The sequence below is a fragment of the Chenopodium album genome, chromosome 4 (genome assembly GCF_948465745.1).
Source record: "Chenopodium album chromosome 4, dcCheAlbu1.1, whole genome shotgun sequence".
In the NCBI taxonomy this organism is placed as follows: Eukaryota; Viridiplantae; Streptophyta; class Magnoliopsida; order Caryophyllales; family Amaranthaceae; genus Chenopodium; species Chenopodium album.
This window is the reverse complement of record NC_137837.1, coordinates 58,880,631-59,168,988: the sequence shown is the minus strand read 5'-3', so window position 1 is coordinate 59,168,988 and position 288,358 is coordinate 58,880,631. Positions and strand designations below refer to the sequence as shown.

Here is a 288,358-nt window from a genome sequence, read left to right as displayed (position 1 = left end):
TTCACCACCACGATCAGATCGTAATGCTTTAATCGTTTTCCCAATTTGGTTTTGTACCTCATTCTGGAATTCTTTGAACTTTTCAAAGGATTCCGACTTGTTCTTCATTAAGTAAACATAACCATATCTACTTAAATCATCAGTAAAAGTAATGAAGTAATTAAATCCACCCCTTGCTTTTGAACTCATTGGTCCACACACATCTGCATGTATGAGTCCCAATAGGTCACTAGCTCTTTCACTTATACCCGTGAAGGGTGACTTAGTCATTTTCCCAAGCAAGCATGACTCACACTTTTCAAATGATTCATAATCAAATGAAGAGAGAAGTCCATCCTTATGTAATTTCTGGATGCGCTTTTGGTTGATGTGAACAAGCCTACGATGCCATAGGTAAGTTGGGTTTGAACCATCTTTTTTCTGCTTTTTATGATCAATATTGTAGACATGAGTTGTATATTCTAAGGCACACAAACCATTAATTAACTTTGCGTTAGCATATAACATATTTTCCTTCGAAATAAAACAACATTTGTCTCTTATTTCAAATAAAAATCCTTCAGAATCTAAAACAGGAACTGAAATAATGTTTTTAGTAATTGCTGGTACATAATAACAGTTATTAAGCACCAAAATAAGTCTAGAGGGAAGTCTTAAGTGATAACTTCCAATAGCAAGTGCACTAACTTTTGCTCCATTTCCTACTCGAAGCGTTACTTCCCCTTTTGCTAACTTCTTACTTTCTCTCAAGCCCTGCACGTTATTAACGATGTGAGCACCACAGCCGGTATCAAATACCCAAGTGGAAGATGAAGTAAGGTTAATTTCTACAACAAAAACATCAAGTAACTCTTTACCTTCTGTTTTCACTGTTGTGTAATGGTGACACCCTGGTGTATGGCATGGCCAACTACCGCAAAATAAGCATTCGCTTCCTCTCCTTTTCAGGAACTCCTCAGCATAGTTAAGTAAAAGGTTGATCAATGTCATCGACGATCCCTCATCATTATGAGTGAGCTTGACAATGTCAAAACCATCATGGAGTGAGAACAAGATAATATCATGTGCAGAGTCATCATCGATTGGCTTCCCAAGGACATCCATCTGATTGAACATTTCAATCAATTCCCTGACATGGGCCCTTACTGACTTACCAGACATGAGTCTCTTAGCCATTATTTTACAATGAAGTTTGTAAGCCTCATACCTAATGCTGTCAGTCCAAGAATAGTAAATATGAGGGATCGAGTTAACGACCTCTCTTACATTATGATCTTTGAAGCCTCCACTTCCTAATGCCCCAATGCCACCTCGACAGATAGCACGAAGACATTTGTACAAGTTGGTTAGCTCATAGTGCCTGAATATTTTTTTCCAACAAATTGGAATAGATTCTAAAATGAGCCTTCTGATTTTCTCTGCATCTAAAACAATTTCAGCATGCTTTTCAGCTTCATATTTTTCTGTATACTTGCTCTCAACAAGAATATATAAACGAGATTCAAGCCCATGGCTTGTGAGAACTTTTCTCAACTCATTTTCCCATTCCCTAAAGTTTATGAGATTCAGCCTTAAGTTAAGTTTCATTGGTAAAATAGTGTTGTCGTATAAGTTATTCATCTACAAACAAAACAAACGAGGCAAAATTCAATAATTATGTTTAATAAATTTAAAGTACCATAAGCGATTTCAAAACTGGTAACTTTAAAGCATTCATTCAATTTAATTGATCCCTATTGAATAGAATGATTCCAAGATCCTTTATTTGTGCAATAATTGACCAGACTGAGGCCCTACCATCAAGTATTGCATTTTCAAGGTGAGTAAACTCTTTACTGATTACAACTCTTTGTAATTCTTGGTTGAATAATTATCCATCACATGTTTAATTATTACCCTTAGCTTCAAGGTTCTAAACGCTTTAGGTAACCTTGTTGAGTATAACCAATTAAAATTGTAAAACGTGATTTACCCCCACTCCCCTAAGATATAATATGACACCCAGCTGAGGCATGACCTATCATAAATATCGAAGGTTTCATCGGGTTTTTAATTGGAAAAGCTACCTTAATATTACTAGGACCTAGATTAATTATGTTGTGATTATTTAGTGAACACTAGCGCATCATCAAACAACATAAATAAATCTAACATGCATAATCTACTAATGCATAAATAAAACATGACATAGTATGACCCCTTAATCCTAAGAAAACTAATAAAGCAAAAGCTCTCACTTGAACCTTCATGGATCTCATCCATCTTGCTCCTTTGGGTCTTCACTGCATGGATTCTTGGATTAACTGCAACATGTAATACTATTCTATTCTATATACTACTTAAATAAAATAAAATAAATTACAAAAATACTAAACGGTATGCAGACCGTATTTAGATTACAAAAATACAAAACGATGCGCGGATCGTATTTAGAATCTATGGGCCGTACTAGTCTATATAGCAATAAATAACATCATATATTATAAAATGCCATATAATAAATCACTCATCATGCTTTCCTAAACTACAACATCGAATGTTCACAATTAAGGAAACATGGCACCTAAATATCTCATATTTTAATTAATTACTGTAATTAGATAATATCATATATTATTCATAACCAATTATAAAATATCATATATTTTAATTTAGGCATGAGATAGAATCAAATCTTATTTTAATTATGGAAGATAAATCATATTTCCATTATTATCCTAACTTTTAGGAAATTCTATCCTAATTACTTGCCTATCACATATTTTAAATCAATTAATATCCTAAAATAATAATGGGATAATCATAATATTTAATCAATTATTATCCAAATAGAATCTTTTGCTTCATAATTATCCTATCTTAACAAAATTAACAACTTTAACTTTGTTAATTATCTTTTTCAAAATCAAAACTTATCTTTTAATTTTTAATTTTGAAAATTGATTTTTATCCAAAATAATTTTTTTGTTTTTTGAAAAAAAACCGCGTCAGCCACCGTGGTGTGGCCAGCCGAAGCCGGCCACGGTGGCCGTACACCTTGCGGTGTAAGCTGCCCTGCAGCGACGCAAGGACAGCAACAGCAACACACACAACAATGTGGTGCACTGCTGCGCTGCCCCTGTCCGACCCGTGCCCAGCTGCAGGGAATAATTTCAAGCTTTAATCCCACTAGCTTGAACCCCACTGTGATCATACACTAAAGTACGGTGGCGTCCAAAAGGGAAGAAGATAGAGCAAAAGAGTCGCCAACAAGTTTTAGGAACTTGTAAACCGTTCACAGGGTGAAGGTTACACCCCTTAATGATCCAAGAGATCGTCAACTCCATAAGGTCTAGAACCAAATAAGGGTTCGGGGATGAAGGTACAAATCCAACCTAAAAGAGATTGAACCTGCCCTAATAATAAGCCTCTACTTTATTCTGATCGTATTCATGTGCGCTTTTTAATTAACATGCAATCATTAGGATTAACCCTAAACCTGTTTATCTATGTTGGTTGAATATTAATGCACAAATAAATCTATTATTGGCGATCACCTGAAATCATAATCACATTAACCCTAAACAAGATTATTAATTATCTTATTAAGCGTGATTACAAGTACCAAATTCCCTTTAAACATACAATAAAAGGCGTGATCAAGCAATAAAAAGTAAATAATATCAAGCAACATGATAATCATGACAATAATAATAATCATAATCATAAATCATAATTAAAATAATCATATCAACATTAAAGCATAATAATAGCAAGATCCTAGGCATGATACTAACAAGATTAATAACAAACCCTAGTATGTCACTAAGCAATAAAAATCAAATCTTTAACCCTAACATGATACTAACAATCATAAATATTAGGAAGAATATAGGAAGCATCGTAACAATCATATTTAATATTAAAATTACCCTAGACATGATACTAGGAATATCATAATAACAATGTAAACATGATTTCTATATCATAACATCAATTAAAACCATTAAATTACTTACTTTGATGCCTAGGGCTTGGCGCTAGCATGGGGATTTCCTTAAATACCCCTTTCCTCTTCATTTCGCTGCTTGCTCGTCGCGAAACTGCTCGAAAAAAATCCGAAAACTTCAATTGCTCGGTTCTTGCTCGTTTCTCAACCGAATTCACTCAAATTTGTTGCAAATTAAAGCTCTTTTCATCTATTTTCCCGATCTATGTAAGTTTTATTCAATCTCACATCAGTTTTCATGAATTTTTGGCATGTTTATTCACGAATTTCATGTAAATTCAAAATTTATAATGCTTAATTTGCTTTGTTTGTCAAGTTTTATGCCATGAAATTGCTTGATTATGTTTATATATTGCCTTGAGAGTAATTTGAGACTTGTTTGACTCAATTTGGTGAAGAAATGAGCAATTTGCCATTGTTGGACCTCCTAAGGTCGTGAAGAACAATGTGACTTGTTCTTGATGTCTTTGCTAGCAATTCTTGTCCAATTTGTCACAATAGTTACTATAGTGTTGCAAGAAATTGGGTGATTGCTTGAAAAATGCCGTATATGCGCAATTTGAATTTGTGCTCTGTTTTAGTACTACGTACTCTGTTTTTTTGCGAACATAGTATCATGCGGCTAGGAGAACCTTAGATACTATAGAATCTTAATTTATGATGATTTCGCACAATGTAGCATGGCTAGACAGCGAGGCTCGGGTTCACGGTCCCGAAATACCCGACGGGAGCATGAGCCCGTAGAGGATGACGTCACACCTTCTACTTCGCTTGGTCGACTTCCCGAGTGGGATGAGCGGACCCTGTTCTTTGCCCCCGTCCACCACATTTCCAAGAGGGTGAGACGGGGCATCACGGTCGGGAGGACGCGCTATCACGGTTCCGGCTGTGATGGTTTGGGCGATTTGTACAAGATGTACATCGCCGGGGATCTTGAGACGAGACTCCTATGGGAGTCTTGTGGACTGGCTACCCTGTTCGAGACCTCCGAGGCTATGGTTGCCTCCAGTGGTGGTCACCATATAGTGCGCGCTTTGGTGGAGCTCTTCAGGGACACCACCAACACTTTCCATTTCCCCTGGGGCGAGATGATGGTCACCCCTACGGACTTCAGTCTCATTACAGGACTGGAGTTCAACTCTGTGCCACTGCTGTTCGACAGTGGAATCGACGTCTTTTCTGCGGAGGTCGAGGAGCTGCTGGGGCCGATCGCTATTCGGGACCGAGCTGAGGTCGAGACAACTCAGTTTAGTGCTAGGGGAATTCGCCGCTATACGCTGGTAGCGACTTTTGATGACGATGCGACCACCCGAGAGCAGCGGGTGCGCATCTTTGCGCTGATGTTGTTGTCAGGGACGTTCTTTCCAGACAAGGGTAGTAGGGCGTTGCTTTATTACCTTCTTGCTGTCCACGATCTTCACCGGATCGGGACTTATGACTGGGCCAGCTTGGCCTACGCTGACTTTGTTCGCGCACTTAGGGACTCGTGTCAGCACTGGTCCTTTGGAACGAACGTCGCTTTGTCTGCCTTTTGGAAGGTCGTAGAGGTAAACATTATTCCCTATAAAGTTTAGCTCTACATTTTAGCTAGCATTTACTCACAATTTTTATTCCTTGTAGATCTGGTTCTACGAGTATTTCCCCTCTGCTGCGCCGGCGAGACCATCGCCGCGCGGATTTCCAGTGAGCGCCTCTTGGGGCGGCCGTCATGTGGATACGTCTACTATACACGTCCGGAACTGGATCATCGCGGTATGAATTTTTATTATTTATTTGCTTTTTTACGACGCTTTAGGTATACTCTCGCCTGATTGATGTTCTTTGTAGCGGCCTGAGGTAGAGTACCGGCCGTGGGGCGGCTGGACAGTCCTTGGGTTAGCCGCACAGTATTATGTTGAGCGTCGCTATTCCCTGGGGACTTATGGAGCGATCGTGTACTTAGGAGAGAGGGTTGCTAGACGACATTCCCCTGATGTCTTCGTCGTTCCTGCTGCTCCACCGCGTCATATGTTCGACGACGCGCGATTGTTGAGCATGTCTGAGGGAGCTGGTACCCCTTGGCGGTCCTACGCGATCCCTGGGCAGTGCTATGCTGAGGAGCTACTACCGTTGTTAGCTCCAGCCCCCGTACCGGCTGAGGATGTGAGGGTAAGATTTTTCAGCTTTTACTTTCCATGAAGTAGGCCCCAAGTAATGTCTTACTAAATTTTGCTTTTTCAGGACGGTGCTGCTGAGTTTGTGCCACTCCGTATGTCCATCCATTACTTGGGGACATATGGGCCAATCGAGGAGATGATTCCTCCGGCTCCTGAGGGTGAGCGCTTCGTACAGCGGTCGATTCCTCGCCACCAGACTCGAGTAAGCTTGGTTTATTTGCAATTTCTGTCCATATATTATGCATATTTACTGACTTATTTCTCTGACAATTTTCGCGCGAGGCGGTTTCGGCGATGGCACGATGTACAGATGCCTTCTGGAGCCAGCTCGTCCGGATGAGGAATGCAGCCACCTTCCGTCGGGACGACGTCATTCGAGAGGTAGTTTTCCATATATTTTGCATTACCTCTTTGATTTTGCCTTATTTCTGATTTTATTCTTTTTACAGGGCCAGTCTATTGCTTCTTCACACGCACGAGACCCGAGGTGCGGAGGGATCCGGCGAGGTCTAGCTCGAGACGTCGGCGTACTTCGTCAGGGGGTAGAGGTGGTCGCTCTGAGGCAGCTCGTGCTGACGTTGCAGAGGGTCAGGATCTTCTTCTGAGGGTGCTCATGCTGCACCGGTAGGAGAGGCTACCTCGGCTTTCAGGGATGTACGAGGTAGGCTCGTCATCGCAGCAACCTCCGCAGCCTCAGCCTCGGGTTGATCCTGGGTGGAGAGGTCCTACATTGAAATTTCCTCCTCCCGCGGAGACTGGAGCTGGAGCTGGAGAGGTGACTCCTCGTACGGCGCAATTTTATGATATGATGGGTGTACATCCTCCGGCGCTGTAGTTTGTTCCTGTGTATATTTTATTTTGACTTTTTATTGAACTTTGCCTTAGACTCACTATTTCTAGACACATTTTGTATATTTATGCTATTTTGAGTTTATTTTGTTTGCTATTATTATGTGTATGTTTGTGTGTGCAAGGGAAGTGTAACAAACAATTTTGCGCAAAAATTCCGTCATTTTTATTATTGATGGAGGGTATCCGACTCTCTCCCCCAAAAGAAAAAATAAAAAAAAAAGGAAAAAATCAACTAAAAGCTTGTGTGTATAAAAATTTGGAAAATTACTCTAAATAAATCCAAAAAGAGAATAATATAATTAATATAATAGCTATATTAATTAACTTAAAAAAGGATAAAAAGATGTTTAGAAAATATAAACGGAGCCGTAAAGTCATTAGCTGACTGGAGTTTAAGATAAAAACGCTATTTAAGCATGCGCGTCTGACGTGGCAACTTGGCGCCAGCTGGCGCCATGCCATGGCGCGTAGAGCCAGACGCTACACCTAGCGTGTGGCGCCAAGCTCTGGCGGCTGGCGCCAATTACGGGGTTTGACGCTAATTGACGGTTATTCCGTATTTCGTTCTGATTAAAACTTCTCGCAATTTGCGTATAAATAGCCCCCTGCCCAGCCGATTCTTCTCATAATTCCAGCAAGTAAAATAAATCTTTGCTTTAGAAAAATATAATCATGTCGTTAGCCACCAAAACTTTCACCCAATACACTCATGAATGTTGTCGATCTCTTAATACTATAGAAAGAAAAGAATTAGATTTGTTCCACTTGGGGGGAATTTATGGCATCAAAGGGGTAGATCTTGACATAGATTTCATACATACCGCTCTAGAATTTTGGAATGTTGATACTCATTGCTTTAGAATAGGGTATGATGAGATTAGCCCTTTGCCAGAAGAATTTGGTGCTATTTTAGGCTTTCCTGCAATAGACCTCATAGTAATCCCTAGAGTAGATGCGTATTATTATAAGGATTTTGAGCGCTTCTTTAATTTAAAAGAAAGAGATTTATCAAAAATAGTAGATGGCAACATAGTGAATTTGAAAGAATTTGCACGCCATTATTTTGATAAACCTCTTTCTGAATCATTTCATATATATAGAAGAAGGGCGTTCTTATTTTGCATGCTTAATCATTTTTTTCTTAGTAGTGGTAAAAATAATGAAGGTCAATCAATTATAACCACCGTATTAGAACAAATTGAATCAGGGAGGAATCCAATGCCATTAATAGTTGGAGAGACTATGATTAGTCTTGATGAACTGAAAAGGGACCCAAAAGCACCTTTACGCGGCTCTCCAATTTTATTACAGGTAGAAAAATAATATTTTTAATTACAGAAATCAAAAAATATATTTTTGTATTGTAATAATAATTTATTTGCATTGTAATTTTTTTTTTATAGATGTGGCTAATGGAAAGGCTAGGATTAATTAGCCCCCCGGACGATATTGAGAAGTATACTCCCGATTGCTTTGTGAGGAGGAAGAAACACTTTCCTAAAATCGGGCGCCATTGGTGGAGAAAGGTCTTCGAATCTCGCAATTTTGCTATCAAGTGGGTCGTCCCATGGTGGAAAATAGAAAGGATGGTTGGTGTCAACAAGCAACCTTTCTGCCGGCTTCCAAGCTTGTCTCGTGTGACTTATTATTATCCCTGCAGGGTAAAAAGACAATACGACTTGCTTCAGAATATTCCTTCCGGGGATCTTCGTCCTCCCTATGAGTACCTTGTTTCTCAAGAAGTGGACAGATTTGATGCTTACTGGAGTGCTAGACCATTATGGGAAGTGGTTACCTAAAAGGTTCCTCTTTCTTTGCCCAATGATGTGAAGAAGTGGTTTCTGAAGAAGCCTTCGAAGGATTCGAAGAAAGATCAGGGTAAAACTAATGTGAAGAGTCGTCTAGGTGACAGGGTGATTCCTGCCAAGGAACGCTTAGGTGCAAGAGTTTAATTCAAAACACCTGCAATGCCTAGGAAGAAAGGTGTCACCAAAGATAAAGGGAAAAGGAAAGCTGACACCACAGATAAAAAGAATTGGGTGAAAAAGAAACATGGAGTATTAGCTAAAGGGGAGACTATCTATTCTAAGATTGAATGTAGGTCCTCTAAAGGATGCCTACTAGCTAAAGTTATGGACGAGGAGGAGGAAGCAGATAAAAATTGGAAAAGGGCTAGAAAGGAAAAGAAAGATTAGGAGCATTGCTTAACTTTCAATTTATTAGACTTAGTTTATTTTTCATTTAAAGTTCATTTATTTCAGCTTTATTTAAATTCCATCAATAATGTAATTTTATTTTATTAATGAAATTTCAGCTTTTAATTTAATTATTTACTTTAGATTTATTTTATTAAAGCAATGAAAAATCAAAAAAATTGATTTTTCTAGAAATTCTTCGAGTACGGAAGTCGAAAATTTTCCGAAAAACACCGAGATTTGCCCAGAATTTATTTTGAAATTGACGCCACTTATTTGCGATTGGCGCCTGCCAGTGCAGTCTGGCGACAGGCGCCAATTCCATCGGCTGGCGCTGATGGTTGCTGGCTGGCGCCAGGCTCTTCTCTGCGACGCCGATAATTCGCTGATCTTCTATTGAATTTTTAATTAATTCTGGAACGCGGAGATGTCGAAAAATAAAGTGGCCGCACCCGTAAAGGGTTGCCTACGTATCCTTTCATAAGGAATCAGGCCGAACGTAGCTCTCTTGAGTATCCTACTCAAGTAATCATGGGTAGTATTTCTTAAGTTGGTCAAGATTTGTCATGTTCGAGAATTCATTGCCATCCATATCAGTTAGTTTTGCTGCACCTCCTGACAGGATTGTTTTGACAATGTAGGGTCCAGACCAATTAGGTCTAAATTTACCCCTTGGGTCTAAAACATTTTTCCTTAGTGCTTTAAACACCAAGTCTCCTACTTTGATATTTCTTGTCTTGACCTTCTTATTAAAATGTCTAGCCATACGAGTCTGGTAACACTGAGTGTGATGTAGAGCTTCTAGTCGTTTCTCGTTGAGTAGAATCAATTATTCATATCTTGCTCTAGTCCATTCAACTTCATCGAGTTTACTCTCTAATGCAATGCGTAGAGATGGTATTTCTAGTTCGACAGGTTGTACATCATCCATTCCATATACCAATGAAAATGGCGTATTTCCTGTTGATGTACGGATTGACGTGCGGTAACCCCATAATGCGAAGTGAAGTTTGTCAGGCCAATACTTATAATTTTCCGTCATTTTCTCGATGATAGTCTTTAAATTTTTATTAGCTGCCTCGACTGCTCCATTTGCTTGAGGTCTATAAGGGGAAGAATGATGATGTTAAATGCCGTATTTTTGTAGCAATTCTTCACATTCGGCTTGAAAGTGAGTTCCATTGTCACTTATCATTTCATGTGGGACTACGTATCGACAAATAATATTTCTCTCGATAAAGAGTGCTACATGTTTCGCAGTGAGTTTAGCGTATGATTGCGCTTCGACCCATTTTGTGAAGTAATCGATTGCTACTAGGATGTATTCGTGGCCTCCTGTTCTAGGGGAGTGATTTTGCCATTGATGTCAATTCCCCATGTAGAAAATTGCCATGGCGATGTGTAGGTGTAGAGCAAAGATGGAGGAACATGTTGTAAATTGGCATAGATTTGGCACTTAGGGAATCTTTTCACGTATTGATGGCAATCTCTATTCATTGTAGTCCAATAATATCCTTCTCACATTATTTTCTGGACCAACATTTTGCCATTTATACGAGTTCCACAGATTCCTTCGTGGACTATCCTCATTGATCTTTGTGCATCCTTTTTTCCTACACAAAAGAGAGATCGACCCTTAGTTACCCTTTTATGTAGCTTGTTGTCTATGAGTACATATTGAGAAGCCAAAAGCCTTAATGCTCGTTTTGCTCTTTTGTCAGCATGAGGAGGGTATTCTCCTTTGGTGACATAATTGACTATGTCCGTGTACCACGGTTCTTCTTCTTCTTCTTCTTGAACTACTTCATCGTCTTCTATAGCCTGGATGTATGCTGGTTTGTGCCTTTTTTCTATAGTTAGAGGCATTTGCTCGATTTTCGTGGGAATCCTAACCATTCAGGGTAATCTTGCTAGGGCATCAGCAAATTGGTTTTTTTCCCTAGGTAGATATGTGTATACTACCTTCTCTAACAGATCAGTAAGAGTTTCCAGATAGGTTTGGTAAGGGGCTAGGCTTTCGCTCCTTACTTTCCACCTTTTAGATATCTGATTGATGATCAAAGAAGAGTCTCCGAATATCCTTAACTTTTTTACTCCAAATGCCAAAGCTGTTTCAAGGCCTACCACGCATGCTTCATATTCAGCAGCATTGTTGGTAACGTCGAAATCAAGCTTTATGGAGATTGGAACATGTTCTTCTTTAGGTGATACTAGCAATACTCCAACGCCACATCCCTTTTGGTATGAGGCTCTGTCGAAGTACAAGATTCAAGTATCATCTTCAGTGACCATTAAGTCTTCATCGGGAAATTCATTGTCTTGTATTGGCGTCGAGTTTTCTATTGGAAAATCTACTAGAAAGTCTGACACCACGGATCCTTTGATAGCTTTTTGTGGCATGAACCTTACATCAAACTGGGCTAGATTGACTATCCATCTCGATATACGTCCATTGAGTGTAGATTTCTCGAATAGATACTTGAGTGGATCTAATCGGGAGACTACAAAGACGGTATGCACTAGCATGTAATGTCTTAACTTTGTTGTGGCCCACACCAAGGCGAGGCACAACTTTTCGAGCGGTGTATAGCATGCTTCGTATTCGAGCATCTTCTTTCTTAGGTAGTAGATTGCGTTCTCTTTGCCTTTTACTTCTTGTGCTAGCATAGCTCCCATTGTCTCTTTGGTAACCATCAAATATAACCTAAGAGGTATTCCGGGGAGTGATAGTGCTAATACGGGAGGATTTGCGAGGTAGGCTTTGATCTTTTCAAAGGCTTTTTGACACTCGTCATCCAATATTACTGGTACATTCTTCTTGAGCTTCTTCAAGATTGGTTCACATATTGTCGTCAGTTTTGATATGAACCTACTTATGTATTGCAACCGGCCAATAAATCCCCGAATCTGTTTCTCAGTCTTGGGCGGTGGCATTGACATGATTGCCTTGATCTTGGTTGGGTCTACCTCTATTCCTCTAGAGCTTATGACGTAACCCAAAAGCTTGCCTGAGGTGACTCAAAAAGCACACTTAGATGGATTCAACCTCATATTATATTTTCTTAGCCTTTCAAAAAATTTCCTTAAGGCTACTTGATGGCCTGGACGGTCTTTTGACTTTACAATCACGTCGTCGACATATACTTCGACTTCTTTATGCATCATGTCATGGAGTAAAACAGTTGTTGCACGTTGGTAAGTAGCACCCGCGTTTTTCAACCCGAATGTCATTACCGTGTAGCAGTAAGTGCCCCATGGTGTTATAAAAGTTGTTTTCTCCATTTCTTCTTATGCCTTGAGAATCTGGTTGTAACCTGCGTACCCATCCATAAACGAGAGGAGCGCGTGATTTTCCGTGTTATCTACCAGAATATCGATGTGTGGCAAAGGGAAGTCGTCCTTTGGACTTGCCTTATTTAGATCTCGATAGTCGACACACATCCTTACCCTTCCGTCTTTCTTCGGAACTGGGACAACGTTGGCGACCCATTCGGGGTATTTGGATACCTTGATAAAACCTGCAGTTATTTGTTTTTGAACTTCTTCTTTTATTTTAAGATCTACGTCAGGTTTCATTCGACGTAACTTTTGTTTTACAGGTTTCATTCCTGGAATTAGTGGTATAGTGTGTTGAGCTATTTCTATATTAATGCCTGACATATCTTCATATGACCAAGCAAATACATCGATAAATGCTTTAAGTAAGTTGATTAAATCGGTTCTTTCTTGTTTATTCAATGTTAGTCCGATTTTAACTTCTTTTTCATGAATTGAATAATTTGAGATATCAACTGTTTCAGTTTCTTCAGTTACCGGTGTTTTATTTTCGAGTGTTTCCATTGCTTTAATAATTTCTTTGTCTTTTTCATTGTTAGTTAAGCAATGCTCGTCATCTTGGGTTAGAGAAGAACACGAGAAGTAAGGAGAATGAGAAATATTATTATACTCTGAGATCATTACATCAAAGAGTGATATGTCCTCAGGGACTGGATCACTAACTATCCTAGGAGAAGAAACAGGAGGGGAAGGTGTTACTACTAAAGACTTAGAAGACTCTAAAGGGAAAGACTCTGACTCAGACTCAGACAACTCTTCAAACATCGGTCCTTGCCCTGTCGTGATGGATATATTTCTTCCGCTTGGAGTAGTCACCTTGATAGTCTTGCGCCATCCATGTAGGGATCCTTCAGCTGGAGTGATTAGCTTCGAGGGATCGAAGCTTTCGCTTTGTACGACTGTTTGAATGAGCGAGGAGTTATCCTTTTTATAAGTTGGCTCATTCTTTTCTTGCCCGAACAGTAATCCCATGACGTTAAAGTCAAAGCATGGGGGTACTTTCTCCTTGTGGACGGGAGTTGGGATTTCATCAGTGAAGTAGCAATCCAAGGAAATCTCGAATCCCGGTTGTCTTATGCCGTTTACAACAAATGGCTCGAGAAATTCATGGCATGGATAGTCCTCTCCTTCTTTTATAAACTGACCATTAAGCGTAAGGGGGAACTGGTCCATTGGGATTGCTTTCTTTTGAATGCGAGCGTCCCTACGTGCTTTTGACTTTTCCTAGGCTCGCTTAAGATCTTTCCGAGTCGGTTCGAAACCAAGTCTGAAAGTGTCTAACTTAGGGAGGCCAGGTGACTCCAGCGGTTTTGCCATTCCTTTCTTCTTTCCTAGGGTTATCCCAGGAAAGTGTCCTTGTTTCTTCAGCATGGCATTGACAATCATGTTGGAATGGGGGTCATGGCAAAGAGGGGTTCTTTCATCCTCCTGGATTAAAGAGACTTCTTCGTTAAAGCCCTATAAATCTTCATCATCCTCATCGTGCTCCACATTAATGATTGGATTCTCTATAGATTTGATCCTCATAGGTGAAGCATCGATGGTGATTGGAATTCCTCCAACTATAGCTTTCACTTGTTGGTGAAGAGATGAAGGGACAGCCTTTAGATCATGAAGTCAAGGGCGTCCTAACAAGAAGTTGAACGAAGATTTAATATCTACTACTTGGAAAGTAGTAGCATGTTCTATTGCTCCTGCCATTACATTTAGGGTAATCTTGCCAAGAGCTTGACAACGAGTGTTGTCTTAGGCCCTTATTCCTTGTGTAGACGGAGTTAAATCTTCGTCCCTAATGCCGAGCATCCTCGCAGTTTTAAGTGGACAGACGTTGATGGCCGATCCATTGTCTACAAGAGTCATAGGAACATTCATCCCTAATGCCGAGCATCCTCGCAGTTCTAAGTTGGGGCCGATCGCTATTCGGGCCCGAGCTGAGGTCGAGACGACTCAGTTTAGTGCTAGGGGAATTCGCCGCTCTACGCTGGCAGCGGTTTTTGATGACGATGCGACCACTTGAGAGAAGCGGGTGCGCATCTTTGCGCTGATGTTGTTGTCAGGGACGTTCTCTTCCGACAAGGGTAGTAGGGCGTTGCTTTATTACATACCTGCTGTCCGCGATCTTCACCGGATCGGGACTTATGACTAGGCCAGCTTGGCGTACGCTGACTTTGTTCGCGCACTTAGGGACTCGTGTCGGCACCGGTCCTTTGGGACGAACGTCGCTTTGATTACCTTTTGGATGGTCGTAGAGGTAAACATTATTCCCTATAAAGTTTAGCTCTACATTTTAGCTAGCATTTACTCACAATTTTTATTCCTTGTAGATCTGGTTCTACGAGTACTTCCCCTCTGTTGCGCCGGCGAGACCATCGCTGCGCGGATTTCCAGTGAGCGCCTCTTGGGGCGGCCGTCATGTGGATATGTCTACTACACACGTCCGGAACTAGATCATCGCGGTATGAATTTTTATTATTTATTTTCTTTTTTACGATGCTTTAGGTATAATCTCGCCTGATTGATGTTCTTTGTAGGGGCCTGAGGTGGTGTACCGGCCGTGGGGCGGCTGGACAGTCCCTGGGTTAGCCGCACAGTATTCTGCTGAGCGTCGCTATTTCCTGGGGACTTATGGAGCGATCGTGTACTTAGGAGAGAGGGTTGTTAGACAACATTCCTCTAATTTCTTCGTCGTTCCTGCTGCTCCACCGCGTCATATGTTCGACGACGCGCGATTTGAGCATGTCTGAGGGAGCTGGTACCCCTTGGCGGTCCTACGCGATCCCTGGGCAGTGCTATGCTAAGGAGCTACTACCGTTGTTAGCTCCAGCCCCCGTACCGGCGGAGGATGTGAGGGTAAGATTTTTCAGCTTTTACTTTCCATGAAGTAGCCCCCAAGTAATGTCTTACTGACTTTTGCTTTTTCAGGACGGTGCTGCTGAGTTTGTGCCACCCCGTATGTCCGTCCATTACCAGGGGACATATGGGCCGATCGAGGAGATTATTCCTCCGGCTCTCGAGGGTGAGCGCTTCGTAGAGCGGTCGATTCCTCGCCACCAGACTCGAGTAAGCTTGGTTTATTTGTAATTTCCGTCTATATATTATGCATATTTACTGACTTATTTCTCTGACAGTTTTCGCGCGAGGCGGTTTTGGCGATGGCACGATGTATAGATGCCTTCCGGAGTAAGCTCGTCCGGATGAGGAATGCAGCCACCTGCCGTCGGGACGACGTCATTCGAGAGGTAGTTTTACATATATTTTGCATTACTGCTTTGATTTTGCCTTATTTCTGATTTCATTCTTTTTACAGGGCTAGCCTATTGCTTCTCACACCCGCACGAGTCCCGAGGTGCGGAGGGATCCGACGAGGTCTAGCTCGAGACGTCGGCGTACTTCGTCAGGGGGTAGAGGTGGTCGCTCTAAGGCTGCTCGTGCTGACGTTGCAGAGGGCTCGGGATCTTCTTCTGAGGGTGCTCATGCTGCACCGGTAGGAGAGGCTACCTCGGCTTTCACGGATGTACGAGGTAGGCTCGTCATTGCAGCATCCTCCGCAGCCTCAGCCTCAGGTTGATCCTGGGTGGAGAGGTCCTACATTGAGTTTTCCTCCTCCTGCGGAGACTGGAGCTTGAGCTGGAGCTAGAGCTGGAGAGGTGACTCCTCGTATAGCGCAATTTTATGATATGATGGGTATACGTCCTCCGGCGCTGTAGTTTGTTCCTGTGTATATTTTATTTTGACTTTTTATAGAACTTTTCCTTAGACTCATTATTTTTAGACACATTTTGTATATTTATGCTATTTTGAGTTTATTTTGTTTGCTATTATTATGTGTATGTTTGTGTGTGCAAGGGAAGTGTAACAAACAATTTTGCGCAAAAATTCCGTCATTTTTATTATTGATGGAGGGTATCCGACTCTCTCCCCCAAAAGAAAAAATAAAAAAAAGGAAAAAATCAACTAAAAGCTAATGTGTATAAAAATTTGGAAAATTAATCTAAATAAATCCAAAAGGAGAATAATATAATTAATATAATAGCTATATTAATCAACTTAAAAAATGATAAAAAGATGTTTAGAAAATATAAACGGAGCCATAAAGTCATTAGCCGACTGGAGTTTAAGATAAAAACGCTATTTAAGCATGCGCGTCTGACGTGGCAACTTGGCGCCAGCTGGCGCCACGCCATGGCGCGTAGCGCCAGACGCTACACCTAGCGTGTGGCGCCATGCGCTGGCTGCTGGCGCCAATTACGGGGTTTGACGCTAATTGACGGTGATTCCGTATTTCGTTCTGACTAAAACTTCTCGCAATTTGCGTATAAATAGCCCCCTGCCCAGCCGATTCTTCTCATAATTCCAGCAAGTAAAATAATTCTTTGCTTTAGAAAAATATAATCATGTCTTTAGCCACCAAAACTTTCACCCAATACACTCATGAATGTTGTCGATCTCTTAATACAATAGAAATAAAAGAATTAGATTTGTTCCACTTGGGGGGAATTTATGGCATCAAAGGGGTAGATCTTGACATAGATTTCATACATATCGCTCTAGAATTTTGGAATGTTGATACTCATTGCTTTAGAATAGGGTATGATGAGATTAGCCCTTTGCCAGAAGAATTTGGTGCTATTTTAGGCTTTCCTGCAATAGACCTCATAGTAATCCCTAGAGTAGATGCGTATTATTATAAGGATTTTGAGCGCTTCTTTAATTTAAAAGAAAGAGATTTATCAAAAATAGTAGATGGCAACATAGTGAATTTGAAAGAATTTGCACGTCATTATTTTGATAAACCTCTTTCTGAATCATTTCATATATATAGAAGAAGGGCGTTCTTATTTTGCATGCTTAATCATTTTTTTCTTAGTAGTGCTAAAAATAATGAAGGTCAATCAATTATAACCACTGTATTAGAACAAATTGAATCAGGGAGGAATCCAATGCCATTAATAGTTGGAGAGACTATGATTAGTCTTGATGAACTAAAAAGGGACCCAAAAGCACTTTTACACGGCTCTCCAATTTTATTACAGGTAGAAAAATAATATTTATAATTACAGAAATCAAAAAATATATTTTTGTATTGTAATAATAATTTATTTGCATCGCAATTTTTTTTTTACAGATGTGGCTAATGGAAAGGCTAGGATTAATTAGCCCCCCGGACGATATTCAGAAGTATACTCCCAATTGCTTCGTGAGGAGGAAGAAACGCTTTCCTAAAATTGGGCGCCATGGGTGGAGAAAGGTCTTCGAATCTCGCAATTTTGCTATCAAGTGGGTCGTCCCATGGTGGAAAATAGAAAGGATGGTTGGTGTCAACAAGCAACCTTTCTGCCGGCTTCCAAGCTTGTCTTGTGTGACTTATTATTATCCCTGCAGGGTAAAAAGACAATACGGCTTGCTTCAGAATATTCCTTCCGGGGATCTTCGTCCTCCCTATGAGTACCCTGTTTCTCAAGAAGTGGACAAATTTGATGCTTACTGGAGTGCTATACCATTATGGGAAGTGGTTACCCAAAAGGTTCCTCTTTCTTTGCCCAATGATGTGAAGAAGTGGTTGCTGAAGAAGCCTTCGAAGGATTCGAAGAAAGATCAGGGTAAAACTGATGTGAAGAGTTGTCTAGGTGACAGGGTTATTCCTGCCAAGGAACGCTTAGGTGCTAGAGTTGAATTCAAAACACCTGCAATGCCTAGGAAGAAAGGTGTCACCAAAGATAAAGGGAAAAGGAAAGCTGACACCACAGATAAAAAGACTTAGGTGGAAAAGAAACATGGAGTATTAGCTGAAGGGGAGACTATCTATTCTAAGATTGAATGTAGGTCCTCTAAAGGATGCCTACTAGCTAAAGTTATGGACGAGGAGGAGGAAGCAGACAAAAATTGGAAAAGGGCTAGAAAGGAAAAGAAAGATTAGGAGCATTGCTTAACTTTCAATTTATTATACTTAGTTTATTTTTTATTTAAAGTTCATTTATTTCAATAATGTAATTTTATTTTATTATTGAAATTTCAGCTTTTAATTAAATTATTTACTTTAAATTTATTTTATTAAAGCAATGAAAAACCGAAAAAATTGATTTTTCCAGAAATTCTTCGAGTACGGAAGTCGAAAATTTTCCGAAAAACAACTAGATTTGCCCAGAATTTATTTTGAAATTGGCGCCACTTATTTGCGATTGGCGCCTGCCAGTGCAGTTTGGCGCCAAGCGACAATTCCATCGGCTGGCGCTGATGGTTGCTTGCTGGCGCCAGGCTCTTCTCTGCGACGCCGATAATTCGCCGATCTTGTGTTGAATTTTTTTTTTAATTCTGGAACGAGGAGATGTCGAAAAATAAAATGGTTGCACCCGTAAAGGGTTGCCTACGTATCCTTTCTTAAGGAATCAGGTCGAACGTAGCTCTCTTGAGTATCCTACTCAAGTAATCATGGTTAGTATTTCTTAAGTTGGTCAAGATTTGTCATGTTCGAGAATTCATTGCCATCCATATCAGGTAGTTTTGCTGCACCTCCTGACAGAATTGTTTTGACAATGTAGGGCCCAGACCAATTAGGTCTAAATTTACCCCTTGGGTCTAAAACATTTTTCCTTAGTGCTTTTAACACCAAGTCTCCTACTTTGATATTTCTTGTCTTGACCTTATTATTAAAATGCCTAGCCATACGAGTCTGGTAACACTGAGTGTGATGTAGAGCTTCTAATCGTTTCTCGTCGAGTAGAATCAATTCTTCATATCTTGCTCTAGTCCATTCAACTTCATCGAGTTTACTCTCTAACGCAATGCGTAAAGATGGTATTCTAGTTCGACAGGTTGTACATCATCCATTCCATATACCAAGGAAAATGGCGTATTTCCTGTTGATGTACGGATTGACGTGCGGTAACCCCATAATGCGAAGTGAAGTTTGTCAGGCCAATCCTTATAATTTTCCGTCATTTTCTCGATGATAGTCTTTAAATTTTTATTAGCTGCCTCGACTGCTCCATTTGCTTGAGGTCTATAAGGGGAAGAATGATGATGTTAAATGCCGTATTTTTGTAGCAATTCTTCACATTCGGCTTGAAAGTGAGTTCCATTGTCACTTATCATTTCATGTGGGACTCCGTATCGACAAATAATATTTCTCTCGATAAAGAGTGCTACATGTTTCGCAGTGAGTTTAGCGTATGATTGCGCTTTGACCCATTTTGTGAAGTAATCGATTGCTACTAGGATGTATTCGTGGCCTTTTGTTCCTGGGGGAGTGATTTTGCCAATGATGTCAATTCCCCATGTAGAGAATGGCCATGGCGATGTGTAGGTGTAGAGCAAAAATGGAGGAACATGTTGTAAATTGGCATAGATTTGGCACTTAGGGCATCTTTTCACGTATTGATGGCAATCTCTATTCATTGTAGTCCAATAATATCCTTCTCGCATTATTTTCTAAACCAACATCTTGCCATTTATATGAGTTCCACAGATTCCTTCGTGGACTATCCTCATTGCTCTTTGTGCATCCTTTTTTCCTACACATAAGAGAGCTCGACCCTTAGGTACCCTTTTATGTAGCTCGTTGTCTATGAGTACATATTGGGAAGCCAAAAGCCTTAATGCTCGTTTTGCTCTTTTGTCAGCATGAGGAGGGTATTCTCCTTTGGTGACATAATTGAGTATTTCCGTGTACCACGGTTCTTCTTCTTCTTCTTCTTGAACTACTTCATTGTCTTCTATAGCCTGGATGTATGCTGGTTTGTGCCTTTTTTCTATAGTTAGAGGCATTTGCTCGATTTCCGTGGGAATCCTAACTATTCAGGGTAATCTTGCCAGGGCATCAGCAAATTGGTTTTTTTCCCTAGGTAGATATGTGTATTCTACCTTCTCTAACAGATCAGTAAGAGTTTCCAGATAGGTTTGGTAAGGGGCTAGGCTTTCGCTCCTTACTTTCCACCTTTTAGATATCTGATTGATGATCAAAGAAGAGTCTCCGAATATCTTTAAGTTTTTTACTCCCAATGCCAAGCTATTTCAAGGCCTACCACGCATGCTTCATATTCAGGAGCATTGTTGGTAACGTCGAAATCAAGCTTTATGGATATTGGAACCTGTTCCTCTTTAGGTGATACTAGCAATACTCCAACTCCACATCCCTTTTGGTTTGAGGCTCCGTCGAAGTACAAGGTCAAAGTATCATCTTCAGTGACCATTAAGTCTTCATCTAGAAATTCATTGTCTTGTATTGGCGTCGAGTCTTCTCTTTGAAAATCTTCTAGAAAGTCTTACACCACAGATCCTTTGATAGCCTTTTGTGGCATGAACCTTACATCAAACTGGGCTAGATTGACTATCCATCTCGATATGCGTCCAATGAGTGTAGATTTCTCAAATAGATACTTGAGTGGATCTAATCGGGAGACTACGAAGACGGTATGCACTAGCATGTAATGTCTTAACTTAGTTGTGGCCCACACCAAGGCGAGGCACAACTTTTCGAGCGGTGAATAGCGTGCTTAATATTCGAGCATCTTCTTGCTTAGGTAGTAGATGGAGGCACAGGTGTAGGTGTAGTAGAAAGATGGAGAAATATTATTATACTCTGAGATCATTACATCAAAGAGTGATATGTCCTCAGGGACTGGATCACTAACTATCCTAGGAGAAGAAACTGGAGGGGAAGGTGTTACTACTAAAGACTTAGAAGACTCTAAAGAGAAATGTTTAGGGTAATTTTACCCCGCCACGTGGTCCAATCAGAGGATGACACGTGTCAGCCTCAGGATGGCCCAAAGTGGACCAATCCCTGCTTGACACGTGTCACTCCAGAAAATAAGGGAAAAAAGGCGGCCTTCAGGCCCTAATCCCGAGAATGCCGCAAAACGGCGCAGCCCACCAATGATTAGGGTTCAGTGACCTAATCAGGGGCACAACTCCCAAAGACCCTATAAATAAGGAATACCCCTCATTTTGAGAAAGAACGTTTTTATCATTTAATACACTTGCCTTCTCTTACATCAGAGAAACACCTGAGCTTGGAATCCGAGCAGATACCCACCTAAATTTCCGTACTCTTTATTCCTTTTCAAGTTACTAACTTGATCGTCGGAGGCGGAGCACCACCCAACAGGTGTCTCCGTTTGTTTTGCAGGTACAGCTCATCCCGGATCAGTCTTCGTGTTGTAACTCTCCCGAGGGACAAAAACACCCAAAACATTTGGCGCCGTCTGTGGGGAGAGTACCTCAAAGATGGTTCAAGAGTTTGTACCTCCTAACCGTCTAGGTGAAGACCCAGAAGTCTTTATCGACCATGAGGAGGATGAGGATCCTCAGGTCGAAACTTCTACAGCCGAGGACGGCTCTCTCAGAGTCAAGCGCATCCGGCCCAGAGAGACTCTGGAGCGGGGCGCCTCCCAGGCGGGTCCGAGCAGACCCACTGGACAGCCGAAAGGGGCAACCCAAACGGCAGCTGGATCAGCCCCTGTCACCCGAGACGAACTCATGAGGTTCATGACTAGTTTCAAGGGTGAAATTACAGAGCTGATCACCAAAAGCCGGGCTGGCCCAAGTAAAGGTCAGTCGGCTAAGAAGACTCCTCCAGAGAAGGGGAAGTCAGTCAGAAACCGGCAGCCCACTCCTCATCCAAAGGAGAAGGCAACCGGGACCATTGATTGGTCGAAAATTCTCCTTCCTGGGAGGAACACAAATAACACTCGCCGGCCCCAACAGCCGGTGAGAAGTAAAAAATCAACTCTTGATGCCCGGGAAATTATTAACCGGAAGAGAAATCAATCGTTGTCTGAGTCAGCTTCAACGTCGAACTTTTCAGACAGCTTCAACAACATTTCTGCAGGGAGTGCACCCTCCTTGCATGAGAGTCAGACAGGCGGTAATACTGTCCATTCTGGCCCTCATATGATTGGAGCTGTCCCGTATGTGCCTACTCAGGCTTACGGGCAGTATTCTCCTCACTTCATGCAGCCATCCTTCTTTGGGGGTCAGGCGGCATATCCAAATGTCCAACGATTGGACTGGCAGCTTCGTCTGTTGCGCCTGGGTGAAAAACCTTTTGCGTTTACTCGGGAGATAACCGAGGCGGCACATCCAGCCAAGGTTAAGAATGTGTTGGTTGGTACCTATGATGGCACCACCAATCCGGAAGACCACCTCATGGCTTACACCAACCTCATGTATCTGCAGGGGTTGGATGATGCCACTTGGTGTCGATGCTTCCCGGCTACATTGAAGGGCATTGCCCAACAATGGTTTGGCAACCTGCCAGCCGGGTCCATAGATAGCTTCAGGAAGCTTGCCTTCCTGTTTGCTTCCAACTTCTCAATGAACATCCCTGCTAAGAAAACAAGCCTTGATTTGAGCACTGTTAAGCAGGGAGAGAAAGAAGGGTTGCGCTCATATGTCAGGCGGTTCAATCTGATAAGAATTCAGATTCAAGGACTGTCTGACGAGGTAGCTTTTACAGACTTTTTCAAGGGTCTTAGAGACGGGTCGACTTTTAAGTTCGACCTCGTCAGAAAAGGGGCTTTCACCCTACAGCGAGGCGGAAAGCTACATTCAAGCTATTGACCTCCGCTCGCCTGGTAGCCAGTCGGACTCTAAGAAGTCCGACAAACAGAAAGTCAGCCGGTCAGCTCAGCCGGCCAAAAACAAAGAAGAGAGCAAGAAAAGAAAAGAAGTCTGGGCGGTTACTAAGTCTGACCAACCGTCCTAGAAGAAAAAGAAAGAGTTTAAACCGTACGTCCCCAAGTACGAGTTTAACAAAGATTGCAACTCCATCCTCATGGAGGTAAAGGGCCGGCTGTCCATTGAGAAGCCGAATCCTATGTAGAGTTCTCTCCAGTCACGGAACAAAAATAAATTTTGTCAGTTCCATGAGGAAGTTGGCCATGACACCAACGACTGCTTTAGTCTTCAGCGGGAATTGGACTGTCTGGCTGACAAAGGGCTGCTAAAGTCCTACATTTCTAAGTCCCCAGTCGGGGTAAAAAAGAAAAACAAGGGTCAGTCCACCAAGACTACCCCCCAGCCTGCTAGTAGTTCGGATACCGACAAGGAGCCGGTCTACACCATAGCAGGCGGGTTCTCATGTGGTGGCCATACCATCCGGGGCACCAAGAGCCATCTTCGAAAGATGGACAAAGATGATGATGAGCAGGCGGAAGCCAGCTCCTCCTTCCCAGACGTGTTGATCACTGAGAAGGACAGGGGCAGCGTCCGCCGCCCGCATGATGACCTGGTGGTCATCGAATGTAAGGTTGCCAACCAGCTGGTTGGACGGATCCTTATAGACACCGGCAGCTCATCAGACATCATCAGCCTCCGGTGCCTGCAAAAGCTGAAATACAACGTCGGCAGCGTGCATCCGGTCACCCACCCCTTGGTTGGTTTTGGGGGTGGGATGGTCTACCCAGCCGGGAGAATTGACTTACCCATCCGGCTGGGAGAGAAAGGCCAGGGACGACATATGGTCGTCAGATTCTTGGTCGTTGAGGAGTTGACCGCCTATAACATCATCCTTGGCAGGCCAACCCTCAACGTAGACAAGGCCGTAATCATCCCGTCTCTCATGCTCATCAAGTATGAGAGGGATGACGGCTCTATTGGTTCCTTGAATGGGGATCAGAAGACGGCCCGAGAGTGCTATCTCTCAGCCGTCCGAGATACTGTGACCCCAGGCGGACAGGAACCAATAGACCTTGACAACGTCAAGGATGCCGACCCAGCTCCTGCCCCATCAGCAGCCGGGAAGAAAAGAAAGGCTCCCCTGCTGGTGGAGGTGAAGAAAGAGAAAAAATAGCAATCGCTGACCGGTGAACGGTCAGATGAGCTCCGTCCCCAACCGGCTGGCGAAAGCATTGATCTCGTTCTGGACGACAGCCGTCTAGAACGTACTGTTAAGGTTGGGACGGTAGCTCATGCTACCTTGGGTGCAAGCTTGCACCTTCTGCTGAAGGAATTCAAAGACATTTTTGCCTTTGAAGTGGAGGAGATGCCAGGCGTTAGCCCGGATCTTGCTGTCCACAAACTCGCTGTGGACCCCAAAAAGAAGCCCATCCGGCCAAAGAAAAGAAATCACGGCGAGGAAAGAAGTCAGGCGGCAGCTGCCGAAGTTAAAAAGCTGCTAGACGCCAGGTTCATCCGGCCTTGTAATTTTCCCGACTGGGTGGCCAATGTGGTCCTTGTTAAGAAACCGAATGGGACCTGGCGCATGTGTGTTGATTACACAGACCTCAATAAGGCGTGTCCAAAGGTCAGTTATCCGCTTCCAAAGATCGACAGTCTGGTTGATTCTACAGCCGGTCACGCCTTGATGAGCTTTATGGATGCCTACTCCGGCTTCCATCAGATACCCCTGTGGAAGAAAGATCAAGAGAAGACGGCCTTCGTCACTGATCAGGGGCTATTTTTTTATACTGTGATGCCGTTTGGCTTGAAAAATGCGCCTGCCACTTTCCAACGGATGATTAATACGGTCTTCATTAATCAGATTGGGAGGAATGTGGAGGCGTACATTGATGACATGATAGTCAAATCCAAACAGCAGACGGATCACCTTGCTGATCTCCGAGAAACATTCACCACCCTTAGGCGGCATAAGGTTATGTTAAATCCTAAGAAATGCGTCTTTGGTGTTGAGTCTGGGAAGTTTCTCGGATTCCTGATTGATCAAAGGGGGATAGAGGCTAACCCTGAAAAGATACAGGCGGCGATAGACATGAAGTCACCGTGTTCTGTTAAGGAAGTCCAGAGACTCACCGGTTGCCTGGCCGCCTTGGGGAGGTTCCTCAGCCGGTCAGGCGACAAATGCCTCTACTTCTTCCTAGCAATCAGGAAGAAGACCAGATTTGAGGGGGGATGATGCTGAGGCGGCGTTCCAGAGGTTGAAAGAGCATTTGCACTCTCTGCCTAGGTTGGTCAGTCCTTTACCTAGGGAGACGTTGTACATGTTAGCCGTCTCAGACCATGCCCTCAGTGCCGTTCTCCTTACTGAGCGAGACGGCGTGCAGCTCCCGGTTTACTTCATTAGCCATGTTCTTAAAAATGCTAAACTCCGGTACCCCATGGTTGAGAAATTCGGCCTTGCTTTGTATATGGCATTCAAAAAATTGAAGCCTTACTTTTTGGCACATCCGGTGGTGATCTACACGGACCAGCCACTCAAGCGGCCGGTGTCTACCTTGGACTCATCCGGGAGAATGTTGAAATGGGCTATTGAAATGCAAAGTCTTGAAATCACTTACGAACCAAGAAAGGCAATGAAAGGTCAGGCGTTTGTCGACTTCATTGTAGAAATGACTCGTCCGGTGGCTCTGGATAATCTTGATCAGGTTTGGAAAGTATATGTAGATGGGAGCTCTACAAAGACCGGCTGTGGTGCAGGCGTAATTTTTGAGTCTCCTGAAGGAGATAGATTTGAATATGCACTACGCTTCAAGTTTCAGGCCTTTAACAATGAGGCGGAATATGAAGCCCTGCTAGCCGGCATACGCATGTGTAAGGCGGCAGGGGCCATGAAAATTGACGCCTACTCTGATTCTCAATTGGTTGTTAGCCAGTACGAGGGAAGTTATGAGGCTACCCATCCGGCTATGATTAAATACCTTCAAGCAGTCAAAGAAGAGACCAAGGCACTTGAGGAATTCCGGCTGAATCAGGTGCCTAGGTCGGAAAACAACCAGGCGGATGCATTGTCGAAACTGGCATCTTCCGCCTGCCATGATACGCCTCGGTCAGTCTTCTGGGAAGTTCTTGAAAAGAGAAGCATCTATGAGGATCCCGTTGGAATTCTGGACCGAAGCTCTACCTGGATGGATGGCATCCGGGCCTATCTCTCAGACGACACACTTCCTGATTCGCCACAGTAAGCAGCCGTCCTGAAAAAGCAAGCTGCAAGATTCGAGTTGAAAAATGGAGAACTCTTCAAGGCTGGGTTTCTGAAGCCTTTGTTGAAGTGTGTCACCCCAGAAAAGGGGAAAGAAGTTCTCGAAGACTTGCACTCGGGATTCTGCGCCTCTCACATAGGCGGCAGGTCCCTAGCCGTCAGAGCCAGACGACATTATTTTTGGCCCACTCTTGAGGCAGACGCCAACGAATTGGTGAAAAAATGTGACAAGTGCCAAAAATTTGGAAAACTTATTCATCGTCCGGCTACTGATCTGACGGCCATCCACAGTCCAATCCCGTTTGCAAAGTGGGGCATGGACATTCTAGGTCCTTACACGCCTGCTCCAGGCGGAAAGCGCTATATCTTAGTGGCTGTGGATTATTTCACCAAGTGGGTTGAGGCTGAGGCGGTTAAAAACATCAAGACCTCAGACGTCATTTCCTTCATCTGGAAGAATGTTATCACCCGGTACGGGGTACCCATGTCTATGGTGTTTGATAATGGTCCTCAGTTTGAGACGCCTCAGCTAAAAACTTGGTTGGGAGATCAGGGGATCTCAAGTTACTTTGCATCTATTGGCCGACCCCAAGCAAACGGCCAAGTTGAAGCTTTCAACAAACTCATCTCAGACGGCATTAAAAAGAAAACAGAAAGAGCCGGTGGCTTATGGGCAGAAGAATTAATCCATGTCCTATGGGCCATCCGGACAACAGCGAAAGGGGCAACCGGTGAAACCCCATTTTTCATGGTTTACGGTGCTGAAGCCGTCTTGCCCATCGAACACTACGAGCCGACTCTCAGAGTCATGCTGTATGATGAAGAGGCAAATTGGGAAGCAATGCGCCTGGCACTAGATTCTCTCACAGAACGCCGGGGCAATGCCGCCTTGCGTCATGAGATTTACCGTCTGAGAATGACTAGAGCCTACAACAAAAAAGTACACAAGCGTCCTTTGAAAGTTGACGACTTAGTGTTACAAAAAATGGAGGCAACCGGTAGGGCCAATGAGTTGGGAAAGCTAACACCAAATTGGGAAGGTCCCTACCGGATCTATGAAGAAGTAAGGGACGGCACCTACCGCCTGGAAACCCCAGACGGCAGGCGCCTGCCTAGAACTTGGAATGTAGACAATATAAAAAAGTACTACTTCTGAGAATGTAACTTTTTGTATAAAATGAGTCAATTATAGAAGATTCAGTCTTTGTTTGCAAAATTGAGTTATTGTTTGATTATCCATCCGAGTAATATCCAGGCGGATTCCCTAACTACCTAACTAAGTTCGATACTTAGTGAAGGTTACATTTGTTTATCCGCCTGGGTAATGCTCGGATCCCTTGTTTATTTAAGTTGGATACTTTGTCTATTCAACTGTTTGACTATCCGTTTGGGCAATACTCAGACGAATTCTCCAATTTAAGTTGGATACTTTGTTTATTTAACTGCTTAACTATCCGCCTGGGTAATACTCAGACGGATTCTCCATTTATCTAACTAAGTTTGATACTTAGCATGATCAAATATTTGCCTGTTCGTCTGGGTAATACCCAGACAGACTCGTTTGCTTAAAAAACTAAGTTCGATACTTAGTGTAAATTCAACACTGATTAAGAAACTAAGTACAAAAACGTTTAGTGGCTACGCAACCGGTCTCAAACAAGACCAGAGGCTAAAATGGCCGGAAGGTTGCTCCTTTTATAAAATCGCCTGTCCCAACATGGACAAAGGCGTCCGGCGACACCCCTCCGGGTGCAATCGTCGCAGAGAACATATTATCTGTCGATTCTACGTATCCATGCAGACGGCAAAAATTGAACGACCAAATTGGTCAACTCATAGCCGTCTGACCGAAATAACCTACGAAGAACGAATAAGTTCCTAAATACCGGATGCCCATAGGCATTAGTCGGTCACCGGCTGAAGTTCTCACTTAGGTTATTTATTTCAAAAATTGCACCTCACCCCAATTGGGGCAAAAGAGTTCAATGGCTATGAATTCACTACCAAGACGGGCATAAGTCGTCTGGGTAGTGACCAAAACGCCCGTGGGTGTACGGTTGTGCACTTGGTTTGGGGCAATCACTACTGTGATTGATTGACTTACAAACATATCATGCTCTTTACAGCATCAGACGTTTTCAAGTCAATCAAGTAGCTCCAACTGAAACCAATCACACAACCGTCCAAGGGCAAGGACAGCCGGACTATTGACTAGTTAGGCAAAGAATCGCCGCATGCTTTTCATAAGATAGGCAAAAATTAAAAATTCAAATGCAAAATGATCAAAACCGACTTAGTCGGTGCAATTCATAAAAGTCCATCCAACCAAACGGTTGTGATGGATCAAATGTTAACCGGACCCCGTCCGGGAGAAAGAAATTGTTAATTAACACGGCTCCACAGCCGGTAAATACAAGAATACTCGGCACGCAGGCCGGAAAAAGCAAGTTTTGGCATACAGCCACTGAATAAAAAGGAATTAAAAAAGCAAAGACTGGCATACTGCCGCTGAGGGGTCACTTCTGGCCTGTAGACGGAGCCTCCTGGTTCTCCCCCTTCTCCTCATCATCTGAGAGAATTTGGTGCGCTTCGCCGGGACCAGGAAGCTCAGGCGCGGTCGGCTCATTGTTGCTGAGCTAGGCTTCAAAGGAGGCAGGCTCTGGCTCGCCTTGCTCTCTCAAGTACACCACGTACTCGGCATAGCTGTGTGCCATTGTCCAGATGCTATAATCAGCGTCTGGATACAAGGCAGCCCAAGCAATCTTCATACGGGCGTCGTTGTCAGCATCACTCTCAGCAACAAGGCGGTTTTGCTCCGCCTCCAGGGTTGCTGCAAAGTTTTTCTGAGCTTGAGCAGCATCCTTCTCCAGCCTCTCAACCTTGGATTTAAGTTTTCCAAGGTCCGTCTGGGCCTTCTTGAGCGCCTCATCAGCCTGTTTGGCGCTCTCGTCTGCTTTCTTCTGGGCCTCCTCCGCCCCCTTCTTGGCCGTCTCAGCATCTGTTACCCGCTGGTCGGCCGCCTTCAGATCTAGCTCCAGCTGTTGGATTTTAGACGCCTGTGTCATAATTATTGCTTTAGTTTCAAGTTCATTTACGATAGTTGAGTGGAAAGCAATATTATCAGCGTCTATGGCGGACTTCTTGGCCCTTTTTACCTCTTCCCGTTTGCGGGAATAAGGACGTTTGAGCCCGTCCACCCGCAGCATGGCCTGCAAAAACAGGAGGTATAAGAATTACAGGCGGGATAATTACTTGAAGAAAAAAATAACATTGAATTGACAAGTTTCTTACCTCAGCCAGAAGGGATAGAATGCGTTCAAAATTGAACGTCTCTATCCCAGGGATATTGTCCTTATCCCTCTTCCGGACGGCATCCAGTATGGCCTTGGCGTGCTTCTAGACGTCTGGCCAGCGGGGAGATTGATCTGCACCATAATCAATACGTGATGAGTGCGAAACTAAGGCAGCACCTATCTGTTGCCGACCGTCTGAGGATGACGTCTGTTGGGAGTGGGATTTCACCCGTAAAGGCCACCCCAGCTCAAGCGGGGATTCAAAAGGGTTCTTACCTTCAGAGCCGGTTAAGCGGGAACCGCTTGCAGGCGTGGTGAACCCCGCGGCTGCTGAGGGGTTGACAAGATCAAGGCACAGGCTGCCGCCTACCTTCTCGAGTTGCCCCGCTATCCGCATCGTCTTAGCCCCGGCTGAGGCGCCAGGAGTTGACGTAGAGGCGGACTTTTTTATCTTGTTAAGAACGGCTGGGGCCTCCTCTCTAGCCCGTTTGAGGTTCTTCTCAAACGATTTCCCAACTTCTCCCCCCTGTGAAAATAAACAAGTCAAGGTTAGTATCCGGGCAAGACAGTTTATAAAATAAACTTAAGAAAGGGTCAGGCGCTCATTACCTTGGCCCTGAGCTCGGCCGCAGCTTTCTCCGCAAGATCTTTGCGGATGGTCGCAGAAGACCTCTTGGGGGTTTTCTCCGACTGTAACATGTTTAGCGCTTCTTCTGCAAAAAGAAAGAAATTGGTCAGAATCATAAATCAATTCCGATAGAAAAATACTACAGACGGTGTGAACCCAGTCGCATACGTTTATTAAACATGTGCCCTAGCCCGCAGGCGGCTAGGAAACATTCATCCCTGAACCAGGCGCTCTTGGGAATCCAATTCTTAGGGACTTTTATTGTTTCCCCGGTTGACAGAGTTGCGTCCGTGAGGCCGAAAAAGTCTGCCTCGATTATTTTGTCAAAGTCTTCCTCTGGGATCCGGGGAAGCGCGCATTTCCTGCCCAACAAGTCAGGCTTCTTATTGTACAGACGAAATTCATAATTTTCCCGTCTGGTTGGGGCTGACATCAGGTAGAACCTGTGCTTCCAGCCATCGAACTTTGAGACCTTGTCCAAGGTCATCATGTATTGCGGCTGTGTGGTTAGAGTATACCACGCTCTCCAGCCGCCTGGGCTTCTGCTGAGGTAATGCATGCTTGCAAAAGCCTCCCAGCCGGGGTTAAGCCCTTGGAACTCGCAGGCGGCAACATACCCCAGAATGTTGGTCCAGGAGTTGGGGGTAATTTGCCAGAGCCCAAGGCCGTAGCCTCTCAAAATTGCCTTCACCGCCTAGTGAAGGGGGAAGCGAAGGCCGGCTTTGAACGCCGCCTTATAACAGCCAAAATAGCTGTTGGCGTTCTCTTGATCATCCGCCCAAGCGATGGTGCCCAGCTCAGGCGGCACCCGGATCTTATACCCGTCTCCTAGCGGGTGCATTTTCTTAAAGTTCTCTAAGTTCTCTCCCATTTGGATTCGGTCCTTGGAGGAGACGTGGATGCTGAAGGGATCGTCCTTCTCACTCCAGTTTTTCCTTTCTTCCTCCTCGCTATCCGGAAGAGGGGGCAAGTCATCGCTGCTCTCGGAGGTAGAGGCGGAGCTGTCGCTCTCCGTCTCCCCCTCGCTTTGGTCTATGGGGGCAGAGGCAGCCTCGTCGCCGCCTTGATCGCACTCTTCCAAAAAAGAGTCTGCAGGGGTTAAAGGGGCGCGCGGAGGGGATCTCTCCAGAGCCGTCTGGTTTCCCTGACCAGACGTTTCTCCCTTAGGCGTTTGGCCGCCTGAGCCTTCGCTCTTGTAATTCGGGTCCGTGGCCGTCTGCATTGTCCGAGCCATGGTGTCTTGCACAGACACATAAATGGTCGGAATCCATGGCAAAGGGTGGTCCCAACACCCCGAGCCGGCACTCCTAGTCCTAGACTCAGCCGACCCTGGTGACCGGCTAGACTCTAACCTAGGTCGTGCCGTGTGTGTTGGTGATGCATCCATTTATTGCAAGAAATATGTACAAGTGGTGAAAAAAGAAAAGAGCTGAGAGAGACAGAGACGGTACCTTTCGAGTTGGTATCTGAGTGTAGGCGGGACCGGCTGTATCGCTGAAGAACAAGTTTTTGCTCACGTCTGACTCAAACAAGTGACTTCTGCTCTCTCGAAGTTTTTCTCTCATAAATTTTTGTAAACGTACAAAATTATGAGGGTAAAACGACTATATATAGAGGGTAAATTTGGGGAATTTCCGTAATTTACCCAGAAGGTGAACAGTTACTTTGTAACGATAAAATTACCGCCAACCGGAGCGTGACATGTGTCATAGATGCCACGTGGCGTGCCACGTCACATCTGTGAAGGGCAAATGTTTAGGGTAATTTTACCCCGCCACGTGGTCCAATCAGAGGATGACACGTCTCAGCCTCAGGATGGCCCAAAGTGGACCAATCCCTGCTTGACACGTGTCACTCCAGAAAATAAGGGAAAAAAGGCGGCCTTCAGGCCCAAATCCCGAGAATGCCGCAAAACGGCGCAACCCACCAATGATTAGGGTTCAGTGACCTAATCAGGGGCACAAATCCCAAAGACCCTATAAATAGGGAGATACCCCTCATTTTGAGGAAGAACGTTTTTATCATTTAATACACCTGCCTTCTCTTACATCAGACAAACACCTGAGCTTGGAATCCGAGCAGATACCCACCTAAATTTCCGTACTCTTTATTCCTTTTCAAGTTACTAACTTGATCGTCGGAGGCAGAGCACCACCCAACAGGTGTCTCCGTTTGTTTTGCAGGTACAGCTCATCCCGGATCAGTCTTCGTGTTGTAACTCTCCCGAGGGACAAAAAACCCAAAACAGGAAAGACTCTGACTCAGACTCAGACGACTCTTCAAACATCGGTCCTAGCCCTGTCGTGATGGATATCTTTCTTCCGCTTGGAGTAGCCACCTTGATAGTCTTGCGCCATCCATGTAGGGATCCTTTAGCTGGAGTGATTAGCTTCGAGGGATCGAAGCTTTCGCTTTGTAGGATTGTTTAAATGAGCGAGGACTTATCCTCTTTATAAGTTGGCTCATTTTTTCTTGCCCGAACAGTAATCCCATGACGTTAAAGTCAAAGAATGGGGGTGCTTTCTCCTTGTGGACGGGAGTTGGGATTTCATCAGTGAAGTAGCAATCCAAGAAAATCTCGAATCCTGGTTGTCTTAATGCCGTTTACAACAAATGGCTCCGGAAATTCATGGCATGGATAGTCCTCTCCTTCTTTTATAAACTGACCATTTAGCGTAAGGGGGTACTGGTCCATTGGGATTGATTTCTTTTGAATGCGAGCATCCCTACGTGCTTTTGACTTTTCCTAGGCTCGCTTAAGATCTTTCCAAGTCGGTTCGAAACCAAGTCCGAAAGTGTCTAACTTAGGGAGGCCAGGTGACTCTAGCGGTTTTTCCATTCCTTTCTTCTTTCCTAGGGTCATCCCAGGAAAGTGTCCTTGTTTCTTCAGCATGGCATTGACAATCATGTTGGAATGGGGGTCATGGCAAAGAGGGGTCCTTTCATCCTCCTAGATTAAAGAGACTTTTTCGTTAAAGCCCCATAAATCTTCATCATCCTCATCGTGCTCCACATTAATGATTGGATTCTCTATAGATTTGATCCTCATAGGTGAAGCATCGATGGTGATTGGAATTTCTCCAACTATAGCTTTCACTTGTTGGTGAAGAGATGAAGGGACGGCCTTTAGTTCATGAAGCCAAGGGCGTCCTGATAACAAGTTGAACGAAGCTTTAATATCTACTACTTGGAAAGTAGTAGCATGTTCTATTGCTCCTGCCGTTACATTTAGGGTAATCTTGCCAAGAGCTTGACGACGAGTGTTGTCGTAGGCCCTTATTCCTTGTGTAGACGGAGTTAAATCTTTGTCCCTAATGCCGAGCATCCTCGTAGTTCTAAGTGGACAGACGTTGATGGCCGATCCATTGTCTACAAGAGTCATAGGAACATTCATCCTCTTGCAAACTACTGTGAGGTTTAATGCCTTGTAATGTTTGTCACCTACTGGGGGTAAATCTTTGTAAGAAAAGGTAATCAAATTAATTGGACTAGGAAGGTCACTTGTGAGGAAGTTGGCCAATCCCTCAGGAGTAGTGTCAGAATCTATCCCAATTTTGTCCAAGGCATTCATTACAGCTAGCCTATGTTCTTGGGATGTTGCAAGAAGTTTCCATACATTTATCTCAACCTTTGTCTTCTTAAACTGCTTAATAATGTCATTGTCTTCAATGATAGGTATGGGAACTTGTTGTGTGGTTGGCATAGGTTGTGTTGAAACGGGAGGTTGCATTCTCCCGGATCTTATGAGGACGTTTATTGATAAGTCTTCTTCAGCCCAAATGTCATCCTTGGTGTATGACACGGAAGGTGTAGGTCCTACTAGGTCCTTTAGATAGACATCTTCTTCATCATTGTCCCAAATTCCATTAATGGTTGCATCCTCTTCTTGTTGAATTTGGACTAGTTTCTTTTCATCAATCATTTTCTGAACCAAATCCTTGAATTTGAAACAGTTTTCTATAGTGTGACCCCCTGATTAATGATACTGACAGTAATATCCATCTGTCCTTTTCAATGATTCGAATGGTCTCGGTTCAAGAGGTTTGATCTCGCCACTCTCGGAGAGCATTTCGAACATTTGTGCATATGGGATCCTAATTAGAGTGTAAATTCTATTGCTCTTCTTGGGTTTTTCAGTGACTTGTAAGGGAAAATGCTTTGCCTCATAAGTCGTTCCCTTGCTAACTAGAGGTAATGAGATCTTATTAGCTTCCACAAGATCTTGAATGAGGTTTTGAAACCTGTAGCGTTCATCAGTGGTATGACCGTTTCCTCGATGGTATTTGTAGTAGGATTTGGGATCCCACCTTTAAGATCGCTTTTCTGATATTGGATCCTCTGTTGGACCAATAGGTTTGATTAGTCCTTGATCATAGAGACGATCAAAAATAGCATCATAGGTCATTCCTATGGGTGTAAATTCTCTTTTAGGTTCATCTTTCGGAAGTGGAAGCTCATCATATTTCTTTGGGAATTTGTTCATAGCTTTGAGAGCTTCACGTAGTAGATGCGATACTTCCCTCATAGACAGTGTGAGCAACTGTATAACTTCCTTACTTACCGGTTCTGGAAGGTTATCCTTGACATCGAAAAAGATTTCCTCTTCCTTTTCTATGGCACGGCTTTCTTTGACAGGTCTAATGAGAGATGAGGGGTTAACCTCGTTTTCCTCATAAGAAATAGCTAGGGTATGAGCGAGAGGTGCATTGTCAATACTTGGCTTCTTACTAGTAGGGGGCAATGACATCTTGTTGTTATCGATTAAGTCTTGGATAGCTTCCTTAAGCTTCCAACATTTTTCGGTGAGATTGCCCCTACCTTGGTGATACTTGCAGTGTGCATTGGGTTTCCAATTAGCCGACCTCTTCTCAACTGGTGGGTCCCCAAATGGTACGTCCAATAGGAGTTATAAGACCTTTTGCATTTAATCGATCAAATGCGGTGTCATAACTCATGCCAATAGGAGTACAGTTCCTCCTAAATGGTTTCTTCTGTCCTTGATTGTTCATAGCAAGGACTTCTCCTAAATTAAAAGTGCTAACGTTGTTTGAGTGGGCGGTTTTGGAAGAAGAAGGATTGTCATTCTTCTTTCCTTTCCAACCACTGTTGGAGTTATTGTTGGCAGCTTTTAACTTAGCCAAGTCATCTTCAATATTGATCCCAATGTCATAAACGGCTTTGAAGGTATGGAGGTTATTTTGATATTTGAGATGCTTGGAATATTTTTCTTAAAGATTTTTGATGAACAACCTCACATATTCTTTTTCACTTGGCACCTCAATCATCTTAGCTAAGGTTTCCCTCCATTTGTTAAAGAAAGAGGTGAAGCCTTCATTCTCTTTCTTCTTGAGGATTTCAAGTTCCCTATGGTCAGTCTTGACTTGAATGTTGCACTTGTACCTATCAACGAAAGCGTTTGCTATGGAATCCCAGGTAGAGGTCTTTTCTTTCTCGAGAGAAAAGAACCATTGTTGGCAAACGGTCTCGAGAGATAGTGAGAACAGAGAAGGGAAGACCTTCTTATTAATACCCTTAATACTCATTATTGTTTCGAATGCTCTTAGATGAAAGTAAGGGTTGTCAGTTGCTCTGAATTTTGGGATGTCGTTGGCATTTAACTTCTGCGGAAGAAGATCTTTGTCCATCAAGACCCCTTGTGATGTAAGCTCTTGAAACTTGTAGTCGCTAGACAACTTGCTTAAACTCTCTTGCATGAGGTCCATCTGTTGTTGCTTCACGGGATCATCGATCTTGAGTGCGAGAAGCTTCAGCGTCTCAGTCACGGTAGCCAGTTGGTTCTTAAGATCATTGACATCTTCTTGTGTTGTCATTATAGTCTTAGGTTTCCTCTTACGAGGTATGGGTTTGTCGAAAAGTTGGACTTGTACGAAGAGGTTGTCTTTGATTAACCGTCCTTCCTTTCTTGACCACGCGCTGTAAATTATACCATTTTGCGTTTTAATTACTTGACTCGAATCAACTTGACTTTACGGTTTATTTTAAGGAGGGGAAAAAAATAATAAATTAGAAAAGGGTGCATATTTTTGGCAAAAATAATGTACATATTTTAGGGAACTAAGTATAGTTTTTTTTTTTGTTTTTTTTATTGGAGGATTAATATCTGACTTACCCCCTTACAAAAAATGACAGAAAAAACGCGCACATAAGACTCTTTTAAACATGGTCAAAGTATGTGTATTGGTGTGTGCGTTGAGTGTAAGTGACATGCTTGGACCCTTGTGTAAGACCATGGGACTTAGTGCCTAAACTCAATCATCGACTCAAATAAGTATTATTGACAGCAAAATTTAACCGAATTAGTTAGCAAACTGATTAATTAGACTCTTGGTGATGACTCGACCAATAATCCGAACTGTCGGCCAAACGACAGGACTGGCGTCGCACCGTGGAGCTTGGCGCCAGACGACAGGGCTGTCGTCAGGCGCTACACTCCATAGTGTGGCGCTACAGCTCAGACCTTGGCGCCAATATTGGAGCTTCGGTCTGGGACTGTTTTCAGTGTTATTTGTCGATTGGGGTATGCCTAAAGTCGTACTAGGTCAATCCTGATTAAAATATTAGACTTTATTGACTCAAATTAATTAATTAATTAATTAATTAGGCAAAGTTCTTTAAGTCATTAATTTATTTAGGCTCAACACAAGTCAAACAAACGGTTAAGAGAAACATAGAATATATATGCACAACAAATAATGCACAATTAGTCAAGTAGGCACAATATATATGATGCAATGCGTTTGCAATCTAACCATGGCTCTAGTTCTCTAAAGTTCTGGATATGGTTTAGTCAATAAAGGGTCCATGGTTAATTGTCCGGATGCACCGCGCGGAAGCCTAACCGTGAAGGGTTGGCGCGAGTGGATGGGACACCGCGAGTTTTAGAAAAAACTCGCTTCCATGGTTTGGTGAATTCAACATCTCGGATGTACCCTTTGTTGCACGGAGCGTTCAATCGGGTAGATGGAGCATGAATTCCCAGAGGGTTATGTCCATATGTAGAACACATATGGGTTTTAGAAAAGTGAGAAAAAATTCAATCAGGAAGTAGGATCGAGCAAACAATACGAAAAACCGGTCGAAATTAGAACGCATATTTCTGGCTCGGTATTGGGGGTAATTGGCGCCAGCAAACAGAGACTGGCGCCAGCTTTTAACTGTAGCGCCTGGCGCCAATATTGGCGTCTGGCGCTACAACTAAAATACTGGCGCCAAGCTCTGGCCCCTGACGCTACTTCCTACATGCCTCAGCAGCTTTCTGTGCTCGATAAAATTTTCCAGTTTCACGCGGTGTTATTTCGGTCCTAGTTGTGAAAGATATTTCTCAAATTTCCTACGTGTAAAATCCTATGATTTTAACTCATTACGGATGGTCTTTCCAATGAGATCTTTTTTATGCATATGACAATAATGTTAATCAAAATTACGAACATGAAATACATAGAACTTTTCGAGTCTCATCCACTCATTCTAAATCATTGCCGAAACAAATTCAGGAATTAAAATAGAAATCCTCCCCAGCGGAGTCACCAATTACTGAAGGGAATAGATTTCAAGCTTTAATCCCACTAGCTTGAACCCCGCTGTGATCATACACTAAAGTACGGTGGCGTCCGCAGAAGTTCAATGCTAACGACAACCAAACATTCAGAGCAACTGACAACCCTTACTTTCATCTAAGAGCATTCAAAACAATAATGAGTATTAAGGGTATTGATAAGAAGGTCTTCCCTTCTCTGTTCTCACTATCTCTCGAGATCGTTTGCCAACAATGGTTCTTTTCTCTCGAGAAAGAAAAGACCTCTACCTGGGAGTCCATAGCAAACGCTTTCGTTGATAGGTTTAAGTGCAACATTCAAGTCACGGTTAAATTTTGCTGTCAATAATACTTATTTGAGTTGATGATCGAGTTTAGGCACTAAGTCCCATGGTCTTACACAAGAGTCCAAGCATGTCACTTACACTCAACGCACACACCAATACACATAATTTGACCATGTTTAAGAGAGTCTTATGTGCGCGTTTTTTCTGTCATTTTTTTAAGGGGGTAAGTCGGATATTAATCCTCCAATAAAAAAAACAAAAAAAAAAACTATACTTAGTTCCCTAAAATATGTACATTATTTTTGCCAAAAATATGTTCCCTTTTCTACTTTATTCTTTTTTTTCCCCTCCTTAAAATAAACCGTAAAGTTAAGTTGATTCGAGTTAAGTAATTAAAAAACAAAATGGTTTAATTTAAAGCGCGTGCTCAAGAAAGGAAGGACGGTTAATCAAACACAACCTCTTCGTACAAGTCCAACTTTTCGACAAACCCATAGCTTGTAAGAGGGAAGCTAAGACTATAATGGCAACACAAGAAGAAGTCAATGATCTTAAGAACCAACTGGCTACCGTGACTGAGACACTGAAGCTTCTCGCACTGAAGATCGATGATCCCGTGAAGCAACAACAGATGGACCTCATGCAAGAGAGTTTAAGCAAGTTGTCTAGCGACTACAAGTTTCAAGAGCTTACATCACAAGGGGTCTCGGTGGACAAAGATCTTCTTCTGCAGAAGTTCAATTCCAACGGCATCCAAAAATTCAGAGCAACTGACAACCCTTACTTTCATCTAAGAGCATTCGAAACAATAATGAGTATTAAGGGTATTGATAAGAAGGTCTTTCCTTCTCTATTCTCAATATCTCTCGAGACCGTTTGCAAACAATGGTTATTTTCTCTCGAGAAAGAAAAGACCTCTACCTGGGAGTCCATAGCAAACGCTTTCGTTGATAGGTACAAGTGCAACATTCAAGTCGAGACTGACCATAGGGAACTTGAAATCCCCAAGAAGAAAGAGAATGAAGGCTTCACTTCTTTCTTTAACAAATGGAGGGAAACCTCAGCTAAGATGATTAAGGTACGAAGTGTAAAAGAATCTGTGAGGCTGTTCATAAAAAATCTTCAAGAAAAATATTCCAAGCATCTCAAATATAAAAATAACCTCCACACCTTCAAAGCCGTTTGTGACATTGGGATCAATATTGAAGATGACTAGGCTAAGTTAAAAGCTGCCAACAATAACTCCAACAGTGGCTGCAAAGGAAAGAAGAACGACAATCCTTCTTCTTCCAAAACCGCCCACTCAAACAACGTTAGCACTTTTAATTTAGGAGAAGTCCTTGCTATGAACAATCAAGGACAGAAGAAACTATTTAGGAGGAACTTCACTCTTATTGGCATGAGTTATGACACCGCATTTGATCAATTAAATGCAAAAGGTCTTATAACTCCTATTGGACCATTTGGGGACCCACCAGTTGAGAAGAGGTTGGCTAATTGGAACCCTAATGCACACTGCAAGTATCACCAAGGTAGGGGCCATCTCACCGAAAAATGTTGGAAGCTTAAGGAAGCTATCCAAGACTTAATCGATAACAACAAGATGTCATTGCCCCCTACTAGTAAGAAGCCAAGCATTGACAATGCACCTCTCGCTCATACCCTAGCTATTTCTTATGAGGAAAACGAGGTTAACCCCTCATCTCTCATTAGACCTGTCAAAGAAAGCCGTGCCATAGAAAAGGAAGAGGAAATCTTTTTCGATGTCAAGGATAACCTTCCAGAACCTGCAAGTAAGGAAGTTATACAGTTGCTCACACTGTCTATGAGGGAAGTATCGCATCTACTACGTGAAGCTCTCAAAGCTATGAACAAATTCCCAAAGAAATATGATGAGCTTCCACTTCCGAAAGATGAACCTAAAAGAGAATTTACACCCATAGGAAGGAATGACCTATGATGCTATTTTTGATCGTCTCTATGATCAAGGACTAATCAAACCTATTGGTCCAACAGAGGATCCAATATCAGAAAAGCGATCTTAAAGGTGGGATCCCAAATCCTACTACAAATACCATCGAGGAAACGGTCATACCACTGATGAATGCTACAGGTTTCAAAACCTCATTCAAGATCTTGTGGAAGCTAATAAGATCTCATTACCTCTAGTTAGAAAGGGAACGACTTATGAGGCAAAGCATTTTCCCTTACAAGTCACTGAAAAACCCAAGAGCAATAGAATTTACACTCCAATTGGGATCCCATATGAACAAATGTTCGAAATGCTCTCCGAGAGTGGCGAGATCAAACCTCTCGAACCGAGACCATTCGAATCATTGAAAAGGACAGACAGATATTACTGTAAATATCATCAATCAGGGGGTCACACTATAGAAAACTGTTTCAAATTCAAGGATTTGGTTCAGAAAATGATTGATAAAAAGAATCTAGTCCAAATTCAACAAGAAGAAGATGCAACCATTAATGGAGTTTGGGACAGTGATGAAGAAGATGTCTATCTAAAGGACCTAGTAGGACCTAAACCTTCCGTGTCATACACCACAAATGACATTTGGGCTGAAGAAGACTCGTCAATAGACGTCCTCACAAGATCCGGGAGAATGCAACCTCCCGTTTCAACACAACCTATGCCAACCACACAACAAGTTCCCATACCTATCATTGAAGACAATGACATTGTTAAGCAGTTTAAGAAGACAAAGGTTGAGATGAATGTATGAAAACTTCTGGCAAAATCCCGAGAACATAGGCTAGCTGTAATGAATGACTTGGACAATATTGGGATAGATTCTGACACTACTCCTGAGGGATTGGCCTACTTCCTCACAAGTGACCTTCCTAGTCCAATTAATTTGATCACCTTTTTTGACAAAGATTTACCCTAGAAGGTGACAAACATTACAAGGCATTAAAACTCACAGTAGTTTGGAAGAGGATGAATGTTCTTATGACTCTTATAGACAATGGATCGGCCATCAACGTCTGTCCACTTAGAACTGCGAGGATGCTCGGCATTAGGGACGAAGATTTAACTCCGTCTACACAAGGGATAAGGGCCTACGACAACACTCGTCGTCAAGCTCTTGGCAAGATTACCCTAAATGTAACGGCAGGAGCAATAGAACATGCTACTACTTTCCAAGTAGTAGATATTAAAGCTTCGTTCAACTTGTTGTTAGGACGCCCTTGGCTTCATGATCTAAAGGTCGTCCCTTGATCTCTTCACCAACAAGTGAAAGCTATAGTTGGAGGAATTCCAATCACCATCGATGCTTCACCTATGAGGATCAAATCTATAGAGAATTCAATCATTAATGTGGAGCACGATGAGGATGATGAAGATTTATGGGGCTTTAACGAAGAAGTCTCTTTAATCTAGGAGGATGAAAGGACCCCTCTTTTCCATGACCCCCATTCCAACATGATTGTCAATGCCATGATGAAGAAACAAGGACACTTTCCTGGGATGACCCTAGGAAAGAAGAAAGGAATGGAAAAACCACTGGAGTCACTTGGCCTCCCTAAATTAGACACTTTCGGACTTGGTTTCGAACCGACTCGGAAAGATCTTAAGCGAGCCTAGGAAAAGTCAAAAGCACGTAGGGACGCTCGCATTCAAAAGAAAGCAATCCCAATGGAACAGTACCCCCTTACGCTTAATGGTCAGTTCATAAAAGAAGGAGAGGACTATCCATGCCATGAATTTCCCGAGCCATTTGTTGTAAACGACATAAGACAACCGGGATTCGAGATTTTCTTGGATTGCTACTTCACTGTTGAAATCCCAACTCCTGTCCACAAGGAGAAAGCACCCCCATGCTTTGACTTTAACGTCATGGGATTACTGTTCGGGCAAGAAAAGAATGAGCCAACTTATAAAGAGGATAACTCCTCGCTCATTCAAACAATCCTACAAAGCGAAAGCTTCGATCCCTCGAAGCTAATCACTCCAGCTGAAGGATCCCTACATGGATGGCGCAAGACTATCAAAGTGACTACTCCAAGCGGAAGAAAGATATCCATCACGACAGGGCAAGGACCGATGTTTGACGAGTCCTCTGAGTCTGAGTCTGAGTCAGAGTCTTTTCCTTTAGAGTCTTCTAAGTCTTTAGTAGTAACACCTTCCCCTCCTGTTTCTTCTCCTAGGATAGTTAGTGATCCAGTCCCTGAGGACATATCACTCTTTGATGTAATGATCTCAGAGTATAATAATATTTCTCATTCTCCTTACTTCTCGTGTTCTTCTCTAACCCAAGATGACGAGCATTGCTTAACTAACAATGAAAAAGACAGAGAAATTATTAAAGCAATGGAAACACTCGAAAAGAAAGCACCGGTAATTGAAGAAACTGAAACAGTTGATATCTCAAATGATTCAACTCATAAAAGAGAAGTTAAAATCGGACTAACATTGAATAAACAAGAAAGAACCGATTTAATTAACATACTTAAAGAATTTATCGATGTATTTGCTTGGTCATATGAAGATATGTCAGGCATTAATATAGAAATAGCTCAACACACCATACCACTAATTCCAGGAATGAAACCTGTAAAACAAAAGTTACGTCGAATGAAACCTGACGTAGCTCTTAAAATAAAAGAAGAAGTTCAAAAACAAATAACTGCAGGTTTTATCAAAGTATCCAAATACCCCGAATGGGTCGCCAACGTTGTCCCAGTTCCGAAAAAAGACAGAAGGGTAAGGATGTGTGTCGACTATCGAGATCTAAATAAGGCAAGTCCAAAGGACAACTTCCCTTTGCCACACATCGATATTCTGGTTGATAACACGGCGAATCACGCGCTCCTCTCGTTTATGGATGGGTACGCAGGTTACAACTAGATTCTCATGGCAGAAGAAGACATGGAGAAAACAATTTTTATAACACCATGGGGCACTTACTGCTACACGGTAATGCCATTCGGGTTGAAAAACGCGGGTGCTACTTACCAAAGTGCAGCAACTGCCTTACTCCATGACATGATGCATAAAGAAGTCGAAGTATATGTCGACGACATGATTGTAAAGTCAAAAGACCGCCCATGCCATCAAGTAGCCTTAAGGAAATTTTTTGAAAGGCTAAGAAAATATAATATGAGGTTGAATCCATCTAAGTGTGCTTTTGGAGTCACCTCAGGCAAGCTTTTGGGTTACATCATAAGCTCTAGAGGAATAGAGGTAGACCCAACCAAGATCAAGGCAATATGTCAATGCCACCTCCCGTATTAGCACCAGCACTCCCCGGAATACCTCTTAGGTTATATTTGACGGTTACCAAAGAGACAATGGGAGTTATGCTAGCACAAGAAGTAGAAGGCAAAGAGAACGCAATCTACTACCTAAGCAAGAAGATGCTCGAATACGAAGCACGCTATACACCACTCGAAAAGTTGTGCCTCGCCTTGGTGTGGGCCACAACTAAGTTAAGACATTACATGCTAGTGCATACCGTCTTCGTAGTCTCCCGATCAGATCCACTCAAGTATCTATTTGAGAAATCTACACTCAATGGACGCATATCGAGATGGATAGTCAATCTAGCCCAGTTTGATGTAAGGTTCATGCCACAAAAAGCTATCAAAGGATCCGTGGTGTCAGACTTTCTAGCAGATTTTCCAATAGAAGACTCGACGCCAATACAAGACAATGAATTTCCAGATGAAGACTTAATGGTCACTGGAGATGATACTTGGACCTTGTACTTCGACGGAGCCTCAAACCAAAAGGGATGTGGCGTTGGAGTATTGCTAGTATCACCTAAAGAAGAACATGTTCCAATCTCCATAAAGCTTGATTTCGATGTTACCAACAATGCTGCTGAATATGAAGCATGCGTGGTAGGCCTTGAAATAGCTTTGGCATTGGGAATAAAAAAGTTAAGGATATTCGGAGACTCTTCTTTGATCATCAATCAGATATCTAAAAGGTGGAAAGTAAGGAGCAAAAGCCTAGCCCCTTACCAAACCTATCTGGAAACTCTTACCGATCTGTTAGAGAAGGTAGAATACACATATCTACCTAGGGAAGAAAACCAATTTGCTGATGCCCTGGCAAGATTAGCCTCAATGGTTAGGATTCCCACGGAAATCGAGAAAATGCCTCTAACTATAGAAAAAAGGCACAAACCAGCATACATCCAGGCTATAGAAGACGATGAAGTAGTTCAAGAAGAAGAAGAAGAAGAACCGTGGTACACGGACATACTCAATTATGTCACCAAAGGAGAATACCCTCCTCATGCTGACAAAAGAGCAAAACGAGCATTAAGGCTTTTGGCTTCCCAATATGTACTCATAGACAACGAGCTACATAAAAGGGTACCTAAGGGTCGAGCTCTCTTATGTGTAGGAAAAAGGATGCACAAAGAGCAATGAGGATAGTCCACGAAGGAATCTGTGGAACTCATATAAATGGCAAAATGTTGGTCTAGAAAATAATGCGAGAAGGATATTATTGGACTACAATGAATAGAGATTGCCATCAATACGTGAAAAGATGCCCTAAGTGCCAAATCTATGCCAATTTACAACATGTTCCACCATCTTTGCTCTACACCTACACATCGCCATGGCCATTCTCTACATGGGGAATTGACATCATTGGCAAAATCACTCCCCTAGGAACAGGAGGCCACGAATACATCCTAGTAGCAATCGATTACTTCATAAAATGAGTCGAAGCGCAATCATACGCTAAACTCACTGCGAAACATGTAGCACTCTTTATCGAGAGAAATATAATTTGTCGATACGGAGTCCCACATGAAATGATAAGTGACAATGGAACTCACTTTCAAGCCGAATGTGAAGAATTGCTACAAAAATACGGCATTCAACATCATCATTCTTCCCCTTATAGACCTCAAGCAAATGGAGCAGTCGAGGCAGCTAATAAAAATTTAAAGACTATCATCGAGAAAATGACGGAAAATTATAAGGATTAGCCTGACAAACTTCACTTCGCATTGTGGGGTTACCGCACGTCAATCCGTACATCAACAGGAAATATGCCATTTTCCTTGGTATATGGAATGGATGCTGTACAACGTGTCAAACTAGAAATACCATCTCTACGCATTGCGTTAGAGAGTAAACTCGATGAAGTTTAATGGACTAGAGCAAGATATGAAGAATTGATTCTACTCGATGAGAAACGACTAGAAGCTCTACATCACACTCAATGTTACCTTAAGAAAGGATAAGTAGGCAACCCTTTACGGGTGCGGCCACTTTATTTTTCGACATCTCCGCGTTCCAGAATTAATTAAAAATTCAAAAGAAGATCGGCGAATTATCGGCGTCGTAGAGAAGAGCCTGGCGCCAGCCAGCAACCATCAGCGCCAGCCGATGGAATTGGCGCCTGGCGCCAGACTGCACTGGCAGGCGCCAATCGCAAATAAGTGGCGCCAATTTCAAAATAAATTCTGGGCAAATCTCGGTGTTTTTCGGAAAATTTTCGACTTCCGTACTCGAAGAATTTCTGGAAAAATCAATTTTTTTGGTTTTTCATTGCTTTACTAAAATAAATTTAAAGTAAATAATTTAATTAAAAGCTGAAATTTCATTAATAAAATAAAATTACATTATTGATGGAATTTAAATAAAGCTGAAATAAATTAACTTTAAATGAAAAATAAACTAAGTCTAATAAATTGAAAGTTAAGCAATGCTCCTAATCTTTCTTTTCCTTTCTAGCCCTTTTCCAATTTTTGTCTGCTTCCTCCTCCTCGTCTATAACTTTAGCTAGTAGGCATCCTTTAGAGGACCTACATTCAATCTTAGAATAGATAGTCTCCCCTTCAGCTAATACTCCATGTTTCTTTTCCACCCAAGTCTTTTTATCTGTGGTGTCAGCTTTCCTTTTCCTTTTATCTTTGGTGACACCTTTCTTCCTAGGCATTGCAGGTGTTTTGAATTCAACTCTTACACCTAAGCGTTCCTTGGCAGGAATCACCCTGTCACCTAGACGACTCTTCACATCAGTTTTACCCTGATCTTTCTTCGAATCCTTCGAAGGCTTCTTCAGCAACCACATCTTCACATCATTGGGCAAAGAAAGAGGAACCTTTTGGGTAACCACTTCCCATAAAGGTCTAGCACTCCAGTAATCATCAAATCTGTCCACTTCTTGAGAAACAGGGTACTCATAGGGAGGACGAAGATCCCCGGAAGGAATATTCTGAAGCAAGTCGTATTGTCTTTATACCCTGCAGGGATAATAATAAGTCACACGAGACAAGCTTGGAAGCCGGCAGAAAGGTTGCTTATTGACACCAACCATCCTTTCTATTTTCCACCATGGGACGACCCACTTGATAGCAAAATTTCGAGATTTGAAGACCTTTCTCCACCCATGGCGCCCGATTTTAGGAAAGCGTTTCTTCCTCCTCACGAAGCAATTGGGAGTATACTTCTCAATATCGTTCGGGGAGCTAATTAATCCTAGCCTTTCCATTAGCCACATCTGTAAAAAAAAAAATTGCGATGCAAATAAATTAGTATTACAATACAAATATATATTTTTTGATTTCTGTAATTAAAATTATTATTTTTCTACCTGTAATAAAATTAGAGAGCCGCGTAAAGGTGGTTTTGGGTCCCTTTTCAGTTCATCAAGACTAATCATAGTCTCTCCAACTATTAATGGCATTGGATTCCTCCCTGATTAAATTTGTTCTAATACGGTGGTTATAATTGATTGACCTTCATTATTTTTACCACTACTAAGAAAAAATTGATTAAGCATGCAAAATAAGAACGCCCTTCTTCCATATATATGCAATGATTCAGAAAGAGGTTTATCAAAATAATGGCGTGCAAATTCTTTCAAATTCACTATGTTGCCATCTACTATTTTTGATAAATCCCTTTCTTTAAAATTAAAGAAGCGCTCAAAATCCTTATAATAATACGCATCTACTCTAGGGATTATTATGAGGTCTATTGCAGAGAAGCCTAAAATAGCACCAAATTCTTCTAGAAAAGGGCTAATCTCATCATACCCTATTCTAAAGCAATGAGTATCAACATTCCAAAATTCTAGACGGTATGTATGAAATCTAAGTCAAGATCTACCCCTTTGATGCCATAAATTCCCCCAAGTGGAACAAATCTAATTCTTTTCTTTCTATAGTATTAAGAGATCGACACCATTCATGAGTGTATTGGGTGAAAGTTTTGGTGGCTAAAGACATGATTATATTTTTCTAAAGCAAAGAATTATTTTACTTGCAGGAATTATGAGAAGAATTGGCTGGGCAGGGGGCTATTTACACTCAAATTGCGAGAAGTTTTAATCAGAACGAAATACGGAATAACCGTCAATTAGTGTCAAACCCCGTAATTGGCGCCAGCCGCCAGCGCTTGGCGCCACACGCTAGGTGTAGCGTCTGGCGCTACGCACCATGGCGTGGCGCCAGCTGGCGCCAAGTTGCCACGTCAGACGCGCCTGCTTAAATCACGTTTTTATCTTAAACTCCAGTCGGCTAATGACTTTACGGCTCCGTTTATATTTTCTACACATCTTTTTATCCTTTTTTAAGTTAATTAATATAGCTATTATATTAATTATATTATTCTCTTATTGGATTTATTTAGATTAATTTTACAAATTTTTATACACACAAGCTTTTAGTTGATTTTTTCCTTTTTTTTTTCTTTTGGGGGAGAGAGTCGGATACCCTCCATCAATAATAAAAATGACGGAATTTTTGCGCAAAATTGTTTGTTACACTTCCCTTGCACACACAAACATACACATAATAATAGCAAACAAAATAACCTCAAAATACCATAAATATACAAAATGTGTCTAAAAATAATGAGTCTAAGGCAAAGTTCTATAAGGAAGTATGCCTTGTGAATTTCACTCATCTTTCAATGTGGGACTTTTCACAAAAAGATCCCACATGGAAAGATTGGTGAATTCAACCCTTAGTTAAATAAACAAAGGAACAAGTAACAAATGTCACATGGTTAGGTGTGGACCACTTTCTCACTTGGTCCCTAAGGCATTTAACATGCAATGTGAACTAACCATGTGTCACCCAACCTTGAGCCCCAAGTTGGGTTCGGTTGGCCCATTTTATTTTGGCCCGTGTCCATGACCCATCAACCCGGGTCCACGGCCATTGCCACATGTGTCGCCACCGTGGCGCGCCGCCATCATGGCGCTGCCACGTGGCACGCTGCCAACGTGGCACGCTGCCACTTGGTGGCTGCCACTAGGCGGCTGCCAATGTGGCGGCTGCTAACGTGGCACGCTGTCACATGGTGGCTGCCACTATGTGGCTGCCAATGTGGCGGCTGCCAACGTGGCGGCCACGTGTGCTGCCACATGGCGTTTTGCCATGTGTGCTGCCACGTGGCATGCTCCTATTGGGCATGCATTCCTAGCCTTTTGCGTGGCTAGGATTTTACTTGTTACTTGACGCATTTTCCCGTCTCGCCAAATCCTAAATTTTGGCTCGACATTTGAGATTCTCCGACGCTCGGTTTCGACGCTCCAAGCTCGAATTTCCGACGTCTAAATGTTTAACACTCGGGCGACGAATTAATTTCTTACGAATTAATTCGTCGAGTTGGTTCGCATATATTTGCTTGGGTGTGACCCGATGGGTTCAGTCAAGATTAAGCTGTAACATTAATTATATTAATATTACTGATCGGAAGCGGCCTCCACCCAGGCATTCCGATCACTTGACCTTCTTGAATATATTAGCTTTCTAATAATTCTGAACCCGCAATCAGAATAATACACTTGTTCGAAGGACACCATTCCTTTCAATCTCCCACTTGTCCTTCCGGACAAGTGTGCATTTAGTGTATAGCCCTTATCCTATGTCTCTTCATGTCTCTTCATGAACTACAGAGTAAGATTACTAGTCATCTCTGTTACGTCCAGAAGTGTTTCTCGAAATCCGAGTTTGACTGTTAATAAGCAGATGATTTCTAAAATCCATCTGAGCACGGCCATGCATTTTTCACAGTCTCGCTCTTTGAGAGGCCTTGTAAACAACAAGACATGTTCCCTATTGTTAGTAGGGGGACATTTCCAGTCTTGTAATGTAGCTTCTCTTACTAAGAGGACTCACCCGCCCGATATTTGTCTTTATAATCCCCAGTTACGACAGACGTTTGGCGGATACCAAAGCGGATCAGTACTCAAACAAGAGATCTCCCACTACTCATGGTCAAAGGAAAAGAGTTTCGATAGTAATAATGAGAAAATACTTATGACGATTTTTAAATCTCTTAAAGTATCCTCATAGGTCGATCCAGTATGGTTCTAAACCAATACCTGTGCAAATGATTTATATCCTCATAGCACAAGAAACGGTGCTACAAATCATACTACACACTAATCTCTGATGGTCATCAATCGTCCACAAAATATGACCTTGATTAGGGATAATTTTCGATTAAAATATTCAATGTTCACTTAATAGGTGTTTCTTTATCCAAGCCATTGACTTGATACCCTATTTTGAATATTTATTAAAATCGAATGGACTCATTATTTAATTCTAAACCACAATTAAATAGTTTTGTGGAATATTTAGAAATATTTTATTCCACTATGAAACTTCACAATGTTTCATCTTATGATAAATGGTTTTTCCCAAATGTTTAAAGAGTAATACTCTTCATAAAACATTCATAGAAATCACACCCATATTTGATATGCTTGATTTCTTTCATGCAATTATAAATGTTGTCGTTCACTTATTGCAAAGGTTTAGTTAAAATTACTTTGCAAACCTTAGCATCTTCATTATCCACCATTTCCATAATAAGATGATAAAATTTTGAGAGTGTTAATGGATTACATGTGATTCAGGATTTATTGTCCAAGCAATGGCTCCCACTCATTTTCATGATTTGAGACCTTCTACTTGACAACCTACAATCATTAATGTTCAACAACGAACCTTTCCATTTAACATCTATCTTATTATTGCCTTTAAGGCAACAATATTCTCAACATATATTTTAGTAGACTCCCCGATGATGCCTTGCTTGGGTTTTACTCCAAGCGACTCACAACGATTTGGGATACCCTAATCACTTGTGATCATGGAAATTTTCCTTAGATTCCCGCACATTATACATGGATGCACATCCATGTTACCATTCTCAAGCCACGACACTTCTTGCCTCGTGCTTATAAATGGCTTCCTTGCTAAGGATCTAATCCTTGTTAAGGTTTGTGCTTGCAACATCAAAACTCAAGTTATATTTGTTTCCATGCGTCAAGAACTCATCCAACTACTTATCTAAGTTCTTTGGATGTTCTTGACTATAATCTAATGACTTAGATTAATGTCGATTGGTATTATATACGTACTTCACATGCTCTAAGCATTTAAGTCATCTGACGATTCCATATCATAGCTTTACATGATGGATTTAATTCTAGAATTATTTTCAATTTTATTCCATCCATGTAACATTTAGCTCATACAGTTACACTGAGTCTTGCCAAATTGTTCGCTATATGATGTGGTTGAAAGTCTCCTACTAGAGTCTTTCTCGTTTGACTTAGTACTTAGCCTAGCTTATACATATGTCAAACATTTACTTAGCTTCATACATATGGGTCGAAAGCCTTTCAAAGTCTTTCATGTTTAACATGGTAATTTCTTTTACTCATTTAAAGACTTTAATTAAGTCTATACCATAGAACTTAATTCCCAACATGTACTAAGTATCGTCTTTAGCTTGGTCCATTGTCGAAAATACTTTCAAATCTAAGCATTTAGCATTTGATAGTTGTTTCACAATAGAGTTCGTAAACATCTTGTTGGACCATTACTTTTGCTCCCACTAAACTTCTTGTTCATCAGAATTTCTATGTTTTTCCATAAGTCAATCCTCTTATTAACTTTATGAGAAAACACGTTCCAATTCCTTCATGCAATGCTTCCTTTAATCCCATGACGGATTCCATGTGCTTGCTTTCAAATCTAGCATTATTTAGATTTTCAAAACCCTTAGACTATTCCATAGTCACTTCATAAATTCCATTTTGGGAAGGCGGTTTTGGTATCTAATTTGCCATATTTCATATGCGCAATTTTGCTAGATCAATCACGAAAAGACTTGAGCATTCCGATTGGTGAATGGGATTTTATTAAAATCAACTCCTTGAAATTAATTATATCCTTTACAACCAATCTAGCAATGTATGCATATACATTTCCACATTTATTAGTTTTCTCCTTGAAAAATTATTTGCAATCGATGAGTCTTTCACCTTTCATGCAAATTAATCAAGTTTCAAACATGATTTTCAAACATGGAGTCTATTTCGGATTTTCATGGTCTTTAACCATTATTCGGAATTTGGATTTGTCGTAGCTATCTTACAAGACATTATTCCTTTACTATCTAATAGTAAATAGTATGCTTGTAAGTCTTAGGTTTGTTTCTAACTTAATAGAAAATTTATAGGATTCAATCCAAGCCTTTGGTGAATTCTATACCTATACGGGGCATCAAACACTGAGTTTTAAGGCGCTTTCAAAGATCTTTTATTATGTTGATCTTACTCTAACATCTTTAATGTTTTGTGAGTAATGAATTCTCTTTTAAGGCACTTGTAAAGTCCTTTTGAGTATTCTTGATCAAGCATTATCACGAAGTCCTTTAAGGTCTTCCGAGATTCTCAGTTCTAGTTTGTTGCTAAGATCGATGGTCATCGAGTTAATTTTCCTCCCACTTGTCGTTTTGGAAACGTGTTACTTTCCAGAAAGACAATACTTAGAGCAACAAACAATTTTTTGTTCTCAATTAGGATGTGGAGGTAATACCTGTAGTCTCACTTGAATGCTTACAAAGAGACATGTATATTGTCTTTGGGTAAAAGTTCGTTGTGAAACAAATAGTTAGCTCCTACTTGAGCTATCTTAGTCTTTATTGAGCCATTCAGCTCCCACCGAGTAACCTAGCTCCTACTGAGCCACTTTGCTCCCACTGAGCTAGTGAACTCCCACTGAGACTAAGAGCCTTAGACATATACTTGAAAAGACTTTTAGAAGTTATTTCTATCCATAACTGAATATAGCGTCCTTTCTTAGCTTCGACACATTGTTTAGTGTAACATTAGTCATTTGTGCAAATCTTTAAGAACTTTATAGGAAGGGTTGTGAACCATCATCGTTCGAGTCATTTTCAAATGACACCGAGGTTTCCATGAAGACACACCATGTTCTTTGTGGAGTTATTTATGAAAATTTCCATTCATAACTTTGAGATAGTCACGCTTGGCTCAAGCAAACATCGCTCGATCTAATCTAGACATTTTGATATCTTGCCAAGTTGATTCTGTACTTCACCGAACTCTCGAGCTACTCAAGTCAAGTTTGTTCACATTTGATGAATATAGCCATATCCTTTCAAATTCTTTGTGAAACGTTGAAGTAATTGAATCCTCTTTAGCCTTCGGAGTCAATTGTCTATACTTAGAACAATAGCTCTCTGCTTTGTCGGTTTCAACAAGTAAGACTTTCTTGTCTTAGAACGATTCCAATTCAAGCAACTATCAAGAGCCTATTTAATAGAGCCTTGAGTACGTTCTTGTCGATGTGACATTGCTAAAGATGTTTGGAACGCAAATCAAGCCCATGACTTGAACTTAGTGAGTTTATCATGTTAGAGAAATGTTTGTTTATAATCAAGCATTCTTAACTCAACGCTTGGATAACCATCCCATTCAAATAAATCTCGCAATTATTGCTCATTACTTTGAATGTGAGTCTTTCCGTGTGTAAACGGATCAGTTGCTGATTATGGAACATAATAACCATTACTTGTTCCAGCCTTTGGCTTAAAAGGTCTTTAAACAAAACATATGACCTTACAACTGATGTAGCTCTTCTTGCTTCATTCTAAGCTTGTAAGTCGATAACTTAGCTTAACTTCAATAGTTAGAGGTCACTATCATAGTGGAACACTCAAGACGTATCCGATACTTGTGAAGATAACGAATTGCTAAGTAAATAACATGAGCTCATGAGTTGAAATGAAATCTAATTCCTTTTCTTCGTTCCTTCTTTCCTATATTTCTTATCATACAACATCTCATAATCTTACTTTAAGAATAATTTCTTTAAGTACCTTGACTCTTATACTTTGTTAGGCATAATCAAGCACCTAGTGCGCCTTTAAACAAAGTTTCATCTTTTCCATTAATTCTTACTCGAATTATTACATCAATGAGTCCTACTCAATTGTGATGCGAAAAGATACGTTGGTTGTCAAACATTGACAATCTTGAGTTTGCAACTCAATACCTCATGTTTTATCAAAACTACCTAGTATTTTGAATACATGATGTCCAACCGTCCTTTCGGACTTAATTATAAAAGTCATTCATGAGAATTGTATTTTAGAAATGCTTTTCCTTTCTTTGAGAACTATTCTCAAGGATTTCCTTTACCAATCATGGAAACAATATTATTTTATTTAGAATACTATAAATATAAGTGCTAAGTATAACCATTTATCAAGAACATAATAAGTTTGAAATTTAATAGCATTCATGCAAACTTCAATCTTATTAAACGTCTTATTTACACATAATAATTGTCCCTATTTGGCGAAAATAAGGCGATTCCAAGATCCGAAGAAACAAAGAGTGGTTAAGCATGCTTTGGCTTGTCTTAAACAATCAATCTTCTAGGGTAAGCATTGCCTTGCTAATGGCTCTAAGCCACTCTTGGTTAGACAATCGTCGCATCTAATGCATCTTTGACGATGTATCTCTTTTGCCACGGTATGTGAGGACTCCTCACTCATACCGATGAGTTAAACCAAAACCAACGTGCACACCCGGTGTGCCTTATGCCCCTTGGAGAAGTGATGGCACCTCGCTTTGGCGTAGCCTACCATCACTCTCGTTCGGTTAGTAAGTGTTGTTTTGGAAAGGCAAGTTTGACTCAATATTATTAGGGACCTAGGATTTCTATGTTGGTTGATTTAAGTGAACTTAACTAATCATCGCAACATCAAGAAAACCTAAACATGCATCTAACGAATAATTCACACATATATATATAAGCATAAAATATAAAGCGAAATTATAGATGCATATTGGCAACTAGCATGACCCCTTGAGATCTTCATATCTTCAAAAGGTCTTCATTTGCAATTCAAGGCTTTGTCTTCCAAGATACGCCGTCTTCAAGACTTAACCAAACTATGCAAAGACTAGTGTCTACAACTAGGAATGATCTAAATATTAAAGTACAAAATACTTAACGGTGCGTAGACCGTATTTAGATTTACAAAAATACATAACGGCACGTAGTCCGTATTTTCTATCCTAGTTGGGTCCCACTAGTCGCCATTTCATAAAACCTGTGAGAGAGAATATATATATTCCATTCATCCACTCACTATTTGTGAATGGCCCATGCAATTTACAAATTAAAACAAAGTAAAATGCATTTAAACAACGCGCGCACTAGTAACTAATCTAGGTGGTTAATCTGATTAACACGCCTAATTAAAACTAGTCAAAGTTGTTTAACCGATTATATAACTTATGTCATTAATAATTGAAGCTCCCACTAAATTCCGCATTTCCTTAATTAATCTAATTAATTAAGTCGGTAGCACCCAAACTTGTCAAAATGAAATTTTGCCAATGCCGCTCAAAACCGAGGCCTAGCCTCCCAAAATTTTAATTAAAATAAACAAAATTAATTAAAATAAATAAAACGGCAAAATAAGCAACATCAAGCCTACTACGGCTAGCCACCTCACCGCACCAAGCATACGCACACGCCAAGACCACAAACACACGGCCCACGGCACACGGCCGCGAGCTGCTGCCACGGCACAGCCGCGCGTGGCTGCTGCAGCCCGCGTGCTGCTGCCGCGCGTGTGTTGCTGCCGTGCGTGGCTGCTGCCGCGCGTGTGGCCGCAAGCAAGGCGGCGCTGCCACCTTGGAAGCCACATATGGGCTGCTATGCAGCCCGGCTCGCCAAGGTGATGCATTGCCTCGTTTTGCGTGCCACGGCCTCGGGATTTGATCCCTTTTCGCGAGACAACAATAATTAATTCTAAATTAATTTTAGAACTAATTTAGAGAGCAAAATAAAAATTTTAAACAAGTCTAACTTAATAAAATTTTCAAAGTGCAAATAACCAAAATAATTCCAAGAACCATTCTTAATTAAATTGGTTTAGCTTGGTGCAACATAAAATTGAGGCAATTTCTCACTTTCAATTTAATCAATTTAAATTAAACTTGAGAATTTGACAAAGTAAAGGGAAGTTGGAAAAATATGAACTTTAATGTTCAAATGAAAATTCCAACATCTAAATTTTTGTGAATCCTTGAAAATTATATCTTCCAACATGAAGATAACCAAATTTCTATCACAAAAAATCGAAACTTTATGTTTCCAATCAACTCAAAATGATTAAAACATCAAAGTTTAACACAAAATAACATGGAATTTAGTGGTTTTTAAAGTTTCAATCACTTATCACAAATAAAGATTGAATCTTTAACACTTAGGAAGCCTCAAAAATAAAACTTTCACACTAAAAAGCAACTAGTTTGCAATTATGTGAAAATAAATCAACCTTTAAGCATCAAATACTACCAAGTAAGTGTGCTTTAAGGGGACATAAAAATGCAGAAAATAATGCAAATAATCAACCATATAATCAACAATTTATGCCATTAATTTCAAGGTCAGAAAAGACTTAAAATTTTTTCGTCAAAAACGAAAAACCCCTCAAAAAAGGCATTTCTGGTCAGAATTTGGCTAAAATCACAGTCCCCTTGGGGAAAAAAACCTTTCCAGAACACGTTTTCCACCCAAAATTCACTAGTCTTGGGCGAAAATTTGGGTTCTGGGCCAAACTCGACATTAAAAACGGGATTAAAATAAATAAAACCGAGCTACTAATCTAATTAGCAACTTAAACCATAAAATTAAGCCAAAATAAACCTTGAAAAACATGATTATAAAAATAAACGAGCGGGGCTCCGATACCGCTGTTGGGGTTTGGTGAGTCCGACTCACCGCGGAAACAAACCCCGACCCGAGGAACCACTCGCAATAATCAAAATCATAAAGCATAAATAAATAATCACAAAGAAAAGATAACGAATCTTACCCTCGAAGCGAGCTTCGCCCAAAAACCGGGGCTCTTACTTGAAAGCTACGAGCACGTCAAGCGCCGTGCCTCCGACGGTATCCATCCACAAAAGGCGAACCAACTTTAAGGTCCGCTACCTTGGGGTTAGCAAGGTCCGACCAAAACCCGAGTGTTATATAAGTTTAAGAATTTTCCCAAAATTATGGAATGCTCTTTTTAACTCCCACTCAAGCAAAGAATTCTCCACCCAGGCATTCCGATCACTTGACCTTACTGAATATATTAGCTTTCTAATAATTCTGAACCCGCAATCAGAATAATACACTTGTTCGAAGGACACCATTCCTTTCAACCTCGCCGGATCCCTCCGCACCTCGGGTCTCGTGCGGGTGTGAGAAGCAATAAGCTGGCCCTATAAAAAGAATGAAATAAGAAATAAGGTAAAATCAAAGCGGTAATGCAAAATATATGTAAAACTACCTCTGGAATGACGTCGTCCCGACGGCAGGTGGCTGCATTCCTCATCCGGACGAGCTGGCTCCGGAAGGCATCTATACATCGTGCCATCGCCGAAACCGCCTCGCGCGAAAACTGTTAGAGAAATAAGTCAGTAAATATGCATAAAACATGGACAGAAATTGCAAATGAACCAAGCTTACTCGAGTCTGGTGGCGAGGAATCGACCGCTCTACGAAGCGCTCACCCTTAGGAGCCGGAGGAATCATCTCCTCGATCGGCCCATATGTCCCCTGGTATTGGATGGACATACGGAGTGGCACAAAAGCACCGTCCTGAAAAAGAAAAAGTCAGTAAGACATTACTTGGGGGCTACTTCATGGAAAGTAAAAGCTGAAAAATCTTACCCTCACATCCTCAGCCGGTACGGGGGCTGGAGCTAACATCGGTAGTATCTCCTAAGCATAGCACTGCCTAGGATCGCGTAGGACTGCCAAGGGGTACCAGCTCCCTCATACATGCTCAACAATCGCGCGTCGTCGAACATATGACGCGGTGGAGCAATAGGAACGACGAAGAAATCAGAGGAATGCTTTCTAGCAACCCTCTCTCCTAAGTACACGATCGCTCCATAAGTCCCCAGGAAATAGCGACGCTCAGCAGAATACTGTACGGCTAACCCAGGGACTGTCCAGCTGCCCCACGACCAGTACACCACCTCAGGCCCCTACAAAGAACATCAATCAGGCGAGAGTATACCTAAAGCATCGTAAAAAAGCAAATAAATAATAAAAAGTCATATTGTGATGATCCAGTTCCGGACGTGTGTAGTAAACATATCCACATTACGGCCGCCCCAAGAGGCGCTTACTGGAAATCCGCGCGGCGATGGTCTCGCCGGCGCAGTAGAGGGGAAGTACTCGTAGAACCACATCTACAAGGAATAAAAATTGTGAGTAAATGCTAGCTAAAGTGTAGAGCTAAACTTTATAGGGAATAATGTTTATCTCTACGACCTTCCAAAAGGTAGACAAAGCAACGTTCGTCCCAAAGGACCGGTGCCGACATGAGTCCCTAAGTGCGCGAACAAAGTCAGCGTAGGCCAAGCTGGCCTAGTCATAAGTCCCGATCCGGTGAAGATCGCGGACAGCAGGAAGGTAATAAAGCAACGCCCTACTACCCTTGTCAGGAGAGAACGTCCCTGAAAACAACATCAGCGCAAAGATGCGCACCGACTGCTCTCAGGTGGTCGCATCGTCATCAAAAGCCGCTGCCAGCGTAGAGCGGCGAATTCCCCTAGCACTAAACTGAATCGTCTCGACCTCAGCATGGGCCCGAATAGCGATCGGCCCCAACAGCTCCTCGACCTCTGAAGAAAAGACGTCGATCCCACTGTAAAACGGCAGTGGCTCAGAGTTGAACTCCAGTCCTGTAATGAGACTTAAGTCCGTAGGGGTGACCATCATATCGCCCCAGGGGAAATGGAAAGTGTTGGTGGTGTCCCAGAAGAATTTCACCAAAGCGTGAATATATGATGACCACCACTGGAGGCAACCGTAGCCTCGGAGGTCTCGAACAGGGTAGCCAGTCCGCAAGACTCCCATAGGAGTCTCGTCTCAAGATCCCTGGCGATGTATATCTTGTACAAATCGCCCAAACCATCACAGCCGGAACCGTGATAGCGCGTCCTCCTGACCGTGATGCCCCGTATCACCTTCTCAGAAATGTGGTGGACGGGGGCGGAGAACAGGGTCCGCTCATCCCACTCGGGAAGTTGACCAAGCGAAGTAGAAGGTGTGACGTCATCCTCTACGGGCTCATGCTCCCGTCGGGTATTTCGGGACCGTGAACCCAAGCCTCGCTGTCTATTCATGCTACATTGTGCGAAATCATCATAAATTAAGGTTCTATATTATCTAAGGTTCGCCTAGCCGCATGATACTATGTTCGCAAAAAAAAAAATAAACAGAGTACGTAGTACTAAAATAGAGCACAAATTCAAATTGAGCATATACGGCATTTCTCAAGCAATCACACAATTTCTTGCAACACCATAGTAATTATTGTGACAAATTGGACAAGAATTGCTAGCAAAATGAAGAGGAAAGGGGTATTTAAGGAAATCCCCATGCTAGCGCCAAGCCCTAGGCATTGGCGTCAAAAATTAGGCTTGGCGCCTGGCGCCAATCTCAGCGAAACGGGCGGCCGTCATGTGGATATGTCTACTACACATGTCCGGAACTGGATCATCGCGGTATGAATTTTTATTATTTATTTGCTTTTTTACGATGCTTTAGGTATACTCTCGCCTGATTAATGTTCTTTGTAGGGGCCTGAGGTGGTGTACCGGCCGTGGGGCGGCTGGACAGTCCCTGGGTTAGCCGCACAGTATTCTGCTGAGCGTCGCTATTTCCTGGGGACTTATGGAGCGATCGTGTACTTAGGAGAGAGGGTTGCTAGACAACATTCCTCTGATGTCTTCGTCGTTCGTGCTGCTCCACCGCGTCATATGTTCGACGACGCGCGATTGTTGAGCATGTCTGAGGGAGCTGGTACCCCTTGGCGGTCCTACGCAATCCCTGGGCAGTGCTATGCTGAGGAGCTACTACCGTTGTTAGCTCCAGCCCCCGTACCGGCTGAGGATGTGAGGGTAAGATTTTTCAGCTTTTACTTTCCATGAAGTAGCCCCCAAGTAATGTCTTACTCACTTTTGCTTTTTCAGGACGGTGCTGCTGAGTTTGTGCCACCCTGTATGTTCATCCATTACCAGGGGACATATGGGCCGATCGAGGAGATGATTCCTCTGGCTCCCGAAGGTGAGCGCTTCGTAGAGCGGTTGATTCCTCGCCACCAGACTCGAGTAAGCTTGGTTTATTTGCAATTTCTATCCATATATTATGCATATTTACTGACTTATTTCTCTAACAGTTTTCGCGCGAGGCGGTTTCGGCGATGGCACGATGTATAGATGCCTTCTAGAGCTAGCTCGTCCGGATGAGGAATGCAGCCCCCTGCCGTCGGGACGACGTCATTCGAGAGGTAGATTTACATATATTTTGCATTACCGCTTTGATTTTGCCTTATTTCTGATTTCATTCTTTTTACATGGCCAGCCTATTGCTTCTCACACTCGCACGAGACTCGAGGTGCGGAGGGATCCGGCGAGGTCTAGCTCGAGACGTCGACGTACTTCGTCAGGGGGTAGAGGTGGTCGCTCTGAGGCTTCTCGTGCTGACGTTGCAGAGGGCTCGGGATCTTCTTCTGAGGGTGCTCATGCTGCACCGGTAGAAGAGGCTACCTCGGCTTTCAGAGGTGGTGGGATGTACGAGGTAGGCTCGTCATCGCAGCAGCCTCCGCAGCCTCAGCCTCAGGTTGATCCTGGGTGGAGAGGTCCTACATTGAGTTTTCCTCCTCCTGCGGAGACTGGAGCTGGAGCTGGAGAGGTGACTCCTCGTACGGCGCAATTTTATGATATGATGGGTATACGTCCTCCGGCGCCGTAGTTTGTTCCTGTGTATATTTTATTTTGACTTTTTATAGAACTTTGCCTTAGACTCATTATTTTTAGACACATTTTGTATATTTATGCTATTTTGAGTTTATTTTGTTTGCTATTATTATGTGTATGTTTGTGTGTGCAAGGGAAATGTAACAAACAATTTTGCGCAAAAATTCCGTCATTTTTATTATTGATGGAGGGTATCCGACTCTCTCCCCCAAAAGAATAAAAAAAGGAAAAAATCAACTAAAAGCTTGTGTGTATAAAAATTTGTAAAATTAATCTAAATAAATCCAATAAGAGAATAATATAATTAATATATTAGCTATATTAATTAACTTAAAAAAGGATAAAAAGATGTTTAGAAAATATAAACAGAGCCGTAAAGTCATTAGCCAACTGGAGTTTAAGATAAAAACGCGATTTAAGCAGGCGCGTCTGACGTGGCAACTTGGCGCCAGCTGGCGCCACGCAATGGCGCGTAGCGCTGGACGCTACACCTAGCGTGTGGCGCCAAGAGCTGGCGGCTGGCGCCAATTACGGGGTTTGACGCTAATTGACGGTGATTCCGTACTTCGTTCTGATTAAAAACTTCTCGCAATTTGCGTATAAATAGCCCCCTGCCCAGCCGATTCTTCTCATAATTCCAACAAGTAAAATAATTCTTTGCTTAAGAAAAATATAATCATATCTTTAGCCACCAAAACTTTCACCTAATACACTCATGAATGGTGTCGATCTCTTAATACTAGAGAAAGAAAAGAATTAGATTTGTTCCACTTGGGGGGAATTTATGGCATCAAAGGGGTAGATCTTGACTTAGATTTCATACATACCGCTCTAGAATTTTGGAATGTTGACACTCATTGCTTTAGAATAGGGTATGATGAGATTAGCCCTTTGCCAGTAGAATTTGGTGCTATTTTAGGCCTCCCTGCAATAGACCTTATAGTAATCCCTAGAGTAGATGCGTATTATTATAAGGATTTTGAGCGCCTCTTTAATTTAAAAGAAAGGGATTTATCAAAAATAGTAGATGGCAACATAGTGAATTTGAAAGAATTTGCACGCCATTATTTTGATAAACCTCTTTCTGAATCATTTCATATATATAGAAGAAGGGCGTTCTTATTTTGCATGCTTAATCAATTTTTTCTTAGTAGTGGTAAAAATAATGAAGGTCAATCAATTATAACCACCGTATTAGAACAAATTGAATCAGGGAGGAATCCAATGCCATTAATAGTTGGAGAGACTTTGATTAGTCTCGATGAACTGAAAAGAGACCCAAAAGCACCTTTACGCGGCTCTCCAATTTTATTACAGGTAGAAAAATAATATTTTTAATTACAGAAATCAAAAAATATATTTTTGTATTGTAATAATAATTTATTTGCATCGCAATTTTTTTTACAGATGTGGCTATGGAAAGGCTAGGATTAATTAGCCCCCCGGACGATATTGAGAAGTATACTCCCAATTGCTTCGTGAGGAGGAAGAAACGTTTTCCTAAAATCGGGCGCCATGGGTGGAGAAAGGTCTTCGAATCTCGCAATTTTGCTATCAAGTGGGTCGTCCCATGGTGGAAAATAGAAAGGATGGTTGGTGTCAACAAGCAACCTATCTGCCGGCTTACAAGCTTGTCTCATGTGACTTATTATTATCCCTGCAGGGTAAAAAGACAATACGACTTGCTTCAGAATATTCCTTCCGGGGATCTTCGTCCTCCCTATGAGTACCCTGTTTCTCAAGAAGTACCTTGTTTATTTTTCATTTAAAGTTAATTTATTTCAGCTTTATTTAAATTCCATCAATAATGTAATTTTATTTTATTTATGAAATTTCAGCTTTTAATTAAATTATTTACTTTAAATTTATTTTATTAAAGCAATGAAAAACCGAAAAATTGATTTTTCCAGAAATTCTTCGAGTACGGAAGTCGAAAATTTTCCGAAAAACACCGAGATTTGCCCAGAATTTATTTTGAAATTGGCGCCACTTATTTGCGATTGGCGCCTGCCAGTGCAGTCTGGCGCCAGGCGCCAATTCCATCGGCTGGCGCTGATGGTTGCTGGCTGGCGCCAGGCTCTTCTCTACGACGCCGATTATTCGCCGATCTTCTGTTGAATTTTTAATTAATTCTGGTACGCGGAGATGTCAAAAAATAAAGTGGCCGCACCCGTAAAGGGTTGCCTACGTATCTTTTCTTAAGGAATCAGGCCGAACGTAGCTCTCTTGAGTATCCTAATCAAGTAATCATGGGTAGTATCTCTTAAGGTTGTCAAGATTTGTCATGTTCGAGAATTCATTGCCATCCATATCATTTAGTTTTGCTGCACCTCCTGACAGGATTGTTTTGACAATGTAGGGTCCAGACCAATTAGGTCTAAATTTACCCCTTGGGTCTAAAACATTTTTCCTTAGTGCTTTAAACACCAAGTGTCCTACTTTGATATTTCTTGTCTTGACCTTCATATTAAAATGCCTAGCCATACAAGTCTGGTAACACTGAGTGTGATGTAGAGCTTCTAGTCGTTTCTCATCGAGTAGAATCAATTCTTCATATCTTGCTCTAGTCCATTCAACTTCATCGAGTTTACTATCTAACGCAATGCGTAGAGATGATATTTCTAGTTTGACACGTTGTACAGCATCCATTCCATATACCAACGAAAATGGCGTATTTTCTGTTGATGTACGGATTGACGTGCGGTAACCCCACAATGCGAAGTGAAGTTTGTCAGGCTAATCCTTATAATTTTCGTCATTTTCTCGATGATAGTCTTTAAATTTTTATTAGCTGCCTCGACTGCTCAATTTGCTTGAGGTCTATAAGGGGAAGAATGATGATGTTGAATGCCGTATTTTTGTAGCAATACTTCACATTCGGCTTGAAAGTGAGTTCCATTGTCACTTATCATTTCATGTGGGACTCCGTATCGACAAATTATATTATTCTCGATAAAGAGTGCTACATGTTTCGCAGTGAGTTTAGCGTATGATTGCGCTTCGACCCATTTTGTGAAGTAATCGATTGCTACTAGGATGTATTCGTGGCCTCCTGTTCCTGGGGGAGTGATTTTGCCAATGATGTCAATTCCCCATGTAGAGAATGGCCATGGCGATGTGTAGGTGTAGAGCAAAGATGGTGGAACATGTTGTAAATTGGCATAGATTTGGCACTTAGGGCATCTTTTCACGTATTGATGGCAATCTCTATTCATTGTAGTCCAATAATATCCTTCTCGCATTATTTTCTGGACCAACATTTTGCCATTTATATGAGTTCCACAGATTCCTTCGTGGACTATCCTCATTGCTCTTTGTGCATCCTTTTTCCTACACATAAGAGAGCTCGACCCTTAGGTACCCTTTTATGTAGCTCGTTGTCTATGAGTACATATTGGGAAGCCAAAAGCCTTAATGCTCGTTTTGCTCTTTTGTCAGCATGAGGAGGGTATTCTCCTTTGGTGACATAATTGAGTATGTCCGTGTACCACGGTTCTTCTTCTTCTTTTTCTTCTTCTTGAACTACTTCATCGTCTTCTATAGCCTTGATGTATGCTGGTTTGTGCCTTTTTCTATAGTTAGAGGCATTTGCTCGATTTCCGTGAGAATCCTAACCATTAAGGATAATCTTGCCAGGGCATTAGCAAATTGTTTTTCTTCCCTAGGTAGATATGTGTATTCTACCTTCTCTAACTGATCGGTAAGATTTTCCAGATAGGTTTGGTAAGGGGCTAGGCTTTCGCTCCTTACTTTCCACCTTTTAGATATCTGATTGATGATCAAAGAAGAGTCTCCAAATATCCTTAAATTTTTTACTCCCAATGCCAAAGCTGTTTCAAGGCCTACCACGCATGCTTCATATTCAGAAGCATTGTTGGTAACGTCGAAATCAATCTTTATGGAGATTGGAACATGTTCTTCTTTAGGTGATACTAGCAATACTCCAACGCCACATCCCTTTTGGTTTGAGGCCCCGTCAAAGTACAAGGTCTAAGTATCATCTTCAGTGACCATTAAGTCTTCATCTGGAAATTCATTGTCTTGTATTGGCGTCGAGTCTTCTATTGGAAAATCTGCAAGAAAGTCTGACACCACGGATCCTTTGATAGCTTTTTGTGGCATGAACCTTACATCAAACTGGGCTAGATTGACTATCCATCTCGATATGCGTCCATTGAGTGTAGATTTCTCGAATAGATACTTGAGTGGATCTAATCGGGAGACTACAAAGACGGTATGCACTAGCATGTAATGTCTTAACTCGGTTGTGGCCCACACCAAGGCGAGGCACAACTTTTCGAGCGGTGTATAGCGTGCTTCGTATTCGGGCATCTTCTTGCTTAGGTTGTAGATTGCGTTCTCTTTGCCTTCTACTTCTTGTGAAAGCATAGCTCCCATTGTCTCTTTGGTAACCGTCAAATATAACCTAAGAGGTATTCCGGGAAGTGCTGGTGCTAATACGGGAGGGTTTGCGAGATAGGCTTTGATCTTTTCAAAGGCTTTTTGGCACTCGTCATCCCATATTACTGGTACATTCTTCTTGAGCTTCTTCAAGATTGGTTCACATATTGTCGTCAGTTTTGATATGAACCTACTTATGTATTGCAACCGGCCAATAAATCCTCGAATCTGTTTCTCAGTCTTGGGCGGTGGCATTGACATGATTGCCTTGATCTTGGTTGGGTCTACCTCTATTCCTCAAGAGCTTATGACGTAACCCAAAAGCTTGCCTGAGGTGACTCCAAAAGCACACTTAGATGGATTCTACCTCATATTATATTTTCTTAGCCTTTAAAAAAATTTCCTTAAGGCTACTTGATGGCCTGGACGGTCTTTTGATTTTACAATCATGTCGTCGACATATTCTTCGACCTTTTTATGCATCATGTCATGGAGTAAAGCAGTTGCTACACGTTGGTAAGTAGCACCCACGTTTTTCAACACGAATGGCATTACCGTGTAGCAGTAAGAGCCCCATGGTGTTATAAAAGTTGTTTTCTCCATGTCTTCTTCTGCCATGAGAATCTGGTTGTAACCTGTGTACCCATCCATAAACGAGAGGAGCACGTGATTTGCCGTGTTATCTACCAGAATATCGATGTGTGGCAAAGGAAAGTTGTCCTTTGGACTTGCCTTATTTTGATCTCGATAGTCGACACACATCCTTACCCTTCCGTCTTTCTTCGGAACTGGGACGACGTTAGCGATCCATTTGGGGTATTTGGATACCTTGATAAAACCTACAGTTATTTTTTTTTGAACTTCTTCTTTTATTTTAAGAGCTACGTCAGGTTTCATTCGACGTAAATTTTGTTTTACAGGTTTCATTCCTGGAATTAGTGGTATAGTGTGTTGAGCTATTTCTCTATTAATGCCTGGCATATCTTCATACGACCAAGCAAATACATCGATAAATTCTTTAAGTAAGTTAATTAAATCGGTTCTTTCTTGTTTATTCAATGTTAGTCCGATTTTAACTTCTCTTTTATGAGTTGAATCATTTGAGATATCAACTGTTTCAGTTTCTTCAATTACCGGTGTTTTCTTTTCGAGTGTTTCCATTGCTTTAATAATTTCTTTGTCTTTTTCATTGTTAGTTAAGCAATGCTCGTCATCTTGGGTTAGAGAAGAACACGAGAAGTAAGGAGAATGAGAAATATTATTATACTCTGAGATCATTACATCAAAGAGTGATATGTCCTCAGGGACTGGATCACTAACTATCGTAGGAGAAGAAACAGGAGGGGAAGGTGTTACTACTAAAGACTTAGAAGACTCTAAAGAGAAAGACTCTGACTCTGACTCAGACTCAGACGACTATTCAAATATCGGTCCTTGCCCTGTCGTGATGGATATCTTTCTTCCGCTTGGAGTAGTCACCTTGATAGTCTTGCGCCATCCATGTAGGGATCCTTCAGCTGGAGTGATTAGCTTCGAGGGATCGAAGCTTTGCTTTGTAGGACTGTTTGAATGAGCGAGGAGTTATCCTCTTTATAAGTTGGCTCATTCTTTTCTTGCCCGAATAGTAATCTCATGACGTTAAAGTCAAAGCATGGGGGTGCTTTCTCCTTGTGGACGGGAGTTGGGATTTCATCAGTGAAGTAGCAATCCAAGAAAATCTCGAATCCCGGTTGTCTTATGCCGTTGACAACAAATGGCTTGGGAAATTCATGGCATGGATAGTCCTCTCCTTCTTTTATAAACTGACCATTAAGCGTAAGGGGGTACTGTTCCATTGGGATTGCTTTCTTTTGAATGCGAGCGTCCCTACGTGCTTTTGACTTTTCCTGGGCTCGCTTAAGATCTTTCCGAGTCGGTTCGAAACCAAGTCCGAAAGTGTCTAATTTAGGGAGGCCAAGTGACTCCAGTGGTTTTTCCATTCCTTTCTTCTTTCCTAGGGTCATCCCAGGAAAGTGTCCTTGTTTCTTCATCATGGCATTGACAATCATGTTGGAATGGGGGTCATGGAAAAGAGGGGTCCTTTCATCCTCCTAGATTAAAGAGACTTCTTCGTTAAAGCCCCATAAATCTTCATCATCCTCATCGTGCTCCACATTAATGATTGGATTCTCTATAGATTTGATCCTCATAGGTGAAGCATCGATGGTGATTGGAATTCCTCCAACTATAGCTTTCACTTGTTGGTGAAGAGATGAAAGGACGGCCTTTAGATCATGAAGCCAAGGGCGTCCTAACAACAAGTTGAACGAAGCTTTAATATCTACTACTTGGAAAGTAGTAGCATGTTCTATTTCTCCTCCCGTTACATTTAGGGTAATCTTTCCAAGAGCTTGACGACGAGTGTTGTCGTAGGCCCTTATTCCTTGTGTAGACGGAGTTAAATCTTCGTCCCTAATGCCAAGCATCCTCGCAGTTCTAAGTGGACAGACGTTGATGGCCGATCCATTGTCTACAAGAGTCATAGGAACATTCATCCTCTTGCAAATTACTGTGAGGTTTAATGCCTTGTAATGTTTGTCACCTTCTAGGGGTAAATCTTTGTCAGAAAAGGTGATCAAATTAATTGGACTAGGAAGGTCACTTGTGAGGAAGTTGGCCAATCCCTCAGTAGTAGTGTCAGAATCTATCCCAATTTTGTCCAAGGCATTCATTACAGCTAGCCTATGTTCTCGGGATGTTGCCAGAAGTTTCCCTACATTCATCTCAACCTTTGTCTTCTTAAACTGCTTAACAATGTCATTGTCTTCAATGATAAGTATGGGAACTTGTTGTGTGGTTGACATAGGTTGTGTTGAAACGGGAGGTTGCATTCTCCCGGATCTTGTGAGGACGTCTATCGATGAGTCTTCTTCAGCCCAAATGTCATCTGTGGTGTATGACACAGAAGATGTAGGTCGTACTAGGTCCTTTAGATAGACATCTTCTTCATCACTGTCCCAAACTCCATTAATGGTTGCATCCTCTTCTTGTTGAATTTGGACTAGTTTCTTTATATCAATCATTTTCTGAACCAAATCCTTGAATTTGAAACAGTTTTCTATAGTGTGACCCCCTGATTGATGATACTGACAGTAATATCTATCTGTCCTTTTCAATGATTCGAATGGTCTCGGTTCGAGAGGTTTGATCTCGCCACTCTCGGAGAGCATTTCGAACATTTGTGCATATATGGGATCCCAGTTGGAGTGTAAATTCTATTGCTCTTCTTGGGTTTTTCAGTGACTTGTAAGAGAAAATGCTTTGCCTCATAAGTCGTTCCCTTGCTAACTAGAGGTAATGAGATCTTATTAGCTTCCACAAGATCTTGATTGAGGTTTTGAAACCTGTAGCATTCATCAGTGGTATGATCGTTTCCTCGATGGTATTTGCAGTAGGATTTGGGATCCCACCTTGGAGATCGCTTTTCTGATATTGGATCCTCTGTTGGACCAATAGGTTTGATTAGTCCTTGATCATAGAGACGATAAAAAATAGCATCATAGGTCATTCCTATGGGTGTGAATTTTCTTTTATGTTCATCTTTCGGAAGTGGAAGCTCATCATATTTCTTTTGGAATTTGTTCATAGCTTTGAGAGCTTCACGTAGTAGATGCGATACTTCCCTCATAGACAGTGTGAGCAACTGTATATCTTCCTTACTTGCCGGTTCTGGAAGGTTATCCTTGACATCGAAAAAAGATTTCCTCTTCCTTTTCTATGGCACGGCTTTCTTTGACAGGTCTAATGAGAGATGAGGGGTCAACCTCGTTTTCCGCATCAGAAATAGCCAGGGTATGAGTGAGAGGTGCATGGTCAATGCTTGGCTTCTTACTGGCAGGGGGCAATGGCAGCTTGTTGTTATCGATTAAGTCTTGGATAGCTTCCTTAAGCTTCCAACAGTTTTCGGTGAGATGGCCCCTACCTTGGTGATACTTGCAGTGTGCATTGGGGTTCCAATTAGCCAACCTCTTCTCAACTGGTGGGTCCCCAAATGGTCCAATAGGAGTTATAAGACCTTTTGCATTTAATCGATCAAATGCGGTGTCATAACTCATGCCAATAGGAGTGAAGTTCCTCCTAAATGGTTTCTTCTACCCTTGATTGTTCATAGCAAGGACTTCTCCTAAATTAAAAGTGCTAACGTTGTTTGAGTGGGCGGTTTTGCAAGAAGAAGGATTGTCGTTCTTCTTTCCTTTCCAGCCACTGTTGGAGTTATTGTTGGCAGCTTTTAACTTAGCCAAGTCATCTTCAATATTGATCCCAATGTCATAAACGACTTTGAAGGTATGGAGGTTATTTTGATATTTGAGATGCTTGGAATATTTTTTTGAAGATTTTTGATGAACAGCCTCACATATTCTTTTTCACTTGGCACCTCAATCATCTTAGCTGAGGTTTCCCTCCATTTGTTAAAGAATGAGGTGAAGCCTTCATTCTCTTTCTGCTTGAGGATTTCAAGTTCCCTATTGTCAGTCTCGACTTGAATGTTGCACTTGTACCTATCAACGAAAGCGTTTGCTATGGACTCCCAGGTAGAGGTCTTTTCTTTCTCGAGAGAAAAGAACCATTGTTTGCAAACGGTCTCGAGAGATAGTGAGAACAGAGAAGGGAAGACCTTCTTATCAATACCCTTAATACTCATTATTGTTTCGAATGCTCTTAGATGAAAGTAAGGGTTGTCAGTTGCTCTGAATTTTGGGATGTCGTTGGCATTGAACTTCTGCGGAAGAAGATCTTTGTCCACCGAGACCCCTTGTGATGTAAGCTCTTGAAACTTGTAGTCGCTAGACAACTTGCTTAAACTCTCTTGCATGAGGTTCATCTGTTGTTGCTTCACGGGATCATCGATCTTGAGTGCGAGAAGCTTCAGTGTCTCAGTCACGGTAGCCAGTTGGTTCTTAAGATCATTGACTTCTTCTTGTGTTTCCATTATAGTCTTAGCTTTCCTCTTAAGAGCTATGGGTTTGTCGAAAAGTAGGACTTGTACGAAGAGGTTGTCTTTGATTAACCGTCCTTCCTTTCTTGACCACGCGCTGTAAATTAAACCATTTTGCGTTTTAATTACTTGACTCGAATCAACTTCACTTTACGGTTTATTTTAAGAAGGGGAAAAAAGAATAAAGTAGAAAAGGGTGCATATTTTTGGCAAAAATAATGTACATATTTTAGGGAACTAAGTATAGTTTTTTTTTTTTATTGGAGGATTAATATCCGACTTACCCCCTTAAAAAAATGACAGAAAAAACGCGCACATAAGACTCTCTTAAACATGGTCAAATTATGTGTATTGGTGTGTGCGTTGAGTGTAAGTGACATGCTTGGACTCTTGTGTACGACCATGGGACTTGGTGCCTAAACTCGATCATCGACTAAAATAAGTATTATTGACAGCAAAATTTAACCGAATTAGTTAGCAAATTGATTAATTAGACTCTAGGTGATGACTCAACCAATAAACCGAACTGTCGGCCAAACGACAGGACTGGCGTCGCACCGTGGAGCTTGGTGCCAGACGACAGGGCTGTCGTCAGGCGCTACACTCCATAGTGTGGCGCTACAGCTCAGACCTTGGCGCCAATATTGGAGCTTCGGTCTGGGACTGTTTTTGGTGTTATTAGTCGATTGGGGTATGCCTAAAGTCGTACTAGGTCAATTCTAATTATAATATTAGACTTTATTAAATCAAATTAATTAATTAATTAATTAATTAGGCAAAGTTCTTTATGTCATTAACTTATTTAGTCTCAACACAAGTCAAACAAACGGTTAAGAGAAACATAGAATATGTATGCACAGCAAATAATGCATAATTTGTCAAGTAGGCACAATATGATGCAATGCGTTTGCAACCTAACTATGGCTCTAGTTCTCTAAAGTTCGGGATATGGTTTATTCAATAAAGGGTCCATAGTTAATTGTCCCGATGCACTGCGCGGAAGCCTAACCGTGAAGGGTTGGCGCGAGTGGATGGGACACCGCGAGTTTTAGAAAAAACTCGCTTCCATGGTTTGGTGAATTCAACATCTCGGATGTACCCTTTGTTGCATGGAGCGTTCAATCGGGTAGATGGAGCATGAATTCCCAGAGGGTTATGTCCATATGTAGAACACATATGGGTTTCATAAAAGTGAGAAAAAATTCAATCAGGAAGTAGGATCGAGCAAACAATACGAAAAAACGGTCGAAATTAGAACGCGTATTTCTGGCTCGGTATTGGGGGAAATTGGCGCCAGCAAACAGAGACTGGCGCCAGCTTTTAACTGTAGCGCCTGGCGCCAATACTGGCGTCTGGCGCTACGACTAAAATACTGGCGCCAAGCTCTGGCCCCTGACGCTACTTCCCACATGCCTCAGCAGCTTTCTGTGCTCGATAAAATTTTCCAGTTTCACGCGGTGTTATTTCGGTCCTAGTTGTGAAAGTTATTTCTCAAATTTCCTCCGTGTAAAATCCTATTTTTTTAACTCATTACGGATGGTCTTTCCAATCAGATCTTTTTTATGCATATGACAATAATGTTAATCAAAATTACGCACATGAAATACTTAAAAATTTTCGAGTCTCATCCACTCATTCTAAATCATTGCCGAAACAAATTCAGGACTTAAAATAGAAATCCTCCCCAGTGGAGTCACCAAAAACTGTAGGGAATAATTTCAAGCTTTAATCCCACTAGCTTGAACCCCACTGTGATCATACACTAAAGTACGGTGGCATCCAATAGGAACTTGTAAACCGTTCATAGGATGAAGGTTACACCCCTTAACGATCCAAGAGATCGTCAACTCCACAAGGTCTAGAACCAAATAAGGGTTCGGGGATGAAGGTACAAATCCAACCTAAAAGAGATTGAACCTGCCCTAATAATAGGCCTCTACTTTATTCTGATCGTATTCATGTGCGCTTTCTGGCTAGCATACAATCAATAGGATTAACCCTAAACCTGTTTATCTATGTTGGTTGAATTTAATGCACAAATAAATCTATTATTGGCGATCACTTGAAATCATAATCACATTAACCCTAAACAAGATTATTAATTATCTTATTAAGCGTGATTACAAGTACCAAAATTCCCTTTAACATGCATAAAAGGCGTGATCAAGCAATAAAAAGTAAATAATATCAATCAACATGATAATCATGACAATAATAATAATCATAATCATAAATCATAATTAAAATAATCATATCAACATTAAAGCATAATAATAGCAAGATCCTAGGCATGATACTAACAAGATTAATAACAAACCCTAGTATGTCACTAAGCAATAAAAATCAAATCTTTAACCCTAACATGATACTAACAATCATAAATATTATGAAGAACATAGGAAGCATCGTAACAATCATATTTAATATTAAAATTACCCTAGACATGATACTAGGAATATCATAATAACAATATAAACATGATTTCTACATCATAATATCAATAAAAACCATTAAATTACTTACTTTGATGCCTCGTACCTCTTTCTAATAACAAAATACACACGTTAGTAACTTCAAGGAAAATAATAAACAAACAATTAAATTAAATAATTGAAAGAGAGATTTGGGACCAAACCCTCAGAAATTAAACCTTTCACGTCTAGGGCGAAGGCAACTCCGAATATGGCTAGGTGTTTCTAGATCTTGTGAATGCGGAATTTTGTATGTGAAAAAGCTAAGAAAGAATTGAATGAAATTTGATTGTAGATGATAGTTCGTGAGAATTGGTGAATGATTAAGAGAGGATTAGAGAATTAATGATTGCGAATGAAAACTGATTGTAGGTGAATGAAAACAGAGTTTTTAATACGTTATTTATAGAGAAAATCAGCCAAAAAGATAAAATTAACAAAACAGAGTCTGACGCACAAAAAACAGAGCTGGCGCAAGCCCTGGCTAATTGGCGCTAGGCACCAACACTAGCGCCAGGCGCCAATGGCTAGCGCCAGGCGCCAGGCCTGGTCCCAGGAGCCAATGCCTGGGGTCAGGCGCAAAGCCTGGTTTTAACGCGTTTTCGAAAATTAGATAAGTTTTCCGTACTGGAGGATAAAATCATATAATTTCCTCGAAAATGCTATTTGATTTTGATTAAAACTCTGAAAAGTCAACAAAAGTCAATTTATCAATGCTAATTGAATTAGGAATGAAAAGAACCTTCTAGAAGAATCTAGAAGAATAAAACCATTCCTAATTGCATTAGGAATGATAAATCATATTAGGCCCTCCTCTAGATCATTGGGCCGTATATAAAGCTCAAACCGGGCCCAGTTTAGTAAATTGGTCATAACTTCCTCAATATTCATCGGAATTGGGCTTATAATATATCGTTGGAAAGCTCTTGTCAAGCCCCATCCAACTACACTACTATTGGACCCATATCATGGACCAACCAAACTGGATTGGCTGTTTTCTTAAAATAAGTTTTCAAAAACAGAGAAAAGAGAAAAGAAATTAAAATCCACACTTTCGCTTCATTCGATTATGATACGACGTGAAAGACACTCATCACCGGGTTTGGTTTTGGGGAGACACAAATGGGTGTCTACACCTGCCCACCCTCCCTCCTGGACCACCGCTGGTGCGGCAATCGCCGTGGCTGCGCCACCCAGCCGCGGCTGTCGCACCATAAAATATTTTTTTTTAATTTAAAACAAAACATTTTTACTAAAATTAAATTAATGTGTTCCTTCTAATTTTAAAATTAAATCATATTCAATTTCAAAATTAGGGTTCTTCATGAATTTAATCCCCAATTTAATTTAACTTTTAAATTAAATAATTTGATCATGAAAAATTCACAATTTAACATGAAATCAAATAGATTAAATTCTTTAAACACATAATATCGAATTATATCAAAATCAAAACACAAAATTTCATAAATTAGGGTCCATGATTTTGAAATTTTCAAAAAATAGGGTGGGGGGGGGGTTCGAGTTTTTCGAATTTTATAGGGCAATTTTCGAATCAAATTAGGGCTAATATGGAGCAAATTAAACAACTTTTAATGATTCTATATTGTTAAATCACATTTAATATAATAATTGACCCATAATTAAATTATTCTCCCTCCTAATTGAATTAAAATTTTGGATTATTAAAGAATTAATACTCAATATATGTAATTGCAAGAGGCTAACTGATACCACTGTAGGAGATTATAGGTACTAAATTGCGGAAATATATGAATCATATTCATAAAGCACCTAAACCAAGGATATCATGCATAACACATAAAGAAGTAAGAATTATACCTTTTAAGCGTGATTCCACAAGTGATAGAACAAGAACAATAAGGAGAACAAGAACCCCACGTGTGATTCCTTTACTTAGTCAACGAGCACGGATTAAACCTCCACTAATGCTAGTTAGTTGTGACTAAACACTTCAATCAACCTTCAACGGAGATTTAAGCCACGAACACACCACAACACCACCCACGCGCCACCACACGCGCCACCCAAGGGGAGGGCCGTACGGACAGGGAGGAGAGAGAGAGGGCCGAGTAGAGAGAGAGAGAGAGTTAGGGTTTTGGGAAGCTTGGTTGCTTGTTTGACAATTCACTGTATGTCAATTGTTATATGATGCAACCCTAGGCATGGTTTATATTTATAGATCATATCTAGAAATAAAACCATGTGAAGTCCAAAAACCCATTAGACTCTTCTAACTATTCAAGCCCAATTATCAATATGGTATGTCATGAACTCATGAGGCCCAATAATGGGTCTCTAACTTGTTTAACCCAATACTCTTATGTGTGACCTTTTAGGATCTATTCTATAAGGCTTTGGGCCATTAAGCTAGCCCAAAGATCAATTGTCATATCTAGCACCAAACATTGACGAACCTATAGAATGAACTAATTATCTCCATAATCGTGATCCTTGATATATCTAGTAATTGCACTTATCGAAGACATAACTCCTTTACAGACGGCCTCAAGAAAAGTTCTCAGCTAATACCCTGTGTACCCCAACCCCTGATTGTCATTACTCCAGATGTGCACAAATCCAGAGTTTTATTGCTCATTGATGAATCATATTTATATAGAGTTTATACGCGCGTTTATGCTAGTTTTATAGTTGCTTTTTCAGTCTTTTGTCGCTTTTTAGGTTGCAATTACATAATTTGTCCATTTTGTGCTCTATTACACTTTGTTTGTGTTTTTTTTAAATGTTTCAGGTTGTTTCAATAACTATTTGGACGCTTTCGGAGTGGTTTTGGAAGAATTGGACAATGAAAGGATGAAAAGTCGATGAATTGAGGTCACTTAAAGAAGGATATATGTTTGTGGAAGTTTCGATTGATATTTATATGCATGAGGAATGATAATAGCATCCACAAGGGTTGCTATGCATCTTTTGGAAATGAATTTGAGTTAGAAACGAAGGAAAACGATTGTCTACAAAGTGTCAAAAATGACCTTTGCTCACTATTTTGATCATATCTTGAGTTCTATAGATTGAATTGAAGCAATTCAAGTTGCATTGGAAACTATAATTGAAGGGATTTCCATTGATAGGTCACACGCTCCTATACGCTTCCTATATCTCAAGATACACGCCTTTGAAGTCAATCCCGCGAAACTGCCAATCCATCGCCCAACTATCGGGCGATGGCTGTGCTGTGCGAGCAAGCGTGAGCTGCTTCAATTCTTGGGGCTCTGGTTTTCCATCACCCGATGGTCGAGTATCGTAGCTAGCTGTGGAGTCCGACCATCGGCCACCCATCGCCCGATGGGTGGTGCGCGCACTTGATGATTGAGGAGTCCAATGTGGACTACAACTCTTAAATTCGACCAATCATTAAACTTCTTTTGTTATTTTTATTTTCCTATTTTATTTAGGTTTAGGATAATATAAATACTCGAAGGGATATTATTTTTCCCTTATGCCTTTTTATACTTTTTGTTTTACTTTCGTTTTAGTTTTCTTCCTAGCCCTAGTTTTTCATGGACAACTTCATGGATTCCTCCATGGATTTGTTCTTGAATTTCTTACTTTAATTTATAGAGGTAATTTTATTTCTTTATTTTCATTATGCTTTCTTCATTAGATTTAGTTTTTATTATTTATTTCATGCTAGAGTAGTTTATTTCTAGGGTTTGGGAATCCATGTGTATATAATGAATCTTGATTGATGTTTTTAATATTTTGATTATTAATTTCTGTAATTGATAGTGTTTTATTGTTAATCTTGCAACCTGATAAATTGTTTGATTAATTCGTGTTAATAAGAGTTTGAATCGAAATATCTTACTTTTAGTGGCTTCCCTACAATTAGCAATTCTGATTATGTTAGCGACCATACTACATATGTTGAACTGAGAGCATTAAAACCCGACCATAGGCTTAGAAATTTCTCTAGATAATTGATTGATTGAATTGATATTGATATTTGATAGATTTAGAGCTATAAACATGGTGAACCATAACCCTAGGCCTTTTTAATAATTGTTTTATTTCTATTTTAATTTAGACTATTTTTCTATCCTAATTTCGTGACATAGTTTAGTTTCTCCATACCTTAGAAGTTAGATTGGATAACCATCTCTGTGGATTCGACCCTAATTACCCTACTACATTGTTAGTTGGTTTTGTTAGGAATTTATTTTTGACAGGTGTACGACAACCTATCGCTCATCCATCTTGCACTTTACGTGATTTACAAGTTTAGACTTTGTGATGACTCATTTGCAAACAATACAATCAATCCAATATCAATTCAATCAAGTAAAGAAAACTTCCAATTTCAATTCTTGATTTATTAGTGACAAGCAACATTTATTATTATTCCTTTAACTACCTCGGTGTATAGACACCTTGAGTGCATAATGCACCCCACAACCTTAACCTCATCTAGGGGTGTCAATTCGGTTAAACAGTTCGGGTTTGGGTTGGGTTTATCAGTTTCGGGTTATAACGGGTCGGTTTATAACGGATTGAAATAATAAGCGGGTCGGTTTGGGTCGGTTTTGAAAATTATCGGGTCAGTTCGGTTTGGTTTTTTTAATTGCAGTTTCTATTCGGATCGGGTCCTTATCGGGTCGGGTTCTAGTCGGTTCGGGTCATAATCAATTTGGGTTGAACTGGGTCGGTTTGAAAACGGGTTTAGCCCATTTAATGTGGGTTTCGGTTAAAAACAGTTCGGGTCTTAATCAGGACGGGTCGTAATTGGTTCGGGTCATAATCTGTTTGGGTTTAACTGGGTCGGTTCGAAAATGGGTTTCGGTTCAAAATAGATCGGGTGAAATCGGGTCCAACCATTATTGTTTCGGTTATAATCGGTTTAGATTGAACTTGGTTGGTTTGAAAACGAGTTTACCCAATTTGAAACGGGTTTCTAATCAAAATCATATCGGGTTAAAATTGAGTCGGATGATTATCGAGTCGAATTAGTCAGATAATGGGTAGGAACGAGTCATGTTATAATCAAGTCAAGTCATAAATAAGTTGGGTTTATCGAGTAGTGGGTTGAAACAGATTAGATCATAAACATATTGGGTAACAGGTTGTAAATGACTCAATCATAACGGGTTACGGGTTTTAAACGGTTTGGTCATAACGGGCTACGGGTCGTAAACGGTTCGGTCACAACGGGTTACGAATTATAACCGGTTCGGTCACAACGGGTTACGGGTTGGAACGATTTAGGTTTATCGGATTTTTATCGGGTTTTAACGGTTTTCTGTTTAAAACGGGTCGGGTTACTATCGGGTTTAAACGTAATCGGTTTGGGTTGCTTTCAGTTTCGGGTTGTAACGGTTTGGCTTGATAACGGGTCGGGTTAGTAACGGTTTGCACAAATTCGGTTTAGTTCAGTTTCGGTTTGGAAAAAATTGGGTCGGGTCAGTTTTCGATTTCCAAAAAACGGGTTTTAAACAGTTCAGTTCCTTTTCGGATCGGTTCGAAACAGTCGGGTTTAACGGTTCGGGTCAGAAACTGACAGCTCTAACCTCATCATATAAAACTTAAATTTCCTCCTTTACTCATTCTATCTCCATGATCATGAACGAGTAATAAATGAATCATTTCACTAGTTACATACCTTTGCCTCTATGCGCACCTTGCATAATTAGAGCATAAACAACACTTGCAATACAGAATAGTGCACAACATACGGAAATCACAATGTATAACCAAAATTTAGCCCAGTCTTCTCTATACATGATACTAAGTTTTTGATCTGTCCCTAAACATGCATCTAAGAGCAAGGTTTCGTAACTCGTACGTACCTTGTGTAATCGGTTGGCCACTTTAGAAACTAGAAGTCGCCTTCTACAAAGTCCTCTCCTAAACCATACAACGAGAATTAAATCAATACCCAAGCAAATAAATTTACAGCAATACCAAACTACTTTAAAACCTCTCAAACCATCAAAATAAAGCTTCTTAATTGTTCCCATTAGTCAAAGTTAATAATATAATATCCCAACTATAAATTTATATGTTAAAATCATGAAAATATAGTGTATAACATAAAATTCCAGGAACTTTAAAGTAAGTAAATAAATCTGAAAATTTGGTTTAAGTGTATAAAATAACCCCCTAAACATAATTACTTGAAATAATCATTATTTAGTAAGTTAGTGTGTTAAAAACCAAAAAAATGTATCAATTCAATGCAATTAGAAGCTTCAAATTAAAAAGCATACAATATGAAAATTTATTCTTAAGGTTGTAATTTAAAGTTCAAAGCTTTTTAATCATAAAATACCCACAATAATTATTTTATAGGATTAGAAGCATAAAAATATGCAATTAATACAACTTGTTCATAAAAATTGAAACCTTAATAATTTGAAATTTTATACATAATCAAAATAATTATAATTTAATGTAATTTAAGCATAATATGATTAGATAACTTGGTTAACACGTTTTCAAGCCCTAAAACATGAAAAATCAATACTTTAGCCCTTATTTCTCAATAATACTAATTTGAAATTTTACCCATAAATTTAAACATAATATAGATTATAAATTTGTATTATTTAATATCAATTAAACTCTATTAACTCATAAAAAATAATAATCAAAACCAAAAACTAATTAAGATTAAAACTTGAAATAATTTAAGGAAAATGAAAGAACAAAAGAGGGAAGGAGAAGGGAAAACGGTGGCAGCAGGCAGGGCAGCAGCCGGTGAGGGGGCGGCGGAGCAGGCGGCCGGTGAGGGGGCAGCTTCGGGGCAGCAACTTCAAAGCTTGAAGCTTTGTGTGTGTGTGTGTGTGTGTTTTTTTTTTTTTTTTTTTACGTGAAGAGGAGGAAAGAAAGTGAGGGGGCAATAAGGGTTTTATATACTTTGTGGGCTTGGTCTTCAATATCAAGTGGGAGTAGGAATTTGTATTTCGGCTTGAATAGAAGTTTAAGCTCTCTTTATTCGTATAAAGGCTACTAACACCATTCCATTCCATGTTCAGTACAGAATTCATCAAATTTGGAGTTTTCAAATTCTGTTCCATGGTCTGATAAGAGATGTATGACTTGATTACCTGTCCTTCTCTATTCTTTCTTTACAAATGCAAAAAACGCATCAAAAGTTTCATCTTTACTTACAAGAATGAATTCCCAAGTATAGCTTGAATAATCATCAACAATAACCATAACATATTTCTTACCACTTCTGCTTTGGATTCTCATTGGACCACATAGATCCATATGAATAAGTTCCAAAGGTCTTTTGGTGCTTACCATCTTCTTAGATTTAAAGGAAATTCGAGTCTGGTTTCCTCTAACACAAGCATCACACACTTTATCATATAGGAACTTAATGCAAGGAAATCCTTCCACTATTTCCTTTGATCTAAGTTTATCAAGCAAAGTAAAACTTGCATGACCAAATCTCTTATTCCATAATAGAGGATCAACCACTAGTAGAAAAAAGCTATTTGTAACTAACAAAAACAGGCTATTTGTAACCAACATTGGCTGTTACAAGTACTGGGGTTACAAATAGTCATATTATTTGTAACGAACATTGTCCGTTACAAATAGGTACCTATTTGTAACTAACATTTCAATTGTTAGTTACAAATAGTTATGTATTTGTGACGGACATCTAATATGTTCATTACAAATAAGTTACTATTTGTAACCAACATTTGATATGTTGGTTACTGTAGGCGTCGCTCGAAGTGCGCCTACGTTAAAGCATGTGTGAATATGCTTGGCACTCATAGGAAGTGGGAATTGACGTATACGATTAGGGACAAGGAAAGTAGGGAGCCGCCAACAAGTTTTTAAGGAACTTGTAAACCGTTCACGGATCATAAAAAGGCAACCACGAATAAGGGACAACGATAGGCAACAACTATTGACCCGTGAAGGTTACACCCCATTCATAATCCACTACAAGAAAAAAAGGAATTAGTGACGGTGAAAGTAGTTGCAAATTCGTCGCAAAAATGGATTTGCAACGAATTTGCGACTACTTTGGTTAGTCACTAAAGGCCTCGTCGCAAATCCATTTTTGCAACTACTTTTGAGCTAGTCGCAATTTTAGCAACGGATTAGCAACACCCTTGAAACTACCAATTAGCAACAAATTTTCATATTTTAGCAACTGAATCATTGTCCGTCGCAAAATATTAGCGACTAATTTGCAACTATCATTTAATGACTGTCTTCCAAATTTTAGCAACTGATTCATTGTTCATCACAAAATATTAGCGACGGATTAGCAACGGATTTGACTGATTTTTTTTAAGACTACAGAGACCATTATTTTGAGATGGATTAGCGACTACAGAGACCAATATTATATATATATATATATATATATATATATATATATATATATATATATATATATATATATATATATATATATATATATTGTAATTCACAAGTAACATTGAGACTAATTTTTTGCTACTAACCAATTAGTTGAAATCACAAAGGCAACAATTCAAAATAGTGCCTTTCATCATTAAAAGTTTTTTACATGAACAATTGCCTAAAATAACCATAAAAACATGGATTTTTTCAACCTCGAAATTGATACAGAATACACACATACATATAAACTTGAATATCTTTCAATAATAATTATTGTAATATTACAATTTTATCACAAAAGAAAGTATTTTAATTGTACAAAGTTGGGATTAGCATTAATAGGAACATTTAACGGCAGCAATAGCAGCATCAACATTGACATCAGTGACTTCAACGCTAACAGGAGCGATTAAGGCATGAGCAGTAGGTCTGTAGAATAAAAACCAGATAAGTAGCTTGATTAAAAATCCACAAGTCAAGTATAGATAACAGAATATACACAAGAAGACCTGTTTAAAAATCCACGCGACTAGTATAAAAATAGAATATTGCAAATGAACTATAATAGAGATGCTTAAACTTATCAAGATCCCCTTGAAAGCTTGGGGAGATTCATAGCAATGCAAGGACCAATAGTGATCTAAGATACAAAAGATCCCAATCCTTCTTATCATAACTAAATTGACTAGATTATTCAGACAAACAAAATTAGGAGACTAAGGTAGTATAACAAGTAAGGTTGGTTGTCGACGTTCCTAAGGTGCTTCTTTGCTTGTTAAGCTGATAAGGATCCAGTAGTGAATATTATTAACCTATCAAAGAGCAAAGATTTAATGGAGATTGCAATATCAAAGAAAAGATGGAATAACAGTTCACATACATTATGTTTTGAAGCTAAAGAAGCAATAAAACAAGAAAGAAAAAATATGGCAGAAACTTTTCAAAACTCTGATCCCATAAAGTAAGTAGCAGAGCATTCAATATGTCAAGGCTATGAACTAGCCCATCTACACTTTTTTTTAACATAAAACAATAAATATAGAAGCATAATATGTACTATGTATCTTTCTCAGTCCAATCTATCAAGGGACCTCTAATTTAAGCAATAACAATAAATCCCAACCCCATACGTCCCAGAATTTTGAAGTACTATATACTATACTATAATCAAGTTTCATGTTCTTGCTTATCAAGCAACTACTACACATGGACTAATGTAATTAATTTATTTAAAGAGTGAAACAAGCATATTGAAGCTCACGTTCCAAAATCAAGGACCATATCATAAACTAAAAAGAAGAAGATAGAAGAAAATGATGAGCTTGTGTTACAAGAATGCAATGAATCTTGATTACTACTTGTCCTAACACTCCCCTTTATACTTTTAGACAATAAGCAGTATATTGTTTGTGCTTAAACTTGACATTAACCTATCAGTTAGTCTCTAAACACTCCAAATTCCAAAGCATAACCATAAATCTCCATAAACCTAAGAGCAAATCCTGATATCTTAAATGAGAAAGTTATGGCATGAGCATTCATTCCACATCAGCAAATGGCATAGTTTGCACTGTTGAACATTCTCATTCAACTTTCTTTTCTACAGCTTCATAAACAATCTTCAAAACTAGAATGTGGCAACACTTCAATGACAAAACAGAAAATCATGAAGCTACACCCATTAAAGGGTGATAACACCATAAAAAGAACCAAAGAGCACAAAATAGTTTGCAAAATTACATCTTCAGTTGTCTCTTAGGGTGTTATCCAGCCAAGTATAATGCAGATTACATCTTCCTTGGGTTGTTTCTTAGTGACATGAGAATAGTAATAATGAAATTGTAGTTACAAATACAAACCTCTCAGAAACACTAATAATGCAAGGGTACGGTGATTATAAATACACACAAAAACCCCAAAATTTCATCAACAATTTCAATTTTCTGTCTCTGTAATTGGATTTCTATAAAATTACTATAAATCATCAAACCTCACCAATATATATAACAAAAAATCTAGCAAAATCATGTAGAAATATATGAATAATTAAAAAAACGCAAATTTTGACATTGAATCTCCAAAGCAATTCAATAAATGGGCAAAATTAATCAATAAGCCCAAATAAAAAATCAACAAATTGATCCAAAATAGCAATAAAACAGGCGATACAGAGGGCCAAAATCGGTTATCAAGGAATTAATTCTAATGAGAACTGGAATAAATGAAATTAATTAAAATATAAAGGACCTTACATATCGAGTAATCAGCGCCGGTGTTTAAGGAATTTGGCGACGTGGGCGACCACAACGATGGCGGAGGAAGAGTGATGGAGAGAGTAACCAGATCAGAGAGAAAGAGAGAGAAATCGGAGGTTATTAGTTGTTGATCGAATTTGGTTGGTTTTGGGGTCGAATTTGTTGGATTTCGGGGTCGAATTTGTTGGATTTCAGGGTCGAAATTTGCTGGGGTTTTGGGTTTGAACAAGAACAAGCTAAGGGGTTCAAAATTCCAGGGGATTCTGCCTCGGATTTGCTCGAAATTGGGGGGTTTGGCTCGAATTTGCTAGGGATTTCAGTTTTTTGTTGAATTTTTTTGGGTTCTGGGGTCGAATTTGTTGGGGTATGAATAGGAAATTTTTGCTGGGTTTATTGAGGTTTGTATGGCTTTAGCATCATTTAATGATGTTCATGTCGAAGTAATAATTTACAAAATTGAAATCCTAAGTTTTTGTGTCTTCGGAGAAGATGATCCTAGGTCAAAATTAAATCGGGGCTTATAAGATTGGTAAAGTACTAAAGTGAAGATATGAAACGGAACTGAAGATCGTTACTGCTTTGACTATCTAAGCCGTTAGTAAAAAAATTTCAGTAGATGTTACCGTCTTAGCACCATCCAAGAAAAGTTACAAATTTACCCCAACCATGTTAATTCCATTTACGAAAATATCCCCTGATTTACATCTTATGTAAATCAGACTGATGCACTAGTATTTCCCCCAAGTTAAAGTAGTGCGTATTTCAATTCTTTGTCTACACTGTAAGCACTAAGCAGTGCGTTTTAGGTGTCAATATGAATAAAATTCAATTTGAATTAAGAGGGCAATTTCATCTTGTAGGTGAAACTGATCTTACCCTAACATAGGTGAACAAGTAAATTATACTTCGTATCAAAGTAAATTGTTAACACTTTTATCGCGAGATACGAAACCATAACTAAGTCGTATTTATTTCATTATTTGAAACACCAAACACATCAATTGGAATTTAGAATGAGTTGAAGTGACAACTACTCCGTATATATTTTTTGAAAAAGGATGAACATCAAACTAATACCGAACGAATGAATATTTCGGTCTTTTTCATTCGCAATTCTTTTTTTTTTTTTGCGACTGAATATTAGGGTAGTCACAAATATTAGTCGTAAATTAGCGACAACATTGCGATTACTGCGAAATTAGTTGCAAAATTTGCGACTACCAACCTTTTTCAGTCGCAAAAATATTTTTTGCGATTGAATATTAGGGTAGTTGCAAATATTAGTCGCAAATTAGCGACCGCATAACAACTACTACAAAATCAGTCGCAAAATTTGCAACTATCAGTCGTTTTCAGTTGCAAAAAAATTTTTTGCGACTGAATATTAGGATAGTTGCAAATATCAGTCGCAAAATTGGCTTTTTCTTGTAGTGATCCATGAGATTACTAACTCCATTATGTTCGGAACCACGAAAGGAGGATCGGGGATGATGGTACGAAGTGAGTCATGGAGTCACATTCGCCCGTATTGGCCTCTACTCGATTCTTATAGTGAAAAACGATTCCTGCGATCTCAACGGCATACAAACAAAATATTCAATTCGCTCCAAACTATTAATAAGCTAAATTGGTTGAATATTAATGCAACATATAATTCTAAAATATTGTGATCACTTGAATTAAATAACAAGATTAAAAAGGAACATAAACCGGTTGTCCAAATTATCTTATTATGCGTGATTTTCAATTACATATTCCCTTTAAACATGCAATATAGTGATCATGATAACAATAGAATAAACATTAATATTGGAAACAATTTAACCATAATTTCAACAATATGAAATCGTTAGAAAAATAATAGAAATAAGAGGAACATAATTCTTACTTTGATTTTGTTTGTTTGCAACTACAAAATAATAAATGAGTTAGTAACTTTAAGGAAATAATAATAAAACAATAATTAAATTAAATTAAATTAAGTGGGATTGATTTGGGGCCAAACCCTCAAATAGTTCTATCTTTCACGCCTTGGCTTAAGGACAGAACCACGAGTAAAGTATGGACTCCTTGAAGTACTTGAAGAAGGAATTATTAAAGAAGAAGGGTAGGCTAGTGTTTAGGCTAAAGCATAGAAGAGAGAAAAAACTAGAGAATTAATTGGTGCTCCGTACATCAGAAATGAGGGGGTATTTATAGAGAAAATGTGCTGAGGGAACACACGGAACCCTAAAATGATAAAAACCATAAAAAAGTATCCCGCGACACGGCAAACTGTACCGTGACACGGGAAGTCCCACTGTCAGACGGGAAACATTCCCGTGACACGGTGCAATTTTAGAGTGACGCGGGAAATTTTTAGTAAACGGGGAAGAAAACGCGTTAAGGGTTTACACGGAATGGACACGGAAATTCCTGTATCACAGCAGGTTTCCCGTGTCACGGGAAATCCCACCGTCAGACGGGAATGATTCCCGTGACACGGTGGATTCCTTCCGTGGCGCGAGAACTTTCAACCCGCTTTTCCGTCTAAATACATTTTTAACCCTAATTTCGTTCAGCATTTTAAGTGCCGATTGATAATTTCGGGCCTTTTTCTGATTTATTATTATTTGGGCTAAAATAAGAAAATAAGCAAAAAAATAAATAAAAGGTTTGGGCCAAAAATAAATAATAAAACAATAAAATAAAAAAGGTTTGGGCTAAAATTAAAACTATGCTTTTACCAAACATCAAGACTAATCCATGGACTGTTCAAAAATACGAATTTAATCAAATACGATTTTTTAAGCACTCTCGGGATTAAATACTGAACCCAACCAATAGTGGCGGTGAAAGGTTATTCATAATCGGGTTTGGTTTTGGGGAGACATTTTTAGGTGTCTACAGTTACAAATGGGTACCTATTTGTAACTGACATATCAAATGTTGGTTACAACTGCTCCTTTTCGATATTAAAAAAAAACCTAGCAAATGCTAGGTTGATGTAATTAACTTTTTTCATCATCATTATTATTATTATTAAACCATAATTAAGGGAAAAAATTCAACAAACAAAAAGATAATTGTAAAAATAAATAAGTGAATATTTGTGGAATAATAATCATCCTTTCAATTAATAGATACAAAGTAAATTTTATTGTAGTCTATCACGTTATATCATTTCATTGCAACAAATAATGATAAAAAAAGCCTAAAAGGTGTCAATATAGCTCCCCCATCAAATGTTGTTCTGCTCCTTGACTTTTCCTGTGCAAAAAAATAAAAAAACGTTATTTATCTATAGAAATTGAGGTCTAAATAATCTCAAGTTACTAATTTATTAAAAAAAAACAAATCTCAATTTAATTATCAACCGTAGCATTCAGAAAGAATCTAGCAATCTCCAAAACCACTAACCAACACTGTGTGTGTGTAATGGTGTCCGATTATTTAGTTCATTTTTAAGCATTCCACAATCGATGCATATTAGATCTCAAAGCCAAAACAGATTTTTCTTGGTGAAGCAAATGTCACCTAAGCTATAATAAAGACTGAGACTTATTATAAATAACAAAACAAAGAAACAACGAGAGAACAAAAGAGAACTTGAAAGGACAACCAACAAGTTCTTAGTTCATTACACGAGACTTTTGTATAGCTAATATAACAGGTGCAACTCAGCTTATGAAATATTACATTGTTCTCTTGCAACTAATCTACTGGTTGGACATAGTTTAACTTAAGTCCGTTCCCAATGGAGCCTATATATTCCTAACTTTTTACTTATGGTTTGTACAAGTCTAAATCATGATAGCTTATAAAAATTGAGGTTTAAATAATCTCAAGTTACTAATTTATTAAAAAAAAATAAAACAAATCTCAATTTAATTTAATTATCAACCGTAGCATTCAGCAAGATTCTATTATATTAAGGACTTGAATTTTTTAAGATTACAAACACACATGAATCAATTGATACCACAACAACACAAGATAAAACAATCAAAATCACACATGGCAATAATAGTTAATTAGACTCGTAAATTCCCCAAAATTAAACATAAATTTGAAAATCATATAAATCAAAGCCTAAACATGGACTTGTTGTTTAGACGATTTTTCTAATTCCTGATGAATGCAAAAGAGATTAATTATAGTGGAATGAGAAAGATTAAATAAAGAAATACACAGATTAGGCTTACTCGAAGATCTGGGCATGAAATGGAGTTTGAGCGTTGATATTTTAAGCAACTCTCCACCACCACCACCATCAATTACAAATCGAAACTCACCATCGCTGCTCTCCACCACCACCAACAGTTACAAATCGAAACCCTTAAAATAAAAAAAAATATCAATGATTTGAACTAGTAAATATGAAAAGAAACCTTAAAATTGAATGAGGAGGGAGACCAATTAAAAAATCTCATACCCATGAACACCAATTAAAACTTTTAAACCAAACTGCACCGTCGTTATTGCTCGCGACCACCATCAAAACCGTGAACATGAGTGAATGAGGAGTGCGAAGAAAGGTATGAGGAAATGATTGAATGAGAGATGAGAAGAAGGGAGGACAAAGTTCACAAAGAGATTCGAGAGGACAAAGAACAGTGAAAGAGGGAAAGAGGAGAGAGAATACAACTTAGAAAGAAAGAAGGAGGGAGGGGCGGCTGTAGTGGTAGTTAGGGTTGGGGAGTAATGGGCATTTGGGCGGTTATGAAAAAATATAAAAATATCCTTCCTATTTGTAACCAACTGTATGTTGTCCGTTACAAATAGGAAGTATTTGTAACTAACATTATGCTGTCTTTTACAAACATGATGTTTTTGTAACCAACACTATGTTGTCCGTTACAAATATTATCCTTTTTGTAACAGACATATCTAATGTTAGTTACAAATATAGTATTTGTAACTAAAAAAACCTTGTTGGTTACAAATAAGGCGTTACAAATAGGGTTTTTTCTACTAGTGAACCTCAATAACACAAAGACATTTTAAACTGCTGTTAGGAACCTCGTTAAGATCCACAACATGTGTGTTCCCTTTACAAGTTCCTTCTAAGATTATGTTCCCAATGTCATTGTGGATGATTTTACACTTATTGGAAGTAAAACTAACAGAGTTACCTTTGTCACAAAATTGTGAGATACTTAACAAGTTGTGTTTGAGATCCTCGACCAAAAATACATTATCAATAGCGTGGGAACTTGACCTTCCTACTTTTCCAATAGCAACTATATCTCCTTTCATATTATCACCAAAGGTCACAGTCCCACCATAATAGGTATCCAGTGAGAGGAATCTAGATTTATCTCTAGTCATCTGCTTAGAACAACCATTGTCAAGGTACCAAGTGTTGTTTCCCCTCACTAGATCTTGCATGAAGAATCAAACGTTAGTGTAAGAAACCCAGGTTTCCTTGGGATCCTGTGTAACAAGAGTGGAGTTATCTTTTTTAACCCAAATCTATTCTACATGTTTTTCATTCTTCTCTGTGTTTTTTTCTTTCTTAGGACACTTTATCTGTTTATCCTGTATTGCTATAGAAATAGCAAACAATACTACTCGGCAGATCAACATACTTCTTTTCCTTTTGGAACCTCTTTTTAAAACCTAGTCCCTATGTTCTTTTAGTCTGAGCCTTAGCAATCCAATCTGGAACTTTATATTTTATGGGTTGCTTTCCTTTTCTACATCTCTCAAGTTACCCCTTAAGTTTAGCTTTATCCGTTTTTAGATCTAAAAAATCAGATTTTAATTTTTACAAATTCGGATAATGCATAAGTGGAGGAACTTCAGAGTTAGGAGTATCAACACTAAGCTTTAACAAAGATAATTCCACATTCAAAAGTATGTTATCATGTTTCAGTTTTTATATAGTTTCTTTTAGAATAACATTATCATCAAAGAGACTAAAGAACCTGTATTGAATATCAAACTTCATATTGTCTACCCATTCACTGTTCTCTTTGTAAGTTATCAAAGCCTTATCACTTTGTTGTTTTGCTCTGTGTAATTCTTTTAGTTCTTCTTGAATATCTAAAACAGCACAAATTAGTTTCTCTTTAGAAAATGTCTTAGTGCATTTTGAGAAAACCATACCTCGGCCTCGAATTTCCTTCAGTTTGGCCTTTTCATCAGTTTTGGCCATTAAACATAGATGTGCAGTTTCTTCTGAAGGTTGGTCTTTTTCTTCTTCTAAGTCCGTGTCTCCCCAGGCAGCCAGCATAGCCTTCTTTACATTGTCCTTCGTAAAGTATGGCTTATAGACTCTGGAATCCTTGGATTGATCCTATCCTTTAGTCTTTCCTTTGTAACCCTCCTTAATTGTATAGTCCTTGATAAAATGATCTTTTGAGCCACATCTGAAACATGTAGTGTCTCTGGAACTTGTAGCCTTCTTGTTCTTATCAAACTTCCTGTTGTTCATCATTCTCATGAATCTTCTCACTACCATTGCCATCTCATCCTCATCAACTTATGAGTCATCTGAGTCTTGTGCCTTAAGAACAAGACTCTTGTTTTTGGAACTTTCAGTATTGGAACTCAGGTGAAGTTCATGGGTCATTAGGGAACCTGCTAGCGGTTCCATATTGAACTTAGTGAAGTCCTTAGCTTCTTACATTGCATTAACCTTGGATCTCCAACGTTCATCTTGTGGTAGACTCCTCAGGATCTTTATTGTCTGTTCATCTATAGGAATGTTCCTACCAAGGGAACTTAGTTCATTAATTATATCATTAAATCTTGTAAACATTTCTTCTATAGTTTCCTCAATTAAACTGCATTTCAAACCTCTCATACCTAGACATCATTAAATCAATTTTAGAACTTTTACCTCATTAGTTCCTTCATGAGTAATCTCTAGTAAATCCCAAATTTGTTTGGCTGTCTTACACCCCATAATACGATTATGTTCATGGGGTCCAAGACCACAATGCAAATATTTAATAGCTAGAGCGTTTAAATCAAGTTTATGATAGTATAGGGAATATTTCAAGCATTATCCTTAGCTTGAACCCCATTGTGATCATACAATAAAGTACGGTGGCGTCCAAAGAAAAAGAAGATAGAGTAAAAGAGTCGCCAACAAGTTTTAGGAACTAGTAAACCGTTCACGAGGTGAAGGTTACACTCCTTAACGATCCAGGATATCGTCAACTCCAATAGGTCTTGAACCATGACTGGTAGTTCGGGGATGAAGGTAGAAATCCAACCTAAAAGAGATTGAACCTGCCCTAATAATAGGCCTCTACTTTATTCTGATCGTATTCATGTGCGCTTTCTAACTAATATGCAATCAATAGGTTTAACCCTAAACCTGTTTATCTATGTTTGTTGAATATTAATGCACAAACAAAACTATTATTGGAGATCCCTTGAATTATAATCAAATTAACCCTAAACAAGATTATTAATTATTTTATTAAGCGTGATTACATGTACCAATTTCCTATAAACATGCAATTAAAAGGTGTGATCAAGCAATAACAATAAATATCAAGCAACATAATCATAATAAATTATATATAATTATAATAGTTATAAAAATAACAATCATAATTAAAATAATCATAATTGAAATAATCATGTTAAAAATAAAGCATAATAATAGCAAGATCCTAGGCATGATACTAACAAGATTAATAACAAACCCTAGCATGTCACTAAACATCAAAGATCAAAGCTTTAACCCTAACATGATACTAACATGAATATTAGGGAAGAAAATAGGAAGCATAATAACAATCATACTTGATTTAAGGAACTTATTATTTATCCTAAACATGATACTAGGAAGCAATAAAACATCATAACATGATACTAGGAATCAAAATAACAATCTAAGCATGATTCTATATCATAATATCAATTAAACAATTAAAGTACTAACTTGGATGCCTCGTATCTCTTTCTAATAACAAAATACACACGTTAGTAAGTTCAAGGAAAATAATAAAATAAAAGAATTAAACTAAAAAATTGAAAAAGAGAATTAAAGAAAGTTTAGACTAGATTTGGGACCAAACCCTCAGAAATATCAAACCTTTCACGTCTAGGGCGAAGGCAACTTTGAATTATGCTAGGTGTGTCTAGTGCTAATATATGAGGAATTGAGTATGTAAAAGAGTTGGTTTAGAAAGAGAGATAGAATCAAGCTTTAGCTTAGAGAGAGAAGAGAATAAGAGAGAATAAGAATTGATGAGAATTGATAGTTGTTGGTGATCGAAAACGGAGGTTTTAGGAGGCTATTTATAGAGAAAATCAGCCAGACGGATAGAAAAACAAATCAGAGTTTCGACGAGAATAAAACACTATTGGCGCCAGGCGCTGAAGGCTAGTGTCGGGCCCTAAAGGCTAACGCCAGGCGCCAAGCCTTAGCGCCAGGCGCTAATAGCCGTTTTCACGCGTTTTGTTAATTTTGAAAAAACTTAAGCCGTACAGAAGGGCAAAATCGTATTTTCCTTAAAAACACTTCTTTTAAACTGATTAAAACTCTAAAAAGTCAACCAAAGTCAATTTATCAATGTTAATTAAATTAGGAATGAAAAGAACCTTCTAGAAGAATCTAAAAGATTAAAATCAATTCTAATTGCATTAGGAATGATAAACCAATATTAGGCCCTCCTCTAGATCTTTGGGTCGCATATAAAGATCAAACCGGGCCCAGTTTAGTAATTTGGCCATAACTTCCTCATTATTCATTAGAATTGGGCTTATAATATATCGTTGGAAAACTCTTTTCAAGCCCCATCCAACTACACTATTATTGGACCCTTTACACGGACCAAACCTAACTGGATTAGCTGTTTTATTTAAATAGGTTTCAAAAAAACAGAGAGAAAGAAAAGAATTAAAAACTATCTACAACACTAGACTTTCCACACTTTCACTTCATTCGATTATGACTCGACGTGAAAGGTATTCATCACCGGGTTTGGTTTTGAGGAGACACAAATGGGTGTCTACAAATAGTCTTCTTTATCATAATAAAAATAAGTTTAGGAACTACCTCGTTTTTCTCATTGGTTGCGGCTACCTCAAAATCACCAGATTCAATAACACGCCATACCTGGTAATTTTCAGCCTTGATGAAGATCTCCATCCTATTTTTCCAGTATGTATAAAACTTACTATTAAACATAGGTGGACGTTGGGTAAAATACCCTTCTCCAAATTTCTCCTTGTAATTCATCTCTCTACAGGAACTTACTCAGCAAAGTTATCTTCTTGCACGTGAGAACCGTGCTCTGATACCAATTGTTAGTTGAGACGAACACTATAAGAGGGGGGTGAATTTTATGTGAGTTCCTATAGCTACTTTTTGCAAAATATAAATATACTGTAAAGGAACTTGCAAAGCACACATATTTTTACGAGGAAACCTTCCAGGGCTCAACTAGAAGTAAAACCTTGACCCTTCTAAGGGATTTCCAAAACCAAATCACTTCACTATAATAGGGCAATACCAAATTACAACCTATCATAAACAAACCTTTACTCACAAGTTCCTCACTGAACTTGCTACAGAGTAGGACCCTATCCTACCCAATCAAAGTCCCACACTTAGATTCGCTCGTACTCCCAAAGTACTACCTCTCAGCTTCACACTAGAAGCTTACACCCTGTATGCAAAATATGATTTATACACTCACCCAATCACCCAACCAATACAAAATATATGACACTAGTATATGATAGGCAAGCTATGCATGAAACTCGAAACTAATATGACAAAGTTATAAGCTTGGAAAAACTTACACAATTAAAGCACAAATGATTTCTTCACGCATAAACTCACAAAAACTATGAAATGAGATTTCTACTATTTATAGAAGTCTAGCTCGTATAGCAAGTAGGGTTTTCAAAAAGATAATTATGTGAATTTAACTAAATCTCAAAACACGGTTTAAGTAAATCAAGTTTAAAGAAAATCTTTTAGAAAACTAGATAAAGATAGATTATCAAATAGAATAATATCTTTTGAAAATAAGTTTTTAAGAAATAAAGCGTTTTGAAAATATTTTCCTAAAAACTTATCTTTTTATCTTTCTAATTTTAATTATATTTTCCAAGCATCATTGTCACGTTTCTAATAAGATTCATGCGTAATCTACTTAACATATTTACAAAAAATCTACAAGATAAAATCTTAGCTAAATAAAGTTGATGTGCCATTATTCTGTAATTGAAGATTACTTGGGCTTCACGCAGACCAGGACCAAGTTCCTGTTAGGGAACTTAGATACTTCTTGTTAGAGAACTAAGTTCCTGTTAGGGAATTCTTTTTTTATTTTGTTTAACCTTTGTAGACACCCAATTTTGTCTCCCCGAAACCAAACCCGGTGATGAGTACTTTTCGCGTCGAATCATAATCGAATGAAGTGAAAGCGTGGAAAGTCTAGTATTGCGGATAGTTTAAATCTCTTTTCTCTTCTCTATGTTTTTGAAAACCTATTTTAAGAAAACAGCCAATCCAGTTTGGTTTGGTCCATATCAAGGGTCCAATAATGGTATAGTTGGATGGGTCTTGAAAAGAGCTTTCCAACGATATATTATAAGCTCAATTCCGATGAATAATGAGGAAGGTATGGCCAAATTACTAAACTGGGCCTAGTTTGATACTTATATGCGGCCCAATGATCTAGAGGAGGGCCTAATATGGATTTATCATTCTTAATGCAATTATAATTGATTTTAGTCTTCTAGATTCTTCTAGAAGGTTCTTTTCATTCCTAATTCAATTAGGATTGATAAATTGACCTTGGTTGACTTTTTAGAGTTTTAATTAGAATAAAAGAATTTTTTTAAGGAAAATGCGATTTTTCCCTTCTGTACGGCTAAATTTTATCAGAATTAAGAAAATGCGTGAAAATAATTTCTAACGCATGGCGCTAGCCTGTTTTATCCTCGTCGAAACTCTGATTTGTTTTTCTATCCGTTTAGATGATTTTCTCTATAAATAGCCTTCTAAAACCTCCGTTTTGAATCATCAACTCTTTAGTTTTCTCTTCTTTCTAAGCTAAAGCTTTCTCTCTCTCTTTTCTAAACCAACCCTTTTGCATACAAAATTCCGCCTTCACAAGACCAAGAAGCACCTAGCATAGTTCGAAGTTGCCTTCGCCCTAGACGTGAAAAGTTTTAATTTCTGAGGGTTTAGTCCCAAATCTCTCTTTCAATTATTTAATTTAATTGTTTGTTTGCCTTATTTTCCTTGAAGTTACTAACGTGTGTATTTTGTTATTGGAAAGAGATACGAGGCATCCAAGTAAGTGCTTTAATTGATTTATTGATATTTTGATTTAGTAATCATGTCTAGGTTGTTATTATGATTCCTAGTGTCATGTTAGGGCGTTTTGATCTTCCTAGTATCATGTTTAGGGTAACAACTATAATTTCTATTATCAAATATGACAATTGTGTTTCCTGCGATGCTTCCTATTTTCTTCCTAATATTCATGCTAATATCATGTTAGGGTAAAAGTTTGATCTTTGATGGTTAGTGACATGCTAGGGTTTGTTATTAATCTTGTTAGTATCATTCCTAGGATCATGCTATTATTATTATGCTTTAACATGATTAATTTTATTATTTTAATTATGATTATAATTGTTATAATTTATGATGATTATTTAAATTATGATTATTATGATATTTATTATTATTTTTTATGATTATTATGTTGCTTGATATATATATTGTTATTGCTAGATCACGCCTTTTATGCATGTTTAAAGGGAATTTGTACTTGTAATCACGCTTAATAAAGATAATTAGTAATCTTGTTTAGGGTTAATTTGATTATAAATCAAGTGATCGCCAATAATAGTTTTGTTTGTGTATTAATATTCAACCAACATAGATAAACAAGTTTAGGGTTAATCCTATTGATTGCATGTTAGTCAGAAAGCGCACATGAATACGATCAGAATAAAGTAGAGGCCTATTATTAGGGCAGGTTCAATCTCTTTTAGGTTGGATTTGTACCTTCATTCCCGAACTACCAGTCATGGTTCCAGACCTATTGGAGTTGACGATCTCCTGGATCGTTAAGGGGTGTAACCTTCACCTCGTGAACGGTTTACAAGTTCCTAAAACTTGTTGGCGACTCTTTTGCTCTATCTTCTTTCCCTTTGGACGCCACCGTATTTAAGTGTATGATCACAGTGGGGTTCAAGTTTGGGGTAATGCTTGAAATATTCCCTACAGTTTTTGACGACTCTAATGGGGAGGATTTCTATTTTAATTCCTGAAATTTATTTCGGCAATGATTTAGAATGAGTGGATGAGACTCGAAAAGTTCTAAGTATTTCATGTGCGTAATTTTGATTAACATTATTGTCATATGCATAAAAAAAAACTCATTGGAATGACCATCCGTAATGAGTTAAAATATAGGATTTTTACACGTAGGAAATTAGAGGAATATCTTTCACAACTAGGACCGAAATAATGCTGCGCGAATGAAACTGGAAAATTTTATCGAGCACAGCAAGCTGCTGAGGCATGTAGGAACTAGCATCAGGAAACAAAGTCTAGCGCCACTTATTTGATTTTAGCGCCAGGCGACAACTTCTGTCGCCAGGCGCTGAAGCCAAATTGTGGCGCCGGCCTCTCTTTGCTAGCGCCAAGTTCTTCCAATACCGAGCCCGAAATATGCGTTCTAATTTTGACTAGTTTTTAGCACTGTTTGCTCGATCCTACTTCCTGATTGAGCTTTTCTCCCTTTTTTGAAACCCATATGTGTTCTACGTATGGACATAACCCTCTGGAAATTCATGCTTCATCTACCTGATCGAACTCTCTTAGCAACAAAGGGTACATCCGAGAATGTTGAATTCACCAAACCATGGAATCGAGTTTTTCATAACTCACGGTGTCCCATCCACTCGCGCCAACCCTTCACGGTTAGGCTTCCGCGCAATGCATCCAGACAATTAATCATGGACCCTCTATTGAACAAAACATCTCTTGAACTTTAGAGAATTAGAGCCATGGTTAGGTTGCCAACTCATTGCATCATATCGTGCCTACTTGACTAATTATACATTAATGGTTGTGCATACTCTATGTGTTTTTCCTAACCGTTTGTTTGACTTGTGTTAAGACTAAATAAACTGATTAATGACTAAAGGACTTTGTTTAATTCATTATTTAATTGATTTGAGCTAATAAATATGTCTAAAATCGAGTCATAGTCCCTTTAAGTCAACCCGGATTTTTATTCCTGTGTACTGCACAAATGTCAATTTGTTTTGGTCATAGACGGAGTTCTAGGAAGAGCTACGAGTCATACAAACTATGGATTTGTATCCTCGAGTTTTATCTTTAATTTGGAGTTGGTTTCACCCCAATCAGAGTCACAGATCAAAAGTTATAACTAAAATACCACAACCTGTCCAGTTTAATGCATATACGTGAGCTCTTAACTTAGTCTTTGTTCGAGTCTAGTCCCATAGTCTAGCCACATGGTCATGACACGAGTCTTAACATGTCACCTACACTCACTAGTCTTACCACACACTTTGTATATGTCACCATGACCCTAGGTTCATGCATGAGTCGGTTTTTTCCGTCATTTGAGTTGGGGGTACATTTTATTCCTAATTTTTTCATATCTCTCCATCTACATCATCTTTCCATTCTCTACAGGATTTCTCCATATCACAACCTTCATTATTCCTACCTTTTTCCATGCATGCATGTTGAATCGAGTTTGAGTCATGTGATTGACAAAAAAAAAAAGAGGGTAATGATGAAACAAATGCACAAGGCAAGCTTCTCACCAAGATTTCATGCTTTCTTCTTCTTTTTTTCAAACCCTTTTCCCAATAAGTCTAGCATAGGCACCCTTCATCCTCCTTGAATTTACTACCTCCATTACATATTAGTTGCAACTTTCAGCTTGACACAGATTCTAAGACAAAATTTCATAATTGTGGATTAATGAATTAAAGAATGGGTAATTAAGCACGGTAGGAGAGATAAAGTGTATGTGATTAATAAATTACCCACTACCATCAACAGCACCCACCCCACAACCGTCGGCCTGCAGTAGCCATCTGTAGACACCCATTTGTGTCTCCCCAAAACCAAACCCAGTGATGAGTACCTTTCACGTCGAATCATAATCGAATGAAGTGAAAGTGTGGAAAGTCTAGTGTTGCGGATAGTTTTAATTTCTTTTCTCTTCTCGCTGTTTTTGAAAACTTATTTTAATAAAATAGCCAATCCAGTTTGGTTGGTCCATCATGTGGGTCCAAAAGTAGTGTAGTTGGATGGGGCTTGATAAGAGCTTTCCAACGATACATTATAAGCCCAATTCCGATGAATATTGAGGAAGTTATGGCCAATTTACTAAACTGAGCCTGGTTTGAGCCTTATATGCGGCCCAATGATCTAGAGGAGGGCCTAATATGATTTATCATTCCTAATTACATTAGAAATGGTTTTTTAGTCTTCTAGATTCTTCTAGAAGGTTCTTTTCATTCCTAATTCAATTAGCATTGATAAATTGACTTTTGTTGACTTTTCAGAGTTTTAATTAAAATCAAAGAGCATTTTTGAGGAAAAGATACGATTTTATCCTCCTATACGGCAAAATTTATCTGATTTTAGAAAACGCGTCAAAAATAGGATTGGCGTCACACGCCAGGCATTGGCGCCTGGTGCTGACGTTGGCGCCTGGAGCCAATGGCCAATGGCTGACGCCAATCTCGTTTTGCGTGCGCCAGACTCTGTTTTGTTAATTTTATCTTTTTGGACGATTTTCTCAATAAATTACGAATTAAAAACTCCGTTTTGATTCACCAACAACCAATTCTCATCAACATTCGTTTTATTCACCTACAATCAGTTTTCAATTCTCTCTTATTCTCTCTAATTCTTATTCTTTCATTCATCAATTCTTATCGAGATTTCCTTAATCATTCATTCATCTCTTTCTCTTTTCTACCTTGCTTTTACATACAAAATTCCACATTCGCAAGATCTAGAAACACCTAGCCATATTCGAAGTTGCCTTCGCCCTAGACGTAAAAGGTTTAATTTCTGAGGGTTTGGTCCCAAATTTCTATTTCAATTATTTAATTTAATTGTTTGTTTATTATTTTCCTTGAAGTTACTAACGCGTATATTTTGTTATTAGAAAGAGGTACGAGGCATCAAAGTAAGTGCTTTAATGGTTTTTATTGATATTATGATGTAGAAATCATGTTTAAATTGTTATTATGATATTCCTAGTATCATGTTTAGGGAAAAGGTTACATCAAATATGCTTATTATGATTCCTGCGATGCTTCCTATGTTCTTCCTGATATTTATTCATGTTAGTATCATGTTAGGGTTAAAGATTTGATTTTTATTGCTTAGTGACATGCTAGGGTTTGTTATTCATCTTGTTAGTATCATGCCTAGGATCTTGCTATTATTATACTTTAATATAAACATGAACATGATTATGATTATAATTGTTATAACTTATGATTATTATGAATATTATTATTATTATTTTTATGATGATTATTTTATTTATGATGATTATTATTATGATTATAATTTTATTGTCATGATATTGATTATTATTATGTTGCTTGATATTGATATTTATTGCTTGATCACACCTTTTATGCATGTTTAAAGGGAATTAGTATTTGTAATCACGCTTAATAAGATAATTATAATCTTGTTAGGGTTAATATGATTATAATTCAAGTGATCGCCAATAATAGATTTATTTGTGCATTAATATTAAACCAACATAGATAAACAGGTTTAGGGTTAATCCTATTGAATTGATTGCATGTTAGTCAGAAAGCGCACATGAACACAATCAGAATAAAGTAGAGGCCTATTATTAGGGCAGGTTCAATCTCTTTTAGGTTGGATTTGTACCTTCATCCCCGAACCCTTATTTGGTTCTAGACCTTATGGAGTTGACGATCTCTTGGATCGTTAAGGGGTGTAACCTTCATCCTGTGAACGGTTTACAAGTTCCTAAAACTTGTTGGCGACTCTTTTGCTCTATCTTCTTCCCTTTTGGACGCTACCGTAATTTAGTGTATGATCATAGTGGGGTTCAAGCTAGGGGTTAACACTTGAAATTTATTCCCCATAGTTTTTGGCGACTCCACTAGGGAGGATTTCTATTTTAATTACTGAATTTGTTTCGGCAATGATTTAGAATGAGTGGATGAGACTCGAAACGTTCTAAGTATTTCATGTGCATAATTTTGATTAACATTATTGTCATATGCATAAAAAATATCTCATTGGAAAGACCATCCGTAATGAGTTAAAACATAGGATTTTTACACGTAGGAAATTTAAGGAATATCTTTCACAACTAGGACCGAAATAACACCGCGCGAAACTGGAAAATTTTATCGAGCACAGAAAGCTGTTGAGGCATGTGGGAAGTAGCGCCAGAGGCCAGAGCTTGGCGCCAGACTTTTAGCCGTATCGCTAGACGCCAGCATTGGCGCCAGGTGCTACAGTTAAAAATTGGTGCCAGTCTCTGATTGCTGGCGCCAATTTCCCCCAATACCGAGCTAGAAATATGGGTTCTAATTTCGACCGGTTTTTCGTATTGTTTGCTCGATCCTACTTCCTGACTGAATTTTTTCTCACTTTTCGAAAATCCATATGTGTTCTACATATGGACATAACTCTCAGGGAATTCATGCTCCATCTACCCGATTGAACGCTCTGTGCAACAAAGTGTACATCCGAGATTGTTGAATTCACCAAACCATGGAAGCGAGTTTTTTCTAAAACTCGCGGTGTCCCATCCACTCGCGCCAACCCTTAACGGTTAGGCTTCCGCGCGGTGCATCCGGACAATTAACCATGGACCCTCTATTGACTAAATCATATCTCAAACTTTAGAGAACTAGAGCCATGGTTAGGTTGCAAACCCATTGCATCATATTGTGCCTACTTGACTAATTGTGCATTATTTGTTGTGCATACTCTATGTGATTTTTCTTAACCTTTTTGTTTGACTTGTGTTAAGACTAAATAAACTGATTAATGACTAAAGGACTTTGTTTAATTAATTAATTAATTAATTTGAGCTAATAAATAAACATAAAATCGAGTCATAGTTCCTTTAAGGCAACCCGGATTTTATTCCCGTATACTGCACAAACGTCAACTTGTTTTTGTCATAGCCGGAGTTCTAGGAAGAACTACGAGTCGTACAACCTATGGATCTGTAGCCCCGAGTTTTATATTTAATTTGGCATTAGTTTCATCCAAATCAGAGTCAGAGATAAAATGTTATGACTAAAATACCACAGTCTGTCCAGTTTAATGCATATACGTGAAGTCTTAACTTAGTCTTTGCTTGAGTCTAGTCACATAGTCTAGCCACATGGTCATGACACGAGTCTTAACGTACCATCTATACTCACTAGTCTTAGAACAAACTTTGAGTATATGTCACCATGACCATGTCTTAGGTTCATGCATGAGTCGGTCTTTTTCCGTCATTTGAGTTGGGGAGTACATTTTATTCCTAATTCTTCATATCCCTCCATCTACATCATTTTCCTTCACATTCTATTCCAATCTTTCTTCACCTTCTCCTTCCATTGCATGTTGAATAGAGTTTGAGTTAAATAATTAACAATGAATATCCCCAAATTCCTTTTCCACAGTACTTGGTCGAGGAGAGAAGGGCGATTAATCAAGGACAACCTCTTTATTCAAGTCTCGCTTTTTGATAAACCGATTCGTCAAAAGAGGAAGGCTAAGAAGATAATGGCAACTCAAGAGGAAGTCAATGAGCATAGGAACCAATTGGTTACCGTGACTGAGACACTGAAGCTACTCACACTCAAGATTGATGACCCTGCGAAGCAACAACAAATGAACCTCATGCAAGAGAGTCTAAGCAAGCTATCTAGCGACTATAAATTTTAGTGCATGAGTTCACAAGGGTTCTCGCTGGACAAGGAACTTCTTCCACATAAGTTCAACGCCACTGACATCCCTAAATTCATGGCAACAGATAACCCTTACTTCCATCTAAGAGCTTTCGAAACTATAATGAGTATTAAGAGTATCGATAAGAAGGTTTTCCCCTCTTTGTTCTCTCTATCTCTTGAAACCGTTTGCCAACAATGGTACTTCTCCCTTGACAAAGAGAAAACCTCTACCTGGGAATCGATAGTAAACGCTTTCATTGATATATACAAGTGCAATATTCAGGTTGAAACCGATCATAGACAACTTGAGATCCTAAGACAAAAAGAGAATGAAGGCCTTACTTCTTTCTTTAATAAATGGAGGGAAACTTCCGCTAAGATGATTGAGGTCCCCACCAAAAAGGAGTCTGTGAGGATGTTTATCAAGAATCTCCAAGAAAAGTATTCAACGCACTTAAAATATCAACACAACTTGAATACTTTCAAGGCCGTTTATGACATCGGAATTGAAATCGAAGACGACCTCGCGAAGCAAAAAGCTACTAACAATAGCAACCACGGTGGCTGGAAAGGAAAGAAGAACGACAATCCTTCTTCTTCCGAAAACGCCCACTCTAGTAACAATGTTAGTACCTTTGATCTCAGTGAAGTTTTAGCCATGGATAACCAAGGGTCTAAGAAGCAACTAAGGAAAAACTTCACCCCCATTGGGATGAGCTACGATACTGCCTTCGATCGACTCCATGCCAAAGGACTCATTACTCCCATTGGACCTATTCAAGATCCCGCACCTGAAAAGAGATTGCCTAGTTGGAATCCAGACGAACACTGCAAGTACCATCAAGGTAGGGGTCATACTACTGAGAGTTGTTGGAAGCTAAAGGAGGCTATCCAACATTTGATTGATAATAACAAGCTTCCCATGCCTCCGGTTTACAAGAAGAGCGAGTGATGATAAAGGAAACAACACAAGACAAGAGGCAAGCTTCAACGACAAGATTTCGTGACCTCTTTTTTTCTATTTCTTTTTTATTTACCCTTTCCCCAATAAGTCTAGCATAGAAACCTTTTTATTCTCCTTAGATTAATTTTGTAGATTATTTTCTTTCTTTTCTTTTAATAAAACGAGCATTTATTTTCTTGCATATGATCATTTCATTAATATTGCATTAAAACATAAAAGAAAATTAAAAAAAATCCATGTCGAGCTAAGCACAAGGTATACCAATGATTTGAGGCACCCTTGTAGCCACATCATATCTCCTTTCACCTTTCAAATTTACAATCCTTTCTTCATAAACCACTTTGAGCCTCGTCTAACAATATACTCTTCTTTTTTTTAACCCATATCTACCTAACCTTGGGATGGGATGGTGCGCAACTTATGCAATTTTCAATTTCATAAAAAGCTTGAGTGATTTAAAAAATTAAAATAGCAAAAATAAGCAATAAATAAAAGTGTACAAAAGGGCAAGTGTTCCAATGTCTTTGATATGAAAATATCTTCGATAAGAACACGTCTCAGATTCCGTCTCTTATCGAGTGCTCGGTACCGTGCCTGAGAAACATGAATGCCAAGTGAGTAATAGACCGCATGATCGGGATTGCCCATACTTATAAAAATAAAATAGATGCTAAAGCAAAAGATAAAAAAGAGTAGAAACTCAAGCATTAATATAAAGATTCAAAAGCAAGGTTGCACACCTTGGGAGCTTATCTAGGGTCTTGAGCCTTTATCCCCTTCTTCTATAACCTTTAGCCTAACCACGTTACAACCTTTAAAAGACCTTTTTGAGGTATACACACTTGTGCGAAGTTCGGCTAGAGCTACGTTCGGCCTGATTCCTAACGGATACGTAGGCAACCTCACATTGAGGTGCGGCCGTAATAAACATGCATTCATATTCACATTCACAAACTTTCACCATGATCATATCAAGGGACCTCCTATGCTCATCCCTATTCACTTAGAGCTAGACTTGGGGTCTTGATCCCTACATTATTAGCTTACATAGACTAAGAGTCACCACCATTTGACTCTTTTCAATATATTTCTTCCATACACTTAGCTTAGCCTTTGCGGCCTAACTTTATTGTCACTTTCACACACATCACAGATACATGACCAAATATACTTCCCTTAGGGACCCTTTGTCATGAAATCTCAACGCTGAAGCATGCCGTGTCATATCAACATCACTCATCAATCATAATCATCATTGCATCGAAGTATGAAGTGCTTAGCCTCCGTGCCTAAGTTACCTAAATACTTTCATCATTGAGTCAACCATTGAGATAGCCTAGAATGAATTAAACCTCGCACCTTGAGAGATAGTATCAAACAACATTTGACTAAGCTCATTCAACATGCACCTTCAAACTTTCGATTCTTTTTTCGCGTCTTTCTTTTTCGGGAGAAAGTCGGTACCCTCCACAAAAATGACGGAAAATTTTTGCTTTTTGCATTTTTGAGTCACATTGAGTCAACACAATGCACACACGAGTCATGAGTCACACGTGTCATTTCACTTCGAGTCGAGTCAACCTCGAGTCAATCACAGAGAGTCAAGTTTATACCTTGAGTCATGTCAAATCAATGATTCAAGCGACGTTAAACCTTAGGTCAACACTAAGATAAGTAAAGAAATTGGCAAAGTTCTATAGTCAAAAATAAATACAGGTGCAGCAGAATAGGGAGGACCCTACTCCAATTCTTGGCGCCAGAGATATCTCAGCAATAATAGAGCTCGAAGCCTCTCAGAAAGGTGATTTCGACCTCATACGGCAATTTCGGGTTCCTTGGTACGCCAGTTAGCCCCTATAAGCAATTTGACATGATTAGTAGTCGGCTCGATTACAATCGTAGTAAGTGATTGACCTGACAAAAAATCGTCTCACTTAGCTTAAGCGCCTAAAACACTGGCTTATTACAATTGGTTTAAAAGCAAGCACTTAAATGACAATTTTTCCGAAATTGGATTGTCATCCCCAACTGACAATATTTCCAAAAATGGATTGTCGTGCACCTTCTTCAAACGACAATTTTTCCAAGATTGGATTGTCATCTCTGGCAAGGTTTCCAAGCGTGGATTGTCGTGCTCCTTCTTTGTTTGGCAAGTTTTTCCAAGTTCGGATTGTCATACATTCATAGATCGTTGGCAAGTTTTCCGAGATTGGATTGTCATACACCCAGTTCCCTATGGCAAAATTTCCCAAAGTATTGTTGTATGTCTTTATTCATCATAAATATCGGCAAAAGTTCCTCAACGTGGATTGTTATTCATTTCAGCAAATGGCAAATTTTCCCGAAGTGGATTGTCGGTCGACTCTTTTTTGCAAATGTTCCAAGACGCGGATTGTCAATTGTGGCGATATTTTCCTAAAAGGATTGTCGCATAGCGTTGGCAAATTTCCAAGGTGGACTGCTTCCAAGATTTATATTCCAAGATGTGGATTGTCGATCGTAGCAAAGTTCTTATGAAAGATTGTTACGAAGCATTGGCAACTTTTTCCAAAAATTGGATTTTGGTAAATTTTCCAAGATACGGATTGTCGCTCCATCGTAGCAACATTTCCAAGGATGGATTGTTACGAAGCATTGACAACTTTCCCTAAATCGGATTGTCATACATCATACAAGAGTTCTGTTGGAAACTATTCCCAAAGAAAAGAGGATTGTCATCACAGCAAAAGCACCGACATCCTGGTACACAAGCAGCAAAGCACCGACGTACTGGCATAGCAGCATTAAAGATAAACAAGCAGTGATCGTTTTGAAGACTATCACAGCGGAAATTGGAGGTAGTTACAGGCGTAGCAGTCTTCAGGCGGTATTCTCTAGCTTGCGGAAGATCGTCACAACAAATCGGTTACCTTCAGAGACGTGTGCTCGACGGTGCAAGATACGCGTCTCTTAACTCTTTCATTTGTTTAACTAACGCTAGTTTGCAGGTATCGGCGTTGCAAGATTGATTTAGGATCGCAGAACTTTCTGAATCATTCTCCGTCCCTATCGCTACTTTGACTTTCGTTTTCGAAACTTGCGTTTCTCCAAACTCAGTCAAAGTAGGGGCTTCTGTAGACACCCATTTGTGTCTCCCCAAAACTAAACCCAGTGATGAGTACCTTTCACGTCGAATCATAATCGAATGAAGTGAAAGTGTGGAAAGTCTAGTGTTGCCGATAATTTTAATTTCTTTTCTCTTCTCTCTGTATTTGAAAACGTATTTTAAGAAAACAGCCAATCCAGTTTGGTTGGTCAATGATATAGGTCCAATAATAGTGTAGTTGGATGGGGCTTGACAAGAGCTTTCCAACGATATATTATAAGCCCAATTCCGATGAATATTGAGGAAGTTATGGCCAATTTACTAAACTAGGCTCGGTTTGAGCCTTATATGCGGCCCAATGATCTAGATGAGGGCCTAATATGATTTATCATTCCTAATGCAATTTGGAATGATGTTAGTCTTCTAGATTCTTCTAGAAGGTTCTTTTCATTCCTAATTCAATTAGCATTGATAAATTGACTTTTGTTGACTTTTCATAGTTTTAATTAAAATCAAAGAGCATTTTTGAGGAAAAGATACGATTTTAACCTCCTGTACGGCAAAATTTATCTGATTTTAGAAAACGCGTCAAAAATAGGATTGGCGTCACATGCCAGGCATTGGCGCCTGGCGCTGACGTTGGCGCCTGGCGCCAATGGCCAATGGCTGGCGAAAATCTCGTTTTGCGTGCGCTAGACTCTGTTTTGTTAATTTTATCTTTTTGGCTGATTTTCTCAATAAATTACGTATTAAAAACTCCATTTTGATTCACCAACAACTAATTCTCATCAACATTCGTTTTATTCACCTACAATCAGTTTTCAATTCTTTCTTATTCTCTCTAATTCTTATTCTTTCATTCATCAATTCTCATCGAGATTTCCTTAATCATTCATTCATCTCTTTCTCTTTTCTACCTTGCTTTTACATACAAAATTCCGCATTCGCAAGATCTAGAAACACCTAGCCATATTCAAAGTTGCCTTCGCCCTAAACGTGAAAGGTTTAATTTCTAAGGGTTTGGTTCCAAATCTCTATTTCAATTATTTAATTTAATTGTTTGTTTATTATTTTCCTTGAAGTTACTAACGTGTGTATTTTGTTATTAGAAAGAGGTACGAGGCATCAAAGTAAGTGCTTTAATGGGTTTTATTGATATTATGATGTAGAAATCATGTTTAAATTGTTATTATGATATTCCTAGTATCATGTTTAGGGAAAAGGTTATATCAAATATGCTTATTATGATTCCTGCGATGCTTCCTATGTTCTTCCTGATATTTATTCATGTTAATATCATGTTAGGGTTAAAGATTTGATTTTTATTGCTTAATGACATGCTAGGGTTTGTTATTAATCTTGTTAGTATCATGCCTAGGATCTTGCTATTATTATGCTTTAATATTAACATGAACATGATTATGATTATAATTGTTATAATTTATGATGATTATGAATATTATTATTATTATTTTGATGATGATTATTTTATTTATGATGATTATTATTATGATTATAATTTTATTGTCATGATATTGATTATTATTATGTTGCTTGATATTGATATTTATTGCTTGATCACACCTTTTATGCATGTTTAAAGGGAATTGGTATTTGTAATCACGCTTATTAAGATAATTAATAATCTTGTTAGGGTTAATATGATTATAATTCAAGTGATCGCCAATAATAGATTTATTTGTGCATTAATATTCAACCAACATAGATAAACAGGTTTAGGGTTAATCCTATTGAATTGATTGCATGTTAGTCAGAAAGCGCACAAGAACACAATCAGAATAAAGTAGAGGCCTATTATTAGGGCAGGTTCAATCTCTTTTAGGTTGGATTTGTACCTTCATCCCCGAACCCTTATTTGGTTCTAGACCTTATGGAGTTGACGATCTCTTGGATCGTTAAGGGGTGTAACCTTCATCCTGTGAACGGTTTACAAGTTCCTAAAACTTGTTGGCGATTCTTTTGCTCTATCTTTTTCCCTTTTGGACGCCACCGTACTTTAGTGTATGATCACAGTGGGGTTCAAGCTAGGGGTTAACGCTTGAAATTTATTCCCCACACCATCCCACCACCGACGACCAGTAGCAGGCATCCTACAACTGTCGGCCAGCAACAGCCATCCCAACACTGTCGCCTAGAAGCAACCACCACACCACTGTCGGCCAGCAACAACCACCCCGAAACACCCACCTCACACCCTGAAACCACCCTTTTTAACCCAAACCACTATGAAACCACCCTTTTTCAACTCAAACTGCCCTGAAACCACCTAATCTCAATCTGAACCACCGTAAAACCACTCCCTCTCCACCTCAACAACCCCAAAATCACCCCTTTTTAGGTCAAACAACCCCAAAACCACCCCCTTTTAGCTCGAACCACCTTATAACTACTCTTTCTCAACTTAAACCATCTCAAAATCGTACCCACTTACCGCAAACCACCCTAGAACAACCACCCTCACTCAATCCCAAAACCACCAACATTCAATATAAATCGCTCCAAAACTCACCCTAAACCACCCTTACTCACCCTAATCCACCCAGAAACTGCCTCGAGCCACCTTAAAATTGCCTACGCACCCCATAAATTAGTAGATCTAAACATTTGTTTTTCAAAAAAAAAAATTGGAGAGAAAACGGAACACCAGAGGAGGAGCCAGAGCCGAGGAGGCGACGACTTTGACAGTGGTGATGAGTATCAACGACGTTGAAGGTGTAGTGGTGTTTAGATGTAGCGACGACAACGATAAAGGTGGTGGTCTAATTATTTTGTGGGAGATGAATGATTTTTTATGATTGTTGATTTAATTGGGTAACACTATTAATGTTAAATAAGTTAGATTAGGAATTTAATGAAATTTGATTTAGGAAGCTAATTGTGTTTATGAAATCTTTAGTAAGTGTGCTTTTGTACTTTCATTAAAAAAAATTTACTATAAAGGGAAAAAAATTGGAAAGTTGCAACTAATGTGTAGCAACCCTTTTTGGCAAAATTTGCAACTAATATGTAACGGAGGTAGTATTTCTTAGAGTTTGATTTTTACCCTTCAAATTTTAAATAAAATGAGCATTTATTTCCTTACATATGATCATTACATTGCAAAAAAAAAAAAAAAAAAAAAAAAAAAAAAGAAAAAGAAAAATTAAAAAATTAAAAAAATTATCCATGTCAAACTAAGCACAAGGTATACCAATGATTTGAGGCACCCCTTGTAGCCACATCATATCACCTTTCACCCTTCAAATATGCAATCCTTTGTTGGTAAACCACTTTGAGCCTCGTCTAACGATAGACCTTTCAGTTTTCAACCTACATCTACCTAACTTGGGATGGGATTGTGCGCAACTTATGCAATTTTCAATTTCATAAAAAACTTGAGTGACTTCAAAAGATTAAAATAGAAAAAAGTAAAATAATAAAAATAAATAAAGTGTACAAAAGGGCAAGTGTTCTAATGTCTTGAACATGAACATGTCTTTGATATGAACACGTCTTAGATTGCGTTTCTTATCGAGTGCTCGGTACCGTGCCTAAGAAACATGAATACCAAGTGAGTGATAGACTGCATGATCTGGATTGCCCACACTTATAAAAAATTGCAAAAAAAAAAAGAGCTAAAAAGATGTAGAAAGCCTCAAGCATAAAAATATAAAGATTCAAAAGCAAGGTTGCACACCTTGGGGGCTTATCTAGGGTCTTGAGCCTTTTATCCCCTTCTTCTTCAACCTTTAGCCTAACCACGTTACAACCCTTAAAAAGACCTTTTTAAGGTATACACACACTTGTGCCTAGTTCGGCTAGAGCTACGTTCGACCTGATTCCTAACGGATACGTAGGCAACCTCACATCGAGGTGCGGCCGTAATAAAAATGCATTCATATTCACATTCACACACTCACACCATGATCATATCAAGGGGTCTCCTATGTTCATCCCTTTTCACTTAGAGCTAGATTTGGGGCTTAATCCCTACATCATTAGCTTACTTAGCCTAAGAGTCACCATCATTTAACTCTTCTTGAAATAATCTTTTTCCACACACTTAGCCCTCTTGCGGCCTAACTTTAGTATCATTTTCACACACCGCACAGATACATAACCAAATATACTTCCCTTAGGAACCATTTTTCATGGAATCTTAACACAACGCTGAAGCATGCCTTGTCATATCAACATCACTCATCATTGCATCACAAAGTATGAAGTGCTTAGCCTCCATGCCTAAGTTACTCAAATGCTTTCATCATTGAGTCAACAATTGAGATAGCCTAGAATGGGTTAATCCTTGCACCTTGAGAGATAGTATCCAATGACATTTGACTAAGCTCATTCAACATGCACCTTCAAAAACTTCGCTTCTTTCCTTTTTCGCGTCTTTCTTTTTCAGGAGAAAGTCGGTACCCTCCACAAAAATGATGGAAATTTTTTACATTTTTGCTTTTTTGCATTTTTGAGTCGCACAATCACAATACAATGCACACACGGGTCATGAGTCACACGTGTCATTTCACTTCGAATCGAGTCAACCTCGAGTCAATCACAGCGAGTCAAGTTTATACCTTGAGTCGTGTCAAGTCAATGAGTCAAGCGACATTAAACCTTAGGTCAACCCTAAAAAATTTTAAGAGATTAGCAAAGTCTTATAGTCAAAGATAAATACAGGTGCATCCCAGCGGCAGCAAGAGCAGAATAGTGAAGACCCGACTCCAGCGCTAGACGACAACATCTAGCGTCTGGCAATAGATTTCAGCGCTTGGCACTAGATCCCAGCTCCTGGCGACAGAGCCAAATTGTGACGCCAGAGGCATTGCAGCGGCGACAAAATGCTCAACCACTCAAAACAATTATTTCAACCTCTTTCAGCAATTTCGGGTTCCTTGGTACGCCAGTTAGCCCCTATAAGCAATTTGACGTGATTAAGTAGTCGGCTTGATTACAATCGTAATAAGTGATCGACTTGACGAAAGATCGTCTCACTTAGCTTTAAGCGCCTAAACATTGGCTCATCGCAAGACACCGACATATTGGTTCATAAATAGCAGAAGTACCAACATAATGGTTCACAAGCAGAAAAAGCGTCGACGTACTGGCATAGCGGAAGTAAAGTTCAAGCGAGCTTTAAAGATCGACAAGTGTTGGTATTTAGAAGTTTTCTTCGGAATATTATCGCAACAAACATTCAAGTATCAAAGCTCTATTGCTCAGAGACGCATGGGCAGATCATTCAGAAGCTCTTTGTTCGGAGACGCGTGGACATATTTAAAAGAAGCTCTTTGTTCAAAGACACGTGAACATATCCAAAAAATCTCTATTGTTTAGAGGCGAGTGAACAACAAAACAGCAAGATGGCGTTCCCTAGCTTGTGGAAAGTTGTCACAACAGCAAAGGCAACAACAAATCGGTTACCTCCACAGACGTGTGCTCGACGGTGCAAGATACGCGTTTCTTAACTCTTTTATCTATTTAACTAACGCTAGTTTGCAGGTATCGGCGTTACAAGAATGATTTAGAATCGCAGAACATTCTGAATCAGTCTCCATCCCTATCACTACTTTGACTTTTGTTTTCGAAACTTGCGTTTCTCCAAACTTAGTTAAAGTGGGGGCTTCTGTAGACACCCATTTATGTCTCCCCAAAACCAAACCCATTGATGAGTACCTTTTGCGTTGAATTATAATCGAATGAAGTGAAAGTGTGGAAAGTCTAGTGTTGCGGATAGTTTTAATTTCTTTTCTCTTCTCTCTATTTTTGAAAACCTATTTTAAGAAAACAGCCAATCCAGTTTGGTTTGGTCCATAGAAAGGGTCCAATAATGGTGTAGTTAGATGAAGCTTGAAAAGAGCTTTCCAACGATATATTATAAGCCCAATTCCGATGAATAATGAGGAAGTTATGGCCAAATTACTAAACTGGGCCCGGTTTGATACTTATATGCGGCGCAATGATCTAGAGGAGGGCCTAATATGGATTTATCATTCCTAATGCAATTAGAACTGATTTTAGTCTTCTAGATTCTTCTAGAAGGTTCTTTTCATTCCTAATTCAATTAGCATTGATATATTGACTTTGGTTGACTTTTTAGAGTTTTAACCAGAATAAAAGAGTGTTTTTAAGGAAAATACGATTTTTCCCTACTGTACGGCTTAATTTTATTAGAATTAAGAAAAGGCGTGAAAATAATTTCTAGCGCCTGACGACAGGCATTAGCGCCTGGCGCTAATGCTTGGCGTCTGGCGCTAGCCTTAGCGCCAGACGTCTGGCGCTAACCTGTTTTATCCTGGTCGAAACTCTGATTTGTTTTTCTATCCGTTTGGCTGATTTTCTCTATAAATAGCCTCCTAAAACCTCCGTTTTCAATCATCAACAATCATCAATAATCATCAACTCTCTAGTTTTCTAATTTTCTTCTCTCTAAGCTAAAGCTTATTTTCTCTCTTTTCTAAACCAACCCTTTTGCATACAAAATTCCGCATTCACAAGACCTAGACACACCTAGCCAAGTTCGAAGTTGCCTTCGCCCTAGACGTGAAAGGTTTAATATTTCTGAGGGTTTGGTCCCAAATCTCTATTTCAATTATCATTTAATTTAATTGTTTGATTTACTATTTTCCTTGAAGTTACTAACTCGTGTATTTTGTTATTAGAAAGAGATACAAGGCATCCAAGTAAGTGTTTTAATTGATTTTATTGATATTATGATGTAGAAATCATGCTAGGTTGTTATTATAATTCCTAGTGTCATGTTAGGGCGTTTTGATCTTCCTAGTATCATGTTTAGGGTAACAACTATAATTTCTATTATCAAATATGACAATTATGATTTCTATGATGCCTTTTATGTTCTTTCCTAATATTCATGTTAGTATCATGTTAGGGTTAAAGCTTTGATCTTTATTGTTTAGTAACATGCTAGGGTTTGTTATTAATCTTGTTAGTATCATGCCTATGATCTTGCTATTATGCTTTAACATGATTATTTTAATTATGATTATTATTTTTATAATTGTTATTATTATTATTATTATTATTATTATTATTATTATTATTATTATTATTATTATTATTATTATTATTATTATTATTATTATTATTATTATTATTATTATTATTATTATTATTATTATTATTATTATTATTATTATTATTATTATTATTATTACTATTATGTTGCTTGATGTTTATTTATTATTGCTCGATCACACATTTTATGCATGTTTAAAGGGAATTTGTACTTGTAATCACGCTTAATAAAGATAATTAATAATCTTGTTTAGGGTTAATATGATCATAATTCAAGTGATCGCCAATAATAGTTTTATTTGTGCATTAATATTCGACCAACATAGATTAAACAGGTTTAGGGTTAATCCTATTGATTTCATGTTAGTTAGAAAGCGCACATGAATACGATTAGAATAAAGTAGAGGCCTATTATTAGGGCAGGTTCAATCTATTTTAGGTTGGATTTGTACCTTCATCCCTGAACTACCAGCCATGGTTCCAGACCTATTGGAGTTGACGATCTTCTGGATAGTTAAGGGGTGTAACCTTCACCTCGTGAACGGTTTACAAGTTCCTAAAACTTGTTGGAGACTCTTTTGCTCTATCTTCTTTCCCTTTGGACGCCACCGTACTTTAGTGTATGATCACAGTGGGGGTTCAAGCTAGGGATAATGCTTGAAATATTCCCTACAGTTATCATACTTCTTTTTGTGATGATGATGAGGATTATTTGCTTTTTCTTTAGCAAGATAATCTTCAATCCTAGTAGCCACGGAATAAACCTTTTGTAAAGTGTCTAACCCAAGGTAGCGTAGATGTTTGTTGTATTTTTCATGACAATTGTCAATGAACTTTTGTACTAACTCGAGTTCAGGTGGCCTTTGGGCAAGGTGGTGGTAGGCCATCGTCGAGCCTACCAAAGATAAAGTCCTATCTTGGTCTCACTAGCTAATAGCAAGGGTAAGAAAGGGTCGAACCCAAGAGAGGCATTGAATCAACCACCGAAATACTACCGCATAAATAAGCTAAATGAAGTCGAAATTGGTTTGGTTTTATGTAACAAGTGCTAGTTCAAGTCAACTAAAGCTAGGGGGAGATTTAACAATATTTAGAGAGTTCTAGGGCTTGGGAAATACCACTTAACTTCGTCACAAATCACAATTAGCAAGTAGCAAACAATGGTAATTTGAGGGGATAATATAGGGGAAGTCATCTAAAGCACCCAACTACTCTCTCAAGCTAGAGGGATTACTCGAATCATGAATACAACCTACTCTCGTGGTTACAAAGCATAAAACAAGTATTAAAGCATAATCACGATGACAAAAACATTCCCTTGATTGGAAATTCCTATTCTCATGGCATTTCAAGTCAATTAAGCATAAGGGAGCTAACTCAAGTTCATCTCTCGATCCTTCATTGAGAAAGCTTAGATAATAGTTCTAGCAATGGCCATATACAAGAACTAAGCAATTAAACCACTTAAGCTCAACTAATTAACACCCAAAAATTACCAAATTAACACATGCAACAAGTAATTAGTGACTACATTGAGGGTTTTACCCAAACCCTAGAAAATTAGACTACTCACAATCCATGGAGATTAAAGCAATTAAGGATTTCAAGTAACTCATGAACAAGAATCAACTAAAGATTAATCTAAATAACAATCTAAGCATACAAGAATTAAGCAAGATAATTAACAATCAAAGCAATTAAAATGGAAGAGAAGAGTGAGAAAATGTTACTAGAAGCTTCAACTTGAATATCAATGGTGGAACTTGTCTTCTACAATGATTGAGAATGAAATTTCCAAGCTAATAATTATAATCTAACTATTGATTTGAGAATATTTGTGTTTCTACAATTGCAAACTAAGAGGAAGCACTAAAAACTTGGATGCCGTACAGATGAGCTCAAGGGGTTATTTATAAAGACCCCCAAATAAAAAGGACGGAGAAAACAAGAGTCGGGCATGGCTACAGGTCAGCACGAACGTGCTGAGGTTGGAACGGACGTGCACCTGGGAGGTAGAAGGTACTGTTTTGGCCAGGGCATCCTGCACGAACGTGCCAAATATGGCACGGACGTGCAGGCCTTGTTCAGTAGAATCATTTTTTAAACTGATTTGGGCTGAGCAAACTGCACGGACGTGTAGGATCAGGCACGGACATGCTGAATATCCTGCACGGACATGCTGAGCTCTGCACGAACGTGCAGTCCTTGAAAGCAGTAGGCAGTAGCTTCTGGTCGTGCTGGAACACTTCTGCACGGACGTGCCATACTTTGCACGTCCGTGCAGACTCTCTAAGGCCTTTATCTTCACTTATCTTCGGTTTTGCTCTATTGTTTCGGCTTCTAACCTCGGTTTATCATCCAAATGCCTCAAATGGTCGTCTTTGAATTTAAAAACCCAACAAAAACACTAACAACTCGTGAAGCAAGGGATACACAAAAGTTGAACAAAAATAGAGTAAAAGTGAACCAAAATGCCAATATACCAAGTAAACAAGGTTCGAAATCACTCTAAAATCGTATCAAATAACAAGTTATCAAATCCCCTTAAGCTAAGATTTTGCCAGTCCTCGAGCAAAACAAACATGTCAAATCAAGAAGGAAGATTACTTGGTAATGATCAAACCAAGGAAAGATACTTGAAGAGAAAACACATACACAAATCCGCATGGTAGGAACCATAAACACTTTTAGCACAAGTGAAAAGCAATTTAAACCCCTAAGTCGCCTAAGAGGACGAGTTTTTATCTCGTGAGCGTTTCCCTTGAGCTTAACCCACAACTCATAAAAACCTTGCCAAAATTGTCAAAACACATCATCATCATCAAGGGGATCAATACACACCAAAACCAATGTTTTTATTGCCCAAGTCAACTCATCGGGGTATAAATCACAAGCAAGACAAGTGAGCGACTTTCAAGAATTACCGATCATACAAATGTGCACATGAGTTGGGGGTAAAGAGGAGATTTAAGCAAGGTTGAACTAGGATACTTCCTTATACCTTTTACTAGTTCATTAGAGCACGTCTAGATATTCCAAAGTTGCAAAAAGCCCTCTTTCGGTTATAATATCTCAAAATGCAAGTCCACCTCCCAAAATGCACTCCCAAGCCCTTTCAACTACGCTCTAATTCGGAAATTTACACAAGAAACATCAAAATAGATAGTGTGTGGGAGGCATCAACAAATTGACCTCTAGAGAAGAAAAGGTGAAAACTTTGAGAAATTTGGAGGAGTTTTTTTTATCTCCTTTTCTTTTTCTATATATATATATATATATTTTAACATTCATTGCCCTCGCCTCTTTTAACTGTGAGCGGCTCTTTCTTTTATTCGATACATGTGGCTTATTATGCCACTTATTACATAAGATACAAAATGGAACCAATTCCCTAATAGAGTTTCATTTTGGGGGAGGAGGGGAGGAACATCAAGGGCACAAGGGACCGCAATTCGATTCAAACATACCCTACTTTGGGTGAATTTGACAATATCCTATACTAGACGTGTAATTGAGCATTCATCGGTTTTCATTTCATATACTCTAATGCAATCAAGATTAATAAGCCTCTAAATGACCCCAACTCTTGCACACACCCTTCTAAAAGAACTTTTACTCATCACTCAAGAGTCAAGCAAGCAAGTCATATAAGCATCGTTATTTGAGTCTCATCCAAGGGCCATTTTTCCATTTTTTTTTTTTTTTGTTACTAAAGGTTACTAGAAAGCAAGAATAGATAAAAAGTTAAGAAAACTAAGCTAATCATAAAAAAAAAATTGAAGCACAACTATACATCTAAATAAATAAAGAGAGAATTGAAGAGAAGTATTCACATATTAAGAGATTTGGATTTAGGGTGTTGGATTTCAAAGGGAGCAAATAATAAATAAAGAGAGAATTGAAGAGAAGTATTCACATATTAAGAGATTTGGATTTAGGGTGTTGGATTTGAAAGGGAGCAAATTTGGATGTTTAGGGGTTTGGATGTTAGGGGAAGGAACAAACAACATGCAAAGTTAATACCAACAAGAACATACAAAAACCAACATATGAACCAAAGAGAAAGACTCCCCCCCAAGCTATCATAAACATTGTCCCCAATGTTAAAACAATTAAAGCACAAGAAGGGGGAGAAAGAGAACTAACTCATTGGCTCGGGCCTCCTTGGGAGCTTGAGCCCCCGGGGTACCAATGTCGGTAGACGTTCTGGAATTCACCCAATTCCAATCGAAGATCCTCAAAGCTTGTCCTCATATTGTCGTAGGAGGACCTCATGTCTTCGTGAGACTTTCTCATAGTCTCGAACTCGGTGGACATGCGGTTGAACCCGGCATTCATCATCTGCATTTGTTGCTCGAAGGAAAGGGGTAGGTTGCCCTCACCCATGCCTTGACCCTGGTACCCTTGTTGGTGCTCATATTGTTGTTGTTGTTGGAATTGTTGTTGGAAATGTTGTTGTTGCAGTTGTTGTTGTTGTGGTTGTTCTTGCTCTTGCTCATGCTCTTCTTCATCATCATTGGGAATCCAAGGGTGGTCCCTCTCGAAGACCCATTTGCTCTCTTCGTAGATGAAGGTTCGCTCCGGATTGGGGAGGTAGACATAGGGGTGGCCACTCACGTGCCACAAGTAAGGATGCGGCCCTTCCGCGTCCGCAACCCATCTCATGGTCCTAAGCGACTGCATGTCTAGCTGCGTCGGCCCTAGGCAAACCTGCTCATCTGCAAAATCAAGGTTAAGAGCAGAAGCAAAATAGTGATCATGCCACTGTAGGCGTCGTTTGAAGTGCGCCTACGTTAAAAGCATGTGGTGAATATGCTTGGCACTCATAGGAAGTGGGAATTGACATTACGATTAGGGACAACGATTAGGGACAAATAAAGTAGGGAGCCGCCAACAAGTTTTTAAGGAACTTGTAAACCGTTCACGGATCATAAAAGGCAACCACGATAAGGGACAACGAAGGCAACAACGATTGACCCGTGAAGGTTACACCCCATTCATAAATCCATGAGATTACTAACTCCATATGGTTCGGAACCACGAAAGAAGGATCGGGGATGATGGTACGAAGTGAGTCATGGAGTCACATTCGCCCGTATCGGCCTCTACTCGATTCTTATAGTGAAAAATGATTTCTGCGATCTCAAAGGCATACAAACAAATATTCAATTTGCTCCAAACTATTATTTAACTAAATTGGTTCAAAATTAATACACACATAATTCTAAAAATATGGTGATCACTTCAATTAATAATAAGATTAAAAGGGATCCTAAACCGGTTGTCCAAATTATCTTATTAGGCGTGATTTTCAATTACATATTCCCTTTAACATGCAATATGGTGATCATAAAAAATAATAGAATCAATATTAATATAAAAACCAATTTAATCATAATTCCAACAACATAAACATCGTTAGAAAAATAATAATAATAAAAAGAGCATGATCCTTACTTTGAATCTGTTTGTTTGCAACTACAAAATAATAAACGAGTTAGTAACTTCAAGGAAATAATAAAACAATAACTAAATTAAATTAAATAAAATAAGGTTGATTTTGGGGCCAAACCCTCAAACGATTCTACCTTTCACGCCTTGGCTTAAGGACAGAACCTCGAGTAAAATATGGACTCCTTTGAGTGCTTGAAGAAGGAATTTTTGAAGTGAAAAGGGTAGGCTAGTGTTTAGGTTAAGAGCATAGAAGAGAGAAAAATAAGAATAATAAAATTCTCGTTGCCCCGTACATCAGAAATGAGGGGGTATTTATAGGGAAATGTGCTGAGGGAGCACACGGAACCCTAAAATGATAAAAACCCTAAAAAAGTATCCTGTGACACGGTCAGACTGTACCGTGACACGGTCAGATTGTACCGTCAGACGGTACAAGTTCCTGTGACACGGTCAATTTTGGAGTGACGCGGGAAATTTTCAGAAAACGGAACGAAAAACGCGTTAAGGGTTTACGCGGAAAGGACACGGAACTCTCCGTGTCACGGCAGACCTCCCGTGTCACGGGAAGTCCCACCGTCAGACGGGAAGATTTCCCGTGACACGGTCAGGATGTACCGTGACACGGTGAATTCCAGTCCATTTTTCCGTCTAAATTCATTTTTAACCCTAATTTCTTTCGGCTTTTTAAGTGCCGATTGATAATTTCGGGCTTTTTTCTGACTTTTATTATTCGGACTAAAATAATAAAATAATAAAATAAAATGTTTGGGCTAAAAATAAATAATAAAATAATAAAATAAAAAGGTTTGGGCTTACAATTAATTAACAAGCTTGGGCTAAAATTAAAACTATGCTTTTACCAAATACCAAGACTAATCCATGGACCTTTCAAAAATAAGAATTTAATAAAATACGACTTTTTAAGCACTCTCGGGATTAAATACTAAACCCGACCAATAGTGGCGGTGAAAGGTTATTTATCACCGGGTTTGGTTTTGGGGAGACATTTTTAGGTGTCTACAGAAGCCCCCACTTTGACTGAGTTTGTAGAAACGTCAGTTTCGAAAACGATAGTCAAAGTAGTCGATAGGGACGGAGAATGATTTAAGACGTTCTGCGATCCTAAATCACTCTGTATACGCCGATACCTGTAGAAAAATGTTAATTCCACAGATAAAAGAGCGAGTAAAGGGATATAATACATATCTGGCACCAGTGTGTCGGTGACAAACGAGTTTGGTATTTTCCTATGCTTGAAGGAATCTACCGAGTGACATTGGTTGAAACACTTTCCATGCCTGAGGAAAGCCGACTGAAGAGTTTGGTACCTTTCTAAGCCTGAAGAAAGCTACCGGATAATACTTTCCATGCCTGAGGAAAGTCGACGAATGAATTTGGTGTCATTCTATGCTTGAAGAATTCCACCGATAATGCCTTCCATACTTGAGGAAAGCCGACAAAGGAATTTTGTGGTTTTCTATACTTGAAGAAAAATCCACTGATGATGTTTTCCATGCCTGAGGAAAGCCGACTTGGCGGTTTTCTATACTTGAAGAAAAATCCACCGATAACGCTTTCCAAGCCTGAGGAAAGCCGACTTGGCGGTTTTCTATACTTGAAGAATAATCCACCGATAACGCTTTCCAAGCCTGAGGAAAGCCGACTATTGCTGAAAATTGATAAGTGTATGGTGGTTCGATTATCCCCGAACGTGGGCCGCAGATAATTCACAATTTTTAGTCGATTATCCGACCATATTAAATGCTTAAAATGCCGAAAAATAGGCTTTGACGTTTGCCAGGGGTAAAATGGTAATTTTAGCCCCCCTTTAAATATCAGTTGGGATTTTCCGCGTAACTGTAGCGAAAAATAATCGCCCAATAAACTCGAAAAGTCAGCCAAACTGGTCAAAAAGCTAAGAATATTCCCTGACCAGGCTCAGATTTGCCGCGCCACGTCACCAGATTCCCGTGACACGGTCAGGGACTCCCGTCTGACGGGACTAGTACCCCGTGTCACGGGACATCTATTTCTTTTTTTTTTTCCTTTTTCGCTGTTTGAATTAGTCAACAACGGCTCTTTTGCTCTTTTTTGTCCTTTTCTGCCTTTAAATCCGTGTGCACTATTTCACCATTTCACATTTCACATTTTTCTTCTTGCTTTCACACTTGCTTTCACCATTTTAGCTTCTCTCTTACAAAAAAGCTGCCGCGCCACACCTGGTGTTAACCGCCGGCCGTTCATAGCTTGCCGTGACACGGTAACAGAGACCGTGACATAGTTAGTCTCTTTTTTTTTTTTCTCTCCTTTTCTTTTTGCTTTGCTGCGGTTGTTTGGCTACTGTACGGTGCTGCTACTGTACGGGGGATCCTGCTACGAGCGCCCTATGGGAGTCGTCTAGCTTGGTCGATTTCTATGCGGCGGTTGTAGGGTTTCGCAGCCCCCGGGGTTGCGGCGCGACGTTCGTTCGCGCATTGTTGGAGTATTTCTGGGATACTACCAACACGTTTCACTTTGCTTGGGGGGAGATGACAGTGACCCCCCTGGACTTCAGCATGATCAGCGGGCTGCGCTTTACTGACCGGGCAGTAGGCCAGATGTCTGATCTATCTTGGACATCGGCCGAGGTAGCTAAGTTGTTGGGTCCGGTCGTTTAGCACATCAGGACCCGACCGGTGTCTCGAGGTGGTCCTAGGAGTGGACGATCGAATTCGGCTTCAGTTCTTGCTCGCGGCTTCGATATGGAGGATACGACGGCCGAGCAGCGGGTGCGGATCTTCATCTTGATCCTGATCTCTTTGACCCTCTCTCCCGACAGGAGTTCACGCGTGCTCCTCTGCTACCTCCCCTCTTTGGCCAGGATTCCCGAGATAGGATCCTACAGCTGGGCCAGTCTTGGGTACGTGGATCTTCTTCTATCTCTGCGTCATGGCTGTCATCAGCTGAATGACGAGTCCCCGGTCACCGTTTATGGCCTGTGGAGAGTCGTAGAGGTGATGATATTTTCCCTTTTTGTTTCATTTTAACTTGTTCGACTCGTGTACTAAGTATCACTTTGTTGCAGATATGGTTCTACGAGTACTTCCCAGGCTTGGCTCCTCGCCGGCGTCGGGGAGCGGTCCACGACATTCCTGTCGGGGCCAGCTGGCGCAACCGAGGAGAGTCGCGGGTGGAGTCTGTTCCGGCGCTTCGTGGGCTACTACGCCGTGGCACCTCTTCTGTTGGCATAAGGATTTGTTTTGTCGTGTCCTTTCCTTCTGATGTTGTTTCCGTTGTTCACGCCTAACTTTTTCTGATTTCCAGGTCCCCATCGATGTCCAGTACCGTCCTTGGACCGGGATGACTGACCTACCCGAGGCCCTACGTCTTTCAGTGTACCGTACCATCTTGGTTGGTACCGGGCGCTTCGTCTGGTATTTAGGGGAGCGAGTCGTCCGTCAGCATAGTGGCGATCGCTTTGTGGTGCCTTCTTCCTCGCCAGAGTTGATGCTGGACTCACGCTTGATCAGAGGGTTGATCAACAGGGGAGAGCGCTACACTATTCCGTGGCAGGAGCTCGTTCACTTGGAGAGTTACTACACGCGGAATTTGCTTCCCTCTCTGGCTCCTCCACCCCGTCTTCCCGAGGTATGATTTCTTTCGAGAATCTTCTTTACTAATCTCTGTTTTAAATAGTCGAATAACTTGATTATTCGATCATATTTTCAGACGACCATTCACCCTGTGGGGAGGATTAAGATTCCTCCTCAGTCTGTCCGCTACCCTGGGCCGATCGGTATCACGGAGGACCATATTGCCGACGCGCCGGAGGGTTACAGACAGGCGCATACTAGTAGAAAAAGGCTCATTTGCGTCGCCATATTTGCGTCACTCATTCTAAAGAACGAAGCAAATGTGTATTTTTACCCTCCTTTAAAGTTATTTGCGTCGCTTGTTATTAAAGAAGCGATGCAAAAAACAAGTGTATGTTAGCTTTCTATCATTTGCGTCGCTCCTATTTATTGAAGCGACGCAAATAATAAACTTATTTGCGTCACGCATTTACTGACAAGCGACGCAAATAAGGCAGTGAATAAATTGCGTCACTCCTTTAATAAATGAGCGACGCAAATAACAAATTTTCAGCATTTCAGATTTTGTTATTTGCGTCGCATTTTTATTATAAAGTGACGCAAATAACTCTGTTGCACTTTAGGTTATTCTTTTTGACCTTAGCTTTTCACGCCTACCTTTCACTAATTCACTAAACACAAAGAAAAAAACAGAGTTGCAACAAATTCAAAATCCAAAATCGACCCTTCAATCCAACAAATTCGCCCAAAAAACACCCACAAATTCGCCCAAAAAACTGCAATTCCCCAGCAAATTCAACATCCAAAATCGCAATCAAGTTCAACACCCATAATCGGCAGCAAATCCGAGCAATTTCGAGCAAAAATTTAGACCAAAAACCCTAATTAATTCAAATCCTTAAACCCCAGAAAAATTGATTATTTTCGACCAAAAATCCCCCATTTCGAGCAAAAAATGTACTCAATTCCATACGAATTCGAACCCTAGAAACCCCAAAAAATATAATTAAAAATCCTGCTGAAAAAATTCGAGCAATAACTGAAATTTTCGAGTGGAAAAATCGCTGAATTTTCGCCCCCAAAAACCCGAGGAAGTTCAAGCAAATTACAGCAATGTTGAATTTTTGAATTTTCGAGTGGAAAAATCGCTTAATTTCGCCCCCAAAAACGATTTCGGCTCGACATTGTTGAATTTTTGAAATCAAGTTCACCTATGGTAAGATTGCTTCTATTTATGTTCAATCTTTTGATGGTAGATAGAATGTAGCATTTAACTTGAACAATGACTTAGTTTAATTTCAAGTTTAGTGTTAGTTCACTAATTAGAAATTATATGGCAGATTTAATTGAATTTTTATAATTTCAGTCATAATAATAATTATAATACACATAATAATAATTAAGAACACAATTACTAGGTCATCTGATAATGGAATACACATAATAATTCTTGGCTAATTGCATTGAAAATTGGAAATGTATGTACTTAAATTAACTGATAAATTGCCCAAGAGAACTTTCTTGGAATAATTATGGATGGGTGTACCCAGAATTCCGCTTTCGCCGTCTTTACATATGGTAGGATAATTTAATTACTATAACTCCGTTACTGCAATTTGAGCATATAGCCTGTTAAACACCCAAACAAGTGAAATAATTTTCAGTTACAAAATTCAATTTACAGAATACTAGAAATAATCATGCATGTAGATGTTGCATGTGATAGTAGTGTAGGAAAATTAATCAAAACTTGGTTGTTAATTATGGGTTTAATTATTTTAACTGGTGGGTATTTGAAGGGGCAGAGTTTTATATACTACCAAGTATGCCACAAATTTCAGTTTCAGAACTGATGCTTGTGAAAAGTGTGCTATGTTGGGTTGATAAAACAGTGGCTCTAAGCGTGGACAAATGGTTAACTTTATATTTTCTCCATTACTTTATAAAAGACTAGGAACTATAAAGTGAAAAGAGGAAAAGGCGTTGGGTACGTGATATTGGAGTATCATCATCCATTTTAGTCCATCTAATTATTAGGAATCTTAAAAGATAAGCTGGTTGGATTTAGTCCATTGAATGCTAATGGAGTTATCTTAAAACTAGTTTCCAGTTTCCTTGACTGTTTTTCCAATCAAAGTTTTCTGTTTTGGCTACCTCTCTTAAAACTGGCAAATCTGATACTGATTTGTTAGTGAGTTGGTGCTTGGCAAGGCAGTAGGCAAACTCAGCTTATGTATTACTCCGTATGTGGTTCCTTATTTAACTGCTCTTGTTTGGCATATGATTGGTTTTTGAAGAAGGCATTATTAACCCTAGTTTTTGTAGGGACTGTTTTCCGTGAGCCAATCTTGTGTAAGAACATTCCTAGGATTGTTTCTGGTATGTTTATTTGCCTTTCAAATCGTTCTTACCGTCATGCTCTTTTAAATCATAACACTGTCACTCATGTCCTTTGGCTTCTTTTGTATTGGCAGACATGCTTTTGGTGATCAATATTGAGCCACTGATCACTCATCCCAGGTCTTGGAAAGCTTAAATTGCTATTCGGTATGAATTTAGACCCCGTGGTCTCTTTAATTGTGTCTGCATTTTATAGTCAATTCTCAGTAGGAAAGCAGCACAGGTAAATCACTGTCTACAGAATATAATATAATCCTTGATAAGTGGATTTTATTATCATGCAGTCCCAGAGGATGGAAACTGGAAAGCATCATGATGTACACGGCTTTAAAGGGCCTGGAGTCGCATTGGCAATGTATAACATTGATTCGGTATGTCTTATTGCTCTAGCATTTATTTCACATGGCAGATTAAGTTGGACCTAGCATTTAACACTCGTTTCAGGTCTTCAAGTTTTACACCATGATTGGCTAATAAGCAATGTCGAATAACAACTTTTATGTCACATGGCAGATTAAGTTGAATCAACTATGTTGGTTTAATATATGTAATTTTTTATGGCAGATTCTTAATTATGCGGAAGTGAATTCCACAAGTTGCTCGAGGTTCTGGTTGTCACTCCTATATAAACAAGTGACGCAAATAACAAAAAATAAGTTAATTGGAAGAGTCATTTGCGTCGCTTGTTTATAAAGGAGCGACGCAAATAACAAAAAAAATTTATCTGAAGAGTCATTTGCGTCGCTTGTTTATAAAGGAGCGACGCAAATGACTAAAAATAAGTTTATCATAAAAGTCATTTGCGTCGCTCTTTTATAAAGGAGGGACGCAAATGACTTTTCTGATTAACTTATTTTTTGTTATTTGCGTCGCTCCTTTATAAAAGAGTGACGCAAATGACAAAAAATAAGTTTATCAGAAAAGTCATTTGCATCGCTTATTTATAAAGGAGCGACGCAAATGACAAAAAATAAGTTTATCAAAAAAGTCATTTGCGTCGCTCCTTTATAAAGGAGCGACGCAAATGACTCAAAAGTCATTTGCGTCGCGAGCAGTTGCGTCGCTCATAGAAGCGACGCAAATACACTATAAATGAGCAACGCAAATAAGCCTTTTTCTACTAGTGGCAGGAGTCAGTGCCCGAGGTTTTTGAGCCGGTGAGTTTTCTTCGACGCATTATCCCCTCTTTTAATGCTGCTTATTACTGATTTTTCTTTGTTTTATCTTCAGCCTAACCGCCCGGAGGTGATGGGAATCATGAAGCTGGTGGACGCGCTGAAGTATTGCATCATCAAGCTTCGGCGTGGTGCGAGTTGTCGGAGCTCTAACGACGTCCTTGAGGTATCACTTATTATTTTTTCATTTCTACCATTTGTTTTATTTTGCATCATTGACACCTTTTGATTTTGTGTTTTTCAGGAGCGACGGAGGTCCCGCTCGCGCTCGAGGCCCAGAGGCTCGGACGAGGAGGAGCTTGGTCGTGGTAGACGATCTCCCGAGGCTCACCGGCGTTCTCAGCGGGAGCCGCAGACTACTCAGCCGTTCCAGGAGGCTCAGTGGCAGCAGGGTCAGTCTTCTCAGCGTCCGTCATTTTCACAGCCTCCAGTTCCCGAGTTTGGGTCTCCTTTCGATCCTGGTTCATTTTCGGCCCCATTATCCAGGATTCCTCCACCGCTGTCGGGCTTGTTCTCGGTTCCGATGTATGGGACGATGCCTTCGCCGACGATTCCAGTATCTTTGGGCCAGTCTACTCCGTTCTCCGGCTGGACGGGTCCTGCTTTGAGCTTGGCTACTACTGGGCCTACGGGGACTAGTAGGGACGCTACTCCCCGTACTCGGATGGTCGAGGAACTATTCGGTTCGCCGTTCCCATACACACAGGGCGGACCACATGCACAGGGTCGAGATGAGACTGATTCTGATTCTAGAGATTTCTGACCGAGGGTTTTTGTACATGTTATGACTCTTTGTACATACTATGATGACACTCGACATATTTATATATTACGACTCTTTGTACATTATTTACAGTTTATACATCTATTATTACGTGTGTTAGTGTGTGTTTGAGACTCTTTGTCTGTGATTGTGTACTTATTAATGACGCGACGAAGAATATAAGTGGAGTAATGGAGGGTACCGACCTTCCCCAAAAGAAAAGAAATAAATACTTAAAATAAAATTTCCCAAAAGAAAAGAAAAGAAATAAAATAAAATGATGAGTAAATAAATATAAAAAATATTTTCGTAAAAAACAAAACAAATATAAAGAAATAAAATAAAAATAAAAAGGTGAGAATTTTATTAGAAATAAAACTCTCGGAAATAAAATTTTAAAATAAAGATAAAAAAGGTGAGAATTTTATTAGAAATAAAACTCTCAGAAAAGACTAAAAAATAAACGTTAAAGATAAAAAAAAAAAAATCCGGATAGATACGGAAAAGATGAAAAAATCAGGCGCGTAAAGTGCCGTGACACGGCACTGTTCACCGTGTCACGGCAAAACCTGCCGTGTCACGGCAAAGGTTCCCGTGACACGGTGGAATTTCCCGTGTCACGGGAAGCGTATTATTTAGCGGTTTGTTTCATGCGTGCGAAAAGATAAATTCTGGGCAGTTTCGAGCGCTTTTGCTATAAAATAAGACCAGATTATTCATGATGTGCATAATTACGAAACACAAAATAATTTATAATTTCATATTTCAATAATCATGTCTCAGAATTTTGATAATACATTGCGCGACTGGTCTTATTCTTTGACCAATGCTGAAAAAAAAGAGTTAGAATTATTTCATGTCAGGGGTTTGCTAGCCCTGCGACATGTAGCTATTGAACATGATTTTCTTAGAGCAGCATTAGATTATTGGAGTCCAGAAACGCACTGTTTCAAATTTAATTATGATGAGATCTGTCCTCTGCCGGAGGAATTTGGTGCAATCTTTTGATTTCCTGCTAGGAATCTTATAGCCATGCCTATATTATTACCAAGACTTTGAACGCCATCTGAATCTAACAAATCCAGATTTAAATAGAATTGTTTGTGGCAATGAAGTAGACTTAGAAAAACTTGCTAACTTATATTTTAATCGCCCTATCTCTGAGTCTTATCATGTGTATCGTAGAAGGGCATATATTTTTTGCATGTTTAGCAAGCTACTATTTGCAAACGGTAGGGTAGGACATGCTTGTCTAGCGTCTGTGCTTGAGCATATTGAATCCGGAAGATCTCCTATGCCGACGTGCCTTGGAGAAACATTTCGTGGTCTTGACGAGGCAAAAGCTGACCGGAAAGCCATCAGGAAGGGCTCTCTGGTACTATTATAGGTAAAAATACGCTCCGAATAGCCCCCGTGACACAAAACAGTCACCGTGTCACGGTTAGAGTCTGCCGTGACACGGTCAAAACTGCCGTGTCACGGGAATCTGCAGTTTTTTTTTTTTTATTTTTTTTTATTAATATTCTTCTTCTTTTTTTTTTTTTTTTTTTTTTTTTTTTTTTTTTTGCAGATTTGGTTGATGGAGCGTTTGGAATTATTTGAAGCCCCCGACGATATTGAAAAATATGGCCCTAACGACTTAGTCCGTAGGAAGAAGAATTATTCTGCGAACATGTCGTATGAAGATTGGAAAAATTTCTATGCAAAGAGAGAATTTTCCATTCGTTGGGTGGTGCCTTGGTGGAGGCTTACTAGGATGGTTGGCACGAATGAAACTCCATATTGCCGTGTTCCTAGTATCTCCAAACCGACCTTTTACTGTCCCTCTCGACTGATGCGGCAGTATGGACTTGAACAAGTAATTCCACACTATAACGATAGTCCTCGTGAAGTATCGTTGCATGAAAGTAACGTTCACAAGTACGAGGCTTATTGGATTAGAAGACCTTTGTGGACCGTTTCTGCAAGTGACCAAGTTCCTCCTCCATTATCTAGTGCATACAAGGCGTGGTTGAATCCTAGAAGTAGGAGGGAACGATTCGGATCGCGCAAGTCTGATGTAAAGAGTCGTCTTGGAGATAAGAAAGCTCCTCTTAAAGATCGTTTAGGTCCGAGAACACAAGGAATTGAGTTTAAGACTCCTAAGATGCCAAGAAAAAAGACCTATGTGAAAGGAAAGGGTAAAGAAAAAATGGTGTATAGGGAGAAACAACCGAAAAAGTTCAAGAAAGGTGAAAGGGGTGAGAGTTCGACTAGGGGTGTGATGGTTCAGGCTACAAAAGACACGCTAATGGTGAAGGCCGACCTAATTGAGCAAGGAAAGGATGTTCCTAAAGAGAAGAGGGATTAGATCAATAGTGCTTTGCATTTTATAATTTATAATTTTTATTTAAAATAAGGCATTTGATGCTAATATTTGTTGTCGCATTTATTTTAATAATATCATATTTATTTCAGCCTTTAAAAATTACAATGACTTTTATTTATTATCCGAGTCAAGGAGTCGGACGCAATGGAAGAACGAAAACAAAAACTCGAACAATAAATTCGCAACGAATGCGCCAATAAATAAAACGGGAAATTGAAAATCTGCCGTGTCACGGTCAAAGGGTCCCGTGACACGGTTCAAATTCCCGTGTCACGACAAATTTTTTTTTTTTTTTTTGACAGACAGGGTGACGTGGCACGGAACAGTTTTCCCGTCAGACGGGAACAAATCCCGTGTCACGGGAGGCACTCTGTCCTTTTTTGCCGCTCAGAGTTTGTCGTGACACGGGATTTTCTCCCGTCAGATGGGAATACTTCCCGTGTCGCGGCATATTTACCCTTTTTTTTTTTTTTTTTTTGTCGTGACGCAATGTTGAACCGGGCACATATTAAATCAATAGAGGGAGGATTTTTTTTATTTTAAAGTGGCCGGGCCCCCTTGAGGGGTTGCCTACGTATCCTAAAAAGGAATCAGGCCAGACGTAGCTCTATTAGGTCATGAACCTATGCGACTAGGCGTAAAATTTCTTGAGTTGATCCAAGTTGGTTAAATTATGGAAACCGTTGCCGTCCATGTCTACCAGTTGTGCCGCTCCGCCCGACAGGATGGCTTTAACAATGTACGGGCCTGACCAGTTCGGTCTGAACTTTCCTCTTGGATCTAACACGTTTTTGCGAAGTGCCTTAATCACTAGGTCACCCTCTTTGATGTTCCTGGTCTTGACTTTTTTATAAAAATGTCGTGCCATACGCTGTTGGTAGGTTTGGACATGATGCAAAGCTACCAAGCGTTTTTCATCAAGCAAGACCAGTTCGTCGTATCTTGCTCTAATCCAGTCGACTTCATCTAGTTGGCTTTCCAATGCGATTCGGAGAGAAGGTATCTCGAGCTCGATTGGTTGTACAGCTTCGACGCCATAGACCAAGGAGAAGGGGGTAAACCTTGTCGATGTACGAACAGAGGTTCGATAACCCCAAAGGGCGAAATGTAGCTTACTTGGCCAATCTTTATAATTTTCCGTCATCTTTTCGATGATGGTCTTCACGTTTTTGTTGGCCGATTCGACTGCTCCGTTCGTTTGTGGTCTGTAAGGTGATGATCGATGATGTTTGATATGATATTTCTGCAACAATTCCGCGCATTCGGCTTGGAAATGTGTACCATTGTCACTGATCATCTCATGTGGTACCCCATAGCGGCATATAATATTTTTCTCAATGAATTGAGCTACGTGTTTTGACGTCAGCTTGGCATATGAGGCTGCCTCGACCCATTTGGTGAAGTAGTCGATTGCTACGAGAATGAATTCATGCCCCCCTTGTCCTGGTGGTGTGATTTTTCCAATGATGTCAATGCCCCAAGTGGAGAAAGGCCATGGAGAAGTATACGTATAGAGAAGCGAAGGTGGAACATGCTGTAAGTTCAAATAGATTTGACACTTCATACATTTCTTGACGTACTCGTGACAATCTCGCTCCATAGTAGTCCAATAGTAACCTTGTCGTTGAATCTTTTGGACTAACATCTTTGCATTCATGTGAGTTCCGCATATACCAGCATGAAGGTTTTCCATGGTTTTATGTGCTTCTTTCTTGGCTATACATAAGAGATTCCTTCCTGTTGTGGTTCTCTTGTGGAGTTCTCCCCTGATGAGCACATACTGTGAGGCCAGGAGCCTCAAAGCACGGCGTGCCCTTTTATCAGTATTAGGAGGATACTCTGCTCTTGTCACATAATTAAGGATGTCTGTATACCATGGTTCTTCATCTTGTTCCTGTGATTCTTGTCCATCATCAAGTGCATGAACATAAGCTGGTTCATATCTTCTTTCTATGGTCAGTGGCATTCTGATCGTGTCAGCTGGAATTCGCACCATTGATGCTAACTTAGCTAGTGCGTCGGCGAACTGGTTTTCTTCTCTTGGCAAATACGTATATTCCACTTCATCTAGTTGCTCCGTGAGAGTTTCCAGATGAGCTTGATACGTAGCGAGACTTTCACTCCTCACTTTCCATCTCTTAGAGATTTGGTTAATGATTAGTGAAGAGTCACCGTAGATTCTGAGTTTCTTGATTCCCAAGGCGACAGCTGTTTCTAATCCCAAAATGCATGCTTCATATTCTGCGACATTATTGGTGACATCAAAGTCGAGCTTCATGGAAATTGGGATGTGTTCTTCATTGGGCGATACGAGCAAGACTCCCACGCCACATCCCTTTCGGTTTGAAGCTCCATCGAAAAAGAGCGTCCAACTATCGTCTTCGGTCATGAGTAAATCTTCATCAGGGAAATCGTACTCATCTTCTTCTTTTTTCAGCTTCTTCTAATGGAAAGTCTGCTAAGAAGTCAGAAACTGCAGAACCTTTAATGGCCTTTTGTGGCACAAATCTCAAGTCAAATTGAGCTAGATTGACTATCCACCTTGATAATCTGCCGTTGAGTGTTGCTTTCTCGATCAGGTATTTAAGAGGATCCATCTTAGACACGACATGGACTGTATGAGTGAGCATGTAATGTCTCAGTTTCTGCGCGGCCCATACAAGTGCGAGACACAATTTCTCGAGTGGCGTGTATCGCGTCTCATATCCTTGGAGTTTCTTGCTCAGGTAATAAATTGCATTCTCCTTGCTTTCGATATCTTGTGCTAGCATTGCCCCCATCGTTTCCCTTGTGACCGTAAGGTAGAGTCGAAGAGGAAAGTCAGGTATTGCTGGCGCTAGCACGGGTGGGTTTGCCAAATACTCTTTGATTTTGTCGAAAGCCTTTTGGCAATCAGCATCCCATGTGACTGGGACATTCTTCTTAAGCTTCTTGAATATAGGTTCACATATCGCTGTGAGCTTTGATATGAACCTACTTATGTACTGCATCCTTCCAATGAAGCCTCGAATCTCCTTCTCATTTTTGGGTGGTGGCATGGCCATAATCGCTTTTACTTTTGAAGGATCTATTTCAATCCCTCGAGAACTGATCACATATCCAAGTAATTTGCCTGATGTGACTCCGAATGCACATTTTGCTGGATTTAATCTCATGTTGGACTTACGGAGTCTTGCAAAAATTTGCGAAGTGCGACAATATGGCCTGGGCGATCTTTAGACTTGACAATCATATCATCGACATAGACCTCCACCTCTTTGTGCATCATGTCATGTAAAAGTGCTGTAGCTGCTCTTTGGTAGGTGGCACCCGCGTTTTTCAACCCGAATGACATTACTGTATAGCAATATGTACCCCATTGTGTGATGAATGTGGTTTTCTCCATGTCTTCTTCGGCCATCAATACCTGATTATATCCGGCGTAACCATCCATGAATGACAGGAGTGCATGATTTGCTGTATTATCGACCAGAATGTCAATGTGAGGTAGAGGGAACCCATCTTTTGGGCTTGCTTTATTGAGATCCCTGTAATCAACACACATTCTGACCCTTTCATCCTTATTTGGAACTGGAACAACATTTGCTATCCATTCCGGATACTTGGATACTTTGATGAAACCTGCGGCCAATTGCTTCCTGATTTCTTCTTCGATTTTGAGAGCCACATCTGGTTTCATTCGGCGCAGCTTTTGTTTGACAGGCTTCATACCTGGAATGAGTGGTATCGTATGCTGAGCTATATCCCTGTCAATTCCTGCCATATCTTGGTATGACCAAGCAAATACATCAACAAATTCACTAAGCAAGTTAATTAGCTCTTTGCGTTCATCTTGACTTAGTGTTAATCCAATTTTTACTTCTTTAACAGTCGTATCATTGGAAATGTTAACTGTTTCTGTATCTTCAATAACTGTTGTTTTATTTTCATGTTCTTCCATTGCTTTTATTATTTCTTTGTCATTTTTATCATTAGCAAAGCAATATTGATCAGGGCTAGGGGAATAGCACACATCGTAAGCAAAGGTACTCATTTTATTGAATTTATTGGCTAATACATCAAGAGAGGCGAGGTCGGCTGTGACCTCACCAGAATTATTAGGACTAGGAAGAGAGGACTCAACAAGAGACTCAGGGCTGAACTCTATAGCAGAAAGAGGGTCGGCCTCAAACTTTAAGGACTCATCTACGGACTTAGACTCAGACTCAGACTCGGACCCAGACGATTCAGACTCATCAAACATAGGACCCTCGCCAGCGGTTATTTCTAACTTCTCTCCACTTGGCGTAGTGATCCTCAATGTCTTGCGCCATCCCCTTGAAATGTTGTCAGCTTGGACAATTAACTCGGAGGGATCAAATTCCTTGTTTGCTATGACCGCTTGAACGAGCTCAGAGTTGTCATTGCAGACCGGCTTGGATTCATTCTTCTCCATTCCGAAAAGAAGGTTAATTCCTAGATCATCAGAGTTCAGGCTAGCTGACTTCTCGACTGTGGAGAGCTCTTCATCGATGAAGTCACAATCGAGGAACACCTCGAATCCCGGCTCACGAATCCCATCATGGACAAATGGTCTTTTGTAGCTGTTTGACCACATCGCTATTCACAGGGTCGATGGGATCAACTATCGGATTTGATTGTGGTGGAGGTGGAGGTGGGTTAGGTTGTTGCAACCGTCCACTTCTAGTGAGAACCTTGACCTCAAGGTCCCCCCAAACATTTTTACTGGTGCCGAGAGATGAACATGTTATGTCTTTGAGATAGACATCTTCATCATCACTATCCCAAATCCCATTCACTTCTTCAGTGTTTGAGATAAATACAACTTCCGCCTGAGGTTCATTCACAGGTTGAATGAGTATTGACGGATCAAAGGAGACTTCATCTCCCATGATAGCCAAAGCATCAGAAAGAGGACCTGTTTGAATGTTAGGCTTCTTGCCCCCTGGAGGGACAGGAAGTTGGTTAGCATCTATCAGGTCTTGGATTGCGTCTTTCAGCCTCCAACACTTCTCAGTGTTATGACCCTTGACTTGATGATACTTGCAATAAGCATTGGGGTCATAGTTGGCGGTCCTATTCTCAGGTCGAGGTTCTGGAAATGGTCCAATTGGCATAATCAGTCCTTGACCATGTAGACGGTCATAAGCCGCATCATAAGTCATTCCCAAAGGCGTAAAAATCCTCCTTTGCCTTTGGATTCTTTGAGTAGGAGCATTAAGGGCCAACACATCATTGATGTTGATATTGTTGGTAGCATTATTGGGCTTAGAAGACGAAGAAGAAGGAGTGTCGTTCTTCTTGTTTTTCCAAGTGATGTTGTTATTGTTGCTACCAACAGACTTCATCAGTTCATCTTCGATATTGATTCCAATATCGTATACAGCTTCAAAGGTACTTAAAGGCAGAAACTTCAAGTGTTGCTTGTATTTATGCGTCAGATTGGCAATGAACAAGCCAACCATTTCCTTCTCCTTGGGAGGATCTACCAAGAGCGCAGCTGTTTCTCTCCATCTGCTTAGGTAAGTGGTGAAGCCTTCATTCTCTTTCTGTTTGAGAATGGAGAGTTCACGTTCAGAATTCTTGGCCTAGATGTTGCACTTGTATCGGTTCATAAAGCTTTCAGCAACATCTTCCCAGGTCGCGACATGCTTGGATTCCAGAGAATAGAACCACTGTTGACAGGCATGCTCTAAGGAAAGAGGAAACACCGTAGGGAAGAGTGTCACATCTACTCCCTTAAGAGCCATAGTTGCAGAAAAAGCCTTCAAATGGAAAAGCGGGTTATCAGTAGGCTTGAACTTGGGAATATCGGCAGTGGAAAACTTCTCAGGAAGCTTCTCTCTTATGGACGAGGAAGTGACAGGCTGTTCCACATAAGTGAACTCTTCTAAAATCTTGCTCATCTGTTCCTTGATCTTGTCCATCGCAGCAGCAGTGACACTGTTTTGCTTGTCTTGCTCTACAGTGGTGACTCTAGTAGTGAGTGTTTGCATCATGTCAGACAACTTTTCGATTGTCCTGTTGAGGTTCTCGATGTCTTCCTTAGTGGCCATTGGTTGAAAGTAGGCTGGAGACGGATCTTGTGGAGATGACTGAGGTGGTTTCCTTGTACGCCTCTTTGGTACAAGAGGTTGTTGAGGTATGGACTCGAACCGTAACAATCTATCCTTGCTTCTTGCCCAAGCGCTGTGACACCGAAACAAACACACCTTTAATGACCACACTTAACCTTAACCTATCCGGATTAAAAAAAAGAAAAAGAAATTTGAAACTCTACTTATTTTTTTATTTTGTTTTTAGAAAAAAAACATGGGAGGATACTATCCGACTTACTCCGAAAAAAAAACGACACAAAAACGAAACTTCCCTAAAATACGGTCAAAATGGTGCACGACTAAAAAAAGTGTGTGGACATAACATGTGAGTGATTAGGTGAGGTTATAGACGCGTGTTTTGACTGTATAACTAGACACGACTCAATACTGGACACAAAAATCGAGAAAAAAGACTGACGTGACACTTTCCTGGGCACCGTGTCACGGTGCAGACTGGCGTGACACGGTTAAGCCTACCGTCAGACGGTAGACTCTCCCGTGTCACGGCACTGTTCACCGTGACACGACAGACAATGCCGTGACACGGTGCGCAGTTCCAGGTCAGTTTTGTGATTTTTTCAGATTTTAATCGACTTTAAGTCCGTACTAATTACTATGTGAGAATAAAAACCCTCGGTCATGGGTCAAACAAAAAGAGCAAACACATTAGGGTTAGCACCGAACAAACCCATAGCATTTAGGCACGATGATGTAAAAAAAAGTTCGCAACCTAAAGTCAAGATCTATGTTGAACTATTAGTCAAGTTTTGGATGTCAAAAAGGGTACCATGGTTAAGAGTTTGGATGCGTTAGCAAGGCAGCCTCCCTTGAGGGAGTATGCCAACGGGCGGCTCCGCGAGTTCGTGATAAAATCGAACTCGACTCCATGGTTTGGGTGAATTTAATGACTCGGATGAACCCTTATTGCCATGAGCGTTTTTGGGTTGATAGAGCTTTAATTCCCCGGGGCTAAGACGCATGTAGAACACATACGTTTTTTCAGAAAAATCGAAGGAAGTCGACTATGGGAAAAGAAAATAGGTCACCGGACTGATTTTAGGACTGCCGTGACACGGCAGACTCTGCCGTGACACGGCAATCAGAAAATCTGACTGGTGCCCTGTTTGCTTTTGCGCGCAACCAAGTTATCCAATTTTTCCTACGGGACAGACCTGAATGCGACGTTAAAACGTCTATGCAGATGCAAAAATGCCAAATTAATCACAGGAATATTTTTTCAAGAATCTTTCAAGTCTCATCCACTCATCTTAATTAAATACCGATCACTCAAATCGATAAATAATTAAGAATCCTCCCAGTGGAGTCGCCAAATTGTAGGCGTCGTTCGAAGTGCGCCTACGTTAAAAGCATGTGGTGAATATGCTTGGCCCTCATAGGAAGTGGGAATTGACATTACGATTAGGGACAACGATTAGGGACAAATAAAGTAGGGAGCCGCCAACAAGTTTTTAAGGAACTTGTAAACCGTTCACGGATCATAAAAGGCAACCACGATAAGGGACAATGAAGGCAACAACGATTGACCCGTGAAGGTTACACCCCATTCATAATCCATGAGATTACTAACTCCATATGGTTCGGAACCACGAAAGGAGGATCGGGGATGATGGTACGAAGTGAGTCATGGAGTCACATTCGCCCGTATCGGCCTCTACTCGATTCTTATAGTGAAAAATGATTCCTGCGATCTCAAAGGCATACAAACAAATATTCAATTTGCTCCAAACTATTATTTAACTAAATTAGTTCAAAATTAATACACACATAATTCTAAAAATATGGTGATCACTTCATTTAATAATAAGATTAAAAGGGATCCTAAACCGGTTGTCTAAATTATCTTATTAGGCGTGATTTTCAATTACATATTCCCTTTAACATGCAATATGGTGATCATAAAAAATAATAGAATCAATATTAATATAAAAACCAATTTAATCATAATTCCAACAACATAAACATCGTTAGAAAAATAATAATAATAAAAAGAGCATGATCCTTACTTTGAATCTGTTTGTTTGCAACTACAAAATAATAAACGAGTTAGTAACTTCAAGGAAATAATAAAACAATAACTAAATAAAATTAAATAAAATAAGGTTGATTTTGGGGCCAAACTCTCAAACGATTCTACCTTTCACGCCTTGGCTTAAGGACAGAACCTCGAGTAAAATATGGACTCCTTTGAGTGCTTGAAGAAGGAATTTTTGAAGTGAAAAGGGTAGGCTAGTGTTTAGGTTAAGAGCATAGAAGAGAGAAAAATAAGAGTAATAAAATTCTCGTTGCCCTGTACATCAGAAATGAGGGGGTATTTATAGGGAAATGTGCTGAGGGAGCACACGGAACCCTAAAATGATAAAAACCCTAAAAAAGTATCCCGTGACACGGTCAGACTGTACCTTCAGACGGTACAAGTTCCCGTGACACGGTCAGTTTTGGAGTGACGCGGGAAATTTTCAGAAAACGGAACGAAAACGCGTTAAGGGTTTACGCGGAAAGGACACGGAACTCTCCGTGTCACGGCAGACCTCCCGTGTCACGGGAAGTCCCACCGTCAGACGGGAAGATTTCCCGTGACACGGTCAGGATGTACCGTGACACGGTCAATTCCAGTCCATTTTTCCGTCTAAATTCATTTTTAACCCTAATTTCTTTCGGCTTTTTAAGTGCCGATTGATAATTTCGGGCTTTTTTCTGACTTTTATTATTCGGACTAAAATAATAAAATAATAAAATAAAATGTTTGGGCTAAAAATAAATAATAAAATAATAAAATAAAAAGGTTTGGGCTTAAAATTAATTAACAAGCTTGGGATAAAATTAAAACTATGCTTTTACCAAATACCAAGACTAATCCATGGACCTTTCAAAAATAAGAATTTAATAAAATACGACTTTTTAAGCACTCTCGGGATTAAATACTAAACCCGACCAATAGTGGCGGTGAAAGGTTATTTATCATCGGGTTTGGTTTTGGGGAGACATTTTTAGGTGTCTACAGCCACCTATGGTGATGTTGCCGGACCCATTGGCAACATCCTCTAGGTGGTCGACTAACCAGGCCCCTACATCTAGTGTCGTACTACCCTCGCTCAAGTGCCATAGGAAGTGAATCTCCCTAGTGGAAACTACACCCGAACTATCACCTCTAGCGAACGTCGTGTTCGCTATGGTGCGCTGTGACATCCTAAAGGTGGGGTGGATTATGGTCATAGCTTTATCAGTCCTAGGGTTGTAGTCGAAAATGCCGGTGATCTTCCTCCAAAAATCACCCGCACAATAGTTACGGGGGGGCCTATCCTTTGGTCCTATGGTGCCGTTAATTGGCCACCCCAAAGCTTGGTTCACCCTCTTTATGTTCAAGTTGTGTTGGGTGTTCATGAGTTGGAAGGTAAGGCGGCGGGGGGATCTATTGTTGTCTCTTTGCACTTGAAGGGTGGAGAGGAATTCAAGTGTCAACCTTTTGTAGGTTGGGGCGCTTAAATCTAGCCAATTTCCTAAGCCACAACCCTCGAAAAGCATCCTAACATCGTCCCCTACCCCTAAAGCCTCGGCAAAACTTTCGTCATAGAACTTTGTAGATCGAACTCTCCTCCTACTTATTCTATATAGTTGTTCAAAAATGTTGGGTCATTGAACACGATTCCCATAGTGTCCACTTGTGGTGGATCAACGGGAGGAGGAGGAGAGGGGTTACGGTACCTAGCATCCGTGTTTCTAGGTCGATTTCTTCTAGACATGGTCGATCTTAATGCAATGCAATCAAACAAACCAAGAAAAAATAATCACCTCGCAACCACACCAAGAGACTAAGTCCACAAGTCGACCAACTAAAGCTCAAACAAGGCCAATGAACACAACAAAATCAAGTCAAGTTCTAAGTCTCCCACCTAAAACAAGCAAATCACCAAGCAACAAAGACCACTTCAATAATGCATCTACAACAATTGTACATCAATTTCATGCAATATTATCAAACAAACCAACACAACAATCCACCTAAACAAGCTGTTCTTCCTTCATGAAAATCAAATTCTCAACCTCACTTACAAAAAATCCAATTCTCAAAACACACCAAAATTCATTCAAACTCAATAATGCTTTTCAATTATCAAATATCAATCACTCACAACCAATTCAAACAAACTTTCTCAAGCAATTTCATGCAAAAATTCAAGGAATTAAACATGAAATTAGTGAAAGGGAGGAACGATTATACCGAGCTTATCGTGGGTGTAAAACCCGCAAATGAACTTTTCTAACCGTCCTTTTTCTTACTTGAACTTACTCCTTCAACCAATTGTCTTGAAATTTAACTCCAAAGAAAACCCCCAAATTGATTTTTCAAGGTTAGGGTTTGAGTATTTTGGGTGATTTTTGGGTTTGAATGTGAGAAAAGGAGTAGTAGATTGAGAAAATGTTGAAATGGAGTGAAGATTTTGGAGAATATTGTTGAATTTGGGTGAGGATTTTGGTGAGAATGGAGAATTGAGTGGGTTTTGAAGGAGGAAGTAAGAGCTTTAGAGAGAGGAGGAGTGAGAATCGTGAGTTGAGAAATAAGAATGAGTGAATTTTTTTTTTATGTTATAAATGTGCTGCTGGCTGCTGGCATCCATTTTCAGGGCGGCATGGACGTGCAACATTTGGCACGGACGTGCAGCCTCAGATAGAAACGTGGGTAGGGTACTGACTTATTTACGGACGTGCAACATTTGGCACGGACGTGCTGAGTTGCACGGACGTGCTTAATTTGGCATGGACGTTCAGCCTCAGACAGAAACTTAGGTAACATACTTACTTATTTAGCACGGACGTGCAGGAATTAGCAAGGACGTGCTGAGCCACTTTGCACGGACGTGCTTAATTTGGCACTTCCGTGCCAATCTGTAGAAATTTACTTCAAAGTTTCTGGTTGCTTCTTACTGCCTCTACACGAACGTGTGATGTTCTGCACGTTCTTACTTTTCTTTTCATCAACACCTACAAAAGACATTGAGAGAAAAGTTAGTAATAGTAAGAGTGATGGAAATTAAATAATAGTTTATGAGAGAGAGAGTTGAGAAACTCAGGTTGCCTCCCGGAAGCGCTCTTTTAACGACACCAGCTTGACGACATTGCGAGATCAATGAGAGTAGGGAACATCAAACTCATCAAGGTGAACAACCTTGGCTTCCTCATGCACAAAACCGTTAAAGTATGCCTTAAGCCTTTGGCCATTCATTTTGAACAGTTCACCATTGTCATTTGAGATTTCTATCGCTCCATATGGAAACACCTTCTTAACGATGAAAGGTCCACTTCATCTTGACTTAATCTTACTCGGAAACAACTTCAACCGGGAATTGAATAGTAGGACCTTATCACCTTCCTTAAACTCCCTTTTGCTAATATGCTTGTCATGCCAAGCCTTGGTCTTTTCTTTGTAAATCCTTGCACTCTCATATGCATCCATTCTTAATTCTTCCAAGGCGTGGAGGTCAAGCAACCTCTTCTCACCGGCGCTTTGAAGGTCAAAATTCAATGTTTTGATAGCCCAATGAGCCCGATGCTCAAATTCTACCGGCAAGTGGCATGACTTCCCATAAATAAGCTTGTATGGTGTGGTGCTAATAGGAGTTTTGAACGCGGTGCGATAGGCCCATAGAGCATCATCAAGCTTTGTAGACCAATCTTTTCTAGACCTATCCACCGTTTTCTCAAGAATCATTTTTACCTCCCGGTTTGAAATTTCAGCTTGACCACTTGTTTGGGGGTGGTAAGCTAATGACACCTTGTGCCTCACACCATATTTCTCAAGGAGAGCTTGAAAGGATCTCTTTGCAAAGTGTGAACCTTAATCACTAATCACAGCCCGGGGCAGTCCAAACCTTGGGAAAATTACTCTTTTGAAGAGCTTGACCACAACCTTAGCATCATTAGTAGGAGATGCAACCGCTTCCACCCACTTTGATACGTAATCGACGGCCACTAGAATGAACTTGTTCCCAAAAGAGATCGGGAAAGGCCCCATAAAATCGATGCCCCATACATCAAAAATTTCAAGTTCAAGGATGTTGTTCAAAGGGATTTCATTTCTTTTTGAAATATTACCGGTTCTTTGACACCGGTCACAAGCTTTCACCACACCCCACACATCTTTGAACAGTGTTGGCCAAAAGAAACCGCATTGCAATATTTTCGCCAAGGTCTTGTTGGCACTCATATGTCCTGCACAAGGTGAGGAGTGACACATTGTGATAACATCTTCAATTTCATTATCCGGGACACACCTTCTAAAAAGGCCATCAACACCTTGTTTGAAGAGCAAGGGGTCGTCCCAAAAGTATTGGCGAACATCATGAAGAAACTTCCTTTTTTGTTGATAGGAGAGGTCGGGAGGAAGAATAGAGCAAGAAAAGTAGTTTGCAATGTCCGCAAACCATGGTGCCGGTGCTTGGAGAATAGCAAATAGTTGATCATCCGGGAATGAATCGTCAATTGGCAAGTTATCAAGATCACCTACAAGGATAGGCAACCGTGAAAGATGATCGACCACCACATTTTCGGCACCCTTCTTATCCCTAATCTCAATGTCATAGTCTTGTAAGAGCAAGACCCACCGTATCAATCTTGGCTTTGGTTCCTTCTTGGACAAGAGGTACTTCAAGGCCACATGGTCGGTAAAGACTATGACTTTAGATCCCAACAAGTATGACCTAAACTTCTCAATTGCATGAACAATGGCTAGAAACTCCTTTTCCGTGGTTGTGTAATTCCTTTGTGCATTATCCAATGTTTTTCTAGTGTAGTAGATAGCATGGAGCTTCTTATCCTTCCTTTGTCCAAGAACGGACCCAATGGAAAAATCCGAAGCATCACACATAAGCTCAAAAGGAAGCTCCCAATTAGGGGGTTGAATGATAGGAGCCGAAATCAATGCCTCCTTCAACCTATCAAATGCTAGCAAACAATCATTAGTAAACACAAAAGGGGCATCCTTTACCAACAATTGAGTGAGCGGCTTTGCGATTTTTGAAAAATCCTTTATGAACCGGCAGTAAAAACCCACGTGTCCAAGAAAGCTCCTTATCCCCTTCACATTTGTAGGGGGTGGGAGGCGCTAAATGACCTCAATTTTGGCACGATCTACTTCAAAGCCCCTACTAGAAATTACATGACCAAGAACAATTCCTTCTTCTACCATGAAATGACAGTTTTCCCAATTCAAAGCCAAGTTCACCTCTTGACATCTTTTCAATACTTTAATCAAATTCGAAAGGCAAATGTCAAAAGATGAACCAAAAACAAAAAAGTCATCCATGAATACTTCAATTAATGATTCAAGCATGTTGGAAAAAATAGACATCATACACCTTTGAAATGTGGAAGGTGCATTACAAAGTCCAAATGGCATCCTTCGATAAGCAAAGGTGCCAAAAGGGCATGTGAATGTAATCTTCTCTTGATCCTTAGGTTGGATTGGGATTCGGAAGAATCCCGAGTATCCATCCAAGAAACAATAGTGACTATGTGATGCTAGTCTTTCCAATATTTGATCGATGAAGGGGAGTGGGAAGTGGTCTTTTCGGGTGGACTTATTCAATTTTCGATAATCAATACACATCCTCCACCCGATGACCGACCTTGTAGAAATGGTCTCACCCTTATCATTCTTGATGATGGTCATGCCTCCTTTTTTAGGAACAACTTGAACCGGGCTAACCCACTTACTATCGGAGATAGGGTAGATTATGCCCGCTTCAAGAAGTTTTAAAACTTCTTTTTTCTCAACTTCCTTCATGTTTGGATTGAGCCTTCTTTGGTGCTCAATCGAGGAAGCATGATCATCATCAAGTAAAATCTTATACATGCATATAGTAGGACTTATCCCCTTAATGTCATCAATTTTGTACCCAATGACACCTCTATACTCCCTTAAAACAACTAGGGGTTTCCCAAGAGAGGTATCATCAAGTTTAGCATTGAAAATAACGGGATAACTCTCACTATCATCAAGAAAAGAATATTTAAGTAAAGGAGGAAGGGTTTTAAGTTCAACCTTGTAAGGAGGCGTAGTCCTCTCCTCTTTTACCTCCACATTAAGCACTTCCACTTTCTTTTCATGTGGAATAAAGGTTGGTTGAGAAAAAGATTATACCCCCTTGTTCCTTCACCTTCCTCAACTAAGCCTCCCGTTAGGATAGCTTGTAAAGGATCTCCTTCAAACAAATTCTCTTGGAACTTCTCTAAGTCCCTTTCCAATGTATCAACTCTATAAACTTCATCATACAATGGCTTTTTCAATGTTTGTGGGAATGAAAATGATATTTTCTCATCTCCCACATTCAAGGTCAATCTTCCTTGCTTCATATCAATCACAACACCCGCGGTGTTCAAAAACGGTCTTCCCAAGATTAGGGGCACCGTAGTATCTTCTTCCATTTCCATTACCACAAAATCACATGGCACAAATACTCTTCCAACTTGAACCGGCACATCTTCAAGAATTCCCAAAGGTAGCCTAACCGTGCGGTCGGCCAATTGTAAGGACATTCTTGTTGGCTTCAAGTCTCCCACTTTCAAACTCTTAGCAATATAATAGGGCATCAAACTCACACTTGCCCCAAGATCACATAAAGCATCCATAGCCTCCAAGTCTCCAATCTTCACCGGTATTGCATAGCTTCCGGGGTCACCAAGTTTTGAGGAAGCTTGTTTTGAATGATTGCACTCACCTTCTTAGGAAGGGAGATGGTTGCACTCTCTTCAAGCCTACTCTTGTTGGATAAAAGATCCTTCAAAATTTTTGCATATGTAGGCATTTGTGACATAGCATGAAGAAAGGGGATATTCACTTGAAGTCCTCTCATGACTTCAAGAAAGTTTGAAAACTTTTCATTCAATTTCTTTTCAACAATCCTATGAGGGAATGGAATGGGATGCTTGTATACTTTCATGGGGGGCTTTTCTACCTTTTCCTCATCTCCCTCATTCTTACTTTGTGGCTCCTTTCTCTCAACATCAACTATCTCATTTTCAAACTCACCCTCATTTCTCACCACAACTCCCTCATCTCTCTTTTGTGGCTCCTCTTCACTCATAACCGGCCCTTCTTAACCTCTCCCCGATCTCAAAGTAATGGCCTTAGCTTGCTCCTTTGGGTTCACAACCGTTGAGCTTGGGAAGTGACCACTAGGATTGGAGGATGAACTTCTAACTTGTTGCGCAATTTGAGCCAATTGATTCTCAATTATCTTGTTGTGTGCTTGAAGTTGTTGGATGTTTGCTTGCATATCCGCATTGCTTCTTCCTTGTTGTGTAATGAAGGTCTCAAGTGCGGCTTCAAGGCTGGATTTTTTAGGAGGTGGAGGAGCGGGTTGGTTATATTGTTGCCTTTGTTGGTTTTGCTCCCTTTGGTTAGGGTGACGGTAAGGAGCTTGTTGGTTTTGTGGATAAGATTGGTTGTATTGGTTTTGAGGGGGGCCTTGATTTTGTTGTTACCAACCCGTGTTTTGTTGGGGTTTCCAACCTGGATTGTAGGGTTGAGAGTATTGATCGTTTCTTTGCCCAATAGTCGTAGCTTGCTCTTGGTTAGTTGAGTTGCAATAGGAGGACAAGTGATCATTTCCTCCACAAGTTTCACAAGACATGACTTGTTGTGAAGAAGAGCTTGGAGATGTAAGTGTGGCTTGACCTAGCTTGTGAGCTAGCATGTCAAACTTTGATGCAATAAGGTCTATTGCACTAAGGTCGTGGATTCCGCCCTTCTTTGCTTGAGGTTGCCATCTATCACCTCCGTATGCATAGTGCTTTGCCACTTCTTCAATCATCTTGTATGCATCATCCACCGATAGCTTTTTAAGGCTACCACCGGCCCCGTTATCAAGGTTGGCCCTTGAAGTAGGAGTAAGACCATCATAAAAGCTTTGAACAACGATCCATGATGTGAAACCATGGTGTGGGCATTTTCTAGTGTAGTCCTTGAAACGCTCCCAAGCTTCACTTAAGGTTTCATCAATCTCATGGTTGAAATTAGTGATTTTCCTTCTTAGTTCGGCGGTCTTTTCGGGTGGACAATACTTTCCAAGGAAAGCTCTAGTGACTTCATCCCATGTGGTCAATGATCCCTATTCTACCGTTCTCAACTAATGCTTTGCTTTGTCACGGAGGGAGAATTGAAACATGTGCATACAGATGAACTCTTCTGTAATGTTGTTTTGCTTGATGGTTGTGCACAATTCGAGGAAGTTGTCCAAATGAGCAAAAGGACACTCATGAGAACTCCCACCAAATTGATCACTTTGTATCATACGGATGAGTTGAGGTGAAAGCTCAAAATTATTTGCATTCGTAATAGGGAGACGTATGCCACTCCGAAGTGTGAAGGCATTGGGGAGGTCATAATCTCGTAACAATGGTGGAGGAGGATTGTTATCACCCATGTTATCTTCTTCGTTGGTTGCAAAGATTTCCTCCGGATCGGAATCCGAATATACAATAGAGAACTCGGGTGTGCCTTGCAAAAGCCTCCTCACGTTTCTCAAAGTCCTATTTAACTCTGGATCAACGAGAATAAGCGGTGATTGCTTACTATTCCTGTGTCATGCAAGGTCAAACAAAGCTAAGAAAAACGTTAGCAATGACTATCACAAGTTGAAAACACAAATATACAAAAATAAATAAGAAAAATTTTGATACAAATATACACACTTAGACTCATTCAACAATAATACAATCAATGTGACTTTACCTCCCCGGCAACGGCGCCAAAATGTGATAGGCCGTCCTCGAGCCTACCAAAGATAAAGTCCTATCTCGGTCTCACTAGCTAATAGCAAGGGTAAGAAAGGGTCGAATCCAAGAGAGGCGTTGAATCAACCACCGAAATACTACCGCATAAATAAGCTAAATGAAGTCGAAATTGGTTTGGTTTTATGTAACAAGTGCTAGTTCAAGTCAACTAAAGCTAGGGGGAAATTTAACAATATTTAGAAAGTTCTAGGGCTTGGGAAATACCACTCAACTTCATCACAAATCACAATTAGCAAGTAGCAAACAATGGTAATTTGAGGGGATAATATAGGGTAAGTCATCTAAAGCACCCAACTACTCTCTTAAGATAGAGGGATTACTCGAATCATGAATACAACCTACTCTCGTAGTTACAAAGCATAAAACAAGTATTAAAGCATAATCACGATGACAAAAACATTCCCTTGACTGGAAATTCTTATTCTCATGGCATTTCAATTCAATTAAGCATAAGGGAGCTAACTCAGGTTCATCTCTCGATCCTTCGTTGAGAAAGCTTAGATAATAGTTCTTGCAATGGCCATATACAAGAACTAAGCAATTAAACCACTTAAGCTCAACTAATTAACACCCAACAATTACCAAATTAACACATGCAACAAGTAATTAGTGACTATATTGAGGGTTTTACCCAAACCCTAGAAAATTAGACTACTCACAATCAATGGAGATTAAAGCAATTAAGGATTTCAAGTAACTCATGAACAAGAATTAACTAATGATTAAGCTAAATAACAATCTAAGCGTACAAGAATTAAGCAAGATAATTAACAATCAAAGCAATTAAAATGGAAGAGAAGAGTGAGAAAATGTTACTAGAAGCTTCAACTTGAATATCAATGGTGGAACTTGTCTTCTACAATGATTGAGAATGAAATTTACAAGCTAATAATTATAACCTAACTAATGATTTGAGAAGATTTGTGTTTCTACAATTGCAAACTAAGAGGAAGCACTAAAAACTTGGATGCCGTACAGATGAGCTCAGGGGGTTATTTATAAAGACCCCCAACTAAAAAGGACGGAGAAAACAAGAGTCGGGCACGGCTACAGGTCAGCACGGACGTGCTGAGGTTTGCACGGACGTGCAGGTATACCTGCAAGGACTTGTTGAGGTTGGCACGGACGTGCACCTGGGAGGCAGAAGGTACTGTTTTTGGCCAGGGCATCCTGCACAGACGTGCCAAATATGGCACGGACGTGCAGGCCTTGTTCAGTAGAATCAGTTTTGAAACTGATTTGGGCTGAGCAAACTGCACGGACGAGCAGGCCTTGAAAGCAGTAGGCAGTAGCTTCTGGTCGTGCTGGAACACTTCTGCACGGACGTGCCATACTTTGCACGTCCGTGTAGACTCTCTAAGGCCTTTATCTTCACTTTTCTTCAGTTTTGCTCCATTGTTTCGGCTTCTAACCTCGGTTTATCATCCAAATGCCTCAAATGGTCGTCTTTGAATCTACAAACCCAACAAAAACACTAACAACCCGTGAAGCAAGGGATACACAAAAGTTGAACAAAAATAGAGTAAAAGTGAACCAAAATGCCAATATACCAAGTAAACAAGGTTCGAAATCACTCTAAAATCATATCAAATAACAAGTTATCAGGTAGGCCGCCTTTTCTCGCCATCTACCATAGAAAGCAAGGAAACCTTCATCGTCGCCTTGCTTAAGCATATCGTGTTCACGTAATGTCGATTTGAACTTTACGTTACTCTCATATTGGGTGATGAAAGCCAAAACTAAATCTTCCCATGTTGTCTTGAATTTTGCGTCTAGCCCATAATACCACTCTCTCGCGGCTGGGTGTAGAGATAAAGGGAAAGTCAAAGTCTAAAGATTAGGATCAACTCCCTTTAATGCCATGGTGCCAGTAAAACGCATTAAATGATTTTTTTGGATTATTGGTCACCTTGAATATTGGCAAGTCCATAGCTACAAACTTTTCTGATAAAGCAAGTCCTGTGGGAGGAGTAAACTTTTCTGCGTCGAAGTACTTGTTCCCCATCGTAGAATGAAGAACAAGCTTCTCCAACGACTTTTCTTTGATGGATAATTGTTCTATCTTTTGTTGCAAAGCCAAAGTTTCTGCATTTTTCTTTTTAGCCTTTTCAAGTTTCTTAACTCTTGTGTCCTCGGCTTTTTGAGCCTTTTCTTCTCTCAAACGAGCAATCTCTTCTTGAAGTTACTCTATAGTTGACATTGTTGTTGGACTAGAATTAGTTGTTCAGGGAAGGTGGTTTGAAAGGAGTAGATTGTTTGATGGTAAAAGTAGAATGCGAGCGCTCGGGAGTCTTCGTTCCCAAGCTTGGAAACCGGCCCTAAAAGAAGTAAGAAAGGATAAGTAAATCGAAACGATTTTTAGGAGATAAAAGAAGAAGAAAAACACAAGATGTATTCGAATGGATAGCACCACCTTTAAACAATTCTTTGATAAAAATATTGTTTGAACAAATCGATTTGTTCTTCGAAGAATAAAAAAGATACGTATCAGTAGACGGACAAAAGTAACCAGGTTGTGAGCGAAAGGAACGCGCATCCCTGGATCTTGCACTGGACGTGGTCGTGCAACTCAATGGGTTGCGCGCGCCACCATCTCGTGCAATTTTTTTTATTCGAGCAGTTTTTTTGTGTTTTTTATTTCATCATTTTTTTTAATGTTTTTTTTATGCTACTCTTCGAATACGACTCAAAAGTACGAATGGACAACTTCGTAATTGGGAACCTAAACCAAGTTAAAAGAAAGAAAAAATCTATCCTAAACACGTCGCGCATAGTCATGTAATAAAATAAGCATACAAATAAGCTAAGGTTCACACAATGCATTTCTAAGGTCGTAAGCTTGGGTGTCCAAAGATACTATATCTTAAGGAACGATGCACAAATCAATCACTCAACGTGTTGACTCGTGACATAGCCCCTCCCAACATTTTGTTGGCGATATGGGTGGGATGATTACTATTGATTTCGGGATAGAAGCCTAGTGTTGGCAACCCCTAGTCAATGAGCCAATCCCCAAAGCTTATAGTGTGCTATGATTATGCATGATGCAATGCTTCTTGTTTTGTTTTTACTTTTGTGAAAAAGGAAGATATTATGCGTTCAAGTCTCGCTCTCTAACTAGAGATTATCCAAGTTAATTCTCGTTACAATCCATAGGCAACCTATTGTTGGAAACCTTGGACCATAACTAAAATTTAATCTTGTAACCTCTAAGTCCTGCGCGGAGTCGCGACTATAAGGAAGGTGTTCCCGTCGTAGGGATCTTTCTCCTTAAATGCCCATGGCCTTTTAAAAGCTTAGGACTTTACACTTGTTAGGGTGTATTAGGATTTGAATTCCTGACTGTTTGGGGGACCTTGAAATAGAAATGATCCTCTCATCACGCTTTTTTGTAAGAAACAAGTAAGAGTCGCCAATGAGTTTTAGAAAAACTCATAAACCTCTTTCAGGTTGTTCTCCCAAGTAGAGTTCAAGGGATAATTAGCACGAATCGTAAGTTTACCCATGCCCAAATTGGTCTACATGTACCAGAAATGAGTTCGGGAGTGAGGGTACTAAAATAACGTTCCTTTTAGGGAGGAATCGTAATTCTAGCCCTTGTTACGGCCTCTACTAGCTCTTCCTTTTTCACAATTTCATCACCAAACAACGTGGTACCTAAAACTAAGATAATTGATTTTATTTACACGCATTAATCACGTAGGGATTACATTGCAAAAGTAGTTATCTTATTTAATCCATATTTGTGAATTAAACAAAATAAACATGATTCACCTTTGCTTAAGTGATCAGCCAACAATTAATTATTCAATTCTATTCTTATTTAACGTAAGATACTATGTGAAATTAATTAATTAAAGGTGTGTTTAAAGTGATCAAACAACACTAATTAATTAATTAAAGTTATTTTAAATAAGAACAAAAAGGTGACTGATCTAAGTACTCGGGAATTTACCACTTCTCTTTGCTAGATCTTCGTTTAGAACACTTATGGACTTCTTCTTGTTCGGGAACCTCCACCGTAGTAACAAGTATTAAAGGGGGTGAGTGTTTAGGACAAGAGGGTTTGGTAGTTCATAAAGTTTATGCCAGTATTTTAGGTTAATTTATGTATGTTTGAGCCTCGTAACAAGCCCCTATTTATAGGGAATGGGTACAATCAGGGTATTGAACATTCTGCTGCATCACGTGTCGTGCGTATCTGAATGGGTTGCGCTCGACAGACTAGAGCAAGTGGATTGGTTGCGCTGCTATAGGCAGCGCAACGGATTGTCTTGCGCGTAATATTATGGTAAGATTTTATTTTATATTTGTATGAAATTCCAAATCTTCCGCAAGTGCATCACCAGCAGTTGCGCTAGTTGTTGCGCGCAACCTGGTGAGTTGAGCGCAGATTTCTCTGCGGCAGCATTGATTTTTAACCTAGGCACCTCTAAATCCGTCATTTTTAGGTTTTTAAGCTCAGGCTTAAGCCTAATTATGATCGGGCTTAGTTGATTGGACCTTAATGCATTTATTTTTGGGTTAGGCTAGTTTATTTTTATGTTCTTGCAATTCAATCAGTTATCCATAAGTGTTCTTCACACTAATCCAACACGAAGATAGTTTTATTTATCGTCATTGCACTTCCTGTCGGGATAGGAGGCCAAAAGTATATGTCTACACTTTGAAGCATGAACCCACGTGCAATCGAGCAAGAACAATGGGAGATAAAGAACAACCCCAAGTGTGATTCCTCTACTTAGTCCACAGGCACATATCAAACCTCCACTATTGCTAGTTAGTTGTGATTAAACCCTTTTAATCAACCTTCAACGGAGAAGTGAGAGACGAACTAACCACGTTCCACCACCACGAACCACCTCAGGGGTGGCCGGCCGTACGAATAGGGAGAGAGAAGGGAGGGTCGTGAGAGTGAGAGAGATAATTAGTGTTTGGGACTTGGTTGCTTGTATTAGAAGTAACTGACTTGTGAATCCTGTTGTCAATTTAAGTCATGGATCTTATTTATATATCACATCTCTAAATAAGAGTCCATGTCAAGCCCAAACTCCTTGTTCTAATCAAACTACTCTAGCTGACACTCCTTATGGTATGTCAAGATCTCATGAGGCCCATTAATGGGCCTCTTACTTGTTTAACCCAATAACTATGTTATTTTTTACCTTGTAGGATACTTTTTATTGGGCTTTGGACTATTTAATTCGCCTAAAGAACATTTGCCACATCTAGCACCAAACAGTGATGACCCCATAGAATGAAATAATTATCTCCATAATAGTGATCCTTGATATATCTAGTAATTGCACTTATCAAAGACATAATTCCTTCAATCTCCCACTTGTCTGAGACAAGTGCGCAATATTCAAATTTCTTAAGTCAATGTGTGCTAATTTGATAATATGATTGCATCTCATGTCGAGATCATATTAATCTACAAATCTTTTCTTGAAATATGAGTTAGAATTACAAAACAAATGATTACTGTGCAATCCATTTGAGCACGGCCATGCATTTTCTGAATTATCCCTCTTCAAGGGGCCAAGACACATTCTTATTGAATAGGTAAACTCAATCCAATCTTATGAAACCAAAGCTCCCTCTCAATTCTTGAAGTAACCGGGAAATATCCTTTATAGCCCCCTTTTACGGCATGATGTTAGAATGTACCACAGTTAAGACAGTCATTGAATGGAATCAATGTTCCACTCATGTCAAAGGAATCCACTAATATATCCGGAAGTTCTATACTTGAACTTCAAAGTATGTCTATAGTTCGATCATGCATCATTCATGCATATCCATGTGATTAACCGAGCATTATCACTATGCCCCTATAGTCCATTAAACAAACTGCGCTATCCAATCGATCTTACATGCTAGTCCATTTTATGAAATCATTTATGACCATTTTAATGATTTTGAACTAAGAACTTAAATAATGTATGGATTTTATTCACCTGTGGGGTTTCATTAACTAGGTCATCAACCTGATGAGCCCATCAATCCATAATTATTTTGGACATTTTATTTAACATTAAAACCATTTTTAAATAAGAGAAATAATAAATTTCTGATTAAACATATTTCTACAAATGAATGTATTACATATGTAATAAGTTTTTCTAAAAAGCAAATACAACTTAAATTACATCATTAGCTTCAATCCAGTACCTCTAGCATGACCCTCATGCTTAGCTTGTGAAAGGAATTTATAAGTGGATCAGCGATGTTCTCATCCGTATGAACTTTGCACATCTTGACATCTCCTCTGCCAACGATTTCTCAAATCAGATGATACTTCCTCTCAACATGTTTGGATTTGATGTGTGACCTTGACTCCTTTGATTGAGCAATGGTGCCATTTTTGTCACAATACAACTTTATTCCTTGCTGAGCACTTGGTACAATGTCCAACTCTTTGAGGAATTTCTTAATACAAACTGCTTCTTAGCTTCTTCAACGGCAGCTAAATACTCTGATTTTGTCATAGAGTCTGCGACAGTGCTTTGCTTTGACTCTTCCAGCTCACTGCTTCTCCATTCAGACAGAAAATGTACCCTAACTGGGATTTGATGTCATCTCTGTCTGTTTAGAAACTCGCATCTATATAGCTCTTGACAACCAACTCACCTTCGCCAGCATATACTAGAAACATTCCTTTAGTCCTTCTCAAGTACTTAAGGATGTTCTTGGCAGTTGTCCAGTGTGCTTCACCTGGATTTGCCTGAAATCTGCTACACATACTTAGAGCATATGCAACATCCGGCCTTGTACATATCATGGCATACATGATTGACCTTATTGCCAAAGCATAAGGTTTATCAACAATATGTCTCATCTCTTTTAACGTTTTAGGGCACTGAGATATACTGAGCGTAATGCCATGAGACATGGGGAGAAAACCTCTGTTAGATTCTTTCATCGAAAACCTATCAAGAACCTTATCAATATAAATCTCTTGACTTAGTCCAATCATCCTTTGAGATCTGTCTTTCATGGAGAAACAACTCTTCAACCATTCCTTGACTAACTCAAGCATTGGTATGTCATTTCCCATGAGTAGTATGTCATCTACATACAAGACTAAGAAAACTACGGTGCTCCTACTGGATTTCTTTTATACACAAGGTTCCTCTTCACTCTTGAGAAAATCAAAATGTTTGATTGCCCCATTGAAATGAAGGTTCCAACTTCTCGATGCTTGCTTCAATCCATAGATGGATTTCTGAAGCTTGCATACCTTTCCATGATTTTCTGGATCTTCAAAACCCTCAGGTTGTATCATATACACCTCCTCCGTCAAGAACCCATTCAAGAAGGCGGTTTTAACATCCATCTGCCAGATTTCATAGTTGAAAAATGCAGTAATCGCTAGAAGAATCCGAATGGACTTAAGCATAGCTACAGGGGAAAAGTTTTCATCATAGTCAATACCATGAATTTGTTTATACCCTTTTGCAACCAGTCTTGCTTTATGGATGTAGGAATTTTTATCCTTGTCTGTTTTTATCTTTTAAACCCACTTGCAACCAATAGGTTTTACCCTATTAAGCACGTCTATTAGGGTCCACACAGCATTTTCAGATATTGATTCAATTTCGAACTTCATGGCCTCAAGCCATTTATCTGAGTAGGGTCTCACCAAAGCTTGTATGTAGGTTTTGGGTTCCTCATTCTCCAATAAGAAGATTTCAGAACCCTTAGTTAACAAAACCTCAACAAACTATTTGTTTCTGATTATGTCAAACCTACGTGAGGTAGGAGCAACAACAGAAATATTCTCTCCAACTCTTTGAAGATTTTCATAAGAATTAGATTCAAGTGGGACAATTGGAGTCTCGCTAGTCGAATTAGCTTGCTCCGACACATGATTTGTTGAATTTGCCGACTTATGCGCCCTCGCCTCTGATGTGGTGTTATCCACATCCATTTTCAAGAACCACTTTACTCCCACTTGGCTTTCTAAAGAGAAATTAATTTTCTAGAAAGACACCATCGCGAGCAACAAACACTTTGTTATCTTCGCGATTATAGAAGTAATACCCTCTTCTTTCCTTGGGATAACCCACGAAGAAACATTTTTCTAATTTAGGGCCTAGTTTATCACCTTGTAAATGTTTTACATAGGATTCACATCCTCAAATCTTAAGAAAAGACAAGTTTAGAGCTCTTCCATTCCACATCTCATATGGAGTCTTTTCCACCGCTTTGGACGGGCTTCTGTTTTGTACTTTAGCAGTTGCTTCCAATGTATATCCCTAGAACGATATGTGAAGATCAATAAAGCTCATCATGGACCGAACCATGTTTAGCAAGGTCCTATTCCTCCTTTCCGATACACTATTTAACTATGGTGTTCCCGGAGGAGTTAATTGTGAAAGTATTCCACAATTAATCAGATGTTCATCAAATTCTTAGATTATATATTCACCACTACGATCAGATCGCAATGCTTTAATTGTTTTCCCAAGTTGATTTTGTACTTCATTCTGGAATTCTTTGAACTTTTCAAAGGATTCCGACTTCTACTTCATTAAGTAAATGTAACCAAATATACTTAAATCATCAGTGAAAGTAATGAAGTAACTAAATCCACCCCTAGCTTTTGAACTCATTGGTCCACACACATATGTATGTATGAGTCCCAAAAGATCACTAGCTCTTTCACCTATTCCCGAAAAGGGTGACTTGGTCATTTTACCTAGCAAGCATGACTCACAGTTTTCAAATGATTCATAATCAAATGAAGAAAGGAGTCCATCCTTATGTAATTTTTGACTGCGCGTTTGGTTAATATGACCTAGCCTACAATGCCATAGGTAAGTTGGGTTTAAACTATCTGTTCTTTGAATTTTATGATCTATGTTGTAGACATGGGTCGTATAATCTAATACATATAAACCATTAACAAATTTAGCACTAGCATATAACATATTTTCCCTTGAAATAAAACAATATTTGTCTTTAATTTCAAATGAAAAACCTTCATTATCTAAAAGAGGAACTGAAATAATGTTTTTAGTAATCGCATGAACATATAATAGTTATTAAGAGCCAAAACGAGTCCACATGGGAGCTTGAGTTCATAGCTTCCAATAGCAAGTGCAGCAACAGTTGCTTCATTTCCTACTCAAAGCATCATCTCCCCTTTAGCTAGCCTTCTACTCATTCTTAAGCCTTGCATTTGATTAACTATGTGAGCACCACAACCGGTATCGAATATCCATGTAGCTCCTTTGGGCCTTCACTCCATTGGCTTCTTGGATCAACTACAACCTGTAATAGTATTCTATACTATCTACTAATAAAATAAAATAAATTACAAAAATACTTAACGGTACGCAAACCGTATTTGGATTACATAAATACGAAACGATGTGCAGATCGTATTTAGAATATGTGGGCCATACTAGTCTATATATAGCAATAAATAATATCATATATTATAAAGTACCATATAATAAATCACTCATCATGTTATCCTAAACTACAACATCAAATGTTCAAAATAAAGTAAACATGGCATATTAATATCTCATATTTTATTGAATTACCGCAATTAGATAATATCACATATTATTCATTACCAATAAAAAAATATTATAAATTCTATCTTAGGTATGAGATAGAATCAAATCTTATTTTAATTATGAAAGATAAATCTCATTTATTTTCCATAATTATTCTAACTAATTTAGGAGATTCTATCCTAATTGCCTAGCCAATCACAATATTTTAAATCAATAATTATCTTAAAATAATTATGGGATAATCTCATTATTTAATCAATTATTATCCATATAAAATCTTTTTGCTCAAAATAATTATCCAAACTTAACAAAATTAACAACTTTAATTTTGATAATTATCTTTTCAAAATCAAAACTTATCTTTTAATTTTGAAATCTGATTTTATCAAAAATTAAAAAAAATATATATTTTGTTTTTGAAAATCCGCGTTAACCACCGTGGTGTGGCCAGCCAAAGCCAGCCACGGTGGTCGTACACCTTAGATGTACCCTGTAGTCCTGCACAACAGCGACGCAAGGGCAGCAGCAGCAGCACACGCCATCCTTGCGCGACACTATTGTGGCTGCTCCTTGTAGGGAATATTTCAAGCGTTGTTCCTAGCTTGAACCCCACTATGATCATACACTCAAGCATTGTGGCGTCCAAAGGGAAGGAAGATAGAGCAAAAGAGTCGCCAACAAGTATTAGGAACTTGTAAACTGTTTACAAGGTGAAGGTTACACCCCTTAACGATCTAGGAGATCGTCAACTCCAATAGGTCTGGAACCATGACTGGTAGTTCAGGGATGAAGGTACAAATCCAACCTAAAAGAGATTGAACCTGCCCTAATAATAGGCCTCTACTATATTCTGATCGTATTCATGTGCGCTTTCTGACTAACATGCAATTAATAGGTTAACCCTAAAACTGTTTATCTATGTTGGTTGAATATTGATGAACAAATAAAACTATTATTGGCGATCACTTGAATTATAATCAAATTAACCCTAAACAGGATTATTAATTATCTTATTAAGCGTGATTACAAGTACAAATTCCCTTTAAACATGCATAAAAGGCGTGATCAAGCAATAACAATAAATATAATCAAGCAACATAATAATAAAAATAATCATAATAATAAAAATTATAACAATAATAATAAATTATGATCATCATCATAACCCAAATAATCATAATCATCAAAATAATAGTCATGTTAAAGCATAATTGTAATCGTAAGATCCAAGGCATGATACTAACATGATTAATAACAAACCCTAGCATGTCACTAAGCAATAAAGATCAAAGCTTTAGCCCTAATATGATACTAACATGCTATTAGGAAAAATAGGAAGCATCGTACTTTTAATCATACTTGATATCAGGAATTTTTAGTTGGTACCCTAAACATGATACTAGGAAGATCAAAACGCCTTAACATGACACTAGGAATCATAATAATAACCTAAGCATGATTTCTATATCATAATATCAATAAAATCAATAAAGCACTTACTTGGATGCCTCGTATCTCTTTTTAATAACAAAATACACGCGTTAGTAACTTCAAGGCTAATAATAAATCAAATAATCAAATTAAATAATTGAAAAAGAGATTGGGACCAAACCCTCAGAAATCAAAACCTTTAACATCTAGGGTGAAGGCAACTTCGAACTATGCTAGGTGTTTCTTGGTCTTGTGAATGCGGAATTTTGTATGTAAAAAGGCTAGTTTAGAAAAGAGAGAAAGAAAAAGCTTTAGCTTAGAGAGAAAAGAGAATTAGAGAGTTGATGATATATTTGATGATTGTTGGTGATGAAAAACGGAGGTTTTAGGAGGCTATTTATAGAGAAAATCAGCCAAACGGATAAAAAAACAAATTAGAGTTTCGACGAGGAAAAATGAAGTTAGCTAACGCTAGCTCCAGGCGCCAGGCATTAGCGTCAGGCGCTAATGTTTGTCGTTAGGCGCTAATTAATATTTTCACGCACTTTCTTAATTCAGATAAAATTTAGCCGTACAGAAGGGGAAAATCGTATTTTCCTTAAAAAACACTCTTTTATTTTGATTAAAACTCGAAAAAGTCAACGAAAGTCAATTTATCAATGCGAATTGAATTAGGAATGAAAAGAACCTTCTAGAAGAATCTATAAAACTAAAATCAATTCAAATTGCATTAGGAATGATAAATCTATATTAGACCCTCCTCTAGATCATTGGGCCGCATATAAATATCAAACCGGGCCCAGTTTAGTAATTTGGCCATCACTTCCTCATTATTCATCAGAATTGGGCTTATAATATATCGTTGGAAAGCTCTTTTCAAACCTCATCCAACTACACCATTATTAGACCGTTGCTACAAACCAAACCAAACTGGATTGGCTATTTTCTTAAAATAGGTTATCAAAAACAGAGAGAAAGAAAAGAAATTAAAACTATCCGCAATACTAAACCTTCCACACTTTTACTTCATTTGATTATGATTCGACGCGAAAGGTACTCATCACTGGGTTTGGTTTTAGGGAGACACAAATGGGTGTCTACAGAAGCCCCCACTTTTAGTGAGTTTGGAGAAACACAAGTTTCGAAAACAAAAGTCAAAGTATCAATAGGGACGGAGAAAGAATCAGAACGTTCTGCAATCCTAAATCACTCTTGTAACGCTGATACCTGCAAACTAGCGTTAGTTAAACAAATAAAAGAGTTAAGAAACACGTATCTTGCACCGTCGAGCACACGTCTCTGAGGGTAACCGATTTGTTGCTGCATTGTTGTATTGTTGTATTTTTGACGACCTCCTGCAAGCTAGAGAATGTCACCTGAACACTGCTACGCTTGTAGCTGCCTCCAATTCCGCCATGATAGACTACTGCAAGCTAGAGAACCCAGTTGAAGATTACTTCGCTTGAAACCACCTTCTAGCACTTTGTGACCATCTTCCGCAAGCCAGGGAACACGATCGAAGACAACTTCGCTTGAAATCACCTCCAGTTGTTTGTGACAATCACTACGAGAAAAAACGAATTTGGCACCGGTTCAAACCCGGCCTAAGGCACCGGTTTGAACCGGTGCCAATGTGGGGGGTGCCAAAAACCCAATTTTTAGCACCGGTTCAAAACCGGTGCCATAGGGTCAAATAGGCACCGGTTAACCGGTGCCATAACTTCTTTTTTTTTTTTTTTGGAAATAAAGTCAATTGGCACCGGTTAACCGGTGCCAATTCATGTATTTTTTTTTTTAATTTTTTTTAGTTTGCTTTATCCACTTAGACACAATCAAAGATATATTGATCAAAATTGATCATTAAATAAGAAATATAATCAGAAACATATAACAAGCTTGAATAGGAAATATATTGGTGATTAAATTGTTATTTTACAATACAAAAAAAATAAAATAAATTACAACATCAAAATCCAGAAAAAAAAAATTACACATCGAAGAAAAAAAAATTACAACATTGAAATCAAAATTCCAAAATTAACACCTTGATTCTTGACCTGCATCAATTGAAACACCGACATTAATAAAAACTCACTGTAAACTAAAATTACGAAAATTAAGATTCAAACCCAGAAAAAAAAAATTGAAATTCAAACCCAGAAAATAAATTAAGATTCAAACCTAGAAAAAAAATTAAGATTCAAACCCAGAAAAAAAATTGAAATCGCAAAAAAATTAAATCGAAAAAAAATTAAATCGAAAAATACCCAGAAATAAAAAAAAAACCCAGAAATGGAAATAAATTGAAATCGAAAAAAAATTGAAATCGGAAAAACCAAGATAAAAAATAAAAATTAAAAAAACCTAGAAATCGAAAAACAAATAATCAAAATCGAAAACAAAATATATCAAAATCGAATAAACAAAAACAAAAATCGAAAAAAAATTCAAAATCAAATATAAGAAAAAATATAATCCAGAAATCGAAAAATAAAAAATCAAAATCGAAAACAAAATATTATAAAATCGAATAAACAAAAATGGAAAAAAAATCAAAATTGAAAACGGAAAAATAATAACCCAGAAATCGAAAAACAAAAAGTCAAAATCGAAAACAAAATGTATTAAAATCAAAATTGAAAACAAAATGTATTAAAATCAAAATCGAAAAAAATAAATCAAAATCCAAATCGAAAAAAATAAATCAAAATCGAAAACAAAAAATCAAAATCGAAAAAAATAAATCTATTAAAATCGAGTTAAAAAAAAAAAAAAAAAACCCAGAAATCGACAAAAAAAAATCAAAATCGCAAAAAAAAACCTAAAGTGAAATCGGAAAAAAAAAACCCAGAAATTGAGGGAGAAGGAGACGTGTTCATGGTGTTGCATGTGCTCGTGGTGGTCTCCGTGGTGGGGTTCGTGGTGGTCTCCATGGTGGTCTTCGTGAAGGAGAAGGAGAACAAGACGTGGTAGATTAGTCTTGAGGGAGAAGGAGGAGATGAGAAAGGGAAGGAGGAGATGAGAAATACTTGTGAAGTGGTGAGCGAAAGAGGAGGAGAGGAGAAGAGGAGAGAGAAAGATAAGGACAGAAGAGGAGAGGAGAAGCGGCGAAATGAGAAATAGGGTTTGGGGGGTTTATATATGGGGTGGGGGTTTTATAATAATAAAGTTTAACCGGTTTTTTTTTAATTAAGGAGAGGTTCAATTGGCACCGGTTCAAACCGGTGCCCTTTTAGTTTTTGGCACCGGTTTGGTATGAACCGGTGCCTTTTATATTTGTGTAAAATGGCGCCCAAATTTGGGCTGGTTTAGTGCACCGGTTTGGCCTGAACCGGTGCCTTTATGGGGGTGCCTTATTGTATTTTTCTACTAGTGATTTCTCCGCAAGCTAGGGAACACTGCCGATGATATCCTCGCCTGAAGCTATCCTCATTTGTTGCGATAATTATTCCGAGGAAAATTACCGAAGACCCACGCTTGTCGATCTTTAAAAGCTCCCTTGAACTTTGCTTTCGCTATGCCAGTACGTCGGCGCTTTTGTTGTTTTTGAACCTGTATGTCGGTGCCATTTGCTGAATTTTGAACCAGTATGTCGGTGCTTTTTCTGTATGAACCAGTATGTCGGTACCTTGCGATGAGCCAATGCTTAGGCGCTTTAAGCTAAGTGAGACGATCATTCATCAGGTCGATCACTTTATGCAATTGTAATCGAGCCGATCATGTCAAATTTCTTAGAGGGGCTAACTGGCGTACCAAGGAACCCAAAAATATTACAAGAGGTTGAAATAACCGCACTGAGTGGCTGAATGGTCCGTCGCCGCTGAAATATTGCTGGCGCCACATATTTGGCTCAAATTCGCTCGTTTCTCAACCAAATTCGCTCAAATTTGTTGCAAATCAAACTTTATTCCATCCATTTTCCCAATCTATGTCAGTTTTTTTCAAACTCACTCCGGTTTTAATGAATTTTTCACATGTTTGTTCACAAATTTCTTGTAAATTCGAAACTTGAATGGCTTAATTCACTTTATTTGTCAAATTTCATGCCATGAAATTGCTTGATTATGTTTATATATTTCCTTGGGAGTAATTTGAGACTTGTTTGACTCAATTTGGTGAAGAAACGAACAAATCACTATTGTCGGACCTCTTAAGGTCGGGAAGACAATGTGGCTTGTTCTTGATGTTTTTGCTAGCAATTCTTGTCCAATTTGTCACAATAATTGCCATAGTATTGCAAGAAATTGTTTGAATGCTTCAAAAATGTCGTGTATGCTCAATTTGAATTTGTGCTCTGTTTTAGTACTACGTACTCTGTGTTTTTTTTTTTTTTTTTGCGAACATAGTATCATGCGGCTAGGCAAACCTTAGATACTATTGAACCTAAATTTATGATAATTTTGCACAATATAGCATGGCTAGACAAATAGGTTCGGGTTCACGGTCCCGAGACGTACGACGGGAGCACGAGCCCGTAAAGGACGACGACCCCTCCACTTCTCTTGGTCCTCTCCCGGAGTGGGATGAGTGGACTCTGTACTTCTCCCCCGTTCACCATATTTCGGAGAGGGTGCGACGTGGGATCACAGTTAATAGGAAGCGCTACCACGGTTCAGGTTGCGACACCTTGGGCGACCTGTACAAGATGTACATCGGCATTGACGGAGAGGTGAGACCTCTCTGGGAGTCTTGCGGATTGACTGCGCTTTTTGAGACTTCAGAGGCCATGATTGCCTCTAGCGGGAGTCAGCACGTGGCTCGTGCCCTGGTGGAGTTCTTTTGGGACACCACCAACACTTTCCACTTTCCTTGGGGTAAGATGATGGTCACCCCGACCGACTTCAGTCTTCTTACGGGACTGGAGTTTAGTTCTGTTGCGCTGTCGTTCGACAACGAGATCAGCGTCTTTTCACCTGAGGTCGAGGAGCTGTTGGGTCCGATTGCTATTCGGGCTCGTGCTGAGGTAAAGTCGACTCAGTTCAGTGCCAAGGGGATTCGCCGTTCAACTCTAGCGGCGGCTTTTGAGGATGATGCGACCATTTGAGAGCAGCGGGTGCGCATCTTTGTGCTCATTTTGCTGTCAGGGACGTTCTTCCCTGAAAACGGTAGTAGAGTGCTGCTTTACTACCTACCTGCGGTCCGTGATCTACACTTGATCGGGACTTATTACTGGGCCAGCTTGGCCTATGCTGACTTCGTTCGAGCGTTACGAGACTCGTGTCGACACCGGTCTTTCACGTGGAACGTCGCTTTATCCGGCTTTTGGAGAGTCGTAGAGGTATACTTTATCTCCCATAAAGTTTAGCCCTAAGCTTTGATTAGCACTTGCTGATGCTTTTTTTTGTCTCGTAGATTTGGGTCTACGAGTACTTTCCCTCGGTTTCCGCAGATTTCCAGTGAGTGCCTCTTGGGGAGGCCTTTGTGCTGGGATGTCTATTGCTTATGTCCGAGATCAGATCATTTCCGTATGGTTCTTTGCATTTTTGAACACTTTTGTATTACCGTTGATAAATTCTTATCTGATAGGCGTTCTTTGCAGGAGCCTGACGTGCAGTACCGGCCGTTGATCGGCTTGGTTTTTCCTGGGTTAGCTACGCAGTATACTGCTGAGCGTCGCTATTTCTTAGGGACATATGGAGCAGTTGCATATCTTGGAGAGAGGGTTGCTATTCATCATTCCTCGGACACTTTCGTCGTTCCTACTCCTCCATCGCGTCACATGTTCAACGCCGCGAGGTTGGTGAGCATGTCAGAGAGATCTGGTACCCCTTGGCGATCTTATACGATCCCTGGGCGACGCTATGAGGAGGAGCTACTGCCATTGTTGGCTCCAGTCCCTATACTGGCTGAGGAGGTGGCGGTATGATTTTCATCTTTTACCTTCCGTTAAATAGCTCCCAAGTAATGTTTTACTACTTTGATTTGCTTCCGTCAGGCTGGACCCACTGAGTTTGTGCCACCTCGTATGTCCATCCATTATTAGGGGACATACGCCCGATCGAGGAGATGATTCCTCCGGCTCTTGAGGGTGAGCGCTTCGTGGAGCGGTCGATTCCTCGTCACCAGACTCGGGTAAGGTTTATTTATTTGTAATTTTTGTCCATATATGTTATGCATTATTACTGACTTCATTTCCTTGACAGTTCTCGCGCGAGGTGGTTACGGCGATGGCACGGTGCATAGATGCCTTCCGGAGCCAGCTCGTTCGGATAAGGAATGTGGCTACGTGTCGTCGCGACGACTCCGTTCAGGAGGTAATTTCCCTTCTTATTTTTGCATTACTGCTTCTATTTTGATTGTTACTGTAGACACCTAAAAATGTCTCTCCAAAACCAAACCCGATGATGAACAACCTTTCACCGCCACTATTGGTCGGGTTTAGTATGCAATCTCATCATCTTTCGACTTTCCTCAAGCATGGAAAGTATTATCCGGTGGATTTTTCTTCAAGTATAGAAAACCGCCAAATCGGCTTTCCTCAAGCATGGAAGGCATTATCGGTGGAATTCTTCAAGCATAGAATGACACCATATTCATCAGTCGGCTTTCCTCAGGCTTGGAAAGCGTTATCGGTGGATTTTTCTTCAAGTATAGAAAACCGCCAAGTCGGCTTTCCTCAAGCATGGAAAGCAACATCGGTGGATTTCTTCAAGCATAGAATGACACCAAATTCATACGTCGACTTTCCTCAAGCATGGAAAGTATTATCCGGTAGGTTTCTTCAGGCTTAGAAAACTACCAAACTCCTCAGTCGGCTTTCCTCAGGCATGGAAAGCGTTTCAATAGACGTCATCCGGTGGATTCCTTCAAGCATAGGAAGCTACCAAGCTCATTTGCCACCAATACACTGGTGTCAGATACGTATTCTATCCCTTTACTCCTTTTATCTGTAGAACTAACATTTTTCTGCAGGTATCGGCGTATACAGAGTGATTTAGGATCGCAAAACGTCTTAAATCATTCTCCGTCCCTATCGGCTACTTTGACTATCGTTTTCGAAACTGACGTTTCTACAAACTTAGTCAAAGTGGGGGCTTCTGTAGACACCTAAAAATGTCTCCCTAAAACCAAACCCGGTGATGAACAACCTTTCACCGCCACTATTGGTCAGGTTTAGTATTTAATCCCAAGAGTGCTTAAAAAATCGTATTTTATTAAATTCATATTTTTGAACAGTCCATGGATTAGTCTTGATGTTTGTTAAAAGCATAGTTTTAATTTCAGTCCAAATTTATTAATTAATTTTTAGCCCAAGCCTTTTTTATTTTATTGTTTTATTATTTATTTTTTGCCCAAACCCTTTATTTATTTTTATTTAATTATTTTCTTATTTTAGCCCGAATAATAAAAAGTCAGAAAAGGCCCGAAATTGTCAATCGGCACTTAAAATGCCGAAGGAAATTAGGGTTAAAAATGTATTTAGACGGAAAAACAGGCAGGAATTTCCCGTGCCACGGCAGGTACCTATCGTGTCACGGGAATCCTTCCCGTCTGACGGTGGGATTTCCCGTGACACGGGAGGTCTGCCGTGACACGGGACATTCCGTGTCTTTTCCGCGTAAACCCTTGACGCGTTTTTTATCCCGTTTTCTGAAAATTTCCCGCGTCACGCCAAAAGTGTACCGTCTGACGGTGGAGCTTCCCGTGTCACGGTACAGTTTGACCGTGTCACGGGATACTTTTTTAGGGTTTTTATCATTTTAGGGTTCCGTGTGCTCCCTCAGCACATTTTCCCTATAAATACCCCCTCATTTCTGATGAAAGGGGCACTGAGTAATTCTCTGATTTAATTTTCTCTCCTCTATGCTTTAGCCTAAACACTAGCCTACCCCTTTTCTACTTCAAAATTCCTTCTTCAAGTACTCAAAGGAGTCCATACTTTACTCGTGGTTCTATCCTTAAGCTAAGGCGTGAAAGGTAGAACTGTTTGAGGGTTTGGCCCCAAATCTACCTTACTTTATTTAATTTAATTTAATTATTGCTTTATTATTTTCTTGAAGTTACTAACTCGTTTATTATTTTGTAGTTGCAAACAAACAGAATCAAAGTAAGAGTCATGCTCCTTTTATTTTTATTATTTTTCTAACGATTTTATGTTATTGGAGTTGTGATTAAATTGGTTTTAATATTAATGTTGTTTTATTATATTTATGATCACCATATTGCATGTTTAAAGGGAATATGTAATTGAAAATCACGCCTAATAAGATAATTTGGACAATCGGTTTAGGATCCTTTTTAATCTTATTATTAATTGAAGTGATCACCAATATTTTAGAATTATGTGTGCATTAATATTAAACTAATTTAGTTAAATAATAGTTTGGAGCGAATTGAATTATTGTTTGTATGCCTTAGAGATCACAGGAATGCTTTTCAATATAAGAATCGAGTAGAGGCCAATACGGGCGAATGTGACTCCATGAATCACTTCGTACCATCATCCCCGATCCTCCTTTCGTGGTTCCGAACCATATGGAGTTAGTAATCTCATGGATTATGAATGGGGTGTAACCTTCACGGGTCAATCGTTGTTGCCTTAGTTGTCCCTTATTCGTGGTTACCTTTTATGATCCGTGAACGGTTTACAAGTTCCTTAAAAACTTTTTGGCGGCTCCCTACTTTCCTTGTCCCTAATCGTATTATGTCAATTCCTACTTCCTATGAGTGCCAAGCATATTCACAACATGCTTTTAACGTAGGCGCACTTCAAACGACGCCTCAATTTGGCGACTCCACTGGGGAAGATTCTTAATTATTTATCGATTTGAGTGATCGGTATTTAATTAAGATGAGTGGATGAGACTTGAAAGATTCTTGAAAAAATATTCCTGTGATTAATTTGGCATTTTTGCATCTGCATAGATGTTTTAACGTCGCATTCAGGTCTGTCCCGTAGGAAAAATTGGATAACTTGGTTGCGCAAGAAGGAAAACAGGGCACCAGTCAGATCTTCTGACTGTCGTGTCACGGTACAGTGCACCGTCTGACGGTGCACAGTACCGTGCCACGGGAATTTTTGTCGTGTCACGGCAGTCCTAAAATCAGTCCGGTGGCTTATTTTCTTTCCTCACAGTCGACTTCCTTCGATTTTTCTGAAAAAACGTATGTGTTCTACATGCGTCTTAGCCCCGGGGAATTTAAGCTATATCGACCCAAAAACGCTCATGGCAATAAGGGTTCATCCGAGCTATTAAATTCACCCAAACCATGGAGTCGAGTTCGATTTCATCACGAACTTGCGGAGCCGCCCATTGGCATACACCCTCAAAGGAGGCTGCCTTGCTAACGCGTCCAAACTCTTAACCATGGTACCCTTTTGACACCCAAAGCTTGACCAATAGTTGAACATAGATCTTGACTCTAGGTTGCGAACTTTTTTACATCATCGTGCCTAAATACTATGTGGTTGTTTGGTGCTAACCTTCATGTGTTTGCTCTTTTGTTTAACCCATGACCGAGGGTTTTTATTCTCACATAGTAATTAGTACGGATCTAAAATCGGTTAAAATCTGGAAAAATCACAAAACTGACCTGGAACTGCGCACCGTGTCACGGCATATTCTGCCGCGCCACGGTGAACAGTGTCGTGACACGGGGTTGTCTACCGTCTGACAGCAGACTGCACCGTGGCACGACAGTCTGCACCGTGACACGGTGCCCAGGAAAGTGTCCTGTCAGTCTTTTTTTTCGATTTTTGTGCGAATGCTGTGTCCAGTTTGGTGTCATGTCTAGCTATACGGTCAAAACACGCGTCTATAACCTCACTTAATCACTCACATGTCGTGTTCACACACTTTTTTGCTTTAAGTCGTGCACCACTTTTTTTACCGTATTTTAGGTAAGTCTTGTTTTTGTGTCGTTTTTTTTTCGGAGTAAGTCAGATGGTATCCTCCCTTTAAAAATAAACAAGTAGAATTTATAGATTTTTTTTTAAAAAAAAAAAAAAAAAAAAAAAAAAAAAAATTTCGTGCCACGTCAGCATCCATCGTGGCACGAGAATGGTTGCCGCGACACGGGACTGTCCACCGTGGCACGGTGGACCTGCAAAAAAAAAAAAAAAAAAATCATGTGCCACATCAGCATCCACCGTGGCACGGGAATGGTTGCCGCGACACGGGACTGTCCACCGTGTCACGGCACAGTCACCGTGGCACGGTGGACCTGCAAAAAAAAAAAAAATCCCGTGCCACGTCAGCATCCACCGTGGCACAGGAATGGCTGCCTTGACGCGGGACTGTCCACCGTGTCACGGCACGGTCCACCGTGGCGCGGTGGACCTACAAAAGAAAAGAAAAAAAAAAAAAAAAAGAGGGGGTTGCCGCGCCACGGGAAACTCTACCGTGTCACTGCAAATTTCCACCGTGACACGGTGGAATTTCCAAAAAAAAAAAAAAAAAAAAAAAAAAAGCGTTAGTCAAGTCTTCCGTGTTAATTTGGTCCTCGCGTCAGTCATTTTGGTTATTGTTCACATGTCTAGCCATACGATCATACCATGAATCTTATAACATCACTTAGTCACTCACGAGTCAAGTATAGTCCACACACTTTCTTTATGTTCCGACTCGAATCGTGCACCAAGTCGTTTATGATCGTATATTAGGTTCATGCACCCTTTTTTCGTCATAATAAAAAATGAGTGGAGTTTTCTCACCTGTTTTCAAATGTCTATTTTTTTTCCTTCCTTTCCTATCTTGAGCAATGAGTCAAACAATTAAGTGAATTATTTTATTTCACAGTACTTGGTCAAGGAACAAGGATAGATCAATACGGTTCGAGCCATTACCGCAACAATCTCTCAGATCTAATAGGCGTTCAAAGAGAACTTTGCCATCTCCGTTACTCATCACCTTTCAATGGCCACTAAAGAAGACATTGAGAACATCAACAAATCCATTGAGGCACTGTCTTCCATGATGCAAACCCTTACCACTACGGTCACTACCATGAAACAAAACAAGGTCACTATTTCCACCCTTGACAAACTGAAGGAACAAATGAGTAAGATCTCTGAGGATTTCACTTATGTGGAACGGCCTCCCACTCCTTTGGATGTGAAGGATAGACTCCCTGAAAAGTTCTCCACTGCTCATATTCCAAAGTTCAAGCCTACTGACAATCCAATATTCCATTTGAAGGCGTTCTCTGCAACCATGGCTCTTAAGGGATTGGACGTAACACTCTTCCCTACGGTGTTCCCTCTCTCCTTAGAACATGCATGCCAACAATGGTTTTATTCCTTAGATGTCAAGCATACTGCGACTTGGCAAGATGTCACCGACAGTTTCATGAATCGTTACAAATGTAACATTCAAACTAAAACTTCTGAACGTGAACTCTCCATTCTCAAACAGAAAGAGAATGAAGGCTTCACCGCTTACCTGAACAGGTGGAGGGAAACAGTTTCACTCTTGGTAGATCCACCCAAAGAAAGAGAGATGGTTCGCCTCTTTATTCAAAATCTGACTCATAAATATAGGGAACATCTCAAATTTCTTCCACTGAACACTTTCGAAGCTGTATATGACATCGGCATCAATATCGAGGATGAGCTAATAAAGACTGCTGGTAGTAACAATAATAACACTTGGAAAAACAAGAAGAACGACTGAGAGGTTGTCGTACACCTATCAAAAATAAATTCCTAACAAAACCAACTAACAATGTAGTAGGGTAAGTAGGGTCGAATCCACAAAGAGATGACTATTCAATCTAGCTTTTAAGGTATGGAGAAACTAAACTATGTCGCGAAATTGTGATGAAAATATAGTCTAAATTAAAAGAGGGAAAAAAATAATTAATAAAAAGACCTAGGGCTATGGTTCACCATGTTTATAGTTCTAAATCTATCAAATATTAATAACAATTCAATCAATCAATTATCCAGAGCAATTGCTAAGCCTACAGTCGGGTCTTAACACTCTCAATTCAACATATGTAGTTCGGTCGCTAACATAATCAGAATTGCTAATTGTAGGTAAGCCTCTAAAAGTAAGATCATTCAATTCAAACTCTTATTAACAAAAATTAATCAAGCAATTGATCAAGTTGCAAGATTAACAATAGAACACTATCAATTAGAGAAATCAATAATCAAAATATTAAAATTATCAATCAAGATTCATAATATAAACATGGATTCCCAAACCCTAGAAATTTAACTACCCAAACATGAAATAAATAATTAAAGCTAAATCTAATCAAGAAAGCATAATTAAAATAAAGAAATAAAATTACCTCAATGAATTGAAATAATAAACTTAAGAATCATCCATGGAAGAATCCATGGAGATGCCATGAGAAACTAGGGTTCAAGAGAGAAAACAAAAAAGAACGTAAAATAAAAAGTAATAAAAGGCATAAGGGAAAATAATTATCCCTTGAGTATTTATATTATCCTAAAACTAATCTAAAAATAATTAAAGAAAAGAAGTAAGAAAATATAAATTACATAAGTTGAATTATTAGTGGACGATAGAAGATGACGTGGCCCGAAGACTTGTGACGATGTGAATGAAAAAGCTACTCGAGGCTTCAAGGCTGCTCGACCAGACCTGCGGGCGCAGGCTGGTGGCCGCGGCCTGGCAGCAGCACCTGCTGGTGTCAAGTGGTCGCGGGAAATGCGCGCAGCAATTATCCCGCGGGTGGCTGACAGCATCACTTGGATTCAAACGCCTATAACTTCTGTTCTAGATAGCTTCTTGGGGCGTGTAACCTATCATTGGAAAGATCTTTAAGTGTAGTTTCCAACTCAATTTGATTCGCATCAATCCGATTTGTAGAACTCAATTTATGATCAAAATAGTGGACAAAGGTCAGTTTTGCCACTTTATAAAACATCGTTTAACTTCGTTTCTAACTCAAATTCATTTCCGAAAGATGCATAGCGACCCTTGTGAATTCTATATTCATTCCTCATGCATATAAATCTTAAAATCAACATCCATAAACATGGGATCTCCAATTAATAAACTCAATTCATCGGCTTCCATCCAAATATCATCCGAATCAACTCCAAACACTACGAAAGCGTCCAAATGTCTATCAAATCACCTGAAACATTAAGAAAAACACAAACGGAGCGTAATAGTGTACAAAACAAACAACTTATGTATTTACGACCTTAAAAACGACTAAAAGACTTAAAAAGCAACTATAAACTTAGCATAAACGTGCCTATAAATCCTATATAAATGTGATTTATCAAATTCCCCCAAGCTAAACCGTTGCTTGTCCCCAAGCAACACTAAACTCAAGACGGAGAAACAAGACAAATAGGACTTCCAGGGAACCAGAATAAGACCGACTCGACTCTCGAGCAAACAATCAAACCAAAGTTATTAAGACCAAAATCTAGCTCGGATACAAATATAACCACTCAACATCATGATCCACAATTGAAACCAAACTTGGCCACAAACGATTTCCCAATCAAGCTAGTCTTCGCCGCACACCTTGTAGAATATAAATATTTGATGCAACAAAGGGTAACTTGACGATAGCAAGAAATAACGTTCACTCAATCACAAAATACACATGCCGATCAAAAGGACTTTACAAGCTTGTAATGGGGCAAAGGTAAAGGGGTAGGATAATATTTAGGAAAATGTGAGTAAAGAGCCAACTTGGGGAGCAAAAACATAAACGCGATCAAATAATGATCTAACTCCAATTGACATCACCAACTTTCTCCAAACATAATAAAAAACCAAGATTGAAATCAACTATACATCGTCATGAATAATTTTATTTCTTTCTTTTTCCTTTTTCTTTGCCTTTTTCTCTCAATTCTTTTGGCTTTTTCAATGAAGTTTACATAAAAAAGATTTTTATTCCTTTTTTTTCCTTCTTTTTTCAAGTAACACTTCTCAACTATAAATACGCCTTTTTTCAAACTTTATTCCACCATGTTTTGCATAAATTGAAGCTTGACACACAAACAACGACACTTCATCAATAAGCTCTCCAAGCTAGCTAGACTTGGGAATAGTAACCAATGGGACTAAAGTGGCTTGTAATGTAGCTATATATCAATAAATGGACAAGGCAACAACATGGGTGAGCAAAGGAAACAAATATATCTAAATATCATCTGAAGGTTACCTAAAGAACATGGCCTTTATCATATGCATCATGCGTGAATCATAATCGAATTACTAATAAATCTCAAGCCAAAGTCATTGAAATAAAATTGCATCAATCACATAAACACAGAGTAAGGTGATCTAACAAGAGAATTGGCTAGCTATACTTGATATGGGACAACCAATCTTCCACAAACCATTCAATTGGTTCACACAATGTCAAACAGTTAGCAATGTATAGCACATACCGACTGAATTTTAGAATTATAACTAAGATCCAAATAAGCTGAAGAGAGTCAAATCAAATTCGCACACGGTTCGAAATAAAAATATAAAAGATAGACACAAGTATGCACTAGCAAAAACAACTAAGAAAGCAATACATTGTTTTTCGTTGTATGTAAACTCCCACTCCTAATGAATGGTACAAACCATACAACACCTACAAAGCAATAAAAATTAAGCTAAAACACAACTAACATGCATAAAGTGATGATGACAATCATCCTCCCCCAAGCTAAACATCACATTGTCCTCAATGTGAACAAAGAGGAATTAAAGCATAAATAAGGGAGAGACACAACTCACAAAGGGGCGGGTAAGAGAAGGGAGCGTCAAAGGTATAGACACCTCCAACACAATTGGTAGTTGTAGTTGGGTAGCAGACGTAGCCAAGGAACTTAGCTATGTTTGTACCTAGCAAAAGACGTCATCACTAGAACACACATTAGCATTATTATTTAAATAACGAAAAAGATAGGAAGTTGCAAAAAAAACAAAAAGAAAATTGGGTTGCCTCCCAATTAGCGCTGGTTTTTAAGGTCCCGCACGACCCTACTCAATTCGTCAATCGGAAGAATCCAATGCCTTGAGTAACTTATCATACGCCCCTGCAAACATATCATTGAGCACCATATATGGCTTGACAGCAAGCACACAAATCTTGAAATACAGAGGGTTAGAAAAAATTAAAGAAAAATAATCGGAAAAAGAAAAGTTAAAATAAAAAGAAAAAGAATGTATACACCTTACCCCTGCTTGCCCCTTAGGCCATGTAGACCTTTTTGAATAATCATCAAGGTCCACATGACCAAGTGTATCATGAAATGGAGACATTTTGAGAAAGTATGGAGGATTTGACATAGCGAATGAAGGAACTAGATCAAGCCTATGGGAAAACGGGATATGAAGAGGAGATGGGTTAGGCTTAACATAAATGTTTTTACCTTCAACTTCTCCCTCATGAATAAACTTGTCAACAAAATCTTTGACTACCAAAAGATCCAAAACCATTGGTTTCTCAATCAAGGACTTCACGATAATTGGTTGTTCTTCCTTCTCCACTACCTCTATATCATCATTCCAAAAATTTTCACCATCGGAATCATAGATAGATGGGAAATTATTCTCCTTTATTGTACTTTCACTTGATGGGGAGTAAATATCATGAGTCAAATTAATGCTTTCCTTCACTGAAATACAATCCTCAAAACCAATATTATTATCATCATGTATCACCTGTTGGTTAGTATATTGTTGCACAACAAGTAATTCAATAGATTTTGAAATACGTTGACAATCATGCATCAATTCATTAAGTTCTTCATGCTGATTAACAATAAACTCATTCATCATATTGAAAAGTTCCCTACACTCCGATGAATTGGGTTAAGTATAATTATCCACTTGGGATTGGTAAGAGGAATTAAAATCATGCATATAAGACTCACTAGGGTAATAAGAATTTTCACAGGAATTCATGCATATATTTTGTGAATTTTGATAATCATATGATGCATCAAACATAGAAACATTAGCATTATAATACCCAGAATTATAATCATATTGCCCTTGATACTTAAGATCATTCATCCCATACGAATTATAATCATACCACTCCATGAAAACATAATATGAGTAAAACAAAAGGTAAGTATATACACAATAAAAATAAGAAAAATATATATACAGATTAGTCTCACCAAATAAGAAGCTAAATAAAATTAAGCCGTCTCCCCGGCAACGGCGCCAAAATTTGATAGGTTGTCGTACACCTGTCAAAAATAAATTCCTAACAAAACCAACTAACAATGTAGTAGGGTAAGTAGGGTCGAATCCACAGAGAGATGACTATTCAATCTAGCTTTCAAGGTATGGAGAAACTAAACTATGTCGCGAAATTGGGATGAAAATATAGTCTAAATTAAAAGAGGGAAAAAAATAATTAATAAAAAGACCTAGGGCTATGGTTCACCATGTTTATAGTTCTAAATCTATCAAATATCAATAACAATTCAATCAATCAATTATCTAGAGCAATTGCTAAGCCTACAGTCGGGTCTTAACACTCTCAATTCAACATATGTAGTTCGGTCGCTAACATAATCAGAATTGCTAATTGTAGGTAAGCCTCTAAAAGTAAGATCTTTCAATTCAAACTCTTATTAACAAAAATTAATCAAACAATTAATCAAGTTGCAAGATTAACAATAGAACACTATCAATTAGAGAAATCAATAATCAAAATATTAAAATTATCAATCAAGATTCATAATATAAACATGGATTCCCAAACCCTAGAAATTTAACTACCCAAACATGAAATAAATAATTAAAGCTAAATCTAATCAAGAAAGCATAATTAAAATAAAGAAATAAAATTACCTCAATGAATTGAAATAATAAACTTAAGAATCATCCATGGAAGAATCCATGGAGATGCCATGAGAAACTAGGGTTCAAGAGAGAAAACAAAAAAGAACGTAAAATAAAAAGTAATAAAAGGCATAAGGGAAAATAATTATCCCTTGAGTATTTATATTATCCTAAAACTAATCTAAAAATAATTAAAGAAAAGAAGTAAGAAAATATAAATTACATAAGTTGAATTATTAGTGGACGATAGAAGATGACGTGGCCCGAAGACTTGTGACGATGTGAATGAAAAAGCTACTCGAGGCTTCAAGGCTGCTCGACCAGACCTGCGGGCGCAGGCTGGTGGCCGCGGCCTGGCAGCAGCACCTGCTGGTGTCAAGTGGTCGCGGGAAATGCGCGCAGCAATTATCCCGCGGGTGGCTGACAGCATCACTTGGATTCAAACGCCTATAACTTCTGTTCTAGATAGCTTCTTGGGGCGTGTAACCTATCATTGGAAAGATCTTTAAGTGTAGTTTCCAACTCAATTTGATTCGCATCAATCCGATTTGTAGAACTCAATTTATGATCAAAATAGTGGACAAAGGTCAGTTTTGCCACTTTATAAAACATCGTTTAACTTCGTTTCTAACTCAAATTCATTTCCGAAAGATGCATAGCGACCCTTGTGAATTCTATATTCATTCCTCATGCATATAAATCTTAAAATCAACATCCATAAACATGGGATCTCCAATTAATAAACTCAATTCATCGGCTTCCATCCAAATATCATCCGAATCAACTCCAAACACTACGAAAGCGTCCAAATGTCTATCAAATCACCTGAAACATTAAGAAAAACACAAACGGAGCGTAATAGTGTACAAAACAAACAACTTATGTATTTACGACCTTAAAAACGACTAAAAGACTTAAAAAGCAACTATAAACTTAGCATAAACGTGCCTATAAATCCTATATAAATGTGATTTATCAAATTCCCCCAAGCTAAACCGTTGCTTGTCCCCAAGCAACACTAAACTCAAGACGGAGAAACAAGACAAATAGGACTTCCAGGGAACCAGAATAAGACCGACTCGACTCTCGAGCAAACAATCAAACCAAAGTTATTAAGACCAAAATCTAGCTCGGTTACAAATATAACCACTCAACATCATGATCCACAATTGAAACCAAACTTGGCCACAAACGATTTCCCAATCAAGCTAGTCTTCGCCGCAAACCTTGTAGAATATAAATATTTGATGCAACAAAGGGTAACTTGACGATAGCAAGAAATAACGTTCACTCAATCACAAAATACACATGCCGATCAAAAGGACTTTACAAGCTTGTAATGGGGCAAAGGTAAAGGGGTAGGATAATATTTAGGAAAATGTGAGTAAAGAGCCAACTTGGGGAGCAAAAACATAAACGCGATCAAATAATGATCTAACTCCAATTGACATCACCAACTTTCTCCAAACATAATAAAAAACCAAGATTGAAATCAACTATACATCGTCATGAATAATTTTATTTCTTTCTTTTTCCTTTTTCTTTGCCTTTTTCTCTCAATTCTTTTGGCTTTTTCAATGAAGTTTACATAAAAAAGATTTTTATTCCTTTTTTTTCCTTCTTTTTTCAAGTAACACTTCTCAACTATAAATACGCCTTTTTTCAAACTTTATTCCACCATGTTTTGCATAAATTGAAGCTTGACACACAAACAACAACACTTCATCAATAAGCTCTCCAAGCTAGCTAGATTTGGGAATAGTAACCAATGGGACTAAAGTGGCTTGTAATGTAGCTATATATCAATAAATGGACAAGGCAACAACATGGGTGAGCAAAGGGAACAAATGTATCTAAATATCATCTGAAGGTTACCTAAAGAACATGGCCTTTATCATATGCATCATGCGTGAATCATAATCGAATTACTAATAAATCTCAAGCCAAAGTCATTGAAATAAAATTGCATCAATCACATAAACACAGAGTAAGGTGATCTAACAAGAGAATTGGCTAGCTATACTTGATATGGGAGAACCAATCTTCCACAAACCATTCAATTGGTTCACACAATGTCAAACAGTTAGCAATGTATAGCACATACCGACTGAATTTTAGAATTATAACTAAGATCCAAATAAGCTCAAGAGAGTCAAATCAAATTCGCACACGGTTCGAAATAAAAATATAAAAGATAGACACAAGTATGCACTAGCAAAAACAACTAAGAAAGCAATACATTGTTTTTCGTTGTATGTAAACTCCCACTCCTAATGAATGGTACAAACCATACAACACCTACAAAGCAATAAAAATTAAGCTAAAACACAACTAACATGCATAAAGTGATGATGACAATCATCCTCCCCCAAGCTAAACATCACGTTGTCCTCAATGTGAACAAAGAGGAATTAAAGCATAAATAAGGGAGAGACACAACTCACAAAGGGGCGGGTAAGAGAAGGGAGCGTCAAAGGTATAGACACCTCTAACACAATTGGTAGTTGTAGTTGGGTAGCAGACGTAGCCAAGGAACTTAGCTATGTTTGTACCTAGCAAAAGACGTCATCACTAGAACACACATTAGCATTATTATTTAAATAACGAAAATGATAGGAAGTTGCAAAAAACACAAAAAGAAAATTGGGTTGCCTCCCAATTAGCGCTGGTTTTTAAGGTCCCGCACGACCCTACTCAATTCGTCAATCGGAAGAATCCAATGCCTTGAGTAACTTATCATACGCCCCTGCAAACATATCATTGAGCACCATATATGGCTTGACAGCAAGCACACAAATCTTGAAATACAGAGGGTTAGAAAAAATTAAAGAAAAATAATCGGAAAAAGAAAAGTTAAAACAAAAAGAAAAAGAATGTATACACCTTACCCCTACTTGCCCCTTAGGCCATGTAGACCTTTTTGAATAATCATCAAGGTCCACATGACCAAGTGTATCATGAAATGGAGACATTTTGAGAAAGTATGGAGGATTTGACATAGTGAATGAAGGAACTAGATCAAGCCTATGGGAAAACGCGATATGAAGAGGAGATGGGTTAGGCTTAACATAAATGTTTTTACCTTCAACTTCTCCCTCATGAATAAACTTGTCAACAAAATCTTTGACTACCAAAAGATCCAAAACCATTGGTTTCTCAATCAAGGACTTCACGATAATTGGTTGTTCTTCCTTCTCCACTACCTCTATATCATCATTCCAAAAATTTTCACCATCGGAATCATAGATAGATGGGAAATTATTCTCCTTTATTGTACTTTTACTTGATGGGGAGTAAATATCATGAGTCAAATTAATGCTTTCCTTCACTGAAATACAATCCTCAAAACCAATATTATTATCATCATGTATCACCTGTTGGTTAGTATATTGTTGCACAACAAGTAATTCAATAGATTTTGAAATACGTTGACAATCATGCATCAATTCATTAAGTTCTTCATGCTGATTAACAATAAACTCATTCATCATATTGAAAAGTTCCCTACACTCCGATGAATTGGGTTGAGTATAATTATCCACTTGGGATTGGTAAGAGGAATTAAAATCGTGCATATAAGACTCACTAGGGTAATAAGAATTTTCACAGGAATTCATGCATATATTTTGTGAATTTTGATAATCATATGATGCATCAAACATAGAAACATTAGCATTATAATACCCAGAATTATAATCATATTGCCCTTGATAATTAAGATCATTCATCCCATACGAATTATAATCATACCACTCCATGAAAACATAATATGAGTAAAACAAAAGGTAAGTATATACACAATAAAAATAAGAAAAATATATATACAGATTAGTCTCACCAAATAAGAAGCTAAATAAAATTAAGCCGTCTCCCCGGCAACGGCGCCAAAATTTGATAGGTTGTCGTACACTTGTCAAAAATAAATTCCTAACAAAACCAACTAACAATGTAGTAGGGTAAGTAGGGTCGAATCCACAGAGAGATGACTATTCAATCTAGCTTTCAAGGTATGGAGAAACTAAACTATGTCGCGAAATTGGGAAGAAAATATAGTCTAAATTAAAAGAGGGAAAAAAATAATTAATAAAAAGACCTAGGGCTATGGTTCACCATGTTTATAGTTCTAAATCTATCAAATATCAATAACAATTCAATCAATCAATTATCTAGAGCAATTGCTAAGCCTACAGTCGGGTCTTAACACTCTCAATTCAACATATGTAGTTCGGTCGCTAACATAATCAGAATTGCTAATTGTAGGTAAGCCTCTAAAAGTAAGATCTTTCAATTCAAAATCTTATTAACAAAAATTAATCAAACAATTAATCAAGTTGCAAGATTAACAATAGAACACTATCAATTAGAGAAATCAATAATCAAAATATTAAAATTATCAATCAAGATTCATAATATAAACATGGATTCCCAAACCCTAGAAATTTAACTACCCAAACATGAAATAAATAATTAAAGCTAAATCTAATCAAGAAAGCATAATTAAAATAAAGAAATAAAATTACCTCAATGAATTGAAATAATAAACCTAAGAATCATCCATGGAAGAATCCATGGAGATGCCATGAGAAACTAGGGTTCAAGAGAGAAAACAAAAAAGAACGTAAAATAAAAAGTAATAAAAGGCATAAGGGAAAATAATTATCATTTGAGTATTTATATTATCCTAAAACTAATCTAAAAATAATTAAAGAAAAGAAGTAAGAAAATATAAATTACATAAGTTGAATTATTAGTGGACGATAGAAGATGACGTGGCCCAAAGACTTGTGACTATGTGAATGAAAAAGCTACTCGAGGCTTTAAGGCTGCTCGACCAGACCTGCGGGCGCAGGCTGGTGGCCGCGGCCTGGCAGCAGCACCTGCTGGTGTCGAGTGGTCGCGGGAAATGGGCGCAGGAATTATCCCGCGGGTGGCTGACAGCATCACTTGGATTCAAACGCTTATAACTTCTGTTCTAGATAGCTTCTTGGGGCGTGTAACCTATCATTGGAAAGATCTTTAAGTGTAGTTTCCAACACAATTTGAATCGCATCAATCCAATTTGTAGAACTCAATTTATGATCAAAAGAGTGGACAAAGGTCTGTTTTGCCACTTTATAAAACATCGTTTAACTTCGTTTCTAACTCAAATTCATTTCCGAAAGATGCATATCGACCCTTGTGAATGCTATATTCATTCCTCATGCATATAAATCTTAAAATAAACATCCATAAACATGGGATCTCCAATTAATAAACTCAATTCATCGGCTTCCATCCAAATATCATCCGAATCAACTCCAAACACTACGAAAGCGTCCAAATGTCTATCAAATCACCTGAAACATTAAGAAAAACACAAACGGAGCGTAATAGTGTACAAAACAAACAACTTATGTATTTACGACCTTAAAAACGACTAAAAGACTTAAAAAGCAACTATAAACTTAGCATAAACGTGCCTATAAATCCTATATAAATGTGATTTATCAAATTCCCCCAAGCTAAACTGTTACTTGTCCCCAAGTGTAGACATCCATTTGTGTCTCCCCAAAACCAAACCCAGTGATGAGTACCTTTCACGTCAAATCATGATCGAATGAAATGAAAGTGTGGAAAGGTCTAGTGTTGCGGAAAGTTTTATTTCTTTTCCTTTCTCTTCTCTCTATTTTTGAAAACTTTATTTTAAGAAAAACAGCCAATCCAGTTTGGTTGGTCCATGATAAGGGTCCAATAGTGGTGTAGTTGGATAGGGCTTGCAAAGACCTTTCCAACGATATATTATAAGCCCAATTCCGATGAATATTGAGGAAGTTATGGCCAATTTACTGAACTGGGCCCGGTTTGAGTTTTAAGTACGGCCCAATGATCTAGGGGAGGGCCTAATATGATTTATCATTCCTAATGTAATTAGGAATGGTTTTGGTCTTCTAGAACATTCTAGAAGGTCTTATCATTCTTAATTCAATTAGGATTCTTTAGAGTTTTAATTAGATCAAATAGCATTTTCGACTGAAATTATATTATTTTATCTTCCAGTACGGTAAAATTATCATAGTTTCGAAAACGTGTTAAAAGCCGGTTTGGCGTCCAACCCCAGGCCTTGGCGCCTGGAACCAGGATTGGCGCCAGACGCCAGCCATTGGCGCCTGGCGCTAGCCACTGGTCCTGGCGCCAATGAGCCAGGGCTGGCGCCAAGTTGTTTCTGTGATCTTCAGACTCTGTTTTGATAAATTATCTTTTTTGGCCGATTTTCTTCTTATTCTTAAGGCTTCATCAACTATCTTCATCATCTACATCTATCATTTACCAATTCTCTCTATTCTTAAGTCTTCATCAACTCTCAATCATTCATCAAATTCTTTGAATTCATTCATCTCTTCATTCATTCTTTCTTTTCTAAACTTTGGTTTTCATACAAAATTCCGCATTCATTAGATCTAGAAACACCTAGCCATATTCGAAGTTGCCTTCGCCCTAGACGTGAAAGGTTTTAATTTCTGAGGGTTTGGTCCCAAATCTCTCTTTCAATTATTTAATTTAATTGTTTTGATTATTTATTTTCCTTGAAGTTACTAACGTGTGTATTTTGTTATTAGAAAGAGGTACGAGGCATCAAAGTAAGTGCTTTAATTGATTAATTGATATTATGATGTAGAAATCATGTTTATATTGTTATTATGATATTCCTAGTATCATGTCTAGGTTAATTTTAATATCAAATATGATTGCTATGATGCCTTTTATTCTCTTCCTAATATTTATTCATGTTAGTATCATGTTAGGGCTAAAGACTTGATTTTTATTGTTTAGTGACATGCTAGGGTTCGTTATTAATCTTGTTAGTATCATGCCTAGGATCTTGCTATGCTTTAACATGATTATGATTATTATATTTATGATTGATATTATTTATGATTATTATGATGTTATTTATTTATTATGTTGCTTGATATTTATTTATTGCTTGATCACCTTTATTGCATGTTTAAAGGGAATTGGTACTTGTAATCACGCTTAATAAGATAATTAATAATCTTGTTAGGGTTAATTTGATTATAATTCAAGTGATCGCCAATAATAGTTTATTTGTGCATTAAATTCAACCAACATAGATTAAACAGGTTTAGGGTTAATACTATTGATTGTATGTTAGTCAGAAAGCGCACATGAATACGAGCAGAATAAAGTAGAGGCCTATTATTAGGGCAGGTTCAATCTCTTTTAGGTTGGATTTGTACCTTCATCCCCGAACCCTTATTTGGTTCATGACCTTATGGAGTTGACGATCTCTTGGATCGTTAAGGGGTGTAACCTTCACCTCGTGAACGGTTTACAAGTTCCTTAAAAACTTGTTGGCGACTCTTTTGCTCTATCTTCTTCCCTTTTGGACGCCACCGTACTTTAGTGTATGATCATAGTGGGGTTCAAGCTAGTGGGATTTTTAAGGCTTGAAACTATTCCCTACAGTTTTTGGCGACTCCACTGGGGAGGATTTCTATTTTAATTCCTGAATTTGTTTCGGCAATGATTTAGAATGAGTGGATGAGACTCGAAAAGTTCTAAGTATTTCATGTGCGTAATTTTGATTAACATTGTGGCATATGCATAAAAAGGTTCTCATTGGAAAGACCATCCGTAATGAGTCAAAAACATAAGGATTTTACACGTAGGAAATTTGAGAAATGTCTTTCACAACTAGGATTGAAATAACACCGCCCGAAACTGGATGATTTTATTGAGCACAGAAAGCTGCTGAGGCATGTGGGAAGTAACGTCAGGGGCCAGAGCTTGGCGCCATACTTTTTGCCGTAGCGCCAGACGCCAGTATTGGCGCCAGGCGCTACAGTTAAAAGTTGGCGCCAGTCTCTGTTTGCTGGCGCCAATTTCCCCCAATACCGAGCCAGAAATATGCGTTCTAATTTCGACTGGTTTTTCGTATTGTTTGCTCGATCCTGCTTCCTGATTGAATTTTTTCTCACTTTCTGAAACCCATATGTGTTCTACATATGGACATAACCTTCTGGGAATTCATGCTCTATCTACCCGATTGAACGCTCCTGGCATTAAAGGGTACATCTGAGAGGTTGAATTCACCAAACCATGGAAGTGAGTTTTTTCTAAAAAACTCGCGGTGTCCTATCCACACGCGTTAACCCTTCACGGTTAGGCTTCTACACGGTGCATCTGGACAATTAACCATGGACCCTATTTGACTAAACCATATCCCGAACTTTAGAGAACTAGAACCATGGTTAGGTTGCAAACTCATTGCATCATATTGTGCCTACTTGATTAATTGTGCATTATTTGTTATGCATACTCTATGTGATTTGACCTAACCGTTTGTTTAACTTGTGTTAAGACTAAATAAACTGATTAATGACAAAAGGACTTTGTTTAATTAATTAATTAATTAATTTGAGCTAATAAATAAACATAAAATCAAGTCAAAGCTCCTTTAAGTCAACCCGGATTTTTATTCCCGTATACTGCACAAACGTCAACTTGTTTTGGTCATAGCTGGAGTTCTAGAAAGAACTACGAGTCGTACAACCTATGGATCTGTAGCCCCGAGTTTTATCTTTAATTTGGTGTTTGTTTCATCCCAATCAGAGTTGCAGATCAAAAGTTATGCCTAAAATACCACAGTCTGTTCAGTTTAATGCATATACGTGAAGTCTTAACTTAGTCTTTGCTTGAGTCTAGTTACATAGTCTAGCCACATGGTCATGACACGAGCCTTAACATGTCACCTACACTCACTAATCTTAGCACACACTTTGAGTACATGTCACCATGGCCATGTCTTAGGTTCATGCATGAGTCGGTTTTTTCCGTCATTTGAGTTGGGGGGTACATTATATCCCTAATTCTTCATATCCCTCCACCTCCATCATTTTTTTCTTTTTTCACTTTCTATTCCATCTTTCTTCACTTCTTCCATCCATGTGTGTTGAATCGAGTTTAAGTCATATGATTGACAAACAAAAATGAGGGTAATGATGAAACAACACAAGACAAGAGGCGAGCTTCAACGAAAAGATTTCATGACCTCTTTTTCTATTTCTTTTTCATTTTTTCCTTTCCCAATAAGTCTAGCATAGGCACCTTTTTTTCCCCTTAGATTAATTTTGTAGATTATTTATTTTCTTTTAATAAAATGAGCATTTATCTCCTTGCATATGATCATCACATTGCAAAAAAAAAAAAAAAAAAAAAAAAAAAAAAAATCCATGTCGAATAAAGCACAAGGTATACCAATGATTTGAGGCACCCCTTGTAGCCACATCATATCTCCTTTCACCTTTCGAATATGCAATCCTTTCTTCATCAACCCTTTGAGCCTCGTCTAACGATAGACCTTTCTTTTTTCAACCTACATCTATCTAACCTTGGGATGGGATGTTGTGCAACTTATGCAATTCTAAAGAAAGCTTGAGCAAATTCAAAAGAAAGCAATAGCAAAAAAATAAGCAATAATAAAAAAAACGAAAACAAGTGTACAAAAGGGCAAGTGTTCCAATGTCTTTGATATGAAAGTATCTTCGATAAGAACATGTCTCAGATTGCGTCTCTTATCGAGTACTCGGTATCGTGCCTGAGAAACATGAATGCCAAGTGAGTGATAGACCGCATGATCGAGATTGCCCACACTTGCAAAAGTAAAATAAATGCTAAAGCAAAAAGAGCAAAAAAAGAATAGAAATTCAAGCATGAAAATACAAAGATTCAAAAGCAAAGTTGCACACCCTGGGGGCTTATCTAGGGTCTTGAGCCTTTATCCCCTTCTTCTTTAAACCTTTAGCCTAACCATGTTACAACCCTTAAAAGACCTTTTTGAGGTATACACACACTTGTGCGAGGTTTGGCTAGAGCTACGTTCGGCCTGATTCCTAACGGATACGTAGGCAACCTCACATCGAGGTGCGGCCGTAATAAACATGCATTCATATTCACATTCACACACTTACACCATGATCATATCAAGGAATTCCCTATGCTCATCCCTTTTCATTTAGAGCTAGACTTGGGGGCTTGATCCCTACATCATTAGCTTACCTAGCCTAAGAGTCACCATTATTTGACTCTTCTAATAATAATATTTTTCCACACACTTAGCTCTTGCGGCCTAGCTTTAGTGTCACTATCACACACATCACACATACATGACCAATATATTTCCCTTAGGAACCCTTTGTCATGAAATCTTAATGCGGAAGCATGCTTCGTCAAAATCACTCATAATTGTCATTGCATCACGAAGTATGAAGTGCTTAGCCTCCGTGCCTAAGTTAACCAAATACTTTCATCATGGAGTCAACAGTTGAGATAGCCTAGGATGAAATAAATCCTTGAACCTTAAGAGATAGTATCAAACAACATTTGACTAAGCTCATTCAACATGCATCTTCAAACTTTCGATTCCTTTTCGCGTCTTTCTTTTTCGGGAGAAAGTCGGTACCCTCCACAAAATTGACGGAAAACTTTTGCTTTTTTGCATTTTTCGAGTCGCACGATCACATTACAATGCACACACGAGTCATGTACACATTGAGTCATGTCGTGCCATATCACTTTGATTTGAGTCTAACACATGTGTCATTACACTTCGAGTCGAGTCAACCTCGAGTCACTCAACATCAGCGAGTCAAGTTTATATCTTGAGTCGTGTCAAGTCGATGAGTCAAGCAACATTAAACCTTAGGTCAAACCTAAGATAATTCTAAGCCTTAGGTCAACCCTAAGATAATTAAAAAGATTGGCAAAGTTCTATAGTCAAAATAAATACAGGTGCAGCAGAACAGGGAAGACCCTATCACAGCGTTCGGCGACAGAATCAATTCTTGGCGCCAGAAATATCTCAACAACAACAGAGCTCGAAGCCTCTCAGAAAGGTGATTTCGACTTCATACAGCAATTTCGGGTTCCTTGGTGCGCCAGTTAGCCCCTATAAGCAATTTGACATGATTAAGTAGTCAGTTTGATTACAATTGCAATAAGTGATCGACCTGATGAAAGATCGTCTCACTTAGCTTAAAGCGCCTAAGATATGGCTCATTACGGAAACACCGACATACTGGTTTTAGCGGAATAAAGTTCAGAGACGCGTGGACATTTCATCAAAAGCTCTTTTGCTCCAGAGACGCGTGGGCATATCATCAAAGCTCTTTTGTTCAGAGACGCGTGGACATTTCATTCAAGCTCTTTTGTTCAGAGACGCGTGGACATTTCATACAAGCTCTTTTGTTCAGAGACGCGTGGACATTTCCTATTTTCAAAGCTCTTTTGTTCAGAGACGCGTGGACATTTCATTCAAGCTCTTTTGTTCAGAGACGCGTGTACAATCCTTTTCAAAAGCTCTTTTGTTCAGAGACGCGTGGACATTTCCTATTTTCAAGCTCTTTTGCTCGAAGACGCTTGGGCATCCTATTATTAAACTCTTCGTTCAGAGATACGTGGACACATTATTCATAAGATCATATCAAAAAGAAGCTCTTTGTTCAGAGACGAGTGAACATCGAAACAGCAAGGTGGCGTTCCCTGGATTATGGAGAGTGTCACAAACAGCTGAGGATTGTTTCAACAGAAGCAATCTTCGATAATGTTCCCTAGGATGTGGAATATTATCAATGCGAAGGAGGATCGTTTCAGTCAAAGCAATCTTCTAATTTGGAAGCAGTTACAAGGCATAGCGGTTTTCAAGCGGGATGGCATTCTCTAGCTTGCAGGAGGTCATCAAAACAGTAAAGCAGCAACAATCGGTTACTTTCAAAGACGTGTGCTCGACGGTGCAAGATACGCGTTTCTTAACTCTTCTATCTGTTTAACTAATGCTAGTTTTGCAGGTATCGGCGTTATAAGATTGGTTTAGGATCGCAGAACGTTCTGAATCATTCTCTGTCCCTATCGCTACTTTGACTTTCGTTTTCGAAACTTGCGTTTCTCCAAACTCAGTCAAAGTGGGGGCTTCTGTAGACACCCATTTGTGTCTCCCCAAAACCAAACCCAATGATGAGTACCTTTCACGTCGAATCATGATCGAATGAAACGAAAGTGTGGAAAGGTCTAGTGTTGCGGAAAGTTTTATTTCTTTTCCTTTCTCTTCTCTCTGTTTTTGAAAACTTTATTTTAAGAAAAACATCCAATCCAGTTTGGTTGGTCCATGATAAGGGCTTATAAAAATTTCCGCAACACCAGACCTTTCCGCAACACCAGACCTTTCCACACTTTCATTTCATTCGATTATGATTCAACGTGAAAGGTACTCATCAACGGGTTTGGTTTTGGGGAGACACAAATGGGTGTCTACAGAAGCCCCCACTTTGACTGAGTTTGGAGAAACACAAGTTTTGAAAACGAAAGTCAAAGTATCGATAGGGACGGAGAATGATTCAGAACGTTCTGCGATCCTAAATCAATCTTGTAACGCCGATACCTGCAAAACTAGCATTAGTGAAACAGATAAAAGAGTTAAGAAACGCGTATCTTGCACCGTCGAGCACACGTCTCTTAAAGTAACCGATTGTTGCGGTTTGTTTTGACGACCTCCTGCAAGCTAGAGAATGTCATCCCGCCTGAAAACCTCTACGCCTTGTAACTGCTTCCACTTAGAAGATTGCTTAGCCTGAAACTACCTTCTCCGCTGTGATAATATTCCACGTCCAAGGGAATATTATCGAAAATTATTTCTCTTGAAATAATTCTCATCCGCATTACAATCATCTTCCATGCCTCAGGAACTATGATCGAAGACAATTTCGCCCTGAAATTACCTTCAGTTGTTTGTGACAACTTTTCGCAAGCTAGGAAATGATGTCGAAGACATCTTCTCTTGAAGTCATCCTCATTTGATGCGATAATCTCCCAAAGGAAAATACCGAAGATCCACGCCTGTCGATCCTTAAAAGTTCGCCTGAACTTTGCTTGTGCTATGCCTGTATGTCGGCGCTCTTTTGCTCTTGAACCTGTATGTCGGTGCCCTATGCTCTTGAACCTATATGTCGGTGCCCTTTGCTCTTGAACCTATATGTCGGTGCTTTTTGCTAATGAGCCAATGCTTAGGCGCTTTAAGCTTAGTGAGACGATCTTTTCATCAGGTCGATCACTTTACGTAATCAAGCCGATTACCTAATCATGTTAAATTGTTTAGAGGGGCTAACTGGCGTACCAAGGAACCCAAAATATGTTGCAGAAAGCTAGCACAACCCCAACAGGTGGCTGGCTGCTTTGGCGTCGCTAAAAATCAATCAGCGCCAGCCTTATGGCATAAGCGCCATGCGCTGGAATTGGCGTCTGGCGCCAAGCACAGAATGTGATGCCAATGCCTAGGGACTGGCGCCAGCACGGGAATCACTTTAAATTCCCGTTTTCAGTTCATTTCGTGCTCTGGTTTGTTGCGAACGCTGCTCGAAAGAAGTCGAAACTTCAATTGATCGTTGCTCATTCGTTTCTCAACCGAATTCGCTCAAATTTGTTGCAAATCAAAGCTCTTCTCATCCATATTCCTGATCTATGTAAGTTTTCCTCCAATTCACACCGGTTTTTATGAATTATTGGCATGTTCATTCACGAATTTCATGAAAATTCAAAACTTGTAATGCTCAATTTGCTTTATTTATCAAGTTTTATGCCATGAAATTGCCTGTTTATGTTTGTATATTGCCTTGGGAGTAATTTGAGACTTGTTTGACTCAATTTGGTGAAGAAATGAGCAATCTGCCATTGTTGGACCTCTCAAGGTCGTGAAAAACAATGTGGCCCGTTCTTGTTGTTTCTGCTAGCAATTCTTTTTCAATTTGTCACAATAATCACTATAGTGTTGCAAGAAATCGTTTGATTGTTTGAAAAAATGCCGTCATGCTCAATTTGAATTTGTGCTCTGTTTTAGTACTACGTACTCTTTTTTGCGAACATAGTATCATGCGGCTAGGCAAACCTTTAGATACTATAGAACCTTAATTTATGATGATTCTGCACAATGTAGCATGGCTAGACAACGAGGCTCAGGTTCACGGTCCCGAAATACTAGACGGGAGCATGAGCCCGTGGAGGACGACACTACACCGTCCACTTCGCTTGGTCAGTTCCCAGAGTGGGATGAGCAGACCTTGTTCTTTGCCCCTGTCCACCACATTTCTGAGAGGGTGAGACGGGGAACCGAGCCTGGGAGGACACGGCATCACGACTCTTGCTGTGATGGTCTAGGCGATTTGTATAGGATGCATATCGCCAGAGATCGAGAGACGAGACTCCTATGGGAGTCTTGCGGACTGGTTGCCCTGTTCGAGACCTCCGAGGCTATGGTCGCCTCAGCGGGGGTCACCACGTAGTACGCGCTCTGGTGGAGTTCTTCTGGGACACCACCAACACTTTTCATTTTCCATGGGGTGAGATGATGGTCACTCCTACAGACTTCAGTCTCATCACAGGACTGGAGTTCTCTTCTGTGCCGCTGCCATTCGACGGCGGTATCGACGTCTTTTCTCCAGAGGTCGAAGAACTGTTGGGGCCGATTGCTGTTCGGGCCCGGGATGAGGTCGAGACGACTCAGTTCAGTGCTAGAGGGATTCGTCGCTCGACGCTGGCAGCGGCTCTTGATGACGATGCAACCACCCGAGAGCAGCGGGTGCGCATCTTTGTGCTGATGTTGTTGTAAGGGACATTCTCCCCTGACAGGGGTAGTAGGGCGTTGCTTTACTACCTCCATGCTGTTCGCGATCTCCGGCGGATCGGGACTTATGACTGGGCCAGCTTGGCCTACACTGACTTTGTTCGCGCACTAAGGGACTCGTGTCGCCCTCGGTCCTTTAGGACAAATGTTGCTCTGTCTGCTTTCTGGAAAGTCGTAGAGGTAAACATTATTCCCTATAAAGTTTAGCCCTATATGTTAGGCAGCATTTACTCATGCTTTAGCTTTTTTTTTTTTTTTTTTTTTTTTTGTAGATCTGGTTCTATGAGTACTTTCCTTCCATTGCGCCGGCGAGACCATCGCCGAGGGGGTATCCGGTGAGCGCCTCTTGGGGCGGCCACCATGCGGACCTGTCTACTGCACGTGTCCGGAGTCGGATCATCTCGGTATGACTTTTAGTGTTTATCTTGCTCTTCTGCGACGTTTTAGACATGTTCTTACCCGATTGGTATTTTTATAGGGACCTGAGGTAGTATACCGACCGTGGGGTGGTTAGACAGTCCCTGGATTAGCTGCACAGTACTCTGCTGAGCGTCGCTACTTTCTGGGGACCTACGGAGCAGTTGTGTACTTAGGAGAGAGAGTTGCTAGACAGCACTCTTCCGATGCTTTTGTCGTTCCTGATCCTCCACCACGTCATATGTTCGATGAGACAGAGTTATCGAGCATGGCTGAGGAGTCTGGTTCCCTCTGGCGGTCCCATGTGATCCTTGGGCGAAGTTATGCTGAGGAGCTACTTCCTTTGTTGGCTCCAGGCCCTGTGCCGGCCGAGGATGTGAGGGTAAGATCCTTAACTTTTTTGTTTTTCGCTGAGTAGCCCCCAAGTAATACCTTGCTGATTTCTTTTTGTTTTATCAGGATGGTCCCACTGAGTTTGTGCCACCCCGTATGTACATCCACTATCAGGGGATGTACGGGCCGATCGAGGAGATGATCTCTCCGGCTCCTGAGGGCGAGCGCTTCGTGGATCGGTCGATTCCTCGTCACCAGACTAGGGTAAGCCTAGTTCTAATTCAGAATCTTGTATTCAGTTATCATGCATTTTTACTGACTTAACTTTTCTTGACAGTTCTCACGCGAGGTGGTTTCGGCTATGGCACGATGCATAAATGCCTTCCGGAGCCAACTTGTTCGGATGAGGAATGCGGCTACCTGTCGTCGAGACGACACTGTCCGAGAGGTAACTTTTCTTTACTTATTATTTCTGCACTATGCTTCAGTTTTTACCTTATTTCTGATTTAATTCTTTTTGCAGGGTCAGCCGATTTCTTCTCACACCCGTACGAGGCCTGAGGGGCGGAGAGAGCCGGCGAGGTCTAGCTCGAGACGTCGTCGCACTTCATCAGGAGGTAGAGGTGGTCATTCCGAGGCTGCTCGAGCCGACGTTGCTGAGGGCTCAGGGTCTTCTTCTGAGGGTGCTCCTGCTGCACCGGTAGGAGAGGCTACCTCGGCTTTCAGAGGTGGTGGGATGTACGAGGTTGGCTCGCCATCGCAGCAGCCTCCGCGGTCTCAGCCTCAGGTTGACCTTGGCTGGAGCGGTCCTGTTTTGAGTTTCCCTCCCCCTATGGAGACTGGAGCTGGTGCTGAGGCCGGAGCTGGTGGAGAGGTGACTCCTCGGACGGCGCAGTTTTATGGCATGATGGGCCTACGTCCTCCGGCGCCGTAGTTTATTTTTGTATATGCATTTTATTTTGACTTTTTATAGAACTTTGCCTTTGACTTGTTATTTAGACACTTTGTTTATTGTAAATTTATCTATTTATTATGTTAGTGTATGTTAGTGTGTGCAAATGTGATAACAATTTTGCGCAAAAATTCCGTCATTTTCATTATTGATGGAGGGTATTATCCGACTCTCTCCCCCAAAAAGAAAAAATAAAAAGGAAAAATAAAACGGAGAGAAAGGATGATTTTTGAATTTTAATATAAAATCCAAAAAAGGAAATAAAAATTAACTAAAAATAATTGCTATATTTAATTAATTAAGAAAAGGATAGAAAGAAATTAAAACGGGGCCATAAAGTCATTAACCGACTCAAATTTAACATCAAAACGCAAGCTGAGCACGCGCGGCTTCCGCTGATTTGGCGCCAGCTGGCGCCAACCTGTGGCGCGTGGCGCCAGGCGCTATTTCTAGCGTGTTGCGCCAAAAGATGATGGGTGACGCCAATTCTCGGTGTGTGACGCCAATTGACGTTGACTCCGTATTCCAGTCAGATTGAAATTCCTCGCAATTTGTGCATAAATACCCCCCTGCTCAGCCGATTCTTCACATAATTCCAGCGAAAAAATTATTCTTCTCTTTAGAAAAAATAATAATCATGTCTTTAGCCACTAAAACCTTCACCCAATATTCTCATGAATGGTGTCGATCTCTCAATGCTAGAGAAAGAAAAGAATTGGATTTATTTCACTTGGGGGGACTTTATGGTATTAAAGGGGTAGATCTAGACATAGACTTCATACATACCGCTTTAGAATATTGGAACATTGATACACATTGTTTTAGAATAGGGTATGATGAAATTAGCCCTTTTGCCAGAGGAATTTGGTGCTATTTTAGGCTTCCCTGCAATAGACCTGGTGGTAATCCCTAGAGTAGATGCATATTACTATAAGGATTTTGAGCGCTTTTTTAACTTGAAGGAAAGAGATTTATCAAAAATAGTAGATGGCAATGTGGTGAACTTAAAATAATTCGCACGCTATTATTTTGATAAACCGCTTTCTGAATCTTTTCACATATATAGAAGAAGGGTGTTTTTATTCTGCATGCTTAATCAATATTGTCTTAGTAGTGGTAAAATTAACGAGGGTCAATCAATTATAACCACTGTGCTAGAACAAATTGAATCAGGGAGAAATCCAATGCCTATTGATAGTTGGAGAGACTATGATTAGTCTAGATGAGTTGAAAAGGGACCCAAAAGCACCTCTTCGTGGTTCTCCAATTTTATTACAGGTAGAAAAATAATATTTTTAATTACAGAAATCAAAAAATATATTTTTGTATTGTAATATGAATTTATTTGCATTGGAATTTTTTTTACAGATGTGGCTAATGGAGAGGCTAGGATTAATTAGCCCTCCGGACGACATTGAAAGTTATACGCCCACTTGCTTTGTGAGAAGAAAGAAGCGCATCCCTAAAATTGGGCGCCATGGGTGGAAGAAAGTCTTTGAATCACGTGATTTCGCTATCAAGTGGGTCATCCCATGGTGGAAAATAAGAAGGATGGTTGGTGTTAACAAGAAACCTTTCTGCCGTCTTCCAAGCTTGTCTTGCATGACATATTATTACCCCTGCAGAGTAAAGAGACAATATGGCTTGCTTCAAAATATTCCTTCCGGGGATCTTCGTCCTCCCTATGAGTATCCTATATCTCAAGAAGTAGATAAATTTGACACTTACTGGAGAGCTAGACCTTTATGGGAAGTGATTACCCAAAAGGTTCCCCCTTCTTTACCTAATGATGTAAAGAAGTGGTTACTGAAGAAGTCTTCAATTGATCAGGGTAGAACCGATGTGAAGAATCGTCTAGGTGACAGGGTGACACCGGCCAAGGAACGCTTAGGTGCAAGAATTGAGTTCAAGACACCTACAATGCCTAAGAAGAAGAATACGACTAAAGACAAGGGGAAAAGGAAAGCTACAGACAAGAAGGCTTGGGTGGAAAAGAAGCATGGGGTGCTAGCTGAAGGAGAAACAATCTATTCTAAAATTGAATGTAGGTCCTCTAAAGGATGCCTACTGGCTAAAGTAATGGATGAAGAGGAGGAGGCGGAAAAGAATTGGAAAAGAGCAAAGAAGGAGAAGAAAGACTAGAACATTGCTTAGCTTTAGATTTATTAGATTCTTAATTTTTATTTAAAGTTAATTTATTTCAGCCGTATTTAAATTCCATTAATAATGCAATTTTATTTCGTTAATGAAATTTCAGCTTTCAATTAAATTGTTACTTTAAATTTATTTTATTAAAGCAATGAAAAACCGAAAAAAAATTAATTTTCCAGAAATCTTTCGAGTACGGAAGTCGAAAATTTTCCAAAAAACACCGAAATTTGCCCATATTTTATGACTGAATTGGCGTCAATAATTGCAAATTGGCGCCAGCTATTGAGGTCTGGCGCCAGGCGCCAATTCCATCGTCTGGCACTAATGGCTTTTGGCTGGCGCCAGACTCTGTTATGTGACGCCAGTTGCTTTTCCGACTTTTGTTGACTTTCTGTTGATTCTGGAACGCGGAGATGTCGAAAAATAAAGTGGCCGCACCCGTAATGGGGTTGCCTACGTATCCTTTCCTAAGGAATCAGGCCGAACGTAGCTCTCTTGAGTGTCCTACTCAAGTAATTATGGGTAGTATTTTTTAAGTTGGTCCAGATTGGTCATGTTTGAGAATTCATTGCCATCCATGTCAGTTAATTTTGCTGCACCACCTGACAAGATTGTTTTGACAATGTACGGGCCAGACCAGTTCGGTCTAAACTTTCCCCTTGGATCTAAAACATTTTTCCTTAGCGCTTTTAATACCAAATCTCCTACTTTGATATTTCTTGTCTTGACCTTCTTATTAAAATGTCTAGCCATACGAGTTTGATAGCACTGAGTGTGATGTAGAGCTTCTAGTCGTTTTTCGTCGAGTAGGATCAATTCTTTATATCGTGCCCTAGTCCATTCGACTTCATCGAGTTTACTTTCTAGCGCAATACGTAGAGATGGTATTTCTAGTTCGACAGGTTGTACGGCATCCATTCAATATACCAAAGAAAATGGTGTATTTCCTGTTGACATACGGATTGACGTGCGATAACCCCACAATGCAAAGTGAAGTTTGTCAGGCCAATCTTTATAATTTTCTGTCATTTTCTCGATGATAGTCTTTAAGTTCTTATTAGCTGCCTCGACTGCTCCGTTTGCTTGAGGTCTATAAGGGGACGAATGATGATGTTGGATACCATATTTATGTAGCAATTCTTCACATTCGGCTTGGAAGTGAGTTCCATTGTCACTTATCATTTCATGTGGGACTCCATATCGACAAATGATATTTCTCTCGATAAAGAGTGCTACATGTTTTGCGGTGAGTTTAGCATATGATTGTGCTTCAACCCACTTCGTAAAGTAATCAATTGCTACTAGAATAAATTCATGGCCTCCTGTCCCTGGAGGAGCGATCTTACCAATTATGTCAATTCCCCATGTAGAGAATGGCCATGGTGATGTGTAGGTGTAGAGCAAAGATGGGGGAACGTGTTGTAAATTGGCATAAATTTCACACTTAGGGCATCTTTTCACATATTGATGGCAGTCCCTATTCATGGTAGTCCAATAATACCCTTCTCGCATTATTTTCTGGACTAACATTTTGCCATTTATATGAGTTCCATAGATTCCTTCGTGGACCATTCTCATTATTCTTTGTGCATCCGCCTTCCCTACACATAGGAGGGCTCGACCTTTAGGTACCCTTTTATGTAGCTCGTTGTCTATGAGTACATATTGAGAAGCCAAAAGTCTCAAAGCTCGTTTTGCCCTTTTGTCAGCATGAGGGGGGTATTCTCCATTGGTGACATAGTTGAGGATGTCAGTGTACCATGGTTTTTCTTCTTGTTCTTCATCTTCGTCTTGGACTGGGTCGTCGTCTTCTATAGCCTGTATATATGCCGGTTTGTGCCTTTTTTCGATAGTTAGAGGCATTTGCTCGATATCCGTTGGAATCCTAACCATTGAGGCTAATCTTGCCAAGGCATCGGCAAATTGATTTTCTTCTCTAGGTAGATATGTGTATTCTACCTTCTCTAATTGATCGGTAAGAGTTTTCAGATAAGTTTGGTAAGGGGCTAGGCTTTCGCTCCTTACTTTCCACCTTTTAGATATTTGATTGATGATTAGAGAAGAATCTCCGAATATCCTTAACTTCTTTACTCCCAATGCCAGAGCTGTTTCAAGGCCTACCACGCATGCTTCATATTCAGCAGCATTGTTGGTAACGTCGAAATCAAGCTTTATTGAGATTGGGACATGTTCTTCCTTAGGTGATACTAGTAGCACTCTGACACCACATCCCTTTTGGTTTGAGGCTCCGTCGAAATACAAGGTCCAAGTATCATCTTCGGTGACCATCAGATCTTCATCTGGAAATTCATGGTCCTGTATTGGTGTCGAGTCTTCTATTGGAAAATCTGCTAGAAAGTCTGACACCACAGATCCTTTAATAGCTTTTTTTGGCATAAACCGCACATCGAACTGGGCTAAGTTGACTATCCATCTTGAAATACGTCCATTGAGTGTTGATTTCTCGAACAAGTATTTGAGTGGATCTAATCGGGATACCATGAAAACGGTATGCACCAACATGTAATGTCTCAACTTAGTTGTGGCCCACACCAAAGCGAGGCACAATTTCTCGAGTGGTGTATAGCGTGTTTCGTATTCGAGCATCTTCTTACTTAAGTAATAGATTGCATTCTCTTTGTTTTCTACCTCTTGTGCTAGCATGGCTCCCATTGTCTCTTTGGTAACCGTCAAATATAACCTAAGAGGTATTCCGGGAAGTGCTGGCGCTAATACGGGAGGATTTGCGAGATAGGCTTTGATCCGGTCAAAGGCTTCTTGACATTCGTCATCCCATATTACTGGTACATTCTTCTTGAGCTTTTTGAAGATTGGTTCACATATCGTTGTTAGTTTTGATATGAACCTGCTTATGTATTGCAACCGGCCAATGAATCCTCGAATCTGTTTCTCGGTCTTGGGCGGTGGCATTGACATGATTGCTTTAATCTTGGTTGGATCTATCTCTATTCCTCTAGAGCTTATGACGTACCCCAAGAGTTTGCCTGAGGTGACTCCAAAAGCACATTTTGATGGATTCAACCTCATATTATATTTTCTTAGCCTTTCGAAAAATTTCCTTAAGGCTACTTGATGGCCTGGACGGTCCTTTGATTTCACAATCATGTCGTCGACATATACTTCAACTTCTTTGTGCATCATGTCATGAAGCAAGGCAGTTGCCGCACGTTGGTAAGTAGCACCTGTGTTTTTCAACCCAAATGGCATTACCGTGTAATAGTAAGTGCCCCATGGTGTGATAAAAGTTGTCTTCTCCATGTCTTCCTCCGCCATGAGAATCTGATTGTACCCTGCGTATCCGTCCATGAATGAGAGAAGCGCGTGATTTGCTGTGTTGTCTACCAGAATATCGATGTGTGGCAAAGGGAAGTCATCCTTTGGACTTGCCTTATTTAGATCTCGATAGTCGACACACATCCTTACCCTTCCATCTTTCTTTGGAACTGGGACGACGTTGGCGACCCATTCGGGGTATTTGGATACCTTGATGAAACCTGCAGTTATTTGTTTTTGAACTTCTTCTTTTATCTTAAGTGCTACGTCGGGTTTCATTCGACGTAACTTTTGTTTTACAGGTTTCATTCCTGGAATTAATGGTATAGTGTGTTGAGCTATTTCTCTGTTAATGCCTGGCATATCTTCATATGACCAAGCAAATACATCGATAAATTCTTTAAGCAAGTTAATTAAATCGGTTCTTTCTTGTTTATTCAATGTTAGTCCGATTTTAACTTCTCTTTTATAAGTTGAATCATTTGAGATGTCAACTGTTTCAGTCTCTTCAATTACTGGTGTTTTCTTTTCAAGTGTTTCCATTGCTTTAATAAATTCTTTATCTTTTTCATCGTTAGCTAAGAAATGTTCGTCATCTTGGGTTAGGGAAGAACACGAGAAGTAAGAAGAAAGAGCGATATTATTATACTCTGAGATCATTACATCAAAGAGTGATATGTCCTCAGATACTGGATCACTAACTATCCTAGGAGAAGAAATAGGAAGGGAAGGCATTATAGTTAAAGCCTTAGAAGGTTCTAAAGGGAAAGACTCTGACTCAGACTCAGACTCTGACTCTGACGATTCTTCGAACATTGGCCCTTGCCCTGTCGTGATCGATATCTTCCTTCCACTCGGAGTAGTCACCTTGATAGTCTTGCGCCACCCTTGCAATAATCCTTCAGCTGGAGTAATTAGCTTTGAGGGGTCGAAGTTTTCACTTTGTAGGACCGTTTGAATGAGTGAGGAGTTACCTTCTTCATAAACTGGCTCATTCTTTTCTCGCCCAAACAGTAATCCCATGTCGTTAAAGTCAAAGCATGGGGGTGCTTTCTCCTTATGGACGGGAGTTGGGATTTCGTCAATGAAGTAGCAATCCAAGAAAATCTCGAATCCTGGTTGTCGTATGCTATTTACAACAAATGGTTCGGGAAATTCATGGCATGGATAGTCCTCTCCTTCTTTTATAAACTGACCATTAAGCGTAAGGGGGTACTGATCCATTGGAATTGCTTTCTTTTGAATGCGAGCGTCTCTACGTGCTTTCAATTTGTCTTGGGCTCGCTTAAGATCTTTCCGAGTCGGTTCGAAACCAAGTCCGAAAGTATCTAGTTTAGGGAGGCCAGGTGACTCTATCGATTTTGCTATCCCCTTCTTCTTTCCTAAGGTCATCCTAGGGAAGTGTCCTTGTTTCTTTAGCATAGTGTTGATAATCATGTTGGAATGGGGGTCGTGGCAAAGAGATGTCCCTTCATCCTCTTGGATTAAGGAGACTTCTTCGTTAAAGTCCCATAGGTCTTCATCATCTTCGTCGTGCTCCACGTTGATGATTGGATTCTCTATTGATTTGATCCTCATTGGCGAAGCGTCAATAGTGATGGGGATTCCTCCAACTATGGCTTTCACCTGTTGGTGGAGAGATGAAGGGACGGCCTTTAGGTCATGGAGCCAAGGGCGTCCTAACAACAGATTGAATGAGGCTTTAATGTCTACCACTTGAAAAGTAGTAGCATGTTCTATTGCTCCTGCCGTCACATTTAGGGTTATTTTACCAAGAGCTTGACGTCGAGTATTATCGTAAGCTCTTATTCCTTGTGTGGACGGAGTTAAATCCTCATCCTTTATGCCGAGCATCCTCGCAGTCGTAAGTGGACAGACATTAATAGCCGATCCATTGTCTACAAGAGTCATGGGAACATTCATCCTTTTGCAGACTACCGTGAGGTTTAACGCCTTGTAGTGTTTGTCACCTTCCGGGGGTAAATCTTTATCAGAGAAGGTGATTAGATTAATCGGACTAGGGAGATCACTCGTGAGGAAGTTAGCTAGTCCCTCAGGAGTGGTGTCAGAATCTATCCCGATTTTATCCAAAGCATTCATCACAGCCAACCTATGTTCTCGAGATGTTGCTAAAAGCTTCCATACATTCATCTCAACTTTTGTCTTCTTGAATTGTTTAACAATGTCATTGTCTTCGATGACAGGTATGGGAACTTGTTGTATAGTAGGCATAGGTTGTGTTGAAACGGGAGGTTGTATTCTCCCGGATCTTGTGAGGACGTCTATTGATGAATCTTCTTCAGCTCAAATGTCGTCCGTGGTGTATGATACAGAAGGCGAAGGTCCTACTATGTCTTTTAGATAGACATCTTCTTCATCACTGTCCCATACTCCATTAACATTTATGTCCTCTTCTTGTTGAACTTGGACTAATTCTTTTCTATCAATCATTTTCTGCACCAAATCCTTGAACTGGAAGCAGTTTTCTAGGGTATGTCCTCTTGACTGATGATATTGACAGTAATATCTATCTATCCTTTTTAATGATTCAAATGGTCTCGGTTCGAGAGGTTTGAACTTGCCACTCTCGGAGAGCATTTTAAACATTTGTGCATACGGGATCCCAATTGGAGTATAAACTTTATTGATCTTCTTGGGTCTTTCGGTGACTTGTAAGGGAAAGTATTTTGCCTCATAAGTCGTTTTTACTGGTGTGAATTCTCTCTTAGGTTCTTCATCATATTCCTTGCGAAGTTCATTCAAAATTTTGAGAGTTTCATGTAACAGTTGCGATGTCTCCCTCAGATACAGTGTGAGTATTCGTATCTCTACCTCATTTTCTGGTTCTGGAAGATTATCTTCGATATCGAAAAAGGTCTCCTCTTCTTCCTCTTCGACGTTGGTTACTTTGACAGGATTAATGAGAGATGAGGGGTCAACTTCGCTTTCTTCATCGGAGATAGCCAATGTGTGAGCTAGAGGTGCATTGTCAATACTCGGTTTCTTACTGGCAGGGGGCAACGGCAGCTTGTTACTATCAATAAGGTCTTGTATAGCTTCCTTAAGCTTCCAACAACTTTCAGTAGAATGGCCCCTACCTTGATGATACTTGCAATGTGCGTTGGGGTTCCAATTAGGCGACCTCTTCTCGACTGGTGGATCTCCAAATGGTCCAATGGGAGTTATAAGACCTTTTTCATTTAGCCGATCAAACGCGGTGCCATAACTCATGCCAATAGGAGTAAAGTTTCTCCTAAACGGTTTCTTTTGTCCTTGGTTTTTCATGGCGAGGACTTCTCCCAGATTAAAGGCGCTAACATTATTTGAGTGGGCGGTTTTGGAAGAAGAAGGATTGTCGTTCTTCTTTCCTTTCCAGCCACTGTTGGAGTTATTGTTGGCAGCTTTAGATTTAGCTAAGTCATCTTCAATATTAATCTCAATATCATAAACAGCCTTAAAGGTATGAAGGTTATTTTGATATTTAAGATGTTTTGAATATTTTTCTTGGAGATTTTTAATGAACAATCTCACGGACTCTTTTTCACTTGGTACCTTAATCATTTTAGCCGAGGTTTCTCTCCACTTGTTAAAGAAAGATGTGAAGCCTTCATTCTCCTTCTGTTTGAGGATTTCAAGTTCTCTATGGTCAGTTTCGACTTGAACGTTGCACTTGTACCTATCAACAAAAGCGTTTGCCATGGATTCCCAGGTAGAGGTCTTTTCTTTTTCAAGAGAAAAGAACCATTGTTGGCAAACGGTCTCGAGAGATAACGAGAACAGAGAAGGGAAGACTTTCTTATCGATACCCTTGATACTCATTATTGTTTCAAATGCTCTTAGATGGAAATATGGGTTGTCGATTGCCCTAAACTTTGGGATGTCGTTGGCACTGAACTTCTGCGAAAGAAGATCCTTATCCACCAAGACCCCTTGGGATGTGAGTTCTTGAAACTTGTAGTCGCTGGACAACTTGCTTAGGCTTTCTTGCATGAGGTCCATTTGTTGTTGCTTCGTGGGATCCTCGATCTTAAGTGCGAGAAGCTTCAGTGTCTCAGTTACAGTAGCCAGTTGGTTCTTGAGATCGTTAACTTCTTCCTGAGTTGCCATTATGACTCTTGCTTTCCTCTTGCAAGCTATAGGTTTGTCGAAAAGTTGGACTTGTACGAAGAGGTTATCTTTGATTAATCGCCCTTCCTTTCTTGACCACGCGCTGTAAATTAAGCCAGTTTGCGTTTTAATTACTTGACTCGAATCAGTTTGACTTTATGGCTTTTATTTTAAAAAAAAGGGTATGCATATTTTTAGGGAACAATAATGTACATGTGTTTAGGGAACTTAAGTACTATTATTGGAGGATTAATATCCGACTTACCCCCCTAAAAAAAATGACGAAAAAAGACGCGCGCACACAAGACTCCCTTAATCATGGTCAAGACATGTGTATTGGTGTGTGTATTGAGTGTAAGTGACATGCTTGGACTCTTGTGTAAGACCATGGGACTTAGTGCCTAAACTCGAATATTGATTCAATTAAGTATTATTGCCAGCAAAATTAACCGAATTAAACAGGAAACTGATTAATTAGACATTAGGTGATGACTCGGCAAATAATCCGAACTGTCGGCCAAGCGACAGGACTGGCGTCACAATACGGTGGTTGGCGCCAGACTTTTTAGTAAATGTCTGGCGCAACACACCATACAATGGCGCTACAGCCCAGATTTTGGCACCAATATTGGAGCCTCAGTCTGGGACTGTTTTCGATATTATTAGTCAACTGGGGTATGCCTAAAGTCGTACTAGGTCAATTCCGATTAAAAGAAGAAAAAAATTTTATTGACTCGAATTAATTAATTAATTAGGCAAAGTTCTTTAAGTCATTAATTATAATCTCAACACAAATCAACAAACGGTTAGAAGGAGCATAGAATATATATGCACAACAAATAATGCACAATTAGTCAAGTAGGCACGATATGATGCAATGAGTTCGCAACCTAACCATGGCTCTAGTTCTCTAAAGTTCGGGATATGGTTTAGTCAAATAGGGTCCATGGTTAATTGTCCAGATGCACCGCGTAGAAGCCTAACCGTGAAGGGTTAACGCGTGTGGATAGAACACCGCGAGTTTTTTTTTTTAGGAAAAACTCACTTCCATGGTTTGGTGAATTCAACCTCTCAGATGTACCCTTTGTTGCCAGGAGCGTTCAATCGGGTAGATAGAGCATGAATTCCCAGAGGGTTATGTCCATATGTAGAACACATATGGGTTTCAGAAAAGGGAGAAAAAAAAATCAATTAGGAAGCAGGATCGAGCAAACAATACGAAAAACTGGTCGAAATTAGAACGCATATTTCTGGCTCGGTATTGGGGGAAATTGGCGCCAGCAAACAGAGACTGGCGCCAACTTTCAATTGTAGCGCCTGGCGCCAATACTGGCGTCTGGCGCTACGGCTAAAAGTTTGGCGCCAAGCTCTGGCCCCTGACGCTACTTCCCACATGCCTCAGCAGCTTTCTGTGCTCAATAAAATCATCCAGTTTCGCGCGGTGTTATTTCAGTCCTAGTTGTGAAAGACATTTCTCAAATTTCCTACGTGTAAAAATCCTATGTTTTTGACTCATTACGGATGGTCTTTCCAATGAGAACCTTTTTATGCATATGCCACAATGTTAATCAAAATTACGCACATGAAATACTTAGAACTTTTCGAGTCTCATCCACTCATTCTAAATCATTGCCGAAACAAATTCAGGAATTAAAATAGAAATCCTCCCCAGCTGAGTCGCCAAAAACTGTGGGGAATAGTTTCAAGCCTTTAAAAATCCCACTAGCTTGAACCCCACTGTGATCATACACTAAATTACGGTGGCGTCCAAAAGGGAAGAAGATAGAGCAAAAGAGTCGCCAACAAGTTTTTAAGGAACTTGTAAACCGTTCACGAGGTGAAGGTTACACCCCTTAACGATCCAAGAGATCGTCAACTCCATAAGGTCATGAACCAAATAAGGGTTCGGGGATGATGGTACAAATCCAACCTAAAAGAGATTGAACCTGCCCTAATAATAGGCCTCTACTTTATTCTGCTCGTATTCATGTGCGCTTTCTGATTAACATACAATCAATAGGTTTAACCCTAAACCTGTTTAATCTATGTTGGTTGAATATTAATGCACAAATAAATCTATTATTGGCGATCACTTAAATTTATAATCAAAGTTAACCTAACAAGATTATTAATATCTTATTAAGCGTGATTGCAAGTACCAATTCCCTTTAAACATGTATAAAAAGGTGATCAAGCAATAAAATAAAATAATATGCATATCAAGCAACATAATAAATAATCAATAATCAATCATAATCATAATAATCATAAATATTAGGAAGAGTATAGGAAGCATCATACTTTTAATCATACTTAATATTAAAGATACCCTAGACATGATACTAGGAATCATAAATAACAATCTAAGCATGATATCTACATCATAATATCAATTAAACCATTAAAGTACTTACTTGGATGCCTCGTACCTCTTTCTAATTACAAAATACACACGTTAGTAACTTCAAGGAAAATAATAAATCGAAACAATTAAATTAAATAATAGAAATAGAGATTTGGGACCAAACCCTCAGAAATTAAAACCTTTCACGTCTAGGGCGAAGGCAACTTCGAATATGGCTAGGTGTTTCTAGATCTTTTGAATGCGGAATTTTGTATGAAAACCAAAGTTTAGAAAAGAAAGAGTGAATGAATGTTAAGAATTAATGTTATTGAAAAAGATGAAGATGATGAAAAGAATTGAATTGATGAATAATTTTGTGAATGAAGAGAGTTGATGATTGATGATGAAGATAGTTGATGAAAACTTAAGAATAAAGAGAATTGGTGACTCTTCGTCCATGAAAACGGAGTTTTCGATACGATATTTATAGAGAAAATCATCCAAAAAAGATAATTTATCAAAACAGAGTCTGAAGACCACAAAACTAACTTGGCGCCAGCCCTGGCTCATTGGCGCCAGAACCAGTGGCTAGCGCCAGGCGCCAATGGCTGGCGTCTGGCGCCAATCCTAATTCCAGGTGCCAAGGCCTGGGGTTGGACGCCAAACCGGATTTTAACGCGTTTTCGAAAATCTGATAATTTTCTCGTACTGGAAGATAAAATAATATAATTTCAGTCGAAAATGCTATTTGATCTAATTAAAACTCTGAAGAGTCCTAATTGAATTAAGAATGATAAGACCTTCTAGAATGTTCTAGAAGACCAAAACCATGCCTAATTACATTAGGAATGATAAATCATATTAGGCCCTCCCCTAGATCATTGGGCCGTACTTAAAGCTCAAACCAGGCCCAGTTTAGTAAATTGGCCATAAATTCCTCAATATTCATCGGAATTGGGCTCATAATATATCGTTGGCAAGGTCTTTGCAAGCCCCATCCAAATACACCACTATTGGACCCATATCATGGACCAACTAAACTGGATTGGCTGTTTTCTTAAAATAAAGTTTTCAAAAACAGGGAGAAGAGAAAAGAAATAAAACTTTCCGCAACACCAGACCTTTCCACACTTTCGTTTCATTCGATTATGATTCAACGTGAAAGGTACTCATCACCGGGTTTGGTTTTGGGGAGACACAAATGGGTGTCTACACAGATAAACACAGAGTAAGGTGATCTAACAAGATAATTGGCTAGCTATACTTGATATGGGACAACCAATCTTCCACAAACCATTCAATTGGTTCACACAATGTCAAACAGTTAGCAATGTATAGCACATACCGACTGAATTTTAGAATTATAACTAAGATCCAAAGAAGCTCAAGAGAGTCAAATCAAATCCGCACACGGTTCGAAATCAAAATATAAAAGATAGACACAAGTATGCACTAGCAAAAACAACTAATAAAGCAATACATTGTTTTTCGTTGTATGTAAACTCCCACTCCTAATGAATGGTACAAACCATACAACACCTACAAAGCAATAAAAATTAAGCTAAAACACAACTAACATGCACAAAGTGATGATGACAATCATCCTCCCCCAAGCTAAACATCACATTGTCCTCAAAGTGAACAAAGAGGAACTAAAGCATAAATAAGGGAGAGACACAACTCACAAAGGGGCGGGTAAGAGAAGGGAGCGTCAAAGGTATAGACACCTCCACCACAATTGGTAGTTGCAGTTGGGTAGCCGACGTAGCCAAGGAACTTAGCTATGTTTGTACCTAGCAAAAGACGTCATCACTAGAACACACATTAGCATTATTATTTAAATAACGAAAAAGATAGGAAGTTGCAAAAAAAACAAAAAGAAAATTGGGTTGCCTCCCAATTAGTGTTGGTTTTTAAGGTCCCGCACGACCCTACTCAATTCGTCAATCGGAAGAATCCAATGCCTTGAGTAACTTATCATACGCCCCTGCAAACATATCATTGAGCACCATATATGGCTTGACAGCAAGCACACAAATCTTGAAATACAGAGGGTTAGAAAAAATTAAAGAAAAATAATCGGAAAAAGAAAAGTTAAAATAAAAAGAAAAAGAATGTATACACCTTACCCCTGCTTTCCCCTTAGGCCATGTAGACCTTTTTGAATAATCATCAAGGTCCACATAACCAAGTGTATCATGAAATGGAGACATTTTGAGAAAGTATGGAGGATTTGACATAGTGAATGAAGGAACTAGATCAAGCCTATGGGAAAAAGGGATATGAAGGGGAGATGGGTTAGGCTTAACATAAATGTTTTTACCTTCAACTTCACCCTCATGAATAAGCTTGTCCACAAAATCTTTGACTACCAAAAGATCCAAAACCATTGGTTTCTCAATCAAGGACTTCACGATAATTGGTTGTTCTTCCTTCTCCACTACCTCTATACCATCATTCCAAAAATTTTCACCATCGGAATCATAGATAGATGGGAAATTATTCTCCTTTATTGTACTTTCACTTGATGGGGAGTAAATATCATGAGTCAAATTAATGCTTTCCTTCACTGAAATACAATCCTGAAAACCAATATCATTATCATCATGTATCACCTGTTGGTTAGTATATTGTTGCACAACAAGTAATTCCATAGATTTTGAAATACGTTGACAATCATGCATCAATTCATTAAGTTCTTTATGCTGATTAACAATAAACTCATTCATCATATTGAAAAGTTCCCTACACTCCGATGAATTGGGTTGAGTATAATTATCCACTTGGGATTGGTAAGAGGAATTAAAATCATGCATATAAGACTCACTAGGGTAATAAGAATTTTCACAGGAATTCGTGCATATATTTTGTGAATTTTGATAATCATATGATGCATCAAACATAGAAACATTAGCATTATAATACCCAGAATTATAATCATATTGCCCTTGATAATTAAGATCATTCATCCCATGCGAATTATAATCATACCACTCCATGAAAACATAATATGAGTAAAACAAAACGTAAGTATATACACAATAAAAATAAGAAAAATATATATACAGATTAGTCTCACCAAATAAGAAGCTAAATAAAATTAAGCCGTCTCCCCGGCAACGGCGGCCAAAATTTGATAGGTTGTCGTACACCTCTCAAAAATAAATTCCTAACAAAACCAACTAACAATGTAGTAGGGTAAGTAGGGTCGAATCCACAGAGAGATGACTATTCAATCTAGCTTTCAAGGTATGGAGAAACTAAACTATGTCGCGAAATTGGGATGAAAATATAGTCTAAATTAAAAGAGGGAAAAAAATAATTAATAAAAAGACCTAGGGCTATGGTTCACCATGTTTATAGTTCTAAATCTATCAAATATCAATAACAATTCAATCAATCAATTATCTAGAGCAATTGCTAAGCCTACAGTCGGGTCTTAACACTCTCAATTCAACATATGTAGTTCGGTCGCTAACATAATCAGAATTGCTAATTGTAGGTAAGCCTCTAAAAGTAAGATCTTTCAATTCAAACTCTTATTAACAAAAATTAATCAAACAATTAATCAAGTTGCAAGATTAACAATAGAACACTATCAATTAGAGAAATCAATAATCAAAATATTAAAATTATCATTCAAGATTCATAATATAAACATGGATTCCCAAACCCTAGAAATTTAACTACCCAAACATGAAATAAATAATTAAAGCTAAATCTAATAAACAAAGCATAATTAAAATAAAGAAATAAAATTACCTCAATGAATTGAAATAATAAACCCAAGAATCATCCATGGAAGAATCCATGGAGATGCCATGAGAAACTAAGGTTCAAGAGAGAAAACTAAAAAGAACGTAAAATAAAAAGTATTAAAAGGCATAAGGGAAAATAATTTTCCCTTGAGTATTTATATTATCCTAAAACTAATCTAAAAATAATTAAAGAAAAGAAGTAAGAAAATATAAATTACATAAGTTGAATTATTAGTGGACGATAGAAGATGACGTGGCCCGAAGACTTGTGACGATGTGAATGAAAAAGCTACTCGAGGCTTCAAGGCTGCTCGACCAGACCTGCGGGCGCAGGCTTTTGGTCGTGGCCTGGCAGCAGCACCTGCTGGTGTCGAGTGGTCGCGGGACAGGGGCGCAGCAATTATCCCGCGGGTGGCTGACAGCATCACTTGGATTCAAACGTCTATAACTTCTGTTATAGAAGGCTTCTTAGGGCGTGCGACCTATCATTGGAAAGATCTTTAAGTCTAGTTTCCAACGCAATTTGAATCGCATCAATCCTATTTGTAGAACTAAAGTTATGATCAAAATAGTGGACAAAGGTCAGTTTTGCCACTTTATAAAACATCGTTTAACTTCGTTTCTAACTCAAATTCATTTCCGAAAGATGCATAGCGACCCTTGTGAATGCTATATTCATTCCTCATGAATATAAATCTCAAAATCAACATCCATAAACATGGGATCTCCAATTAATAAACTCAATTCATCGACTTCCATCCAAATATCATCCGAATCAACTCCAAACACTACGAAAGCGTCCAAATGTCTATCAAATCACCTGAAACATTAAGAAAAACACAAACGGAGCGTAATAGTGTACAAAACAAACAACTTATGTATTTACGACCTTAAAAACGACTAAAAGACTTAAAAAGCAACTATAAACTTAGCATAAACGTGCCTATAAATCCTATATAAATGTGATTTATCAAATTCCCCCAAGCTAAACCGTTGCTTGTCCCCAAGCAACACTAAACTCAAGACGGAGAAACAAGACAAATAGGACTTCCAGGGAACCAGAATAAGACCGACTCGACTCTCGAGCAAACAATCAAACCAAAGTTATTAAGACCAAAATCTAGCTCGGATACAAATATAACCACTCAACATCATGATCCACAATTGAAACCAAACTTGGCCACAAACGATTTTCCAATCAAGCTAGTCTTCGCCGCACACCTTGTAGAATATAAATATTTGATGCAACAAAGGGTAACTTGACGATAGCAAGAAATAACGTTCACTCAATCACAAAATACACATGCCGATCAAAAGGACATTACAAGCTTGTAATGGGGCAAAGGTAAAGGGGTAGGATAATATTTAAGAAAATGTGAGTAAAGAGCCAACTTGGGGAGCAAAAACATAAACGCGATCAAATAATGATCTAACTCCAATTGACATCACCAACTTTCTCCAAACATAATAAAAAACCAAGATTGAAATCAACTATACATCGTCATGAATAATTTTATTTCTTTCTTTTTCCTTTTTCTTTGCCTTTTTCTCTCAATTCTTTTGGCTTTTTCAATGAAGTTTACATAAACAAGATTTTTATTCCTTTTTTTTCCTTCTTTTTTCAAGTAACACTTCTCAACTATAAATACACCTTTTTTCAAACTTTATTCCACCATGTTTTGCATCGATTGAAGATTGACACACAAACAACGACACCACATCAATAAGCTCTCCAAGCTAGCTAGACTTGGGAATAGTAACCAATGGGACTAAAGTGGCTTGTAATGTAGCTATATATCAATAAATGGACAAGGCAACAACATGGGTGAGCAAAGGGAACAAATGTATCTAAATATCATCTGAAGGTTACCTAAAGAACATGGCCTTTATCATATGCAGCATGCGTGAATCATAGTCGAATTACTAATAAATCTCAAGCCAAAGTCATTGAAATAAAATTGCATCAATCACATAAACACAGAGTAAGGTGATCTAACAAGAGAATTGGCTAGCTATACTTGATATGGGACAACCAATCTTCCACAAACCATTCAATTGGTTCACACAATGTCAAACAGTTAGCAATGTATAGCACATACCGACTGAATTTTAGAATTATAACTAAGATCCAAAGAAGTTCAAGAGAGTCAAATCAAATCCGCACACGGTTCGAAATCAAAATATAAAAGATAGACACAAGTATGCACTAGCAAAAACAACTAATAAAGCAATACATTGTTTTTCGTTGTATGTACACTCCCACTCCTAATGAATGGTACAAACCATACAACACCTACAAAGCAATAAAAATTAAGCTAAAACACAACTAACATGCACAAAGTGATGATGACAATCATCCTCCCCCAAGCTAAACATCACATTGTCCTCAATGTGAACAAAGAGGAACTAAAGCATAAATAAGGGAGAGACACAACTCACAAAGGGGCGGGTAAGAGAAGGGAACGTCAAAGGTATAGACACCTCCACCACAATTGGTAGTTGCAGTTGGGTAACCGACGTAGCCAAGGAACTTAGCTATGTTTGTACCTAGCAAAAGACGTCATAACTAGAACACACATTAGCATTATTATTTAAATAACGAAAAAGATAGGAAGTTGCAAAAAAAAAAAAAAAAAAAAATTGGGTTGCCTCCCAATTAGCGCTGGTTTTTAAGGTCCCGCACGACCCTACTCAATTCGTCAATCGGAAGAATCCAATGCCTTGAGTAACTTTTCATACGCCCCTGCAAACATATCATTGAGCACCATATATGGCTTGACAGCAAGCACACAAATCTTGAAATACAGAGGGTTAGAAAAAATTTAAGAAAAATAATCGGAAAAAGAAAAGTTAAAATAAAAAGAAAAAGAATGTATACACCTTACCCCTGCTTGCCCCTTAGGCCATGTAGACCTTTTTGAATAATCATCAAGGTCCACATGACCAAGTGTATCATGAAATGGAGACATTTTGAGAAAGTATGGAGGATTTGACATAGTGAATGAAGGAACTAGATCAAGCCTATGGGAAAAAGGGATATGAAGGGGAGATGGGTTAGGCTTAACATAAATGTTTTTACCTTCAACTTCACCCTCATGAATAAGCTTGTCAACAAAATCTTTGACTACCAAAAGATCCAAAACCATTGGTTTCTCAATCAAGGACTTCACGATAATTGGTTGTTCTTCCTTCTCCACTACCTCTATATCATCATTCCAAAAATTTTCACCATCGGAATCATAGATAGATGGGAAATTATTCTCCTTTATTGTACTTTCACTTGATGGGGAGTAAATATCATGAGTCAAATTAATGCTTTCCTTCACTGAAATACAATCCTGAAAACCAATATCATTATCATCATGTATCACCTGTTGGTTAGTATATTGTTGCACAACATGTAATTCAATAGATTTTGAAATACGTTGACAATCATGCATCAATTCATTAAGTTCTTCATGCTGATTAACAATAAACTCATTCATCATATTGAAAAGTTCCCTACACTCCGATGAATTGGGTTGAGTATAATTATCCACTTGGGATTGGTAAGAGGAATTAAAATCATGCATATAAGACTCACTAGGGTAATAAGAATTTTCACAGGAATTCATGCATATATTTTGTGAATTTTGATAATCATATGATGCATCAAACATAGAAACATTAGCATTATAATACCCAGAATTATAATCATATTGCCCTTGATAATTAAGATCATTCATCCCATACGAATTATAATCATACCACTCCATGAAAACATAATATGAGTAAAACAAAAAGTAAGTTTATACACAATAAAAATAAGAAAAATATATATACAGATTAGTCTCACCAAATAAGAAGATAAATAAATTAAGCTGTCTCCCCGGCAACGGCGCCAAAATTTGATAGGTTGTCGTACACCTGTCAAAAATAAATTCCTAACAAAACCAACTAACAATGTAGTAGGGTAAGTAGGGTCGAATCCACAGAGAGATGACTATTCAATCTAGCTTTCAAGGTATGGAGAAACTAAACTATGTCGCGAAATTGGGATGGAAATATAGTCTAAATTAAAAGAGGGAAAAAAATAATTAATAAAAAGACCTAGGGCTATGGTTCACCATGTTTATAGTTCTAAATCTATCAAATATCAATAACAATTCAATCAATCAATTATCTAGATCAATTGCTAAGCCTACAATCGGGTCTTAACACTCTCAATTCAACATATGTAGTTCGGTCGCTAACATAATCAGAATTGCTAATTGTAGGTAAGCCTCTAAAAGTAAGATCTTTTAATTCAAACTCTTATTAACAAAAATTAATCAAACAATTAATCAAGTTGCAAGATTAACAATAGAACACTATCAATTAGAGAAATCAATAATCAAAATATTAAAATTATCAATCAAGATTCATAATATAAACATGGATTCCCAAACCCTAGAAATTTAACTACCCAAACATGAAATAAATAATTAAAGCTAAATCTAATAAAGAAAGCATAATTAAAATAAAGAAATAAAATTACCTCAATGAATTGAAATAATAAACCCAAGAATCATCCATGGAAGAATCCATGGAGATGCCATGAGAAACTAGGGTTCAAGAGAGAAAACTAAAAAGAACGTAAAATAAAAAGTAATAAAAGGCATAAGGGAAAATAATTATCCCTTTAGTATTTATATTATCCTAAAACTAATCTAAAAATAATTAAAGAAAAGAAGTAAGAAAATATAAATTACATAAGTTGAATTATTAGTGGACGATAGAAGATGACGTGGCCCGAAGACTTGTGACGATGTGAATGAAAAAGCTACTCGAGGCTTCAAGGCTGCTCGACCAGACCTGCGGGCGCAGGCTGGTGGCCGCGGCCTGGCAGCAGCACCTGCTGGTGTCGAGTGGTCGCGGGACAAGGGCGCAGCAATTATCCCGCGGGTGGCTGACAGCATCACTTGGATTCAAACGCCTATAACTTCTGTTATAGATGGCTTCTTGTGGCGTGTGACCTATCATTGGAAAGATCTTTAAGTTTAGTTTCAAACTCAATTTGAATCGCATCAATCCAATTTGTAGAACTCAATTTATGATCAAAAGAGTGGACAAAGGTCAGTTTTGCCACTTTATAAAACATCGTTTAACTTCGTTTCTAACTCAAATTCATTTCCGAAAGATGCATAGCGACCCTTGTGAATGCTATATTCATTCCTCATGCATATAAATCTTAAAATGAACATCCATAAACATGGGATCTCCAATTAATAAACTCAATTCATCGGCTTCCATCCAAATATCATCCGAATCAACTCCAAACACTACGAAAGCGTCCAAATGTCTATCAAATCACCTGAAACATTAAGAAAAACACAAACGGAGCGTAATAGTGTACAAAACAAACAACTTATGTATTTACGACCTAAAAAACGACTAAAAGACCTAAAAAGCAACTATAAACTTAGCATAAACGTGCCTATAAATCCTATATAAATGTGATTTATCAACGACCATCCTTCTTCTTCGTCTTCTAAGCACGAAAATACTACCAACAATATAAGTCAAGTTGATCTCAATGAAGTGTTAGCTCTTGATACTCCATTGCCCAAGAAGAAAAGAACTTACACTCCTTTAGGAATGACTTATGATGCGGCCTTTGATCGCCTTTACAGTCAAGGCTTGATCACACCTATTGGGCCATTTCCAGAGCCAAAACCTGAAGAAAGGAGCGTCAAATGGAATCCCAATGCCTATTGCAAGTACCATCAAGGAAGGGGCCACACTACGGAGCAATGTTGGAATTTGAAGGACGTCATTCAAGACTTGATGGATGCAAACAAACTTCCTGTCCCTCCAGGCGGCAAGAAGTAATGAATACAAGGCACACAGATCTTTCGTGCAAGATTTCATGATTTCTTTCTTTATCATTCTTCTCCACTCCCCCATTCATGTCTAGCATAGGTTTTCCACTTTGAATTTTTTTTATATGTTTCATGTGTTTCGTTCACCTTTTCCATTAATAAAATGAGCAATTTTCCTTTACATCTCGATCATAGAATTTTTCATTCATTCATTCATTCTCAACAAATAATAAAAATAAAAAAATAATAAAAATAAAAAAAAAATCAATTACCGAACTAAACCCAAGGTACACCAATGACTTGAGGCACCTTTGCAACCATGTCATTCCCTGTTAACCGTTCAATCACATTCCATTTCTTCATCAACCATTTTGAGCCTCGTCTAACGTTTGGCCTTCATTTCTTCAACCCACATTCACTTAACCCTGTGATTGGAAGATGTGTAATTGTATAACATTCAAAAAGCAAGTAAAAAAAAAAAAGCAGCAAAGCAACAATAAAACAATGTCTTAAGGCAAGTGTTCCAATGTCTTTGATATGAACACGTCTCAAATTGCGTCTCTCGTCGAGTGCTCGGTACCGTGCCTGAGAAACATGAATGCTAAGTGAGTGATGGACCGCATGATATGAGATTGCCTACATTGATTCAAAAGAATGAAAAAAAAAAGTTCAAAGCAAAAAAAAAAAAAATATGTTGAAAATAAACTTGCAAAATTCAAAATTTTCAAATACACAATTGCATATCTTGGGGATTCTCTCGGGTCTTGAGCCTTTTACCCCTTTCTTCCTTAAACCATCAACTTAACCACATTACAACCCTTGAAAGACCTCTTTGAGGTGTACATACACTTGTGCAAAGTTCGGTTAGAGCTACGTTCGGCCTGATCCCTAACGGATACGTAGGCAACCTCACATCGAGGTGCGGCCACATTCATATTCATATCCATGCATGATCGAGTCAAAGAATATCCAATGCTTATCCCTACCCATTTAGAGCTAGACTTGGGGGCTTGAACCCAAATCACATTAGCTTACCCAGCCTGAAGAGTCATCATCTTTAACTCTTCTCACATCTCTTTCCATCGCTATAACCCTTGCAGCCAGCCTTAGTATCACATTCACACACTTCACTCACACATCCATATCCATATCAATCATCCTTCCCTTTAAGAGCCCTTTATCATGAAATCTGGTTTCAACACTGTGCATGTTTCATCATATTTAAAGACAACATTCAGTAGAAGAAACATTGTATACTTGCTTAGCTTCCTAACCTGAGCAATGTTCATTGTTTCGCATAATGTGCTAAGAAACATTTATATATCAATGATTTTTAATCATACAAAGCATATCGTGCTTAGCTCCTTGACCTAAGCAACGTCATTATGCAATAATCACTATACGTGCTTAGCTTCCAGACCTAAGTGACGTTCAAAATCGCTTCTTTACACCATATATGATGCTTAGCTCCATGACTTAAGTTCATTCATCTATCGTGTCACATGATGTAATTGTCCTTAGCCTCCTGGCCTAAGAACATGCATCATGCATACATTATTTTCAGGACAAACAATTCAATCCATACGATTCATTTTGTCTTGCTCAAGGAGGAAGTTCAAAACTTCTCTCCCTTTTCATTATTTTATTTTGGGGAAGTTCAAAAAACTTTTTCCAAGTTTTCATCGAAGGAAAGTTCGAAAATAAAAGTTCAGTTTTCACATCTTTCTTTTTCGGGAGAAAGTCGGTACCCTCCACTCATGACAAAAATTGACGGAAAATTTTTGCTTTTGCATCTTCGTTTGCTTGTGTCTGCACACACACATATATACACACACACACACACTCACAAGTCATACACATGTCATGTCACATCAAGTCAAACTTGGTCAAGTCAATCACAGTATATACGAGTCCATTGGCAAATTTATTTTTGCAGGTCTTATCTACAGCCCACGTCCGGGGACAAGCGGACCATCTACAGCCCACGTCCGGGGACAAGCGGACCATCTACATCCCACGTCCGGGGACAAGCGGACCACCATCATTTCATGACGCAAGGTTCTCGATACACAGAGACTTGCAATCTCATCATCTTTCGACTTTCCTCAAGCATGGAAAGTATTATCCGGTGGATTTTTCTTCAAGTATAGAAAACCGCCAAATCGGCTTTCCTCAAGCATGGAAGGCATTATCGGTGGAATTCTTCAAGCATAGAATGACACCATATTCATCAGTCGGCTTTCCTCAGGCTTGGAAAGCGTTATCGGTGGATTTTTCTTCAAGTATAGAAAACCACCAAGTCGGCTTTCCTCAAGCATGGAAAGCAACATCGGTGGATTTCTTCAAGCATAGAATGACACCAAATTCATATGTCGACTTTCCTCAAGCATGGAAAGTATTATCCGGTAGGTTTCTTCAGGCTTAGAAAACTACCAAACTCCTTAGTCGGCTTTCCTCAGGCATGGAAAGCGTTTCAATAGACGTCATCCGGTGGATTCCTTCAAGCATAGGAAGCTACCAAGCTCATTTGCCACCAATACACTGGTGTCAGATACGTATTCTATCCCTTTACTCCTTTTATCTGTAGAACTAACATTTTTCTGCAGGTATCGGCGTATACAGAGTGATTTAGGATCGCAGAACGTCTTAAATCATTCTCCGTCCCTATCGGCTACTTTGACTATCGTTTTCGAAACTGACGTTTCTACAAACTCAGTCAAAGTGGGGGCTTCTGTAGACACCTAAAAATGTCTCCCCAAAACCAAACCCGATGATGAACAACCTTTCACCGCCACTATTGGTCGGGTTTAGTATTTAATCCCGAGAGTGCTTAAAAATTCGTATTTTATTAAATTCATATTTTTGAACAGTCCATGGATTAGTCTTGATGTTTGGTAAAAGAATAGTTTTAATTTCAGCCCAAATTTATTAATTAATTTTTAGCCCAAGCCTTTTTTATTTTATTGTTTTATTATTTATTTTTGGCCCAAACCCTTTATTTATTTTTATTTAATTATTTTCTTATTTTAGCCCGAATAATAAAAAGTCAGAAAAGGCCCGAAATTGTCAATCGGCACTTAAAATGCCGAAGGAAATTAGGGTTAAAAATGTATTTAGACGGAAAAACAGGCAGGAATTTCCCGCGCCACGGCAGGTACCTACCGTGTCACGGGAATCCTTCCCGTCTGGCGGTGGGATTTCCCGTGACACGGGAGGTCTGCCGTGACACGGGACATTCCGTGTATTTTCTGCGTAAACCCTTGACGCGTTTTTTATCCCGTTTTCTGAAAATTTCCCACGTCACGCCAAAAGTGTACCGTGTCACGGGAAAGTGTACCGTCTGACGGTGAAGCTTCCCGTGTCACGGTACAGTTTGACCGTGTCACGGGATACTTTTTTAGGGTTTTTATCATTTTAGGGTTCCGTGTGCTCCCTCAGCACATTTTCCCTATAAATACCCCCTCATTTCTGATGAACGGGGCACTGAGTAATTCTCTGATTTAATTTTCTCTCTTCTATGCTTTAGCCTAAACACTAGCCTACCCCTTTTCTACTTCAAAAATTCCTTCTTCAAGTACTCAAAGGAGTCCATACTTTACTCGTGGTTCTATCCTTAAGCTAAGGCGTGAAAGGTAGAACTGTTTAAGGGTTTTGTCCCAAATCTACCTTACTTTATTTAATTTAATTTAATTATTGCTTTATTATTTTCTTGAAGTTACTAACTCGTTTATTATTTTGTAGTTGCAAACAAACAGAATCAAAGTAAGAGTCATGCTCCTTTTATTTTTATTATTTTTCTAACGATTTTATGTTGTTGAAATTGTGATTAAATTGGTTTTAATATTAATGTTGTTTTATTATATTTATGATCATCATATTGCATGTTTAAAGGGAATATGTAATTGAAAATCACGCCTAATAAGATAATTTGGACAATCGGTTTAGGATCCTTTTTAATCTTATTATTAATTGAAGTGATCACCAATATTTTAGAATTATGTGTGCATTAATATTAAACCAATTTAGTTAAATAATAGTTTGGAGCGAATTGAATTATTGTTTGTATGCCTTTGAGATCACAGGAATGCTTTTCAATATAATAATCGAGTAGAGGCCAATACGGGCGAATGTGACTCCATGAATCACTTCGTACCATCATCCCCGATCCTCCTTTCGTGGTTCCGAACCATATGGAGTTAGTAATCTCATGGATTATGAATGGGGTGTAACCTTCACGGGTCAATCGTTGTTGCCTTCGTTGTCCCTTATTCATGGTTGCCTTTTATGATCCGTGAACGGTTTACAAGTTCCTTAAAAACTTGTTGGCGGCACCCTACTTTCCTTGTCCCTAATCGTATTATGTCAATTCCAACTTCCTATGAGTGTCAAGCATATTCACAACATGTTTTTAACGTAGGCGCATTTCAAACGACGCCTACAGTTACTAACTTAGTTTCTTCTGGCAGGGTCAGCCCATTCCTTCTCGTACCCGTACTGAGGTGCGGAGAGAGTCGGCGAGGTCTAGCTCGAGACGTCGCCGCACTGGTTCTGGTGGCCGGGGTGGTCGTTTAAGGCTGCTCGGACCGAGGCAGTGGAGGGCTCGAGCTCTTCATGTAAGGGTGAACATGCTGCGCCGGTAGGCCAGGGAGAGGCTACCTCGGCTCTTAGAGGTGGTGGGATGTACGAGGTCGGCTCGTCATCACAACAGCCTCCGCAGCCTTAGTCTCAGCCTCAGGGCGATCTTGGGTGGATAGGTCCTGAGCTGAGTATTCCGCCTCGCTAGGAGACCGGAGTTGGAGCTGGCGGAGAGAATACTCCTCGTACTGCGCAGTTTTATGACTTGATGGATGTATGTCCTCCGGCGCCGTAGTTTATTCCTGTGCTTTTTTTTTTTTTTGAATTTGTATAGAACTTTGCCTTTTTTTTACTCATTTATTAGACATATTTGTATATACATATTATCTATGAGTTTATTTAATTAACATTTTTATTTTTTCATTTATTTTTATGTGCATGTTTGTGTGTGAAAAGAATTGTGATAATTTATTTTACGCAAAAATTCCGTCATTTTTATTATTGATTGAGGGTATCTGACTGCCCCCCCCCCCAAAAAAAGAAAAATGAAAAAATAAAATATTGGATTTACAAAAACTTAAAAGTGAAATAGAATCCAAAAAATAATATAATTTAAGAAAAAAGGGAAAATCGGATTAGAAAAAGGGTATAAAAAGAATAAAAGACCGTAAAGTCATTGGTCAGACTCAAGTCAGGAAAAAAAAACGCGGTTTTGAAAAGCTCGTATGATAAAACACGTCAGTGCCATCTGGCGCCACGCGTTTTGGGTTAGCGCCAGGCGCTAACTCTTAGCGTTTGGCGCCAGGCTCCGGCGTCAGGCGCCAATGTCTGTCGTCTGTCACTGATGAGCACTGACTCCGAATCCTTTTGGGATTGTAACTGTGCCGATTTTGTGCATAAATAGCCCCCTGCACAGCCGATTTTCTTCATAATTTCAGCAGATTAAATATAACCTTAGCTTTCGAAAGAATAATAATCATGTCTCTAGTCTCTAAAAGTTTTACCAACTTCACTCATGAATGGTGTCGGTCTCTAACTGCCAAGGAGAGAAAAGAGTTAGACTTTTTTCATATGGGGGGTATTTATGGTGTCAAGGGGGTAGATCTTGATGTAGACTTTATTCATACCGCCTTAGAATATTGGGATGTGGATACCCATTGTTTTAGATTAGGGTGTGATGAAATTATCCCCTTGCCGGAACAATTTGGTGCTATCTTAGGCTTCCCTGCATTAGATCTTGTAGTAATCCCCAGAATAAATGAATATTATTATAAGGATATTGAGCGCTTCTTTAATTTAATAGACAAAGATCTAACAAATATAGTAGATGGTAGCATAGTTAATTTGAAAGAATTTGCTCGCCATTATTTTGATAGACCTTATTCTGAGTCTCTTCATGTTTATAGAAGAAGGGCTTTCCTTTTTTGTATGCTTAACCAATATCTTCTCACTAGTGGTAGAACTAATGAGGGTCAAGCAATCATATCAACTGTTTTGGAGCAGATTGAATCTGGGAGAAATCCAATGCCATTAAGTGTTGGAGAGACTATGCTTAGTCTTGATGAATTAAAGAAAAATCCAAAAGCACCTTTTCGGGGTTCTCCCATTTTATTACAGGTAGAAAAAATAGTATTTTTAATTACATAAATCAAAAACATATTTTTGTATAGTAATATTAATTTATTTGCATTGAATTTTTTACAGATGTGGCTAATGGAAAGACTAGAATGAATTAGTCCTCCGGACAACATTGAAAAATATACTCCAAACTGCTTTGTGAGAAGGAAGAAACGTTTCTCTAAGATGGGGCGCCATGAATGAAAGAAGGTCTTCGACTCTTGCAATTTTACCATCAAGTGGGTCATCCCTTGGTGGAAAATAGAAAAGATGATTGGTGTTAATAAGCAACCCTTCTGCCGTCTTCCAAGCTTGTCCAGAATAACTTTTTATTATCCCTGTAGGGTAAAAAGACAGTACGACCTACTTCAAACAATTCCTTCCGGGGATCTTCATCGTCCCTATGAATTTCCTTTGTCTTAAGAAGTAGACAAATTTGATGCTTATTAGAGCGCTAGACCTTTATGGGAAATGATTACCCAAAAGGTTCCTCCTTCCTTGCCCAATAATGTGAAGAAGTGGCTTCTGAAGAAACCTTCAAAGGACATGAAAAATCAGAGTAAAACTGATGTGAAGAGTTGTCTAGGTAACAAAGTGATTCCTATTAAGGAACGCTTGGGTGATAGAGTTGAGTTCAAAAACACCTACAATGCCTAGGAAGAAAAGCTCTACGAAGGATAAAGGAAAGAGAAAAGATGACACTTCAGAGAAGAAGGCTTTGGTAGAGAAGAAACATGGGGTCCTAGCTAAGGGAGAAACTATTTACTCCAAAATTGAATGTAGGTCCTCTAAAGGATGCCTACTAGCTAAAGTTATGGATGAAGAAGAGGATGCAGATAAAAATTGGAAGAGAGCAAAGAAAGAGAAAAAAGATTAAAGCATTGCTTAACTTTCAATTATTAGACTTAGTTTTAAATTTAAATTTAATTTATTTATATTCCATCAATAATGTAATTGTTAGTTTATTTTATTAATGAAATTGCAGCTGTTTTTAATTAAATTATCTCCTTTAAATTTAATTTATTAAAGCAATGAAAACTAAAAATTTAATTTTCCAGAAATTTTTTAGAGTACGGAAGTTTAAAATTTTCCAAAAAACACCGAAATATTCCCAGGGACTTTGCAGAAAAATGGCGCCACGCTTTTACAACTGGCGCCAGCTGCGGCAGTCTGGCGTCAGGCGACAAACATTGTCGTCTGGCGCTAAGGTCCATCGGCAGGCGCCGGGATTTTTTCTGTGACGCTGATGTTTCGTCGATTTTCTGTCGAATTTTTATTAAGTCTGGGAGGCGAGGTTTGAAAAAAATAAAGTGGCCGCACCCGTAAAGGGTTGCCTACGTATCCTTTCTTAAGAAATCAGGCCAAACGTAGCTCTCTTGAGTGTCCTACTCCAGTAATTATGGGTAGTACTTTTTAAGTTGGTCAAGATTTGTCATGTTCGAGAACTCATTGCCATCCATATCAGTTTATTTTACTGCACCTCCTGATAGGATTGTTTTGACAATATAGGATCCAGACCAATTAGGCCTAAATTTCCCCCTTGGATATAGAACATTCCCTTAATGCTTTTAACACCAAGTCTCCTACTTTGATGTTTCTTGTCTTGACCTTCTTATTAAAATGTCTAGCCATAGGAGTTTGATAGCATTGAGTATGATGTAGAGCTTCTAGTTGTTTTTCATCAAGTAGAATTAGCTCCTCATATCTCGCCCTAGTCCATTCAACTTCATCGAGTTCGCTTTCTAATGCAATGCGTAGAGATGGTATCTCTAGCTCTACAGGTTGTACGACATCCATTCCATAAACCAAGGAAAATGGCGTATTTCCTGTTGATGTGCGAATTGACGTGGGATAACCCCACAATGCAAAGTGGAGTTTGTCAGGCCAATCTTTGTAATTTTCTGTCATTTTCTCGATGATAGTTTTTAAATTTTTATTAGCCGCTTCGACTGCTCCGTTTTCCTGAGGTCTATAAGGAGAAGAATGATGATGTTGAATGCCATATTTTTGTAGCAATTCTTCAGACTCGGCTTCAAAGTGACTTCCATTGTCACTTATTATTTCATGTGGAACTCCATATCGACAAATAATATTTCTTTCGATAAAGAGTGCTACATGTTTTGCAGTGAGTTTAGCGTATGATTGTGCTTCGACCCACTTTGTGAAGTAATCGATTTCTACTAGAATATATTCGTGACCTCCTGTTCCTGGGGGAGTGATTTTTCCAATAATGTCAATTCCCCATGTAGAGAATGGTCATGGCGAAGTGTAGGTGTAGAGTAGAGATGGAGGAATATGCTGTTAATTTGCGTAGATTTGGCACTTAGGGCATCTTTTTACGTATTGATGACAATCCCTATTCATGGTAGTCCAATAATATCCTTCTCGCATTATCTTTTGGACTAGCATTTTGCCATTTACGTGAGTTCCACAAATTCCTTCGTGGACTATCCTCATTGCTCTTTGAGCATCCTTTTTTCCTACACATAAGAGAGCTTGACCCTTAGGTACCCTTTTGTGTAACTCGTTGTTTATGAGTACGTATTGGGAAGCCAAGAGCCTTAATGCTCGTTTTGATTTTCTTCTCTAGGTAGATACGTGTATTCCACCTTCTCTAACTGATTAGTGAGAGTTTCCAGATAAGTTTGGTAAGGGGCTAGACTTTCGCTCCTTACTTTCCATCTCTTAGAGATCTGATTGATGATCAATGAAGAGTCTCCGAATATCCGTAATTTTTCACTCCCAATGCTAAAGCCGTTTCAAGGCCTACCACGCATGCTTCGTATTCAGCAGCGTTGTTGGTAACGTCAAAATCAAGCTTTATGGAGATTGGAACATGCTCTTCTTTAGGTGATACTGGTAATACACCAACGCCACACCCCTTTTGGTTTGAGGATCCATCGAAGTAAGGTCCAAGTATCATCCTCCGTGACCATCAAGTCTTCGTCTGGAAATTCATTGTCGTGTATTGGCGTCAAATCTTCTATTGGAAAGTCCGCTAGGAAATATGAAACCACAAATCCTTTGATAGCTTTTTGTGGCATGAACCCTTCATCGAACTGGGCTAAGTTGACTATCCATCTTGATATGCGCCCATTGAGTGTAGATTTCTTGAATAAATACTTGAGTGAATCCAATCGGGAAACTACAAAGACTGTATGCACGACCATGTAACGTCTTAACTTGGTTGTGGCCTACACCAATGCGAGGCACAATTTCTCAAGTGGTGTATAGCATACTTCATACTCGAGCATCTTTTTTCTTAGATAGTAGATCGCATTTTCTTTGCCTTCTACTTCTTGTGCGAGCATGGCTCCCATTGTTTCTTTGGTGACTGTTAAGTACAACCTAAGAGGTATTCCCGGAAGTGTTGGTGCCAATACGAGAAGATTTGCGAGATAGGCTTTGATCTTTTCAAAGGCTTTTTGACACTCATCGTCCCATATTACTGGTACATTCCTTTTAATATTTTTAAAAATTGGTTCACATATTGTTGTCAATTTTGATATGAACCTACTTATGTATTGCAATCGGCCAATGAATCCTCGAATTTGCTTCTCAATTTTGGGTTGTGGCATTGACATGATTGCCTTGATCTTGGTTGGGTCTATCTCTATTCCTCTAGAGCTTATGACATAACCCAAAAGCTTGCCTGAGGTGACTCCAAAAGCACACTTGGATGGATTCAACCTCATATTGTATTTTCTTAGCCTTTCGAAGAATTTTCTCAAGGCTATTTGATGGCCTGGGCGATCTTTAGATTTCACAATCATATCGTCCACATATACTTCAACTTCTTTATGCATCATGTCATGGAGCAAGGCACTGCTCGTTGGTAAGTAGCACCCGTGTTTTTCAACCTGAATGGCATTACCGTGTAGCATTAATATAAGTACCCCATGGTGTTATGAAGGTTGTTTTCTCCATGTCTTCTTCTTCCATGAGAATTTGATTGTACCCTGCGTATCCGTCCATGAATGAGAGAAGCGCGTGATTTGCTGTGTTGTCTACCAGAATATCGATGTGTGGCAAAGGGAAGTCATCCTTTGGACTTGCCTTATTTAGATCTCGATAGTCGACACACATCCTTACCCTTCCATCTTTCTTTGGAACTACGACGTCGTTGGCGACCCATTCGGGGTATTTGGATACCTTGATGAAACCTGCAGTTATTTGTTTTTGAACTTCTTCTTTTATCTTAAGTGCTACGTCGGGTTTCATTCGACGTAACTTTTGTTTTACAGGTTTCATTCCTGGAATTAATGGTATAGTGTGTTGAGCTATTTCTCTATTAATGCTTGGCCTATCTTCATATGACCAAGCAAATACATCGATGAATTCTTTAAGAAAATTAATTAAATCGGTTCTTTCTTGTTCATCAAGTGTTATACCAATTTTAACTTCTCTTTTATTTGTTGAATCATTTGAGATATCAACCGTCTCAGTTTCCTCAATTATCGGTGTTTTCTTTTCAAGTGTTCCCATTGCTTTAATAAGTTCTTTGTCATTTTCATTGTTAGTTAAGCACTGCTCGTCATCTTGGGTTAAAGAAATGCACGAGGAGTAAGAGGAAAAAGACATATTATTAAATTCAAAAATCATTACATCGAAGAGAGATATGTCCTTAGGGACTTGATCGCTAACTATCCTACGGGAAGAGATAGAAAAAGGGGGTGCTACAACTAAAGATTTAGATGACTCTATAGGAAGAGACTCTGACTTTGACTCAGACTTAGACGACTCTTCGAACATCGGTCCTTGCCCCGTCGTAATGGAGATTTTCCTTCCGCTTGGAGTAGTCACCTTGACTGTCTTGCGCCACCCTTGTAGTGATCCTTCTGCAGGAGTAATGAGCTTTGAGGGATCAAAGCTTTCGCTTTCTAGGACCGTTTGGATGAGCGAGGATTTATCCTCTATGTAGGTTGGCTCATCTTTTTCACGCCCAAATAGTAATCCCATGACATTAAAGTCAAAGCATGGGGGTGCTTTCTCCTTGTATCTAGAAAATAGCAATCTAGGAAAATTTTGAATCCCGGTTGCCTTATGCCATTTACGACAAAAGGTTCGGGGAATTCGTAGCATGGATAGTCCTCTCCTTCTTTTATGAATTGTCCATTGAGGGTAACAGGATACTGATCCATTGGGATTGCTTTCTTTTGGAGGCGAGAGTTCCTACGTACTTATGACTTTTCCTGGGCTCACTTGAGATCTTCCCGAGTCGGTTCGAAACCAAGTCCGAAAGTGTCTAATTTAGGGAGGCCAGGGGATTCTATCGATTTTGCTATTCCTTTCATCTTTCCTAAGGTCATCTGAAGAAAATGTCCTTGTTTCTTCATAATAGCGTTCACTATCATATTGGAGTGGGGGTCGTGGCAGAGAGGGGTCCTTTCATCCTCCTCGATTAAGGAGACCTCTTCGTTAAAGCCCCACAAATCTTCATCATCTTCATTATGCTCCGCATTAATTATTGGATTTTCTATGGCTTTAATCCTCATGGGTGAAGCATCGATCGTAATGGAAATTCCTCCAACTATGGCTTTTATCTGTTGGTGGAGAGATGAAGGGATGGCCTTTAGGTCATGAAGCCAAGGGCGTCCCAATAATAAATTAAATGAAGCCTTAATATCTACTACTTGGAATGTAGTAGCGTGTTCTATAGCTCCGCCGTTATATTCATAGGAATCTTGCCAAGAGCTTGACGACGAGTGTTATCGTAAGCTCTTATTCCTTGTGTTGACGGGGTTAGGTCTTCATCTCTTATGCCTAGCATCCTCACAGTTCTGAGTGGACAGACATTAATGGCCGATCCATTGTCTACAAGAGTCATAGGGACGTTCATTCTCTTGCAAACTACTGTGAGGTTTAATGCCTTATAATGCTGGTCACCTTCTGGAGGTAAATCCTTGTCGGAAAAGGTAATCAAGTTGATAGGACTAGGGAGATCACTTGTAAGGAAGTTAGTCAACCCCTCAGGAGTGGTGTCAGAATCTATCCCTATCTTATCCAAGGCATTCATCACTTCCAACCTATGCTCTCGAGATGTTGCTAGAAGTTTCCGTACATTCATTTCAACTTTGGTTTTCTTGAACTGCTTGACAATATCATTGTCTTCTATGATAGGTATGGGAACCTGCTGCGTAGTTGGTATAGGTTGTGTCGAACAGGAGGTTGCATTCTCCCGTATCTTGTGAGGACTTCTATGGATGAATCTTCTTCAACCCAGAAGTCGTCCATGGCATGTGACACTGAAGGTGGAGGTCCTACCATGTCTTTTAAGTAAATGTCTTCTTCATCACTGTCCCAAACTCCATTAATACTTATGTCTTCCTCTTGTGGAATTTGGACTAGCCTTTTGTCTCAATCATTTTCTGAATTAAATCTTTAAATTTAAAGCAGTTTTCAATAGTGTGACCCCCTGATTGATGGTATTGACAGTAGAATTTATCTGTCCTTTTTAATGATTCAAATAGTCTCGGTTCGAGAGGTTAGACCTCGCCACTCTCGGAGAGCATATTGAACATTTGAGCATATGGAATCCCAATTGGAGTATAGAGTCTATTACTCTTCTTGGATTTATCAATTACTTGCAGAGAAAAGGGTTTCTGCTTTATGGATGGAATCTTGTCACCCTTTTTTTGAATCTCTTCTAATTGTTTCTTCGCAACTTTGAGAGCTTCACGCAACAAGTTTGATCCCTCCAACATGGACAATGTAAGAAATTGTATATCCTCTTTACTTGCTAGTTCAGGAAAGTTATCCATGGCATTGAAAAAGATCTCCTCCTCTTCTTCAATAGCATGGATTTCTTCGATAGGTTTGATGAGAGATAAGGGATCAATCTCGTTTTCCTCATCAGAAATGGCCAAGGAGTGAGCGAGAGGTGCACTATCAATGCTCAGCTTCTTACTGGCAGGAGGCAATGGCAATTTGTCATTAACGATTAAGTCTTGGATAGCTTCCTTAAGCTTCCAACAATTTTCGGTAAGATGGCCTCTACCTTGGTGATACTTGCAATGTGCATTGGGGTTCCAATTAGCCGTCCTCTTCTCGACCGATGGGTCCCTGAATGGTCCAATAGGAGTTATAAGACCTTTTGCATTTAATCGGTCAAATGCGGTGTCATAACTCATACCTATAGGAGTAAAGTTCCTCCTAAATGCTTTCTTTTGTCCTTGATTATTCATAGCAAGGACTTCACTTAAGTTAAAGGTACTAACATTGTTTGAGTGGGTGGTTTTGGAAGAAGAAGGATTGTCGTTCTTCTTGCCTTTCTAGCCACTGTTGGAGTTACTATTAGCAGCTTTCAGCTTAGCCAGGTCGTCTTCAATATTGATTCCAATGTCATAGACGACCTTGAAGGTATGGAGGTTATTCTAGTATTTGAGATGTTTATAGTACTTCTCTTGAAGTTTTTTTATGAATAACCTCACAGATTCTTTTTCACTTGGCACCTCAATCATCTTAGCAGAGGTTTCTCTCCATTTATTGAAGAAAGAGGTGAAACCTTCATTCTCCTTTTGCTTGAGGATTTCAAGTTCTCTATAGTCAGTCTCAACTTGAATGTTGCACTTGTATCTATCAATGAAAGTGTTTACCATAGACTCCAAAGTAGAGGTTCTTTCTTTCTCAATAGAAAAGAACCATTGTTGGTAAACGGTTTCGAGAGATAGGGAGAACAAAGAGGGAAACACCTTCTTGTCAATGCCCTTAATACTCATTATTGTTTCGAAGGCTCTTAGGTGAAAGTAAGGGTTGTCAGTCGCTTTGAATTTCGGGATGTCGTTGGCATTGAACTTCTGCGGAAAAAGATCCTTGTCCACCGAGACCCCTTGTGAGCTAATTCCTTGAAACTTATAGTCACTATACAGTTTGCTCAGACTCTCTTGCATGAGGTCCATCTATTGTTGCTTCACAGGATCATCGATTTTGAGGGTTAAAACCTTTAACGCCTCAGTCACATTAATCAATTGGTTCCTGAGCTCATTAACTTCCTCTTGAATTGCCATTATTGTCTTAGCTTTCCTTTTACGAGAGATCGGTTTGTCGAAAAGTTGGACTTGAATAAAAAGGTTGTCTTTGATCAAACGCCCTTCCTTTCTTGACCACACGCTGTAAATTAAATCATTTTTGTTTTAATGACTTGACTAAAATTAACTTTGACTTTACGTTTTTGAAAGAGAAAAAAGCAAAAATAGGGTGCATAATTTTGGAAAAAATAGGGTATACATTTTGGGAGTTAAGTATAGGGTTCAAACAAGTGGTTTAATTGGAGGATTAATATCCGACTTACCCCCCTAAAAAAATGACGAAAAATACGCGCATACAAGACTCCCTTAGACATGGTCAAAGTGTACATTAGTGTGTGCTCTATGTGGTGAGTGTAAGTGACATGTTTTGACTCTTGTGTAAGACCATGGGACTTAGTGCTTAGACTCGATTAATGACTTGACAAGGTATTATTACCAGTAAAAATTAATTAAATCAACTAGAAAACTGTTCAATTAGACATAAGGTGATGACTCGAGCAACAAACCAAACTGTCGCCAAAACGACAGGACTGGCGCCTCTCTTTGCAGTGTAGCGCCAGACGACAGGGCTGTCGCCAGGCGCTACGCTCCACAGAGTGGCACTGCAATTTAAATCTTGGTGCCATTGCTGGAACGTCGATTTGGAACTACTTTCGGTATTATTACTCTACAGGGTATTCCTAAAGTCGTACTAAGTCAATTCTGATTAAATTATTAGACTTTAATTACTCAAATTAATTAATTAATTAGGCAAAGTTCTTTTAGTCATAAATCAGTTTATTTAATCTTAACACAAGTCAAACAAACGGTTAGGAAAAAACACATAGAGGATGCTCAACCGATAATGCACAATTAGTCAAGTAGGCACAACATGATGCAATGAATTTGCAACCTAACCATGGATCTAGTTCTCTAAAGTTCGGGATATGGGTTAGTCAATAGAGGGTCCATGGTTAATTGTCAAGATACACCGCGCGGAAGCCTAACCGTGAAGGGTTGGCGCGAGTGGATGGGACACCGCGAGTTTAGAAAAACTCGCTTCCATGGTTTGGTGAATTCAACATTCTCGGATGTACCCTTTAATGCTCAGAGCGTTCAATCAGGTAGATGGAGCATGAATTCCCAGAGGGTTATGTCCATATGTAGAACACATATGGGTTTCAGAAAAGTGAGAAAAACTCAATCAGGAAGTAGGATCGAGCAAACATTGCTAAAAACTGGTCGAAATTAGAACGCATATTTCTGGCTCAGTATTGGAAGAACTTAGCACCAACAAACAGAGGCCAGCGCCACAATTTGGCTTTAGCGCCTGGCAACAGAAGCAGTCGCCTGGCGCTAACGTCAAATTTTTGGCGCTAGACTTTGTTCCCTGACGCTAGTTCCTACATGCCTCAGCAGCTTTCTATGCTCGATAAAATTTTCCAGTTTCGCGCAGCATTATTTCGATCCTACATGCCTCAGCAGCATTATTTTTTCCTATGGATGGTCTTTCCAATGAGATCTTTTTTATGCATATGACAATAATATTAATCAAAATTACGCACATGAAATACTTAGAACTTTTCGAGTCTCATCCACTCATTCTAAATCATTGCCAAAATAAATTTCAAGAATTAAAATAGAAATCCTCCCCATTGGAGTCGCCAAAAAACAATAGGGAATATTTCAAGCGTTATCCCTAGATATTACTAAAGCACGGTGGCGTCCAAAGGGAAGGAAGATAGAGCAAAAGAGTCGCGAACAAGTTTTAGGAACTTGTAAACCGTTCACGAGGTGAAGGTTACACCCCTTAACGATCCAGGAGATCGTCAACTCCAATAGGTCTGGAACCATGACTGGTAGTTCGGGGATGAAGGTACAAATCCAACCTAAAAGAGATTGAACCTACCCTAATAATAGGCCTATACTTTATTCTGATCGTATTCATGTGCGCTTTCTGACTAATATGCAATTAATAGGTTAACCCTAAACCTGTTTATCTATGTTGGTTGAATATTAATGCACAAATAAAAATATTATTGGCGATCACTTGAATTATAATTAAATTAACCCTAAACAAGATTATTAATTATCTTATTAAGCGTGATTACAAGTACAAATTCCCTTTAAACATGCATAAAAGGTGTGATCAAGCAATAACAATAAATATAATCAAGCAACATAATAATAAAAATAATCATAATAATAACAATTATAACAATAATAATAAAATTATAATCATCATCATCATAATCCAAATAATCATAACCATCAAAATAATAGTCATGTTAAAGAATAATTTTAATAGCAAGATCCTAGGCATGATACTAACATGATTAATAACAAACCCTAGCATGTCACTAAGCAATAAAGATCAAAGCTTTAGCCCTAACTTGATACTAAAATGCTATTAGGAAGAATAGGAAGCATCGTACTTTTAATCATACTTGATATTAGGAATTTTTAGTTGTTACCCTAAACATGATACTAGGAAGATAAAAACGCCCTAACATGACACTAGGAATCATAATAATAACCTAAGCATGATTTCTATATCATAATATCAATAAAATCAATAAAGCACTTACTTGGATGCCTCGTATCTCTTTCTAATAACAAAATACACGCGTTAGTAACTTCAAGAAAAATAATAAATCAAATAATCAAATTAGATAATTGAAAGAGAGATTGGGACCAAACCCTCAGAAATCAAAACCTTTCACCTCTAGGGTGAAGGCAACTTCAAACTATGCTAGGTGTTTCTTGGCCTTGTGAATGCGGAATTTTGTATGTAAAGCTAGTTTAGAAAAGAGAGAAATAAAAAGCTTTACCTTAGAGAGAAAAGAGAATTAGAGAGTTGATGATATATTTGATGATTGTTGGTGATGAAAAATGGAGGTTTTAGGAGGCTTTTTATAGAGAAAATCAGCCAAACAGATAAAAAAACAAATCAGAGTTTCGACGAGGAAAAAAGAAGTTAGCGCCAGGAGCCGTTAGCGTCAGGCGCTAATTAATATTTTCACGCGTTTTCTTAATTCAGATAAAATTTAGCCGTACAGAAGGGAAAAATCGTATTTTCCTTAAAAAACACTCTTTTATTCTGATTAAAACTCTAAAAAGTCAACAAAAGTCAATTTATCAATGCTAATTGAATTAGGAATGAAAAGAACCTTCTAGAAGAATCTAGAAGACTAAAATCAGTTCTAATTGCATTAGGAATGATAAATCCATATTAGACCCTCCTCTGGATCATTGGGCCGCATATAAGTATCAAACCGGGCCCAGTTTAGTAATTTGGCCATAACTTCCTCATTATTCATCGGAATTGGGCTTATAATATATCGTTGGTAAGCTCTTTTCAAGCCCCATCCAACTACACCATTATTAGACCCTTGCTACAGACCAAACAAAACTGGATTGGCTGTTTTCTTAAAATAGGTTTTCAAAAACAGAGAGAAAGAAGAGAAATTAAAACAATCCGCAACACTAAACCTTCCACACTTTTACTTTATTCGATTATGATTCGACGCGAAAGGTACTCATCACTGGGTTTGGTTTTGGGGAGACACAAATGGGTGTCTACACTCCTGCTGTCTGAGCCTCCTGCCTAGCCTCTCCCACCCTCATAGATCACCTGGTGCGGCAATCGTTGTGGTTGCGCCACCCAGTCGCGACTGTGGTACCCAAAACACCCTTTTTTATTTTTAATTTAAATTAAAACTAATCTTTTCTTAAAATAATAAATTAATTTTAATGTGGTCCAATTAATTTCAAAATTAAATCATATTCAATCTTGAAATTAGGGTTCTTCATGAATTAATCCCAATTCAATTTAACTCTTAAATTAAATAATTTGAATATGAAAAATTCATAATTTAACATGAAATCAAATAGATTAAAATCATAAATCATAAACAATCGAATTAAATTAAAACCAAAACACAAAAAATCACAATTTAGGGCTTAGGGTTTCAAAATTTTCAAAAATTAGGGTATAGGGGTTCAAATTTTTCGAGTTTCTAGGGCAAAATTTCAGATCTTTTGATGGCTAATTTGGAGCAAATTAAACAACTTTTAATGATTTCATATGTTAAATCACATTTAAATAATAATTGAACCATAATTATATTATTTTACCTCCTAATTGAATTAAAATTGTTGACATTCAAGGAGTTAATAATTCAATAAGTGTACATAAATAGGCTAACTAATACCATTGTAGGACTTTAGATACTAATAAGCGGAATTGCACGAATCATATTCATAAGCATATAAACACCAAGATCAATGCATAACACATAAAGAAAAAATAATAATACCTTTGAAGTGTGAATCCACGTGCAATCGAGCAAGAACAACATGAGATAAAGAACCCCAAGTGTGATTCCTCTACCTAGTCCACAGGCACATATCAAACCTCCACTAATGCTAGTTAGCTGTGATTAAACCCTTTTAATCAACCTTCAATGGAGAAGTGAGACACGAACTAACCACGATCCACCATCACGAACACCACTAACCACCTTAAGGGTGGCCAGCCGTACAAATAGGGAGAGAGAGGGGAGGGTCGTGAGAGTGAGAGAAAGAATTAGGGTTTGGGACTTGGTTGCTTGAATTAGAATTAACTGACTTGTGAATTCTATTGTCAATCTAAGTCATCGATCTTATTTATAGATCATATCTCTAAATAAGAGTCCTTGTCAAGCCCAAACTCCTTGTCCTAATCAAACTACTCTAGCCCAACACTCCTTGTAGTATGTCTTGATCTCATGAAGCCCATTAATGGGCCTCTTACTTGTTTGACTCAATACCTTTGTTGTGTGACCTTGTAGGATCCATTTTATTGGGCATTATACTATTTAATTAGCCCAAAGATCATTTGCCACATCTAGCACCAGACAATGACGACCCTATAAAATGAAATAATTATCTCCATAATAGTGATCCTTGATATATCGAGTAATTGTACTTATCAAAGACATAATTTCTTCACCTATAAGGTCTCACAAAAGGGTGATGGGTTGAACAAAGAAAGAAGATCATTATTGGGCCTCATGGAGTGGCCGGCCATATGGGTTTCAAAGGGAGAGTATTGTGGGTTTAGTTTGGACTCTAATTATACATATGATGTATAAATAGAGGCCTTGCCGAGGGTTTGACATATAACTAGGGGTGTTCAGATCTGGGTACCCGGATCCTTGGGTAGTTTGAAAGTCGGCCCATGTCCTGACCCGAGAAAACCGGGTACCTGTGATTCGGGTACCCATAAAATTTCTCGGGTCGGGTCATGGGTACCCGGATTTAATATGACAATATTTGCCCAAAATGTGAAAAATGATAAACAATATAAAATCTACTACCCAAAGTTCACACTATTATTAGAAGTTAAGTACATATACACAATTAGAAGAAGTTAATACTACTAAAATATAAAAATAGATCTTGATTAGAGATTTAATAAAAAAAAAAATCATTATTACTCCACTGATTTTACATAATCATCAACAATTATCATGAAAATCATCAATTCATCATCCACTAGACCACCATCTTCTTCCCTCTTTCTCTTTTGGAAAGTTAATTGCAAATTTGCAACTACAAAGGCACGAATCACGATTCTTGCCAAAAAAAATGAAAACCCACAATCAACCACAACCTTTCCTTGATTAAACTCAGAAAATGAAAACACCCACCTCCTCCATAATTCGAACAAAAATATACCCAAAATGTAAATAAATTTCGATCCCCAAGATCTACTGAAAAATAAGAGGCATAAATATTGTATTATAAGCAAGGTAGAGAGATATAATTGAAAATTAAAAGATGAATATATATGGAGTATTGGAGATTAGAGATTTAGTGGAAAACTAGTGAAAAAGATAGATAGAGATGGAGATTTAGAGGAAAAAAACCATAGAAAGAGAGAGAAGAGAGGAAACGGCTGCTTACTAGTTGCTACAAGAGAAGGTGAAATATGAAAAGACATTAATTAACCCTAACAAGTAAAAACACCTACTGAAGATTCTAGAATAAGAAGAAAAAAAAAACACTCTTACGGGTATTACGGCCCATGACCCGACCCGACAACAATACATATTCCCGGGTCGGGTACTCGACCCAAAAATGAGATTTTTTTTTTTTGAAAAAATACCGACTAATTTATTCGGGTCAGCGGGTCGGGACAGTCGGGTCTGGTATTTTTGAACACCCTACATACAACAGAATTAGCAGTCAATTAAGTATAGACTTGCTAGCAACCAAACCCTAGCCTCAAGCACATACTCTCTCATCTTTCCTCACGACTGCACACGTCGGTGGTGCGTGTGGTGCATGGTGGTGGTCGTGGTTGTTCGTGGCTTGGTTTTCTCCTCCCCTCTCCGTAGAAGGTGGTTCGAAGTGTTTGTGTCTAATTACCTAGTAGTATTGGAGGTTCAATCATATCACGTGGACTAAGTAGAGGAGCAATGCTTGGGGCTCAATTATCTCCCTAAATGTCAGTCAATCGCTTGTGGAAATCACGCGTCAAAGGCATGTATTATGTGATTCTTTATGTGTTATGCTTGTAGATCCTATTTAGATGCAAACGAATATGACTCGTGAAATTCCGCACTAAAGAACCTAAACCTTATAGTTCAAACTAGCAGCTTTAGCAAGAGTGCAACATGCATAATCTCACTAACTTTTATAAAATCTTTTTTTTATTTACAATGTTGTACAAAATTAAAATTAGGCATGAAAATTGAAGTTGAGTAGCTGGTTATATAGTTATACTATTTATACTCCACAAATTCCAGAGCTACTACTTATTCGAAAATTTTGAATGCAACTGTATACAAATTAAATACATAACAAAAAAGTAACAATCTTTAATAAAAAAAATGGTTAAATCGAAACACACAAACACAGAATCGATTGACGGAATATAGATGGTGTGCCAAAAGAACAAATTAAAATAGGGAAGTTAAAAAAAGAGAGTACAAAAATTATACCTTATATAAAAAATCGTTGGACGTCGTAGGTGAGGATGGAGTCTCCGGTGGAGATGGAGTCGCCAGTGAGGGTGGAGTCGCCGTCGATGAGGGTGGAGTTGTCGGTGAGGGTGGATATAATGCCCCGTATTTTTAAGCACTTACTTATTATTAACTATGGATTTTTTCGAAATATTTTATTATTATACAAAAATATTTATATGATTTTACGAAGATAATTTTATAGTTACACTTTATAAAGATTTTAATTATACGAGTAAAGTCAAAGTTTTGAAACTCTGTCGGCAAAGGGGGGGAACTAATTACCCACTTGCCTCCTTCATTTATACTATGGTTGAAGTATTACCCAATATTGCTATAAATAGCCATGAACATATGACTACTTACTCCATTTTCTTCCTCCAAACTATCTCCTCCTTCTTTCCTCTTCATTCCTTTCTTTCTTTCATTTTGCTTCTTTCTTTCATTTTTTTTCCTGACTGTGAGTTGGCGCCCAAGCACCACAATGCTACCACCATTTCCGCCGCCTACTGTCGTCGGCCATCGACCACCAAAAGAGCAGCCCCCTCCTTTCTTGTGTTGCTCACCGTAAGTTTCAAATAAGCCATATATTTCTCATTCTAGTACTAATACTAAGTACTAGCTAGTAATAATACTACTACTATTCCTACATTTACGTACTACTGCTACTACTTCCTATTATTACTATTATTATTACTATTATTATTGTTGTTGTTGTTGCTGCTGCTGTTGATGTTTGCTATTATTATTACTTACACACTACAATTACTTACATACTACCTACTACTATCATACATACTACTACTTACGTAGCATTACTACTACCTTATTATTATTATTATTATTATTATTATTATTATTATTATTATTATTATTATTATTATTATTATTATTATTATTTATTATTATTATTATTATTATTATTTATTATTATTATTATTATTATTATTATTATTATTATTGTTATTATTATCATTATCATGATCATGATCATGATCATGATCATGATCATGATCATGATTATTATTATTATTATTATTATTATTATTATTATTATTATTATTATTATTATTATTATTATTATTATTATTATTATTATTATTATTATTATTATTATTATTATTATTATATCTCAAAAACAAAAGTCATACAACCTACAATAAATTAGTGGGAAGCCGAGATACAACTTGGGCTCCCACTCCTCTAGTAATAGCAAAGCCTACCCTAGTAAAAATATGAGCTGCAGCACGTGCTCCAATGTCTTACGTCGTCGAGAACCTCTGAATTCGCTTAAGCAACTCAACAGCCTCCTTCTCTAATTCACCAAACAAAGAAAAGGATAAGGGAATGAACCCATAACCAATCGCCTGACAACGAGCCTCATACTTAACCTGCTTTCGATGAGCTGCATCAGCCACAACCCGTCCATGAATAAAGTCATATAGCCCTGACTGTGTCAAAGGAGAAGATCCTGTCAAATCTACATAGACATCGCGACCACGATCCCAGGAATAAAGTAACACATCAGCAAGTCTGAGGGCCTCGTCGTTCCCTCCAGACAACCCAATGTCAACCTCTTTCCTTGCTGAAATCCCAGAACGATAGCAAACATCAACTAGGGTATCGCGAACAACATTACGTCTATGTTTAATAACCACGATACCAGCACACGACACCGCATGATCGCCAAAAATATCCCCTGGAAAAACCCTCGAACAAGCAGAGCACCGTGTCGAGGCAGAGAACAACAGAACACCCAATCGGTAGCATAACACACATCGGTAAGTCTTTGCGTTCATAGTCTAACCCAATCCTGAAATAGGAACGGCCCGAAGCCAAGCAGATGTGTGATCTCCCTGCTGAGATTTCCACAATGCTGATAGACGAGGGGATAATGAAAAGGTGGATTCTGTAGTATCGGTAACCCTTGTGAAATATATATCTGCCAATTTCTTCATGAGTTTTGGGGCAGCGACCTCACTAGGATTACTTAAAAAATCAGACTCCATCGTGCAATTAAACAGACTCAAAGCATCTTCAAAAGCTCGACCATGACCAACAATGTTAGCATGTCGTGAAGCTTTGTCTGCAACCCAGCAGACAGTAACCGAGAAGCAAGAAAAGCATAATGTCGATTATCACCTGCAGAATAAACACCAAGCCCTCCAAACGCAAATGGTAAGGTGGCAAGCCGCCACTGCCAATCGCCAAACCCAGGTCCTGAAGCAGTAACAATACGCTCCAAAGAAGATCGAAGAGCCCCGTCAAAAGTGCGCTGAGCCGCCTCAAAAGTACTAGGGGACAAGTACGCAACGCAAAGTAGAGTTTAGAAAATCCGGTACAAGCCCTAAGTAACAATAGCTCACACTGAGGATCATCTAGCCTAGCAACCTTATCCATAAGGGCAATGATCTTGGTCACCCTATGCATCACAAGCTCACTACTAAAACCAGAATCAGAACTAGCAGGCCCACCAAGTAACTTAACACCACGCTAAGGTCGAGCAATGTTAGGTGGAAAGACACCCACAAGCTTGCTTCGGGGGTCTTCTGTAGGCCAGAAAACTTCAATTTTGTCCACGTTAAGATGTAACCCAAAACGAGGCCCTTCCTCTATAATTAGCTGCATAACCTTCCCCACCACCAATATGTCACCAATAATTGTGCCGTCATCCAAATACCAAGCCTGAAGACATACATCAAAAGTGTCTCTGATTTTACACACCAAGGGTTGTAAAACCAAAGCAAAAAGTAGAGGACGAAGGGGATCACCCTGCTGCACCCCCTGAGACGACCATAAGGTGTGGTCTCCATAATACAATCTGGCTGGATTTGAGTAGCAGAATTCAACCAACCGCGAACTACCCGGACAACGACGACAGACTTCACATAACATGACCGCACGATCAACTAGATTGAAGGCATTACGAAAACACCAACAACATTGAAAGACCAACATCAGATCCACGAACCTCAAGCAACCGATTCACAGCATGAAGAATGGCCTCACCACCTGAAGAAACCCCTACGCCAAATTGAAGACCATCAAAGTAACTTCCCAACCATAACAGCACCGACTTTTGAAACCAGACGTTGCCAAACAGTACCCACAGCTATAGGACGAATACCACAACCGGGCTTGACAAGTGGTGTGAGAGGAGCACTAGCAATATACTCTCTAAGTTCCATAGGACATCTACCAGCTAGAAACAGATTAACTACCCCGGTAATAGAGTCAACCAACTCGTCTGAGACATCCACAGCAGCACCACTCAAGCAATCTATAAGGTGTTGAGCACGCAACCCGTCCTTACCACACGATGTGCCACGCGGAAAACTCTTAATTCGATCCAAAACAACAACAGAGGAAGCAACAAGATGAAGTTGATCACCAGGAATATCAGCAGGCAAGGAAGGAGGTGAAGAAGAAGGGTGTTTTGAAAGCAAATCTGCAAGAGTGGCCTCATTATACGGAGCAACACCTGACGAAGAAAGAACCCGGACTGCAGTGATGTAATGGCCATCACAAATCTTCCTACGACACTGCTTGATATTATTATTATTATTATTATTATTATTATTATTATTATTATTATTATTATTATTATTATTATTATTATTATTATTATTATTATTATTATTATTATTATTATTATTATTATTATTATTATTATTATTATTATTATTATTATTATTATTATTATTATTATTATTATTATTATTATTATTATTATTATTATTATTATTATTATTATTATTATTATTATGAAAGAAAATATTAAATTTATAAAAGGGTTATAATAATAAGTTGTTCATGCACGAATAGTCAAAGTCGGTATTCTAAGTCCTCGTGTGTATGGGTTGAAAAGTATTTGATTAGGACTATTGGTTTGTTATAGGAGAAATCTCGGGTTCGAAATTAGGAGCTCCGAAATTGTGTGCAAAAATCAAGGTACGTACACGTGGCTAGATCTTTTATAAAGTGAATTTTATATGCAACGTGATTTGCATGTTAAGTGATTTCGAACTATGTTTAAATGATTGCGAAATATATTTCGGTGAAACATGTTTTAATTGATTGATCTCAAATGTTGAAATATTTTATGTGGTTGATTATAAACTTGTACTGATATTCAAGATGTTTAAAAAGGAAGTTTTATTGTTTAAATTATCCCGAGTATGGGATATTGAAGAGTTTATTTAACAGATTTATTCCTTGGATCTTTGGATTTTTAACTCCCATTATACGGAGTAAGTTGAAGACTATGGACTTTGTATGACCTAGTCCTTCCCCTTGATAGCACTATGTAAAGGAGTTACTAGCTTGGAGGGTGTGCACACTTAGATGGGAAAATGATTTATGAAAATATGGATTGATCCATCCTATTCGGAATTAACTTTGGAAAGTTGGTTATTTCGGAAATTGGTTCTTTTGACAAGTTTTTATACATGAATTTCTATTCATGAATGGTTTAGATAAATTATGATTTATTGAAGTTAAATCTCTTCGAAAGCATTTTTAGTTAATTAAATTGATTTTACATGTCTAGTATTTATATGTACTTAGCATTTTGGCTAATACGTATTTGTTTTGTTTTGGCTTGGCCTTACTTATCATTTTGATGAGTAGATAGGTGATGGCGATCGGACAACGTGTACTATATGCTGCATTGGGAACGATGGGCGATGATCACCTAGTTTTAAATTAGTTAACATAGTATTAGTTTTGTAGTAACTTTGGAAGTGTTTCAAAAATATTATTATTACTATTATTATTACTAATAAAAGATAAGTACTGTTTTTCTGCTGCAAAACTCAAATAAGCCGTACGTAATCACATGGCGGTAATACTCACATGTTATTCCCTAAAGTTGGATTATTATTGTTAATATTAGAGAGTAATTTGGGGGTGTTATAGTGGAGCCTAAAGAATGAAAGATAGAGACAAACTAAAGAGGTATTGAAAATGAAAGGATGCGGTTGCTAGCATTTTAGATATTAAAAAAAAAATTCAGAGCATATATATTTTTTTATTATGAAATTGAACGGGTGGATGATAAATGGGTGGCGGATAACTAAAAGTTCCACCCGAATCCAAATCCAACCCGATCCGTCATCCATTTCATCCACCACCCGCCTTTCATCTGTATAAATCGGGTTTTCATCCATTTAATTAGAGCGGGTGGAGTGGATTACAGGATATCCATACGAAATTGTCATCCTTAGGTGTGGGTAGGTGGTTTTGAGGGGTGAAGGTGGGTTGGGAGGTGGTTGGTGGGGAGAAGGTGACGAATTTGACAATGGTGAAGAGGTGACGAGTTTGGGCGGTGGTGAGGAGGTGACGAGTTTTGGCGGTGGTTTGGAGTGTGACGGGTTTAGGCCAATGGTGGAGCCAAACAGGGGGGCGACAAATAACATCGCATCATTTGGAAAAAATATCTTTTTTAAAAAAAATAAATACAAATGGATTTATAGTTAAAATTTTACAACTAAAAAATCCACAATATATAGTTAGTCCTACAATAACAAGATGAAAAAAATTACATAATAGTATAATATTAAATTACAATTTGTCCTTCAAGTCTTCATATATTGAAAACGATCAATGATTCTTCATCGGGAACTTGTAGGAACAAATCATTCTCAATAAAAGTGACTAAACAACCATTCATAAGTTGATCACCCATGCTACTTCGCAATTTACTTTTGACATATGTTATTGCAAAGAACACTCTTTCAACCCTTATCGTCGCAACGAGAAGAATCAACAATAACTTGATAAATAAATATTGTATATAAGAGGATATGTCTTATCCTTCATGGTATTAACAAGCATCATGGAAAGAGAGTTAAGATCACGCAAATTTTGAAATATTTCATCTTTGTGCATATTTTCTTTCCATGAATATATCAAGTTGACCTTCAAGTGTCATCATAAATTTAAAGTTCTTCGGGATAAAAAAAAAAAGGCAATTTTGAGTACCATTTTTTTGTCAAAAGACGAGAAGTTATCTTTAGGACTTAATTTAAGCAAATCATACAAGTAAGTAACTCCATGCTTCTCTCACTGAATCGACTATTAAATTCTTAAAGATGCAAATCAATTACCCCCAAAAATATTCCAACTCAAAAATGATGTACATTTGTTGCTTTTTCGACAAAGTGTCATGATCTTTCTTAAGTAACATAAAGAGCATTTATAGTGGGAACATTAATGTCATGTTTAGTGCAAAATGAAGTAACTATGTTTAAGAAATCTCCTATTCTTGTCCCCTTATTTTTTTGCAACAGCAACACTTTTTTTTTTTTTTTTTTTTTTTTTTGTGAAAGTAACTAGTTCCATGACATTTACAATCTTGCTCTTTTCTTTGCAAAGCAATGCACAAATCATTAGTGTAACTAAAAACAGTCAACATCAAGTAAGCCATAAAAATAAAATCAAATGACTCTAATTGTTTAGGGTAATTTTACCCCGCCACGTGGTCCAATCAGAGGATTACACGTGTCAGCCTCAGGATGGCCCAAAGTGGACCAATCTCTGTTTTACACGTGTCACTCCAGAAAATAAGGGAAAAAAGGCGGCCTTCGGGCCCAAATCCCGAGAAAGCCGCAAAGCGGCGCAGCCCACCACTGATTAGGGTACAGTGACCTAATCAGGGGCACAAATCCCAAAGACCCTATAAATAGGGAGATGTCCCTCTTTCTGAGGGCACGTTTTTCCATTTATTACACTTGCATTCTCTCACATCAGAGAAGCACCTGAGCTTGGAATCCGAGCAGATACCTACCTAAATTTCCGCACCTTTTTCTCCCTTCAAGTTTCTAACTTGTGCGTCGGAGGCGGAGCACCACCCAACTGGTGTCTCCGTTTGTTTTGCAGGTACAACTCACCCTGGATCAGTCTTCGTGTTGTAACTCTCCCGAGGGACAAAAACACTCAAAACATTTGGCGCCGTCTGTGGGGAGAGTAGCTCAAAGATGGTTCAAGAGTCTGTACCACCTCCTAACCGTCTGGGCGAAGACCCAGAGGTCTTTACAGACCAGGAGGATGAAGATCCTCAGGTCGAAACCTTTACAGCCAAAGACGGTTCTCTCATAATCAAGTGCATCCGGCCCAGAGAGACTCTGGAGCGGGGTGCCTCCCATGCGGGTGCAAGTAGACCCCCTGGGCAGCCGAAAGGGGAAACCCAAATGGCAGCTGGATCAGCCCCTGTCACCCGAGACGAACTCATGAGATTCATGACAAGTTTCAAGGGTGAAATTAAAGAGCTGATCACCAAAAGCCGGGCTGGCCCAAGTAAAGGTCAGTCGGCGAAGAAGACTCCTCTAGAGAAGGGGAAGTCAGTCAGAGACCGGCAGCCCACTCCTCATCCAAAGGAGAAGGCAGCCGGGACCATTGATTGGTCAAAAATTCTCCTTCCTAGGAAGAACACCAATAACACTCGCCGAACTCAGCAGCCGGTGAGAAGTAAAAAATCAACTCTTGATGCCCGGGAGATCATTAACCGGAAGAGAAACCAGTCGCTGTCTGAGTCGGCTTCAACGTCAAACTTTCCAGACAGCTTCAACAATACCTCTGCCGGGAATGCATCTTCCTTGCATGAGAGTCAGACAGGCGGTAATACCGTCCATTCTGGCCCTCATATGATTGGAGCTGTACCGTATGTGCCTACTCAGGTCTACGGCCAGTATCCCCCTCATTTCATGCAGCCGGCCCTCTTTGGAGGTCAGGCGGCATATCTAAATGTCCAGGCAGCTTCTTCTGCTGTGCCTGGGTGAACAGCCTTCTGCGTTCACCCGGGAGATAACCGAGGTGGCCCAGCCGGCCAAGGTTAAGAATGTGTTGGTTGGTACCTATGATGGTACCACCAACCCGGAAGACCACCTTATGGCTTACACCAACCTCATGTATCTGCAGGGGTTGGATGATGCCACTTGGTGTCGGTGCTTCCCGGCTACATTGAAGGGCATTGCTCAACAATGGTTTGGCAACTTGCCGGCCGGATCCATCGATAGCTTTAGGAAGCTCGCCTTCCTGTTTGCTTCCAACTTCTCAATGAACATCCCTGCTAAGAAAACAAGCCTTGATTTGAGCACTGTTAAGCAGGGAGAGATAGAAGGGTTGCGCTCCTATGTCAGGCGGTTCAATCTGATCAGAATTCTGATTCAAGGACTGTCTGACGAGGTAGCTTTTACAGACTTCTTCAAGGGTCTGAGAAACGGGTCAACTTTTAAGTTCGACCTAGTCAGAAAAGGGGCTTTCACCTTATAGGCGGCCCTGAGGGAGGCGGAAAGCTACATCCAAGCTACCGACCTCTGCTCGCCTGGTAACCAGTCGGACTCTAAGAAGTCCGACAAACAGAAAGACAGCCGGTCTGCTCAGCCGGTCAAAAACAAAGAAAAGAGCAAGAAAAGAAAAGAAGTCTGGGCGGTTACTGACTCTGACCAGCCGTCCCAGAAGAAAAAGAAAGAGTTTAAACCGTACATCCCCAAGTACGAGTTTAACAAAGACTGCAACTCCATCCTCATGGAGGTAAAGGACCGGCTGTCCATTGAGAAGCCGAATCCTATGAAGAGTTCTGTCCAGTCACGGAACAAAAATAAATTATGTCAGTTCCATGAGGAGGTCGGCCATGATACCAACGACTGCTTCAGTCTTCAGCAGGCGTTGGACCGTCTGGCTGACAAAGGGCTGTTGAAGTCCTACATTTCTAAGTCCCCAGCCGGGGCAAAAAAGAAAAGCAAGGGTCAGTCCTCCAAGACTACCCCCCAGCCTGCTAGTAGCTCAGATATCGACAAGGAGCCGGTCTACACAATAGCAGGCGGGTTCTCCTGTGGTGGCCCTACCATCCGGGGCACCAAGAGCCATCTTCGAAAGATGGACAAGGATGATGATGAGCAGGCGTCTGCAAGCACCTCCTTCCCAGATGTCTTGATTACTGAGAAGGATAGGGGCAGCGTCCGCCGTCCGCATGATGACCCGGTTGTCATTGAATGTAAGGTTGCCAACCAGCTGATTGGACGGATCCTTATTGACACCGGCAGCTCATCAGACATCATCAGCCTCCGGTGCCTGCAAAAGCTGAAATACAATGCCAGCAGCATGCATCCGGTCACCCACCCCTTGGTTGGTTTTGGGGGTGGGATGGTCTACCCAGCCGGAAGAATTAACTTACCCATCCGGCTGGGAGAGAAGGGCCAAGGACGACACATTGTCGTCATATTCTTGGTCGTTGAGGAGTTGACCGCCTACAACATTATCCTTGGCAGGCCAACCCTCAACGTAGACAAGGCAGTAATCATCCCATCTCTCATGCTCATCAAGTATGAGAGGGATGATGGCACTGTTGGTTCCCTGAATGGGGATCAAAAGAATGCTCGAGAGTGCTATCTTTCAGCCGTTAGAGACACTGTAACCCCAGGCGGTCAGGAACCAATTGACCTTGACAATGTCAAGGATGCCGATCCAGCACCTGCCCCACCAGCAGCCGGAAAGAAAAGAAAGGCACCTCTGCTGGTGGAGGTGAAGAAGGAGAAAAAATAGCAATCACTGACCGGTGAACGGTCAGATGAGCTCCGTCCCCAACTGGCTGGTGACAGCATTGATCTCGTTCTGGATGACAGCCGTCCGGAACGTACTGTAAAGGTTGGGACGGTTGCTCATGCTACTTTGGGTGCAGACTTGCACCTTCTGTTGAAGGAATTCAAAGACATTTTTGCCTTTGAAGTGGAAGAGATGCCAGGCGTCAGCCCGAATCTTGCTGTCCACAAGCTCGCCGTGGATCCTAAAAAGAAGCCCATCCGGCAAAAGAAAAGAAACCACGGTGAGGAAAGAATTCAGGCGGCAGCTGCCAAAGTAAAAAAGCTGCTAGACGCCAGGTTCATCCGGCCTTGTAATTTTCACAACTGGGTGGCCAATGTGGTCCTTGTTAAGAAACCGAATGGGACCTGGCGCATGTGTGTTGATTACACAGACCTCAACAAGGCGTGTCCAAAGGACAGTTACCCGCTTCCAAAGATCAACAGTCTGGTCAACTCTACAGCCGGTCACGCCTTAATGAGCTTTATGGATGCCTACTCCGGCTTCCATCAGATACCCCTGTGGAAGAAAGATCAAGAGAAGACGGCCTTCGTCACTGATCAGGGGTTATTCTGTTATACTGTGATGTCGTTTGGCTTGAAAAATGCGCCTGCCACTTTCCAACGGATGATTAATACGGTTCATTAATCAGATTGGGAGGAATGTGGAGGCGTACATTGATGACATGATAGTCAAATCCAAGCTACAGACGGATCACCTTGCTGATCTCCGAGAAACATTCACCACCCTCAGGCGGCACAAGGTTATGTTAAATCCTAAGAAATGCGTCTTTGGTGTTGAGTCTAGGAAGTTTTTCGGATTCCTGATTGATCAAAGGGGGATAGAGGCTAACCCTGAAAAGATACAGGCGGTGATAGACATGAAGTCACCCCGTTCTGTCAAGGAAGTGCAGAGGCTCACCGGCTGTCTGGCTGCCTTGGGGAGATTCCTCAGTCGGTCAGGCGACAAGTGCCTCTACTTCTTCCAAGCAATCAGGAAGAAGACCAGATTTGAATGGGGGGAGGATGCTGAGGCGGCATTCCAGAGGTTGAAAGAGCATTTACATTCTCTACCTAGGTTGGTCAGTCCTTTACCTAGGGAGACGTTGTACATGTACTTAGCCGTCTCAGATCATGCCCTCAATGTCGTTCTCCTAGCTGAGCGAGACGGCGTGCAGCTCCCGGTTTACTTCATTAGCCATGTTCTTAAAAATGCTGAACTCCGGTATTCCATGGTAGAAAAATTTGGCCATGCTCTGTATATGGCTTTCAAAAAATTGAAGCCCTACTTTCTGGCACACCCGGTGGTGATTTACACCGACCAGCCACTCAAGCGGCCAATGTCTACCTTAGACTCATCCGGGAGAATGTTGAAATGGGCTATTGAAATGCAAAGTCTTGAAATCACTTACGAACCAAGAAAGGCAGTGAAAGGCCAGGCGCTTGCCGACTTCATTGTCAAAATGACCCGTCCGGTGGCTCTGGATAATCTTGATCAGGTTTGGAAAGTGTATGTAGACGGAAGCTCTACTAAGAACGGTTGTGGTGCAGGCGTAATTTACGAGTCTCCTGAAGGGGACAGATTTGAGTATGCACTACGCTTCAAATTTCAAGCCTCTAACAGTGAGGCGGAATATGAAGCCCTACTAGCCGGCATTCGCATGTGTAAGGCGGCAGGGGCCATGAAAATTGACGCTTACTCTAATTCTCAATTGGTTGTTAGCCAGTATGAGGGAAGCTACGAGGCTACTCATCCGGCTATGATTAAATATCTTCAGGCAGTCAAAGAAGAGACCAAGGCACTTGAGGAATTCCGGCTGAGTCAAGTGCCTTGGTCGGAGAACAACCAGGCGGATGCATTGTCAAAACTGGCATCTTCCGCCTGCCATGATACGCCTCGGTCAGTCTTTTGGGAAGTTCTTGAAAAGAGAAGCATCTATGAGGATCCCATTGGAATTCTAGACCGAAGCTCTACCAGGATGGATGGCATCTGGGCCTACCTCTCAGACGGTACACTTCCTGATTCGCCACAGGAAGCAGTCGTCCTGAAAAAGCGAGCTGCAAGATTCGAGTTGAAAAATGGAGAACTCTTCATGGCGGGTTTTCTTAAACCTCTGTTGAAGTGTGTCACCCCTGAAAAGGGGAAGGAAGTCCTCGAAGACCTGCATGCGGGATTCTGCGCCTCCCACATAGACGGCAAGTCCCTAGCCATCAGAGCCAGACGACATTATTTTTGGCCCACTCTTGAGGCAGACGCCAAGGAGTTGGTGAAGAAATGTGACAAGTGCCAAAAATTTGGCAAACTCATTCACCGTCCGGCTACTGATCTGACGGCCATCCACAGCCCAATCCCGTTTGCAAAATGGGGCATGGACATTCTAGGTCCTTACACGCCTGCTCCAGGCGGAAAGCGTTACATCTTGGTGGCTGTGGATTATTTCACCAAGTGGGTGGAGGCTGAGGCGGTTAAAAATATCAAGACCTCAGACGTAATTTCCTTCATTTGGAAGAACATTATCACCCGGTATGGGTTACCTATGTCTATGGTGTTTGATAATGGTCCTCAGTTTGAGACGCCTCAGCTAAAAACTTGGTTGGGAGATCAGGGGATCTCAAGCTATTTTGCATCTGTTGGCCGGCCCCAAGCAAACGGCCAAGTTGAAGCCTTCAATAAAATCATCTCAGACGGCATTAAGAAGAAAATAGAAAGAGCCGGTGGCTTATGGGCTGAAGAACTAATCCATGTCCTATGGGCCATCCGGACAACAGCAAAAGGGACAACCGGTGAAACCCCATTTCTCATGGTTTACGGTGCTGAAGCCGTCTTGCCCATCGAACATTACGAGCCGACTCTCAGAGTCATGCTATATGATGAAGAGGCAAACTGGGAAGCAATGTCGCCTTGCGTCATGAGATTTACCGTCTGAGAATGACTAGAGCCTACAACAAAAAAGTACACAAGCGTCCCTTAAAAGTTGACGACTTAGTGTTACGAAAAATGGAGGCAACCGGTAGGGTAAATGAGCTGGGAAAGCTAACCCCAAATTGGGAAGGCCCCTACCGGATCTATGAGGAAGTGAGAGACGGCTCCTACCGTCTGGAAACTCCAGACGGCAGGCTCCTGCCTAGAACTTGGAATGTAGACAATCTAAAAAAGTACTACTTCTGAGAATGTAAACTTTTTGTAAACAGTGAGTCAATTAATGAAGATTCAGACTTTGTTTGCAAAATTGAGTTATTGTTTGATTACCCATCCGGGTAATACCTAGACAGATTTTTCATTTACCTAACTAAGTTCGATACTTAGTAAAGGTTACATTTGTTTGACCGCCTGGGTAATACTCGGATATTCGGATCTCTTGTTTATTTAAGTTTGATACTTTGTTCATTTAACTAAGTTTGATTATTCGCCTGGGTAATACTCACACGGATTTTTCATTTACCTAACCAAGTTTGATACCTGGTAAGATTAAATAATTGCCTGTTCGTCTGGGTAATACCCAGACAGACTCGTTTGTTTAAACAACTAAGTTCGATACTTAGTGTAAATTCAATACTTCGACTAAAAACTAAGCACGAAAACGTTTAGTGGCTATACAACCGGTCTCAAACAAGACCAGAGGCTAAAATGGCAGGATGGTTGCTCATTTTATAAAATCGCCTGTCCTTACATGGACAAAGGCGTCCGGCGACACCCCTCCGGGTGCAATCTTCGCAAAGAACAGACTTTGTCGGTTCTACGTACCCATGACCGGTGAAGAATGATCAAGTTGCCGAATACCGAATGCCCTAGGGCATCAGTCGGTCACCGACTGAAGATCTCACTTGGTTATTTATTCCAAAATTGCAATTCCTACCTCAATTAGGGCAAAGGAGTCGTGCAATGGCTATGAAATCTCTACCAAGACGGATAAGCACCGTCTGGGTAGTGACTGGAACGCCTGTTGGTGTACGGCTGTGCACTTGGTTTGGGGCAATCACTATTGTGATTGATTGACTTGCAAACATATCATGCTCTTTACAGCATCAGACGTTTTCAAGTCAATCAACCAACTCCACTTGAAACCAACCACACAGCCGTCTAGGGGCAAGGACAGCCGGACTATTGATTAGTTAGGCAAAAATGAAAAATCGCCGCATGCTTTTGATAAGTTGGGAAAAAATGAAAAATGAAAAATTAAAAATTCAAATGCAAAATGATCAAAACCGACTCAGTCGGTGCATTTCATAAAGACCACCCAACCAAACGGTTGTGATGGATCAAATGTTAACCGGACCTCGTCCGGGAGAAAGAGAAATTGTTAATTAACCCGGCTCCATAGCCGGTAAATACAAATATACTCGGCACGCAGGCCGGAAAAAACAAGTTTTGTCATATTGCCGCTGAATAAAAGAAAGACAAAAAACAGAGATTGGCATACTGCCGCTGAAATGTCACTTCTGGCCTGCAGGCGGCTCCTCCTGGTCCTCCTCCTCATCATCTGAGGGTATCTCATGCGCTTCACCCGGACCAGGTATCTGAGGTACTAGGGGCTCATTGTTGGCATTAACCCAGGCGTCGAAGGATTCAGGCTCTGGGTCACCCTTCTCTCTCAGGTACACCACGTCCTTGGCGTACCTGTGAGCCAGTGCCCAAACGCCATAATCCGCGTCCGGGTACAGGGCAGCCTAGGCGATCTTCATCCGGGCGTCATTATCAGCGTCACTCTCAGCAACTAGACGTTTTTGCTCCGCCTCCAGGGTTGCTGCAAAGTTTATCTGAGCCTGAGCAGCCTCCTTCTCCAGTTTTTGAACCTTGGTCTTCAGATTGGTGTTCTCTTCAGAAACACCCTGAAGATTGCCAAGGTCCGTCTGGGCCTTCTTGAGCGCCTCATCAGCCTTTTTGGCACTCTCAGTAGCCTTCTTCTGGGCCTCCTCCGCCTCCTTCCGGGCCGTCTCAGCATCAGTCGCCCGCTGCTTGGCCGCCTCCAGATCTGACTCCAGCTGCTGGATTCTAGACGCCTGTGTCATAATGATTGCTTTAGTTTCGAGTTCATTTACGATAGTTGAGTGTAAAGCAATATTGTCAGCGTCTATGGTGGACTTCTTGGCCCTTTTTACCTCTTCCCGTTTACGGGAATAAGGACGTTTGAGCCCGTCCACCCGCAGCATAGCCTGTAGAAAAGCAAGCGGTGTGAGTATCGCAGGCGGGATAAAACACTTGAAAAAATAAAATTGAATTGACAAGTTTCTTACCTCAGCCAGAAGGGATAGAATGCGTTCAAGGTTGAACGTCTCTATCCCAGGGATACTGTCTTTATCCCTCTTCCGGACGGCTTCCAGCATGGCCTTGGCGTGCTTCTGGACGTCTGGCCAGCGGGGAGATTGATCTGCACCACAATCAATACGTGATGAGTGCGAAACTAAGGCAGCACCTATTTGTTGTCGGCCGTCTGAAGATGACGTCTGTTGAGAATGGGATTTCACCCGCAAAGGCCACCCCAGCTCAAGCGGGGATTCAAAAGGGTTCTTACCTTCAGAGCCAGCCAAGCGGGAACCGCTTGCAGGCGTGGAGAACCCCCCGGTCGCTGTTACGGGGTTAACGAGGCTGAGGCCCAGGCTGCCGCCTACCTTCTCGTTACGCCCCGCTATCCGCATCTACTGATGCCCGGCTGAGGCGCCAGGAGTTGACGCAGAGGTGGATTTTTTTATTTTGCTGAGAACGGCAGGGGTCTCCTCCTTAGCCCGTTTGAGTTGTTTCTCAAACGACTTTCCAACCTCTCCTCCCTGCAAAAATAACCAAAGTTAAGGTTAGCATCCGGGAAAAACGATTTTAAAAGATCAACTTATGAAAGGGTCAGGCGTTTGTTACCTTGGCTTTGACCTCAGCCGCAGCTTTTTCCGCAAGTGCCTTGCGGATGACAGCAGAGGATCGCTTTGGGGTTTTCTCCGTCTGCAACATGCTTAATGCTTCTTCTGCAAAAAGAAGGAAATTGGTCAATATCATAAATCAATTCTAGTAAAAAGCTACTACAGGCGGATATAAACTCAGGCGCATACGTTTGGTAAACATGTGCCCTAGCCCGCAGGCGGCTAGGAAGCACTCGTCCCTAAACCAGGCGCTCTTGGGGATCCAGTTCTTGGGGACTTTTATTGTTTCCCCGGTTGACAAGGTCATGTCTGTGAGGCTAAAAAAGTCTGCCTCAATAATCTTGTCAAAGTCTTCCTCTAGGATCCGGGGAAGAGCGCACTTCCGGCCCAGCAAGTCGGGCTTCTTATTGTACAGACGGAATTCATAATTCTCCCGTCTGGTTGGAGCTGACATCAGGTAGAACCTGTGCTTCCAGCCATCGAATTTCGAGACCTTGTCCAAGGTCATCATATATTGGGGCTGCGTGGTTAGAGTGTACCACGCCCTCCAGCCGCCTGGGCTTCTGCTAAGATAATGCATGCTAGCAAAAGCCTCCCAGCTGGGGTTAAGCCCTTGAAACTCGCAGGCGGCAACATACCCCAGAATGTTTGTCCAAGAGTTGGGGGTAAGTTTCCAGACTCCAAGGCCGTAGCCTCTCAAAATTGCCTTCACCGCCTGGTGAAGGGGAAAACGGAGACCAGCCTTGAACGCCGCCTCATAACAGCCGAAATAGCTGTTGGCGTTCTCCTGATCGTCCTCCCAGGCGACGGTGCCATTCTCAGGCGGTACCCGGATCCTATACCCGTCTCCAAGAGGGTGCATTTTAGTGAAATTTTTCAAGTTCTCCTCCATTTGGATCCGGTCCTTGGAGGAGACGTGGATGCTGAAGGGATCATCCTTCTCATTCCACTTTTTCCTTTCTTCCTCCTTGCTATCCAGAAGCGGGGGTAAATCGTCACTACTCTCAGAGGTAGAGGCGGAGCTGTCACTCTCCGTCTCCTCCTCACTTTGACCCAAGGGGGCAGAGACGGCCTCGTCGCCGCCTTGGTCGCACTCTTCAAAAAAAGAGTCAGCAGGGGTTGAAGGGGCGCACAGAAGGGATCTCTCCAGAGCCGTCTGGTCACCCTGACCTGACGTTTCTCCCTCAGGCGTTTGGCCGCCTGAGCCTTCGCTCTTGTAATTTGGATCAGTCGCCGTCTGCATTGTCCGAGCCATGGTGTCCTGCACAGACACATAACTGGTCGGAATCCAAGGCAAAGGGTGGTCCCAACACCCCGAGACGGCACTCCCAGTCCTAGACTCAGCCGTCCCTGGTGACCGGCTGGACTCTAACCTAGGCTGTGCCATGTGTGTTGGTGATGCATCCATTTATTGCAAGAAATACATACAAGCGGTGTAAAAAGAAAAAGAGCTGAGAGAGGCAGAGACGGTACCTTTTGAAATGAAATCTGACTAGGCGGATCCGGCTGGGTCAGTGGAAAATGAGCTCTCTTGCTTGCGCCTGACTCAGACAGATGACTTCTGCTCTCTCAAAGCTTTCTCTCTAGAAATTTTTTGTAAACGTACAAAATTATGAGGGTAAAACGGCTATATATAGAGGGTAAATACGGGGGCATTTCCGTAATTTACTCAGAAGGTGAACGGTTACTCTTTAATGGTAAAATTACCGCTAATTGGAGCGTGACACATGTCACAGATGCCACGTGGCATGCCACGTCACATCTGTGAGGGGCAAATGTTTAGGGTAATTTTACCCCGCCACGTGGTCCAATCAGAGGATGACACGTGACAGCCTCAGGATGGCCCAAAGTGGACCAATCTCTGTTTTACACGTGTCACTCCAGAAAATAAGGGAAAAAAGGCGGCCTTCGGGCCCAAATCCCGAGAAAGCCGCAAAGCGGCGCAGCCCACCACTGATTAGGGTACAGTGACCTAATCAGGGGCACAAATCCCAAAGACCCTATAAATAGGGAGATGTCCCTCTTTCTGAGGGCATGTTTTTCCATTTATTACACTTGCATTCTCTCACATCAGAGAAGCACCTGAGCTTGGAATCCGAGCAGATACCCACCTAAATTTCCGCACCTTTTTCTCCCTTCAAGTTTCTAACTTGTGCGTCGGAGGCGGAGCACCACCCAACTAGTGTCTCCGTTTGTTTTGCAGGTACAGCTTACCCCGGATCAGTCTTCGTGTTGTAACTCTCCCGAGGGACCAAAACACCCAAAACACTAATTGTCCTAAAACAATTTAAGCATTAAACTTATCTTCCAATGCACCATGCTTCCCAATGTTAACAAGTACCTTAACATGTAGAAAACAAGCAGGTGATATTTACAAGACACTTCTAATGAGATCCCCATTGAGTATCTCCGGGCCTCTTCAAACCAAGCTCTTGATTCAAACCTGATCCACTCAAAATTTCCCCCACTTCCAATTCTTGAGAAAGTTCTTGAGCTTGAATTTCACGAATCATTTATATTCTCTTGTAAGAAACTCCAACAACATTCAACAAGTTTGCAAGTATTTCAAAAAGACAACCACAACTATCACTCCTTTCAGTATCTGCAAGTAGCATTAGTTGAAATTGATGAGCAAAACAATGTACGTAGTAAGCTCTTGGAGTACGTATCATTCATAATAAAAGTCTTAAGGCCATTTATTTCACCCTTCATATATATTACTAGCCCCACCATACCCTTGCCTTATCATAGATGGACTCAAGGAATGTTCCACAAGTAGTGACATAATTGCATCTTTAAGAGATAAAGTGGTAGTATCATCAACATGAACAATGCCTAAAAATCTTTCCATTACCTTTCCACTATCTCTATCAACAAAGCACAAACCAAGAGCTAGTTGCTATTTTAGGGACACATCACTTGACTAGTAATCATCACCAAGCTCTTCAACTATGCAGTTAATTAGTTGTTTATTCTGCACAACAACAACAATTTATAATGTGTTTTTGAATCAGGGGAGAAGTCATTTGTCAATTTCCGGGTGCATTAGAGAATGATCACCTACTTTCTTAACCTTTTATCCTAACCATTTCAATAGCTCAATGAAATTACCCCTATATGTGACTCCTGACTTTCATCATACCAACAAAATGCCAAACCATGTCCCAAAAGAAAACTTAAACAAATTAAAGATGCATTAAAACAAATTTAATGTTCACTTTTAATCACTTCACTTTGCCTTTTCAAACTTATTCACAATTTATTTATTTTTCCCATCTTTTAAGTTCACATACTTCTCTAACCAAGATTTTGAGCACTTTTATTTCCACCAACATGCTTCTCAAATCGCTCTAGCTTGTTCCATTTCCTAAACTCTCCATTAATAAATGCATCACCCCTATTGTTTTGGGTGTTTTAGTCCCTCGGGAGAGTTACGTCACAAAGTCTGGTCCGGCGTGAGCTGTACCTGCAAAATAACGGAGACTCCGGGTGGTTGGAGCTCCGCCTCCGACGGTCAAGTTAGTAACTTGAATAGGAGTAAAAAGGTACGGAAATTTAGGTGGGGATCTGCTCGGATTCCAAGCTCGAGATGTCTCTATCAAAGAGTACAAGTGTATAATAAATGGTAAAACGTGCCTCCAATAGGAGGAAATCTCCCTATTTATAGGGTCCTCGGGAATTGTGCCCCTGATTAGGTCATCAAGCCCTAATCATTGGTGGGCTGCGCCACATTGCGACTTTCTCGGGATTTGGGCCATGAAGGCCGCCTTTTTTCCATTTCCTTGGGAGGACACTTGTCAAATAGGGATTGGTCCTATATGGACTAACCCTAAGGTGACACGTGTCACTCTCTAACTGGACCACGTGTCAGGGTAAAATTACCCCAAACATTTGCCCCTCACAGATGTGACGTGGCATCTGTGACAAGTGTCACTCTTCCATTGGGGGTGATTTTACCGCCAATTTTTTTACTGTTCACCTTCTGCGGAAATTATGGGGGTACCCCTGAATTTACCCCCTATATGTAGCCGTTTACCCTCACTTTTTGTACGTTTTACAAAAATTTAAAAAGATTGTAGGCGACGTTTGAAGTGCGCCTACGTTAAAATCATGTGTGAATATGCTTGGCACTCATAGGAAGTGGGAATTGACATATACGATTAGGGACAAATAAATTAGGGAGCCGCCAACAAGTTTTTAAGGAACTTGTACACCGTTCACGGATCATAAAAGGCAACCACGAATAAAGGGACAACGATAGGAAACAACGATTGACCCGTGAAGGTTACACCCCATTCATAATCCATGAGATTACTAACTCTATATGGTTCGGAACCACGAAAGGAGGATCAGGGATGATGGTACGAAGTGAGTCATGGAGTCACATTCGCCCGTATTGGCCTCTACTCGATTCTTATAGTGAAAAGTGATTCCTGCGATCTCAAAGGCATACAAACAAAATATTCAATTTGCTCCAAACTATTATTATGCTAAATTGGTTTAATATTAATGCAACACATTATTCTAAAATATTAGTGATCACTTGATTAAACAACAAGATTAAAAAGGAACCTAAACCGGTTGTCCAAATTATCTTATTAGGCGTGATTTTCAATTACATATTCCCTTTAAACATGCAATATGGTGATCATAACAATAATAGAATAAACATTAATATAGGAAGCAATTCAACAATAATAGAGTTAGTCAAATCAAATATAAAATAACCCTAATCATGATACTAGCAACAAGAAAATAAAATAAGAGTAATTAAATTAATTAATTACTCACATTCCGCACGTTCCTTTAATTTGCTACATCATGAATAAAATGTTAGTAACTTCAATAAAAATATAAAGCAAATTAAAATTAAATTAAATAAATATAGGTTTTATTTGGTCCAAACCCTCAGTTATTTATACCTTTCACGCCTTGGTTTAAGTATAGAACTTTGGGTATTGTATGAACTCCTAGGAGTGCTTAATTATGGGAAGTATTTTGAGAGAATAGGGTGGCTAGTATTTAGGCTAAAGAGGGAGAAGAGAATTATTTTGTGATCAAGCTTGTTGGTGATTGAAAAATGGGTGATATGACCTCTATTTATAGAGAAAAAAGAAGGGTCGAAGAATTAAGATAAGATCCGAATTAAATTGGAATAAAACTCGATAGACTGCAGTTTTTGCGGTTTTTATTTTTATCATATCTTTTTATCCAGAAATTGGAATAAGATAAATAATATATAGTTGGAAATCTCTTGAAGTCTACTTTTTAATCCAATTAAAATCAGATTAAAATATTTTGTAGAATAAAAGATATGGCCGAAATAGTGAGACGGTGTCAGTTTTGGATAGAGTTTGACATTTTATTCATATCTTTTTCGTTATAGCTCGGAATTGATATTATAATATATCATTGGAAAGATAATTTCAAGGGCTATCCAACCATATAAAGTTTGGATAAAAACTATGAGGAACTAAATTCATATCTGTCTATCTTTGAACGTCTTTCAATTCGGATAGAATTAGGACTTTAAAAAAGAAAAGTTTTATTTAATTTCAAACTCTTTAATCTTATCTTTTCAAAAAGGATAATTAAGATCTTTTTGAAACTTCTAGAAGCTTCTAATTAATCCTAATTAGTTTAGGAACGGGATTAAATAATTTGGACCCTCCACATGATCATTGGGTCGTAGGTAAGGTGGGCTTAGGTTCGGTTTGGGCTTAGTTTAATATTTTGGCCATAACTTATTCGTTATAACTCGGATTTGGGCTTATAATATATCATTTAAAAGATATTTTAAAGCCCCATCCAACTATTAAATCATTGGACCCATATTATGGACCAAAATAAAATGGATAAAACATTTTATAAAAAGGACACGAAATGAATGATTTTAAAGGATACGAAATGAATTATTTTTGGTTTAAAGGCACGAAAAGAGGAAAATAAGTGAAGGTTTGGGGAAATGGGCTAGGAATTGGGTTGGTTTATGAAAATATGGATTTGAATATGGATTTAAGCACTCCAAAGATTAAATACTAAACCCGGCCAATAATGGCGGTGAAAGGTTGTTCATCATCGGGTTTGGTTTTGGGGAGACATTTTTAGGTGTCTACAGAATCCCCTACTTTCACTGAGTTTGTAGAAACGTCAGTTTCGAAAACGATAGTCAAAGTAGTCGATAGGGACGGAGAATGATTTAAGACGTTCTGCGATCCTAAATCACCCTATATACCCGATACCTGCAAAAAAATGTTAGTTCTACAGATAAAAGAGTAAAGGGATAGAATGCGTATCTGACACCAGTGTATCGGTGACAAATAAGTTTGGTATTTTCCTATGCTTGAAGGAATCCACCGGATGACATTTGTTGAAATGATTTCCATGCTTGAGGAAAGCCGACAGATGAGCTTGGTAGATTTCTAATCCTGAAGAAACCTACCGGATGACACTTTCCATGCTTGAGGAAAGTCGACATATGATTTTGGCGTTTTTCTATGCTTGAAGAAATCCACCGATAATGCTTTCCATGCCTGAGGAAAGCCGACTGAGGAATTTGGCGGTTTTCTATGCTTGAAGAAATCCACCGGATAATACTTTCCATGTGAGGAAAGTCAACAGATGATGAGATTGCAAGTCTCTGTGTATCGAGAACCTTGCGTCATGAAATGATGGTGGTTCGATTGTCCCCGAACGTGGGATGTAGATGGTCCGCTTGTCCCTGGACGTGGGCTGTAGTTGGTTCGCTTGTCTCCAAACGTGGGATGTAAATGGTTCGCTTGTCCCCGAACGTGGGCTGTAGATGGTCCGCTTGTCCCCGGACGTGGGTTGTAGATGGTTCGCTTGTCCCCGGACGTGGGCTGTGGATGGTCCGCTTGTCCCCGGACGTGGGCTGTAGATGGTCCGCTTGTCCCCGGACGTGGGTTGTAGTTGGTTCGCTTGTCCCCGAACGTGGGCTGTAGTTAGTTCGCTTGTCCCCGAACGTGGGCTGTAGATGAGACCTGCAAAAATAAATTTGCCAATGGACTCGTATATATTGTGATTGACTTGACCACTGACTTGACCAAGTTTGACTTGATGTGACATGACATGTGTATGACTTATGAGTGTGTGTGTGCAGACACAAGCAAACGAAGATGCAAAAGCAAAAAATTTCCGTCAATTTTTGTCATGAGTGGAGGGTACCGACTTTCTCCCGAAAAAGAAAGACGTGAAAAATGAAGTTTTGTTTTCTAACTTCCCTCAATAAAAATCTTGAAAAAGTTTTTGAACTTCCCCAAAAGAAAAGACGCGAAAAAAGGAAAGAAGTTTTGAACTTCCTCGTTGAGCAAGACGAAATGAATAGTATGGATTGAATTGCTTGTCTTGAAAATAATGTATGCATTATGCATGTTCTTAGGCCAGGAGGCTAAGGACAATTACATCATGTGACACGATAGATGAATGAATTGAACTTAGGTCATGGAGTTAAGCATCATATATGGTGTAAAGAAACAATCTTGAATGTCACTTAGGTCTGGAAGCTAAGCACGTATACAGATGAAGTGATTATTGCATAATGAACGTTGCTTAGGTCAAGGAACTAAGCACGATATGCTTTGTATTATTACAAATCATTGATATAGAAATGTTACTCAGCACATTATGCGATGCATGAAACAATGAACATTGCTCAGGTCAAGAAGCTAAGCAAGTATACAACGTTTCTTCTGATGAATGTTGTCTTGAAAGATGATGAAATATGCACAAGATTCCATGATAAAGGGTTCTTAAAGGGAGGATGATATGGATATGGATGTGTGAGTGAAGTGTGTGAATGTGATACTAAGGCTGGCTGCAAGGGTTATGGCGATGGAAAGAGATGTGAGAAGAGTCAAAGATAATGACTCTTTAGGCTGGGTAGGCTAAATGATGTGGGTTCAAGCCCCCAAGTCTAGCTTTAAATGGGTAGGGGTAAGCATTGGATATTCTTTGAATCGATCATGCATGGATATGAATATGAATGTGGCCGCACCTCGATGTGAGGTTGCCTACGTATCCGTTAGGAATCAGGCCGAACGTAGCTCTAACCGAACTTTGCAAAAGTGTATGTACACCTCAAAGAGGTATTTCAAGGGTTGTAATATGGTTAAGTTGATGTTTTAAAGAAGAAAAGGGTACAAGGCTCAAGACCCGAGAGAATCCCCAAGATGTGTAATTGTGAAATTGAAAATTTTGAATTTTACAAGTTTATTTTCATTTTTTTTTTTTGATTTTTTTTTTTTGAATCAATGTGGGAAATATAAGATCATGCGGTCCATCACTCACTTAACATTCATGTTTCTCAGGCACGGTACCAAGCACTCGATGAGAGACGCAATTTGAGACATGTTCATATCAAAGACATTGGAACACTTGCCTTTAGACATTGTTTTATTGTTGCTTTGCTACTTTTTTTTTACTTGCTTTTTTAATGTTATACAATTACACACCTTCCCATTCTAGGGTTAAGTGAATGTGGGTTGAATAAAAAAGGTCAACCGTTAGACAAGGCTCAAAGTGGTTGATGAAGAAATGGATATGTGATTGAACGATTAACAGGGAATGACAGGGTTGCAAAGGTGCCTCAAGTTATTGGTGTACTTTGTGTTTAGTTCGGTAATTGATTTTTTTTTTCTTTTTTTTTGGCGAATGACATGATCGAATGCAAAGGAAAAGAAATACTCATTGATGGAACTTGGCATATAGACATAAGGATAAGAAGAACCTATACTAGACTTATTAGGGGTAAAGGGTTAAAACGAAAGGGAAAAAAAAAGTATGAAATCTTGTCTTGTGCTTCGTCTTCATGGTCACTTATGAATTACTTGTTAACGCCAAGAGGGACAAGAAGTTTGTTATTGCTGATGCTTTGATTGGAAGAAAAGAAGGAAGGAATGACGTTCCCCTTATTCTTCCAACTCTTGCCTAGTGATTTTAGATTCAAGTACTGTGTAAGGAAAAACTCATCTAATGCATTAACTCAATACTCAGATTGGAAATAAAGAGTGTATGAAACAATTTTGAAAACTTATGGGAAATACTCCACTCATTCCTATTACGACGGAAAGCGATGAATGCATGGTCCTAGTATACGATCATAAACAATATAGTGCATTACTCGAAGACAAAGTGTGCGCAATGACTCAACATGTGTGATTAGGTGAGTTTATTAAGACTCGTGGTACGATCGCATGGCTAGACATGAGGACGTTGTGAAAAACAACGGACCCAATGACAAATAGCACGGAAGACTAAAAGACAAACTAACTTGATTAATTTTGTCCAATTTTAATGTTTATGCTATTTACTAGGTGAAAACGGTCCATTGGCAATCGTTAGTCATAAATAAGATCAACCACAATTAAGATCAACCACAATCAAAGACAAAGAATACATGTTAATGTTAGCACAAAAATCGATCACAAGAAACTAGGAAGAGGACTAGGAATCTAGAAGATTTAAGACTCATGGGTATAAAAAAATAAATAAATAAAAATAAAAATCTATAATCCTATGTTATACGAGTTGACACGGATTAAAGGACTTGGCTAAGACTAGCTTGACACAAAAAAAAAATTAAAAAAAAAAAGTTGACACTAAAAAGACTCCTAAACTGGACAGGTTGTATTAAATCAGTTATAACTTTTTATCTGTGACTCTTATTGGGACAAAACCAACGCCAAATGAAAGATAAAACTCGGGGCTACAAATCCATAGGTTTCACAACACGTAACTCTTTTTAGAACTTCGGCTATGACCAAAACAAGTTGACTCTTGTGCAGTATACAGGAATAAAAATCCGGGTGACTCAAAAATTAAAAAAAAAAAATAATAATAATCTATGGCTCGACTCTAATAATAAAAAAAAAAAGGTTTGATAAGAGAAAAAAAGAATAAATAAATAAAAGGTCAAAAAATGCACATATAAACACATTGTCACGAATGATGCAATGAAGTTCGCAACCTAAAGTCAAGTTCTATGTTCGACTATGGTCAAGCTTAAAAGGGTGTCAAAGGGTACCATGGTTAAGAGTTTGAACGCGTTAGCAAGGCAGCCTCCCTTGAGGGTGTATGCCAACGGACGGCTCCGCGAGTTCGTGATGAAATCGAACTCGACTCCATGGTTTGGGTGGATTTAAAAAACTCGGATGAACCCTTATTGCCATGAGCGTTTTCGGGTTGATAGAACATAAATCCCCCGGTCTAGCCACATACGTAGAACACGTACTATTGTGGCAAAAAAGATAAGCTAAAATGCATATGCATATGTGACAATGCCAATTAAATCACAGGAATATTTTTCAAGAATCTTTCAAGTCTCATCCACTCATCTCAATTAAATACTGATCACTTAAATCGATAAATAACCAAGAATCCTCCCCAGTGGAGTCGCCAAATTGTAGGCGTCGTTTGAAGTGCGCCTACGTTAAAAGCATGTGTGAATATGCTTGGCCCTCATAGGAATTGGGAATTGACATATACGATTAGGGACAAATAAATTAGGGAGCCGCCAACAAGTTTTTAAGGAACTTGTAAACCGTTCACGGATCATAAAAGGCAACCACGAATAAAGGGACAACGATAGGCAACAACGATTGACCCGTGAAGGTTACACCCCATTCATAATCCATGAGATTACTAACTCCATATGGTTCGGAACCACGAAAGGAGGATCGGGGATGATTGTACAAAGTGAGTCATGGAGTCACATTCGCCCGTATTGGCCTCTACTCGATTCTTATAGTGAAAAGTGATTCCTGCGATCTCAAAGGCATACAAACAAAATATTCAATCCAAACTATTATTATGCTAAATTGGTTTAATATTAATGCAACACATTATTCTAAAATATTAGTGATCACTTGATTAAACAACAAGATTAAAAAGGAACCTAAATCGGTTGTCCAAATTATCTTATTAGGCGTGATTTTCAATTACATATTCCCTTTAAACATGCAATATGGTGATCATAACAATAATAGAATAAACATTAATATAGGAAGCAATTCAACAATAATAGAGTTAGTCAAATCAAATATAAAATAACCCTAATCATGATACTAGCAACAAGAAAATAAAATAAGAGTAATTAAATTAATTAATTACTCACATTCCGCACGTTCCTTTAATTTGCTACATCATGAATAAAATGTTAGTAACTTCAATAAAAATATAAAGCAAATTAAAATTAAATTAAATAAATATAGGTTTGATTTGGTCCAAACCCTCAGTTATTTATACCTTTCACGCCTTGGTTTAAGTATAGAACTTTGGGTATTTTATGAACTCCTAGGAGTGCTTAATTAGGGGAAGTATTTTGAGAGAATAGGGTGGCTAGTATTTAGGCTAAAGAGGGAGAAGAGAATTATTTTGTGATCAAGCTTGTTGGTGATTGAAAAATGGGTGATATGACCTCTATTTATAGAGAAAAAAGAAGGGTCGAAGAATTAAGATAAGATCCGAATTAAATCGGAATAAAACTCGATAGACTGCAGTTTTTACGGTTTTTGTTTTTATCATATCTTTTGATCCAGAAATTGGAATAAGATAAATAATATATCGTTGGAAAGCTCTTGAAGTCTACTTTTTAACCCAATTAGAATCAGATTAAAATATTTTGTAGAATAAAAGATATGGCCGAAATAGTGAGACGGTGTCAGTTTTGGATAGGGTTTGACATTTTATTCATATCTTTTTCTTTATAGCTCGGAATTGATATTATAATATATCATTGGAAAGATAATTTCAAGGGCTATCCAACCCAGAAAGACTTGTGTGGACCTAGTCCACAATAATGTTATTGTGGACCCGAGGTTTATACCCACACAAATGACATTATATTGAACATACTGACCCTTAATTTTTACATACTAACCCTATTTTTAGCATAGTAACCTTTATTAAAACTAGTATAACGTTTAATATTATTGGGAACTTAAAGTACAACGTTATGAACCTAATTTTAACATAGTGACTTTTATTATTCATATTAACCGGTATATAAAATATTTTTTTAAAAAAATTAACCTCTTATAGCCTATATATTACCAAAATGACTTTTATTTCAACATAGAAACCTTTTTTTCTATTATAGTGACCCTTTTTTTTAACTAATAAAACAACCATAGTTTTCCTGATGTTAGTGGTCCACAATAAATTAGTGTGAACCGGGTCCATTAAAGAATTTCTATATCCAACCATATAAAGTTTGGGTAAAAACTATGAGGAACGAAATTCATATCTGTCTATCTTTGAACGTCTTTCAATTCGGATAAAATTAGGACTTTAAAAAAGAAAAGTTTTATTTAATTTCAAACTCTTTAATCTTATCTTTTCAAAAAGGATAATTAAGATCTTTTTGAAACTTCTAGAAGCTTCTAATTAATCCTAATTAGTTTAGGAACGGGATTAAATAATTTGGACCCTCCACATGATCATTGGGTCGTAGGTAAGGTGGGCTTAGGTTCGGCTTGGGCTCAGTTTAATATTTTGGCCATAACTTATTCGTTATAACTCGGATTTGGGCTTATAATATATCGTTGGAAATCTCTTTTAAAGCCCCATCCAACTATTAAATCATTGGACCCAGATTATGGACCAAAATAAAATGGATAAAACATTTTATAAAAAGGACACGAAATGAATGATTTTAAAGGATACGAAATGAATTATTTTGGGTTTAAAGGCACAAAAAGAGGAAAATAAGTGAAGGTTTGGGGAAATGGGCTAGGAATTGGGTTGGTTTATGAAAATATGGATTTGAATATGGATTTAATCACTCCAAAGATTAAATACTAAACCCGGCCAATAATGGCGGTAAAGGTTGTTCATCATCGGGTTTGGTTTTGGGGAGACATTTTTAGGTGTCTACAGAAGCCCCCACTTTGACTGAGTTTGTTTGAGCATTAAAATTTTTTCTTTTGCTCTTTTTTGTTCTTTTTAACTCATATTGGAAATTTCAACTTTGAAACACAACATATCAATATTTTCCAATCAAAAATCAAAGAACAATCACTCTTCTTTTATTCCCACATTGTGCAAATAATGTGCACACCACAACTCCCTCACCTCACCAACTAATAGCTCCCCCAAGCCAAGCTTGGGACTAGTAACCAATGGGGCTCATATAGGCTTGTAATGTGGCTAAATAAACAATAAAAGGGCACAAGCAACAACATGGGTAGCAAGAAGGGAACAAATGTATGAGATAAACTTTTTTAGAGAGAGAGTCAGCTTTCACGTCTAAGTCAAGCGCAAGCAATCAAGCTCGTTTCCGCCTGCCCTAGACGATTACGTCTGACCTTCAGTCATCAAATTTTTAAAGGTACCGCCTCTGTCTCTCTCATCTCTTTTCATTTTTTCCCTCTTGTATATACTCTTTGCAATAAATGGATGCATCACCAACACACACGGCACAACCTAGGGTAGAGTCCAGCCGGTCACCTGGTACGACTGAGTCTAGGACTGGGAGTGCCGCCTCGGGGTGTTGGGACCACCCTTATGCTTGGAATCCGACCGTCTATGTGTCTTTGCAGGACACAATGGCTCGGGCAATGTAGACGGCAAGAGATCCCAATTATAGGAGTGAGGGCTCAGGCGGGCAACCGCCTGAGGGGGAGACGTCAGGTAGGGAAAACTAGACAGCTGCTGAGAGGTCTCCCCCAGGTGCCCCCTCAACCCCTGGGGATTCATTCCTTGATGAGTGCAGTTAGGGAGACGGTGAGGAGGCCGTCTCTATGCCCTGCTCGCAAGATGAGCACTCATCCGGGGAAAGCTCCGCCTCCAGCTCCGAGAGCAGTGACGAGCCTATGTCACCGCTTAAGGATAGTGAGGTGGAGGAGAGGAAAAAATGGAGTGAGAAGGATGACCCCTTCCAAATCCACGTCTTTGACAAAGATAGGGCAAACAAGGATAGAGACTTGGAGAACTACAAGCTCATGCGCCCCCTAGCCGGCAATTATACCATCCGGGTTCTGCCTACAGAAGGAACCGTCTCTTGGAAAGACGACGAGAGGAACGCCAACGCCTACTTTGGCTGTTATGAGGCGGCGTTCCTGGTTGGGCTCAGATTTCCACTTCACGAGGCGGGAGGGCAATTCTGAGAGGCTGTGACCTGGGAGTCTGGCAACTTACCCCTAATTCCTGGGCTAGCAATCTGGGGTAGGTTTCCACCTGTGAGTTCCAAGGGCTGCATCCCGGCTGGGAGGCCTTTGCCCACATGCATTACTTAAGTCGCAACCCAGGCGGTTGGAGGGCGTGGTATACACTTACAACCCTCCCTCAGTATATGATGACCTTGGACAAGGTGTCCAAGTTCGACGGCTGGAAGCACCGCTTCTACTTGCTGTATGCGCCCAGCCGGCTCGAAAATTTTGAACTGCGTCGGTACAATAAGAAGCCTGACCTTCTGGGTCGAAAGTGTTGTCTTCCTCGGATTCCAGAAGAGGATTACGACAAAATAATTGAGACCAACTTTTTTGGTCTTGAAGATGCTACCTTGTCAACCGGGGAAACAATAAAGGTTCCAAAGAACTGGATTCCAAAAAGTGCCTGGTTCAAAGACGAGGCCTTTTTATCCGCCTGCGGGCTCAGCACAATGTTCACCAAACGTATGCGCTTGACCTTAAGACCATCTGGGTACTTTCGTGCCGAATTTGGCAATTACTAATGTTTTTCGTTCTTTTTTTTAGAGGATGCTTTAGCCATGCTCCCAGACGAGAAAACACGCAAAAGGTCCTCCGCCGCCATCCGTCGAGACCTGGCGGAAAAGCAGGCGGCAGCTATCAGGGCCAAGGTATGTAAGACGCCTGTAGGGAATATTTCAAGCGTTACCCCTAGCTTGAACCCCACTATGATCATACACTAAAGTACGGTGGCGTCCGAAGGGAAAGAAGATAGAGCAAAAGAGTCGCCAACAAGTTTTTTAGGAACTTGTAAACCGTTCACGAGGTGAAGGTTACACCCCTTAACGATCCAAGAGATCGTCAACTCCATAAGGTCTTGAACCATGACTGGTAGTTCGGGGATGAAGGTACAAATCCAACCTAAAAGAGATTGAACCTGCCCTAATAATAGGCCTCTACTTTATTCTGATCGTATTCATGTGCGCTTTTTGACTAACATGCAATCAATAGGATTACCCTAAATCTGTTTATCTATGTTGGTTGAATATTAATGCACAAATAAACTATTATTGGCGATCACTTGAATTATAATCAAATTAACCCTAACAAGATTATTAATTATCTTATTAAGCATGATTACAAGTACAAATTCCCTTTAAACATGCATAAAAAGGTGTGATCAAGCAATAACAATAAAATATCATCAAGCAACATAATATTAATCATCAAAATAATAATTATAACCATAATAATAATAATTAAAATAATCATGATCATAAATTATAGCAATTATAATCTTAATTAACATAATCATGTTAAAGCATAATAATAATAGCAAGATCCTAGGCATGATACTAACAAGATTAATAACAAACCCTAGCATGTCACTAAGCAATAAAAATCATATATTTAGCCCTAACATGATACTAACAATCATAAACATTAGGAAGAACATAGGAAGCATCATACTTTTAATCATATTTGATATTAAAATTACCCTAGACATGATACTAGGAATATCATAATAACCTAAGCATGATTTCTACATAATAACATCAATAAAAACCATTAAAGTACTTACTTGGATGCCTCGTATCTCCTTCTAATAACAAAACACACACGTTAGTAACTTCAAGGAAAATAATAAACAAAACAATTAAATTAAATAATTGAAAGAGAGATTTGGGACCAAACCCTCATAAATTAAACCTTTCACGTCTAGGGCGAAGGCAACTTCGAATGTGGCTAGGTGTTTCTAAGTCTTGCGAATGCGGAATTTTTATATTTGAGAGAAGGCTAGTTTAGAAAAGAGAGAGAAAAAGAGTAATAAAGAGAATCTTGATGAGAGTTGGTGAATGAAAACGGAGTTTTTAGAAAGCTATTTATAGAGAAAATCAGCCAAAAAGATAGAAAAACCAAAACAGAGTTCTGACGCGCAAAACGAGGTTAGCGCCAAACGCTGACGTTAGCGCCAGGCGCTACTGCTGGCGTTTGGCGCTGACTAAGTTTTTGACGCGTTTTCTTAAAATCAGATAGAAATTGCCGTACAAGAGGATAAAATCGTATTTTCCTCAAAAACGTTCTTTTATTCTGATAAAAACTCTAAAAAGTCAACAAAAGTCAATTTATCAATACTAATCGAATTAGGAATGAAAAGAAACTTCTAGAAGAATCTAGAAGACTAAAACCATTCCTAAGAATGATAAATCCATATTAGGCCCTCCTCTAGATCATTGGGCCGCATATAAGGCTCAAACCGGGCCCAGTTTAGTAATTTGGCCATAACATCCTCAATATTCATCGGAATTGGGCTTATAATATATCGTTGGAAATCTCTTTTCAAGTCTTATCCAACTACACTACTATTGGACCCATATCATGAACCAACCAAACTGGATTGGCTGTTTTCTTAAAATAGGTTTTCAAAAACAGAGAGAAGAGAAAAGAAATTAAAACTTTCCGCAACACTAAACTTTCCACACTTTCAATTCATTCGATTATGATTCGACGTAAAAGGTACTCATCACCGGGTTTGGTTTCGGGGAGACACAAATGGGTGTCTACAGAAGCCCCCACTTTGACTGAGTTTGGAGAAACGCGAGTTTCGAAAACAAAAGTCAAAGTAGCGATAGGGACGGAGAATGATTTAGAACGTTCTGCGATCCTAAATCATTCTTGTAACGCCGATACCTACAAAACTAGCATTAGTCAAATATATAAGAGAGTTAAGAAACGCGTATCTTGCACCGTCGAGCACACGTCTCTGGGGGTAACCGATTTGTTGCTACATTCGCTGTCGTGACAACTTTCCACAATCTAGGAAACGTCATCTTGCTGTTTTAATGTTCACTCGTCACAGAACAATAGAGCTTTTTTGGATAGGTTCACGTGTCTCTGAACAAAGAGCTTCTTTGGATATGTTCACACGTCTCTGAACAAAGAGCTTCTTTTTAATATGAACTTCTGAATGATGTGTCCACGCGTCTCTGAACAAAGAGCTTGATAATAGGATGCCACGCGTCTTTGAGAAAAAGATCTTGAAAGAAATGTCCACGCGTCTCTGAACAAAAGAGCTTGAAAGAAATGTCCACGCGTCTCTGAACAATAGAGCTTTTGAATAATATGCCCACGCGTCTCTAAGCAAAAGAGCTTTGATGATATGTCCACGCGTCTCTACACAATAGAGCTTTTGAATAATATGCCCACGCGTCTCTGAGCAAACGAGCTTGAAAGAAATGTCCACTCGTCTCTGAACAAAAGAGCTTGAAAGAAATGTCAGCGCGTCTCTTAACAAAAGAGCTTGAAAGAAATGTCCACGCGTCTCTGAACAAAAGAGCTTTGAAAGAAATGTTTGTTGCGATAATATTCCGAAGAAAAATTCTGAAGACCAACGCTTGTCGATCTTTAAAGCTCGCTTGAACTTTGCTTCCGCTATGCCAGTACGTCGGTGTCTCTGCGATGAGCCAATGCTTAGGCGCTTTAAGCTAAGTGAGACGATCTTTCGTCAGGTCGATCACCTATTGCGATTGTGATCAAGCTGACTACTTGATCATGTCAAATTGGTTATAGGGGCTAACTGGCGTACCAAGGAACCGAAATTGCTGAAAGAGGTTGAAATAACTGCTCTGAGTGGTTGAGCTCTGTCGCTGCTGCAATGCCTCTGGCGCCGCAATTTGGCTCTGTCGCCAGACGCTGGGATCTAGCGCCAGGCGCTGAAATCCGTTGCCAGACGCTAGATATCGTCGTCTGGCGCTGGAGTCGGGTCTTCCTTATTCTGCTCTTGCTGCCGCTGTTGCTTGGTTTTGCTCCGAACTTTGAGCTTGGTCGTTTCCTTTCAACCAAATCCGCTCAAATATTTTGTAAATTAAAGCTCTTCATCTCTAATTTACCGATCAATGTAACTCCTCTTATCTTGGAGGAATCTCATTCGGTCATATTCGCGGTTTTTTTCGAAAAAAAAAATCCGGGAATGTTCTCGCTTGCTAGGATGCACTTGCATTTATATCTTTGACTATAGGACTTTGCTTATCTTTCTTTAGGGTTGACCTAAGGTTTAATGTCGCTTGACTCAACTCATTGACTTGACATGACTCAAGGTATAAACTTGACTCGCTGTAATTGACTCGAGGTTGACTCGACTCAAAGTGAAAGGACACGTGTGACTCATGACCTGTGTGTGCATTGTATTGTGATCGTGCGACTCAAAAATGCAAAAAAGAAAAAAATTTCCGTCATTTTTGTGAAGGGTACCGACTTTCTCCCGAAAAAGAAAGACGCGAAAAAAGAATCGAAGTTTTCACATGCATGTTAAATGAGCTTGATCAAATGTTGTTTGATACTATCTCTCAAGGTGCAAGGATTAATCCATCCTAGGCTATCTCAATGGTTGACTCAATGATGAAAGTATTTTGGTAACTTAGGCACGGAGGCTAAGCACTTCATACTTCGTGATGCAATGACAATTTATGATTGATGAGCGATTTTGATATGACAAGGCATGCTTCAACGTTGTGTTAAGATTTTATGACAAAGGGATCCTAAAGGAAGTATATTTAGTCATGTATTTGTGCAGTGTGTGATAGTGACACTAAAGTTAGGCCGCAAGGGCTAAGTGTGTGGAAAATATATTGAAAAGAGTTAAATGGTGGCGACTCTAGGTAAGATAATGATGTAAGGATCAAGCCCCCAAGTCTAGATCTAAGTAAATAGGAATAAACATAGGGGATCCCTTGATATGATCACGGTGTAAGTGTGTGAATGTGAATATGAATGCATTTTTATTACGGTCGCACCTCGATGTGAGGTTGCCTACGTATCCGTTAGGAATCAGGCCGAACGTAGCTCTAGCCGAACCTCTCACAAGTATGTGTATACCTCAAAAAGGTCTTTTTAAAGGTTGTAACGTGGTTAGGCTAAAGGTTATATAAGAAGGGGATAAAGGCTCAAGACCCTCGATAAGCCCCCAAGGTGTGCAACCTTGCTTTTGAATATTTGTATTTTCATGCTTGAGGTTTTCTACTCTTTTTTAGCTCTTTCTTTTGCTTTAGCATTTATTTCATTTTTATAAGTGTGGGCAATCCCGATCATGCGGTCTATCACTCACTTGGCATTCATGTTTCTCAGGCACGGTACCGAGCACTCGATAAGAGACGCAATCTGAGACGTATTCATATCAAAGACATGTTCATGTCAAAGACATTGGAACACTTGCCCTTTTGTACACTTTTATTATTACTTTTTGCTTATTTTTTTTGCTATTTTAATCTTTTGAAGTCACTCAAGATTTTTATGATATTGAAAATTGCATAAGTTGCACACTATCCCATCCCAAGATTAGGTAGATATGGGTTGAAAAATGAAAGGTCTGTCATTAGACAAGGCTCAAAGTGGTTTATAAAAAAAAAGGATTGTATATTTGAAGGGTGAAATGTGATATGATGTGGCTACAAGAGGGGCCTCAAATCATTGGTATACCTTGTGCTTAGTTTGACATGGATTTTTTTTTTTTATGCAATGCAATGTGATGATCATATGTAAGAGAATAAAATGCTCATTTTATTTAAGGAAAAGAAATAATGATCCTACAAAATAAATCTAAAGAGAATAGAAAGGTGACTATGCTAAACTTATTGGGGAAAAGAAATAGAAAAAAGATCATGAAATCTAGTCGTTGAAGCTTTCTTCCTGTCCCTTGGCTCATCATCACTTGGTGTTCTTGCCGACTGGAGGTATTGGAAGCCCGTTATTGTCGATCAAATATTGGATTGCTTCCTTTAGTTTCCAACAACTCTCAGTAGTATGACCCCTATCTTGATGGTACTTGTAGCGTACATTTGGGTTCCAACTAGGCAATCTCTTCTCAAGTGAGGGATCTTGAATAGGTCCAATAGGAGTAATGAGTCCCTTGGCATGGAGTCGAAAGCATTATCGTAGCTAATTCCAATAGGGGGTGAAATCCTTTCTCAGTTGCTTTCTAAATCCTCGATTATCCATGGCTAAGATCTCATGAAGGTCGAAAGTACCAACACTGTTACTAGAGTAGGTGTTTTCGGAAGAAGAAGGATAGTCGTTCTTCTTTCCTTTACAGCCACTGTTTTTATTGTTACTAATCTTGGCCTTCTTGTCGCGCGGGGGAACATGAAAGAGATTTGAATCAATGAGATCTTAAACACGATCTTTGAGGGCGAGACATACTTCGGTGGTGTGACCACGACCTCTATGGTATCGACAGTAAGAATTTGGATCCCAATTGGGAAACCGTTTTTCGGGCGGAGGGTCTTGACTGGGACCAATAGGGTGAATAAGACCTTGATCGTGAAGATAGTCAAAAGCTTCATTGTAAGTTATTCCTATTGGTGTGTATTCTTCAATGGTCCGTTTTGCCCGTGGCTTAGGAGCATTGAGTTCTTCATTGAATCCTTGGCGAGAATTTTGTTCGATAACCGTCACCCGATTTGCTAGTCCTTCTACCACATTCAAGAGCATGGCAACGACATCTTGCAGTTTTCGAACATCCTCTTTTAGACTTGACGAGTCTTCCCTGGTATTATCTAAGAAAAGACTTTCATCCTCCTCAATTATGGCCACTTCATCGAGAGAGGTTATATAAGTTGTCTCGATCATGGGCTCACCTACAGGTGTGATAAGAAGTGATGGATCGAAGGATATTTGATCTTCTTCAATGGCTAGAACCTCGGAAGTTTATTGTCATCGATCAGATCTTGAATAGTTTCTTTGAGTTTCCAACACTCCTTAGTGTCGTGACCCTTTCCTTGGTGATATTTGCAGTGCTTATTAGGGTCCCACTTGGGTGGCCTGGCTTCTGGAATTGGATCTTTGATGGGCCCTATGGGAATGACTAGTCCTTTGTGATGTAGCTTCTCGAAAGCTGTTTCATAACTCATTAATGGGATAGGAAGAAGAAGGATGGTCGTTCTTATTTACTCTCGCACTATTATCTTTCAGAAGGTCATCTTCAATGTCAATGCCTATATTATACACAGCCTTGAAAGTATTCAAGTAGTGTTGGTATTTTAAGTGCTTTGAATACTTCCCTTGGAGATTCTTGATAAACATCCTCACAGATTCTTTTTCGGTAGGAACCTTGACCATATTAGCAGAAGTTTCCCTCCATTTGTTGAAGAAAGAAGTGAACCCTTCGTTTTCTTTTTGTTTTAACATATCAAGTTGTATGTGGTCTGTTTCGTCTTGAATGTTACATTTATATCTATCTATGAAAGCATTTGTTATGGAATCCCAAGAAGAGGTTTTCTCTTTGTCAAGGGTAAAGAACCATTGTTGACAAACGGTCTCAAGGGATAAAGAAAACAAAGAATGAAAGACTGTCTTATCAATCCCCTTAATATTCATTATAGTTTCAAAAGCTCTTAGATGAAAGTAAGGGTTATCTGTTGCCTTGAATTTTGGGATGTCATTGGCATGCATTGAACTTATTTGGAAGAAGTTCCTTGTCCAGCGAGACCCATTGTGAACTAATGCCCTGAAATTTATAGTCACTAGATAGCTTGCTCAAGCTTTCTTGCATGAGGTTCATTTGTTGTTGCTTCACAGGGTCATCAATTTTGAGGGTTAAAGCCTTTAACGCCTCAGTCACGTCAGTCAATTGACTCCTAAGTTCATTGACCTCTTCTTGACTTGCCATTATCTTTTTAGCTTTCTTCTTTTGACGGATCGGTTTATCAAAAAGTAAGACTTGAATAAAGAGGTTGTCCTTGATTAATCGTCCTTCTCTCCTCGACCAAGTACTGTGGAAAAGGAATTTGGGGATATTCATTGTTAATTATTTGACTCAAACTCTATTCAACATGCAATGGATGGAGGAAGGTAGGAAGAATGAAGGTTGTAATGTGAAGAAAGCTTGTAGAGAATGGAAACATGATGTAGATGGAGAAATATGAAAAAATTAGGAATAGAATGTACCCCCAACTCAAATGACGGAGAAAACCGTCTCATGCATGAACCTAAGAAATGGTCATGGTGTATATACATATTAGTGGGTGATTTATTATGAGTGCAAGTGACATGTTAAGACTCGTGTCATGACCATGTGGCTAGACTATGTGACTAGACTCGAACAAAGACTAAGTTAAGACCTCACGTATATGCATTAAACTGGACAGGCTGTGGTATTTTAGTCATAAATTTTGATCTGTGACTCTGATTGGGATGAAACCAACTCCAAATTAAAGATACACCTCGGGGCTACAGATCCATAGGTTGTACGACTTGTAGTTCTTCCTAGAACTCCGTCTATGTCCAAAACAAGTTGACATTTGTGCAGTATACGGGAATAATAATCCGGGTTGATTTAAAGGAACTATGACTCGATTTTAGGCATATTTATTAGCTCAAATTAATTAGTCAATTAATTAAGCAAATTCCTTTAGTTATTAATTAATTTATTTAGGCTTAATCACAAGTCAAACCAAACGGTTAGGAAAAAACACATAGAGTATGCACAACAAATAATGCACAATTAGTCAAATAGGCACAATATGATGCAATGAGTTTGCAACCTAACCATGGCTCTAGTTCTCTAAAGTTCGGGATATGGGTTAGTCAATAGAGGGTCCATGGTTAATTGTCCGGATGCACCGCGCGAAAGCCTAACCGTGAAGGGTTGGCGCGAGTGGATGGGACACTGCTAATTTAGAAAAACTCGCTTCCATGGTTTGGTGAATTCAACATTCTCGAATGTACCCTTTGTTGCTCAGAGCGTTCAATCAGGTAGATGGAGCATGAATTAACAGAGGGTTATGTCCATATGTAGAACACATATGGGTTTCAAAAAAGTGAGAAAAAACTCAATCAGGAAGTAGGATCGAGAAAAAGAGTGCTAAAAACTGGTCGAAATTAGAACGCATATTTCTGGCTCGGTATTGGAAGAATTTGGCGCCAGCTTCTGTTCGCTGACGCTAATTCCTACATGCCTCAACAGCTTTCTGTGCTCGATAAAATTTTCCAGTTTCGCGCAGTGTTATTTCGATCCTAGTTGTGAAAGATATTCCTCAAATTTCCTACGTGTAAAAATCCTATGTTTTAACTCATTACGGATGGTCTTTCAAATGAGATCTTTTTTATGCATATGATAATAATGTTAATCAAAATTACGCACATGAAATACTTAGAACTTTTCGAGTCTCATCCACTCATTCTAAATCATTGCCGAAATAAATTTCAGGAATTAAAATAGAAATCCTCCCCAGTGGAGTCGCCAAAAACTGTAGGGAATATTTCAAGCGTTAACCCCTAGCTTGAACCCCACTGTGATCATACACTAAAGTACGATGGCGTCCAAAGGGAAAGAAGATAGAGCAAAAGAGTCGTCAACAAGTTTTTTAGGAACTTGTAAACCGTTCACGAGGTGAAGGTTACACCCCTTAACGATCCAAGAGATCGTCAACTCCATAAGGTCTTGAACCATGACTGGTAGTTCGGGGATGAAGGTACAAATCCAACCTAAAAGAGATTGAACCTGCCCTAATAATAGGCCTCTACTTTATTCTGATCGTATTCATGTGCGCTTTTTAACTAACATGCAATCAATAGGATTACCCTAAACTTGTTTATCTATGTTGGTTGAATATTAATGCACAAATAAACTATTATTGGCGATCACTTGAATTATAATCAAATTAACCCTAACAAGATTATTAATTATCTTATTAAGCGTGATTACAAGTACAAATTCCCTTTAAACATGCATAAAAAGGTGTGATCAAGCAATAACAATAAAATATCATCAAGCAACATAATATTAATCATCAAAATAATAATTATAACCATAATAATAATAATTAAAATAATCATGATCATAAATTATAACAATTATAATCTTAATTAACATAATCATGTTAAAGCATAATAATAATAGCAAGATCCTAGGTTTGATACTAACAAGATTAATAACAAAACCTAGCATGTCACTAAGCAATAAAAATCATATATTTAGCCCTAACATGATACTAACAATCATAAACATTAGGAAGAACATAGGAAGCATCATACTTTTAATCATACTTGATATTAAAATTACCCTAGACATGACACTAGGAATATCATAATAACCTAAGCATGATTTATACATAATAACATCAATAAAAACCATTAAAGTACTTACTTGGATGCCTCGTATCTCTTTCTAATAACAAAACACACACGTTAGTAACTTCAAGGAAAATAATAAACAAAACAATTAAATTAAATAATTGAAAGAGAGATTTGGGACCAAACCCTCAGAAATTAAACCTTTCACGTCTAGGGTGAAGGCAACTTCGAATATGGATGATGATGAGCAGGCGTCTGCTAGCTCCTCCTTCCCAGATGTTCTGATCACTGAGAAGGACAGGGGCAGCGTTCGCCGTCCGCATGACGACCCGATTGTCATTGAATGTAAGGTTGCCAACCAGCTGGTTGGACGAATCCTTATTGACACCGGCAGCTCATCGAACATCATCAGTCTCCGGTGCTTGCAAAAGCTGAAATACAACGTCAGCAGCATGCATCCGATTACACACCCCCTGGTTGGCTTTGGGGGTGGAATAGTTTACCCAGTCGGAAGGGTTGATTTACCAATCCGGCTAGGTAAGAAAGGAAAAGGACGACACCTGGTCGTCAAGTTCTTGGTCGTTGAGGAGCTGACCGCCTATAACATTATTCTGGGCTGGCCAACCCTTAACGAAGCCAAGGCTGTAATCATCCCTTCTCTCATGCTCATCAAGTATGAGAGGGATGACAGCTTTGTTGGTTCCTTGAATGGGGATCAAAAGACGGTCCGGGAGTGCTACCTCTCAGCCGTCAAGGATACTTTGGCCCTAGACAGCCAAGGGCAGGAACCAATAGACCTTGACAATGTCAAGGATGCCGCCCCAGACCCACTAGCAGCCAGGAAGAAAAGAAAGGCCCCTTTGCTGGTGGAGGTGAAGAAAGAGAAAAAATAGCAATCACTGACCGGGGAACGGTCAGATGAGCTCCGTCCCCAACCGGCTGGAGAACATATTGATATACCTCTAGATGACAGCCGTCCAGAGCATACAGTTAAGGTTGGGACGGTTGCTTATGCTAAGTTGGGTGCAGATTTGCACCTTCTGCTGAAAGAATTCAAAGCCATTTTTGCCTTTGAAGTGGAAGAAATGATAGGCTTCAGCCCGGATCTTGTTGTCCACAAACTCGCCATGGATCCTAAAAAGAAGCCCGTCCGGCAAAAGAAAAGAAATCACAGCGAGGAAAGAAGTCAGGCGGCAGCTGCCGAAGTGAAAAAGCTGTTGGACGCTAGGTTCATTCGGCCATGTAATTTTCCCGACTGGGTGGCCAATGTTGTGCTTGTAAAGAAGCCGAATGGGACCTAGCGTATGTGTGTTGATTACACAGACCTCAACAAGGCGTGTCCCAAGGACAGTTATCCGCTTCCAAAGATCGACAGTCTGGTCGATTCTACAGCCGGCCACGCCTTGATGAGCTTTATGGATGCCTATTCCGGCTTCCATCAGATACCCCTGTGGAAAAAGGATCAAGAGAAGACGACTTTCGTCACTGATCAGGGGTTATTCTGTTATACTGTGATGCCGTTTGGCTTGAAAAATGCGCCTGCCACTTTCCAACGGATGATTTATACGGTCTTCATTAATCAAATTGGGAGGAATGTGGAGGCGTACATTGATGACATTATAGTCAAATCCAAGCAGCAGACGGATCATCTTGCTGATCTCCAAGAAATGTTCACCAGCCTCAGGCGGCATAAGGTCATGTTGAATCCTAAGAAATGCGTCTTTGGTGTTGAGTCTGGGAAGTTTCTCGGAATCCTGATTGATCAAAGGGGGATAGAGGCTAATCCCGAGAAGATATAGGCGGTGATTGACATGAAGTCACCCCGCACTGTCAAGGAAGCACAGAGACTAACTAGTTGCCTGGCGGCATTGGGGAGGTTCCTCAGCCGGTCAGGTGACAAATGCCTTTATTTCTTCAAAGCAATTAGGAAGAAGATCAGATTTGAATGGGGGGATGATGCTGAGGCGGCCTTTCAAAGGCTAAAAGAGCACTTGCACTCTTTGTCAAGGCTCGTTATCCCTCTGCCCAGAGAGACGCTGTACATATACTTAACCGTCTCAGATCACGCCCTCAGTGTCGTTCTCCTTGCAGAAAGAGACGGCGTTCAGCTCCCGATCTATTTCATTAGCCATGTCCTCAAAAATGCTGAACTCTAGTACCCCATGGTTAAAAAATTTGGCCTTGATCTGTATATGGCATTCAAGAAGTTGAAGCCTTATTTTCTGGCACATCCGGTGGTGTATACACCGATCAGCCACTCAAGCGGCCAATGTCTACCTTGGATTCATCCGGCAGAATACTTAAATGGGATATTGAAATGCAAAGTCTTGAAATCATTTTCGAACCAAGAAAGGCAGTGAAGGGTCAGGCGTTTGCCGACTTCATTGTTGAAATAACCCGTCCAGTGGCTCCGGATAATCTTGATCAGGTTTAGAAAGTGTATGTAGACGGAAGCTCAACAAAGAATGGATGTGGTGCAGGCGTAATCTATGAATCTCCGGAAGGAGATAAATATGAGTATGCACTACGGTTCAAATTTCAGGCCTCAAACAATGAGGCGGAATACGAAGCCATGTTGGCTGGAATCCGCATGTGTAAGGCAGCAAGGGCAACCAAAGTTGACGCCTACTCTGATTCTAAATTGGTCGTTAGCCAGTACGAAGGTACATATGAGGCTACCCATCCGGTAATGATCAAATATCTTCAGGCGGTCAAAGAAGAGGCTGGGACACTCGAAGGGTTCACTTTGAGCCAAGTGCCTAGGTCTGATAACAACCAAGCGGATACCTTGTCAAAATTAGCATCTTCTGCCTATTGTGATACGCCTCGGTCAGTCTTTTGGGAAGTTCTGGAAAAAAGAAGCATCTATGAAGAGCCCATTGGAACACTGGATCGAAGCTCTACCTGGATGGATGGCATCCGGGCTTACTTGACAGACGGCTCGCTCCCTGATTCACCACAGGAGGCAGCCGTCATGAAAAAGAGAGTGGCGAACTTCGAGATGAGAAACGGAGAACTCTTCAAGGCGGGGTTTTTGAAGCCTCTTCTGAAGTGTGTTACCCAGAAAAAGGGAAGGAAGTTCTCGAAAAATTGCACGCGGGGTACTGCGCCTCCCACATAGGCGGCAGATCCCTAGCCGTCAGAGCCAGACGACACTACTTTTGGCCTACCCTTGAGGCAGACGCCAAAGAGCTGGTGAAGAAATGTGATAAATGTCAAAAATTTGGCAAACTTATTCACCGCCCGGCTACTGATTTGACGGCCATCCACAGCTCAGTCCCGTTTGCAAAATGGGGCATGGACATTTTAGGTCCTTATACGCCTACTCCAGGCAGAAAACGTTACATTCTAGTGGCTTTGGATTACTTCACCAAGTGGGTGGAGGCGGAGGCGATCAAGAACATCAAGACTAAGGATGTCATCTCTTTCATCTGGAAGAACATCATCACCCGTTTGGGGTACCTATGTCTATGGTGTTTGATAATGGCCCTCAGTTTGAGACGCCTCAGCTCAAGACTTGGTTGGAGGATCAAGGGATCCTCCAACTGTTTTGCATCAGTCGGCCGACTCCAAGCAAACGGCCAGGTTGAAGCCTTCAACAAACTCATCTCAAACGACATAAAAAAGAAAATCGAAAGAGCCGGCGACCTATGGGCAGAAGAATTGATTCATGTCCTATGGGCCATCCGGACAACAGCCAAAGGGTCAACCGGGGAAACCCCATTTCTCATGGTTTACGGTGCTGAAGCCGTCTTGCCCATCGAACATTACGAGCCTACCCTCAGAGTAATGCTCTATGATGAGGAAGAAAATTGGGAGGCCATGCGTCTGGCTTTGGACTCTCTCCCAGAACGCAGGGGCAATGCCGCCTTGCGTCACGAGATATACCGTCTGAGAATGACAAGATCCTACAACAAGAAAGTGCACAAGCGCCCTTTGAAAGTTGGCGACTTTGTGTTACGAAAAATGGAGGCAACCGGTAGGGCCAACGAGCTTGGAAAGCTGACTCCAAATTGGGAAGGCCCCTATCGGATCTATGAGGAAGTTAGAAACGACACCTACCGCCTGGAAACCCCAGACGGCAGGCGCCTGCCTAGGACTTGGAATGTGGAAAATTTGAAAAAGTACTACTTATGAGTTGTAAAATTTTGTAAGCAAGAAGTCTATTAATGAGAAATCGCCTTTTGTTTTCAATTATGTTTTCCTTTTTAAAAGTTTTAAGGCCGTCTGAGAAATTCACAGGCGGCCCAATTGGTGAAGTCTCTAAGTTTGAAACTTAGTAGACGATTCAGCGTTCATTTTACATGAGGCCACCGGCCGGATAACTAAACTAGGCACAAAACCGCTTAGTGGCTATACAGCCGGTCTCAACCTATACCAGAGGCCAATGGCCGGATGGTGGTTTTTTTCATAAAACCGCCTGTCCCCACATGGAAAATGGCGTCCGGCGACACCCCTCTGGGTGCGATCGTCGCAGAGAGCAGCCTACCTGCTTGCTCTACGTACCTATGCAGACGGCAAAGATTGAACGACCAAATTGGTCAACTCATAGCCGTCTGACCAGAACAGTCGAAAGAACGACTAAGTTTTCGTAACACCGGATGTCCTAAGACATCAGTCGGTGACCGACCAAAGTTCTTACTCAGGCTTTTCATTCCAAAATTGCACAGACTCTCCCATTGGGGCAAAAAGAGTTGTGCAATGGCTATACAACTGTCTTGAAAAAGACATGAGGCCAATGGCCGGATGGTTATACATTTTTGTAAATTCGTCAACTCCAATTTGAAATATGGCGTCCGGCGACACCCCTCCGAGTGTAATCATCACAAGCACTATCAGAGTGCACTTGTATATACAGGCGGCATGGCCCAACTCATAGCCGCCTAGAGTGGGTAAAATGAATCACCCCTCGAAATTAAATGTTATCCCAAGGCGGAAAAGCCTAATTGGGATGCAAGACCCCAAGGCGGTAATTTGCCTCCTGTCTCTAGACAGGACAAACGGTCCTTCGCCTTTCATCTGATTTCCAGACGAACTTTTTCCGTCTGATCCTCAGCACCTGTCACATGAGCGGCTGTGCACTTGGTTTGGGGCAATCACCGTTGTGATTGATTGACTTGCAAACATATCATTCTCTTTAAAGCATCAGACGTTTCCAAGTCAATCAATCGATTTAAAGGTGAAACCAACCACACAGCCGCCCAGGGGCAAGAGCAGCCAGAATATCTAATGCCGCATGCTTTTCGTAAGTTAGGCAAAAAGCAAAATTAAAAATGCAAAATTCAAGCGCAAAATGATCAAAACCGACTCAGTCGGTGCATTCATTAAAGAACTACCCAACCAAACAGTTGAGGTAAAACATTGTTAACCGGACCCCGTCCGGGAAGTGAAATAAATATTCAATTAACCCGGCTCCTCAGCCGGTAAAGACAACTAATACTCGGCACGCAGGCTAGAAAGAAAGTAATTTGGCATACAGCCGCTGAATAAGAAAATAAAAAAAAATGGCATACTGCTGCAGAAAGTCACTGTTGAGCTACAGACGGGTCCACCTGGTCATCGCCCCCCTCATCCTCAGCCTCCTCGTCAGAAGGAACCTCGTGCGCCTGGGTCGGGATGGGGTGGCCAGATTCTGGAAGCTCAGCTTGCGCCCAGGCTTCGAACGACTCCGGCTTTGGCTCGCCCTTCTCCCTCAAATATACAACTTCCTCTGCATATTTGTGAGCCAGTGCCCAGATGCCATACTCCTTGTTTGGATACAAGGCGTTCTAGGCAATCTTCATCCGGGTGTCGTTGTCAGCCTCACTCTCAGCAACCAGGCGCTCTTGTTCCGCCTCCAAAGTTGCTTTAAAGTTCAGCTGCGCTTGGGCCGCCGCCTCCTCCAGCCCCTTGACTTTGGCCTTGAGGTCGCTGTTCTCTTGGGAGATCCCCTTTAGAGAGTCCAGCTCCGTCTTGGTTTTGTCAAGCTCCTCTCTAGCCCCTTTAAGCGCCGTCTTAGCATCCCTGGCTTTCTGCTTAAACGCCTCCAGGTCCTTCTCTAGCTGGTCAATCTTCGACGCCTGCATCATCATTGTGGATTTAGTCTCAAGTTCATTTATTGTACAAGAGTATAGAGCAACATTTTCAGCGTCTCTGGCTGATTTGTTGGCTCTCTTTACCTCTTCCCGCTTGCGGGAGTATGGACGTTTGAGACCGTCTACCCACAACAGAGCCTGCATAGAAGGAATGAGGTTAGATATGCAGGCGGGATAATACTTGGAAGTTCACTTGTTATTTTCTTACACCTTACCTCAGCCAGAAGGGATAGAATGTGTTCCAGGTTGAACGTCTCTATCCCAGGGATGTTGTCTTTGTCCCTCTTCCGGACGGCGTCAAGCATGGCCTTGGCATGCTTCTGGACAACTGGCCAGCGGGGAGGGACATCTGCACCACAATCAATACTTGATGAGTTTGAAATATAGGCGGCACCAATCTGTTGCCAACCGTCTGAGGAAGAAAACTGTTGGGAGTGGGATTTCACTCGCAAAGGCCACCCTAACTCAGGCGGGGACTCAAATGGGTTAGCCATACCTTCAGAAACGGCCTGGCGAGAGCCGCCTGCAGCCGTTGTAACCCCTCTTCCAATGGACAAGGGGATGACGAGATCCAGGCCAAAATCGTCGTCTACCTCCGTCATCCTGCCCCCAAGGCGCATTACGGTTTTCCCGGCTTTGGCTCCAGGAGTCTGGGAGGATCCATTCTTTTTCTTGAAGGGGGTAGAGGCGGAGTCATCCCTGGCCCGTTTGAGAGTCTTCTCAAAGGTTTTTAGGATTTCGCCTCCCTGCAAAGTGGATGCAAGTTAGTTATGCATCCGGAGATTAAACTTGTGAAGTTAAGGAAAAAGGGGTCAGGCGTTGTAGACACCCATTTGTGTCTCCCCGAAACCAAAACCGGTGATGAGTACCTTTCACGTCGAATCATAATCGAATGAAGTGAAAGTGTGGAAAGTTTAGTGTTGCGGAAAGTTTTAATTTCTTTTCTCTTCTCTCTGCTTTTGAAAACCTATTTTAAGAAAACAGCCAATCTAGTTTGGTTGGTTCATGATATGGGTCCAATAATAGTGTAGTTGGATAGGGCTTGAAAAGAGCTTTCCAACGATATATTATAAGCCCAATTCCGATGGATATTGAGGAAGTTATGGCCAAATTACTAAACCGGGCCCAGTTTGAGCCTTATATGCGGCCCAATGATCTAGAGGAGGGCCTAATATGGATTTATCATTCCTAATGCAATTAGGAATGGTTTTAGTCTTCTAGATTCTTCTAGAAGGTTCTTTTCATTCTTAATTCGATTATCATTGATAAATTGACTTTTGTTGACTTTTTAGAGTTTATATCAGAATAATAGAACGTTTTTGAGGAAAATACGATTTTATCCTCCTGTACGGCAATTTCTATCTGATTTTAAGAAAACGCGTCAAAAACTTAGTCAGCGTTTGGCGCTAACCTCGTTTTGCGCGTCAGAACTCTGTTTTGGTTTTTCTATCTTTTTGGCTGATTTTCTCTATAAATAGCTTTCTAAAAACTCTATTTTCATTCACCAACTCTCATCAAGATTCTCTTGATTACTCTTTCTCTCTCTCTTTTCTAAACTAGCCTTCTCTCAAATATAAAAATTCCGCATTCGCAAGACTTAGAAACATATCTTTCGAAGATGGCTCTTGGTGCCCCGGATGGTAGGGCCACCGCATGAGAACCCGCCTGCTATGGTGTAGATCAACTCCTTATCAGTGTCCGAACTACTAGCAGGATGGGGTGTCTTAGACGACTGCCCCAGGTTCTTCTTATTAGTCCCTTTGGACTTAGAGATATAGGAATTTAACATCCCCTTGTCAGCCAGACGGTCCAACGCCCGTTGAAGGCTGAAGCAGTCGTGGGTGTCATGGCCAACTTCCTCATGGTATTGGCAGAATTTATTCTTGTTCCGTGAAACGGGCATTGGTGTCATGGCCAACTTCCTCATGGTATTGGCAGAATTTATTCTTGTTCCGTGACTGGACGGAACTCTTCATTGGATTCGGCTTTTCAATGGTCAGCCGGTCCTTTATCTCCATGAGGATGGAGTTAGAGTCCTTGTTAAACTCGTACCTAAGGACGTACGGTTTAAATTCTTTTTTCTTCTTCTAGGTCGGCTGGTCAGAGTCACTAACCGCCCAGACTTCTTTTCTCTTTTTGCTCTCTTCTTTCTTCTTGGCCAGCTGAGCAGGCCGACTGTCTTTCTGTTTGTCAAACTTCTTAGAGTCCGACTGGTTACCAGGCGAGCAGAGGTCGGTTGCTTGAATATAGCTTTCCGCCTCCCTCAGGGCCGCCTGTAAAGTGAAAGCCCCTTTTCTGACTAGGTCGAACTTAAAAGTCGACCCGTCTCTCAGACCCTTGAAAAAGTCTGTAAAAGCTACCTCGTCAGACAGTCCTTGAATCTGAATTCTGATCAGATTGAACCGCCTGACATAGGAGCGCAATCCTTCTCTCTCCCCCTACTTGATGGTGCTCAAGTCAAGACTTGTTTTCTTCGCAGGGATGTTCATCGAGAAGTTGGAAGCAAACAGGAAGGCAAGCTTCCTGAAACTATCAATGGACCCGACTAGCAAGTTGCCAAACCATTGTTGGGCAATGCCCTTCAATGTAGCCGGGAAGCATCAACACCAAGTGGCATCATCCAACCCCTGTAAGTACATGAGGTTGGTGTAAGCCATGAGGTGATCTTCCGGGTTGGAGGTATTGTCATAGGTGCCCACCAACACATTTTTAACCTTGGTCGGCTGCACCGCCTTGGTTATCTCCCGGGTGAACGCAGAAGGTTGTTCACCCAGGCGGAGCAGACGAAGCTGTCAGTCCAGTGGTTGGACGTTGTTGCATGCCGCTTGACCTCCGAAGAAGGTCGGCTACATGAAATAAGGAGGATACTGACCGTAGACCTGAGAAGGTACATAAGGTGCAGTCCCAATCATCTGAGGACCAGAATGGACGGTATTACCGCCTGTCTGGCTCTCATGCAAGGAAGGTGCATTCCCTACAAAGGTGTTGTTGAAGCTGTCTGGAAAGTTCGACGTAGAAGCCGACTCAGATAACTGCTTATTTCTCTTGCGGGTGATGATCTCCCGGGCGTCAAGAGTTGTTTTTTTTGCTTCCCACCGGCTGTTGAGTCCGGCGGGGATTGTTGGCATTCCTCTTGGGCAGAAGAATCTTGGACCAATCAATGGTCCCGGCTGCTTTCTCCTTTGGATGAGGAGTTGGCTGCCGATCTCTGACTGACTTCCCCTTCTCAAGAGGAGTCTTTTTTCCTGACTGGCCCTTGCTTGGGCCAGCCTGTCTCTTGGTGATCTGATCCTTAATTTCACCCTTGAAACTTGTCATGAATTTCATGAGTTCGTCTCGAGTGACGGGAGCTGATCCACTGGCCGTATGGGTTTCCCCTTCCGGCTGCCTAGGGGGTCGATTTATACCCGCCTGGTTGGCACCCTGCTCCAGAGTGTCTCTGGGCCGGATGCGCTTAGTTATCAGGGAGCCATCATCGGCTATATAAGTTTCAACCTGAGGATCTTCATCCTCCTGGCCAGTGAAAACTTCTGGGTCGTCGCCTAGACGCTTAGGAGGTGGCACAGACTCTTGAACCATCTTTGAGGTACTCTCCCCACAGATGGCGCCAGATGATTTGGGTGTTTTAGTCCCTCGGGAGAGTTACGTCACAAAGTCTGGTCCGGCGTGAGCTGTACCTACAAAATAACGGAGACTCCGGGTGGTTGGAGTTCCGCCTCCGACGGTCAAGTTAGTAACTTGAATAGGAGTAAAAAGATGCGGAAATTTAGGTGGGGATCTGCTCGGATTCCAAGCTCGAGATGTCTCTATCAAAGATTACAGGTGTGTAATAAATGGTAAAACGTGCCTCCAACAGGAGGAAATCTCCCTATTTATAGGGTCCTCGGGAATTGTGCCCCTGATTAGGTCATCAAGCCCTAATCATTGGTGGGCTGCGCCACATTGCGACTTTCTCGGGATTTGGGCCATGAAGGCCGCCTTTTTTCCATTTCCTTGGGAGGACACTTGTCAAACAGGGATTGGTCCTATATGGACTAACCCTAAGGTGACACGTGTCACTCTCTGACTGGACCACGTGTCAGGGTAAAATTACCCCAAACACCTATATTAATCATTCCGCCAAGCCTATTCAACTAAATAATAATAATCCTCTGTGCCAAAACATACGCCCGTAGTCCTCGACCCCACGCCAATAACCTAACCCTGCACTATTGTTATTTACTTTGATGCTCTTGTCATATCTTCTCTCAAGAAGCAGCCCACACTCATGGGAATTAGCGGCAATAATGCAGCAACCGCTCTAGGCCGCTCTTCGCCTTGTGTGCTAGATGATGTTATGTTGTGTCCAATTGCTTCCATAAAGCAGTAGAAATCTCAAAAGGTCGAGGGGTAGTTGGGTCTATGTGGTTGAGAACGTTGTAAGCATACATATGGGTCTCGAATAATTCTACCTAATTGGAATATTGCACACTCTGGTAGTCAAGGGTTAGTAGAATCACATTCTTGATTTAGTAACGGAGAGAGCCGAAAGAAACTCGATGGCTAGTGGAGGAGGTGGCTAATCGCATTCTTAGTCATAGTGGTAGAGCGAAAGTGTGTTTAGTGTAGCAAAAGCGAGAAAAAAAACCTAGCTAGAATAAAATAAACTTAAAGATGTGATATCATGTTAGATTTTTGAAAATTTCGAATTGAAGTTGACATCATTGATCTTAAACTATGTATGAGGTATAAGATACGAGTCAAAACTGTGTTAAGAAATCTCGAAAGATAATGATAAATTGTACATGAAAATATCTCTCAAAATTATGAGGAAGATTGTCTTTCTATAATCTCTATCACAACCAACTATATGTTGGTGTCTCGAATTGGTCTTGCTCAAGCCTTTATCATAGTAAGTGACCAACTATACAATTTTGGTGAGTGGTTGGAATCTAGTATAAGATTAGCTAGAATTGGTTATGGCTTAAGAGAAGCAACAAATTCAAGTGAAATTATAATATTTAGGTCTTCCAATAGGCAATCGTTCTACAATATCAAGCCAATATTATGAAACTTTTTATAATTTTTGCTTTTCGATAATTAAAGATAGGTAAAATTGGTATAAGCCACCTTTTTTGTTCAACCTTTATGAAAAAAACCACATTTTATGTTTTTTTATTTACTAAACCACCTTTTAAGTACCTAAATTTTTATTGCACCACCCCTATTTCAAATCTAACAGATTGCATCTCAACCATCCACTTCCAAATCATCAACCATAGCAAAACCTTCCCTTCCATCTCAACCATCACTTCAATTACCTCAATTTAGGGTTTGAGAATAAACAAATACTACAATTTAATTTTTGTAGCAAAAGTAGGTTTGGTTTTTTTAAAGCTTAACTCAATTTAGTCATGCATTTATATAGAGGGAAGGGTCAAATGTTTTTGGGGTGAAAAAAAATACATGATTTAGGAGCGAAAGACATAAGTTGTGGGCCCCTTTGCCGTGTCAGTTAAATTTTTTGTTATAATTTGAAATAGGGGTGGTGCAATCAAGAATTTAGGTACTTAAAAGGTGGTTTAGTAAATAAAAAAATATAAAAGGTTGTTTTTTCAAAAAATTTGGACAAAAAAGGTGGTTTATACCAATTTTGCCTTAAAGATATTAACGATTGAAGTTATACAGTGCATTGACAAACATAACTAAAGAAAGGTGTCAACTAAAAAGAAAGGGAGGAAATATCATACATCTCATGCTCCGTGAAAGTAGGATATATAGTACACTCGGGTGCACCATGTCCCGAAAGGTGGAAAGAACATATGGTTGTTTGATAAAAAACATACCATGTTTGATAAAGAACATACTTATGTTAGACAAAGAACATATCCATACATGTTTGATAAGATGTTCTTTTATGCTTATGTTTTTTAACATATGTTGATTAAACATGTTTTTTGGGTTTCAATAATATAAAGTATGTTCTATAAATTTGGTTCGTATATTTTTTGAGGTAATGAGTAATGCACAATTTTTTATTATTTTTTTTATTATCATATAACAATTTTTTTTATTATCGTATGTTCTCTGAGTTTGATCAATGTGTTCTACGGGTATGAATTATATGTTCTTTACATTATAACTTATGTTCTTTTAACCTATGTTATTTTGAATTTTGAAATTTAATTTGAAAATGAAATCTTGATTTTTTTAGTTGAAAATATTTTAGAGAGAGAACTAGAATTATTATGGAAAATTGAATTTTTGGAGAGAAAGAAAACTTTTTTTTTGGGAAAATGATATATTTGGTAAAGATTTTTTCCGTTAATGTGTAATTTTTCATAAAATTTTAATAACGTTTTATCACGTTCTTTTTGTAATGTTTTTATGTTATTTAATAATACATGTTCATTGCTAAACAACAAACATGCTCTTTTTTAAAAATGTGCACGTTCTTTTTCGAACATCTAAATGTTCTTTCTGCCTTTTTTTTTATTTAACCGGGTGCGCAGATCATGCATTACACACTCTGCTACATATTAGAAAGATCTAAAAAAAAAATTCATTTTTTGTGTATAGGCACCATTTCCTCAATCATCATATCAACACCTTTCACATATCAGCCAGTTTAACTACACAAGCCACCGCTTAAAGGTGGTGATAAGTAGGGCTGTACAGAGTGCGGTTTAGACTGCACCAAACTGCAAACCAAACCGCAATTTTGCGGTTTGGTGCGGTTTGCGGTTTGAAAATTGCGGTGCTGTTTTTAAAAATGACCAAACCGCGGTTTGCGGTTTGGTGCGGTTTCAAAAAATATTGAGACCAAACCGCACCGCAAACCGTACTTAATGCGGTTTGCGATTTTTATACTATGTTTTCATTAAAATTATATAAAAGAACTAAATTATATGAGCTAATGTTTAACTATTAGTTGATTAAAGATTAATTAAAAGAGTTTAATATTTGAATTATAAACTAATAATTATAAAATGAAAAAAAATTTTATTTTTAAAAAAATAATTACAATTTTAATAAAATACGGTTAAACCGCAAACCGCACCGCATCAAACCGTATTTTGCGGTGCAGTTTGGTGCGGTTTTTTTAAAAGTGCGGTTTGGTGCGGTTTGAAAAAATTACAAACCGCACTTTTGCGGTTTGGTGCGGTTTATGATCCAAACCGCACCGAACACCCCTAGTGATAAGAGGAAAAGAAATCCCCTGCTCCCACCATAAGCAATTGTTCCGTCTCAATTTACTTGCTTCCTAACCCTTGCTGCGTATTATTACCCTTATTTAATCCATCTACAAAAAAGTCAAGATATGGTAAAAAAAAAAAATAAATAAATAAAAAATAAAAATAACAATAAACAAAAATCCATTTTGTCCTAAGACGATTCCTTCCTTAGTCTGCTACTCAATCGTTCGTGTCGAGGCTTCCTTGCTTCTCCTCTCTTCTCTTCTTCTTCTTTTCCCATTTTCTCTCTCCTCCTCCTCTTTGCCGTCGTCGTATTATAGCAGAAAAACAGAGCACAAAACAAACCCCGATACCAAACAAACTCACCTCTAACACAAAAAGAATTTCTTCACTTTCTCTCTCTTCAATTTTTCTCTTTCTTCAATTTTTCTTAGATTTCCGAAACTTCGAATATCTGATATTCTTCCACCGCTTCACTTCCCCCAATTTCCCTCTTTTTCTCTCTCCTCCAGGTTTGCTTCTTCTTCCCACTTTTTTTTTTATTTTTTTTTTCATTTTTGTTTTTATCTTATTACCATTTTTCTTACTCTTTTTGATGGTTTTTTTTTGGGGGTTAATTTTCGAGTTATACTTCTAAAAAATGGAAATTATTCTTCTACTTTTGTTTTTCAATTCTGGGTATTTTTTTAATTTTTATTTTATTGTGTTTTAAGCTATCCCCAAGTTTGATTAGGGGTGTTTTTGATTTTATATACGTTTTCTTGTAATTTGTTCTGATTCTTGTTTTTTTGTTTGCAGGGATGCCATCTGAGTTGAGTTTGATAGTGAATTCAGTTTTTCGAGTTGAAAAACAATATAAAAATGTTGGATTTTATAGCATAAGATTTAGGGTTTTTGGATTAGTTTAATTGAAGTGATTTCGTTGTTTGTTGGTGAGAAATTAAAGGGAATAAACTGTGATTTTGTTTCCAATTTAGTTTTGGGTTGATGGGGAATAAGTTGGGGAAGAGGCGACAGGTGGTGGATGAGAAGTATACAAGGCCTCAAGGGTTGTATCAGATCAAAGATGTTGATTATAAGAAGCTTAGGAAGCTTATACTCGAATCGAAGCTTGCCCCGTGCTATCCCGGAGGCGACGAGTGCGATTGCGGCATGTTCGAAGAATGCCCCATCTGTTTTTTGGTTTGTATTGTTTCTACTTTGGTCATTTGAATGAATATGTTGTCTGTGTGTGTTTTTTGGGTTTCATATGGTTGTTGCAACGCCGGAATTCCGGGAGGACGGGGAGGGACAGGATGATATGCTTAATCATATTATAGTTTATGTATTTTTTAAGGTATTTGTTGGTTTCCACACTTGATTTGTTGTGAGCTTGGTTTACCCATGTTCCAAGGGTCCGACTTGGCTATTTTGTGAAAATTGTCCATGGTTTTGAACTAACATGAAGTGTTGAAGTGTCCTAAACACGTTCGAGTGTCAAGGCGGTGAGGTTTCAAATATTCTATTTTTGGAGGTCACGAATTCAGTATCAATTTTGGTAGTGTTATTAGAACAGGAGGAATTGCTTGTTGTCTAGAATGCAATGCTGTTAGGCTATCATAAAAGGAATAGTGTTGATGTAGACTGTCTATGGTCCTTTATCTCTATGTTCTCATGTATTGATTTGTTTTTGAAATAAAAGAAATTTGTTCAATTTTATTTGTGGAAATTTTACCCTTGCTTTTACCCCATTTCTTAAGGATTTTAGACTGATTATAGCTTAAAACATTTATGACATTTCTAAGTAAACTGTTTTTTCCTTGCAGTATTATCCTACTCTCAACCGGTCCAGATGTTGTATGAAAAGCATATGTACAGGTACCTGTAAATACAGTCTTTGTATATTTTCATATCAATAAATGGAAGTTGGTGGTTAGGATATCAAATGTATTTGGCTTATCTGTCTCATTTGTTGGCAGAGTGTTTTCTACAGATGAAGAATCCGAATTCAACTAGACCAACTCAGTATCCTTCTTTATGATTTCCCCTATTCTATTATGTTTGTAATGTTAAATTCTTTACATAGAATTGGATTTTCTTATTGGTTTCTTCAGGCTGAGACACTTGACTTTCCTTAACTTGTATATAGATGTCCGTTCTGTAAAACTTCAAATTATGCTGTGGAGTACAGGGGAGGAAAGTCAAAGGAGGAGAGGGGAATGGAGCAAATTGTAAGACATGCTTGTTGTACTCTTTTCTCATTTTACAGGGATTGGTGCTTATAGTAGTTGCCAATTGCTAGTTGGTTTTGTAGACAGGCACTTATGTTTATGTTGGACACTTTAACAGGAAGAACAGAAGGTTATTGAAGCCAAGATTCGGATGCGGCAGCAGCAGATCGAAGAGGAAGAGGAAAGACAACATGGAAAAGAAGAAACAAGCCCTTCAGATAGAGAGCCTCAGACAGAAAATATTGGTTGTAGCACATCTGGTGGTATAGAATGTGAAGAAACAGCCCCTTCTCAAGATTCAAGTGGTACACAAATTCTCAGACAACCCCAGTATACCAGACATGGCAGGTGCGTCATTGATTGGCATCTTAATTTTGGGGCACTGTGTTTTAGCTAGTTATATGCTTACCTGTGATTATTTTCCTGATGTTCTGAAGTCCAAAATGGTATTATGTGTTTTTTTAATTATATCTCCAGTAAAGGCTGTTCATATGTAGATATTAATTTGGCTACAAGAAAAAATCTTGCTGCCTTCTTTTTTGGCTTTCTTCACTATTGCCAATACTTAATTATAATTTTTATGTGATGCAGTTTGGAATGTAATAAGGAATACTTAGGAAAGTCTATCTAACATCTCTAAGCCTTTCTTATCCAAAGAGGACAAAGAAAAAGCTTTTTAGTAGTTTCCTAGGTGAAGATTTCCTGGTTTAATCTAAATGCCTGTTGGTTATATTCATTTATATAGTATAAATTCAGCTGAGTCGAATGCTGTTGTTATTGGTTGGAATATGCGGTAAGATTTAATGTACTGTATTAGAAAGTGGCTGACCATTGAATCTCTCATCTGTTAGGAATCTTTTGCATCTGTCACATGCCGTATGACTAATTAGTTTGATTAGAAATATGTATAGCTGCAATACAAGCTAAAACAAGGTAGTTGAGCACAAATACTGTCAGAATGGAAGGGGGAAATTATTGCGAAAATGCTCCTAACTCAATTAAACATATAATTTAAAATGGAGGAAGAGTGGATAATCCAATCCCATCGAGATGCTTCCCTGTCTTTTGTTATTTTGTTTTGAATAAGTTTTTTTAATGGTACCAATTCTGTCAAAGGATGTTAAATATTTACAAAATTATACATATCTATTTTCTAATATGTTTATAATCCATATAGGATGCTCCTATATGATTTTCTTGTTACGATTTGATGACGGTATCGGAATGGCAGTCACCTGTTATTTTTGTAGCTTTATCATTGCTACTGTTATCAGAGAAACTGATACGGTGTCACGGGAAAAGATAAGAATTCATCTGCTACTATTTTTTGAGCGATTTGAGGACTAGGCGATATTAAGGAGGGTTGTTCAGGGATAGTATACCAAAATTGCACGGAAGCATAAATTGCATGAGATGTTATGCCTTTGCGTATGAAGAGTGGATTGATCCTGCATAAGCATTTGCAATTTATGCTGAAGGAAGGAATAAAACCTCTGTTTGGCAAGTTGCCTTGACCAATATTATCCCATTTGCCAAGATATTGCTGATAATGGTGATGAAGAAGTCATCGTCCTTAAGTATTCATACATACAACAAGTGGGAGCAAAATAAGTTGGGATAAGTGTAATTCATAAAGTGAACTGAGCTTCTTCATGAGAAACTGTCCAAATTTCAGTTTTAAATTTTCTCCAATTATTTACTTCACTAATTTGAGAATAAATGAAATGTATGACAGGATTGATTTCCATTTCAGAGTTCCTTTGGTACTTACTTTCTTATCATGAGAACCTGTCCTTATATTTCTAATTTCGAACTTTTCCTTCTGACTTATCTCTGTTGACATACACTTATAATTTTCTCAATGCGTGCCATTTAAGAGTGGAATAAATAATTGGTAATAATATTTTACTTGGATTGTAGGTCTTTATTCCTTGCTGAAATAAAAGGTATATCATGTATCTGGATATAAAATTACTGTTTTTGTAGTAATAGGTAAAATGAAATATAATTTATTAGCATAATACCTCCAAAAATTGAAGGATCTCATATGTATGATTGTACAAAGGTGTGCACGTGAACACTGTTGG

At 39.5% G+C, this 288,358-nt stretch overlaps 2 protein-coding genes and 1 non-coding gene across 4 annotated transcripts in view; 2 read left to right on the top strand and 1 right to left on the bottom strand.

Moving 5' to 3' along the window:
• Positions 1-138,497: 138,497 nt before the first annotated feature.
• LOC145627968 (uncharacterized) lies at positions 138,498-139,310 on the bottom strand. The gene is made up of 2 exons (XM_081680308.1): positions 138,923-139,310; positions 138,498-138,583 (listed from the first exon to the last, which is right to left on the bottom strand). Exons 1-2 carry the CDS (start codon positions 139,308-139,310, stop codon positions 138,498-138,500), a joined length of 474 nt encoding a protein of 157 aa, XP_081536434.1.
• A 4,220-nt stretch (positions 139,311-143,530) lies between these two features.
• On the top strand, positions 143,531-143,637 carry LOC145629608 (small nucleolar RNA R71). Its single transcript, XR_014111772.1, has one exon. It is a non-coding gene; the product is annotated as a small nucleolar RNA R71 (small nucleolar RNA).
• Positions 143,638-284,204: 140,567 nt separating this feature from the next.
• Positions 284,205-288,358, top strand: part of LOC145629154 (E3 ubiquitin-protein ligase DA2L-like) — a 9,447-nt gene continuing 5,293 nt past the window's right edge. Inside the window, exons 1-6 of one of the 2 annotated variants that reach the window (XM_081681693.1) lie at positions 284,205-284,573; positions 284,860-285,243; positions 285,867-285,918; positions 286,020-286,065; positions 286,190-286,271; positions 286,390-286,619. In XM_081681693.1, coding sequence (XP_081537819.1) covers positions 285,049-285,243; positions 285,867-285,918; positions 286,020-286,065; positions 286,190-286,271; positions 286,390-286,619 — 605 coding nt within the window. In that variant the 5' untranslated portion in view covers positions 284,205-284,573; positions 284,860-285,048. Of the gene's footprint in view, positions 284,574-284,626; positions 284,740-284,859; positions 285,244-285,866; positions 285,919-286,019; positions 286,066-286,189; positions 286,272-286,389; positions 286,620-288,358 lie in introns of those variants that run through there. The other variant, XM_081681694.1, reaches the window with a different exon arrangement.

Coding starts and splice junctions, on each gene's coding strand:
- LOC145627968 (XM_081680308.1), bottom strand. CDS start 139,310: ATGATTCTTGAGAAAACGGTGGATAGGTCTAGAAAAGATTGGTCTACA. Junction 138,584..138,922: donor CCGGTTGAAGTTGTTTCCGA/GTAAGATTAAGT, acceptor TGTCTTTTGTAG/GTGTTGATGAAAAGAAAAGT.